The 288,358-nt window shown below is 39.2% G+C and overlaps 2 protein-coding genes across 5 annotated transcripts in view; one reads left to right on the top strand and one right to left on the bottom strand.

The window, feature by feature from the left end:
• Pak3 (p21 (RAC1) activated kinase 3) overlaps positions 1-31,908 on the bottom strand; it is a 275,597-nt gene extending 243,689 nt beyond the window's left edge. For all 4 annotated transcript variants that reach the window (XM_036174016.1, XM_036174019.1, XM_036174017.1 and 1 more), the window contains exon 1: positions 31,795-31,908. The gene's annotated coding sequence lies outside the window, so the exon portion shown is untranslated. The remainder of the gene's footprint in view (positions 1-31,794) is intronic.
• A 134,145-nt stretch (positions 31,909-166,053) lies between these two features.
• Chrdl1 (chordin like 1) lies at positions 166,054-286,153 on the top strand. The gene is given in 14 exon segments (XM_036174968.1): positions 166,054-166,356; positions 166,359-166,470; positions 170,063-170,133; positions 170,136-170,210; positions 195,948-196,060; positions 198,325-198,418; positions 242,488-242,630; positions 244,123-244,216; positions 259,162-259,229; positions 266,230-266,398; positions 269,665-269,859; positions 275,707-275,874; positions 278,266-278,355; positions 281,616-286,153. Coding segments are annotated over 14 exon segments (1,560 nt in total). The 5' UTR covers positions 166,054-166,319; the 3' UTR covers positions 281,747-286,153.
• The last annotated feature ends 2,205 nt before the right edge of the window (positions 286,154-288,358 follow it).

Below are 288,358 nucleotides of genomic sequence, written 5' to 3'. Positions count from 1 at the left end.
AGTAAAACACGACCTAACAAATGAAAACAGAGAGGACCAAGCAGACACCCTAACAGGCTGCTCAGTCTTCTCTCAGAGATCAGGCCTCAATTTCAGTTTCCTGAGACTGGGCAGGTAGTTTCTGAGGAGGAGCCATGAACAAAGGACAACTAATCACTGGTACCCCTGACCACAGGGACAAGGGAGATAGGACACACCAAGCCTGGGCCACTGAGCCAGCCCCCCCAGTCAGTGTGTGCTTAGTCAACCAGCCTCCACAGCAGCTTAAGGACAAAGCCTGGGACTTGTCCAGGCCTGCCCCAAAATGGAAAACTATAACCAGCCTCTAACTAGCCCTGGACAATTAGAAGTTACTAACGTGATTGCCACTTGCATAAGCAAATCATATCTACGATGAGCTAACTTCCTTGGACACTCCCCTTCAGGTGTGCTTAAAAGGAGCTCACATGTCTCTCTCATGGTCTGCACCATTTTCCTTTGTATGAGATGGCAGGCCCGAGAATGCTGGAGTAATAAATATTCTTGCTGATTGCATACATGGATGGTAGTCTTCTGTCAGACTTCTCTAGGACCCTAACAAAAACAACCCAAATAAATGAATAGACAAAATACAAATGTACATTTAATGGCATAGTGCTCATCAACAAAAAAGAAATGAAATACTGATCCAGTCTGCCATGTGGATATATTTTTAAAACATTAGAGATTTCTGCTCAGTGGTTAAAAGCACATATTGTTCTTGCAGGAGACCTGAATTTGGTTCCCAGTACATACATGGTGACTCAATAAGCATCTTCAGGTATCAGGCAGGCACACTGTACTCATAAATACATGCAGGCAAAGCACACCTCAGACAAATCATTTTTTAAAAAGTGAAAAAAGCAAAAACAAACCATAAAACATTTTGTGAAGACAAAGGAGGCTGTAACAGGTAACTATGCACTACACAGTTAGATTGGTATAAAATGACCAAAATAGGTAGTTCTGTGGAGGCAGAATGGAACCTTGTGATTGTCTCAGACTAGAGGAGATTGAAAATTGGATGGTGACACCTAAGGGCTGCTGTTTCTTTTGACCATAATTGAAAAGGTTCAAAAGCTGGTTGTGGTGATGAATACAAAATTCTGTCAATATAGCAAAAGTCAAGGAATTTAAACAGATAAGTTATATGAAACATGGGTTGTTGCTAATAGAAGAAATAAAACCATGTCTATTTATAGAGGTATGATCATTTACATAACATACATCAAGGATGTGAAGCATGATGGTGCACTCCTTTAACCTCAGCACTCATGAGGCAGAGCAAGTGGATGATCTCTGTGAGTTACAGGCCTGCCACAGCTATACAGTAAGGTGGTATCTTTTTAAAAATTAAATAACACATCAAGGATGACTGGTGATGTAGTTCAGTGGTAAAGTACCAGCTTAGCATGCATAGGGCTCTGGGTTTAATCCTCCGCACAAGAAAGGAAGAGAGGAAAGAAGGGAAGGAAGGAGAGAGAGAAGGAGCGAGGGAGGGAGAGAGGAAAGAAAGAAGGATAGAAGGAAAGAAGGGAAGGAGAGAGAGAGAGAAGGAGGGAGGGAGGGAAGGAGGGAGGAAGGAAGGAAGGAAGGAAGGAAGGGAAGGAGGGAGGAAGGAAGGAAGGAAGGAAGGAAGGAAGGGAGGGAGGGAGGAAGGAAGGAAGGAAGGAAGGAAGGAAGGAAGAAAAGGAGGGAGGGAGGAAGGAAGGCATTCTCTTTGATGGAATAAGGTTAAAAGTTTGCATGATTCAATGAAATCATGAAAAACAACTATTTCTACATACTGCTAATTAACAGGTCAAGAAAACAAATTTAAAACTATGACAATGTTTATAATCACTAAAAATCAATAAATTTACTTAGAAAACTAAAAATGTAATTATGGCATGCAGACTAAAAACTAGAAAACAATGATGAAATAAATCAAAGTCATAAATAAAATTCAATAAAGTATAAGTGTCCCTACAACTCTTCCTACATTCCCTCTCAAAATCATTGTTTCCTTTTCCTTAAATTTATTGTTATACAAACATATATAAAATGCATGTATATGTTTGACTTTGAAAGGAAAAAAATCATTTAAAATGGTTCCTTCCATTCTTTTTTTCTATATTTGCACATACACATATATGCCAATAATTATTTACTCTAAAACACCAGTCTCAACCTATTTAAGATTATACTTGAGTAGATTATAATTTTCCCTCTCTTCTCTCTCTCTCCCTCCTCCCTTTCCTTTCCCTTTTCCTCTCCTCTCCTTCCCTCTCCCTGTCTCCCTCTCCTTGCTCTCCATCCCCCTTTTTTTCTCCTTCTTCTTTTGCATACTAAGAGAAGTACATTGACAAGGATAAAGATTTTGAGGGGAAGCAGGGATCTAGAAAAGTGGCTATAAAATGATAAGGAGAAAATCTGGCAACTAAGGATGAAAAGCGCTCTTGGCATCAAAAATAGTCTGCTAAGCCAAGTGACTAAATGAATTGCCCCACCCTCCTTTATGTATATGAATGGAACTTAAGCCTTGGGGCCAACAAAGACCATTATTAAGTCGGTTGTGGAGATTCCAGCTGTGGCAACCCATTTCCTATTTAAAGACATATAGTCACCTATTTGACCAATCATTGAAAGCATGAAGCTAGATCCATTTCATGAATCCTAAACACTCTCACTTCTCAAGGAGTCCCAAGATTACTGGACATAATCTGAGTTTGTAAAGTAATACACAATGGATAAGGAGGAAATAAGCCACTGCAGTAGATGACTTAGAATCATTTTCCTGCTCTGCCACTCATTAGCTGCATGCTTTAGGAACGCTGCTTAACCTCTTAGTTTCTAGACCACAGGGATAATAAGCATGGTATGGTGAATGCCTGTGATCACAGCCATATTGGGAGGATGAGGCAGGAAGACTGTTCAGTTCAGAGACAGCCTGGGTAAAAGGGGCTAATAGGAGTTCCTCTTTTAGAGGATAATTTTGAGGATTTCATGAATTATACTGTGCAATGTGCTTATGAGTACTCCTTGGTGTTTGCTTTCACTACTATAAATGACAAATCCTCCTCACAGCTCCATGAAAGAAGTACTGTCCTCTTTAATCAAGAAAAGGTGACAAAAACTAAGGCTTGGAGAATGCAAACACTATAGTGAAGTGATCCTACTAAGATCCTACTAAGATCTTGATCCAAACAGCTTCTCCGTGAAGCTAAACTTGTTAAGCACAGAGCTACAGGGTTCTGTCTTTTATAACTCCAAGCTGATTTTCTTATTTTCAAAGTTGGGTTCTGAGGTTCAGCAGAGGAAGAAAGGAGCAAGAAGAGTTAGCAGGCCTTCCACTGACTTTGGCCACTGCCACAGATCTCAGGCTAAGAAACATGCCGGGATCCTGAGAAGAGTTTAGGGATATAGCAGTACGTTTTCATCTTCTTGGGGACTCTGCGATTAAAGTCACAAGCTTTCTGACTCATAGGCACTCTGAGCTGTGCCAGAACTGCTTATGTGGGTCTGATTGTCCTCTGCCCTATTTCAAATGCAAACCCATATCTTAGGCCTGCATAGCCTTCAGAGCCATCAGCCTCACTGTGGCCAGAAGAGACAGCTGTCTGGAGGCTGGCCCCTTTGTTCGGGAGAAGCTGGTAAATCAGCAGTAATCCCTGATTCACAGTGATAATCAGCTCCCTGTCTGAACAGTCAGGGCTGTGCAAAATAACAAGTGGGGCCGCACCTGTTCTGAGGGTCTGGCACTCGTAAAGCAAGCTGCTATGAATGGCCCAAGGCCCCACACAAGCAGCAGCTGCGGTCTGGAATGGAGCATTGTTAACATAAGAATGGGGCCCAGCCATGCCAGCCAGTCAGCCTGCTAGCTAGCCAGCCAACCAGCCAGCCAGCCAGGCAGCTAGCTCTCTTCTCCCCTCCTCCCCATCTTGCCTGGAACACCAAATGGGCCACCCTCATTGTAGTCAGACTAGCTTTACTGGTTTCTTTTTACCAGTGTATTAATCAATTTTTATTTGTGGGCAAAAAAGCAGATTTTTTTTTTTTTATTCAGACAGTGTCCAAGTGGAGGAAGAATCACTATTCCCCATGTTTACACTCAAAGGCAAGTACCCATAACATACAATTCCAGGAGAAATGATGCATAGAGACTACAAAGCAAATAGTGACATGTTGTATGCATGCAAAGTAGCCCATGTGGCTCTTCTCTGGGGCAAATGTAGGCTAGGATGTAGAAAGGTCTCTACCTTCTTGCCTATCTTGGACACACTGGACCAGCAGGGACTTAGAACTTGTCAAAGATGCAGCCGCTGAACTCAGACCTGAGGCACTGAATCAGCTAGCTAGTTTCGTAAGGTCTTCCAGTAATTTGTGTGCACATTAACATTTGAGAAGTACTAGGCTAAAAAACAAGGGAAAGGTTTGACCCCTTATCCTCCTTAAAAGTGCTGAGTATTCAAACAATAAAAAACACATTCGAATCTTAGTTCCGCCCACTACTAGAGGAATCACAAAAATCAAGTCACATACTCTCTTTGGATCTGCCTTCTCATTTGTAAAGGAGGAAAAATAATAATTATTATAGGTACAGTAGGAGGCTAAATAATAAAAATGCATATCAATGTGACTAGCACACTCTTTGCTATAGGATCATGTCTCAATAAATGGATCTCTTATTTGTTTTAGTTTTAAAACAAGGTGTAACTAAGTAGCTCATGCTGACCTGAAACTTTCTGTGTAGCCCAGACTGGCCTTGAACTCACAGTCCACCTGTCTTAGCCTTCCAAATATTGATGCTTCAGACATGTGCTTCTAGGCCAGACAAATTATTATTATTATTAGTTATTTACTACTATAATATCATCAGTCTACCTAGCAAATAATACCATCCTGCCAAACTCAGAGGATTCAGACACTGACTTGTCCCATTTGTACACAGGTTAAGAAGTTCTTTTGGGGGCTGGGGATTTAGCTCAGTGGTAAAGCGCCTACCTAGCAAGCACAAGGCCCTGGGTTTGGTCCTCAGTTCCAGGGAGGTGGGGCGGGGGGGGGGGGGGGAAGAAGAAGAAGAAGAAAAAAAAAAGAAGTTCTTTTTGCTTCTTTATCTGCTGTATGAATGAACTTAAGGCAGAAGATTGCTTAATAATAACATTTCAAATTTACATAGCAATTTCAAAACATTTTTAATACAAACTTGGCCAAAACTTCTATTTCCTTCAAGTGTAGAATCACTGGAGTCTCCTCTGCAATCACAGATTCCTACATAGCCTACCTTTTTTATTTTTTTAGCTTGATGGCAGTGCCACGCATATATATAAAATGCACTTTTTGTCACTTTCACAAACACATACCCAGTAACCTCTCTCATCCTTTTCCCCTTCACTCTGATTTCCTTCTGGCATTAGCTTCTGATTCTCAGCATCAGAGGTGAAAGGAAATTGAGAGACCCTTTGGGCCAATATCATCATTGTACTGTTCAGACAAGTTGCATCATGTTGCAAACTTGCAAGACAATCAACATGAAAACCTGATGGAAATCTGAATCCTAGCTCCAAGCTTGGACTCAATAACAGCTTTTATTTAAAACAGAAAGTTTGCTTAAGGAAAGTGGGCATCAGAAGATCAGGTCAAACTTAGCTGTGGCCACAGATTTCATTCACAGGCAAACTTTTCAAAGCTGGACAAATTAGAATCTTGACTGTTAATGAAAGTATGCATATTTCCTGAATGCAATGTGCTGTGGATATCGCTCTGTACAAATAAAGTTCTGATTGGCCAGTGGCCAGGCAGGAAGTATAGGCGGGACAAGAGAGAAGAGGATTCTGGGAAGTAGAAGGCTGGAGAGAGACACTGCCAGCTGCTGCCATGAGAAGCAACATTTAAAGACACCGGTAAGCCACAAGCCACATGGCAAAGTATAGACTAACAGAAATGGGTTAATTTAAGATAAAAAAGGTAGATAACAAACAGCCTGCCATGGCCATACAGTTTGTAAACAATATAAGTTTCTGTGTGTTTTCTTGGTTGGGTCTGAGTGACTGTGGGACTGGCGGGTAAGAGAGATTTGTCCTGACTGTGGGTCAGGCAGAAAAACTCCAACTACAAATGGCGCCCAACGCGTTGGCAAGAGTTTCCACCTAAAACCTGAGAAAAAAGATTCTAAAACAGAGCTAAAAACAGCTTACTAGTTGTCTCTCTCAAGTTAGCGGCAGCCTGCCCGTTTGAGCTACTGTGGCGGGTTCCTGGCATGTGAGTCTGACCTTCAGTATGGCCAGAATGAGGAGTCTACAAGCGACACTTTACTCTGCTACATGGTATATTTAGCCTTTGCTAGTTTAAAAAAAAAAGTTTCTGGGCTATACACTGCTTTGATAGAACTGCTTCTGATAGTTGATGGTACACATGGCTCCAGACCCAGAGCTGGCAGTAAACTGTACCACCGCCATGTTGGGAAACTGAGGTGGGCGGGGCCAGCAGCCACAGGAGCATTTCAGTCTTACAAAGATGGATATTACACAGAGAATCTGGTTTGTGTTGTCTTTGGGATTTTTAACTACAGAAAAAGATTTGATCGTAAAAACTGTTGAGTTAAACAAATATGTAAATTTTAAAGGTAACTTGACTTCAAAATTTGGATATGAGGATATGCTGCTTTGGAAAAGAGTATCTGATTTTGTTTCCACAGAAAGCCAGAGGCTATAGATTTGTTCCAGATTAAGATACATCAGGTTTGATCAGCCAAGACCACCTGAAAGGTCTCTGATGACACCATGGCCCAGATGATCCGACATCCAGAATGGTTTCAAGGCAACTGGCTCAGAGGTTCACCCTAATGGACTACTCCATAATCCTAAAATTTTCTTTGTGTCTCCATAAGATACAGTGCCCCCCTCCAGCAGGAAGTAGTAAGAGAAACTATGCCCACATTCCCAAAATTATTAAGCTGGCTTTGGAGATGGAATTGGCTCACTCCTTCTCTAAACCCAGACATATTGCTAAAAGAAAGGGTTAAGAAATTCTTGTGTCCCAAATAAGAAGAGCCCTCTGGTGTGGGACAGAGAAAAATCAATATTTTTCTTTAAAGCAGGTTGATCATAAATGTGATCTCTTTCTAAAGAATAAAAGGGGATACAATATAGATATAATAGGATGAAAGGGTAGATTAAGGAAGGAACTTACTTCTAAAGAGCAACAACTTGTTTAAAATGTTTTATATTGGTATAGATTTTAGTCTATTGATCCAAACTTAAAGTTAATTTTGTTATACTATGTATATATTTCTACTCGTGTTTAAGGTATTATGTGTGTATAGCTCATTTAAAATTGTAATGGATAATTAAAAATAGATTAATAATTAATCATCTGTGATAATCATACTCATAGCCATGTTAGTTAAGTCTTCTAGGTATACATAGAGATATTTCAGATAGATAGGTAATCTTCAAATACTTCAAGGACCTTCAGAATATGGCATTTAAAATATTTTTAAAATTTAGACTTTCTGGACAGTGAGACATGTCTGCTCCTGGCAACACTGATTTACTTCAGAGACGAGGATGGGCATTGAAGACACTTCATATCTTATCTTCACCTTGGCAAAAATAGCCATTTGGGCAAGAAACTGTTCTTGCCTGGACTGCTTGATTGACTGGACATGGAGGACCCATAGAAAGGTGACCACTGAACTTTGCTTGACTAAATGGTCCTTCAGGTTCCTGCTTCGCAGAGGAAACTGCCAGACATTCTACAGGACACTAAAAAAAGTAACCAAGAGACTCTAGCCCTGTGGGCTGAAGACAAATGCCCCAACTTTACAAAGGAACATTAGGTGACTGTCCAAGCTGTCTCTGTCTACCCTATAAGACTCCCAAAAGTTGCTTGCATCCTTCTCCCAGTCCTCAGGTAATATTATATCCTTCTGAGGTCTTTGATGTGGTTGAAGGCTAGATAGTTATAATTTTGCTTAGTTATGATAAAAGATAAGTTAGATATAAAGCCTTAGACTCACCAATATAAGATAGGATATCTTCTTTAATAACGTAACTATAATTCTTGCTTGATAATTGTTTTGTTATATGTAATTTTACTATGTAAAAGTTAAAACCTTCCTTAAAAAAAAAAAAAGAAAAGGGGAAGTGCTGTGGATATCGCTCTGTACAAATAAAATGCTGTCTGGCCAGTGGCTAGGCAGGAAGTATAGGCGGGACAAGAGAGAAGAGGATTCTGGGAAGTAGAAGGCTGGAGAGAGACACTGCCAGCTGCTGCCATGAGAAGCAACATTTAAAGACACCGGTAAGCCACAAGCCACGTGGCAAAGTATAGACTAACAGAAATGGGTTAATTTAAGATAAAAAAGGTAGATAACAAACAGCCTGCCATGGCCATACAGTTTGTAAGCAATATAAGTTTCTGTGTGTTTTCTTGGTTGGGTCTGAGTGACTGTGGGACTGGCGGGTAAGAGAGATTTGTCCTGACTGTGGGTCAGGCAGAAAAACTCCAACTACAGCAATGAAAAAGACAGCAGTCTGAGCTCCATCACAAACTGGAAGAGTAAATAAAGGCCATGAACTGCCCTTAAAACTAGGAGCACACTGACAGTCAGTTCCAATGGGGCTTGAAGATCCAGGACTGGACAGGAGCTCCTCAGCTTCTCTCAGTTCTGATAAAGGTAACAGAATTTTATTTCACTAATAAAGCATGTAAACAAACTTCTTTGATCACAGGGACTTTTTATAGCTTTAAAAAATAATTCTTTCCAAGACCTGCACAAGAACCAACCAGCTCAAATCCCAGAATGTATGGGATAGATGATCTCCTGGCTCTGCCCCTTACTGAGGAGCTATTTGGCAGTGGATAGTTGCTGGTGGGGATCATTTTTTTCAAAGGATGTATATACTGGCAGGTTTCCCATGATGCAATGCATTGTTTCACAGTCATATGCATATGGGCATCACTAACTAGACTTAGTAAGTTATCAAAAGGAAACTGCATGGAGTTAAGAGGGGAAATATAGGGGGGGCAAGATAGTGAAGAAGTTGGAGGGGAAAATGGAGGTGAGTAATATGATAATATTTCATTATATGAAAGTATGAAACTCAAAAATAAAGAAAACATGTTTAAATATTATAAAAGACTCTTTAATCACATATTAAAATACTAGCAATACGTTAAATAGAAAACTTAAGTTATAGAATGGTGTGCAACTTGACATGTGAAGCTGACTGGAGGAGACATTGCCTACATAAGGACCATGGGTGTTCTCCAGACAGAGATCCTTATTTCATGTCTATGACAGGCATGAGAAACTCTGAATGGCAGAGGAAAGAACTGAGAACACCAACAGAAAGATATACATCAGGCTGAGAGAGACGAATCTACGTGTTGCTATCAAATTAATACATCTGAAGGATAGTGCTTAGACAAAGAATCCACAAACACTTCACACTCTCCATTTCTAATAAACAGTAAACTTGCTAGAGCTTGCCTTGAGGATCAACTCAGTGGCATTCAAACTTGTCTTCTGGCTGTAGAATTCTCACTTTAATAGAAAAGCTTCTCAGATGCTCAGAGAGCAGTAAATCGAGGTTTTGCTAGTGAGATGAGGGATTTTACCTTGTTATATGGTCTACTCAACAACTAAATTTCAGGAAAAAAAAAAGGACTCCATGAAGTATCGATTGAAACCTATTGTCCAAAGTCTCTGGGATCATTAATGGCAATATGAGAAGCTAAGTAATACAGCAAATGTGCTTGGTAGAAATAATATGCAAATTCAGAAGACTGCTGAAAAGAGGCTGCTATAACTACCGGCAATTCAGACACTATAGTAGTACAAATGAGAAATGACAAAAAGCAAAATAAATGCAGTCAATATGCGGAGGAAGAAACAGATAACAGACAGAAATTTTATTGGTAGACTTGGGAAAAGTGAACATAGTAAAAGGTAAGTGACGTAATGGAGGCTGACAAGGTTGTCTCATTTAGTGGAGTTGGAATATATTGTTTAGTTTTAGTCATACTGACTTTGGAATGTCTATAGTATTTCAAGGTAGAGATAGGCCATGGACCATTAGATAAACAGATCAGGGGATCAAGACAGTGGTCACAGACAGGTGGATGATAGTTAAAACCATAAGCACATATAAAATTGCCAAGAACAATATGAAGCAAAAAGAAAGAGATTGCTAGAATCTTCCATATTTCACGTCTTGGGAAAAAGAACTCAAGAAACAGCTAAAAGTGAGTCAAGACCATGCAATCCAGGGAAAGACACACAAGTTGACTCAGATGCACTAAGTAAGGACTGAGAAATTTTATGAAATCTGTCAGTTAGCAAGTCACTGATGCCCATGGCAAAAGACGTTTTTTTGTCTGTTTGTTTGTTTTTCTATCCTTTTTCTCTGGGCTATCGAACGTCCCATTCCTGGTCATCCAGGCATGGGCTCCTAAAATTAGATGTGAGCCTAAAATTAAATGAAAAAACCAGACTTTACTGGAGTGACAAAGTGAATGGAAAGTAAAAGAGTAGGGCTAGATTGAGTAGACTTCTTTTGAGGTAGCTCAGCTGTGGAGAGAAGCCACAGGGAAGTAGTTAGAGATGAAAAATATAGGACCAAAGAGAGGGCTTTTAAAGACAAGGTAGCCATTTTGAAGAGAGCCAACAGTGAATAAGATGTTGAATATACATAAAAACTTTTGGAGAGCCAGAGAAGAGAAGAAACTCAGTCTGCATACATATACTTCTCACTTTGAGGAAGAAACACAAAAAACTGAGATTCTGGAATTAATGTATTTATCTAATTATTATTTATCAATAAAAAATCAGGAGTCAGATATCGGGGTAAGAATCTGAATGATCAGAGAAGAAGTGGAGATGTGAACATTGGCCTTCTGTCTCTTCCATTCCTCCATCCAAAAGGACTGAGATCCTTTCTAAGCCCCACCTTACTACTTCCTATCTTCTGTGTTCAGTCCTCCAAAATTTGTATGGATAATTTTGGTCAGCTAGTGGCTAGCTCTGCCCTCTGATTCAAAGCAAACTTTATTGTCAGAATGTGATCAAAATATCACACAATGTTTTATTTTCTCTATGAAATGATGAAAAGACATCCTCTTAAAGACAGTTACAGTGATGGGTTTAAAGGCTAGACAGTGGTGATACAGGTGGGCTTAATACTGACTAATGAGTTACATTGCTTACTAAGGTCCCTCTTTATGAGATTTATACATGGTTTCCAGGGAACTGTTGAGATTGGTTTTTTGCTCAGGTGTCTGAATTACTCCAGAGATTTTTTAAACTGGTTGCTCATTAGACTCATCTATAGAACTTAAAAAAAATCTGCCTGGGTCCCATCATAATACTTCTGTTCAAGATTTCAGAGGTTGGTCAGTTTGGGGGTACAATCAATACTTTTCTCATTGATGTGACCACAATACCTGAAAGAAACTACTTAAAAGTGGAGAGGTGTACTTTGGCCCTGGCTTCAGAGACATTAATATATCATGGCATGGAAGGTGTGGCAGAGAAGGTAGATCACATCAAGGAGTCCAGGAAGCAGAGACCAGAAATAGGAAGGAGCCCAGGCAAGAGTGTTTCTCCAAAGATATGTCTACAATAGACTACTTTCTCTAACCAGGCAGGAGATTCCACCATTTCCCGATAAGATATTTACAGAGATTTGAATGAGAAATGTCCCTCATAGGCTCAAATATTTCAATACTTGGTCCCCACTTGCTGGCACTTTTTGGAGAGTTTAGAGGACATGTAGCCTTGCTGGAGAAATTATGTCACTGGGAATGAGCTTTGAGAAATTATAACCACGCTCCATTACCAATTCACTCTATCTGCTTCATGTTCACAGTTGAAGACGTAATTATTCAGCTTCCTGCTCTAGCAGCCATGCCTGTCACTTGCTGCCATACCTCCCTGCCATAATGGGCTCTTATCTCCTTAAGCAAAATTATAAACACTTTCTTCCAAAAGTTGCTTTTGCTTATGGTGTTTATCACAGAAACAAACAAACAAAAATACTCAAGTTTGAATCTACCAATGGATTAACCATTTATTAGAGTACTGTTGGGGAATATTATTTTAAGGTGTGTTACTTTTGTTTATGCTGCATTTGTTTAACTATGTGAAGCTGTGTCTGTCTAAAACACCTGATAGTCTAATAAAGATAGATCAATATAAAGGCAGGAGAAAGGATAGGCAGGGCTGACAAGCAGAGAGAATATATAGAGGGAGAAATCTGGAAGTCAGGGAAAAAAAGAAGTAGTAGCCAGAGAAGGAGGAGGACTCCAGGGCCAGCCACCCAGCTACACAGCAAGCCATGGAGTAAGAGAAAGTTTTACAGAAGTAATAGAACAGAAAAAGCCCAGAGGCAAAAGGTAGATGGGATAATTAAAGTTAAGAAAAGCTGGCAAGAAACGAAGCCAAGCTAAGACCAGGCTTCATAATTAAGAATAAGCCTCTGTGTGTGATTTATTTAGGAGCTGGGTGGTGGGCCTCCAGATTGCTCATGATTTAGTAATCTCTGGAAATGTCTTTGCAGACAAACCTAGGATGTGGTTAGTAGCCCACTAGGCATTCCTTCATCCACTCAAGTTGACAAAACAGAAGCAGTGATGAAATCCAGGAACTGGGGCAAGTGATCAAGATAGAGTAGAAATGAAAGTAAGTAGAGAACAAAGAGGTCGATGAATCTTCAAATATAAGTCAGACCTTGTCTCATTCTCTACCCACAAACTTCCCAATGGCTCACCATGTCACTCACTCAGAGAAGTCACAAAACATAACTTCCCACAGAGACCAGTAAGACTTGTCCCTATCTTACCTCCTAGACTTTATCTTCTAACTCTGTTTCAGCTCGACTTGCCTCCCGGAGGCCTCTCTCTGGACATCTATACATGCTGTTCTCTCTGTAACGTTCTCCCACAAGATATTTGCATGGGTAACTCAATGAAGGCTACTCCTTTTAGAATTCCTTCACTCATAATGAAAGTTGACCTCTTTTCTCAGAATTCTCTACCTTATCTACTGCTGCTCCTTGGGCGAGTGTTTTCTTGGCTAGGCTGGAAGCCAGCCAGTCACTGAGAGATGTTCCTTTTCTAGCTCTTTTGGAGCTGTGGTTACAAGTGTTTTACATGGACATCTGATTTATGGCATGGGTGCTTGGATTTAAACTCCTGCATTTACATTTGTGCAGCTCTTAACTGCTGAGCCACTTCCCTACCCCTCAGAAGCTTTGTGCAGGCAGGACTTTTTGTCCCTCTCTCCTACAGCAGTACCAAGTACAAAGTCATTTATAAAAGGTAATAAAGGATTCCCAAGTCCAGGCTGTCAGACAGATTATTCAGAGGCACCAAGGTCATCCAGGATCAGCATAGACGTAATGTTGGAGAAGAAGCCGATAAGCCAAGCCTGAGAAAAGGTTATTGAAGGAGAAATAGAGTTGACAAGCATAGAGAGGGCAATACAGATAGCATGTGCCCCAGGGTATCATTTAGTCATTTAATACTGCCTTCAAAACAATTTAAGACAATAACTCACATGTATTTAATTTTCTTATCTGACAGCCTCTTTTCTTCTTACCTCTTTGAGGACAACACACACCAAAGGCTTGCAAATAGTACTAGATATCAACCCTTAGCTCTACGGCATATGCTACCCATAAAAATGATTCACCTAAATAAATCTTAATAAAGTTTCAGGAAAATGTATACATAGATTAAGAAAAGTAGGCATCAGTGGTATGAAAACTAAATATCACTAACTTCCTGTGGATTATCTACTAAAAAGCACATAGGCTAACTAGTCTGTTGTGGTGGTCCTTCCCTGTAATATCAGTAAACGATGAGGTAGAGGCAAGAGGATCAGAAGTTCAAAGTCATTTATTGGCTAACCTAGTTAATTCAAGGCCAGCCTGGGATATCTGAGACCTTGTCTTAAATAAACAAAAACAAACAAATGGAAAGGGTGAACAGAAGCTCCAGCCGGTAGAATGAGAGTCTCTGGTGACAAGACAGACTTTGACACAAAGCTCCCCAGCTGATGTCAGCAGGTAGCTAACATGTGGCATGCTGACACAGCTTGTAGGCTAGGGGAGTTTGTTGATGTGCAGTATAGATCTCAAAGGACACAGAACACTTGGGAGAGAAGATGGAGGGTGAAAAGAAAGCACAAACATGTACAGGGATGAAACAGAGACATCTTTCTTAAAATTCTGTGTCAACCCTTTAAAAGGAAATCATCAGGGTGAAGTTATGCCAGAGGTAAAACCAACTGGGTAGGTACTAATTCATACAAGGAACACCCATTTACAAATGTGTTGATAGAATAAATTATAGCCAGTATCCAATAGGGTGGAGTTGGAGATTACTAGTACCTACAGATTCTTCTTGGTGGCCTTGGAAAAGAGAAAGTGAGGTGAGCTACTTGACGTCCATGGTTGTTAGCTATGTATGCTGCAAATAAGAAGCTAATCAGTCTTAGTGGAAAACAAGAAAATGGGTAGGCACAACAATGACACAGGTTATGAATAACCCTCTGAAGAATTAGGAGAAGATAAGTCTCTGTGGTATCTAGATCATTTCCAGTGGATGCAGAGCAATGTTTGTTTAGGAAGAGGGTTGATGTTACCAGACTAGGAGCAGGTTCCCTATAACGTGAACATAGAAACAAGGAACTGATAGCAACTTTTCATCCCACTGGGAGACTAAACCCATACCTCCTCTCATCCCATTATATAACTTAACACTCTCTAGCACCTCTGATGGAATGCTGGAGCACAAGGCAAGACCCAACTCAGCCCTTTAAAAAGTAACCTCAAAAGTTTTCCAGTACTAGGCATGACACCCCTATTGATTAACCCCTTATCCAGTACACCTTTGCAGTTGTCCCTAAAAGGAATCTACAGCCTGGGCAGTTATCAGAAATATGTTAAGTGTTGAATGTGGGCTTCTGTCCCTTTTCATTTTCATAAGGACTGTTACTGTTCCTTTCGATGACTCATCTCTCAGTGTCTACAACTGATGTGAAATACCTGGGACTCCTCAAAGTAACTCTGAGTACATCGGGGACAAGCTAGGTTGTAGCTGGCTATGCCTGTCTTTAGTTCATGAGCTGACCTTTAAAGTCAGGATATAACAAAATGTGATCCATGAGACATGTGCATGAGAATTCTCTAGTATGTTCATAAAATACAAATTTCCAGACTCCCACCTCAGATCTGAAGGATCACACAATTCTCTGTATAACCTTAAAGGAACTATATAAAAGAAACTGGAGTACTTTTTAAATATTTCACTTTATCTTGTTTGAGCATGGTAGCTCAGCCATATTTTGTAATTTTATAACTTCAAATTTAAGACTCCACAGCACATTATTTGTAGTACATGTTCCTGGGCATCTCATAGTCAACCCAGGGCCACTTCTTTTCTGCTATGCCCATTCTGGGCTATCCTACACATTCCTATGAGACAATTCTGTGATCACACAGTCTTTACCATTGAAGGATGCTCTGCAAACCATAGTTAAGTATGTTTTGCGCATCAGGGACATGGTAATAATTTTTGAAAACCAATTAACAATTAAATGAAGCTCAAAGGCTGTTTCAAAGCACACATGTCTTTGAGTGTCATATCTGTTTTACTAAAAAGTTAAATCCAATAATATAGCCAAAGATTTAATGAGAAAAACAGTTGAAAGAGAAAATAAATTTTTCCCTATTTAATGATATTTGATATACCATATCTCAGGCACTTTGTGGGATTATATAGGTGAATAAAACATAATCAATGTTCCCCCAAAATTTAAATCCTACCTAAGAAGACAACAAGTACATTCATATTAACTACCTTGATCAAAGTCAGGTAGTATGATGCAGATGGTAAATGAGCACTGTAAACTTAACGCCACACGGGATCCATTCCTATATCCACACTGCTACCAACACTTATCAAGTTGCTCAAGTGAGAAGTTTGCCTGACTTTACTCTACCCTCATCCCCCAAACCCAGTCTATTATAAAGTCATTTTGGTTCTAACTTAAGTGCATCCTGAATCTCCTTATATATCCTCATGTGTAACATGAATCTTAAAGCGTTCTTATTAATAAGAACAAACCCGAGGCAGGTTATTGGGGTGATTGCTGGAAGATCAGAGAAGCAGAACAAGCCACAGCTATCTCACCTTGCTAGTTCCTCAGGTGATCCTGTTTCCTCAGGCTGGAAGCTTCTGAGTCCTCCTCCACATGAATCTCAGCTGAACTGTGTTGCTTCAAAGCCTGAACACTTAACCAACCAAATGCTTAACTAACTACATGCTTTACTCTAATTGCTCTGGTTTCTGGTCTTCATGCCTTATATATCTTTCTCTTTCTGCTGTCACTGCCTGGGATTAAAGGTTGGGTTTCTGGGATTAAAGGAGTGGGTCACCATGCTTAGCTGTTTCTAAAGTGGCCTTGAACTCAGAGATCCGGCTAGCTCTGCCTCCCAAGTGCTGGGATTAAAGGTGTGCGCCACCACCGCCCAACTTCTGTTATGGCTTACTCTTCCCATTTTCTAGCCACCATTTTTGGCTTTGTTCTAGTGGCTGTCTGTTCTCTGCCCCCAGATATGTTTATTTTTGGGAACACAGAATATTTCAGGGAACACAATACCCACCACACTCATGGCCTCTTTAACCCTGGTTTAAGCCACCAGTATGTCTTTCTTCAATATTATCATGGTCTTCTGTCTTAGCCCAGTTTTATATAGCAGCTCAAGTGATATGCTTTAAATGTAAATTGCATTAATTTAAGTCTTCACTTAAATACTTGGTGGCTTTCTACTATGTTCAACATAGAGAATTCTTTACTATGGCCAGGAAGACTCTCTCTGTATGGTGTCTTGACAGAATGAACATCTTTTTCTCCCGGAGTAATGGTTGATTTTGGTCATATGAATACTGCAAAGACCTACTTTAAGAGCTCTGGACACATTGATCCCTCTGTGTGGAACATTCTCTTTTCCTGTGTAATTTCAGGACATAGCTTACACATCCTTTACCCCAGAAAGTCCTTTCTTCATGCTACCCCCAAACTCTATAGGTCTCCCTTATTATTGCCTTTCAGACTGTATTTTTTTTTCTTCACAGCTTATTGTATATATATGAATTCATTTCCCCCAGATATCTCTTCTACTAGACTATGTGAGCTTCATGAGGATAGTCTGGGTCTGTTTTCCTTATAATCATATTCTATGGACCTAAAACAGCACTTAAAATATAACAGATAGCCAGGCGGTGGTGGCATGCCTTTAATCCCAGCACTTGGGAAGCAGAGGCAGGCAGATCTCTGTGACTTCAAGGTCAGCCCAGTCTACGGAGTGAGTTCCAGGAAAAGCACAAAGCTACACAGAGAAACCTTGTCTCAAAAAAACCAAAATACATATATGACAGATGACCAACATGCATCCTGGGGGTAAAAGGTTAAATTTATAAAGGAATAGAACAATATGTTAGCCATCATTACTGTTATATATACCATTAACAAGCATCAGTAATGTAAGGTTAAAGAGTTCATTAAAGAAAAAGTCAGAAATATTGAGTAACCTAAGAAGTAGAATTCTCATGAAACAGTTGCTTTGAGAGCTAGGTACAAAGGTTAACTCATGATTTTAAAAAGTCTACAGTGTGGTACATAGCTGGTGGTGAATAGGGCTGGTTGCTTGATCACCAAGAAGCAGATGATGCCCTGAGAGGTGGCACTCTTTAAGGCAGGTCCTGTCACCAGGGCTCAATTCCCAGCTCTATTGATCAGGTAGGAATTGTCACTATGGCAGCATGTAGTTGCTGAACTCCATGTATTGCTTGGGGAGGAGACAAAGGGCTCTTCAGCCTGTTGTCTTGGAGGAATGCCAGAAGGGAATACATGGCTGGCAGGGCTGACAGAGGAGGCGTGGTAGTAAGGAGGGGGAACTGACAGAATTTCATGCAGTGTGGGACCAGTGTCCTGAGGGAATTGTTAAGCAGCTCTTCTTTGTCCCCATCTTTGTCACCATGTGAACTATTTTCAGGTCCAGAGAATCAGCTGTTCTGTAGACATAGCCTAATGGACATTGTGCAATGCTCTTGTAGGAAGCCCTCTCCATCTCAGAAGCTCCTTCATACAAAAAAGCCATCTCTCCTGCTGACCTCAGACAGTGGAGACCTCATAGGTATTGACAGTCTCATCTAGGGTGGCTTGGCCCAAAGGTGTACCATACACTGGAAAGGCAAGAGCCAAGGAACCTAGAGAAGCCTTAATGATAGCAAGGTAACAAAGACTGCAATACCTGCAATAACACTTTAATGTTCCAGGAAGTGTCCCAAGACCTTTACAGGTATCATCCCACTTATTCCTCAGAAGAACCTTAAGACTAAATACCACCATTGTCCCCATTGTTTGGGTGAAGAAACAAAGATTTAAAGAGGTCAAGGGATTTATCAGAAGGCTTGAAGTCTTAAATCTCTCCATGGACTTCAAGAAACCTTAATAAAAATAAGACTGGCTTCAACAAATGGCCATGCAAGTAAACTCTATGGGTGCATGTAAATTATTTCTGATTCCTTACCACTATTCCATGAAGAGTTAAGTACTTGTGTTATGCTTTCCTTTTCACAGAGTTAAGACAATTAGGTGATTAATATTTCAAGGCCACAAATATAGCTCTAGCCTGGTATGCACAAGACTTTGGAATGGTTCTATGTCTAGCACTGCAAAAACAAAGAAGCAAAAGAAACATCCTAGGATCACACGACTGGTGGGAGTTAGATTTAGAGGTACCATTGCATTGTGTTTTCCCTCAGAGCAAATGCTTTGCCAGAGAAAACCTAAATATATTCCATTCAGATACAAGTGTTTTCCTTAAGGCTTTGTGATAGTTTGAATAGGAATGGCCCCCCTAAGTTCATATATTTGAATGATTGGTCATTAAGGAGTGGTGCTACTTGACAGGGACTAGGAGGTGTGGCCTTTTTGGACATGTAGCCTTGTTAGAGGAAGTGTGCCACTAGGGGTGGGCTTTGGGGTTTCAAATGCTCAAGCCAGGCCCAGTGTCTCTTTCCTTCCTGTTGCCTGCCAATCCAGATGTAGAACTCTCAGCTCCTCCAGCAGCATGTCTGCCTGCCTGCCGCCATGCTTCCCACCATGATGATAATGAACTAAATCTCTGAAACTGAAAGCCTTCCCCAATTAAAAAATTTCCTTTATAAGAATTACTGTGGTCATGGTATCTCTTCACAGCAATAGAATATTGACTAAGACAGGCGTTTTACTTAATGATGGTACCAAAATAATGAACATTCAATAGAAATGAGATGTCGAATCTAGCAACATACAGTCTCACACTCTTGCAATAATGGGCAGCAGCAAGTTCTACTTTCTACGCAGACATGTGAATAGAAGAGATAACTAGTCTCTAAGATATCCTGCATTGCCAGTGATTTTGGATGCAAGCAATCAAGAAATTACATGAGATCTTTAACACTTTATTACTAAACAGTTCTATTAGATGATCTTGTCCAAATATATGCTAATTTCAGTGTTGTTGATATATTTAAGTTTAAGCTATAATACTTGATAGGTTAGGTACATTACTTTTTCAACATGTATTTTGCAGAGCGCTCGCGTGCGTGCGTGCGTGCGTGCGTGCGTGCGTGCGTGTGTGTGTGTGTGTGTGTGTGTGTGTGTGTGTGTGTTATGTGTGTATGTGCCTTTGCCATGTGCCTGTGGGGAGGTCAGAGGACAATTTGCAGGAGTTGGTTCTCTCCTATCATGTGAGTTCTAGGGACTGAACTCAGGTCATCAGACTTGGCTACAAGCATCTTTATATACTAAGCCATCTTGATAGCCCCAGGTTTTTCTTTCTGTTTTTGTTTTTAATAGAAATTTCTAGTATTTTTTTGTTACTTTTTTACTTATTTGGGGGGCTAACATGAGCATGCCACAGTGCACATGTAAAAGTCAGAGGACATCTTTCAAGAATAGCTTCTTGCCTTCCATTTTGTTGAGGCAAGGTCTTTCTTGCTGTTTTCTCTGCTGTAATACATACTCCATAGCGGGTCTGTGAGCTTCCAGGCAATTTTCATGTCTCTGCCTCCCATGTTACCATAGGATTACTGATGTATGCCACCAAATCTAGCTTTCCACATGGGTTCTGGGATCACACTCAAGTCACCAGACTTGCTCAGGTAGCACTTTTATCCACTGAGCCATCTACTTGGCCCAACATAGTGTCTGTATTTTGGAGCACATTCCTTTCCCAGCAGTCTGTATTTAATGACTGCTCCAGTATTCCCAGGAGGAAGGCAGGATCATGACAGATGTAAGAAGAAGCCTAGAGAAGCAGAGTGACTTGTCAGCATTAAACATGGAGCAAACTACTGACCTTGTTACAAGAAAGCCCCTGGTTCCTTGATGTCTATTGACTATCGTGATTGAAAATGGCAATAAAGATGGCAGACAACAGCTGCAAGTACTCTCCTGAGGACTCCAAATCGAAGGGGATTTTTAGAGAAATAATACCTAGCACAAAATATTGCTAGAAAGAGCCAAGAAAAAAAGAAACGAATGGTCTGTGTTTAAGCCTCAAAATTATTTTTCTATATGCATTTTTAGTTTCCTTTTTTTGAGATTATAATATAATTACACTTCCCCCTTCCCTTTCCTCCCTCCAAACCCTCTCATATACTCAAGAATCCAATTCAGCAAGACTATTGTCATCTTGTTTCTGGGCCCTTCTCCTAGCTCTCCCCCTTCAGTTCAATTGCCTGTCAATTAAAAACATTCAGGAATTCACTCTCAGCCTCCCTGAGGTCCTCTAGACTCTGGCCACCAGCTTTCTGATGGGAGTAGAAGGGAGGAAAGTATATATCCATTTCTATGATCTCAGAAACTAACAATAATCATAGGAGCCTCACGAATTGACCTTCCAATGTCAATAGATAAAGGATATTCAATTACCAGATCTCAAGTCTCAAAACCAGTCTTGAAGCCCCATCCCTACAATGCTATATAAAAATAGCCCTGGAGTGGGGGGAGGGAAAAAATAGCCCTGGAAACATTATGCTCCCATTCAAAAGAATTCCTTTCCTTTCTTTCCCTTTCTTTAAAGTTATTTCTGGGTCAAGAGTAGAGTCAATCTATTGCTCCATGCACTTCCTTTTGGTATAACATAACCGTATTACCAGTGGGATGTTTGATAGCAGAATAGTCTTGACTATTGAGGCCCCAGGATCACACAAATAGATTCCCAGAGCTACCCTTCATCCAAGAGAATGTGTGCAAGTTACTCAACTGCTCTGAACCTCATTTTCTGCCTCTATGAAATGGAACTGCTAATAATATTGACTGCAGTGCACTGTAGAGGGAATCACATCAGACATACAGAATAGTGCAGTACTTGGCATATAATAAATGCTCAATAAATGGGAGCTATATATAAAAAGGAAGCCTGTCTGTCTCTGAAAGTTGGCCTACTGAAAGAATTCCCCTAGCTCCATCTTTCCCTGTAGTGAAGACAAAGGCTAAAGGCTGAGACACAAGGTGCTAGCTACATAAGGCAAATGGATACATGCTGATACTGACTCTTTCCTGGTATCTTGAGGGCAGGGTGCTGTTGAAACAGTCCCCACAGCAGAAGGAAACCAAACTAGTGATATGATCAGGGAGGCACTGCTGATGAAGGAAGATGTTTCAAGAACCTGGAGGCTGGAGGAAGCTAAGGAATGGAAATCTAGGCTGGAATCTCATGGAACAAGAGAGATGCACTACAACACAGTGAGTTTAATAATGGCAAGAAAACCAAAGTTGAAGCAGTTAAAAGACATGGAAACTAAGAAAGAGAAGCAAAGGGGAGTTTGGGGCCTAGGTGTGGAGCTCTGGATACATCGTTGTGCTTTCTCAGTAATACTTCTACTGAAGGACTGTTTGCACCTACCTCCACCATGAAATATGAGAGCACAGTTTGTTCATTCAAAGTGGATATGATGACAAAGAACCTTCTGCTCACCATTCACCTCTGAAGAAACCCACCCTGGGGAATTAGCTGAAACACGGACTCCTCCACCTTTGGAAAATGCTTTTATTCCCTCTAGCCAGAAAACCCCAGAGAATCTGCCTCCTGAAAGTTCCCTTAGGGCAGGGTCCCAGTCTCCTCCATAGTCACCTAAGAAGCTAGTTCCCAAGTAGACTCCTTAGTCTATACCTGGAGTTCACATTCAGTTGGTTAAGGTGGACCTTCCTATATATTTTTCAACAGTGCCCCGACAAGTGATTCTACTCCAAGGTTACCTTTCATTTTAGAGATGAAAATATTTCATATAAACTTAAGGAAAGACATTTTATATGTGAGGAATTTGACTCATTTGAGTCAGAGACATTTACACAATTGTTTGAAATCATGAGTAATTACTAACAAAATGAGTACTGAAACCCAGGTCTTCTGCCTCCCAATTCACTGTAAACTCCAGTTTCAGTCTGCCTGAGTTTCTTTCTTCCTTCCTTTCTTTTTATTAAATATGTAAACAAATGTTTATTCCTGATTCTATCCAGAATTTTAAAAACAATGTTACATTCACAGAATAATTCAGTAGGGAAATATAGAAAGCACCAAATATAATGTTAAAAGGAGAGGAAAAGTCAGATATCTTAGTGTGTGCTTGTAATCTCGGGACTCAGGAGGCTTGAGAGAGTAACAAGTTCAAAGCCAGCTAAAGCTAAGCTAGTGAAGCCATGTTTTAAAAAAAAACAACCAAATAAACAAAAACCAAAATAAAAAGCAGAGGGCACAACAGGTAAATCACTTGCCACCCAGCATGAAGACTTGAGTTTAGTTTACCAGAACCCATATGGACATAGAATTAGGTGTCTGTAATCCTCCCACTGCTGTGATGAGGTGAGAGGCAAACAAACGAATCCCTGGAAGCACACAAGTCAGCTAGCCTGCTATGCATGGAATAGCAAGAGATCCTGTCTCAAAAATACTTCAGGTGGAAAGGTGAAGACAGACACCTGAGGTTATCCTGTGACCTCCACACATAAGCCACACACCCACACACACACACACACACACACACACACACACACACACACACACACATACGCCATGCACAAATGCAAAAGGTAAAAAACGTAAAAAGAGAAAGATTTTGTTTGAAAATAAGATGGCCTTTATTCTTGCAATCATCACAAATATATCACAATTTATGTGTAGAAACCATAGCTGTGTTTATTATGCTGAAATTTTAAAGCATTCAGCATTGACAAAGAAGCAACCCAGCTTGAAATCAGGACATTCATTAGCTAAACAAGTGAAGCAATTTTTTAAGGCAACAAAGATTAATAATGACAACATCTGCCCATAAGCTCCCCTCTGAACTTTCTCTGCTCTAGTCCAATCTCTTTGAAGAGAAAAGAAATGTATTAAATAAGATCTAAAACTGTTTGCCAAATACCAAGATTTCAAAGTGAGAAACCACAATTCGTAATTGTCAATAACTCAAGTAACCCCAATCATACCTTTGAGAGTAATAACCCACCAATTTTCCAACAGCTTGGAAAGATTTCAGGAGTGGGCTGTGTTAATGTCACAGTAGAGAAAGTACATGATTGATAACTGCAAAGGGCATCCATACGTCTATCAAATTAGAAGCTTCATTTTAAGGGTACCTATTCTTCTCTAGAGGAGAAAAGTTGGCAAACTGTTAGGTAACAAGTGTTAGTGGGTGTATTGTAGCCTTTCCTGGTAATACCCAACTCACAGTGTTTCTCCTTTTCAGACACATTCACCATCTACAGAACAAGTAAGCAAAAACTGTCACAGCTTTCACGCTCTCCCCCATAGCTCTGTCACACCCAAATGATGTTAATGCTGCCTCCATGCTCTTCAGACAAAAGACATCCTTAATTCGCTCAAATGATCACTCTTATTTCTAGCTTCCTAGAAGTCACAGACCCTACCCATCATCTAAAGCTAACAGCAGAATCTCTTTGACCACATCTGAATGCTGGAAGAGAAGAGACATGAGCAGATGAAGCAAGGCCAGGCCAGTAGAGAGAAAAGGCCACACCTGTGCCTGCTTGCTACTATTCCCTTTGCAGAGAGTGACATCACTGTTTATTTCTCTTTAAATACTTCTCATGGGAAGGCCTCAAATTTGCTTCTTTGCAGCAAGCCCAGATAGACAGCCTATGATTAATACTGAACACTCAACATCTAGAAATTTCTAGAATCAATCTTATTAACCTAAAAGAGAAGTAGAAATGCAACAATAACATTTTCCAAGCTTTATTTTTTTGGCTTTAAATTTTTCTTAATTTATTTTTTGGAATTTCATACAGTATATTTTGATCATATTCTTTACCCTCTCCCAACTCCTCCCAGATCCTTCTCGACCTCTCCAACTACTCCTGAATATGGGGATGCCATGGTATGACTATATCACTTTTCTTGAAGAAAACTGATTTTCCTTTTCCTAGTAGCTATCAATTACAAAGAGCTTTTTGGCCAGAGGTAAGACTTTGTGCCCACTTAACCCTTTTCCAGGTCTGGTTTGAGCTTGTGCTGGTCTTGTGCCTGCTGCCACATATTTCTTAATACTATGTATAGCTATAAAGTCAGTTTGTTGCAGGCTGGTGTTTTGGTCCCTGCCAGCAGAGGTAACCCTAGAAGGTCATCATTTCACAGTGACTTTACAGCAATATGATTTGGAAAATGCTTTCAACACACTTCTGCTGTGGGATGTTCTGTATGCTGTGAATGTGTTGCTCTGATTGGTTGATAAATAAAATGCTGATTGGCCAGTAGCTAGGCAGGAAGTATAGACAGGATAAACAGACAAAGAGAATTCTAGGAGGTTGAAGGCTGAGTCAGTAGAAGCGAGCCTCCCCCGCCCCCGTTCCAGAGAGCAGCATGTAATGGCACATAGATAAAGCCACAGAATATGTGGCAACATACAGATTAGCAGAAATGGGCTGAGTTTAAATGTAAGAGCTAGTCAGTGGTAGGCCTGAACTAATGGCTGAACAGTTTTAATTAATATAAGCTTCTGAGTGATTATTTTATAAGAGGCTGCAGGGTCCGACAGGCTGGGCAGGACTGAAGAAAACTTCAGCTACACAGTTCTAGTTAGAAATATATTTAAAAACATGTTTGCTTAAATAACTAAAGGTGAACATATATTGCATATATTTTGTATATTGTTAATGATTCTTGCTTCTCTTCTTTCATGGAGTCTAGCATGACTCTCTCTCTCTCTGCCTAGCATTTAATTAAAAACCTAAGCCTGGATTTTTGATGTGACCCCTGGTAGTCTGACTACACACCAGATAAGGATCAATCACAAGATGCATATACCATGAAGTATACTGCACCAATATTTAACAGCATAAAATTGAAATAATATAAAATTTCATCATAAAAGTTTGGACAAAAAATTATGTTGTAATTGTATAATGGAATATTACGTAGTTATTAAAAAGAATGAAGTAGCTAGGTGCATACTGACAAGAAAGGACCCAAACACAGTTTAGTGAAAAACATGTGGGTATATACTTATATATTTTTTCATTAAAATGCACACAAGATATACATAGTAAATTATTAACTTGGCAGGGAATCAGTGTGGAAGATGCAACTAACATTCTACTTTGTATTTCTCTTTTTATAATAAGCATTATATATGAAGGATAAGGGTGACCATTTAGGAGGAGGAAGAGGACATAAAGAGGTGAGAAAGAGACACATAAGGGTAAAAGATGAGGACAAGCAAACTACAGTTCTCAATCTACAAAGAGTCAGCCTATGCCACTCTCTCACAGTTTCCCATGCCTTCTCAATCTCTGAACACACCCTTTCAAGACAGTGTTTCAGCTTCCAAATCAACTTTTAGTTTATCTTACTGAAAAAAATTCATGCAATGTGTATTGATTATGGTATCCTCTTCTCCAAATCCTCTCAGATACTCCCTATCTCCCCACCCACTCAACTCCTCTCCTTTTCTCTCTCTCTCACTCTCTCACTCCTCCCTCTCTCTAGAAAACTAATAAGCAAATAAACCATACAATCCTGAAAAAAAGTATAACACAAGAAACACATACGCACACACAACCATAAGAAACACAAAATTGGAAAACATAATACAAGCAAAAGACCAATAAGAATTATATATATATATATATATATATATATATATATATATATATATATATATATATATATATATATATATATATATATAAAGTACTATGACACAAGTCTGCAGAAATCCCATTGAGTTCATCTTGTGTTGTGTTGGCCATCCTCTGCTGGGCTTGGGGCCTTCCCTTAAGTGTGCTTGTGAAGTTTGTACATGAGCACTGCATCTACATCTCTTCCACCCTTCCTTCCTGCTGCAACTCCTCCCATGTTCCCCATTTCCCTCCAAAAGTCATGATTGTTTTCTTTATTATTGTTACATGTACACACACACACACACACACACACACACACACGTATGTACATTTGTTCAGGGTTGACTATTTGGAATAGGATGACCTATGTAGGAGATCATCCTTGGAAGAGAATTATGATATCTCTCTCAGCAGTAACTGACCACCTACAGGCATTCATCTGGGTATGGGTCATTGAAGAATTTCTCTTGTCCATGTTAGCATGTCAAATGATATCACCATTATACTGGGCTTGTTCAGGTAACCCTATTGTTGAAATTTCATGGATATATTTTTCCTGTCTACTCTGGAGAACTCTATCTAGCATAAAGTGTCCTGGGCCTCTGGTTCTTACAGTCCTTCTGTCCTTTCTTCTGTAGGGGTATTCTCCTCTCAGTTCTCAGTGGATGATTCAAATGTCCAAGTTTCTATACCTTGGTAGTTATTAATCTTTTATAAGACAAAGACCCCTATGAAATTAATGAATATCCAATCCTTACACTTTTAGTTGGCTGCTTAGCTTGCTGAGTCAGCAACAATGGAGAAGGACAGAGCAAAGACTGCTTTTGGGGGGATTGGTATATGCCTAACCCTCTATTAATCTTACATTCTGAGAGCCCTACAAGCTCAGGTTCCATTGAACAAACCAACTTAAACTCTCCTGAACTACATAAGAAAGAAGTTCATTGGGTTTGCAGGATGGCTCATTCTCAACGGGTAAAGGTATTTGCCACCAAGCCTGATGATCTGAGTTCAATCTCGAGGACCCATATGGTAGAAGGAGAGAAGAGAACCAGCTCCTGGAAGTTGGTCTTTGACCTCCACATGTGTGCCCATCTGTTCCCCCAAATAAATGAAGAAAACATTTTTTTAAATCTATTAGTATGACTTACATCACTTGGTATCTACATGATCTTGGGCAATTCACTTTAGTTATCTTGTCCTCATTTCATTGTCCAAATATAAAACTCCCACAGATCTTCCATTCCATGACTCTCTCCTCCTGGTCTACTATCTCCACTATGTGTCCAAGAGTACATGATAGGTATACTCACACTTTCCAGCATCACATTGTCTTAAAGTCAAAAAGACTTCTTGTATGTATGGCTAACAGAAATCCTTCCCATTGCAGCTACAGCTTGTTGCTTTCATGTGGAAAAGAACTAACCAATCATTGCACAGAAGAGTCTAAAATCAATACCTCTAACACCTCCAGATCAGGTACAATCTCAATCCCAGTTTGCTATGGTGTTTAGCTATTAATTCTTAAGAGGTCTGTTCTCCACTGAAGAAAAGTTTATAAAGAAAAGGGAAGTTAGGGGAATTTACATCAAGGCAATCAGAAAAGATGAATGCTCATATGAATACTATTTTGTTTCTGTTTAAATTTCCTTAAAGATGGCCTCAACTTTGACAAAATGGACTCCTGAAATAGGTATTCAAGAAGTCTGTCTTGCAAACAAGACCCTAATGTAAACTTGAGTCACTGGAAAGGAGACCTGAAGCCATGAGCTCTCAGAAATGACCCTTTCAAACAGTTTCTGAAAGATAATTAGTGTGAAGAATAAAAACAACTTTCCAACCAAATTTAATTCCCACCTCTAGTGCTCTCTGGTCAGCAGGGTGTGCTCAGATTGATGGAGTTTTCCTGAATCTGTACTGATGGCAACTGCAGATCAGGAAATTAAAGAGCACAGTGAAAATTTTCAGAATGTGAAAGGAAATAAGCTCAGAGAACTGAGTCACCCAAGGTTGAATGAGGATAGGGCCTCATAGTCAAAGCAGAGAACTCAGGGCAGCTGCCCCAAATGCAAAAGATAAACAGGACTTGGGCCTGAATGTTCAGAATGATTACCTTAATTCTTCACTTCCTCTTCATAATAACCTTGAGTTCCTATAGAGCCTTTCTTCTAAGGAGTTCAAAATACTTGCAAAGATATTATCTTAGTTGTCATCACATCCTCACAATCAGTAAGAGTAACAATTGCTATCAGCTTCATTTTACAGATGGAGGAGGGAAGAATGCTGGAGAGTGGCAAAGCCAGTCATCCAGCTTATCTTTCATTCAAGTTTACCTAGAAAGGTACCAACAGCCTCTGAACTCAGCAGAAGATTCCATTTGACCAGCCAGGTCCTCAAATACTATTAAGACTAGTCTAACAAATGGAACACACCGGGTTTTATAAGAAAACATATAAGGAATTCTACATATGCTCTTTTCCTAGAGAGTCACAATATGCATTAGCCTAGCAGAGGCTTTTAGAGGCTCTAGAATTAACAAACCTATGCTCTTTAAATAAGAATTTCCCAAAGTTGACTACAAAATTCCCTCTTCTTTCTCCCTCTCCCTCCTTCTCTATCTGACCTATGAACATTCTGTCTGGTTTGGAACTCACATCTAAAAGTGTTGGATTAGGACTTGGATTGATCTGATGCTTAGCACAGCAGGCAGATCAACTCCATACCAACCTAAGCTAATAGGCTCTGGGGTATGTTCTTTTCCTTTTAGAGACAATGTCTGATACATTCTGGTATCCACAGCTAGTGAGCCAAGAACCTTTTTGTGACTATAGGACCCCAGGTTACCATTTCTACATCAGGACATTGGCCAAATGAGGAAAGGAGTTAATTCTACTCCCACCCACCTCTGCTTATATTTCTTTCAAATAGAACCCATGGCTACTCAGAGGCTTCATTTAAAGGAGGGAGGGGTCCATAATGCCAAGCCATATCATCAGAGTTCATACTCTTCACCAGCATAATCTTGGACCATCAGGCACATTATGTGGAAATCATTAACCTCCAGGCTGTCCTATTCATCAACCTACGCAATCAGCATCAACACAGTAAAACAGAAGATTCAAAATGAGCTTCTGGTATATCTTAATTGCATGAGTATTAGAGTAGTCATTATATATCCATTTCAAAACCAATATAGAGCACAGAAATCTTGTGCTACCATTAATTACCAGTGACACTACTAAAAGTACCTAAAATGTAAAAGTCCCTGAAGATTCTGCCCTGGTTAATTTCATATGAGTCCAATGACAAAAGATCATAGTTAATGGATTTGATACTTATTGCTATAATTTTCATATTTTCTCCTGATGTTTATTAAACATTCACAGCATGGGGGGAAATTCCTGCATCGAAATTGGTAACTTGTTGCATAAGGATGTAATGCAGATTTACCTGTCTTTATCCACTGGTTATGTGAAAAATGCATTTTTGATAAAACAAGATCACTAAAAAGGTCAGAGAGGGACTACTATTTATTTTAAGAGTAACTGGTTATGAACTCTTTTGTAAAACAACAAATTCTGCAACCTAAAGGTTTCCCATTAATTCCATTTGCATTGCAAGTCCATATATATATATATATATCAGATTTGCTTAAAGCAAAACACTTATATTAATAAATGAGGAAGGTCTTTCTTTCTTAAGATGGGGATACATTTTGATCCTCACCAATCTCCAATACTGGCGCCTTCAAATTCATCATTAATCATCATTCTAATCCACAGAGACTCATTCTGGGATTGCAGAGAATGTGACGGTAATACTTGAGATTCCCTGCAGTTTTACTTAACTATAACCTTGCCTCTGCACATGCTGCTCACTGAGCTTAGGATGCCATTCTCCACTTTGCCACCTGGTGAATTAATTCCACTAGACTTGCTTGACTCAAATGTCACTTTCCCAGTGAAGCCTGCCTTGATCATAACCCACCCCACCCCCCACAGTCGGGCATCCCTCCTCAGAGCTTCCACAATCCCCTGCCCATCGCTTGTCATACTGTTTCCAAGCTCTAGCTTGCATAACAGCCTACACTCTCTGAGAACTGATCTGATGTTTTATTCATTTCCATATTTCCAGTACCTAACATTACTACTGACACATGGCAGGTGTGCAATAAATGTTGGTCACTTGACTGATTGCAATCCTTAACTGCTTATTTGGGGGACTTGAAAAGCAATGAATTATCAGAAGCACAAATAAAAGTGTTCAAGTAAAGTTAAGGAGTTTTGTTCATTTTTACTGATCTTTCTTTGATTAAAAACAAGATGGCTACACAATCTTGTGTTACAAGAACACAAAATGAGCCCACAGAGCCTGTAAATTCACAATTAATTAATAAGCGCACTGGATTTTGTTCCTTTTTCTCTAAACATGCAATTATATCCTAACACATCACAAACTTCCTTGCAGTAAAGACTTGAGGCCCCACTAATTACAGGAGGGGAGCACTTCAGGGTTCACTGTAAGAGCCTCGGAATCTCATTGGCTGAAAGAAGAAAACCAGCTAAGAAAGTTGGGAATCTTCTGTGAGTGGGGTAGGGGACCATAATCAAGATGTCCACCAGGGTTTGATCAACCTAGGTGGAAATTTCACATGCAGAGAGTACTAAGCAACTACTCCAACTTGGAGGAGGGTGGGATTTCCATCACTTTGAAGTCATCATCACCCTTCCAATGTGGGCAAAACAGGTTGGACCTGATCAGCCTGCCTGTATGTTGCTGCATTCTGGCTTGGCATGGGATGAGACCCAAGGACATGTAATGCCAAGAGTAGCCCAGCCCCATGGCGCAGAACACACACAGACACACAGTGAAAGTGTGTGTGTGTGTGTGTGTGTGTGTGTGTGTGTGTGTGTGAGAGAGAGAGAGACAGAGACAGAGACAGAGACAGAGACAGAGACAGACAGAGACAGAGAGGGAGGGAGAGAGAGTGTCAAATGCACTAGCCCAACTCACGCGAAATTCCACACAAAATCTACAGCACGTCCCTGACACACAGTACTGCATTCCTGTATGCCCAGTCACACACAGGGAGTGCCCCCTCACATTCTCTTTCCCTAGTATGCAGGGGCCCACACCCCACGCCACTAAGACAGCAGCCTAGCTAGGATCTGAAAACTACTAAGGACTGGTTTTGTCCTGCGTAACAAAGCCCCAGGCCCCCAGGTGCCCGGGTGGATTCACTCTATCCATCTCTCCCCGCCCCCATCCCTCAGCTCCCAGAACAAGAGAAAGCTCAGCTTTGGGAAGTGGATGCTAGAAGGGGGGGGGGGGGGGGGGGGGGCCGCAAAGAAAGAGCTTTAGGGATGGGCGGGAGCAGGAGTCCGAGTAGCTTCAGTGCTCTCTCGCCATGAACCAAGAGGGAAGAAATGGCAAAGGGACAGAGGTGTCTTTCTATCCTTCCTCCCCACAATCGATTCATACAGCAACACAGAAAACTGGGAAATAATCTCCCCTTCCCTCTGCCGGGAGCTCCTCCCAGTGGCTCTGGGAGCCACCGGTGTTCTAGCAACCCGCAACAAAGCGCCCCCAGCACATACCTGTTCCAACCTCTTCGTGGCAGGAGAAGGGAAGCTGCTGCCCAGGGTTCTGCCTTTAGCTGCTGGACAGGAGGAGCCGGGGATGCGGGGAGGAGGAGCAGGAATTGGAGGAGGAAAAAGGATGAGAGGGGATAGGCGATCACAGCAGCAGCAGTGGCAGTGGTAGGAGGAGGAGGAAGAGAAGGAGGAGGCTTCTTCAGTGGCAGCTGCTGCGGATGCTCTGGCTAGAGGCAGGGCTGGGTGTGCGGTGTGTGGGCTCACGTGCACCCCATGGCCCAAGGATGCGCGCGCGTCTGGGTGTGTGAGAGCATCTGGGTGTATTTTGACTGTGATTATTCCAATTCCGACCTAGTCTGGAACTTGTGGTTCCTGCAGTCAGGCGGAAGTGAAACCCTTTAAGTCTTCCAAGCCTGACTGTTTGGGCCTGGGGGGTGGGGAGAAGAGGGAGTGCGGGGATTCCCTTCTTTCAGCCTTTTTTTATTTAAGCACTGGTGGCTTGAATCTGCACCTATCTCTGGTAATCTTATACCAAAGAGAAAAGAGCCTAAGGAAAGTCACAATCTCACGGCTGAGTATATCACGCGACTGGCTGTTTGGACTACTCAGAACATAATTTTTGTCTTCACTAGGGTTAACTCATGAATTAGATCGCCTAGAACTTTATCGACATTCTACATTTTCTCCTTTCATTCCATTGCTACATCTCTGTGCTTGTAACCAAGGTGACATATGATCAATCCCTCTTTTTAGTCCACTTTCCTCATCAGCATTATCCAGGCCTCTGGATTCTTTGATATCTGAATGCCACAGAATCTTCATAGTGGTTTTTCTTTCCTGATAATAAGAGGAATGTTGATTATTATGAACTCAGCTTTAGACCAGGGTGGTTCTGTGTGCATCTTTAAAGCATCTCTAATGAGAACAATTGTGAAAGGCACAATTTTCTTTTGTGATTCAATATTTGATGAAGTCCTTGTTTGGAGCCTTAGTTGAATATCACTTCACTGTTTTTGAGTATTTTGCTTAATGGTTTATGCTCAGAGAGTACTCTGAGATTTACAAAGCACACCCTAGTCACAAGTTTTCCCTGCAATAACATCTCTGTGACCTAGCCAGAGAGAATACCATCATTCTCATCTTACAAACAAAAACTAAGTTCACTGAGATTAAGTAGATTTGTATGACATTACATCTAGGTAGGTGATCTAGAATAAGGACCTCGGGTTTATATAATGTCAAGCCAAACTTTTCTTTTAAAATTATATTTCAAAAAGGAATTTTAAGAGACTAAAGAGGTCACTCAACAATTAAGAACAAAAAAATGTTCTTTTTAATGTCTTCATTGACTCTTTAAAAAAAAAAAACCTCTATTTTTTATGTGCTTTGGTGTGGAGGTCAGATCCTAGAACTGGCGTTGCAGACAGTTGTGAGCTGCCATGTGGGTGTTCAGAATTGAACCATGTCCTCTGGAAGAGCAGCCAGTGCTCTTAACTGCTGAGCCATCTCTCCAGCCCCCAAAAATTGTTCTTACAGAGAACCCACATCTTGTTCTCCGAACTCATGTTAGGAGGCTCACAACTATCTGTAACTCCAGCTCCAGGGAATTCAACACCCTCTTTTGGCCTCCACAGATACCTGTACTCAGGTGTACATCCCCCAACATAGATACACATGAATACACATAGTAACAAATAAATCTTTCTCTTAAAGAAAATTTAAAATTCATTGGTATGGTAAAAGAAGTTGACAATATTAAGTAAGATTTTTGAAAAAGCATTTTCAGTTAAGTTGATGCTTTACTGCACATGGTAATAGATTAAATAGAGTTAAAGTATTTTGGGCCTCAACCTCCAATTCACAATCAGAATCATCCCTTTGACTTTGCTAATAGTATTATAAGCATAATTTGAAATGAAGTTGCAGAAAGTACAATAGGAAAATGGTCCACTTGGGTTTTCAAGGACAATAAGCTTGTAAGTGGTTGCCCTCCAAGCTAGATCTGTCTCCTCCCTAGGCCATGAAAATGAGTGATTATTTGCCACCAAAAGAAGAAATATGTATCCTATGCAGAAGTCCGAGCAGTTCCAAAAGATCATTTCTAAAGCCAGGCAACTTGAGCTAGAATACAATGCAGAGTGACCCAAAGCAATGATGCACTTCTCATCCAGGTATGGAAGTATAACAGTAAAACGGAGTGAAACAAAATTAAATAACTGATAGTTGTCATTATTACAGAAAAGAGAAGCAGTGATTTCTTTAATGAGACTCCATTAAAAACAATTTTATCACTGTTGTTTTAAGACAAGTTCTCATCAGCTGGAGATATGGCTCAGCAGTTAAGAGCACTGGCTACTCTTCTAGAGGTCCTGAGTTCAATTTTCAGCAACCACATGGTGGCTCACAACCATCTGTAATGAGATCTGGTGCCCTCTTCTGGCTTGCAGGCATACATGCAAGCGGAACACAGTATATATAATAAATAAATAAATGTTTTTAAAAAGAAAAGTTCTCACTGTGTATCTCCCTGGCTGGCTGGGAACTTACTTATGTGGAGTCAAAAAAAAAAAACAAAAAGCCTCAAACTCAGAGAAATTTGCTTGCCAAACACCACCACCATGCCTTAGCCCCAGCACGTATCTTTCCTTTTTTGTTTTTTGTTTTTGTTTTTTTTCACTAGGTCAGATCAGGCTTTCTCTCAACCACTACCAGCACACTGCAGAGGATGCATAACTGTGGAACTCAGGGGACCTCTCCAGCACTCTGCCCACTCCTGTTCTCATGTGGTCCTCATCCATCATGGTCTACCATTCCTTGTTCTCCCTTTCTGTTCCTGATCCAGCTGGGATCTCCTGCTCCCCAAGCCTCCCTTCCCTCATACCTTGCTCTTCATTTCTCCCACTGTCGTCCAGGTTGTTCATGTAGATCTCATCCATTTCTCTGTCACTGGGTGATCCCTGGGTCTTTCCTAGGGTCCCGTTTTCTAGGTAGCCTCCCTGGAGTTGTGTAGCAATCTAGTCATCTTTGTTTTACATCTAGTATCCTCTTATGAGTGAGTACATACCATGTTTGTCCTTCTGAGTCTGGGTTACCTCACTCAGGATGATTTTTTCTAGATCTATCCATTTGCCTGCAAACCTCATGATGTCATTGGTTTTCTCCGCTGAGTAATACTCCATTGTGTATATGTACCATATTTTCTTTATCCATTCTTCAGTTGAAGGGCATCTAGGTTGTTTCCAGGTTCTGGCTATTACAAACAATGCTGATATGAACATAGCTGAGCAAATGCCCTTGTGGTATGATTGAGCATTCCTTGGGTATATGCCCAAGAGTGCTACAGCTGGGTCTTGGGGGAGATGGATTCCCAATTTTCTAAGGAAGTGCCATATTGATTTCCAAAGTGGCTGTACAAGCTTGCATTCCCACCAGCAGTGGAGGAAATTTCCCCTTGCTCCACATCCTCTCCAGCATAAGCTGTCTTCTGTGTTTTTGATCTTAGCCACTCTGACAGGTGTAAGGTGGTATCTCAGTCGTTTTGATTTGCATTTCCTGGATAATTAGGGATGTTGAGCAATTCCTTAAATGTCTTTCAGCCATTTGAACTTCCTCTGTGGAGAATTCTCTGTTTAGTTCTATAGCCCATTTCTTAATTGGACTGTTGGGCATTTTGATGTCTAATTTCTTGAGTTCTTTATATATTCTGGATATCAGCCCTCTGTCAGATGTGGGGTTGGTGAAGACCTTTTCCCATTCTGTAGGCTGTCGCTTTGTGTCCTTTGCTCTACAAAAGCTTCTCAGTTTCAATAGGTCCCATTGATTGATTGTTTCTCTCAGTGTCTGTGCTACTGGCAGATATCTGACTCAGTATTGAAGGAACACAGAATACTTTGCTTTTCTTTTTCTTTTTCTTTTCTCTCTTCTTTCTTTCTTTTTTTTTTTTTTTTTTTTTTTTTTTGAGCTGAGGATCGAACACAGGGCCTTGCACTTGCTAGGCAAGCACTCTACCACAGAGCTATATCCCCAACCCAACTTTGCTTTTCTTTAGGATAGTATCAAGTGTTGATGACATGAGATAAACATGGAAAACAACTACAGATGATGGAGTCTTTGCAGTTTTGAAGACCAACATGTGTAACACAAATCTTAAAAGCTCTTATTAATAAAAATCTCAGCTGAACTGCTGCTAAAAGCTTAACACCTTCTAGTTCCTGGTCCTCACGCCTTATATAACTTTCTGCTTCCTGCCATCACTTCCTGGGATTAAAGGCATGTGTCACCATGCCTGGCTGTTTCCAGTGTGGCTTTGAACTCACAGAGATCCAGATGGATGTCTGCCTCTGGAATGCTAGAATTAAAGGCGTGAGTGCCACCATTTTCTGGTCTCTATGTCTATCTAGCGGCTGTTCTGTTTTCTGACCCCAGATAAGTTTATTAATGTGCACAATATATTGGGAAACAATATCACCACATTTCCCCTTTTTTGTCTAAAATTTTTAAAAGCGTATAACTAATACAAGAAAACTATATCCAATAAGTATATATGATATATAGCCAAGAATTACATTAACAATATCTAGTCCATTAACATTTGACAGATTCAGACAAAAAAACCTCCATTATATACATTAACAATGTCCAGTCCATTATCATTTGACAAATTCAGATAACAATTTTTATTAATTATCCTATTTAAAACAAATAGTTCCTTTTTAAAAGTAGATTCAATAATCTCCCTTTTTATCTTATCATATCCATATTCTATTTTTTTTCTTTTCTGAGTAAATCCAAAAATCTACCTTTTATCTTATCATTTCTATATCTTCCCTTTTTTAGAGGAGATTGAATAGTCTACCCTTTTCTATAAACAGCCAGGCATGGTGACACACGCCTTTAATCCCAGAAAGTGGTGGCAGGAAGCAGAAAGGTATATAAGGCGTGGACCAAGAACTGGAAGCTATTAATCTTTGAGGCTTTTAGCAGCAATTCAGCTGAGATTCATTCTGGATGAGGACTCAGAGGCTTCCAGTTTGAGGAAATGAGATCAACTGAGAAGATGGTGAGGTGAGGTTAGCTGTGGCTTATTCTGTTTCTCTGATCTTTCAGCATTCACCCCAATATCTGCCTCTGGGTTCTGTTTTTATCAATAAGACCTTTTAACAATTCATGCTACAAACATGGAACTGAGATCAGGACCAGATGAGGATGACAAAATTCAAACACTTAGGATTCAGAAGTGGATTGTGATATGGATTCTTTCTACTCATGGTCACTATGACTCTTTGGGAGGACATACATGATAAAGACTTTAAAACAATGTTCATAGTTTATTCAACAAAGTCCCTTGGTGCTTCTAAACAAATTCCTATTTATCAAAAACCGAATAAAGAACTCCATACAGAATCTATCAGAAATACCTGAATTTGATACTCCTCCAGGGACTCCCTGTTCCAGTCTGGTACCAAATAGACTATTCTTATTTGAGCCTTGCCAAGCACAGAGAGATTAAGTCATAACAATGCTAAGAGCCAAGCTGTAAAATAATTGGGAAGAAAGTGAAATCTGTCTTTGCCATCTTTCTACTCTTTCTGTGTTTACTCTTTGTACTCATTGTCAACTTTGGACATCAAAGTCTATCCAAACTGGGTAAAAGGCAGCATGGGTATTTCATTCACATGGATATAATTTTTTTTAATCAAAAAGAAGACCAGGAATAAGAGAAAATGAAATGGATCACAATAGAAATTCTGACATTGTATGTGCAAAGAGGCTAGATATATCTTGAGTGCCTTCAAATTATATTCAGTGTGATACTCTTTATGAATAAAAGAAAACCTTTGGTTTCTAATTCATGACTTAATAGAAATGCAGACTAGTCAGAGTGTGGATTACTATGTCCAGTCTGACCCCCTTCCTTCATAAATGATCAAGCAAGGGCTCATAAAGGTTCAGACTCTTTCCCAAGAGCAGAGCTCCCAAGAACAAGAGTCATGACTTGAATAACAAGTGCACAGCTCTTTTTGCTACAAGGCACTACTTCATCTTTAACTGTTTAGAAACTGATAATGGACCCTTTCTCCAATGTACAGGTATGACCAAAAGAATGAGAATAGAAGCAAGACAAAAAGGCATACCAAGAATTTTTCCCTAGAAGTTTCTTCTAGAGGACATTTCATGCATGATCAGTATGAAAAATCATCTATGTGATGCCAGAAACCTAAAACTGGACATGATATTAAGAGTATGACAGTAAAAATAGATGTATTACTCCTTGAATCTTGCATTTAAAAAAATCACTGTAATGATCACATTATAATGAACCTATACTCTAAATAAATTAGAAAACAAAATCTCAATGCCACCACGAGTTTCTAGTGTTTATGGTTCTGTTAATGAAGGTGTCATTTTACCTTAAAACACAGACAATTTAAAATAATCTGATTGTTAAAAATAGAATATAATACATATAAGTAGCATTATACAGACTGAGCAGGTTGTATTTACATATTTAAAAATGAAACGTGTGTGTGTGTGTGTGTGTGTGTGTGTGTGTGTGTGTGTGTGTGTGTAGAAATGATTAATAAAAAAAGAGGCCATGAAATTGCATGAGAGAAAGAAGGGGCATATGGGTGGATTCAGAGGGAGAAAGGGAAAGGGGGAAATGATGTAATTATAGTATAATCTCAAAAAGTGATTTTAAAAATAGAATATAAAACCCAACTGGATTTAAACTTGCTTTAATTTGTCTTAACTTTATGATTTCTTTTTTCCTTTTCTTTCTTTTCGAGAGAAAAGACCCTAGCCATCCTGGAACTTTCTCTGTAAACCAGGCTGGCCTCAAACTCAGGGTTCTCCTACTTCTGCCTCCTGAGTGCTGGGATTAAAGGCATGTGCCACCACTGCTTGACTTAAATTTATGATTTCTATTTAAGGTGTAGTTAGTTGTGTAATATCTAGAAGTTCACATAAGATTTATCAACTTGTCTCCCTACTTCTGGGTATGTTTGAAAAAAATTTCAAATATAGAGGAGAATAAAGATGTGGTCTCTGTTTTATAAGAACTACAAGGAGCAGGGCATGCCTGTAATTCCAGATATTTGTGAGGTGGAGACCCAAGGATCACCATTTCAAAACTAGCCTACACAGTGACTTCTAGCCCAGTCTGAACTACAAAGAGAGACCCATTCTTGAGAGGTCAGGATTCAGCTTAATGGTAGAGCAACTCTCTATGTGTCCAGTGCCCTGGAGTTCCATCTATAGCACCACAATGAAAGATTCTCTCTTTTCTTTACCCTCTTTCTCTTTGAAATAAAGAACTGGAAGGAACAAGTATAAAATTACTAGTAGGTTTCAAGTAATACCTGTATACATTAATTTATATAGCACCTATGAATGGGCTGTAATGTGTCAATTCTTTAAAAAATATAGGTGTGGACCTCAGTTAGAAGGGCTATGATAACCAAGACAAAAAGCAACAAATTCTGGCAAGAAAGCAGAGATAGAGAAGCTCTAATACACTGTTGGTGGGAGTGTAATTATACAGCAACATGGAAAACAGTATGGATTCGTCTCAAAAACCTAAAGATAGAACTACCATATGATCCAGCATTCCCACTACTGGGTTTACATCCAAAGAAAAGAAGTCATTTTGCCAAAGAGACATCTGCACTCCCATGTTTATTGCAGCACTATTCACAATAGCCAAGATATGAAATCAACCTAGTGCCCACTAACATATGAATGGATAAAATGGAGTATTACTCAGACATAAAAAACTAATTCCTGTCATTTACATAAATGTGGAGGAAACTGTGTTAAATGAAGTTATCCAAGAGACAGAAAGACAGATATCACTCACATGTAGAAATTAAACAGGTTGATTTTGCAGAAGCAGAGTAGAGAAAAAATGATTGTCAGAAGACGACTAGAATATAGAGATAGGGAATATATAGAATATTGGTCACTATATAGAAAAATATCATTAGATAGGATGGAAAAGTTCCAGTATCCTTTATCAAGATATTAACAGTACTAAACTGTTGATTTCAAAATAGATTGAAGAAATTTCCATGTTCCCAACACAAAGAAGTTAAAAACATTTGAGATGATATGTAAGTTAACATGATTTTTATTATAACATATTTTTATTATATTGTATATAAAATGGACATTGTACACCATAATCTGTATAGTAACTATATGCCAATAAAAATACTTCACATCTAATTGTTAATGTTGATAATTTTCCCTAGACAATTGCTTAAATTTGATGATTGGGATGGGACAACACAGAAATGACATTATTATTTTCCCTTCATAATTAAATTAGTTACTTTTACAGATAAGACTTTTTCTTTTTTTTGCAGAACACAACTTTTTGTTAAAGAAAATGAAGTTATTATAATTTTCAAATCTATGTCACTTTGTGAAATTTGGAATAATTAGCAGATTGCAAGAAGAATGCCGCTTCACCATGTTTTTGGAACTCATACATGGTAAGTCTGCACTGTGAGTCTTCTCTTTGAAAGTTCAATTATTAAGGAAATAGGAAAGTATTTATTTTAGACTTTTTATAGTAAATATGATAAAAACAATACAAATAATCAACAAAACCATAGATACACACTATATACATTCCAAATAGGTAGAGTAAAATAGAATTTAAAAAAATGTAAGCAAGGAAAAAGAAAAACCTCAAGAAACAGAGGCTGAGATACCACCTTACATCAGTCAGAATGGCTAAGATCAAAAACACAGAAGACAGCTTATGCTGGAGAGGATGTGAAGCAAGGGGAACTCTCCTCCACTGCTGGTGGGAATGCAAGCTTGTACAGCCACTTTGGAAATCAATATGGCGCTTCCTTAGAAAACTGGGAATCCATCTCCCCCAAGACCCAGCTGTAGCACTCTTGAGCATATACCCAAGGAATGCTCAATCATACCACAAGGGCATTTGCTCAGCTATGTTCATATCAGCATTGTTTGTAATAGCCAGAACCTGGAAACAACCTAGATGCCCTTCAACTGAAGAATGGATAAAGAAAATATGGTACATATACACAATGGAGTACTACTCAGCAGAGAAAAACAATGACATCATGAGGTTTGCAGGCAAATGGATGGATCTAGAAAAAATCATCCTGAGTGAGGTAACCCAGAAGAACAAACATGGTATGTACTCACTCATAGGAGGATACTAGATGTAAAACAAAGATGACTAGACTGCTGCACAACTCCAGGGAGGCTACCTAGAAAACGGGACCCTAGGAAAGACCCAGGGATCACCCAATGACAGAGAAATGGATGAGATCTACATGAACAACATGGACAACAGTGGGAGTAATGAAGGGCAAGATTTGAGGGAAAGAAAGCTTAGTGGAGCAGGAGATCCCAGCTGGATTAAGAACAGAAAGAGAGAATGAGGAATAACAGACCATGATAAATGAAGACCACATGAGAACAGGAATAGGCAGAGAGCTCGAGAGGTCCCCAGAAATCCACAATGCTATATCCTCTGTAGACTGCTGGCAATGGTCAAGAGAAAGCCTGATCTGACCTAGTCTGCTGATCAGATGGCTAAACACCCTAACTGTCATGCTGGAACTCTTGTGCAATAACTGATGGAAGTGGATGCAGAGATCCTCAGCCAGGCCCCAGGTGGAGCTCCAGGTGTCCAACTGTCAAGAAAGAGGAGGAACTGTAAGAGCGTGAATTGTTGAATCCAAGATTGCAAAAAGCACAGGGACAAATAGCCAATCAAATGGAAGCACATGAATTATGAACCAACAGCTGTGGATCCCCCAGCTGGAGCAGGCCCTCTGGATAAGTGAGTCAATTGAATAGCTTGATCTGTTTGGGAAGCACCCAGGATGTGGGACCAGGACCTGTCCTTAGTGCATGATCTGGCTGTTTGCAACCTTGGTCTTACACAGGGACACACGCTCAGCCTGGAAGGAGGGGACAGGACCTGCCTGTACTGAATCCACCAGGTTTAAATGAATCCCCAGGGGTGTCTTGGTCCTGGAGGACATGGGAATGGAGGAGGGGGCTGGGGGGAAGGTAGGGGTGTGGGCGGGAGGGGGGAGGACAGGGGAACCCATGGCTGATATATAAAATTAAAACACATAAAAAAAAAGAAAGAAACAGAGGGACAAGAGGCAGAAAGGGGGACAGATTAAAAAGCCCAGAAAAAGAACAAATATAACTGTGATTTCTATAAAGGTAAGTGTACCAAATTCTTCAATTGAAATATTAAGCAGAGTCAGTATAAATAAAACAACAATATCCAGTTGTAAACGATTTATAAAATATAAATACTTACCTTTATTTACATCTCTGTGTAAAAACACAGCACATGGATGCTAGAGAGATGACTCTTTGCTGAAGGAACTGGCTGCTCTTCCAGAGGACAAGGGTTCCATTCCCAGCACTAACATGGTGATTCATAACTCTTTGTACCTCCTGTCCTTCAGGATCTCCTATTGTTTTATGGCTACCATGGGCATTGCACACACATTGTTTGCAGGCATTGAAATGTAATTTAGAAAAATAAATTGAATTGAATTTAACAGGGACAACAACAATAGAAAGTGAACAGGGCAAAGATCATGAGTCTTCGCCATGAGGATGCCCAGGGTCAGATCAGCCACCCAAGTCCAGGTTGGTGTCTGATGACCAGGATGCATCCAGATCTGAGTGGCCTGCGCTGCTACTCAATGTCATGGTGATATCTGGGCTAGAGATGCAGCTGAGAGATGTGTCAGGGTCCGTGGCCCTCCTGCAGCCGGGGTCTGTGCTGATGTCCAATGTTCCTGTTACCATCTATGGCCTTGCAGACACACAAGATTGAGAGCTGTGTTAGTGTCTCAGGGCCATATTCACGCTGGGGCAGTGGTGACATCCAGACCCAGATATTGTGGAGGACCATGTCCAGGTCCTGCATTGTCACCAAAGGTCAAAGGTCATATGAAGTCCCAGGGTTGGAGCCGGAAACTGAGGCCTTGGTGGTGTCCAGCAGCCATACAGCTTCCAGAACTATCCCAATCTGAGAATCCAGTGCTTCCACCAAGAGCCAGGATGTCGTCTGGACCAAGCTGCTGCAGATGGACATGTCTGGGTCTGTGGTCCAGCTTCAGCTGCAGTTTGTGTTGATGTCTCTGGTGCATGTCTTCAGGATGCCTTAGGAACCATGCCAGATGAAATCAGAGGGCCATTCTGAGCCCTCCTGGTCCTTCACTGGCCCTGGGAAAGCTGGCCTTGTCTCTAGCTGGACAGTACAGCAAGAGAGCTGGCCCTTGCACTCAGGAGACATGGCCCCCACCTCTCACCACAGGTGAGTTTTGAACCAGCCCTGAGGGCATACATGTAGGGGAGCTGACACAGCCCACCTTATCTGAGGCGGGTGACCCCCTCCCCAGTGGCCCAGACTGAGTAGTGTGGCTACCACCCAGGCCCATAGACTGGCCTTGGGTTGACCCACCCTAGCATCTACCCCATCTAGAACCTGCTGGAGCTTGTGAAAGGACTGGTCCTATAGAACGATACCCACAAGATGTCCAAGACACAGGATCAATACCTGCAGGATCTCCAAGACTCAGGGTGGCCACAGGATATCCCAGAGGAGTTCTGATGAGGATCCAGTGATGATGGTGTACCAGAAACTGGAGGCCTTGAACCAGACCAGTGACTCATTGCAATAACAGCAGTAAAGCTGATGGGACAAAGGGGTATGCATTTTGGCACACCAAAGCCTCCAATGCCACCAGGATGAATGAAGAGGTATTGGATAGACAGAAAAGAAGGAAAAGCAAAGAGATTTTTCTGTTGTTTTTGTTTTGTTTTCTTTGGGAGGGTTGTTTTTGCATTTGTCTGCTTGCTTACTTTGTTTTGTTTTGGGGGTATGTGGCAGGGATGAGGAGAGGATAAGGAGGACGGAGAGGTGAGCAGAATTGGGGAGCATGATGTGAAACTCCCAAAAAGTCAATAAAGAAGTTAATTTTTTTTAAAAAAAAGATCATGAGGCGTCAACCCTACACAAAGAGCTACAGGAAATTAAAGAATGCCAAGAGTGGGAGATAGAGCCAAATTCATGCAATTAACATTATATTCACTAAGCAGGTTATATCTAGGAATATATATATATATATATATATATATATATATATATATATATATATATATATATATATATATATATATACATACATACATATATGCATGTAAAAACAATAAAAAGGAGCTCATGAATTTGAAAGAGAGAAAGGAGGGGTATATGCGAAGATTTGGAGTGAGGAAATGGAAGGGAGAAATTGTATAATTGTATGGTAATCTCAAAAACAAGACAAATAATCAACAAATTATAATGGGACTGGAGAGATGGTTCAGTGGGTAAGGGCACATGGTGCCAAGTCTGCTGGCCTGAGTTCCATCCCTAGAACCCACATGGTGGAAGGGGAGAACTGACTGCCACAAGTTTTCCTTTGATACCCCAAAACACAAATACATAAATACAAGGTAAGAATCAGATTATTTTTATAAGGTAAAATAAACTGTAACTAATTCATAAATCAACCTAAAATATGACTGTAAGAAATCCAAATACATGGAAACTTGAAATAACATTTAGAAGACTTCTAAGCAAATATTATAAAGAAAATTCTGCACGTTCACAATTAAAAGACAGCACAGTTATTGTATGTCAAACTTATGGGTTGAACTAAAGTGAAATTTAGAGGAAAATAAAACGTGTCTCTAAAAGGAAATTTCAGAATCCATTAACTAATTTAAACAAATTAAAGAAAGACTGTTAGAACAATCAATCCCCAAGAAAACAGAAATAATGAAATAATAAATATATGAAAAGGGTGATTGAAATATAGAACAAACGTAGAACATCAGCTAAGCCAAAAGGAGTTTTTTTGAAATGACTAACTACATACTTCTAGCAAGATTAATCATGGGGAGGAGAGGGAAGCCAGGGAATACAAATGTGCGCTTTCAAAGTTTACCATTATGAAGTTATTACAGATGCTACACAGATTGAAAAGATAAAGTGAGGTGGCCTGAAGAGTTCAATATACTTGGAAACTTGGATCCCAGACTGGATACATTGTTTTAAAATGTAATTTGTAAACATGACTTAAAAAGTACAAATTTCAAGAAGTCCCCTCACCATTCTGTAACCAGGCAGAGAATCAGAACTTAACATTGCTCCTCCAGGGGATACCATGTTCATAGTACTATCAGACCGGTTGTACAAGTCCTTCAAGGAAATTTTCAGTCCTTTATTATCCAAATTCCTCCATAGAAAAAGAAATTAGTAGTACTCCACAAGTGATTTTGATAACCAAACATGACCAGAACCATATCATCAAGGAATATACCATATCATCAAGGAATACGGTGGTAGATGTAAAATTTATAAACCAAACATTAGTAAACTAATTTTAGCAAGGTATAAAATTCAGCAAAGCTATAATGAATATTTATCAAGTTGGGTTTATTTGAGGAATACAAGATTACTTTGAATATTTATTTAATGCAATTTTTATTTTAACAGATTAAAGAAGAAAACAAAAACATTAATTATACAGAAATTATATCCAATATTATCTAACATTCATTCACTTAATAAGGGAAGAGTCTCAGCTAGCTAGGACTAATGGCTCTCTTCCTATACCTGATAAAGGGCATCATACCAGTAACTACAGCAATGATTCTTACAGCAAAATAATTAGAAATTCTTCCATTTAAGATTAGAGACCAGGTCTGGAAAGATGGCTCAGCAGTTACGAGCAGTCGTTGTTCTTCCAGAGAATGTAGCTGGATTTGGTTCCCTGCACTTACCTGGCACCGAATAACTGTCTGTAACTCCAGTTCTAGAGGATCCGATGCCCTCTTCTGGCTTCTTTGGGCACTGCAGGCACATGGTACACAGTGGAACATGGAAGGAAAACACCCATAGACATAACATAAAAAATAAGATTAAATAAAATGAGAATCCAAAGATGTCCCCAAGAATGACTACTGTTCAACATAGTAGTGAATATTTTAGCCAGTGCCATGAGACAAGAAAAGATAAAGAAGTAGAAAACAAAGAATCAAAAATCACAGCCTGATTGATATGCTTGATTCCTATACATTGACTCTACATCTGGCAACATTGTTTTAATTCTAGTACCTTTTTGTAGATATGATCACATTTAGTACAAAAAAAAATCTGTGCATAAACCCTGTTTTATTTCCTTGTTTAATTATACTTTCCAAAAATTCTACACTGGTAGAGTGTTGACTAAAAGTGAAAGCAGACATTCTTGCCTTTTACCTGACCAAATAGAAAACAATTGAATCTTTCGTCATTGCATACGATGTCTGCTTTAGGCTTTCTAAGTGCTCTTTATGAGAAGTTTGCATGTTTTTTAATATGTGATGCATGTTAATTTTTGTGAAATGCTTTTCTCCGTCTCCTGAAATCACAGCATTTTCCCTCTAGTTCATTAAGATGATGAATTGCATTTATTTTTAAATGTTCAACCAACTCCTCATTCCTGGAATAAATCCCACTTGGCAATGGTATTTATACTTTTAGTATATTGTTGGATTTGATTCGCAAGAATTTTGTTTAGACATTTTCCCATCAATATTCATGAAGAATAGTAAGATTTCTTTGTTGTTGTTTCATCCTTTTCTGATTTGGGTATCAGGGCAATGCTAGTCTCATAAAATGAATTAGGGAATAATTCTTCATTCTGTTTTCTTAAAGAAAATTTGTAGTAGATTTGATATTCTTTCTTCTTTAATTGTTTAGTAGGATTTACCAATGAAGATGACTAGACATAAAACATACACTTGCAGGAAGATTTTTACTGCACGCACAATTTCTTTAGTAGGTATATAGTTGTTCTTCTTGAAGGAGCTTTGATAGTTTCTCTGTCAAGGTGTTTTCAAATATGTTGGCACAAAGTTATTTATGATAATTAATTCACTTTGAATAACAGTAGAACATGTAGTTCTGTGTCCTTCTTGCTATTGGGAATTTTTGTTCTTTTCTCATTTCCTGATCACTCTGGCTAGAGTTTATCAATTTCATCCTCTCAAGGACGGGTTTCCCTGCTTACTGTTCCCTGAGATATTTGTGTGTACATTTGCTTCCATCTTTTCTTTGGCTTGTCTTTTCCAGTTTTTTTCTTTTCCAGGTTTTTTGATAGCTTTCTAATCAACTTCCAGCTTCATACTACAAATTCTAATGTGTGGTTTCAGTTGAAATATTTCCTCATTTCCATTGTGATTTTTTAAAATTTTCTATTCAAAGATTACTTGGAATTCTATTCTTTAGTATTCAAGTATTTAGGAAATACTCTGTTATCTCTATTTTTATCTCATTCAATCTCTCACTTCCATGAAATAAAATTTTTGAGATTATAATTTAATTATGACAGTTCTCCCTTTCCTTTTCTCCCCCAAAACCTTCCCATACACCCCCCAAGCTCTCCTTCAAATTCATTGGTTTTTTTTTACTAATTATTATTGAATGCATATGTGCATATATACACACATATATATTCCTAAATATAACCTGTTTGGTTTGTAAATCTTACCTGTGCTGACCATTTGGCATTGGACAATTACTTGGTGTTCTTTTCTCTAGGGACAGCCATCTCTCCCATTCCCAGTTTTTCTCAGTTGCCTGTAGTTCTTTGTATAGGGTTGAGGCCTCCTGGACTTTTCTCCATCCAGTTTGGCATGTTCATTGGTGTCATCTCTGTCCATCTCATATTTGTACAGTCATACTGACAAGACTTTATTGACATAGCTTCTGATATTACAAGACACAATCTCATGGCAAACTCGCTGTCCAAGAGACTCCCAAAACATTTGGCCTATTGCTGATGTCCTTGATTCCCTCCCAGAGGTGGAAGGTCACTCCCTATAGCTAAAGACACCATGTAATTCAGAAACGGGACCCAGAGACTCTTGTTCTAGAACTGACCTGAAAGCCCCCTCACTGAGCATGAGTTTGCATGGTACCTTTTGGCACCAGCATGTTACAATAACTCTAAGGGTACAATAGAGGTACCCATACAATGGCTGTAGCCAGCTTCTCTCAAATTGGACTTTAGACCTGCTCAATTAAAGGGGTACCATGCCTGGTACTGGAAACCTAGCAACTACTCCATGCTAGTAAAGTCATGGTTATTGGAAGAGAAGCTATAACCAGTAATTTACTAAACCAGCACAATCCCAGAGGACAATCTGTCCTTATACCCACAAATAAGTATAGTTATCACCCCTCATCCAGGAAACGTCTTTTTACAATAGACAGAGACCACTACATAAAACCACAACCAATCAATGTGCAGAGTTGTGGAGCAGTCACAGCAGATCTATCTACAAAATATGTCCACACCTAAGGCTCAAGGAACATTGCAGAAGAGGAGTGGATGCTAAGTTATTTCGCTTGATACTTTCAATGTTAAGTCTGTTGGGGGAAATAGATATGCTGTATATTATACGATGTTTTGTGCCTAAGCACATATTCTACCTTGGAAAATATTTCATATATGCTTGAAAATAATCTATCATCTGCTGTTGATCTGGAATCAGAGAAAGCTATGCTAGCACTCAGCTCCAATCTTCCCCTTTTCTGTTTTATTCCCTCTAGTATCCCAGCTCATGGTACGATGCCATGTACATTTAGGGTAGAACTTCCCCATCCCTCAATCATCTATTGAAATGTCCTTATAGACACATGTAAAGGTGTGATTCACTAATGTTTCTTCATCAAATCGAGATGATAATCAAAATTAACCACCACAGTACTATGCCATCCCCTTACTTTTAGCCTATAATTTTTCTCTATATGTTTAAAGTATCATGAGTGTGTGTTAATTATATGCCTGTTAATTAGAGAGATACATTTTTTTCTCACTACCCTCAGAATCAATCCTAGAGCAACAACTCTATCACTGAGCTATTCCAGTAGGATTGGATCATTTTTTTCTTGGTGTGCTTTTGAAATTATTTTAGTTTTAGACAAGTCTTATTATGTATACCAGGCTTCTCTTGAACTAATGTTCCCCTACTTCAACCATCCCAGTGCTTAAATTGTAGGCATATGCCTCTATACCCAGAGTTGTTTACTTTTTAAAGTGATTATTGATGTGGTTAATATATCATGCTGCTATTTGTCTTTCTTTGTTTTTCCTTTCCTATTTCCTACTTTAAGTTGCATATGTTTATGATCACATTTTCTCTTCTTTGTTGACTACTAACTGTAACTTTTGTTTTACTATTCTAAAAGTGATTTCAAGGTTATTTAAACTATTTTAAGTGATTAAATGCTATGTTCAAGTTAATTTATATCATCTCATACATAATGTACAAACCTAGCAACAGTATAATTCCATACCTTCTCCTGCATCCTTCATGCTAGAGCTGCCATAAATTTTACTTTTACATATTTATAAACCTCACAATTCACTGCTATGTTTATTTAAAGCATCAGTTGTCTTTTATAAGATTTAAGTAATATGAAAGATATATTTACAAGGGTATTATCGCATTTGGTCCTCCTCAGTCCCTTATGTGTACCTATATTTCCATGTGGTATCATTTTAATTCTACTGAAAAGACAAACTTTAACATTGCTTGTAGTGTAAGATTGCTTCTAGTAAGTTTCTAAAGTATTTATGTATCCTTTTAAAAGATATTTCCTCTGACATAAAAGACGTTTTCTTTGTGTATATCTTCTCCCTCATACTACTTCCGATGTCATATCTACTATTCCTAGCCTGGTTGTTATCTTTACTGTTTTTCCTTCATCATTGGTTTTGATGAATTTTATTAAGATGCAGTTTGATATTGTTTTCTTTTGTTGTTGTGTTTGTTTGATTCAAGACAGGGTTTCTCTGTGTATCAGCACTGGCTGCCCTGGAATGCACTCTGTAGACCAAGCTGGCTTCGAACTCAAAGAGATCTGCCTGGTTCTGCCTCCCATGTGCTGGCATTAAAGGCATGCGCCACCACCACCTAGCTGGTATTATTTTCTTGTGTTTGGATTTTCTAAGCTTCTTGAATTTGTACGTTTATAATTTCCATCAGATTTGGATGTTTCACAGTAGTTGAGCCCCATCTATTTTGGCCCTACATGTCCTTTTTAAAAATTAATTTATTTTTATCTCATGGACATTTGTGTTTTGCTTGCATGTATGTCTGTGTGAAGGGGTCAGATGCCCTGGAACTGGAGTTACAGGAAGTTATGAGCTGCCATGTGAGTTCTTGGAATTGAACACAGGTCCTCTGGAAGAGCATCCAGTGCTCTTAACCACCAAGCCATCTCTCTAGTCCCACTATGTGTCCTTTTTAAAGGACTCCAGTTACTAATATTTGTCTCTATAAAAATGTTCTCACAGAACATGAAAGCACTTTTCACCATGATGATTTTCTTCCTTCTGATTTGTTTCAGTTTTTATTGTTACATGTTTCTGTTTACATTTTTACAATATATAACCACCTGTAAATGCTAGTTAGGATATTTTAAATCTCAAGTATTATCAATTTATATGTAAATATGTTATTTGAAAAATATTTTTCTTGAGTTCATTAAATTTCTGAAGGTATCAAATAAAATTAAAGGAAATGTTTTCCTATCTTTTAACATGCTAATAACTATGTTAGTTATGGGTTGATTATTAATTGGTTTATTTTTGTTTTCCTTGGGTCCTAGTAATATACATTATATAAATGTACCATCATTTGGTTAACCAGTAAAATATTAGTAGAAATAATGCATTCTAGGATTTCTGGTATTTCACTAAATTAATTAATGCTTCAATAATACTGCTTTTTCTTCCTGAAAAGTTTAAAATTTCATCCTGATAGTCAAGTATTAAAAGAGTAGCAACAATATTACTACCATGTTTGGACATGGGTCTTTGTCCGTAATTAGGATTAAATAAAGTCATTGGAAAGGCATCCCCATGTTAGAATGCTGGTAGCTTTAGAAGATAAAAAGAGACCATGAGACACAACACTTTGCCTCTTTCCTCAAGACTGTGAGCCAGAGGAGAGTTACTTGTAGTGGCCTTTTGCTCTTAGGCCAGAAATGTGAGCCAATAACTTTGTGACATTTAAATATTTATTTTTATTTAACTATAAGATGTGAGTATGCATCAATTTCATTTTTATAACATTTTCTGGGACACTTTTAAACTTTATTTAATTAAAAATGTGTATGTATGTGTGTGCATGCCTACTATGATACACGTGTGGAAATCAGAGGACAACTGTATAAATGAGTCTCTTCTTCCTCCTTCATATGAGTTTTGAGGATTAAACTTCAGTCAAGAGGCTTGACAGCAAGCACCTTTACCCACTGAGCCATCTTGCCTGCTTGACATTGATTATGGTTACTAATAGAAAATAGGCTAATACATACACAAAGTATTTATACCTCTGTGCAAGACATATCAAAAGGATAAATTTCTGAAGTCAAGGCACTGTGTTAGAGAGTACGTACAGTTCATGAAACTTTTATCCCAGTCTAGATATCAGCAACAACCTGCACACCCAGCCAGTCCAGAGCTTTGTGAGGAAAACACTAGCACTCTCAGGCTGAAACAGAGCTTGTCTGTAGGTCCTGTCTATAGGGGGTTTTAACATTTCTCTGTCAGTCAGACACACCTTCAAGGCACAAAAGCTTCTCTAGTAGAAGTCAGGGCCACATCCCAAACCTTAAACCTAAAAAGCACAACCTTATCTGGATTCACCACTAAACTAGTAATCTTCATCCTGTCTGTCTAGAAATACTGATGTGCCAATAGGGAAGGGCCCAGGTATCTCACATCACTATGTTACTATGGTCCATGTTACTATGAACCTGAACAAAAAGAAAACCAACAGTTATAGCAAGCACAATTATTGTAAGCACTTAATATAGCACTTAGTAAGTCCTGATGCAGTTTTAAAGCTCGCTCTCTCTCTCTCTCTCTCTCTCTCTCTCTCTCTCTCTCTCTCTCTCTCTCTGTCATCTGTGTCTGTGTCTGTATGTGACTTCATTGCCTCTCTGTCTCAAGATCCCACCTAGTGCAAAAAAAAAAAATATGACTGCTCATTCTGATATGTTCTTCATTGACATACTGAATGTGTATTTAAAACCAGAAATATTTTATATGTCAATTCTGAATTTGCTGTTTTGCTTATTTATATGACTTTGAACAACTCACTTAAGGTCTCCAAGCCTCAATTTCAACATGATTAAAATAAAAATAGCAATAGTTCTTCATAGAGTTGTTATACAGTCTTTCATACATCTAAAGCATGCAGCACAGATCATGGTATAGCATAAACTCTTACCATGTTAATTATTGCTATAATAATGTATAAGATACCATAGTAGATTCATAGTCTACTTATCTACTTACTGTATTTCCTATTTGGTTGTGAGTAGAGGCATGAAGTTAAATGCTTAATAATTGGCTTTCCTCAGAAAGGCAAAAGGGCCCTCATTTGTAGTGTTTATTGACCTAAGTGGAACAAATGCTGTGATTGGCCAGGCGGTGGTGACGCACACCTTTAGTCCCAGCACTTGGGAGGCAGAGCCAGGCAGATCTCTGTGAGTTCAACGACAGCCTGGTCTGCAGAGCGAGATCCAAGACAAGCACCAACGCTACACAGAGAAACCCTGTCTCAAAACAAAAATGCTGTGACCAGGGCAGAATTCTACTTGTCAACACAATGTTACTGAAGCAGAATTGAAAAGGAATATTATTGTAAGTACTTGAAGGCACAGCCCTGTTTTTAATCACCAACTTTCAGCACTGAAGTGACACATTTCAAGTGAGGTGGGATGATTGGCCACTCAAGGCTAATTCTATTTATTCAAATAGTAAATCTATTCCTTAGTACAGTGATTTGAAATAAATATGGATGAAGCCAGGTGCGGTGGTGCATCCTTATAATCCCAGCACTTACTTAACGGAGTAAGAAGGAATTCAAAGTCATCTTCAGCTGCATAGGAAGTTCAAGGCAAGCATGAGCTATAGGAGACCCTGCCTCAAAACAAACCAAAACAAATTGAATTGTCACTAGACATTTTTTTTTTAGGTACTGGGGGAAACTTACTCACTGTTGTATCTCATGTCTAGTGGTCCAGGATATGGATTGGAGCTTCAGAAACCAGGCATGCCACTCAATAGTTAGTTATGTAAATTATTGGGCTGCTCTAATTCTCAATGTCCAATGTACATAATCTCCTGTAAGAATATTCATCTCAAGGTTCTAAACAGCCAGCTCATGCTGTTTGGAACCTTGGACTTACACAGGGACACTTTGCTCAGCCTGGAAGGAGGGGACTGGGCCTGCCTGTACTGAATCCAACAGGTTTAAATGAATCCCCAGGGGTGCCTTGATCCTGGAGGACATGGAATGGAGGGGAGGGGCTGGAAGGTGGGGGTGGGGGCAGGAGGGGGGAGGACAGGGGAACCCATGGCTGATGTATAAAATTTAAAACACATAATAATAAAGAAAAAAATCAATAACAAAAATCCAGCATTGGGCACTGGAGAGGGATAGCAAGCTGGAAGACCCATGTCTTGGGGTTTTTATTGTTGTGAAAAGACACCATGAACATGGTAACTCTTAGAAAAGGAAAACATATAATTGGGGTTGGCTTACAGTCCATTATTATTATGGAGGAAGCATGGCCTCATTCTGGCAGAATGGTGCTGGAGAAGGAGCTGAGAGTTCTACAACTGGATCCATAGGCAGCAGAAAGAGACATTTACACACTGGCAAGGCCTGAGCATCTGAGACCTCAAAGCCCCCCCCCCCAGGCCCAGTGACACACTTCCTCTAACAAAGCCACACCTACTCCAGCAAGGCCACACCTCCTAATAGTGCCACTCTTTGTGAGCCTATAGGGGCCATTTTCTTTCAAACCACCACAACCCATGATGGGATTTGTTCTGGGTGTCTAAATCTCATGAGGGTTTTACAGATTGTGCAACACCCAGGGTCATGTGACCACCCAGATCCAGGGATACCTGTGGGCACAAATGGCTCTTATTACATAATTCTCCCAGCAGCTGCCAAGTTTTTTTTGAGAAAATAGGTCTTAAATGGGTCAACAACTTAAATTTTATAAGCTAGCATCTTACATTAAAAGTTCAAAAGTGAACATAGATTGAATAGTTGTATGAATATACAAATAAACCCAGGAATACAGAAGAAAAGAGAAAAATGGAGATGGAAAATGAAAAGGAACCAAAACTGGTCTTCTTCCCTAACAACTCTGTTTTGCTGAGTACTGTCATGTTGACATAAACACAGATTTTTCTTTTTTCTTCCTTTCTTTCTTTTTCTCTTCTTTTATAAGAATTTTTTTCCAAAGAGGAAAAGAAAAAACTCAACTTTCCAGAGTTAGCAGACTGTGCTTTTTGAATTAAGAGAACATCTGGGAGTCAGCTTGCCACCCTTTCTTTGCCAGAGCAACTGTCTGTCAAGCAGGGAGATCCTGCCCTGGAAGAACAGGAATACCTCAGCCAAAGCAAATGGTGTTTGTATCTCTGATTAAGTGAAGAGGGAGAAAGGCCTGTTTGAGAAAGCGATGTAGAGTTCCTGTTAACCTCTCCTGTCTGTTTCTGGCATGAAAATATGCTATCCGCTGTAAAAATGGCGTATTATGGAATGTTGGCAAACCTTGAAAATCATTAACAGCAGCTAACATCTCTCTAGTGCCTGGTGCATGCTGGGCATTGCATATATTGTCTTACTTTATCCTTACAAACAACCTGGGAGATCTTATCTCTACAGAGAAAGAAAATGAAGCTTTGTGGAGGTTAATGGATTCTATCCCAAATCACATAGCTGACAACGCTGATCAGACACTAGATTCTAGACATATCACTACTCTGTTTCGGCTCCTTACCACACAAACACCGGCAGCTCTTTTCTATATGTGTTCCAGGAGCCTGGTCCTTCCCTTCCCTTCATATTTTGTATTCTCCTGAAAACAGAAAAAAAAAAAAACCCTTAACATTCTTCAGCTTCTTTCCAGATTATCTTAAATAGCTAAAAATAAAACTGGGAAAGTCCCAGCATCCACACTTTTGGCAATGGGCTAGTGAGGGCCACCACAGATAGATATGCATTTGTTGAATTCCACAAATGTACCCGGCCAAGTTGGAACAAGGGGCAAGTTTAATTTCAAACAAAAACAAACAAAAACATTGCTTCACTTGCCAGGCTGGTGAAAGAGGCCCATTTTCTGAGTTCCCTAACTAGGCAAGTGGATTATGGGTTAACTGGGAAAAGAAATGCCTGTTCTCAAGTTAGGATTCATTGTCAAACAGAGGGGCAGGGTGTAGAATACTTGCAACCCCACCCTCGTCTGAATAGCAGGTTTATGATCTTCTTAGCTCTATACCTCAATGTCTCAGCCATGAGCAACATGATCATTTTTCTCCTGATCGGAGTCTATGCTAGAATATATGGCATAGTTAGGTGAATTTGGCAGTCCTAAACATTCATATGTATACCAACATTTTGAAAGCAATAATACATATACTCTCAATTCACTGTGTCACTATCAGAGTCAAGATATGAAATCAATAAAAGTATCAATAGATGAACAGATAGATAAAATGAGATATGATTATATAGTAGAATATTATTCAGTCTTTAAAAAGAACAATGTGACTTGACTTTGTGAATAAAACCGGAAGATTTTATGCTAAGTAAGCAAGACAAAGAAAGTTACTGCATTATCTTAGTACAATCTTAACATTTGAACTCATAGCAGTAGAAGTTACAGTACTGATTATCAGAGGCTAGAGGGGACATGAGTGATGGTATTGGGACATACTAGCAAAAAGGGCCAATATTTCATTTAGACAAAAGAAGCAATGACGTTTAAAATCTCTTTCACACACAGTGACTAGAGCCAATAATAACGGACTATTTATTTCAATATAACTAAGAAAATTTCAAATGCCTAACCAAAAAAGGGGAGGGTGGATTGGATGAGCCCATGTACTCTAATACTCAAGCCAACAAGCAAGGTGATGAATATGTTAATTACCTTGATTCAAATTTCAATTATCCTAATCTATATACATAGTAAAACACCACATTCTACCTTGTAAATGTATATGACTCTCAGTTTAAACTAACATTAAGTGTGGCAGGAAGAGGCAGCCCTGCTAGGAGGACAAAGTGGAAGGATGCCCTGCTCCAGCACTGATGCAGCTTTGATTCGAAACAGAAGGGATTTCAGCTCCCATTTTTTTGTCTCCCCCTTGCTAATGAGGTGCATCTGTGGAGGAAAGAACCACTTTATGCTCCACATGAAGTCCAAGCCCATCTCCCCCAGTCAACACAAGTGTCTTCCCTTGTTGTGATCTAAGAACACCTAATGTATTTGAGATTTTGAATCATAATTATGCACACAATCTACCCTGAATTGTTTCCAATTAATAATAAAGCTACTGAGAACAAGGCTGGTCATGTTGTCTATTTTGGTCTTTACAGCACCTGTTCCTGACATGATTGTCTAGGATCTAATCAATAGTAACCTATATGAACTGGATTAACATGAGGGGATTGGCAAAATGGGAGCTATTTGTGCCCAGGAATGATACTGCATTCATATTCAGAAACATCTTGCTTATACCTAATCCCTCCCCAACTCTCCTCAGCTCCTTCATATAACTTAGTTGCCTCCACATCATAAACAAAATAATTTTAATTTATGGGTATATTGTCTCTGTGAATCACAGAGACTGCTATTTGACCCTCCTCTACCAAACTGCCTTTTGTTGTTCACTTTGGAGCCCAGGGATGAGTGATTAGCATTCTGCTAATATTCAAAGACGCCTCAGCCTGCTAGGGACCATGTAACTACTTCTGCATATGCTCACTGAAGCAAGAACACAGGCTGCTGTCTATAAAGTAGAAGAATACCACAGGGAAACGATTACTCCTGAGAATGGAGAAGTTCATATCTTGAAACACCACTCTCAGGCACCAAGGAAATCTATATTAATCAGTTGAAATGGAAGGCCATTTTATTTCCAAGCTAGCCTGTAGTCAATAGCTGGAAGAATTTCTAACAATAAATTCTGATAAGCACTGAATTAGGTACTGAAGTGTTAGAGGATGATGGGATATGTAGTCCTATGGGCTGAAAAATAACAACATAGTACCCTGGGTGGTTTAACAAATCACTGAGAAGAGGAAAAGAAAGCTCTAAATCAATCCACCTATAATTTAGGTTGAAACTCTTCCTCCTATGGGATTAAAACACTGCAGCATATTGTACACAACACAAATATATTATGTTACCCATTTTTTCAAGACAAGGTTTCTCTGTAAGGACTGTCCTGGAACTCCCCTTGTAGACCATGTTGACCTTGAATACAGATCTGCCTGCCTCTACCTCCCAAGTGCTGAGATTAAAGGTGTGCCACCACCGCCACTCAGTTTTATTATACTCATTTTGAGTGTTTAGGTAAGTACCGTTAAGCCCATAAGTACATTGCATAACCGATCTCTAGAAAACTCTTAACACATTAAAAGAGCTACTCATTCTCCTCATATCCTAGCCCCTGTACACTTTATACTGTCTTTCTCTATAAATTTTGTACTATGATAACATATCACATAAAAAATAATTTATATATTTCTTGGGGATCTTTATATATGTGATAAACACTTCTTAGTTTTTAGATGTAATGTCCAAATTTGAATCAGAGAAAGCTTCTAATTAACCTACTAATTGCCCCTAACAGATGCTGCCTTTAAAAAAAATCATTTCTTTCTCTGTATTGTTAATAATTCTAAGGCATCATCCAGTATCTCTATTCTCTTTTTCTACATTCATATGCTAAGACTATGGAATCCATATGCTCTAAACTAGATCATTTTTCTATTAAGTGTACCAAGTTAACTTCTAACTTGGCATCCACAGTTGGAGGTCTTCAGGGTACTTCAGACTCATCATGCCTAGAGCAGACCTCATAATCCCTGTAACCTACTTCTGCTTCATTGCCCCTTCAGGTTAGTGAATGTCCTACCATCCACACTACTGCTCAGATACAAAAACATAGGACCATGCTTAACCATTACATCTAGACTATCCATTGCATTTATTCAGCTATCAAGGACTATTAATTCTATCTTCTAAGCATCTTGTTTATATACCAGCTCAAAGAATGATGACACAAGGGGAAGTATAATCAATCCATCCTGCCTTTGAGTTGGTAGAGAAGACTCACAGTGAAGATGTCTTAGCTAACCAGTGAAAAATGAGTAGGAATATGCCAGAAAACTCAGTGGAGGGATCATTTCAGACAGGAGGCAGAACAGCCCTTGTAAGTGGACATAGAGAAAAATAGAAACAGGGCAAGGAAAGTTCATTTGAATTGAAACATAGCGGAAACATGAGAAATGTAAGTAGAAAGGTGAGCATCGTCATATTTTCTCTTTGTGGTTAGGTGATTTTTTTCTTGAATCTTTACACTTTGGTTATGATTTTTAGTATGTTTGTTTTGGAGTGAATTGAGAATAATTCAATTGTCTTGTTTTTTGAATTTACATTTCTTACCTGAGATAAGACAAAGAAGAGGCAAGGTAATGAGAAAGTTCAGAAGCCAAGTATAAGAAAGGCTATCCTTAGGGTATGGGTAGTTCAAATGCAGGGTTACTTGAGGACCTTGATCACTGTTATATTCAAATGATGAGCCTGCAAGCCTTAGAAGTACAGCCTCGCTTTTCCTTTGATTAGAACAAGCATTTTGAAAGTTTTGCAATGTAACAGTGATCATAAAGACAGGGAAAGAGCCAGGTGATAGTGGAGGCCTTTAATTCCAGCAGTTGGAAGGCAGATCTCTGTGAGTTAGAGGCTAGTCTGGTCTACAGAGCTAGTTCTAGGACAACCAGGGCTACAAAAAGAAACCCTGTCTTGAAAATTTTTTTTTAAAAAGCCCCCCCTGGGGGGGTTGGGGATTTAGCTCAGTGGTAGAGCGCTTGCCTAGGAAGCGCAAGGCCCTGGGTTTGATCCTCAGCTCGGGGGGGGGGGGGAGGCCCCCAAAGAAAGAAAAATACAAATAAAACTCTACATCTGAACTCCATTCCTCTTCAATGGGCAGTTTTTATGTCTCATTTCACGTATTTTTACATTGCCGACTGTCTTAGTCAGGGTTACTATTGTTCTGGTGAAACACCATGACCAAATGCAACTTGGGGAAGAAAGGGTTTATTTGGTTTACATTTCCACATCACAGTTCATTACTGAAGGAAGTCAGGACAATAACTCAAAGAGGACAGGAACCTGGAGGCAAGAGCTCATGCAGAAGCCATGGAGCTGCTTACTACTGGCTTACTCCTCATGGCTTGCCTATTTTTTAAAAAAGAAAAAAAAAAGCTAGGATCACCAGCCCAGGGGTGGCACAACTCACAATTTCTTAATCACTAATTAAGAAAATGCTCCACAGGCTTGCCTACAGCATGATCTTATAAAGGCATTTTCTCAATCAAGGTTCCCTCTTCTCAGATACCTTGTGTCAAGTTTACATAAAGCTATCCTGCACAACTGACCCCTTGTCAACTTGACACACAAACACATCATTGTTAAGCCACAACCTTTCCTTTCTTGTTCATCCTGAAAATCAAAATTAACATTAATATCAATATCACAATATAAAACATCCTACAAATTTAAAAACTCCCACAGCTTTACAAATTCAAACACTTTAAAAGTTATTTCTTTAAAAATTCAAAATCTCTGTAAAACTCCCAACTCTTTTTTAAAAAGTTTATACTCTCTCAACTGTGGCCTCCTGTAAAATCATAATTAAATTAAATACTTTCTCATTTCAAGAGGGAAGAACCAGGGCACAGTCACAATCTGAATAAATGAAAATAACCCATTGCCCAATGTCTGAGAACCATTCACAAACTTGGATCACTTCTCCGTCTCTGTCTTCTGTAGCACACACAGCTGGTCTTCTAAGCAGACTCCTCTCAACCACTGCTATTGTTCTTAACAGTTATCCCATGGTCCTGGCATCTCCAAAATGCTGGGGCTTCCTGCTACAACTGGGCTGCACTTTCATTAATAGCCTCTCCTGGGCTCTCTTTGGGAATTACAGCCCTGCCACACAGGGTCAAGCCTTAGCTTCTCTCCATGATCCCTTCCTGCCTTAAAACCAGAACCACCTAGATAACTCTTGCGCTTCCAAGTTCAACTACCAGCACAAGGTACAACCTTGGCTGCCTCTGGAATGCAGCTTGTGTGTGCTGACTCTTGGGAAACACTTCCCAGAAGATTTCAACTCAGTGATACTGGTCTCTTCTTAATCACTGCTAATTTCTCAGCCTCAGCTAAGCAGCATAATTTGTCCCAGTAAAGCAAAGTTTTCACTTTAATGGTGCTAGTCTCTTGTTAATCATGCTGACTATTCAGCTCCAGCTGGTCAGAGTCACCAAATCTTAATTCAAAATACAAACATGCAATGGCCCCAGTAGTCTTTAAGTAACTTTCAAACTTGCTTCTGGAACTTCAGAAGCCAGGCTTCCATCATCTGCATTTCTCTCAACACTCTTTTCTTCCAAACTTCTAAAGAACAGCTCACAAAACTCAATGGCTTTTCTTGCCTGATGTTCCAAAGTCCTTCTACAATCTTGCCAAAAACAAGATGGTCAGATCTGTCACAGCAATACTCTACTCCTGGTACCAATTTCTGTCTTAGTTGGGGTCATTATTACTGTGATGAAACACCATGACCAAAAATTTGGGGAGGAAATGGTTTATTAGGCTTACACTTCAACATCACAGTTCATCACTGAAGGAAGTCAGGACAGGAACTTAAGCAGGGCAGGAACCTGGAGGCAGGAGCTGATGCTTGCATTTTGTGACTTGCCCAGCCTGCTTTCTTATAGAACCCAGGACCACCACCCCAGGGCTGGTCCCAACCACAATGTACTGGGCCCTCCTCTAATTAGTCACTAATTAAGAAAATGTTCCACAAGCTTGCCTACAGCATGATCTTATAAAAAGCATTTTCTCAGACAAGGTTCCCTCCTCTCAGCTGACTATACATTATGTCAAGTTGACATAAAACTAGCTAGCAAACCTATGTCTTAAAATATTAAATCCAGTTGCTTTTGATCACTTCATACTCAATATATGTTATATACCATGTTCACAATAGTATGACTCCTGTATTTGTCTAGTTACTCTTACCAACATACTTTACAGCGCCAGTTGTTTCCTGTCTTGTTTGTAAGTGGTATTTTTCTTTGAGGTTGAAAACGCCCTTTAGCATTCCTTTCAGTGCAGATCTAGTGGTTATAAGTTCCCTCAGCTCTTTTTATGTCTAGGAATGGACTTATTGCTTCTTCATTTTAAAATCATAGCTTTGAAGAAATGTGGGTGTCAACCCTGTCCCTCCTGGTCTCTATGGTTTCTGCTGAGAAGTCTGTGGTTGGGAAAATTGGAATAGAGTTATATGTTGTGTCCTTTCTCTCGCTGCTTTTACCACCCTGCTTTTTTGACTTCTGAGAACTTGATTATAATATTTCTTGCCATAGTCTTGGCTGACTTGAATCTAACTGGAGACTTTAAGCCTTTCCACACATGTGTGTTTGTGTGCCGTTTTGGTTTTGGGGAAATTTCCATTACTATCTCTTTGAACAAGGTTTCCACTCCTATGTCATTCTCAAATTTCTCCTGAACTCCAGCAGTTAGAATATTTGCTCTGTTGATGGTGTCCCAAATTTACATAATCTTTCTTCAATCCTCTTTGTTCTTTTATATTTTTTTCCTCTGCCATCTGTGTGTTCTCAAATAGTCTGTCATCAAGTTCAGTGATTCTTGTTTAATCTATTCAGTTATGCCTTCATGGCTTTTCATTTCATTTAGTGTACTTTTTGAACTCACAGGTTTCTGTTGATTTTTTTAATTAACTTCTATGTCTCAGTTCAGTTTCTTTAATAAAAAATGCCTACATTTTTGTCTTAAAACTTACTGAATTTCCCCAAGACAACCATTTTAAACTCTCTATCAGATATTTTGCATACATCATTTGTACTGTGGTTGATTTCTGCCCTCTTATTTTGTCTAGTAGATGATACCATGGTTCCTTGAAAAGTCCTGATGCTTTTACATCTGGCTCTATGCTTTTTTTACCTGTTCTTCCAAAACCACTTAGCAGTAATCATTTCCACTGTTTCAGCATTACATTATACCATAAACTCAGGTTTTATAAACCTTCATTTGCTGTCTTGTCAGTTTTTTCAATACAAGAAAGTAATCTAAGCCCATCTGTTAAAAAAAATGCACTTCTGTACTGCTCAGGCAGACTGAAGGGGTGCTTTAAAAGGCTATTGAATACCTACAAGGGGCTACTTGAGGCTAGGGTGAGAGCACAGGTTTCACTTCCATAGTCCCTAGCCTGTGGCTAAGTACTATAGTATTCAGCTCAGAGAGGCAGAGAGGCAGGCAAAATGGCTCAGTGGGTAAAGGTGATTGTGGCTAAGTCTGATTGCCTGTGTTCAGTCCCTGGAATCCAAGTGGTAGATGGAGAGAACCAACTCTCACCAGCTGTCCCCTGAATGCCACACATGCACCAAGGCACATGTGCACACATACTTGCATGCGCACACACATACTGACAGATTTACCTATTCAAGTACTTACAGCTATAATACCTGACAGACTGGAAGAGAGAAAGAGAGTTAATTGTGTGTGTGTGTTTGTGTGTGTGTGTGTGTGTGTGTGTGTGTGTGTGTGTGTGTGTTTTAAATTCTTCAAAGCAACACTGATGATAGAAGGTGGCTTTCATTCACCAAGAGACTTGGATAAAGACATTTACAGGAGTGCCGGGCAGCAGTGGTACATTGCCTTTAATCCCAGCACACGGGAGGCAAAGCCAGGTGGATCTCTGTGAGTTTGAGGCCAGCCTGGTCTACAGAGCGAGATCCAGGATGGGTACCAAAACTACACAGAGAAACCCTGTCTCGATAAACAAACAAACCAAAACAAACAAACAAATTCACAGCATCTCCCCGATATGGCCAAGACTACAGATAACTAATAGAAGTGCAGATACATAAATTGGACTATATACACTCAATGAAATATCACACAATAATTTTCTAGGAGTGGTAGTGTCTACCTGCAACAACAGTATTAGAGGCAGAGTCAGGGAATCATGGGATCTAACCCAGATTGGGCTACAGACTAAGTTCCAAGCCAGTGTACACTAAACAGTGAGACTGTCACAAAAGGAAGTCGACAAGCCAGGTGCTGTGGCACGTTTTTAAATTCCGGCACTCAGGAGGCAGAGGCAGGCAGATCTCGGTGAGTTTGTAGCTAGCCTGGTCTACATAGTGAGTTCCAGGTCAGTGGGGGCTATGTAGATCCCTTGGGGGCAGGGAGACAGAACGATAATTTACTTCCTAGGTGGTGGCATACAGCTAACACCAGTACTTGTGAGGTGGAGTCAGAAGCATCAGTTCAAACCAGCTTTGGCTACATAATGAGTCTGAAGGCAGCCTGGGCTACACAAGAAACCAGAGGGAGGGGGAGGGAGGAAAGGAGGGAGGAAAGGAGAGGAGGAAGGAAGGAAGGTTGGGGGTGGGTAGGAAACTATACAGCAGTTTAAAAAGTAAGCAAGTAAGCTGACAGGTGATGGTGCACGCCTGTAATTCTAGCACTGTAGAGGTGGAAGCGAGAGCATCAGATCAGGTCAGCTGTGGTTACACAGCCTGTGCTATATGAGATCCATGTTAAAAAACAAAAAAAGCAAAACCTAGAAAATAATGACTACCTTACAACATAGATGACTCTCACTGGCATAATGGACCCTCTAAAGACAGTAACCCCATTATCTGTCCCAGAGTCTTCTAGAATGTTTCCATAGCCAAGTCTGGAGATAAAGTCTATGTGCCCTCCTCTTGATTCCAGAGAGACTCTAACTATCTCAACACAGGTAGATATGAGGAAGTATTACCTAAGGCTAGACCATAAAGTCTTGCTCTTTCACCTTGCTCTCAGGATGGTCCTCTCTTAGAAGGAGCCACCATGCTGTAGGGAAACCCAAGCAGCTCAGGAAAGACCCACGTGCATGAGCAGTAAGCCTGAGTAAGCTGCACTGCTGTAGCTGAGCTGCTCACCAAGAGCAGCACACACACTTGTCCACCACATCCCTTCCTGATCTGTCCATTCCAAAATGGGTAATTCACTTTCTTCCCATCTGCATGTTCTCCTCATCTCCAAATACGTAAGCAACTTACGATTTTTAAAGAGCAGGCATGGTGGACACATCTGCAATCCTAGCCTTTGGGAAGTGGAAGAAGGGGATCAAGAAGTCCAAGGCCAGTCTAGGCTACCCAGTGAGCTACAGGACAATCTGGGCTACAAACTGAGACCCTGCTTCACAATACAACAAAGGTTGGGAGCTGGAGAGATGGCTCAGTAGTTAAGCAAATATATTGCTTTTGGAGAGGACCCAAGTTTGATTCCCAGATATATTATAAATTACGAAAGGTTAACGTCTCTGAAATATAAACTCTTACAAATGACTGAAAAAAAAAGAAAAAAGAAAAAGAAAGGAAGGAAGGAAGGAAGGAAGGAAGGAAGGAAGGAAGGAAGGAAGAAAGAAAGAAAGAAAGAAAGGAAGGAAGGAAGGAAGAAAGAAAGAAAGAAAGAAAGAAAGAAAGAAAGAAAGAAAGAAAAAGAAAGAAAGAACATGTAAAAGCTCAAATCAACGAAGGTGAGAGGATAGGGATGTCACAACGTTACTTTAAAAATTCAAAGTTAAGGAAAACCAATGAGTGTCAGGTGTGGTGGCCCATGCCTTTAATCCCAGCACTCAGGAGGCAGAGGCAGGGAGATCTCTGCGTTCAAGGCCAGACTGGTCTACACAGCTGTTCCAGAACAGCCAGGGCTGTTACACAGAGAAACCCTATCTTGAAAAACGAAAAAGGAGGGTTGGAGATTTAGCCAGTGGTAGAGCACTTGCCTAGCAAGAGCAAGGCCTTGGGTTCAATCCTCAGGTCGGCAGAGAGGCGGCAGAGAGGCAGTTTTCCCTTTGTTTTGCCTAGAGTCTAGCAGGAGATTGAGGTGACCAATTATGTGGCCACCAACATGGTAACACTGTCTCATCCCAGAGCCCATCATATACTGAGGCCAGTGAGGTACAGTGGAAAGACTAAGATCCATGATATTATCCTGCCTGCTACACTAGAGCATAAGTGGCCCAAGACCACTGCAGCTAGCTGCAGTTTATGCTGGTTAAATAGAAATCTGCCTGGGCCCATGAATCTCCATCTGAAAACAGCTCCAGAAACCCTGTCCCTGGATACTGGCCCCAGGCAATCAACTGCTAGGATCCCTCTGATATTCAATTTTTTCCAACCCAGCAATTTATTCCAAGGCAAATTCTTGTGCTTACATATCTACCCATCTTATTCCCTAGTAGACTGAGTCATTGTCTGTACGGTGTTCCCCAAGATCAAAAAAAGGGATGACAGAGGCAGTATGTTGGCCCCCTTGGTTAATGAGGTTTCAGAGGCTAAGACTACAGGACACAATAGCACAGGATAAAATTAATTCCATCAAATTCCATGAGTGGAGGTCAGTGTCAATTAAGACTACATAATTTTGTGGCAATGAAAGATGTTTGTGTCCACACAAGGAAACCACTTGGATCTTCCTTTCTCATCTTCGTCTATATTCAATAATTCTGACCAAGGGGATCTCACCTAATCACCTAATGCCAGAACCCAGGATACAGTTAGGCATGTATAGGCATCTCTCTCTCTCTCTCTCTCTCTCTCTCTCTCTCTCTCTCTCTCTCTCTCTCTCTCTCTCTCTCTCTCTCTCTGTGTGTGTGTGTGTGTGTGTGTTTTATGTATGTATGTATCATCATCACAAGGGTACAGGCCGTGAAGCATCAGTATGTGATGATGCTCATGCTGTAGCCTAGGAAACAGTTATGTAGACTTCAGAAAACACTGTTGGCAAGAGCTTCAGGGATGGCTGGTTGAGAATGTATTTAGTTTCTGCGGCAACGCCATGGGCTACAGTAGGTCTTGAATGGTGTAGGCTGCTTCAGTCCTCCTGCTTTCTTTTCCTCCACTGAGAATGATCATGACTAAGGAAATCTTTCTTGGATCTCAGCTGTACTGAGATCCCATCTATGGGATGGGATGAAATAGAGAAAATGCTTCCTGTTGTTGTTTCTTTTCTTAATTTATTTAATTTTTATTTTATGTGCGTTGGTCTTTTGCCTGCATGTATATCTGTGTGAGGGTGTCAGATCCCCTGTAATTGGAGCTACAGACAGCTGTGAGCTGTCATGTATGTGCTGGGAATTGAACCTGGGCCCTCTGGAAGGGTAGCCAGTGCTCTTAACCACTGAGCTATCTCTCCAGTCTCCCTTCCTGTAGTTTTTAATGCAGTCCATGTTGTTTGCATCCCAATGGGTGGCTTCCGTTTTTCATTGTAGTCTAGAATTATCTCAGGGCTCTCTTTGTAAGTGGGTAGTTGCTTTGTGGAGAATGTGCTCTTGACCTCATAGTCAATTGTCTTGCTGACATCACACTTAAGGGATAATTCTAGTGGCAAAGAGCTTTATTTCAGCAGCCTTTGAAATAGTACCTCAGAGATACCAAATACTGCTACCTAGGCCACCAAAGAAACTTTCCAGACCCATAGAACTGCTATCACTTGATCTGTCACTAGAAGTTTACACTTATACCTCTGCCTTAGAAGGTTTTGTACAAAGCTCTACATGCTTGCATTCACCTATGACCATCTACAAATCAATCATAAGGCAACCCTCTGTGCTGTACTTCTCAAGTAAATTTGATGCATTTGTTTATTGACCTATTTATAGTGACATGTATAAATGCAGGATAACCAAAAAAAAAAAAGCCTGTAGGTTTCCTATCTGGTATGTCTGATAAGCAAACACACACACACACACACACACACACACACACACACACACGCACGCACGCACGCACGCACGCACACACACACACACACACACACACACACGAAGGATATTGCCCATTTTCAACCCCCAAAGTGCTGCTTCTTCTGCCTGTGCCTCATTATAGATAAAAGTATCTCACTTTGATGACAAAAATATTCTATTTCCTTATTTTCATATTAAACATTCTCTATTTCTTTTCAGTCATCACTCAGCAGTCACATAGGGCCAGCACAAACAGAATGTGTTACAGTAAATACAATTGCTCACTCTACTGTTATTTCTTTTCAAGTGCTTTATATACCTATCTTAGCATATTAATTCTTTTGAGGCTCAAGATTTAGTCTAGGTTTTTCATGTCCTCCACCAGCTAATTCTTCTTCTCCTTTAATGCTTTCTGGGTATTTTTATAGTCAGGAAGCTGTTGCTCACAATAGTTAAATTCATGCACCTCTTCTCCACTCTGCACACAGCAACGCCATATTGGTTGTTTGAAGTCATCTGTGATAGAAATATTTACACCATTAAAATTGCTAGACACTGCACATCTTGGCTCCCTCCTCCCACCTTATACAGCCAGTTGTTACACAGTGAAGAGCAAACCCATGCTTGTACCTTACCATCCTATCTTCAATGAATTTTTATTTGGCTTTCTAGATAGGCACAGGCATTTTTCTTTTCTAAACTTACATTTATTAAAGAAGTTGCTTCAGGAAACTCGTTTGATCTCAAATATCATATCAAGGAGCAAAGGTATCCTAGCTCTCTGACATTCATAGGCATAAAGATCCACCTCTGATCAAAACCACAGCAACATTTCTGATGTAACTTGTCAGGAACAGAGTATCAAGCAAGCTTTAATATCCACTTGGTCCCTGGAGACTTCTGTTTGCATTTCACAAGGGAGTGCTGTGATAGTGGTGTATATGTAGATAATCTGTCAAGTGACAGCCTAGCATTGGAACTGTAGAGTGTTAGTATGCAACCCACTGATGCTGCTAAAACTCTCAGCCTTGTAGAATATCAGCATAAGTCACACTGGTAGTCCCAGTTCCCAGAAAAGAACATTGTTCCAGGATTTCAGGGAAAGTTGGGAACATGGTAATGCTGTACTTATATATCATGCACTATTTTAATTGCTTTGCATATATTAAACAATTTAATCATCACATTGACTTTGAAATGGATACTATCCTATACCCATTTTAATATTGTAGTAAGACATAAAATGTTAAGCAACCTGCTTAAATGCACACAGCCATTAAGCAGCAGAATGAAGATGTTGAGTCATACAATTTACCTAGAGCTCTTAAGTACTATATTATCTTGCTTAACAACACAAAAATATGGGCAAGTCAGCTGTGGCATAATATAGAGCCAGTGGGTATTCAGCACCTCCGTTTGGGAGCATCTTTTCTAATCCCTAACTTTCTGTTCTGGTAGTGATTTTCCATAGTATCACAACTCTGAGATGATCTCAAAGGCACAAATGCCAAGTGCCTCAAAAATGCAAAACTGGGAGGCGCTAGAATAGAAGCTATTAAGAGTCCACCTGTATTTTCCACTGCAGTTGTCAACAGTTCCCCTCCAACTCACACTAAAATCAGTTGTTGCATACATGTGTCCAAAGCTTGAGAAAACAGCTGTGACTATTTTCTAGGAGTACTGGACTGGTCATGTACTAGAGTTGGCTTCTACTAGCTCATAAAAGTCAATGGCTACCATTTAAAAAATGTCACATATCGGTTGTGAAACATGGCCATCATTAAACATTAAGTTCTAGAAACTTTCTGTTAAGTTACATAAGAACAAAAGAAAATGTTTAACATTTATGATATCCTCAATATTTCACTATGTTTGTTACCATCTATGTTGTTGACATTGTTTATGGCCACTGTGTATGTGTAATGAAACAATATAAACTAGTATAGACTCCAAAGCTCTTCTAACTCTGTGATCATTGACACCATGTTGACAGCTTGAAGCCTGATGTTTTAAACTTTGATAAGAAGAGTTATACCATGAAAGTCAGAAAATACTACAAAGCAGAGCCTTTTCTTTGGACTAGTTGATGAGTAAACATTTACGATAACATTTATCATCCATTGCACTCTGGCCTACTGTGTCAATTTCCTCCCCACCAGGAATACATTCCACCTAACACAAAGCACAAAGGGACATATATTGTCAAGTGTGGACTCAATCTATAAATAGGTTCTTGCCGGGCGGTGGTGGCGCAAACCTTAAATCCCAGCACTCGAGAGGCAGAGGCAGGTGGATCACTGTGAGTTCGAGGCCAGCCTGGTCTACAAAGCTAGTTCCAGGAAAGGCACAAAGCTACACAGAGAAACCCTGTCTCAAAAAAACAAAACTAGTTCTTACCTGTAGATCAAGGCTTCAAAGTTGTCACTGATCTGACACAACATAGTAATGCTTTCAATTCACAAGTGTCTACCTGCTTCCTCCCATATCACAGTCACTTTTTTTTTAATTTATTCTATGGAGTATCATTCATCTTCTCATATGTGTATGCAATGTATGAATATGTGTGGGTATGCAAGTGTGAACACTTGTGTGCATGCAGAAGCCAGAGGAGGCCATCAGCTGTTTTGCTCTATCATTCTTTACTTTATTCCCTTGAGACAGGGTTTCTCACTGAATCCAGATAGGCGTGCCACCAGGGAGCTGCAGCTATCCTCCCATCTCTGCCCTCCACAGTACTGGGATTACAGGTGCTGAGAATGTGCTGCCATGCCTGGTTTTTATGTGGCTGTGGACATCTAATCTTGGGTACTAATGCTTGCACAGCAAACTTGTAGTCACTGAACTATCTTCCTAGTCCCCAGGCACTGTTTTAGATGCTAGTGATATACTTCTCATCAAAAAAAATTAACACTCTCACCTTGAAGGAGTTTTCTATCCTGTTGGAGTGGAACAAGAAAATAAACAAGCACAAAAATGTGATTTTTATGTGGTCATATGACAGCATTAAATGAGGGACGGCTACTTTAGATTAGATGATGAAGGAAGGCCTTTATGGGGCTGTTGAGATGGCTCAGCAGGTGAAGGCTCTTGCTGCCAAATCTAATGACATGAACCTGGTTGTGGGAACTCACATGGTGGAAAAAGAGAACTAATTCCAGAAAGATGTACTCTGCCCTCCACATACACATTCTGACATACATGTACCACTACCACCCCACACACATAAGCAAAACCAAACAATTGGAAGTTTAAAAGAAAGGCATGAGGTTATGTCAATGTGAATGATAAACAACAACAACAAAAGGCAGGATATTTTCAAGCAGGAAGAAAGGCAGACATGAGAGGGCTTTGAGGAAGAAATGAAGCATGCTTGCTTCTATCCTAGAAACTAAGAGAGTAGGTTATAGATTCAGCCTATTTGGGTTTTTTACTGGCCCACCATCTGCTCTGTGACCCCAGATAAGTCATTTCAATTCTTTGTGCTGTAGTTTTGTTTTTTAATCTTTAAGATGCTCAAAAGAGGCATCACAAGCAATCATGGATCTTAATGCATGCAAAGTGCGGGGAACACAGTACACAACAAAAATTCCACTTATCAATCATAGCAATAATAGTAGTAGTACTGACCCTGATGATGACCAATACTTGTGAATGGAGTCAGTAACATGCCATTAAGCTGCAAATGGCAGAAAATGTTGAGAAGCTAATACTTTGTAATGCTATAGTATCCATTATTTAGTATCTCCTTCTCCTCCAGGCCTTCAGCCTTTCCTGGATAGAAGTTCTTCAAGCAGTTGTCTTCTAGAGAATCCACTTTTTGATAAAATGACAAAGCTACACTGTGCTTCATGTGTCTTCTTAATACTAGACCACATAGAACACTCATGGTCTATCATAAGAAGCTTTCTGACTGCATGCAAGAAAGACACCTTTACAATGAGGTCTGACTGGTGCATCACCCTAGACTCTAGGGTGTAGTATGTTTATTCGACCTCAGAGGCCAAGAGAAAGACATCATCAGCTACAGTGGTTCATTGAATGACTTCAGTACAATTCCTGTTTTTTTCCTAACTTAGAAAAATGAAGACTTCTATCTTTCCTTGGATGCTAATGATCTCAGCATGATCACTGTACCTGCTCATGCTGATTTCCCATCTCTGCTGCAATCTCTGTGAGGCATCATTATGAAATTGAATCTCTGGGAGCCTACAATTGTATTTGGTTTCTGGAAAGTGACAAATACAAATTGCGCCTTGGCCAAGGAGAATGTATTATAATTCCATTTTGTCTGAGCCATATCTTGAATATCTTCTAGCATTTAGTGGAATGGAAGAAAGTACAGTATTGGACAGCTGCCCCAGCAAAGATGCACAGAGCATGGGCTTTATCATCAGACTCCTTTTGTTCAGATTCTAGCTCTTGCAGTTACTACCTATATGATCTTTATGTAAATTAATGTCCTTTCTCTGTGGTAGTAGTCTCACCTATAAAATAGGAATTATAAAAGCACCAGGGATTTAGTGAGAGTGCTCAATTAATGTTACAAATTAGTAATTTAATGATCAACATCTTATGTGACATCCTGCATGGATCATCTATTCTTTAAAACTAGCTAATATATTATTTTATCTGCTTGTGTGCTTTCCAAAATAAAATCAAGGAAATTTATGGTCTAGCATGTCCAGAATTATCTGTACTGGCATCACCCTTGGATTTATACTGAAATGTGTGCACCTCAATGATCAGAGATGGCATTATTGAATTAATTAAAAATAATACAAAAATATAGCTACTTGTGGGCTTCTAAGAAAAACATTTAACTTGTGATCATAGTGTGATTTCTTCTTATGTAAAGATTTTAATTTGTTTTTAGAAAATATGTAACCTATGGTTGTGAGGTAATTCTTGCATAGAAATCTTTGTATTAGGAGAAAATAAGAGATGGGAGAAGGAAAGATTTAGAGGGAAAATATAAGGAAATAAGCAGAAGGGAAATGACTGGGAAGAAGAAGAAAAGGGAAAAATGGGTAAAAGAACAAGACAGAGAAAAAGCATAGTAGAAATAACATTCAGCAGAGAGAAAAAGAAATTGAAGAATTAAGCTTTGGCCCTCAGATAAAGTTCCTGTGTGTATGTGAATCTGTTCTAGTAGCTTTTCTAGTCCACATCTCCTCTCCAGTTTCTCTGACCTGCTGAGAACCTGATGGGGGGGCTGTGCCCCTTGGTAGCATGCCTTAAATGTGGCCAGCATGGTCATACTCAAGGTCATAGATAGATACTTGTATACAAGCTATAACTGAGGTCCTGAATGAAAAAAATCTTGTTTAGGGTTGCCTTCCTCCCACCTTTGCAAACTTCCTGTTTTGACAACTTTTTGTTGTTAACCCTGTATTTGAGTTCTGTAGATGAATCAGTCTTATTAAATAAGAAACACAGAGCCAAATGCAGAGTTAAAAGCTCAAGAGGTCAGAGCAGTAGCTAAGAGCAGATACTAAAAACTCTTTCTTACCCTTTGCTGCCACTGCCAACCTTCCCCTGAGAAAGAGACCTACTTCCTCTGTGTCTGACTTTTTATTGACTTTCTGTTCTGCCTTCTCATTGGTTGTAAACCCAACCACATGACTTCCTCGTCACTGCCTGTCTATACAGACCTCCAGGTCTTCTATGGTTGGTATTGAGATTAAAGGTGTGTGTCTCCATGCTGGTGGTGTCCCTGAATACACAGAGATCTGCCTGTCATGTGATGGGGATTAAGGGTGTGTGTTACCACTGCCAGACTTCTGCTATGGCTTGCTATTAGCTCTGACCCCCAGGTAACTTTATTTATTAATATACAAATAAAATCACATTTCAGACTGTAGTTGCAGCAGCTATACACAACTGCAGATAAAGTTCCTTGCGTCCTTCTCCCATTTCTCAGGTAATATTATATCCTGTTGAGGTCTTTGATGTAGTTGAAGACTAGATAGTTATAATTTTCCTTAGTTATGATGAAAGATAAGTTAAATATGAAATCTTAGACTCACAAATATATGATAGATAGGATATCTTCTTTAATTTTGCCAAATACAAATAGACTAGATATTATAAATATACTAGATATCATAACTGTAATTCTTGCTTGATAATTGTAATTATACTATGTAATTTTACTATGTGAAAGTTAAAAACCTTCCTTTTTGAAAAAAAAAAAAGAAAAGGGGAAGTTCTGTGGATATCACTCTGTATAAATAAAATGCTGATTGGCCAGTAGCCAGGCAGGAAGTATAGGTGGGACAAGCAGAGAAGAGAATTCTGGGAAGTGGAAGGCTGAGGCAGAGAGACACTGCCAGCTGCTGCTATGACAAGTGAGATGTAAGGTACCAGTAAGCCACGAGCCACATGGCAAAGTATAGACTAATAGAAATGGGTTAATTTAAGATAGAAGAACTAGATAGCAAGAAGCCTGCCACAGCCATACAGTTTGTAGGCAATATAAGTCTCTGTGTGTTTACTTGGTTGGGTCTGAGCAACTGTGGGACTGGCGGGTGAGAGACCATGGGCCAGGCAGGACTGGAGAAAAATCCAGCTACAGGATTCAATTTTATTAACATTCACTTCAGTTAGTGAACTAGTTGAACCAGAAATGACTTATAGTTACTGGCTATAGGCTAAACCTAAAAGTGGTGGTGATTAAATTAGTGGCCTAGCATCTAATCTAATCATGTGAAACAATTCTTACACTCTTTCACACATACTCAATGGTACTACAACCAGCCTTTCAGAAATTACTAGAACCAGAGAACATGTGTAGCTTCCTACTGATATGAACTGATACTTTGAGCCAGTGCATGTAGGGAAGATGGCCCTCTGTATCTTCTGCACATATGTAGAGCATAGCTGCCTCCTCTGCCAACTGTAAGGATCCAGCTGCTGTGTGAGAGCGAAGAAATGATCAGTGTTCTCTGATGAACAAACCCAGGTGCAATGGCTGTTTTTCTATTAGGCAATCTATAGAAGATGTGGTTAAACTCTTGCTGCAATGCAAAATTAGATCATGCCATGACTCTGCTTAAATCTTTCAAGAGCTCACCACTGCCTAGATGGGAGTGTTCAAATGAGTTAGCACAGCTTCCCAGATCTGTCATGACAGTGGCTTTCAAATGTTTTCCACTAAGATCAACAACAAAGCAAAGCCAAACAAACCATTTTACCAACTGTCCACTGTTTCTTTTGCTTATCTATTTTTTTTTTTGTTGTTTATTTGCTGTTGGTACTGGAAGTCCACAACTTTTACTTTGTGGAAAATATATTCCTTTTTAGTACATGTAAACAAAATCATGCAAACCACCCAAGATCTTGACAATTATCTAGCTGCTTTCTTTAATATGTACAAGTTAACTAAAATCAGACTGACCTCGGTTTTGAACTCTAGTTCTTCAACTTGTTACCTAAGATTTTTTTTTCTACACAGTATTTAAACACTGAGTCATTTTCTCTACCCACAAAATCAAGGTAATAATAGAGTTGTTTGGAATTATGTAATGTATATAAAAGTGCTTAACACAGTTTTTGCCACATAATACATTTTCAATAAAGGGTAGCTATTAGTATAATTGCAATAACTACTATTATTACTGTTATGATGATTATGGTAGTGATGGTGAGTCGAGGGAGTCATCAGATCTTCCACCTTCACTGAAAAAAAATCCAATGTTACTTATTCTATTTTTTTTGAATAGTCCTTGATTTTTATTTCTTAGGAAAGCTTCATATTTACTTTCTTTCTGACTCTTTGCTTGTGCTTTAGACACTTTAACAGTGATTTTTCTATTCTTCTATAGGAAAAGCACACTTGATTCTGTCATGGACACATTTAACACACACAGCATCACCATAGGCCTTGTTGGCCTACTTTTTGTTTTGTTTTGTTTTAGACAATTTCATAAGGGCTTTAGTTCTCATAACATGAACCCCTCAAGGTCACACTGTGCACACCATATGCAAATTTGGATGCTTTCCTTTGTATACATACACCACAATTTGCTTGTCCATTTATCTGTTGAGGGGCCCTGAGTAATTTCTACTTTTTGGAATTGTGAGTAGTGCTGCTATGACTATTTGTGAACAGACATGTGTCAGATTTCCAGTTTTTAATTCTTTTTGATATACAACCTAGCAGTAGAATTCATGTGTCACATGATAAATATGTGTTCATCTTATTGAAGAATCACCAAGTTGTTTTTCATCATGGCTACACATGCAGGCAATACATGAGCATTCCAAGTTTTCCACAAGTGAGTAGCAAGGTTTTTGTTCTTCTACTACTGTTCCAGCTAATTTCTTTATTGCCATCTAGTGACTATGAAGTCATATCACTTCATGATTTTGATTTGCATCACAATAATGACTAATGACATTAAATATCCTTTTACATGCTTGACCCTCTGTATGTTGTTGGAGAAATCAAATTCTCTGAGTCTCTAGTCTAATTGAGGCGTTGGCCTTTTTGCTGTTGAGATTCGATAATTGTTTCAACATGTTCAAGTTACAAGCCCTTTGTCACATATGTTGTTTTCAATACTTTCTCCTATTTTATAGCATTTCTATCCACCTGTTGATAGTGTTTCTAATGTACAAGTTTAAACTTTATATAGTCTAATTTGTCTATTTCTCCTCATTTCTTGTGCTATGACTATTTTACCTAAGAAACTATTTCTAAATACAATAGCAAGAATTTGTGTCCAACAAATTGTATAGCTTTAGATCTTACATATAAATCTTTGAACTCTTTTGAGTTATATGAAGTTCCACTGATTAATTGTTGGCCCTAAATATTGGGCAAATGAGATCCCGTTCAGGAAGTCCTTTCTTACACCTGTATCTTGAAGGATACTGCCTATGTTTTCTTCTGGCAGTTTCAGGTTTCACATTTAGGTCTTTGGTTTATTTGAAGTGGTATTTTGTGCAAGGTGATGGGCATGTGTCTAATTTCATTCTTCTGCATGTGGACATCCAGTTTCCCCAGTACTACCTGTTGAAGATGCCTTCTTTCCTACAGGTCATTTTTGGCATCTTTGTCAAATGTTAAGTGGCTGAAGTTATAGGTTCTCACGTTTGGGTCTTCAATTTTTTTCCAGTGTTCTATATGTCTGTTTTTGTGCCAATACTATATGGTTTGTGTTACTGTGGTTATGTTGAGTCAATATTCATATTTGCTAAATGGGAAGGACCCACCCTTATTATTTTGGATGCAGACTTCCAGTTGTCCTACCACTGTGTGTGGGAAGATTGATTGTCCTCTAAGTTGTAGGATATGCTTATAAAACAAAATCAATGCATCATAAATATATTTGTCTCTCAGTTCTTACATTGGTCTGTATGTCTGTCCTTAGTACATTACTACTTTGTTTATAATAATATTAATTATTCTTTGAAATTTTCATACATTTACACAACATATTTTGACCACAGACACCCACCACTACCTCCCTCTAACTCCTTCTAGTTCCCTCAACTCCATATCCCTCCCAAGTTCAAGTACTCTTTTTTTGTTATTAACAAACCCTTGATTCCAGTCGGTGCTATCCATATGGGCATGACCAGGTGGCCCTCTAATGAGCATGGACAATGATCACATTCCCAAAGAAAGGTGACTCTCCCTCCCTCAATAGCTACCCACTATGAACTACTATCTTCATTATTGTATCTTTGTAATTAGTTTTGAAATTGAGAGCTATACATTTCTTATATTCGATATTCTTCTTTTTCAAGATTCTTGTCTAGTTGAGACCTATTGTAATTCCAAGTGAATTTGAGGGTAAAATGTTACATTTCTGACAAAAAGATAATTGGGGCTTTCATAGGCATTACATGAATTGCTATAAAACTTTCATCATAGTTGCCAATATTAAGTCCCCCCCCTTGCATGGACATGATATATCTCCTCATTTGGTTAGACCTTCTTCAATTTCTTTCCTCAGTATTTTACATTTGCCAGCATCAAGACCTTCTATTCTTCAATTAAATGTTATATCCACTCCCCCTCCATTTCCTCTTCAGAAAAGAGCAGGCCTCCAAGGAGTCTGGACAGGGCTGCAATTGCTATTCTTCATTGTCAAGTTGAACGGGTTTGAAAACGCCTGTGACACACTCCCCCAGGTATGTTTTTGAGGCAGTTTCCAGAGTGGTTTGACTAAGGATGGGAAACCTACCCTGAGTATAGGTAGCACCATCTCATTGGATGGAGCTCTGTAATGAATAAAAAGTGAAAAGGGGCAAGGCCAGATAAACACCACCATTTAGTCACTCTGCTTCCTGGTTACAGAGGCAGTGTAACTAGAAATCGTATGCTCCTACCACCACACCTTCTCTACCAAGGGAAACTGTATTTCCCCCAACCATGGTCCTAAGAAACCTTTCCTTTCTTCAGCCTTTTTGAATTTTGTTAGGTATTTTGTCATAACAACAAGAAAAATAACTAATATGTTTTATTGCTCCAATGCTTTTGTAAATAAAGTTGTTTCATTTATAAATTCTTCATAGAAATTCAATACTCTTTAAAAAGAATCTCAAAGCTTTGCCTGTTCTAGGACTACATTAATTTTAATATTGCTACTTTTGAGCTCATGAATGTTAAGAAAATTAACAAATGAAAGACAGCCTAAAAGAACCTTTCAGCTAATTTAAATATATTAGAAGACCCGTTAGACTTTGTAATATGCACTCATCATGCTCATAAACAAACAAGAAATGTCTTAGTTCATTCACCATTCTATAACAAAATGCTTCAGGTTGAATGGCTTATAAATACCAGAGATTTGTTTTCCATTGTTCTAGTGGCTGAGAAGACCAAGACCAAAGCGTCTAGTGAAGGTTCATCAACTGATCAACTCCTGACTATTGCCTCACACAGGAGAGCTCTGATACATATATCTCTCACTTTTCTTTTATAAGTGAACTAATACTGATCATAAAAACACTGTTACCTCTCAAATAACACACTGCCTAATGCCAATATATTAATTAATCATTAGGTTCAATATGTGTATGGGGGTGCGAACAAGCAGATAATCACAATGAGTATACCACTACATGGAATGAATATTGTCTAAACACAAGACATAATCAGCTATCACTCTTAAGGACTATGGGAATCATATAAGTAAAACAACCCAACATCTAATTCCTAAGCCAGAATTTACTCAACGTGTTCTCATGATGTCAGGGGCCAAGTGATCCATATCAGCCTTGCTAAACTTGCACTTGCCAAAGCCTACATCTAGCCATTCTTTAGAATTTATTGGATATTAGAAAAGATTCAAAACTTACTTCTCCACAATGATTATCTAGCTATCTAGACTTCACACAGGAAAGGGGTTTTCTGTATCCTAGTATTTTTTATTCACTCCATTATAATGACGCTTTTTTTTCATCTGATCCTGAACAAACCAGGTACCTTTTGTACCTCAGAAAGATACATTCTATCTCAGAAGGATTTTGTCACTTCTATCCTTATAAGGACTTCCCTGAGAACTTTCTTCCATACTTGGGACAATGTTTTTTTCTTTTCTTTTTTTGTTTATTTTGAACTGAGAACCGAACCCAGGGCCTTGCGCTTGCTAGGCAAGTGCTCTACCACTGAGCTACATCCCCAACCCTGTTTTGTTTTTTGAGACAGTTTTCTCTGTGTAGTTTTTAGTGCCTGTCCTGGATCCAATGCTCTATAGACTAGGCTGGCCTTGAACTCACAGAGATCCACCTGCCTTTGCCTCCCAATACCACCACCTGGCTTCTCTCCCTTCTTGGAAGCTCCCCCCAACCCCCGACAGCCTGGGGCACCAGCCACTCTGGGGAAGACCTGCCCAACTGGGCCCCAGGTTCTGGACATAGGGCAGGACCCCTCATCACCACTGGGAAGGTTCCCCCTCTTCAAGACCCTCTGGTGAACCCTACAACCTCCACACGCTGCCCCCTACTTCCTGAGACTTAGAAACCAGCCCCCAGCTTCCATCCTGCCCGGAACTCCCATCTGGACCAGAGGTGAGTGCCTGGGGTTGTAGTCAGAGAGGCAACCACCTCAGGGTCCCACCCCTGGGCACCAGCCATCCCAGGAAGACCTGCCCAACTTGGCCCCAGTTTCCGGCCACTTGTCAGGCCCTGCAGGAAGGCTCCCCTTTTCCAAGACTACAGGCAGACCCTGCAGTCTCCATACCCTGCCCCCACACCCATTTGTCTGAGACCTCAGCCACTTGCTGAGACTCAGAGAAAAGCCCCCAGCTCCCACTCGCCCCAGAACTCCCATCTGGACCAGAGAGCCCCCAGCTAACATCCGCCCCGGAACTCCCATCTGGACCAGAGCTTCCATCCTGTCCTGGAACTCCCATCTGGACAAGATAAGAAGACTCCAGGGACTTCCTGAGACTCAGAGTGCAGTCCCCCAGCTCCTATCTGGCCAGCACTCTCATCTGGACCAGAGCTCCCATCTGGACCAGAGCTTCCATCTGGACCAGAGAGAGGCTCGCGAAATCTGTCAGCTCTGTCTGGACAAAGTACACTGATAAGACCAAGAATGAACTCACAAGGAGATGGGCGGACGTCAAGTACATACAACAAAATAAAGAGCAACACAGCAACACCAGAACCTAGTCCTTCTCCAGCAGCTAGACCTGAACATCACAGAATGGAAGAAGAAGAATAAAACAACCTTATAAGTAACATCATGAAGAGGCTAGAGCCTTATATAGAAGAAATCAAAAATAAAGTAGAGGAACAGACAGACAAAAAATGGGAAGAACACTATAAAAAACTAGAGGAATGGACAATTAAAGCAGAAGAGAACAATAAGTCCCTGAAAGAAAATCATGAAAAAGCAAGGGAAACAGTTCAAGACCTGAAGAGGGAAATAGAAAAAATGAAGAAGACACTAGCAGAAGGAATGCTGGAAATAGAAAATCTGAGTAAACAAACAGGGACTTCAGAGGCAAGTATAACCATCAGAATGCAAGAGATGAAAGAGGGTCTCTGGTATGGAAGATACCAGATTAACAGAAATAGATTCATCAGTCAAAGAAAACACTAAAACCAACAAAGTCATGACCCAAAATGTCCACAAAATTTGGGACACCATGAAAAGACCAAACCTACAAATAATAGGTATAGAGGAAGGAGAAGAATACCAACTCAAAGGCACAGAAGATATATTTAACAAGATCATAAAAGAAAACTTTCCCAACTTAAAGAACGAAATGCCTATGAAGATACAAGAAGCCTATAGAACACCAAACAGACTAGACCCCCCAAAAAAGTCCCCTCGCCACATAATAATTAAACAAGTAAATGTACAGAATAAAGAAAGAATATTAAGGGCAGCAAAGGAAAAAGACCAAGTGACTTATAAAGGCAAACCCATCAGAATAACACCCGATTTCTCAATGGAAACTTTGAAAGCCAGAAGGACCTGGACAGATAGAATGCAGACACTAAGAGACCATGGATGACAGCCTAGACTAATATACCCAGCAAAACTTTCAATCATCATAGATGGAGTGAACAAGACCTTCCAAGACAAAACCAGATTTAAACAATACTTATCCACAAACGAGCCCTACAGAAAGCAATAGAAGGAAAATTCCAATCTAAGGAAGGCAGACACACCCATGAAAACACAAGCAATAGATAACACCACAGCAGTAAACCCTAAAGAAGAGAAGTACACACACATTACCACCAAAATATAAAAATAATAACAGGAACAAAGGGCTTGGGGATTTAGCTCAGTGGTAGAGCTCTTGCCTAGCAAGCACAAGGCCTCAGCTTCCATGCTCAGCTTTGGAAGAAAAAAAAAAAAAAGAATGAACAATCACTGGTCATTAATATCCCTTAATATCAATGGACTTAATTCACCTATAAAAAGACACAGACTAACAGAATGGATAAAAAAACAGGACCCATCTTTCTGCTGCAATCAAGAAACACACCTCAAATTCAAAGACAGACACCTCCTAAGAATAAAAGGCTGGGAAAAGACTTTCCATTCAAATGGTCTTAAGAAGCAAGCTGGTGTAGCCATCCTAATATCCAGCAAAACAGACTTCAAACTAAAATCAATCAAAAGAGATGATGAAGGTCATTACATACTCATCGCAGGAAAGATCCACCAAGATGAAGTATCAATTCTGAACATTTATGCTCCAAACACAAGGGCACCCGCATATGTAAAAGAAACATTACTAAAGCTTAAATCACATATAAAACCCCACACATTAATAGTGGGAGACATCAACACCCCACTTTCACCTCTGGAGAGATTGGACAAATTGAAACTTAACAGAGACCTAATGGACTTAACTGATGTTATGGCTCAAATGGACTTCATCGGTATCTACAGAACATTACACCTGAACAAAAAAGAATATACCTTCTTCTCAGCACCCCATGGAACCTTCTCTAAAATCCACCACATACTTGGCCACAAAGCAAATCTCAACAGATACAAAACAATTGGAATAACCTCCTGAGTTCTAGCAGACCACCAAGGTATAAAGTTAGATTTCAACAACAACAACAAAAAAAACCACTACAGAAATCCTACAATCTCATGGAAACTGAATAATGCTCAACTGAATCACCAATGGGTTAAGGAAGAAATAAAGAAATTAAAGAATTCCTAGAGATCAATGAAAATGAATCCACCACACACCCAAATTTATGGGATACTATGAAAGCAGTGCTAAGAGGGAAATTCATAGTACTAAATGCCCACATAAAGAAGCTGGAGAAATCTCATGCTAGTGACTAGACAGCACACCTGAAATCCCTTGAACAGGAAGAAGCAAAGTCTCGCAGGAGGAATAGACACCAGGAAATTATCAAATTGAGAGCTGAAATCAATAAAATAGAAATAAAGAGAACAATACAAAGGACTAATGAAACAAAGAGTTGGTTCTTTGAAAAGATCAACAAGATAGACAAGCCCTTATCCAAACTAACCAAAAGACAGAGAGAGAGCATCCAAATTAACAAAATCAGAAATGAAAAGGGGGGCATAACAACAGACAATGAGGAAATCTAGAGAATCATTAGGTCATACTTCAAAAACCTCTATTCCACAAAACTGGAAAATCTAAAAGAAATGGATAATTTTCTGGATAGGTACCACATACCTAAGTTAAATCAAGACCAGATAAATCATTTAAATAGCCCAATGACCCTAAGGAAATAGAATCAGTCATTAAAAGTCTCCCAACCAAAAAAAGCCCAGGACCAGATGGTTTCACTGCAGAATTCTACCAGATCTTCAAAGAAGACTTAATACCAATACTCTTTAAATTGTACCACACAAGAGAAGCAAAAGGTATATTACCAAACTTCTTCTATGAGGCTATAATTACCCTATTTCCTAAACCAAACAAAGATGCAACAAAGAAAGAGAACTACAGACCGATCATCCTCATGAACATTGATGCAAAAATACTCAATAAAATACTAGCAAACAGACTCCAAGAACACATCAAAACAATTATCCACCATGATCAAGTAGGCTTCATCCCAGGGATGCAAGGGTGATTCAACATATGAAAGTCCGTCAATGTAATACACCATATAAACAAACTCAAAGAAAAAACCACATGATCATCTCACTAGATGCAGAAAAGGCATTTGACAAAATCCAACACCCCTTCATGATAACGGTCTTGGAGCGATCAGGAATACAGGGATCATACCTGAACATAATAAAGGCAATCTACAGCAAGCCAACAGACAACATCAAATTAAATGGAGAGAAACTCAGAGCAATACCACTAAAATCAGGAACAAGGCAAGGCTGTCTCCTCTCTCCATACTTATTCAATATAGTACTTGAAATTCTAGCCAGAGATATAAGACAACATAAGGAGATTAAGGGGATACAAATTGCAAAGGAAAAGTCAACCTCTCCCTATTTGCAGATGACATGATAGTATACATGAGTGACCCCCAAAATTCAACCAAGGAACTGATACAGCTAATAAAAACCTTCAGCAACATAGCAGGATACAAGATCAACTCAAAAAAAAATCAGTAGGCCTCCTATACACAATAGACAAACAGGCTGAGAAGGAAATCAGAGATACATCACCCTTTACAATAGCCACAAATGATATAAAATACCTTGGGGTTACTCTAATTAAGCATGTGAAGGACATATATGACAAGAACTTTAAGTCCCTAAAAAAGAATTTGAAGAAGATGTCAGAAAATGGAAAGACCTCCCACGCTCATGGATAGGCAAGATTACCATAGTAAAAATGGCAAACTTACCAAAAGCAATCTACAGATTCAACGCAATCCCCATCAAATTACCAACACAATTCTTCATAGATCTGGAAAGAATAATACTCAACTTCATATGAAAAAAAAAAACAGGATAGCCAAAAGAATCCTGTACAATAAAACAACCTCTGGAAGCATCACAATCCCCGACCTCAAGCTCTGCTATAGAGTTACCATAATAAAAACAGCTTGGTACTGGCATAAAAACAGACATGTGGACCAATGTAATCGAATTGAAGACCCTGACATTAACCCACACACCTATGAACATATAATTTTTGACAAAGAAGCCAAAAATGTACAATGGAAAAAAGAAAGCATCTTCAACAAATGGTTCTGGCATAACTGGATGTCAATGTGTAGAAGGCTGCAAATAGTTCCATATCTGTCACCGTGCACAAAACTTAAATCCAAGTGGATCAAAGACCTCAACATAAATCCAGCTACTCTGAACCTGATAGAAGAGAAAGTAGGAAGTACTCTTGAACGCATTGTCACTGGAGATCACTTTCTAAATATAACACCAGTAGCACAGACACTGAGAGAAACAATCAATCAATGGGACCTATTGAAACTGAGAAGCTTTTGTAGAGCAAAGGACATGGTCAACAAGACAAAGAGACAGCCTACAGAATGGGAAAAGTTCTTCACCAACCCCACATCTGACAGAGGGCTGATATCCAGAATATATAAAGAACTCAAGAAATTAGACATCAAAATGCCCAACAGTCCAATTAAGAAATGGGCTATAGAACTAAACAGAGGAAGTTCAAATGGCTGAAAGACATTTAAGAATTGCTCAACATCCCTAATTATCCAGGAAATGCAAATCAAAACGACTCTGAGATACCACCTTACACGTGTCAGAATGGCTAAGATCAAAAGCACAGAAGACAGCCTATGCTGGAGAGGATGTGGAGCAAGGGGAACTCTCCTCCACTGCTGGTGGGAATGCAAGCTTGTACAGCCACTTTGGAAATCAATATGGCACTTCCTTAGAAAATTGGGAATCCATCTCCCCCAAGACCCAGCTGTAGCACTCTTGAGCATATACCCAAGGAATGCTCAATCATACCACAAGGGCATTTGCTCAGCTATGTTCATATCAGCATTGTTTGTAATAGCCAGAACCTGGAAACAACCTAGATGCCCTTCAACTGAAGAATGGATAAAGAAAATATGGTACATATACACAATGGAGTACTACTCAGCAGAGAAAAACAATGACATCATGAAGTTTGCAGACAAATGGATGGATCTAGAAAAAATCATCCTGAGTGAGGTAACCCAGACTCAGAAGGACAAACATGGTATGTACTCACTCATAGGAGGATACTAGATGTAAACAAAGATGACTAGACTGCTACAGAACTCAAGGGAGGCTACCTAGAAAACAGGACCATAGGAAAGACCCAGGGATCATCCAATGACAGAGAAATAGATGAGATCTACATGAACAACATGGACGACAGTGGGAGTAATGAAGGGCAAGCTTTGAGGGAAAGAAAGCTTAGTGGGGCAGGAGATCCCAGCTGGATCAAGAACAGAAAGGGAGAACAAGGAATAACAGACCATGATAAATGAAGACCACATGAGAACAGGAATAGGCAAAGTGCTGGAGAGGTCCCCAGAAATCCACAATGATACATACTCTGTAGAGTGCTGGTAATGGTCGAGAGAAAGCCTGATCTGACCAAGGCTGGTAAAGAGATGGCCAAACACCCTAACAGTCATGCTGGAACTCTCATCCAATAACTGATGGAAGTGGATGCAGAGATCTTCAGCCAGGCCCCAGTTGGAGCTCCAGGTGTCCAATTGTCAAGAAAGAGGAGGTAGTGTAAGAGCGTGAATTGTTGAGCCCAAGATTGGAAAAAGCACAGGGACAAACAGCCAAAGGAATGGAAGCACATGAATTATGAACCAAAGGCTGTGGATTCCCCAGCTGGATCAGGCCCTCTGGATAAGTGAGACAATTGAATAGCTTGATCTGTTTGGGAGGCATCCAGGCTGTGGGACCGGGACCTGTCCTTAGTGCATGAGCTGGCTGTTTGGAACCTTGGGCTTACACAGGGACACATGCTCAGCCTGGAAGGAGGGGACTGGACCTGCCTGTACTGAATCCACCAGGTTTAAATGAATCTCCAGGGGAGTCTTGGCCTTGGAGGAGATGGGAATGGAGAGCAGGGGATAGGGGGAAGTTGGGTTTGGGGGTGGGATAGGGGAGGACAGGTGAACCCATGGCTGATGTGTAAAATTAAACAAATATAATAATAATAATAATGAAAAATATTCATTATGTTAAGTAAGACATGAATTATGTATGAAATATTTATAGCTTTTATTGACATTTACATCATTAGGATATATATATATATATATATATATATATATATATATATATATATAATGTAGCACTGAATAATAAACATAAATATTTTCAAATAGGAACATTTTGAAACTAAAGAGTGCTTTTTATAAATAATTTCATGAGTCAATTTGAAATTACAATGCACTTTGCAAAACAAAACTAATTGTATAAGCATGCCAAAAATAAGTTAAATTAAATGAAGAAATAAAAATTCCCATTAAAAAAAAAAGAATGCTTCCTCCCATGGGGAGTCAACATGTGGGGTAGCTAGGGAGGGAGGTCTGGAGGGTGGGAAGAGGGAGGAGGGGGGAATCTGTGGGTGGTATGTAGAGTGAGTCGAAAATTTCTTAAAGAAAAATGAAAAAAAAGAATGCTTCCTCAAAGAGTTTGTTCCCAACCCAATAGTTTAAAACACTTCTCCATCTCAGTACCCTTGCTCTCCATTATGATCCCTCATAGTGCCTTGTACCCCTTCTCTTTCGTGTTTGTGATATTCAAAGGGGGCGTGTTGTTTTGTTTGCTTTCTCTTTCACTATACTGAACTTGTTGAAGATAAAGACAGTGTTAATTTTGTCCATCGTTAAATTACATCCTCAGTGTCCAGGACAGTGCCTGACATGTGATATGCACCCCAAAAGTATCTGTCAAATAATGTGTTCAAATTGAAGTGTTTGCCTTGTGAGACAGATTAAATTAACTTGAAGATTTAATTTGGAAAAAGCCAGTTGTCAATCAGTACTTAATTTGATTCCAACACCTTTTCCATGGCTAATTTGATATAGGATGGTTAAACTTTTAGATGAAGCACAAATTGGATCATGTCGTTACCTTGTTTAAAACCCTTCAATAGATTGCTGTGGACTATAGGAAAATGTTCAAAAGTGCTGGCAGGATTGTAAAGGCCCTCTGTGACAGTATATTTAAACTTTGTTTTGACAATGACCTTTAGTACAAAATATACTTTATATTGAAATTCATACTTACCTGTCTAAATGTGGCTATTAATAGCTGAAGTTAGTTAAAGTTTCACAAATGAATTCTTACTTTTACTACATGCAGTACATAATAATTTTTTGTTTTGTTTTTTAATCAGTTGAGATTTCATACATATATATGATGTGCTTTAATCAAATCCAACCCTTATGGTTTACCCTCCAACTACCCCATTATCTCTCATTAACATTTTTCTCTCCCAAGTTCACATGCTCTTATTTTTAAACCCATTGAGTCTATTTTGTGCTACTTGTGTGTGCCTAAGTGTAGGGCCATATACTAGATAACAACCCTGATGAAAACTCTCTCTCTCTCTCTCTCTCTCTCTCTCTCTCTCTCTCTCTCTCTCTCTCTCTCCCCGCTGCCTTTAGTTGACAATAGTTCTTTGCCTAAGATGAGTCTTTATGAACCCTTCCACCATTCATGTTGGAATTTTGGCTGCCTTGTGCATGAGGTCCAAGCTGTGGTGAGTTCATTTGTATAAAGGCCGCATCATGTCTAGCAAATTCTGTTTTGATGCAGATGTTCACTATCTCTGGCTCTTATACTCTTTCTGCTCACTCTTCTACAATGCCCTGAGGTGAGAGAGCATGATATAAATGTCCCATATATATTTAGACACTGACTCTAGTTTCTTATTCTCTGTATATTGTCCAGTAGTTGGTCTCTGTACTAATTGTCATTTATTGCAAAGTAGAACTTCTCTGATGAGGGTTTCAGAGGTCCACTAATATGTAGGTATAAAGATATGAATACAATGAGAAGTTTATTGCCATTTAGCAGAATAATAGTATTAGATTCTTCCCTTGGGTCCATGACCCATTCAATCATGGGTTTCATTTCCCCAATTAAAAGTACTAGGCATGCTGGGTGGTGATGGCACATGTCTTTAATCCCAGCACTCAGGAAGCAGAGGCAGGCAGATCTCTGTGAGTTCGAGGCCAGCCTGGGCTACAGAGTGAGTACCAGGAAAGGTGCCAAAGCTACACAGACAAACCCTGTCTTGAAAAACAAACAAACAAACAAAAAGTACTAGGCATGAGTTTAGTCTTGTGGAATGGGCATTAAATCCCAACAAAAAAGTGGTCAATTATTCCACTAACAATTATACAACTATTTCATCAGTGGGTTTGTCTTGCCAGGCCAGAAGTTATTATAGCTTACAGGCTCCACAGCTGAGTAATACTGTTGATTACTCCCTACTACCTCAATAGCATGCATAGAACCTTCCAGCACTATGAATGCTACATAGTATGGATGAAGCTTCCAGGTCAATACCAGCTGGATTTCTCCATGTCCTATGACTCAAGTATTATATAGTACTGTCTTCAGCAACAGAGTTTTGCCATCAAGTTCTGGAGGGTAACCAAGGGCAATGACACAACTTGTAATGTTTATGGGGATGTATAGGACCCCACTGACCAACAACTCATAAAGAGGTAAACTATAAGTGGCACTCTGATTTTTATTTGAGAGTCTATATTGTCTGGGGAAGTCATTGTCCCTCAGTTACAGGGTAATTCTATATAAACTCCTTTTATATATTTATATGTGTGTATCTGAGTAGTAGGTTTCCATATGGCACTTTCAAAGGTCTATTAGTTATCCACTGTATTCCTTCTTCTAACCTGCCCTTTCTGGTCTTTTATTCCCCTTTTCTCCTTTATTTATCATATTATATTTCATAACATTTAATAAAATGTTTATCATGGCTTTCCAAATTGATTTTCCAACATGGTAATAGGTTCTGAAATACAGTTTGGGAAAACAACAACAACAACAACAATAACAATAACACTGCTTTATCCTCCTGCTCTAATTCCTCTTTCCTCTAACAAAAGTGACTTTCTTGGAGTTCCCATTATAGTGAATGACTTCTCACCAACAATATTGCTCCTACCACCTCACCTCTAGAGCACCTACTTGAATTTCAAGACTCACTTCAGCACTCATTGTTGCTGCCTGGCCTCTCCAAAGGCGGTGAGCAACTCCATCTTCTAAGCCTGCCCCATCCTAGCAGCCAGCACCTTGTGACAATGTGTTTTATAAGAGTCCTTACTATAATATACAGTGAGTGTTTGCTCACCTAGTTCTCCTGCAGTACCAAGTGAAGGTACAGATACTTGGAATGTCAGAAGGCTCTTGATCCCTTGTTGCTAGCAGAGGCGGTCAGTGGTTCTTGGGATCATTGTTCATTCTCAGTTCTGGTTTTTAACCACTCAAGAAAGGAGAAGACTGGGTTTGAATTCCAGTGGAAGGCTTTAATGTACACTATTGGGGTGGAAATAAGTAACATTATACGTTTACCACTGGTTTCTTCCTCCAGATGAGTAGTGGCTGAAGGGAGGATAAGACAAATTCAGGCAGTGGTACCCTAGGAGCTTGGGTTAGATGTTACAGCTGGCTGAAGTTTTCCAAGTCAGTACCACTCTGACATTCTACATGTTTTCTTGGTTTTGGTTCAACTATTACCCTTTGCGATTAAATACCTGGATTCTAGGGCTTGACTTTACTTGATTCATAATTTGAAATCCCTACTTTGGTTCTTTATGTTCTTGTGTTATATCAGATTTATACTTGCAAACGATCATCACAGTGAGGCTTGTGGACTGCCTCCATTCCCTCATCGAAAGAAGTGCAGGGAGGGTTATAGGATTCTCACCGAGGATGCAGCCACTCCTCCCAACAAGTTGCAGGAAATTTGGTCATAATTTCTCATGACCTCAAGGAAGGCTAGAAATGAATATTCAGAGAAGAACTAAAGAGGGAGCCCTATGTCTGCAGCTGTGGGAAAGCCATCCTCCATTCTGAGTACAGACCTTCCCGTGCATCTACATTAGGCTCACTCATCTCTTTTTTGGAACCACTTACCCACGCACAGTAAGTAACCCTAATACGTTCATTTCTTCTCTAGGGAGAACTTTGGTGGACTTGAACTTTGATTTGTTATTTGGTCTTTATGAAGAGGGGCTAGACATTGCCTAGTCCCTCTTTGGAGGAGGGATACTTTCATGACATAGCTTGGCATTTGTTGGGTGGAGGAAAAAAGAGAGTGTGAAGGGAGACTACAACATTGCTAAGACATTATATTCCCCATTTCTAAAGTATTAGAAGCACTTCTAAAGTGTCAAAAACACTGGAAAACGCTGACCAATATTCTCTGAATGCTTGAAGATACTCTTTGAACGAGACACTCTATCTCAGTCCCTCTTTTTTAGTACTTTTGATAAATAGCAATAAATGAAGTTGAGGGTTTAGAATATCTAAGTAATAATAACAGATGATCACATCCCTTTCTTCTCAAGCAAAGAGTGTCAGGTCGCCTCAAGAGTCTGAAGATTTCTTAATCCTGAATGAACAAAATTTCAGTTTCCTGTAGTAAGCTCTTTAATGATTCTCATTGCAATATGCAATTCCTCAAAAGTACAATGAAATGTTATAAATACTATCATACACAAGGTAAAGCTTATTAGTTGTTTGAAAGACATAGTAACAATCCTAAGATATGATCCCCCTTGGAAATCTGTATATTAATAACTTTCCTAATTGATGTTACCAAATACTTGACAATAAGCATCTCAAAGGAGGAAGGGTTTACTTTGGCTTACAGTTTATGGGGATGCAGTCCATTATGGTGGAGAAGATATGGTGGCAGGATAATGAAGCAGTTGTTCACATGGTATCCATAGTTAGAAAACTGTGAGAGATGAATGCCAGTGTTTGGTTAGATTTCCTCTTCATTTCATCAGGCCCACTGATGGTGCCACTGCTCATATTCAGGGTGGATATTTCCTCATAAGCAAAATCTTTCTGGGGACAAATACTGTAATAGATGCACATGGATGTATGGTTCCATGATGATTCCAGATCCAGTCAAGTAGACTATGAAGATTAATCATCACAGTCTGGCTTGGTTCTGGAATGATTACAGGACAACCACATACATGTGAGACAATAAGGTACAACCACACTCATTTCATAAAGAAATACTGTAGCACAAATCTTAAAAGGTCTTATTAGTAAAATCAAACCCTAAGCCAGGTATTGGGTTAAAGCTGGAAGATCAGAGAAACAGAACAAGCCACTGCCACCTCACCTTGCCAATCCCTCAGCTGATCCTGTTTCCTCAGACTGGAAGCCTTTGAGTTCTCATCTGAATGGATCTCAGCTGAACTGCTGCTAAAAGCCTAAAAGCTTAACTAGCTCTAGTTCCTTGTCCTCATGCCTTCACTTCTTGGGATTAAAGGCATGAGTCACCATGCCTGGCTGTTTCCAGTGTGGCTTTGAACTCATGGAGATCCAGAATGCTAAGATTAAAGGTGTTGTGTGTCACCATTTTCTGGCCTCTGTATCTAGTGGCTGTTCTGTTCTCTGATCCCAGATAGGTTTATTAGGGTACACAATATTTTGGGGAACACAATATCACCACAATACTTTGTCTATGTTGTTGATTCTCATATTTTTATATCCAGTCTAGAGCTTTCCGGTGCTCATCAGACTCCTATATCTGAGCATCTTCTTATTGATTTGGATGTCTAATAAGCATTTTATATTTAATCTGTCCAAAAGTGAACTCCAATTTTATCCCCCAAAGTATGAGCTTGCCATAACCTTTGTAATATCAATTAGTAGTAATTCTAGCTAGGCTATGCAACTAACAATAGTTGAATTCATATTATTTCCTCCCTTTTTTCCCAAAAATATACAAAATCTATCATTCCACCCTTACTCATTCTGCTCCTGTCCAATTTCCTTTTAAGTCTTATTGACATACCATGTAATTCACTTCTTTTGGGTATACATATGCACATTTGGGGTTTTAGCAGATTTATAGTTTTTAGGCTTTCACTAAAATTAAGGTAATATTATTAAAGGAATGGAGACAAGCATGTAACTGTAAAGCAACAATCACAAAAGCCTTTCCCCTATCTTCTACTTCATCAGGATTCTGCCACAGCAGTTTTTGTACTAGCTGGTCACCCTGAAATGAACGCTTTTCTTTCCATTGTCTTTGTAACTTTTGTCACGATTTCTCTTTTTGGGGGGCAGGAAGAGGAAGGAAAGGGTTTGTTAGGTTTACACTTCCACAATACTGTTCATCATAGAAGGAAGTCAGGACAGGAACTCAAGCAGGGCAGGGTCCTAGAGGCAGGAGCTGATGCAGAGGCCATGGAGGAGGGCTGCTTACTGCCTTGCTTCTCATGGCTCGCTCAGTCTGCTCTCTTAGAGAACCCAGAACCACCAGCCCAGGGTTGGCACACTCAGCATGTGCTGGGCCCTCCCCCATTGATCACTATTTGAGAAAATGCCTTACAGCTGGATCCCATGGAGGCATTTCCTCAAGTGAAGCTCCTTTCTCTCTGATGACTCTAGCTCGTGTCAAGTTGACACACAAAACTAGCCAGTACATGCACCCCTCCCCCATCACATACACATGATTGAAAATGAAACGTATCTTTAATGAAAGCTTTACTTGTCTGGATTAATCTTAATGTTAAAAACATATCTGGTAATAAGGAAACACACATTCCATTGTATAGCAAAATGAGTCCCCCCCCTTTTTTAAGAACTAAAAAAGGTGTGTGAGATGTTAATTTAATTAATCTTTTGTGACTCTTGTTTTCATGAAACACATATTTCAAATATGGAGGCTTTTGCATAATAGCAACTTTAAGCTTCAAAGCATAGTTAATAAGAGCCAACCCTGTTTAGTGCAGGTGTGCTTGAGCCAGCCCAAAAATTGTGAGCATGGGAGAGTTGTCCCCATTACCCATCTGTCTTGTGGTAGCATGGGCAGAGGAGAGTTTCCCTCCGCCCCCACACCCATCAACTTCTGGGGCTGACCATGTGAGCATAGGAATAGGGAGCTAACCCTGACTCCCACCAAATGCAACCAACACTCAGGAGACCAGGCCCTGCACCTCTCTAGAGCAGCACTTAGTGCAGGTGTGGGTGAGCCAGCCCCAAAGTTGTAAGCATGAGAGAGTTGTTCCCATTTCACATCTGGCAGACCAACCCTACTACTGCCAGGCCTAGACCAAAGGATATGACTCGGTCCACCCCATCATCCACCCCATCTATGATCTGCTAGAGCACGTGAAGAGACCTGACCTGCAGACCCAAAGCTGCAGGATCTCCACAACACAGGTCAAAAACAGGATATCTAGCAGGAGTCCTAGTGAAGGCCCAGCATCCAAAGAGTAATAGAAACCAGAGCCCTCCAACCAGACCCATGACTCTTTGCAATGAACACCTGTAAGTAAAGATAAATAGACGAAGGGTTTCATGCCATGTAATTCACTGTGTCACACTGCAGTTTCCATGATGAGATTTTTTTAAGTTTTTCCTTTTTTATTTTTTTATTTTCCCTTTTTTTTCCTCTTAAACTTTGTTTTATTTGTGTGTGTGTGTGTGTGTGTGTGTGTGTGTGTGTGTGTGTGTGTGGTGTGTGCGCGCACGTGTGTAGGAGCAGAGGGCAGATGCAAAGGGATTGGTAAATGAATGGGATCAAGATACATGATGTAAAAGACACATGGAATAAATACTATAAATAAAAAATATAAAATAAAAAAGTAAAATGTTAAATTTTTCACCGTTTCTTTCTGGCTATTGCTCAAATGTCATTTCCAAAGTGAGACCTTTACTGCTTATCTTATTTTTCCTTCCTCCCCTCAAAATGTATCATTTTGCCTTATCTCTACTTTAATATTCCCCTATAGTACCTACAATTAGTGTGTATACATTACATACTCGACAAATTGATTTAGTCATTGTCTGACTCTTCTATAAGAACAAAGATTTTTGTGTATTTTGCTCATGTTCAATACTGCATACCTAATACTTAGACTGTATCTGTCTCATAAAATTGATTCAATAAATACTTGAATGGATTAAATAATGAATGGATGATGAGAGGGGTGAATGAACCATTCATAGTGCAAGCTTTACAGTCAAATAAACTTAGTCTCTAATCTCAGCATTGCCACTTACCAACAGTGTGACCTTGAGAAAGCTCCCCTGAGCCTCAATTTGTTGTATGACTCACAGGGCTGATGTAAGAATTTTAATGAGACAATTTGTGTAAAGTGTTCAGCACAACTCTTGGCATATAGAAAGTGTAAGTGACACATAAAATAATAATTATAAAAGTAAAAGTGTGTATTTGAAAAATCTAACAGATGGGTTCCTCAGCTGTGTCCTGACTGAGGGGGCTGGACGTGGCATGCTCAGAAGTAATGTTCCAAGATTTCTGACTCCACTATGGGACAACAGAGTTTAAGAGTAATGAGATATTACTTGGGGAGTGTGTCTATTTCCCCAGCTTACCTGAATGATCTTTCCGCTTTAAGAAGAGATGAGGCAGCCGGGCGTTGATGGCGCATGCCTTTAATCCCAGAACTCGGGAGGCAGAGGCAGGCGGATCTTTGTGAGTTTGAGGCCACCCTGGTCTACAGAGAGAGATCCAGGAAAGGCGCAAAGCTACACAGAGAAACCTTGTCTCGAAAAACCAAAAAGAAGAAGAAGAGGAGGAGGAGGAGAAGGAGGAGGAGGAGGAGGAGGAGGAGGAGGGGGAGGAGATGAGGCTTTCTTTGATTCCAAGTATGTCTGGGGTCTGCTTACCTCCACTCAGTCTTTAGATACTTTCATCTGGCTTGTTGGTGATTACTGGAGACAGACATGTTTACTGTTGCCTAAGTGGCAATTCTACAACAGGAGGATACCTGAAAGAGAAAGGATGCCAGATCAGGCCATCCTGTGGGTGTAAACATGCTGCAGTCTCCAAAGAAGTCAGCAGTAACTGGCTTCCACTTCCAACTGCAGCTAATGGGAACTCAGAATCATAATGGGACTCTAATGGATGGGAGTTGAGAGTATTAAGGCCCTAACACAGTGGACCACAAACTTGAGCCTTCATCTGCATCAAATGGAAATCTTGTAAAACCACAAGCTGTAGCCCCAGAATTTCTGATTCAGTAGGTCTGGGATGGAGCCCAAGAATGCACGTTTCTAAAATGTTCCAAGTTAATGTTGATGCTGTGGAGGATTTGGGAGGGAACATTTTAAGAACCACTGCTCTAATACTACCACAAAATTATCTGTAAGTCCAAGAATCTGATTTTGTAAGCTCGGGGCCTAGCCAAGGAATCTGTATTTTGCATTATCACATATCACATCATGTCATATAATTTCATACTGTATTATATTTTGTAAGCTGTGTGACTGAACTCTGGCTTTCACATATGCCAAGTAAGCACACTATCCCTAGCCATCCATATATATGTGTATGTATGTATGAATGTATATAGTCTCACTGAATTACACAAACTACCTTGAACTTTTAATCCTCCTGCCTCAACTTCCTGAGTAGCATTGATTGACATTTTAATTGAACATCCCATTTTAATGAATTGTATACTAGTCACCTTTACATTAGAGAACAAAGTACCTGATACTTGTGAAGTAAAGAGACTAAGTTGTACAAGATTGAGCAGCTTCATAAGTATGTCAGATACAAAAAAAAGTGCTTCATTATCCCAAGGAGTCTCATAATCAAGGGTAGCTGGTTATAAGTACAGGTCTCTGGACCCAACCCCCAGACATTCTGAAGGCCTGGCTGCAGTCCAGGAATCTCCCTTTCCAAGCAATCCCTCTTGGAGATTCTGAGGTAGCTGGCTCACTGTTCACAATTTGCAACATTTTATCTTGGACATTTGAACAAATCATTGTTGTTTGTAAGCCACAAAACAGTCATTGTCGGCATCCTTATTAATTTCCTTGTAGCCTGCACCCAGATGTCTTCAGCCCAGGTCATTACTTTCCTAAAAAGGGTGCTACACTTCAGTTTGTTAAGAGTCAAATTTCCTCAGCACAGGAGCCAATCCTTGCCCCTTTTCCATTTGCTAGAAGATAAGAAGTGATCATGGTGACCCACAATTACTGAAGAAATCTAAGGATTTCTTGAATCTTGTAATTCATGCATTATAAAAAACAAAATTCAAGTTCAAAAAGGCACAGCATTAATGTGGAGACTTCTTTTTCACTTCCTACCCTCTAAAGGAGACTATCTTGAGTAATATCATGTATGTTTCTCCAGATATTTCCTTTCCAACTACTGATCTTGAAGGATGTGCTCGAAATCTATTTGTTTTCTATTCACGAAAAATAATTAGAATTAGTACTAAATACTTCCTATATACATACCATAAATCAATCTACAATACCATCTCATTTAATACACATAGCAGCCCAGTGAATTCAGGTTATTATTTTTATAGGTGAGTAGACTAAAGTTCAGAGAGTTTTAATTAATCAGCCCAAAGTCACCTCGACAATGTATGACACAGGAACTAAATGCCTCTGATTATTCATCTTTGTCATCTAGCTTCATGGAAGCACACAATGACAATTTATATGAAATTTGAACTATGTGGCTGGCACTGCCCTCAGGATTTTAATTCTACTGCTTTCTTTTACTTCTTACAAACTATAGAGCTGGGTATTATTTTTATTTTCGTTTTACAGGTAAGGAAGCACAGAGAGGTTAAGCAACTTGCCCAAGGCCATACAGCAGCTAAGGAGCAGAGCTCGGACATGATGTTAGGTAGTGTGGTTTCAGTGCCTGCCTGCTTACTCTCAGTGGCATATAGCTCCCTCAGACAGAATGAAGGCACAAACAGGAGCTGAAAAGCCTCCAAGCTTCCAATAGCTGAATTCACACCGGAACACTGTTCAAGTTCCATGTTTTAGACATACCCTGCCACAGAGACTTTGACGTCCCCTCAATGCTTTCCTCCAGACTCCACCCTGAACTGTTGAAGCAAGGCTTCCATGTACATGTCAGAGACATGCACCAGCTGGTCCACATTAGCAAGGTGCAGTGATCGCTCACTCATCATGATAATTAGCCTGTAGACTGTCATATCCCAAGTTCTGCTGTGTTGTAGCCTCTGGCTTTTCAAGCCTTTGATTGATCTGAAGACTGTCTAGACATTGAACTTGAGTCTGAGACAAAGTCTTACATCCCTGTCACCTTTCTCCATTGGAAATGGACTTGGCTGGCCTACTTTTGTGATCTAGGGTTTTTGGTTTTGTTTTTGTTTTTTTTCAATAAGAATAGTCCACTTCTCTTTTAGACCTCCTGACCAAAGCTCAGTCTCTCCTGCTTTCCTTCTTCCTATGTGGTCTCACCTCATCTTTCAAACAGGTTGTTTCAAGCTCATTCTTTCCAGGGTGGTCAGATATCCTTGGCTGGTGCTCATTCTAGGGAGAAACTACCACAGAGAAGTCAGGGGTGCTCCTCTGTGAGTGAAAATGCTTCTGTACAGTTTTCAAACAATTTCCTGTTTGCCTCTGGGCCACCCTCTGGAGGAAAGAGGAAGTGATCTCACAAAGACAAATTTGAAAGCTCTAGCAGTCTTTGGCCCCTTACCTCAACACAAATTCCTGAATGTGGTGGGGTAGGGAACTGCTCTTGTAGCTGATTTGTTCTCTTCAAAGGTGTTCTGTAGATTTCCCAATCAGTTTCTTCAAGAGTCTGCCCTGAAGGAAGCCAAAGCTGCAATCTCCAGCTGCAACCTCCTGCTAAGAAGGGCCCTCCAGACAGGGACAGAATCAGTTATCCACAGAGGGACCCTGAGAAACTGAATGCAGAAATCTCATCTATGTCTTCACTCACTTGTAACTTAACTTGCATTCAACTCAGTGTAGGGTTTTCTACAACAGTGAACTGAGCAAAAATCTATGATGAGATTAACAGTACCTGTGACCTTGTCATCAGTGGAAGTCACAGATTGTTGCATTTAATTACAACTGCTTTATAAAGTCCTCAAATACCATTTATACTCACCACTCAGTCTAAGTTAGAGAGACCTGTCATTAAATCTTTTTTCTTGAAGTTTTACTTATTTCTATTTATTTAGTTATTTTTACATCCCAATGGCAGTTTCTCCTCCCTCCTCTCCTCTAGGTACCTCACCCCACCTCTTCTCTCCCCTACCCCCATCCATTCCTCCTCTGTTTCTCTTCAGTAAAGGGACAGGGAAGCACATAGGCTAACTGCAGACCTTCATTTCTCCTCCTTCTCCCCCAAATCCATTTCCCCAATCTCATCCACAGCTCTATAGCAGAACACCTGCTGCAGTCTTCCCTAAGCAGCCTACCTCCATCTCCAGTGGATAACACAGATCTTCCCTTCAAAACATCTTTCCCCCACTCACAACATTATCCCATTCTCCAACTCCAACACGCCCTGGAAACCAGCTAGCCAAGCCTGCCAGGGAAGCAGGTAGCCTAACAGTAGACCTTCACTCCTTCCTCCTCTCGTCTGTTTCCAATCGCCAAGTCTCACCCCCAACTCTGTAGAGGACCACCTGCTGTAGACTCCTATTTCTCTCTGTCTCCCATCTCCAAGGAAAACACGGATCTTCTCCTCCAACCTCCCTCCTCACTCCCTGTTATCTCAAACCTCAACTCTAGCAGGCATTCTCTGAGATCTGTCCAGACAAGTCTGCCAGAGAAGAGAGTAAACAAGCTTCAGACCTTCACTGTCATTCCTCGCTTCCAAATTCAATTACTGAGTCTTGACTCCAGCCCTATAGTAGATCTTCTGCTGTGGTCTCTTCACACTCTCTCTCCATTCCCAGGGGACTATGCAGATCCTGGTGTAACACTTCACTTTCTTCCCACCTCAGCCCTCCTTTCTAGCCCATCACCATTCCTAAGTGTCAACCCACAGTACTTAGAAACACATTTTACCAGGAACCCTGAGTGGGTACACCTAGTAAGACCCAGAAGGATTCCCTAGCAGGAACCACATAGCCAGTAGACTCTCGTACAAATCAGAGATGGAAATGGAAACCAAGGAATAAACCACCCATCCAACAAAGACAAGACCAGATATCAGCACCCTCATTACCGTCTTTCCAAACCAAGGTGCCTAGATGTCATCATAAAAGCACAATCAATAACAGCCAGACAATGTGTCTCCACTGGAGCCCAGCAACCCTATGATAGCAGGCCCTGAGAATTGCAACATAGCTGAAACACAAGACAAAGACTTTGAAATAGTCTTTATGGGTATGGTTGGGGTCCTTAAAAAGGAAGTGACTAAATCCCCTAACAGTAGAAAGAAATGAATAAAACAATTTAAAACCTGAAAGAATCAACAAATAAAATAGAAATAGAATCAACAAAGAAAACCCAAAATGAAAAATTTAGTAAGTTGAACAAGAACCTCTGAGGCAAGTCTCATCAACTGAATACAAGAGAAGGAAGAAAGAACCTCGGGCATTGAAACACAATAGAAGAAATGGATATATGGGCCAAAGAAAATATTAAATCTAAAAATGAAAATCCTAGGAGAAAATATCCAGGAAATATGGGGCAATATGAAAAGACAGAAATCTAAGAATAATAGGTACAGAGGAAAAAGAAACTCAGGTCAAAGACGGAAAATATTTTCAACAAAATCATAGAAGAAAATTTCCTTAACTGAAAGGAGATGCCTATCAAAGTACAAGAAGCATACACAACACCAAATAGATTGGAACAGAAAAGAAATTCCCCTCAGCACACAATAATTGTACTGGAGGGTTTTGTGTGTCCACTTGACACAGGCTAAAGTCATCAAAGAGAAAGGAGCCTCACTTGAGGTAATGCCTGTATGAGATCCAGCTGAAAGGCATTTTCTCAATTAGTAATCAATGGGAGAGGGCCCAGCCCTTGGTAGATGGTGCCATCTCTGGGGTGGTAGTTCTGGGCTCTATAAGAAAGCAGGCTGAGCAAGCCATGAGAAGCTAGCCAGTAAGCAGCACCCATCAATGGCCTCTGCATCAGCTCCTACCTCCAGAATCCTGCCTTTTTTGGGTTCCTGTCCTGACTTCCTTCAGTGACGAACATCAATGTGAAAGTGTGAGTCAAATAAACCGTTTGCTCCCCAACTTGCTTTTTGGTCACATTGTTTTATCACAGCAATAGAAACCCTAACTAAGACAATGATCAAAACACTAAACATACATAACAAAGAAAGTATATTAAAACTGCAAGGGAAAAAAAAGTAACATATAAAAGTAGACCTACTAGAATAACACCCTTGCCTGGACTGCTTGACAAAATGTGTCGACTGAACATGCAGGACCCATGGGAAGGTAACCACTTAACTTTCCAAGGTGAGATGGTCCTTCAGGTTCTTGCTTCACAGAGGAAACTGCCAGGCATTCTACAGGACACAGAGAGAAGAGACTGAGAGAATCTAGGCCTGTAGGCTGAAAAATGGATGCCCAAACATTGCTGAAGAACTTTGGGTGACTGTTGAGGCAGCCAGCTGTCTCTGTCAGTCTAGATTTTTGGAAGTTGCTTACAATGTTCTTCCTATTTTCTTAGATAATATTACCTTCTGAGGTCTTTGATGTGGTTGAAGACTATATAATTGTAATTATAATTTTCCTTGGTTATGATAAAAGATAGTTAGATGTAAAACTTTGGACTCACAAATACAGGACAGATAGAATAATTTTTTTTAATTTTGCCAAACACAAATAGGCTAGTTATAACTATAATTCTTGCTTGATAATTGTTTTGTTATATGTAATTTTACTATGTTAAAGTTAAACCCTTCCTTTTTGAAAAAAAGAAAAAGAAAAGGGGAAGTACTGTGGATATCAATCTGTATGCTGTGAATCTGTTAATCTGTTGCTCTGATTGGCTGATAAATAAAATGCTGATTGGCCAGTAGCCAGGCAGGATGTATAGGTGGGATAAGCAGAGAAGGAGAATTGTGGGAAGGCTGGAAGGCTGAGTGAGGAGATGCCAGCAAGGAGCAACATGTAATGGGATGCAGGTAAAGCCACGGAACATGTGGCAATATATAGATTAATAGTTATGGGCTAATTTAAGATATAAAAGCTATCTAGCAAAAGGCTTGAACCATGGCCATACAGTTAAAATTAATATAAGCCTTTGTATTTTTACTTGGGAGACACAAGTGGGAGAGATTTGTCCCAACCACGTGCCGCAGGACACAGAAAAACTTCAGCTACAACACCTGACTTCTCAATGGAGAATCTGAAAGTTAGAGGGGCCTGGATAGATGTTCTACAGATCCTAAAAGATCACAGATGCCAGACCAGAGTACTATACCTAGAAAAACTTTTATAATAGAGGGAGAAAATAAGACAGTCTATGATAGAATCAAATTTAAGAAATATCTATCTACACAAATCCAGGTCTACAGAAGGCACTATATGGACTACTTTAACTTCCCCCACCAAGACCAAAAAAGGGCAACACATACACACACACACACACCACCACCACCACCACTACCACCACCACCACCATCACCACCACCACCACAACAACAAAATAACAGGAATCAACAATCATTGGTTATTGATATCTCTCAACATCAATGATCTCAATTCCTCAATAAAAACACATGAACTAAGAGAATAGATTAAAAACAGGATCCATCCTTCTGCTACATCCAAGAAACATACCTTAACATCAAGGATAAACATCACCTGGGGTAAAAGGATTAACAAAGGTATTTAAAGCAAATAGACCTAAGAGGAAGCTAGAGTAGCCATTCTAATGTCTGACAAAATAGATTTCAAACCAAAACTAATCAGAAAAAATAGGAAAGGAAACTACATATTCATCAGAGGAAAATCCACTGAGGGGATACTGCAATTTTTAACATCTCTGTACCAAACACAGGGGTAAACAAGTTCAAAAAAGAACAGCTTAAATCACATAATGACCCTGATAGTGGAAGACATCAATACCCCATTCTCAGTAATAGACAAGTCATCCAGACAAAAACAAAATGGAGAACTGCTGGAGCTAATGATATTTTAAACCAAATAGACCTAACAGATATTTACAGAACATTTCATTGAAAAACTAAAGAATATACCTTCTTCTCAGTACCTCATGGAACTTTCTGAAAAACTGACCACACTCCAGGACACAAAATAAGTCTCAACAGATACAAGAAAATTAAAATAATACACTGTATCCTATCTGACCACCATGGATTAAAACTGGATATAAGAAATAACAGAAAGTTTACAAATTCATTGAAACCAAACAATTTATTACTCAATGAAAAATGGGTTAATAAAACTAAAACAGGGCAGTGGTGGTGCACACCTTTAATCCCAGCACTTGGGAAGAGGAGACAGGTTGATCTTTGTGAGTTTGAATTACACAGAGAAACCCTGTCTTAACAAAACATAAGAAGAAGAGGAAGTGGAAGTAGTAGTAATAGTAGTAGTAGTAGTAGTAGTAGTAGTAGTAGTAGTAGTAGTAGAGGGAGAAGGAGGAGCAGGAGGAGGAGGAGCAGGAGGAAAAGGAGAAGGAGGAAAAGGGGAAGAGGAAAAGAAAGAAGAAGAAAAAGAGAAAAAGAAGAAGAAAAACTGAAAGACTTTTGAGAAATGAATGAAAATAAATACATAACTCACCTAAACTTATGGGGCACAATGAAAGCAGTTCTAAGAAGCAAGATCAGCTGTGTTGTGACCCCTTCTGAGGCTCATGGTGTGGAGTTGTATTGACAGCTGAGATTAATAAGGAGGGAAATCCACTCTATGGGCTCCCTCCTCTGACAGAGTACACCAAAAGTATATGAAGGAGTGTGTAATAATGTAAGATATATAAGGAAAAATCCATGTTAATATAGATTAAATTCACATGACTGATGTCTTTGTTTATTGGTTGTAAGTTCTTTTTGTCTTCTGGGTGTTTTGTATAGGAGAAACTAGGTCATTATCACCTATTAAGATGGAAAACAGAGGAGGAAAATCTTTCATTGTAAATTTGAAGAAAGGTAAAAGCAATTAATACCTCCTGACTTTTTTTGAAAGTCATTCAGTGACTGTGGTTGAACCATGTTTATTTGTACTTTTTATGACTGAATGGTACTTTCCTCTATAATATGAACTAATAGAGGGAAAGCAGTCTTTAAAAAAAAGAAGCAAGTTCATAGCACTAAGTACTTGCAAAAAAAATTGGAGAGATCCCATACCTGCAAGTTAACAGCACACTTGAAAACTCTAGAACAAAAAGAATAAATTACACCCCAAAGGAGTAGACAGCAAGAAATAGTCAAACTCAGGGCTGAAATCAATAAAACAGAAACAAACTAACAAAAGTAAAAGATAATACAAAAAGATCAATGAAACAAAGAGTTGATTCTTTTAGAAAATCAATATGATTGATAAGACCTTATTTAAATTTACTAAAAGGTGAGCAGAGAATATCCAAATTAACAAAAATGGAGATGAAAGGGGGACATAACAGATACCATGACAATCCAGAGAATCATAAGGACATACTTTAAAAACCTAAACTCCACCATGTAGATAAATGGTCTTATTAAATAAGAAACACAGAGCCAATTGCAGAGTTAAAAGCCAAGAGGTCAGAGCAATAGTTAAGAGCTGATACTAAAAACCTCTTTACCCTTCCTGCCACTGCTGTCTTTCCTCTCTGCAAGAGAGCTACTTCCTGTGTGTCTGTACTTTTTATAGACTTTCTGTTCTGCCTTCTTATTGGTTGTAAACCCAACCACATGACCTCCTCATCTCTGCCTGTCTGTACAGACCTCCAGGTCTTCTATGGTTGGTATTGAGATTAAAGGCATGTGTCTCCATGCTGGCTGTATCCTTGAACGCACAGAGATCTGCCTGTCATGTGATCTGGATTAAAGGTGTATGCCACCACTGCCTGGCTTCTGCTATGGCTTGCTATTAGCTCTGAACCCCAGGCAACTTTATTTATTAACATACAAATAAAATCACATTTCAGTACAAATAAAATATCACCATACCACCAATTTGAAAAATCCAAACAAAATGGATAGTTCTCTCAATACATACCACCTGCCAAAGTTAAGTCAAGATCAGATGTGTAATTTAAGCAGACTTATAACCCTTAGTGAAATAAGAGCAGTGATTAAGAGTAAATGTGCTGGGATAACAGTGGTGCAGAACTTGCGGGAGTGGCCAACCAATGACTGGTCCAACTTGAGGCCCCTGCTACAAGGGGGAGCTCATGCCTGACACTGCCTGGATGGCAGTAACCAGAGGTTGGATAGACCACAGATCTAGGATAGAACAAAACATGACTAGCGAAAAACAAATAAGTCAATGAAATTGTTCCTAATGATATTCTGCTATTCTCATAGAAGACCAGAGCGTAGCCCAATCTAATCACCATCAGAGAAGCTTCATTCTGCAACTGACAGGAGCAGATATAAAAACCTACAGCCAAACATTAGGTTGAGCTCAGGAAATCCTTCAGAAGATGGGAAAGAATGATTGTAGGAGCTAGAGAGGTCAAGGACAACAGGAAAACATAGCCCATAGAATCAATTAACCAGGGCTCATGTGGCCTCACAGAGACTGAAGTGACAATCAGGAAGCTTTTAGGGGTCTGAACTAGGTCCTCTGCATATATGTTATGGTTGTGTAGCTTGGTGTTCTAGTGGAACTCCCAGGGTGGGGATGGGGGCTGCTGTTTTTTACTCTTTTGCCTGCTCTTGGGACCCTTTTCTTCCTACTGGGTTGCCCTGACTAGCCATGATATGAAAGTATGTGCCTAGTTTTATTGTAACTTGCTATGCTATGTTCAGTTGATATCCTTGGGAGAGCTACTCATTTCTGAAGGGAAATTGAGGAGGATGAGTAGATCTAGGGGAGAGTCCCTTTGTTCAGGAGAGGGACTGGGAATATTGGAGGGAGAGGAAACTACAGTCAGGATTGGAAGGAGGAGAAATTGTAATATATGAGAGAGGACTAAATAACAACAACAACAAAACAAAAACAAATAAAAGTCTACCAACCAAAAGAAGTCTAGGGCCAGATGGGTTTAGTGCAGAATTCTACTAGACTTTCAAAGAATAGTTAGTGTCAATAGTACTCAAATTATTCCATAAAAATGAATATATATATATATATATATATATATATATATATATATATATATATATATATACTTATTACCCAAACCAAATAAACACCCAACAAAGAAAGAGAATTACAGAGCAATTTCCCTTGTAAACATAGATGCAAAAATTCTCAATGAAATACTTGAAAATCAAATCCAAGAACACAGCAAAAAGATCACCCACCATGATCAAGAAAACCCCTGGAGGGAGGCGGGAGGAGAGAGGAGAGGGTGATCTGTGGTTGGTATGTAAAATAAATAGAAAATTTCTTAATAATAATTTTTTTAAAAAAAGAAAACTCCATCCCAGAGATGAAGGGATGACTCAACATTCATAAATCAATAAAAGTAATTGACCATATAAACAAACAAAGACAAAACCTACATGATCATCTCAATGGAACTGAGTTGAAGACCCAGACATCAATTCAGATTTCTTATAACAGTGCTAGAAACTCACATTGGAGAAAGACAGCATCTTCAACAATGGTTCTGCTCAAACTGCAAGTCTACATGTAGAAGGATACAAGTAGAATCATACTTACCAACCTGCACAAAACTCAAGTCCAAATAGATCAAAGACCTCAACATAAAACCAGATTCATTGACTCTGATAGAAGAGAAAGTGAGAAAAAAACATTGAACTCATTGGCACAAGAAAAGACATTCTGAACAGAAGAATTTGTACAGGCACTAAAATAAACAACTAATAATTTTGGGACCTCATGAAACTGAAATCTTCTTCATGGAAAAGAACACCATCATTTGGATTAAAGGGAGCCTACAGAATGGGGAAAATTATCACCTACACATCTGATAGAGGACTCATATCTAAAATATATGAGGAACACAAAAAAACTAGATATACCAGTTTAAAAATGGGGTACAGATCTAAACAAGGAATTCTCAGAAGAGGTCAAATGACTGAGAAACACTTAAATAAATGGTCGATATCTTTGTCACCAAGGAAATACAAATCAAAACTACTTAGATACTTCATCTTACACCCATCAGAATGTCAAAGACAATAAAATAAATGACACCTCATGTTGGAGAGGATGTGGAGTAAGAGAACACTCATCTATTGCTTATGGGACTGCAAACTTATACAACCACTAATGGTGATTCCTCAGGAAGATGAGAATCAATCTACCTCAAGATACAGGTATACCTACTACTCTTGGAAATATACTCTCAGGGAAGGGATGGCCAGACTGCAACCCACAACTCCAGAGAGGCTAGCTAACAGGGAGAGACCTTGGGAGGGACACATGGGTGATCCTGTGAAGGAGAAGTGGATGAGATCTACATGAGTGGACTGGGTGGCGGAGAGGGGTAGCAGAGGGTGAGGAGTGGGGCATGAGAACATAGGGAAATGGGAGGGCCAAGCTGGAACAGGGACAGAGTGGGAGGGCAAGGAGGAAGATACCATGATAGATAAGGACATCATGGGAATAGAAAGAGGCAAGGTGCTGGGGAGGCTCTCAGGAATCCACAAGGTTGACCCCACCTTGGTCTGCTGGCAGTGGTACAGAGAGTGCCTGAACCAGTCTACTCTGGTTACCAGCCTAGCAAATAACCTAGCTGTCATAATAGAGCCTTTGTTCAGTGACTGATGGAGGCAGATACAGAGATCCATGGCCAGGCACCAGGCTGAGCTCTGGGAATCCAATTGATGAGTGAGAGGAGAGATACTGCAGGCAAGGGATGTCGAGATCATGATGGGAGGACGTGAAGAGATGATGGGCCCCACTAGTGGAAGCCCATGAACTGTGGACTGGTGGCTGTGGAACCACCATGGGACTGGTCTATGCCCTCTGGATATGGAAGACAGTTGTTTGGCTCGAACTGTTTGTGGGCACCCAGCCAGGGGGATCAGGATCTGTCCCTGGTCTATGGGCAGGCTTCTGGAACCCGGTGCCTGTTGGGTGACACCTTACACAGCCTTGGTGCAATGGGAAGGGGCTTGGACCTGCCTAGGCTCAGTGTGCTGGCCTCTGCTGACTCCCCATGGGAAACCTCGATTTGCAGGATGTGGGGATGCAGGGTGGCTTGGGAAAGAGGGCTGGAGGGTGGAAGGAGGGAGGAGGGGGACCTGTGGATAGTATGTGGAGTGAGTAGAAAATTTCTTAATAAAAAAAAAGGAAATATACTCTCAGGATGCTTCATCCTACTATAGAAATAATTGCTCAACCATGTTCATAGGCTGTTCTATTCATAACATCCAGAAACTGAAAACAACCTAGAAGTCCCTCAATAGATGAATAAATAAAGAAAATGTGGTACATTAGCACAATGAAGTATTACTCAGTTGTTAAAAAAAAATGAACCCGTGAAACTTGCAGGTGAATAAATGGAATTAGAAAAAAAGTCATCCTGAGTGAGACACACCAGACCCTGTGTGATAGTTTGAATACAACTGGCCCCCATAATCTCATAGGGAGTGGTACTGTTAGGAGATGTGGCTTTGTTGGAGTGGGTATGGTCTTGTTGGAGGAAGTGTGTCAATGTGAGGGCAGGCTTTGGGGTTTCCTATGCTCAAGCTTCCCTCAGTGTGACTGCAGTTGGCTTTCTGTTGCCTGCAAGATGTAGGACTCTCTGCTACTCTAGAACCATGTCTTCCTGCATGCTGCCATGCTCCCCGCCATGATGATAATGGACCAAACATCTGAACTGTAAGCCTCCACCTCAACTAAATGTTTTACTTTATAAAAATTGCTGTGGTAATGGTGTCTTTTCACAGCAATAGAAAACCCTAACTAAGACATTCAGAAAGACAAATATGTTATGTATTAGCTTATATGTGATATTAGCTGTTAAGTCAGGCTACAACCTGTAGAACCACAGAGGTTAGGTATAGAGTTAGAGACTGGGGGCTGGCAGATTGATTCCCTAAGAGTGGAAAATCACATATCTGTAGATAGACGGGAGAACTGGAAAGGGAAGATAAGTGAGGAGGGGCAGGAAAGAGGGGATGAGAGAGGGAATACTGGGAGAGAAAGACAGCTAAAATTAAGGTCCATTTGAGGGGTAGTATGAAAATCTAATACAGAAGATGCTTTCTAAATGCATATATGAAAGGGATCTAAATAAAACTGCCAAATAATGGGGAGACAGAGCCCCAACTGAACATCTCTTTTCACCAAATGAAGCCTCTAATCTTAGGACTGGGTTGCAACCAATTGAGTTGATGGCCAAATGGGTCCCATGGGATCATTACCCCCACCCCCCCAAAAAACCCAGGCTGTTGCCAAGACTACAGGTTGCTCTCTACAAACTCACAGCAAGGCTTCAGTATTGAAGACAACACCTACACAACTTGTTGAACATAGAGTAGTTGAGCTGATGCCTACATAGAGCCTTCAACCCTACATGTTAGTGCCTTTGCTACAGGGAGGTACTCTGTACTCTACCAAAGGAGAAACATAAACACCAACTCAGCCACAAATCCTTTGGTCAGCAATGATATCCTATCTGCAAGATATGCTAGTGTAAGGGTGGCACAAAGCTTGTAGGAGTAACCAACCAATATCTGATTTTACTTCAGTCCCATTCTATGAGATGGAACACATGCATCACACCACTTGGGTGATCAAGAATCTAAGGAACCTAGGGTAAAACCAAATACTACTGTTTTGCTAAAGCAGTGGTTTTCAACCTTCCTAATGCTGTGACCCTTTAATACAGTTCATCATGCCATAAAGTGATTTTTGTTGCTAATTCATAACTGTAATTTTGCTACTGTTATGAATCACAATGTAAATATCTGACATTCAGATGGTCTTAGGTGACCCCTGTGAAAGGGTCGTTTGACCCCAAAGGGGTCGTGCCCCACAGGTTGAGAACTACTGTGCTAAAGGAACATAGCAATAAAATGATTCCTAATGACATTCTACTATACTCAGAGATCAGTACCTTGCTCAGCCATCATCAGAGAAGCTTCCCCCTACAGCATATTGGAACAAATGCAAAGACCCACAGCCAGACATTAGAATACTCAGCCCTAAATGTCTCCATCAAATCACTTCCCTCAGTGCTCAGAGAATCCTGTGGAAGAGGAGGTGGATAGAGTGCAAGAGCCAGGGGGGACTGAGGACACACACACACACACACACACACACACACACACACACACACACACACACACAAGTCTTCTAAATCAAGAGGGTCATATATGAACTCACAGAGACTGAGGCAGCAAGCACAGGGCCTGCACAGGTTTGTACCAAATGCATCTTAGAGCTTTCCAAGAGAAGTGGACACATGCCCACATTCCAAACTCAGAAGCTATCTCCAGTTAATAACTACTTGCAAATGAAAATTTAGTTTCCTCCAAGGAGTCTCACTGGGGAAATAAGCTATTCTTCTTTTTTTTTTGGGGGGGGGGGGGGCGGGTGGGTTCAAGACAGGGTTTCTTTCTGTGTAGCCCTGACCTGTCCTGGAACTCACTCTGTAGACCAGACTGGCCTTGAACTCACAGAGATCCACCTGCCTCTGCCTCCCGAGTGCTGGAATCAAAGGTATGTGCCACCACCACTTGACAGAAACAAACTATTCTTAAGGGTATGCCCAGTACTATATAGTCAACAACGGCATCATAATGTCATGTCATGTATTTTTTAGCTTATTTTTTATTTTTATCTTATTTTACTGTATATAATTTATTACACATAATTTATTACATATAATTATATATACATATGTACACACATTTATAATTTTACATATATTCATACACACATAATTGATAACTAAAATTTAGCTATTGTTATTCATCATAATGTAAATATATTATATTCAGATGGTCTATATATGCATATCTTTTTACCCTACCTTTATATGTTTGTGTATATGTTACAGCTTCTAGTTTAGTGTTTTTAAGGGGTACCCAAGTGTGTGAACGAGTGGGTCTCTGAGTCTCTATCTGTTTCTTCTGCCTATTTTGAGGCTCTTTCCCTTTGTTGTCTGTTTTGTCCTATTCAGATTGTTAGTTTTTGTTTTATCCTATATTATATTATATATTATATAATTCTCCCTTAGAATTCTGTTTGTTTTCTAATGAGAGACAGAAAGGGGTGGATTTGGACAGGAGGGTTGGTTGGGAGTAACCAGGAGGAGTAGTGGAAGGGTAAACCATAATCAGGACAGATTATGTGAGTGGAGAGGGAGCTATTTTCAATAAAAGGAAAAGAATCTTCTTATTAAATGTGTGATAAAGAAGCACATATATTACTGGACCATAAATTCAGCTTTCCCATTTAGACACCAGGTATTGGGAATGTTGCTTGGTTGCACAGTAGTTTCTTAGCATATGCAAGGCCCTGTGTCCCATCACCCATACCACAAAAAATAAAAATAGAATATTTGGAGAAATCCCTGGTTGCTAACGCTACAAGCAGAGCAGCAAAGATGCTTGGATGTGAAGCATTTCGTTAGACTGCAAAGGTAAGATGTATCTTCCTCAAAACACAGTTACATAGCTGCATTTTCCCTGCCTGTGCTCATGTAATAGCCTCATCTCTATGAGTAACGGGGCTCTTCTCCCCTTTATTATATAAGTGCAATTCTTGATGTAACACTCCTCCCCACCACACACACACACACACACTGCCCCCTAAATGAAAGGAATCACAGCAGGTTAAAAACGCAATCTTCCTAGCACAGCATATACCACTAGGTGGCACAAGTGTATGGGCTGGTGGCCGGGAGGGAGACTCTGCTGAAACTCAGAACATAGCACATTCAGAATTTGCAGCCCAGTTGTTCAAGGGCCAACTAGAACTTTCAAAGACCATCATGCACTGAAAAGATTATCATGTCCTTTTCTGATATAATTCAAAGTTCAAGTAAAAATAAATAATTTTGCCCAAATGCCAATAGCTTCCTTAACCCCTTTCTGATTACAAAATTCTGGCTATGGTCTTTGAAATTGAACTTTCCCCATGATGCTAATTTCCTCAGACTGTAAATGTGTACTAATTCTGCCTGCATAACAAGAAGTTCAGTGCCTCTTGTTGTTAATGGTAGGACCAGGCTAGATGCTGCTCTAGACCTTGAGTGTCCCAGAACTTACTCCTACTGAGTCACAATACATTGGACTCTGTCAGAACCTGAAATAACAGATGGCTATATCCAGGCTCACTTCAGTCAAGTCACATGGCTCCAACCACATTCCATGACTGAGAAACCTAGAAACTATTGGTACATAACTAAAACTTAATACATGCCATTATATAAACAAACTTGCCAGGAACTCTATTTCCCAGGAACCCTACCTTCCAGCTTCAGCATGCTTTTTGGTTGCTCCATGGTCCCTGGCTTTTTATGCATCACAAAACAATACTACTTGAGGGACATTATACCCTTGAGGGACATTAGCAGCCTACACATCCCAGTTTTGCCAGGACTTGCCTCTATAACTATTTTTTTGTTTTGTTTTGTTTTTGAGACAGGGTTTCTCTGTGTAGCTTTGCGCCTTTCCTGGATCTCACTTGGTAGCCCAGGCTGGCCTCAAACTCACAGAGATCCGCCTGGCTCTGCCTCCAGAGTCCTGGGATTAAAAGCATGCGCCACCACTGCCCGGCTTCTTATATGATTTTATGTCATACTTTCTCTTCTGCAGCTGAAATCCAGTACTCACTATCAAATCAAGAACTCTATTTCTGTCCGAGAAAGCTTTATGAGCAGATAGAGCCCTCCCTATTCTGATAAATGTTAGTCTGTTAATTGAATCATGAGGGAACCCAGGTGATGTAAAGTTAGACTTCTAGATCCCCTCCATATAATTACATCCAAAAGAGTAACCAAATACTCTGGTATCTGGCCTGCACTTCACAATTCCTGCATCAAATAATGGCTTACACCTTGCACAATATTTCTGCCATTCAAAGAACCATGAACCAATCACAGGGCCTTCTGTACCAGTTTCCTTGTTACTGCATCTGTACTCCACAGAGTCCTTTGCTCAGATGTCAGACCATAGCAATACTCCCTGGTACGTAAGCATTTAAAACTGACAGTTCCTTGGCCTCTTTTTACTAAGCCAAGGTACTTGTAAAAAATCATGCAAAATAAAAATGTCCTTCCCTGGGGAATGTACTCATAAGAATCCTTAAGTATATACAGCAATTCCTGCATTCACTGGGCACTTAATTTTCTCTGCTTTGCATTCTTCCAAAGTCTAGGATGCCAAGGGGCCTGAAGGCAGTTGGGGTAAAGGATGCACCAAAGAGAGTCATATGCACTTGCCAGGCAAACCTGAGAAAAAGCACAGTTAGGAGGGCAGAGTCAGAAGAGAGTAGCAGGGCTTGGTACAGGGTTCACTCAAGCAAGATGGATGCTCCTACTCTAATCCCTGGAAACTACCCACACCATCAAGAGTGGCCATGCTGGACCCACACTTTGCAAGACTTAGGTATAATCTAGTGCCTGACATCTCATGCTTAACCCCTTTGTAAATCCTTAAACATACTTAAGTACTTTTTAGAGGTTACTACATACCAAACATTGTTCTAAGGCTTTCCCATATAATTGATTTAATCCTTAAAAGAGTATTCTGACATAAGCACAATTATTTAATTTCATCTAAAGAAGATAAATGGGAAGCACAGAGAGATAACGTAACTGACCCAAGATAAAAAAAATTGGGAAAAGTGGCACAGTTCAAAATTCAGACCCAAGAAAATCTGACTCCATGGTTTGTAAGCTTTCTTCTGTACTGTAGGCTGCCTTGTCTCTGTAAAACTACAGGAAATCCTAGCCTACAATTCTGCCTTGGATTTCATTTGCTCCCTCTTATTTTAAAGAAGCAGCCTGGCCATCAGCAAACTAGCCAATGAGATTTGAAGAGAATGAGCCCTTGCCCCCAAGCTGCAATTGTGCTCTGAAGCAGATACACGTTCAGGACAAAGATGGCAAAGTCCTTAGATAGACACATGGTTGGTGGGAACAGAATAGAGAAAGTCAATGCAAGAAAAACTTCAAAGCTGCCATCAGAGGATTGTGAGGCATGAGGAAGAAGAGGGCAGCTTTAGGACTAGGCAGGTGGGGATGCCACCTAGTGTGCTGCAGGCACAACGGGAAGAGCAGTGTGGTGGAGAAGGCAATAGAAGCACTCCCACATATAAGCTTTGGGTGAACATAACATTTTACACATAGTGCCATTGCCATAGTTACCATGTGAAGCAGCAGGTCGCACTGTCATCTCACAGATAGGAGGAATGTGAGATGTACAGTAACTGTCTCAAGATCCCAAAGTGAGCATCAGAATCAGCATTTTCACCCAAGTCTTCTTAAGTGCAAGCCAGCTAGATGGAAAATGCAACATCACATTATTGGTGAAATTATTAAGGCCACTCCACGTAGTTAAAAGGGAGGTTTATTTTGTGGGGTACTTACAAATGAGGGGGTAGGTTACAGGGTCTGGCAAGGGTATAGCACAATCCGGCGTTGTTCTCTGGAGAACTCTGCTCGGTCTACCTCCAGCGTCCAGAGTCCGGGAACCAAGAGAGTGAGTACTTCCCGATCCTTCGTCTTCCGCTTCCTCCTCTGCCCCGCCTTGTGGGCGTGACCATTACCAAAGCCTCAGTGGGGGTTGGAACTTCCAGGCCAATGCTGGGATGGCTACCCACTACATCACATACCACCTTATTTGCCTCCTTTGTTGCCCAGACTTCTATTTTTATTATGGTTGTATTTTGTCTCTCAGTCTTAATGTGCTGCCTTTCCAGGGGTTGGCTTAGGCCCTGACACCAGCTCACACTGGTTGTAACTCTTAACCCTTCTCTATTGTTCAATACTTAAACATCATGTAGCCCACCACTGACCTAAGTCTCTCCCCATGCTGGTACCCCTACATGCATTACCAGACTAAAATACAATAAGATACACAGGTTTTGAGGTCCACTGCCATGTCCCCTGATTGCTTATAAATTTGATGGTTCTGCATTCATGAGGGTATCTACAAGGCAGGAATGGGTTTCATAACTTAGGGGAGCACTTAGATGTGATAGCTCCTCCATATACTGTTCAGTTCAGCATAGTGAAGAATGCCTTGCATTCTAACCATCTTTGATGCTACCTCCATCAGTTAGTTGTGCATTCAGTTAAACGAATCTGTTAATAATACTTTGTGCAGAACATAACGCTGCTTTATATGTAAACATTAAGCATTTTGTACTGTTCTAGTATACACTGAAATTTCCAGGAATATAACTGCCATGTAAAGTGAAGGAGATTCGTGCTTTCTTATGCTCAGAACTCTCTGAAGAGTTGTTTTAACATTTGTGAAAATCATGTTGCCAACAGCAACACTGTGCATGGCAAGTGAGTCAGTAATGTGACTCCTTTGCCTGTGTCTGCTTTACAGTGCATGTGTTTGTGGTGTTTCTAGTATGAAGGGACTAGAAGCTTCTTAAAATCCTAATCTGTTACAAGAATTCCCTATTGTTTGTGCCTTACATTGCAATTAACCACCATTTTCTCACATGTATGTGACTGCATACACACATATGGAAATATATATATTTTGTGTGCGTGTGTGTGTGTGTGTGTGTGTGTGTGTGTGTGTGTGTGATAAACATAGAATAAAGGCTTTGAGAAGGGAGGAGGAACAGGTCTATAGAGAACTGAGAAGGTATCAAGAGAAGGTAAGAGAAGATATAGAATGTAATATGCATCGTGGTGTGTGTGTGTGTGTGTGTGTGTGTGTGTGTGTGTGTGTGTGTCTGAAAAAAGTAGAGGAAAGACTGGAGAGAAGAAGGGGACCAAGAGACTATGATATGTAAGTATAAAAATGTAACAATGAAACCATTCTTCATTATTTTGAGAACTGACTAAAAATAATTCCAAAATTAAAGAAATGAATTATAAAACTAAATTGACACACACTGTACACTGAATGTTCCGTATGTGGTATATGCAATGTATTGACATTGAGTTTTCTGGTTTTGTGTCAGGGAAGTAATGAGCATTTATTTATGTACATGTGCTTTGCTGTTTGGGAGGGATTTCTGTGTCTATCTCAATCCTCATAAACCCAGAATGGAAAAAGTATTATTTCCAGGAGTATCTCTACAGATGATGAAGCAAAGAAAGGGTAACTAACTTACCCAAAGTTACGTAGTTAGTGACTGATAGAGCAAAAAGCAGAACTCCTATCCATTTGGCTCCAAACCCAGTTCATGGTTGGCTGGTGGTAAAGTGGTAGGTTATCCGTAGTAATCCTTATGATATTAGAAGAAGCTCAGCATATCCCTAAGGAAATCTCTTGGGATTCCAACAAAACATACCGATAATTCCAGAATGTCTAAAAATTGTCAGGCATACAATTAAATATGTTTGTTTAACACCACACAGCCAGTCAACGACTTGTGTCAGATTTAATGATGCCTTATTCTTTAATGGATTCTTGTATCCAATTATATTGTATAATGGCTGAAAGGAGATATGTGTCGACCATACTTTTCATTGGAAAAAAACAAGGCACATTGCCTGACAATGAATGTGACAATGAAATCAAATAGGTTCCATCTGGACTATTCTTGAAAAACTGCCCCTTGCCAACCAGCAACTAGCTACAGCAATAGGGCATGGTGACTAACAAATGAGACACCCAACCCTTTATTGTTCTCAGGATCTATCAAGTGGAAATGCAAATCACACACCTGCCTTCTTTAGAGAAATTGGCCATTCATCCTTCTGTAAGTGGAGCTTCATTCTCCAGCACCTCTGAATTCCACCACTAGATGGCAGTGTTCTCCAAGCTTCTAATAGCTTGAAAGGCTGCTTTTGTTTAATGTCATTTCAGTTTTCAGGAGTCATAGGTCAAATTAACCATTTTTCCTACCAGCAAAAGAATGTCCAGATGTTTTCCATGCTGTTCCAGGGTGTCTTTGTCAACATCTTGGCATTTTAACAATAACCTCGAACTTGTTCAAGGACATCTGGGTCTCCCCCCCCTTCTTAGTTCAAATACTGTACATATGTAGCACATTGCAAACTGTGAGCAAGGTCCAACAAGTATAGCTAGTGATAAAGCTTCACAGATGTGAGTCTTGGGGAAAACACAATCTTTTTAAAGATACTGACCCATAAACAAAAAGTTATGACCATATCAGAAGCACTGTGATTAGGTGAGCACTGGCTAAGGTACCCATCTCAATACAGGGATCTGGGACACCTTTTTGGAGACCATGCACTAAAATCTAAATCTTAAAGAATGGGCATATTTTAACTGGGGTACAAAAGATGTTTCTAAGGCAAATGAAAAAATTAATTGAACAGGAAAGGGTAGTGTAGTGTAGAGTAGTGTGTGTTGGGGACCTAGGTAGCAGGTGTGATGCACAATAATAAACAGTAGTATGTATTGTAGGAGTAGGTAGAGTTCAATATTGGTGAAATTATCAAGGCCACTCCACATAGTTAAAAGGGAGGTTTATTTTGTGGGGTAGCTTACAAATGAAGGGATAGGCTGCAGGGTCTGGGAAAGGGATGGTGCAGTCCTGTGGTGTTCTCTGGAGAACTCTGCTTGGTCTACCTCCAGCGTCCAGGGTCTTGGAACCAAGAGAAGCCTCTCCTTTTGATCCTGGGTCTTGAGCTTCCTCCCTCAGCCCCTCCTTGTGGGCGTGACCATTACAGAAGCCTCAATGGGGGTTGGAACTTCCAGGCCAAGGCTAGGATAGCTACCCACTACAATTCAAGTCAAGGATGCAATATCAATACTGAAACCAGGAGTGAATATTTGAAGCCGTTTATTACTCCCAAGTATTTCTTGAGATAAGAATGTTCTTTAACTTGCCTTAAGGAGTGAGCCCTACATTTCTCACCACCATAGAGTACACTTCATCTTAACCTTGGAAATCATTTATTGAACCTCTCTTAAACACGCAGCATGTCACTAAAATACTTTTAATACCAGCAAGGACTCTGTGCAGTCAGTATTATGACGGTGTTATCTTCAATTTGAAGATGAGGAAACCAAGTTTCCAAAAGTTAAAATTATTTCGTTAAATGACAGTTGCTAACACGTGATGAAGCTGGGATTTGGACAGAAGCAGAGAAATGAGGAAGGGGTTAATTGACTGAGCCAATAGGCGTGAAACTGACAATGATGGCCAAGACTTTCTGGAGGAAGTAAGACCTAAACAGGGTTTAGTAATAAGATTGATAGTAGTAGTGAAAATAAACTTCTTTGGAACATACGATGTGTGCTAGACTGTCGGTACTGTTTGAGTAACATGGTCTGTACAACAATCCTGTGCATAGGTCCTATTTTGCAGAATAGTACACTGAGTAGTTTCAGTTTTGTCCAAGAACACAGGGCTTGTAAGTGCTGATGATGGATTCAGAAGCAAGAATGAGGGCATTTGGCACAGAAGAGCTGAATAGCAAGGAGGCGGGGCATGAACCAGCATGGAAGATCCAGAATCACAGCAAGTGGAGATTGCTGGGGGGTGAGGTGAGGATGGCTGGGATATTAGGATTGTGAGGCTGGAGAAATGCACAAGAGCTACATTGTGAAGGGCTTAAGGTACCCTATGGTCAGTTGGAGCACAGAGGGATTTTAAACAGGGTAGACCTAATCCTCTCAGCATGATGATTGCCTGCCTTTCTATTTTAAAGATTGTATTTTTATTTTCTTGTGTGTGTGTGTGTGTGTGTGTGTGTGTGTGTGTGTGTGTGTGCTTGCTTATGTCTGCAAACTTTCCCAGAAACCAGAAGAAATGTTAATGTAGAAAGCTTACCCTTTATTTGGATACCAGTGGCACAAGAGACAGAGAAGATAGGAGGGAATGAATACGATGAAATACATTATGTATGTGTATGGAAATGTTAGAATATAACCTAGTCTCCTGCAACCGATACACACTAATTGAATAATGAACTGCTACAAACCAAACAAGCCCAACTAGGATCAGCAATCTGGAAAGAGAAGACAACCTTTGCTCTCCACCCTTTATGGGCCAGCAAACTATGCCGAAAGCAGGTGCGGCCTGCGCGCAGGAAACACAGCATCTTGTGGCGAGGCTTTGTTCTATTTTATTTGCTTGCCACACAGGGGCACTCAACTCATTTCCTGTGTCATTATTTCTAAAGACATAAAGCCTGACATTTTCATTAAGACTTACCATATCTCTGTCATAAAATTAAATTCCAAGAAAGAGACACAACCTGATGGTAATAAAGACGCAACCCAAGACTGGAACATAATGGGAACCTCACAAATGCGTGTCACAGGCTTGCGTGAGTAAAAATAGCAACCTCTTTTTTTTTCTAAGTTTCTGGGCAGCATAACCAAGTCAAATAGTCATAGAAGATCTAGTTATATCCCCTAAGGGCCCAAATCACTTAATTTTCCCTTCAGACTTCAAGAGTTTCCAAGAAACTCATTCAACCATTATTGCACTGAGTGATAAAAACATGCTCATGTCTTTATAATACAGGGTGGATAGATCAAGACTCGGTGATTTTTGAGGTTTAAATGCATGCTCAACAGTGTTAATTATAGGGAGGAGGCCACTTTATTTTATTAAAGACAGTCTAAACATGTCTGCTTAGAATCTCTGTATGACAAGATTGTTTCCTGCCAAGAGAGTTCTCCAAGGGGAAAAATGTGAGACAAGTAAAATAAATAAGCATGAAGCAATGAATGCAAGAAAAAGTAATTTCAGTGGAGGCAGAAAGGAGAACACAGAGTCTAGTGAAGCGTGCCATGATCCCTCAGGCCCAACTTTATTAAGTCCAACTATTAAACCAAATTAGCAATCGGAATCGTCCCATGCAATGGCTGAGCACATACATTCTGGAATTAGGCTACCTGAGTTTAAATACTGACTATCATCTGTCCTCATGCCCTCCTTAAGACTTTAGTCAGCTGCCCTCATTGCGCTTCCCACATTCTTTATGGTTATTAACTGACTCCTACTAGATTATTGGTTCTATGAATAAGGCAAAAGGTCACATAGTAGGTTCTACAGAAACGTTTTTGAGTTGAATAGTTGGTAGCTGCCTGATCACGAGCAATTTGCCCCTATGCCTCATGTTTTCCCATGTGTTGATTAAGGTGATTGTTAAGACTTAACATGATTTTGGGGAGGCATCTTTCAAAAAGTATAGTGCCCAATACCTAGAAAACCTTCAAAATAGTGGCTATTACTATGAAGGAAAATACCTAGGTAGGCAGTATACTGAAATAGGTAACTCAATAGGCTGGAACCCTTTCTGGAAAAGTAACATTGTATTTACTTTAAAACATGATCTGAAGAAATCTAGCAAGAATATTAGAGTATAAATTATTGATAATGAACACTTTCATAAGTGTTGTGTTTTCTCTGTATTTATGCATGTCAGTGTTTATAAAATGTTCCATTTTTTAACTTCTTTATTGAATATTTGGGGGTTTCATATCATGCACCCCAATTCTGTTCACCACCCCATTCCCCCATACCACCCTCACCCCTGTTATACACCCCCACAAAAGAAAGCAAAATAAAGTAAGCGAACAAGCAAACAAAAACAACAACAAAACCAATAAACCATAACAGAACACAAACCACACCTGAAACAGAAAGATCTCTGCTTCTCTTTCTCTCCTGATCCTCCATCACCTCTTCATCTATCCTGATGGCACTGGAGGCCTCTGTGTGTCATATAGTATACTCCCTTGTCCCATCAGTTCATAGCAATGAGTCATTGGTCTGATTCCAAGCCTCTTGTTTTTGGTACACCATCCTCACTGGATTCTCACCAGAACTCTTCTGGGGTATCCTGTGCTTTGGAGATCTTGTGGGCATTTCCTCAGGACCAGTCCCTTCACAAGCTTGAGCAGGACCTGTAGATGCTAGGGTAGGTCAACTCAAGGCCCAATTGTGGGCCAGGCAGGTCATATAGAGCCACTGGTGCCACCCCCCTTAGGTACAATGGTGGAATCAGCTCCCCGACATGCATGCCCTCAGGGTAGGTTCATTCACCTGTGTAGAGGGGTGGGGGCCCTCTCTCCTGAGTGCAGGGACCATCTCTCTAGCTATAGGGCAGTGATAGGCAGGACTGGCTCAGTATAGCCCTCTGATTTCATCTCCAATGATTCCTAAGGCCTCCTAAGGTGACACTGGCCACAGACACCAACTTAGACCCCAGCTGTGGCTCGATCATTGACCCAGACATGGCTCTTGGCAGCGGCTTAGGCCCATACAACATCCTGGCTCTGGGTGGAAGAAATGTCCACCCAGGTGGGAATGGTTCCAGCAGCTGTGTGGTCACTGGCCATCACCAAGTCCTCAGGTTGCTGCCCCAACTCTGGGCCTCTGCATGACCATTAGTGGCAATGTAGGACTCGAACCTCAGGCCAAACCCTAAGCCATGGTAGGACCATGGAACATGTTCCATTTTTTAAAAATATTTTCCTGTGGATGACTAGGTGAGTCTCTGTACCTCCCCTCTTCCCCTCACTCACAATAAATCTAGAAAAGCAAGCTTGTAAATTTTGGGAGGTTGGGAGGTGAGTTCTGTGACTGGATCACAAACAAACAAAAACCAATCAAACAACAACACACCTCTTTCTTTTTGCTCTTTGCTTGCTGAGATACTTCTGCTTGGAACCCTGGACATCATCTAAGCCATTTGACTGCTCCAAAGCTACTGTGCAGTTCACTAAGTTGGTTCTCTAAAAAGGTTACATGTAGGCACTTGGTTTGGCACTTTGAGATTTTTGATTCTCTCAGCCAAAACACTGAACATGTGAGTGAATAAGGCTTCAGATGATCCCAGCCCTCCCCAACCCAACCATTGGTCACTATCAGCCTTCAAGTATTCCTAGCCAAAGCTCAACACTGCGGAGCAGAAGTCTCTCTTCTGAACTCCTGACCTGAGGAACCCATGAACAAATTGAAATCAGTGCTTTGTTTGAAAATTTTCATAATTTAAAGAAAGACCCTTCTAAGGGACATCTCCCTGCCCTCACTCTACAACCCTCAATTCGGGATTAGGTCATTTGAAGAAGAGCCAGAGTGTGCCTGAAGAGTAAGTAGCTACATCATGATGTCATTTAATGGACACGGAACCTCCAAAACACATCACTCCCTTCTTAAGCCAAGATGTGTTTGAACCCACTAAACTTTAATAATTCCCCCCAAAAGCATAGAGATATGAAAGGAATGGGGACAAGGACACAGTTTGTGTGGCCTGAGTATCTCACCAAATGAATTTCTAGTATAAAATAAAACAAAAGCAAGGAGATATTCATCTTATTACTTTAAATTTTTTGTCTCACCACTAATCCAACTACCTTTCCTGAACTGTGAATTATTTGTTGATAAACTTGGCAAACATCTTGTGACTACCACAATTATATTGTAGGACATTGCCATCTGTATGTGGAACATTTAAGTTAGAAATAGGCTCTAGATTAGTGATTCACGGTCATCAGCTAACTCCTTACTTAGTAAAACAATCTCTATTACATAAAAAACCCCATGGAATTATTATTATTCAGCTGCCATGACTCTGAACATTTGTGACAGTTGGAAAATACTTCAACCATTAACTCTTTGTGGGCAGATAGAAATAAATTAATTCCTTGTCTTTTTAAATGGTAAAAGTATAATTTTGTTCCAAGTAAGCATTGAAAATATAGCACAAATTGAATAACCTGTTTGGTTTTAAGATATATGTATATGAAAGTCTCAATACCCCCCAAGTGACTCTTATGTGTTTTGATCTCTGAGAAGTCCTGGATCTCATCAAAAACCTGCATTTTAGCTGGGCATAGTGATACATGCCTTTAATCTCACACTTGGGAGGCAGAGGCAGATGGATCTCTCCGTGTTGGAGGCCAGCCTGGTCTACAAAGTGAGTTCCAGGATATCCAGGGCTACATATTGAGACTATGTCTCAAAAAACCACTAGCATTTAGAAGGCTAATGGGAATGAAGTGATTGATGAAGGATGGAGTTGAATGCAAGAGTTGTCTTTAAAGTTCTTACCTTGAGGTCCAGGGAATGCTTAATTTAAAAAAAAAGACTCCTTGGGGAGTCCAGAAACAACAACAAAAACAAACCCTGGAGACTATGAAATCTCTTACACAGACTATTCATCTCTCTAATTTTTGCAGAAAAGGGAGGGTGCAAGATGCTGAAGTGGGTTGAAATAGCCTTTCCAGGGTGTGAATATCTTAGTGCAAAACTGAACTCCGTTCTTTCACTCCAAACAGAATACCAGCATGCAAAGCTATTACTCTACTGCACAAACACCCATCTCAGGACAGAAAAGGGTATGTGTCAGACTGTAGCTCACCACCTTGTCTGGAGTATGAAATCTCCCAAATACCCTGACCAGCAGAGGGCTCTACATGACCTGCAGTAGAGACTACTCAGAAGGGCCTCACCACAAGATGACCACTAGTTGTTGCTTTTGCTGCTGCTACTGCCGCTATGACCACTTTATGTTGAGGAAGAGAATGAGGAGGAGGAGGAGGAAGAGGAGGAGGAGGAGGAGGAGGAAGAGGAGGAGGAGGAGGAGGAGGAGGAGGAGGAGGAGGAGGAGGAGGAGGAGGAGGAGGAGGTAGAGCACCTTCTAGTGGAAGACAGCTCTCCAAGACCTTAGGTCGGTCAGTGATTCTCAACCTTCTTAAATGCTGCAACCCTTTAATACAGTTCCTAATGTTGTGGTGACCCCCAACCATACAATTATTTCACTGCTACTTTGTAAATGTAAATTTTCTACTGTTATGAATCATAATGCAAATATCTGATATGTGACTCCCCCAAAGGGGTCATGACTCACACAGGTTGAGAACTGCTGCGGTGGCTTGGTGTTGTCCTGCCCTGCCTCAACCTCTCCTAGAGCCCTACAAATATTGATCAGTAGGGGTTAACCTTTTCTACATGACAGTCTTTCATTCTCATCTGTATTGTTCCTGATACTTTCTTCTCTTCCATTCATCATTGTATCTGTATCCATCTTTCTTGTTTCTTCAAATCTTTTGTCTCTTCTCATCCTAGATTTCTGCTTACCTGTCACCTCTTGGAATTCTCATTGTCTCCTCTTTTTTTTAAAAAAATATATTCATTTTATAATTAACTTAATTTCACATATCAACCACAGATTCTCCCGTTCTCCCTCCTCCCACCCCACCCCCACCCCCGCCTTCCCCCAATCCACCCCCCATTCCCACCTCCTCCAAGGCAAGGTCTCCCCTGGGGAGTCAGCCTAGCCTGGTAGACTCAGCTGAGACAGGTTCAGTCCCCTCCTCCCTACACGAAAGGCTGAGCAAAGTGCCCCAGCATAGGCAACCAGGCTCCAAACGGTCAGCTCATGCACTAAGGACAGGTCCTGGCTCCGCTGCCTGAGGGCCTCCCAAACAGTTCAAGTTAATGAACTGTCCCACTTATCCAGAGAGCCTGGTCCAGTTCCACGGGGGCTCCTCAGCCAGTGGTTCACAGTTCATGTGTTTCCACTGGTTTGGCTATTTGTCCCTGTGCTTTTTCCAATCATGGTCTCACTATCTCTGAATTGCTCAACATACTTAGTCATCAGGGAAATGAAAATCAAAATGACTCTGAGATACCATCTTACACCCGTCAGAATGGCTAAGATCAGAAACACTGAAGACAGCTTATGTTGGAGAGGATGTGGGGCAAGGGGAACACTCCTCCTCCTCACTTCTATCCTTTATTGTCCATTATTTGATCTCTTGTTCTTTTATTACGTAAAAAAAAAAATCATTTTCCTGTTTCATCTTCTTCGTTGTCTCTGATCACGTAGTTCTGTTTTCTTCCATTTTGTTGTACTAGTTCAGCATGCACACCACTCTTTATCCAGGGCTTCCACACTGGAGACTTGTGAGGCAAACTTGGCTCACAGCTTTCTTTGGCAGATAGTGTTTTTTCTTAATAAACTGTTTGTTAATTTTAAACAATCAGGAAATTTCCTTTTAAAAATTCTGAATGTCAAGTTTTATTTGAAAACAGAGTGTCAGGTAACTCCAGCAATCAGGCAGAACTCAGCCAGCTGCTGCATTGATAAGGTAGACAATCTTTAGTGAGCCACAAACTCACCAAGGCCCACTCCCTGACAACATTATGTTACCTGTTTGCCCCCTCTCCGGTCTCTGCTTTGCCTTTTCCTGGCTTTTGCTGGAGTGAGCCAGCCACTCCTGAATCTCTCAGTTTCTGAAGTCATTTTCGAGCTATAATCTCTCTCTGGCAAATTTATCAGATTGTATAAACCTCAGCTGATTTTCCTCATCTAAAATATTAACCATGTAATATCTATTTCATGAATTTGAGACATCAAAGGATAAAATGCTTGTGGTATGATTAGCACAGTGTCTAGTAAACAGTGGACCCTTGGTAAATGGAACTTCTTGTCTTGCTGCTCTTACTACGTCTTCCAAAATTATATTCAATTTCTTGTCTTTTATCATCCTTCAGTTTTTTTTTTTGCCTCTTTATTCACTTCAGGTATATGTATATATAGAGAGAGACTTTTTAGTTAACATTTTCTACTCTTATTTTCTTTATAGTTAAGCTTTCTTCTCAACTTCATCAGATTTAGAATCACCCAGGATACTGGTAAGAAAAACCTGTGAGTGTGTCCATGAGACCATTTTCAGAGGGAATTTAACTAAGTGGAGAAGACCCATCCTGAATGTAGGTGGCTTCATCTTACCAGCTGGAGAACCAGAAAGAATCCAACGGGGGGCGGGGAATGGAGAAAGTCATTAGAGTATGGATAGTCCCCTTTTTATGCTTCCTGGCTGTGGTAATTTGAATGAAAATGGCCATATAGGCTCTTAGGGAGAGGCACTATTTGGGAGGTGTGGCCTTGTTGGAGTAGGTGTGGCTTTGTTTGAGGAAGTGTCTCACTGGAGGCAGTCTTTCAGGTCTCAGATGCTCAAGCCAGGCTAGTGTTTCAGTCATTCCCTGCTGCCTGTGGGTTCAGTAGAACTCTACCTGTCCAGCACCGTGTCTACCTGCATACTGCCATGCTTCCGGCCATGGCAATAATGGACTGAACCTCTGAATTGTAAGTCACCCCTAATTAAATATTTTCCTTCATAAGAGTTGCCATGGTCATGGTGTCTCTTCACAACAATAAAACTATAACTAAGACATTGGCCAATCATGATATGAAGTGAGATTCTGTGCTGTGTCCTCACAACCATGATAGACTTAAACCTTTGAAACTCCACACCAAAACAAATACCACTCTCCCTCAAATTGTGGCCTTGTGTATTCTGGTGACAGAAATGATAAAAAGTAACTAATAGAATTTCCTTTCTTTTTCTTCTTTTTCACTGCATCTTCAGTATTCAAATATTCAGAGTTTATTCAAATATTTCCCATTTCTCAAAGCCCCCTTTCTTTCCCTACATTTCCCCTAGTTGTCTGGCCCCCTATTTCCTCCTATGTGCTTGCTGCAATTCTTATTTTGGTCATTAAGTTTTTTAATCTAGAGTTCTAAAGTTAGGAAACAGGATTATGTACATAAGATTAAACAAACTATTTTTTCATTTTATGTCTTAACCTAGGTTTACAGTGGGTAAGAGGAAGTTGAAGCTGTGAATCTGAATTCTGTCCTGTATAAGTCAAGAGAAAAATCAGAATGCATCAGTCTTACCTCTAGGTTTCTTAAGCCCTGATATACCATAGGCTGAGTGTCCCCCTCTAAGACAGTGAGATCTGTAGAACTCCTCTAACTATAAAGAGCTGTTAAAATGGAAAGCATATAAAAGTCATTTATACCTTCCTGTTCATCAATTGCCCATACTAAAAATAAATTCATTATTTACAGTGTAGTCAAAGTCTTCTGTGTGCCTGTCTCTCAGATCCCATATTTTTCTTCAGAGGCTACCTCTATCCTAAATTAGATTATTATAATTTTATGAAATAACATTTTCTTTCATTATGTATACATGTATCATCAGGACACCCTTGAAAGTATTTGCCAGCCTCTTAACAGCAGATCCCTACTGTTTTTACAGAAGCAAGAGAAAGAAGATGTTTTGATGATTTTGTGGTACATATAACATCCAGTTTCATGTACACATCATGCACACAGTATCATTGCTGACTGGGGACAGTTATTAGGTCCCCAAGAACATGATTTCTACAATCATGCTGACACTGTATGATCTACTTACATAACCTCATAAGGTTTTCATATGAATTCTTGGTATATAATAAGTATTGAAGAAATAAAAGCTTTGAAAGTATTATGTTTTGGGGCTATAGAGATAGCTCAGTGGTTAAAAAAACATCTGCTGTTATTCCAGAGGACCGGAGTTCTGTTCCTAGCACCCAAGTCAGGTAGCTCATATCCATCTGTAACCCCAGCTTCAGGGGAGTCTGCACCTCTGGCTTCTGCAGACACTTGCATTCACATTCACATACCCACATGCAGACACACACACACACACACACACACACACACACACACACACACACACCAAGACAGATGAAGACGCTCTGTAAGAAGCCTGTGTGTTAGGAAGACAATCGTTCCACTTATCAACTAATGAATAAAGCAAATAAAAGACACAGGTTTGGGGGATTTAGATTTTTATTGAAAACTAATCCTCTTAGGCTGAAGAATCTACCCTTTTTGTTTGTTTCCTTGAGATAAAAATCTCATGTACTCCAAGCTGGCCTTGAACTCACCATGGAGCCATGGAGAAGCCTGAAGTCCTGATCTTCCTGCTACCCCATCCCAAATGCTGAGATTATAGGTATGAATCACAACACTGTCTAGAAACCTGCATTTTAATAGCATTTAAAGCAACTCTGTCACAGATGGTTTTTGCAAAATCTCTGATCCATCCTGTGAGGAAGATGATAATCTCACAGGACAATTCAAATGGTCATAAAGCCATACGTCCTGCTGAAAAGCAATCGTCCCCAATCAGGATTTTAGATAACGAGTGAATACAGTTGGTTTTTGCATTGCAACTAACCTCACCACTCTGACTATGAAGTAAATCACATATTTCCTTACCCTGTTTTATTATCTTAAAATTAGCTGTTGTCATTTAACTTAGGGCTATCTGGAAGACTCAGTACTGGGTCAAAGAGTTGAAATGGGAGAGGACATCTGAGATGAAGATGGAGTTGGGTGTTCTGAGTACAGCATCAAGGTTTCATAGTACAACTTGAGTTGAGCTTGTTATTTTGTGGGGCATCAATTTAGGCCATGGAGAAATAGACTAATGTTACAGATAACAATTCAGAGTTCTTTACACAAGATGATATATTAAGTCTCCACTGCATGAAATGAAATGATCTGGCAACTACTTTATGTGTGTACACAAGCAATTGGTATCATCCAGGCTGTCCACGAACAAGTACGTGGACTACATATCCGCTAACTCCCCACCCCACCACATACTATTGCTAGTATAGTTCTAGTTATCACATGAGAATCTCGTCTGGGAAATGACCAAGCAAGAAATGAAGGAATCCAGAAGACACAGTCTTGTGGTGGTGTTGTGTTCCCCAAAATATTGTGCACCCTAATAAACCTATCTGGGGTCAGAGAACAGAACAGCCACTAGATACAGAGGCTAGAAAATGGTGGCACTCACACCTTTACTCCTAGCATTCTGGAGGCATGGATCTCTGTGAGTTCAAGGCCACACTGGAAATAGCCAGGCATAGTGACTCACGCCTTTAATCCAACTGAAATGAGCCTTTAATCCCAGGAAGTGATGGCAGAAAGCAGAAAGGTATATAAGGCCTGAAAACCAGCAACTAGCTGGTTAAGCTTTCAGGCTTTCAAGCAGCAGTTCAGCTGAGATTCATTCTGGATGAAGACTCAGAGGATTTTAGTCTGAGGAAACAAGATCAGCTGGGGAATTGGCGAGGTGAGGTGGCTGTGGCTTGTTTTGCTTCTCTGATCTTCCAGCATTCACCCTAATACCTGGCTTTATTAATAAGACCTTCTAACAATTCATGCTACACAGTCTGTGTTTGAGGAGCCATAGAACTGAGGATTTCTATGAGATTGTAAAATCAAAGAAACGCTGAGCCAAGAGAAGCATTAAATGGGGAGGAAAGCTTAAAGCTGTTTACATTTCCAGAGAGACCAATAAAAGCCAACTGACTCCTCTTCTCTACAATCTACAAACAAGGGTTTACTCAATGAAACCAATGTTAAATAAAAATGACACAAGAAAAATTAACTACATTTGTCTGTAGTTCCCTTTTGTGGAAATCACTACTATAAGAAACTATAAGATGTAATGACAGGGTCATGCTTTAAATATGGATGGGGTACATTCAACTTTAATAACACTTGCATCTTTGGCCAGAGTAAAGGAGAATTATCTTCATGCTTCAAGTTCCAAGCCCATAACTTGGTAGGGTAGAGGAAGATGGAGCTTCAGAAAATGAATCTTGGCTCCTAAGAAGGGCCATACACATGAGAATGCACCAAATGCTTTCTTTCTCTGATTTCAGTCTGTGTGATCTGGGGCTTAGCCAAACTAATGGTTCACAGTACCATACAACTCAGATTTGAAATGGCATGTCAAAGGACCTAGTTCAATTCAGTCATTTTGATGATGGAAATAAGATCCAGGGAGTGACCTGTTTAAGGTTTCAAATCAAGTTTTGTGAATTGATAAAAGTAGAAATGGTGAACTATGGAATTATGTTCTGATAGACACACCAGAAGTTACATAGTTACATATATACATATGTTAAAAAGACATTGAATCCATGTAAGCTTTTGAATACATATCTTCAGTTGTTTTCCTCTTGTAATTATGTGATTGATTGGGAATTGTGGCTCAATGTATTAGTGCCTCACAAGAGAGCATTGCTCTGCATATTAGTAGCCTAGAGTGGGGACATGTGGCATCAAAATTCACAATTTGAGATGTAGTTTCTACTCAGGGCATATTGCTTCCATAAAGCTAAAAATGTGTCATTATTCAAGCTATCATAAGTCAGAGACCATCTGAAACCAAAATAAATATTTAGTGTGGTACAGAGAAAATGGTCATGTGCTGGTTTGAATTGACGAGATCAATGGTTCTTAGCTACAAGAGTGATACAAGTACTGGGCACTGAATAATTATAATGAAATCTGCCTGAATACTTAAGCTATGTCCTGAATGATTCCTGATAGTCTAGAGATTAACACATTACTTAATAGATTTGGGAGAAATATAAGGGTCCTGAGTTTGAAGAGACAAGGTGTTCAGGCACTCAGCTCTTAAAACTTAGCAATTTCATTAAACTTTCTCAAGACTTTCACATCTAATATGGGCAATCCATTGGATCCTGACTAAACTATCTACCTTGCTTGGCCTATACACTAAACTCTTTAGGATATCTTTTAAAATATTAATGTCTAGGTAATTATAATAGGCATCAAGAAATGAAAACCCCTGAAAGTAGAAGTTTTGAGATTAGGAGAACTATTTCCTTTTAAACTGAGCTCATAATTATCATTCAGGAACACAATTAGATTAAGGACCACTGATCAACTCTGTTGAAGTTACACTAAGATTTTTAGTCATGATTTTGGTTTCCAAATAAGCCTTTCTTACAGTTATGCAGTAATAACTCACTGTTATTTTTAATTTGCAGTTATTTAAAGTCTGATGATGTTTACTACATATCCACATGATCACTGGCCATTCATATGTCTGTGTGTATGTGCTGCACTCATGCACACATGCATGTATGTGTATGTTGGGGGAGGGGTTCAGGACCAGTCCCAGTGTGTCATCTATATTAGCCAAGTACTCTTCTGCTGAGCTACAATGTTATCACACATTCATAGATCTTCTGTGATGGGTCTCTTCAACATATGCTCATTTTTAGACTATTTATTATCTGTTTTTATATATTACATACATGATCCTACCAAATTTATTATTATGTGTCACTCTAGTTTAAATAGCTTTATGTTTTTGTTTTTGTTTTTTTGGAGCTGAGGACCGAACCCAGAGCCTTGTGCTTGCTAGGTAAGCACTCTACCACTGAGCTAAATCCCCAAACCCAAATAGCTTTATGTTAAAAAAAAAAAATCCTAACTTCCAAAGTGATGGTATTGGAAGGTTACTTGGTTGTGGTGATGCAATCTTTATAAATGGGATTGTGTGCATATAAAAGAGGCCCAAGAAGGCTTCTTCATCTTTTCCATCATGTGAGGACACAAGGGAAACACAGCTGTGTCTGAACCAGGAAGAAAGCCAACAGACTTCATCAGACAGTTGGTACAGATTTGGTGTAGTTTATGTTTAGAGCTTTCCAAATAGAATTCACTTTTTAATAGTATATCCAATTGTTTGCTAGTATAATAAATCTAATTGATTTATGTTAGCATTGTACATGTCACTTTGTTAAATCTTTTTATTAGTTCAATAAGTTATTTTCAAATTTTTATTGTCTATGTGTGAGTATATGTTCATATATGTGCTCAAGTGTTGTGTGTACATATAGTATATGCATATATGTATGTGCAGATAATATAATTGCAAAGGTCAAAGAAGGAGCATGGTATCAGGCATAAATTTGATCCTACTTAACATTTTATATTTGTGCTGAGGTACAAAGGCAGGTCCTCATACTTGCTACTGAGCCATCTCTCCAGAAACTCCTTAGAATTTTATACTTAAATAATTATACCATCTGCAGACAAAGGTGATTTAATTTTAATTCTCCCCTTATGAATGTATTTTATCATCTTTGTATGCTTTATTGTGTTATGTCAGACATTCCAAAAATCCTGACTTAAACATATGGGATTAGATGTGAATTTTTTCTAGCTATTCCTTGTCAGATTGATGAAGTTCCCATTGATTATTAGTTTGCTTTGTTATTTAATCATAAATGAATGCTAATTATGCCAAATATTTCTTTTTGCATGTTTGCATATGATTATAATATTTTCCTTCATAATCCTAGGAAAAACTCTGTTTGGTACTGGATTGTTTCTCTATTAATGTATTGCTAAAGTTCTACTTACTAATACTGTCTTAAGCATATTTATGCCTGTGCTCATGAGAGATACTGATCTCTCATTTCTGTTCCATTATTGTCGTGCCATATTTTGATGTTGGAGTTACACTAAGTTCATAAAATGCTATGAAATTTGTTTAGCCTTTTCTCTTTTACTTGAATTTATAATGTTCGTATTGGCTGTTCCTTAAATGTTTGATAAATAATATCAATGAAACATTCTTGGCCCAGATTTTTCAGGAGAAATTTTTAGTAATATTTTTATTTTCTGAGTAGGTTTGAATTGGTTTTTAAGTTATTTGAACGTGTGTGTGTGTGTGTGTGTGTGTGTGTGTGTATGTGTGTGTGTGTGTACAGTGACCAAGGAAGTAAAAAACAGTCTTGGATCCCTTGAAACTGGAATTACAGATGGTTGTGAGCTACTCGATGTTGGTATTGGGAACTAAACTGTAGCAGTGCACACTCTTAATCTCCTCAGTCAACTCTCTATTCCCTTATATAACTTTTGATGTTGGATTTCACAGTTGTTTTTCCAGGTAACCAAATATATTGAATTTCTTAGCTGAAAATTCAGTTGCTTATTGATATACTTTTATATTTGCAGATTAATAACTAATACAGGTAAATTACATTTTTCATTTCCTCAATAATTCTTTCTAGGAAGTTATCCTTTCATTGATTTTTAATGAAACATTTCTGAATTTATCAGTTTTCTAATTTCCAATATAATTCATTGTTTTACTCATCTAATGTTTGAAATACTCTATTTCATTTCCCAACATTTTTCCTTCAGACATATTCTTTTTGATAATTTTTAAGTTAATTTCAGCAGGAACAGACTTAAGATATCTGCATTACATGTAACTACTTCAGTTGTCATATTAAAATGACACAAACTTGTGACAATAGAATTACTTACAAGTCTGAAGTCTAGAAACTCAACCACAGTATGTTCCTCTAACTGTGCTTCCTCTCACAACTGTCTGGTATACTCTTTTTCTTGTTTCTTCCCGGCTTCTGGTGGCTTCTTGGCAATGCTTGGTATTTCTTTGCTTGCATCTGTACCATTGGGAGCTCTACTTCCATCATCACATAACATTGCCCCATCACATGTCTATGCTTCTCTTCCTACCACATTGATTGAAGGCCAACTTTCCTCCAATAGAACTTTGATGATCTGGATATAAATAAAATCGTATTTGGAGATACTGCTGGTTAGTATTCCAACACATTTCTTTGGGACTTAAAATTCTTCCAACAATATCAATCTATTAAAATTGTATTGAAACTGAAAATAAGTTTCCCTTACATAATGCATCTTTCTGAATATACCATGGGCACTTGAAAAAAAATTGTATTCTAAATCTAGGAGATATAGCGTACTAGAAATATCATTTGGTACAATGTGAATAATAATGTTGTTCAGGTGATATTTGACTCAACTAATTTTTTTGTCTATTATTCAGTTACTGAGAAAGGGATGTTTATTCACCTATGTTTACCATTTCATGGATAACATCAAAGGCATTGAAGAAGAGGGGACAAAAAAATTGTAGGAACTAGAGGACCAGGACATGGTGTATATGTCTCCTATTCTGGGAACTTCTCCTTTTCCAGTATCTATAGTCTGAAGAATAAAAAAAATATATTCTTTTGTTACTTGGTTCAGAAAACTCACCAATTTTCTATCAGATCAGTAGCTGGTTCTATGACATAGACTAAGTTGTGCACTCCCCCCCCAAGTGTGAAGCTGTAAAAAAAAGGAAATTTACTGTTTGCACTCATTGCTTTCTATATCATGACAATGAATGCAATATGACTAACTTTAAGCTCCTGTGCCTTGACTTCACCACCATGAAGGACTGTACCTTGAAGTGTGAACAAAAATAACCCTTTCTCCGTTAAATTGCTTTTGCAAGGTATTTCCTCACATAATCAAGAAAAGTAACTTAGTAATTAGAACAACAATTATTCTCAATTACATATTTCTGTATTGATTTAGAATTGGCTTTAAGCTATAATTTAAGTCTAATCTTACCTTCTTGTTCCTGGTATTCTTTGGACTACAAGCTGCCAAGGATATATATTTTTCATGTCTATGGTAAAAGCACCACAAAGCAAGGTGAACTATATGAGCACACTTTGAAGTATTTGTTTTCACCACTTCCAACCGTGTTTTTATTAGCTGAAGCAAGCTTTAGGGTCAAGACCAATATATATTAAATAATATAAAAGAATATACTTTATCAGCATAGACAAAGAGAACAGAGGATACGAATTCATAGGCAAAAAAGAACTATGATATTACTGATCCTGTTTCTACTTTTGTTCATTAGAATGTCATTTGACAGAACCATGCTTTGTCTGCTGGTAAAATCCAAGTATATAAAGAGTACCAGACACAAATGTGTACTGCATAATTCTTCCCCCCCTGCCACAGGTATTTTCTTATATATATATTTTGTTTTTTTTAATTATATTTGTGTTTTAATTTTTACATATCAGCCATTGGTTCCCCTGTCCTCCCCCCTCCTTTGTCCCTTCTTCTTTCTATATTAGCACCTATTTCAGATTTCATCAATGACAGTACAGGAGGACTTGACTGTGTTTTCCTGAGGAGACATTAGAGGCCTTTGGACCTAGTAGTGCATGTGCATTGTCAATGTGAAAGGTGAAAGGGAAGAGCCCTCAAGCCTCAGTGGCTCACTTTGAATCATGAGAAGTGACTGTAGCTTAAGAGAGGCTGGCCTGTTACTCTATTAGGTATGCAACAGCAAGTACAAAGCAAAGACCACTTCAGGCAGCCTGCTGAGCATGTCTGACTCAAATAAATACAGAAATAAATACATTAATACATAAATACCTGTGATCATGGTGTAGAATCAAAGAAATAAGAAGTGTAGAATTTTTTTTCTATCCTAGAGCAGAAATTCTCTGTCATAGCTCATCCCTGTCATAACCTGTGCTAAGACAGCTGTCAAACAGGCAAGGGGTTAAAACAATTTTCTTTAAGATATTGATAATTGATAATGGCATATTATTTTACATGTTTTGCCACTAAATGGGGTAGCCCTATAACCTTAAGGAACTAATAGATGAGAAAGAAGATACATGGGGTCAAATGACTTCTTTATAATAACATTTTTTACACACACACACACACACACACACACACACACACACACACACACATCAATGTCTAGGGCCCAACCACAAAGATGCTGATTTAACTGTTCTAGGCATTAAGATTTTTTTAAAAAGAGAAAATCCTCAACCAATTCTAACATGTAGCACATTATGAGACCCACCACTTAGTGTACAGTTGTTACCACAAACTAATAAACCCACGATGGATGAGAGCACCGCAAAATTTCTCTATGCTGGATCTTCCTTAATCACATAATAACATAATGTTATCTCTCCCATCTTTAAACCGAAGTCTTCTACTTCTCCCTCCAGGGAAGGTTTTCTTTTTTATAGAATAACTCCTGGAAAGGGTTGCCTGTTTCTAGCCACTGATTTCTTTCCTCCCACGCTGTTCTGAATACATTCTAATAAGGTTTTAGATTCCACCACTCCTTCAAATCTGCCCGTCTTAAAATCTTCAGAAATATCTACTCTGTAAAATACAAATATTTTTTTTTCACAGCTTTCAGTTGACCCATTGGCATACTTTCCCACAGCTGGTTATTCCCTTCTCCTGCCTCCTTAACTTCTATGATGGTATGTCCATTTCTGTCTTCTTCCCTCTGGAGCCATTTTTTTGAGTTTCCTTTGCTGGCTTTTCCTTGCCTTTCTGACTTAAGTGTTGAAGTAACCAGAGCTCAGTCCTACTACCTTGTAACACTTGTCTCTTAGAGGTGTCTTGATACTATACACTATCAATACATGATGATTCCAACATCCATTTGACACACTTTGACATTGGGGTGGCATTTCAAACATTGCTTGTCTACACTCTCCATATTCATACATATATGGGCAGCACTAATTGGACTCAGTGACTCATGAAAAAATAAACACATGAAGTTGGGAGCAAGGAGTGAAGGTGGTCTGGGAAGAGCTAGAGAGGTGAGTAGGGGGCAGATATAATTGAAAAATATTGTGTGCATCCATGAAATTGTCAATGAAAAAATATTATATTAATAAATAAATGGAAATAAAAAAATTGACACACCTAATAATCAGTTCCCAGTCTCTCCAAACCACTATAGACTTTCTCATCTCTGTATAAGACAACTTTATTTTACTTTTGCTAAGGTACAAAAGTTTGATGTTATCACTTATAACCAACATATTAGAAAATGATGTTATCAAATTTGTACTAAAATACACTGATAATCTGAACCCATCTCCATCCATCCACTGTGCCACCTTGGCCCTAACCACCAGCTTGACTTACATGGATTCCAAATGATATGCCAGATTCTGTCTTGGTCCACCTTCAGTCTGTTCTCAATATAGAAAACAGAGTCATATCACAACACAGACACTGAAGGATTTATCCTGGTCTCTACAATGCCACTCTCTACCACAATCTTTCTCACTTTATCTTTCCTAGCTTATTGGGTCTCCTTATGGTTGCCAGACAGTGTCCCACCTAATAATCTTTTGACTTGGTCCTTTTGCTTGGAACTACAAACTCTTGTTTGATATTTACATAGGTTGATCCTTTGGCCCCTTCAAATGTTTCCTTCTCAGTGAAGTAAGTCATCCTATGTAAGAATTTCAAACTCTGTCCACAGTTTGATCACCTAAACTATCTATTTCCCTTTTCTGCTTAACCTAATATAATTGTAACAAAGTTTACACTTTGCTTTTATGTTGTCTCTTATCTATCATTTCCACTATTACCAAAAAGCATACTCTCAGGAGAAATATTTTTTCTGTTCTTTCTCTATTTTGTTAACCAATGTTTCTTGGAGCCCATAACAATGTTTGTGACCTAGCTTCTGCCAAAATGGGTATTTGTTGAAGCAATGAATAAATGGATCCTCAACTGGCTCACTGAAGACTTAGTATACCATGCCTACCCACCCCACCACAAGTCCTCTCCATATAAGAACCTCAGACTCCTACTGTTAGCCATCGACTCTATCCCTGAAGAACCACAAGTCCCATCCTCTTGCTGGCCTCTCATATCCAGATGGACCTGGTTTTCCTCTCTTATAGTATTTAATATTCTTTCTTTGTTCTATACATGTAATGTTTTAACTGCTCTATAATGTAGAGAGCTTCTTTTCTGCTCCTGTCTAGTTGGTGTTCTGTATACTACTTGCACTTTGATAGCGAGCTCTTTCTTTAGATTAGGGAAATTTTCTTCTATGATTTTGTTGGAAATATTTTCTGTCCCCTTGACGTAGATTTTGTCTCCTTCTTCCACACTTATTATTCACGGCTTTAGTTTTTTTTTTATGGTATTTCAGAGTTCCTGCATATTCTGACTATAATTTGTTTGGTTTTAGATCTTCTTTGAATGAATAATCCAATTCCTCTACCTTCTCTTCAAGATCAGATACTCTATCTCTTCTACTTGATCCAAGTCACATGTAAAGGCAAGCCCATCAAAATAACAGCTAAGTTTTCAACTGAAATTTGAAAACTGAAGGGCTTCTTCCAATGTCCTACAAGTTACAAAAGACCACATATCTCAGTCCAGACTACTATGCCCAGCAAAGATGTCAGTTGTAATCAAAGGAAAAAGGAAAACTTCCCAGGATAAAATCAACTTTAAGGAGTTTATGGTGAGTAAGCCAGATCTATAGAAGATACTAGAAGAAATACTTAAGTCTAAATAGAAAATTAAACCTATCCAAGAAGACACAACGAATAAAGAATTCCAGAACAAGTAATCAAAAGAGATCTAAGAAAATACCACAAAACAATGGAATGATATGAATTAATACACAATGTTTAGTAACATCCTTTAATATTAACAGTATCAGATACCTAATAAAAAGACACATGCTAACAAATTGAATTTGTAATAGAATCCATCTTTTTGTTGCTTCTAAGATATACACATCATCATCAGTAGACTCCAACTTAATGTAAAAGGATAGAAAGGACTATTCCAAGCTAATGAAACTAAGAAACAAGCAGGCATAGCTATTGTAATTTCTAAGTAAATAATTTGTAAAACAAAACTAACAGAAAATATGAGACACATTTTATACTCATTAAAGGAAAAACACACCAAGAAGACATGGCAATCTTAAACATACACTTAAACACCATGCACTCAATTTCATAAAAGTAATACAATTGTATCTAAAATCACAGATTAACCACAGCACTAAAATGATGGGTGTCTTCAATATCTCATTCTCATCAATTGTCAGATCATCTGCTGGGAGCTAAACAGAGAAACTCTGAAATTAAATGACATCATTAACCAAATGGAATGAACAGGTTATCTATAGAGCATTCTACCTAAACACTTAAGAGCACACTTTCTTCTCATCAGCCCATGGAAATTTATCAAAAATGGACAGCATACTATGAAAAAATCAAGTTGGGACAAATAGAGGAAAATAGAAAAATAATCCTACATTCTATCTTACCATAATGGAATTATGTTTACCAATAGCAATTATAGCCATTACATAAAATCATGGAAACTAGAACATACACTACAGTGTGATAACTCAGAGAAGAAAGAAATAAAGATGGAAATTTTTAAATTCCTAAAATTGAATGAAAATGAAACTATGACATGTCAAACTCTATGGAACACCATAAAAGCAGACCTGAGAGGAAGGTTTATAACAACAACTCAAATTAATAACTTAATGGTGCATCTGAAAGCTTTGAAAAAATAGGAACAAACAACATTCAAAACAGCAAATAGGAAGAGACACTCAAAATCAGGGCTAAAATTAAGAAAACAAACAGAAAAAAATACAAAGGATCAATGAAACAAAGAATTGACTCTTTGAAAAGATAAACAAGGTTGACAAACTTTAGGCAAATTAAGTCAAAGAATGAGAGAGGGAATTCAAATTAACAAAATTACAATGAAAATTACAGACATTGAGGATGGTTAGGGCAAATTTTAAAAATCTGTATTCACCAAGCATAGTGGCACACGTTTTTTATCCCCTCACTCAGGAGGCAGAGGCAGGCAGATCTCTCTGAGTTTGAGACCAGCCTGGTCTATAAAGTGAGTTCCAGGACAGCCAGGACTACATAGAGACACTCTGTCTCAATTCCCCTCTATCCCAATCTATATTCCACAAAACTGGAACATCTAAAATAAATGGATGGATACACACACACACACACACACACACACACACACACACACACACCTATATATGATCTCCCAATTAAGATGAAGTAAATAATTTAAATAAACCCATAGTATCCAATGAGGTAGAAGCAGCAATTAAAAACCACAACTAAACATTCCAAGGCAAGTTGAATTCTGTGCAGAATTATACCAGCCCTTCTAAGAAGAACTTACATCAACACTTCTAAATTTATTAATAGAAAAGAAACACTTTCACTATCTCTTATGAGCATAGATGCAGTTTTTCCAATAAAATACTTACAAAATTAATTGAAGAGCACAGCAAAAAGATTATTCATCATAATCAAGTTGGTTTCATCCCAGAGTTGCTGAGATGATTTAACAAAGTTAAATCAACAAACATAATTTACCACATAAATAGACTAGGACAGAAACCATGTAATTGTCTCATTAGATACAGAAAATGGTCTTTGACAAAATGAAATACACATTCATGATAAAAGCCCTTTAGTGCCCAGTGAAGGACATATCTTAACATGATGAAGACAACATACAGAAAAATCCCAGACAACATCATGCTAAATAAAGAATTGTAAAAAACATTTTCACTAAAATCAGAAACAAGGCAAGGATGTTTATGCTCTCCTCTCCTGTTCAATATAGTGACCAATGTCTTAGCTAGAAGAATAAAGGACATAGAAACAGGAAAGGAAGAAGTCCAATTGTCCTTGTTTGTAGGGGATATGTTTCTATACTTAAATAGCCTAAAGTCCGCTCATTAGAAAACTAATAAAGCTGATAAATGCTTTCAGCAAAGTTTCAAGATACAAAATTAACACACAAATATCAATAGCTTCCCTATATACAAGTGACAAGTGGACTGAAAAAGAAATCATGGATATAACCCCACTAATATTATTCTCAAAATACCATGCAGTCTAACCAAGGAAGTGAAAGATGTGTACAATGAAGTCTCTAATATAACTCTGAGAAAAAAATTGAAAAAGATATCAGAAGATGGGAAGATCTCTCATGTTCATGAATTGGTAGAATTAATATTGGGAAAATGGCCACCCAGTCAAAAGCAATATTCAATGCAATCCCCATCAAATTTCCAAAAGCAATGTTTCATAGGCATTGAAAGAATAATCGTGAATTTCATTTTTAAAAGACCCAGGATACTCAAAACAACTCTGAGCAAAAACAAATAAACAAAAAAATCTAAACAATCTTCTAGAGGTATCACCACCTCAGATTTCAAGTTAGACCAAACTATAGTGTATGAACTAGAGACTGTGGCAGCATGCACAGGACATACACAGGTCTAATCTAGATATGGTACAAGTTCCCATCCCTAACCCAGAAGCTATATCCAATAAAAATTGTTCACAAATGAAAAATTAGTTTGATCTAGTGGAGTCTGACTGGATATACAGACCTCATTTAAGGACAAGCCCCATGCCCAGCAGCATATGGCCAACTCAGAACAAATTTAATGAATGGTATTTTTGGAGTGTTTTGTTTCTGTTTTAACGTGACATGTCTTTTGCTTGTGTATTATCATTTCTATCATTTTGATTTTGATTTTATTACTTTTCTGTGTGTGAGAATGGTGTGTGTGTGTGTGTGTGTGTGTGTGTGTGTGTGTATGAGAGAGAGAGAGAGAGAGAGAGAGAGAGAGAGAGAGAGAGAGAGAGAGAGTCTGTATGTGTTTCTTATGCTTCTTCAACTTTTTCTGTCTGTTTGTTTTGCCCTATTCTGGTTTTTTATTTTATAATTGTTGTCATTGTTTTAGATGTCTATTTGTGTTCTAATGATAGAGAGAAAAAGAGAGTGTGGATTTGGGTTGGTGAGAAAGTGGAGGGGATCTGAGAAGAGTCTGGGGGAGGGAAACCCAGAGTACATTGTATGAAAAGATATATTTTCAGTAAAAAAATAACTAACAATTAACAACAATCAATTGTTCACAATAAATGTTCCCCCCCCCCGCCCCACTTCAAAAATGAACAGCATGGTGCTGGCTGGCAGAAAAAGACACATTGATTAAAGGAATAGAACCGAAGACCCATATACATAAGTCCATGATCCTACAGCCATCTGCATTTTGACAAAGAAGCCAACATCACACATTAGAAAAAAAGACACCATGTTCCAAAAGTGGTGCTGGTCAAACATGATAACTACATATAGAGGGATAAAACTGGGTCTCCATCTCTCCCTCTGTATGAAACACAACTCCAAATGGATCAAGAATCTTGGCATAAGGTCTGGCATCCTGAATCTGATAGATCAGAAAGTAGGGAGTACACTTGATTCATAGTCATAGGAAAGAATTTTCTGAATAAGATCCCAGTAGTGAAAGCATTAAGACAAACAATTAATAAATGGTGCCTCAGGAAGATACTTATAGCAAAAGACATAATCATTCTGGAGAAGAGACAGCCTAGACAATGAGAAAAAAATCTTTTGCATCTATACATCTGCCAAAGGATTAGTATTCTTATACAAAGGACAAATCAAATCAAGAAAACAAACAACTCAATTAAAACACAGGATGTAAAGGAATTGGTTTCCAGTGGAGCTGTGACTTTTATTGACTTTTTTGGGCACATGTGTGCTACACTTACATATGTGTGGGCAAAATACTGATACACACAAAGTCAAGTAATCTAAAAATATATAAGTGTGTGTGTGTGTGTGTGTGTGTGTGTGTGTGTGTGTGTGTAAGAATAATAAAGAAAAAGAAGTTATCAACTTGAAAGTGGGTTAGGTGTAAGGCCCTGGAGAAAAGAAAGGGAGGGAAGAAAGTGATGCAATTCTATTTCAATTCAAAACATATTTAAGTAAAATTACAAAAATCAAATGGGACATGGAACTAAACAGAGTTCTCAAATGATAAAACACAAATGGCAGAGAAACATTTTTTTTAAATGTTCAATATCCATAGCCATCAGGGAATTTCAAATCAAAATTACTTTGAGATTTCATCTAATCCCAGCCAAGATGACTACGATCCAAAAAACAAATGACCAGAAAAATGTTGGCATGGATGTGGAGAAAGGAGAACACTTATTCACTGCTGATGAGAGTGCACACTGGTTCAGTCACTGTGGAAATTACTGTAGAGCAGTTGTTCTCAACTTGTGGGTAGTGACCCCTTTGTGTTACATATCAGATACCCTGCATATTATGTATTTACATTATGATTCATAACAGTAGCAAAATTCCAGTTATGAAGTAGGAACAAAATAATTTTCTGGTTGATGGTCACCACAACATGAACTGTATAAAAGGGTCACGGCCACTGTTCTAGAGTCTCCTCAAAGAGTAAGAAATGGTTCTACAACATGGTTCTGCTATAGGCATATACCCAAAGGACTCTCCATCTTACTTCAGAGATACTTGCTCATACATGTTTATTATGCTCTAGTCACAAAAACCTGGAAATAGAACAAGCCTAGATGTCTATCAACTGATGAAAGGATAATAAAAGTGGTATGTTGACACAATAGTATATTATTCAGCTAGTAAAAATAAAATCATGAAATTCACAGGTAAATGGATGGAGCTACAAACAATCATTATAAATGAGGTAATCCAGACCCCAAAGGAAATGTATATTTTCTCTCATTTGATGATGCTAATTTTGAATTTTCAGATATGTATGTTTCATTTAGCCTACCCTTAGAAGTCTGGAAACTGGTAGGGGGACACGGGAGAAGTCATTCAAAAGAAGGCAGACAGAATGCAGAGGTTTGAAGGAGAAAGGGAAGTAATGAAACAGGAAGGGTATAATGAGAAGGAAGGTGGGTGGGCAAGGGAGAGAAGGGAATATGGGGAGGGATAACTTAACTAACACTAAAGATCTTTTGAAAAAGTCATTAACAGTGTTAACCAGCAGTGAACTATGTGGGGTTCAATAATAGCTGGCATTGGAAATTTTCCAACTGATGCAATAGTGGTGTGAATGTTATGGTGGTAACCTGATGCGGGGAATGTCTTTCTGTATGCCACAAATAAGTGTTTCTCTGAATGGTATATAAACAAAGCTGTTTGGCCTATGGCAAGGCAGCTTAGAGGCAGGCAGGACATTCAAAGACAGAGACAAGAAGAAGGTGTGGGAGATGCCAGCGAGCCACCCAAGGAGCAACATGTAATGGGATGCACGTAAAGCCATGGAACATGTGACGATACATAGATTAATAGTTATGGGCTAAATTAATATATAAGAGCTAGCTAGCAAAAAGCTTGAGCCATGGCCATGCAGTTATAATTAATATAAGCCTCTGTGTATTTACTTGGGGGATGCAAGTGGGAGAGGTTTGTCCAGACCACCAGCAGACCAGGACACAGAAAAACTTCCAACTGCAATAACCATTCACTTTTGTCTGGTACAGTAAACTGGAACAAGAACCCATAGTTTAGTAAGTCATAGGCCTCAGGAGAGGACTTAATTCTATTTCTTTGCTAAATAGATACCATATCAAACTATCTTCTAAATATTTGCCTTTATATACATCAATTAGCAGAGCTCCAACTACTGTAGAAGCTTCTTAAAACATATTCATATAAAAAAGAGGTTAAATGGAGTAATCTTGTAATGGGGAGATGATGCCTTTACCAGAAACTACAGGATGATAAATAAAAAAAGCCCTTGTCAATAATCAGTAACTTCTTTTTGGAGATCTTCAGTGAAATCCCATGGACCTCAAAATATAGGCTACTCTCATGGTTATTAATTGACCCCCAGGTTAGGTGGAAAGACCCTGTTACCAAAGACAACACATGCTGATGTTATAAATCATGGAATACCAAAGCTGGTGTAGACGAATTTCTAAACAGTCTTATTAAATAAGAAGCACAGAGCCAAATACAGGGGTAATAGCTGAAGAGATCAAAGAAATGGCAAAGAGCCACTGAATAGCCTTATCTTACCATCACACCGTAGCTTCCCCAGAGAGAGCTTCTTCCTGTCTAACCTGCACTTTTACTGCCTTCTTGTTCTGCCTTCTCATTGGCTCTAAGCCCTGCCACCTCACTTCCTCGTCACTGCCTGTCTATTCAGACCTCCAGGTCTCTATGGTTGGTACTGGGATTAAAGGTATGTGTCACCTCGCTTGGCTGTGTCCTTGAACACACAGAGACTCTGCCTGCCATGTGATCAGATTAAGGGCATGTGCTACCACAGCCTGACTTCTGTTTATGACTTGCTATGTGACTTCTGATCGCCAGGCAAACTTTATTTATTAACATACATATAAAATGTCACATTTCAGCACAAATAAAATATCACCACAAGCTGGTACTAACCTGGAAGCTTCTTGCTATCTAGCTTTCATACTGTGAAAGATGCTATGCAGGCTACCAGAGTAGAAGAGTGATCATTTGTCTTACCCAGCTGTGACCCCTGCATGCTACAGTAATGAATGGCCTGGCAATCTGAGAAGAACATGTAATTATTTATTCTTAACATCATTCCTAACTGAATGAAGGAGCTCAAAACTAGTGTCTCCTTCTCTTTCAGATCAACACACTTACCATGGTTGTTTAAAGCACTCATATGGAAGAGATATCAGACTGCAGTTCCAAACCTCTGTGACTTTTAGGCAATCTACTAGGACTTCCTGGGCCATTTCCTAATGGAACAAGTGAACTTCAAGTGAGACAGATGAGTGAGGCTGCCTGAGAAACGCACCAAAGCTCTTTTTCAAACATGAATAAGCAAAATAGCCAAAGTAGTAGCTCAAAACTCACTAGGAAGTTGAATCCTAACTCAGAAGCTCAGGTTAAATACATTTCTACATTATCTAGAATTAGCTATGTCAACTGATTAACAAAATGTCAGGTTCTTTGAGTTAGTATTTGAAACTTGAAAGGGTCCATTTTCATCAGAAATTCCTCATAATTCAGTCTCCTTGATATTTTAATATCTAACTGTTAAACAAATATGAAAATTAATATGAAGCTGCTTCTGAAACTTCTTGTGACATTCAAATTACAATAATATCTAATCAGTACAATAAAGGTCACTGAAAATCCTTTGTTCAGCTACATAGTCATAACATCTAGTTAATTTACTTTTTCGCTTCTTCGCCAGTCTTGTTTCTTTCTCTGATGCCTTGCTTTAGGAGATGGCAATACCTTCGCCTCAATAGGTCACACCTAATTCATCACTGAAAAACAAAGAACTTTAAAAAGGTAGATACATTGTGATTGAGATAAACAATGTCAAACTTAGGCTTTACAAATGCCACTCAACCTAGCTTTATTAGAGTATAATTAAAACATTGAACTTGTATTTAGTTAAGATGCAGTTAAAGAAATCTTTTGATATAAGAATGAATTATGAAATGATTAGCAAACTCAAACTAATTAGTGAATACAGAATAGAACTTCATATAGTTTTTATGAGAGTGTATGATATTACTCTGATGAGAGATAATTCAGTTTTCAAATTTCACACATAAAATACATTATTATTCACTATGATAAGTGCAATGTACCTTTTTACATCACCAGACTGATAATTAAAAGCTTGTGCCACTGGGCTAAATTTTCGCACTTGTCAATTATAGCAACTTGGATAATGAGAGAAAACAGTTCTTGATGGAAAAATCAACCTACTGTGTTTTAAACTAAACACATTATTATTTTTATTAATGTGTATCTTGCAAATGAATGTCCTTAACATCTTTTGATGAAAGCAAACTTCAGGTATGCTGTGTCATTCACTTAGATGAATCAGTAGGTAAAACTCTGTTCCCATTTTATAGAAATCTGTCAGAGAGCTAGTTATTTAACTGAATTTTTGGAAGATCACATAGCTGCATAATGATTGTTAAGACTAGAAGACAAGTTTGCTAACTTCTAATCCAGAAGTTTGTTTATAAGTCATGTTATTTCTTTATGCTGTGACTGCTTTATATGTTTTCCTGAACTTGCTCATTATAGTGATACTCATTTTAAAAAGCTCTCCCAATGAAACTATGCATAAATATTTAACATTTGAAGTATTTTACTTTTTGAGAATTTCATATATTTATACAATGTATTTTGATCATATTGACCCCACTGATCATATTGACCCCCACTTCTACCTCAACTCCTTTCAGATTTCCCCCACAACCCTCACTCACCTTCAAGTCACTTAGTGCTGCCAACACATACATGGGCGTGAGGTCATTTACTGAAGTATGGACAATCTCCCAGGTACCACATCTTTGAAGTAAACTGAGTATCACTTCCTCAGATACCATAAATTGAGATTAGCGCCTTAGCTGGAGATTGGATACATGAGTCCATCTCCAATCCATGCTGGAATTTTAACTAGCAACCACAGTCATTCTAAGTTAATATGTGAAATAGCCTTTTCATTATTGGAAAACACTGTTTCATAACAGTCCACCCAATCCTTCTGTCCCACTTCCATATGACACTTGCTTTGGGGAAATAGAGTATACTAGACATAAGCACTCCATAGCCACTTGTTCTCTATATTTTGATCAACTGTAAGTCTCTATATTAACCATTATCCATTGCAAAAAAAAAATCCTCTGATGAGTGATGGGTGATGTCATTCTGTATGCTGTGAAAATGTATTGCTCTGATTGGTTGATAAATAAAGCTCTTTGGCCAATGGTGAGGAAGAATAAGGTTAGGCAGGACATTCTAACTAGAGATAGACAGGAAGAGAAAGGAGAGGCAGAGGAGATGCTGCCAGCCACCACCATGAGAAACAAGATGTAAAGATAAGCTACGAACCATATGGCAAAGTATAGATTTATAGAAATAGGTTAAGTTAAGATGTAAAAACTAGCTAGTGAGAAGCCGGTGCAATTAGGTTCATAATTAATATAAGACTCTGCATGTTTATTTGGGTCTGAGCAGCTGCGGGACCTGAGGGTAAGAGAGATTTTTCCTGACCACAGGGCCACTCAGGGCCAGGTGGGACCAGAGAAAATTTACGACTACAGATTAGTGTTGAGAGCTCTACTAATTGATGAGTAGAAAGGTAAATATTTAGAACATAGTTTGATACTGTGTCTATTTAGCAAAGAAATGGAATAGAATTAGGTCCTCTCCTGAGGCCTATGACTTACCCAACTATGGATTCTTAGTCCAGTTTACTATACCAGAATTCTGCCCTGTCTAGTAGGCCTTAGATCCAATTATAAAGTGAATGGTTACCACCATAACATTCACGCCACTATTACAACAATGGGAAAATTTCCAATGCCACTCATTATTGAACTTCACAAAGTTTACTGCTGGTAAACAGTGTTAATGACTTTTCTATCCCAGAAGCCTGAATAGCATCTTTCTCTAAAATTAAAACTACTTTGGGTTTTCTTCTTTCTCCAGTACAAGTGGCTAAGATCAAGAAAAAAAAACAAAAACATGCTAGTGAGATTGTGTGGAAAGGAGAGCACTTATACACAGGAATACAAACTATGTAGCCACTATGGAAATCAGTGTGGTGTTTCCTCAAGAAGTTAGTATAAGAGATACCATATAACTCAGTTGTACCATTCCTAGGTATATCCAAAGGATTCTGTATCCTATACAGAGACACTAGCTCATCTCCATCCATTGATTCTCTATTGATAATAGCTAGGACATAGAAACAGCTTAGGTGTCCATCAAGTGATGAATAGATAAAGAAATGTATGTAACCACATAGGAATCTTATTTACCTATAAAGAAAAATTAAATCATGAATCTTACAGGTAAGTGAGTGTAACTAGAAGTACCCACTCTGATAGAGATAATGCATTCACAAAGACAAACAGCACATGTTCTCTCTCATATTAGGAGCTTAGCTTCAAATCTTTGGATTTGTGTGTATAAACCAGAGTTCCTATAGAAGCTAGGAAACTATAAAAAGGCTATAGGGTCTAGATAACCAGAAAGGGGCCACTGGGAGTGGTAAGAATTCAATGGAGGGTTGGTAGTAGAACACAGGTGGGATTAAGGGCTGTAGTTTACGTTAGGACGGGAATAGTTCAGGACAGGGGGAGATATCTAACACTAAAGATGTTTGGGAAAAAAGCTATATGAAAACTCACTGTTTTAGAAACTTCCTAATATATATCACACATATGTATATATTATTTATGGGTTTAAATGGGGATACCATATAAAGGGTATAATCTTCTTCCCAGACACCATAAATTACCACATAAAAAACCCACTGGCAGTTGTCAGATACTTCCTTTTGGGTTATTTGTCAAGGGGTTTCTAGAGACTTCCCCAAAACAATACAGGCTATTGCCATCATTATTGGTTACCCTCCAGAATTTGATGGTAAGACCCTCTTGCTGAATACACTACACACTTGGATCACACAGGGCATGAAAAAACAAGCTGTTACTGAACTGGGAGCTTCAAAGGATATCTTAATTAACAACTTATTTTTATGTATATCATTCCATTGTTGTCCCTTTCTGTTACCATTTCATCATATATTCATAAAGAAATTTCCAAGTTCAATAGTAATGCTGTGCTTAGGACATAGAATCGTCTCTCATTTATAATTTGTTGGCTCTCCTCCATTTAACATGTAATTTTCTAAATGTGCTGTTGTAACATAAATAGAATCCCATAATATACAAAGACTACTAGTTGGAAAAGTTGAAAAAAAAGCTGGAATTTAATCATTTACCAATATTGATCTCCTAATTTTGACATTATGTGCCTATATACCATATAATATATGATCAATGAAGATAGGTTGAGGTGCATATGATAACTTACTGCTTTTATATTTTTCCTGTAAATATAAATTTACATTTATAGCCTTTTTAATAAATGTGATATTAATCCAAACCAAAAATTTATTTAAATATAATAAAGTCTAAGCACTTTATTTACTTATTTCAATTTTTTCATTTTACATACCAACCACAATTTCCCATCCCATCCCTCCTTCAACACCCTTCCCCCCTCTCCAGCTTCTTTCCCCTCTGAGGTCTACCACTCACCCCCTCCTCCAAAAGAGTAAGGCCTCCTGTGGGGAGTCAATAAAGCCTGGTACATTCAGTTGAGGCAGGACCAAGCCTCTACCCCCTGCATCAAGGCTGAGCAAGTCATCCCACCATAGGTAATGGGCTCCAAAAAGCCTGCTCATGCACCAGTGATAGATCCTGATCACACTGCCATGGGCCCCTCAGATAGACCAAGCTACACAATTGTCTCCCACGTGAAGAGGGCCTAGTTCAGTCCCACATAGGCTCTACAGCTGTCAGTCTACAATTTGTGAGTTCCTACAAGCTTGGTTCAGTTGTCTCTGTAGATATCCCCATCATGATCTTGACCCCCACCCCCACCCCTTTCTCATTATAATCCCTTCTCCCTCTCTTCAATTGGACTCTCAAAGGTCAGCCTGGAGCTTGGCTGTGGATCTCTGCATCTGCTTCCATCAGTTACGAGATGAAGGCTCTATGATGACAGTTAGGGTATTCACCAATCTGATTACTGGGGTGGGCCAGTTCAGGCACCCTCTCCACTATTGCTATTAGTCTACTCTGTGCTTGTCCTTGTGGATTCCTGGGAATTTCCCTAGCACCAGGTTTCTCCCTAACCCCATAATGTCTCCTTATACCAAGATATCTCTTTCATTGCTCTCCCACTCTGTCCCTCCTTCAGCTCAACCATCCTGTTCCCCCATGTTCTCATCCCCCATCCCCTCCCCTCTATGACACCCTTCCTCTAGTTTACACAGGAAATATTGTCTATTTTCCTTTCCTAGAGAGATCCATGCATTCCTCTTAGGGTCTTCATTGTTAGCTAGCTTCTCTGGAGCTGTGGGTTGTAGTCTGCCAACCAGTTTTGATCTCTCATCTTCCATAAGGACTGTATTGGAGGAGGCCTGGGAGTGAATCAAGAAAAAATACTTTCCTCAAATGATTTTCAATTTGTTTTTTTCTTTGAAACAAACAGTCCTCCACATGAAAACATATAGTATCATTTGGAAGATTTTTTTAAATTAACATTGGGGAAACTAGCAGTTAAATTAAATAACTAGGTAGCTAACTGCCCACTTGCTGAAGAAAAATTAAAATAGTATTATGTACACCACCCTCACCCCACCAAACTCCTCAATATTTCCCCCCAAATCAGCATTTATAAGTTGTAGACTGGGGAACTGAAAAGAAAAAAGATCCTCAAATCAAACTGAATCTTTAAATGATTTTGTATGCCATCTAAACCTTCTTTCCTTTTATAAACACATTTCACAGACTGAAACTCCAGGAAAATTATTTGTTTTTAGTATTTTATCTCTAAGTGACACTTGTCAGTATCGTGGTATGCTTCATAGTGACAGAGGAAAGGAAATGTGTAAGGAAATCTAGATTCCAATTGCATTAGCACTAATGAGAGTGGAACTTGAGCACAGTCAATGTTCTTTGATGCTTGGAGAGGAGATCTAAAACACAACTGAAGAATTCGAACTGTGTGGGTAGATGTGCCAGGGTCGTTGTTTCTTAACTTTCCCTAGCTCATCTATGCTTCTTCACAAAGGTTAGGAAAATACATAGTAGATTCAGTGATCTACCCATTTATGGAGTCTGAGGAAACAGGATCAGCTGAGGAACTGTCGAGGTGAGAAAACTGTGGCTTGTTCTGCTTCTCTGATCTTCCAGTGTTCACCCCAATACCTGGCTCAGGTTTGATCTTATTAATAAGACCATCTGAGATTCCTGCTACAATATATAATCTCACATAGGGTATTTTTAGTACAAAGACAATGCTTCTGCAAAGCCAGTACTTTGAGATGTTCTCTAAGTACATAGGCTTAATGGCAGGGAGATATCTCCACACTCCTCTCCCCTAACACTGATCTTTTGGATCAATGTTAGTGTATCATTAAGTTAAACCCCTTGAGTTTGAATCTGGATTTTTTTCATATTATACTCTTTTAAATTATATGGCTATGTGTGGGTTTATAAACATGCGTGAAGTACTCAAGGAGGCCAGGGACATCAGATATCCTGAAGCTGAAGTTACAAGCAGTTATGAGCTGCTTGAAATGGTTGCTGGAAACCAAACTCAGGTCCTTTGAAAGAATAGAAAATGCTCTTATCTGCTGAGCCATGTCTCTACTCAAATTTGGATAATTTTTGAAATATTAACCAGTTTGTTTGCACTTTCATTCCAGGAATTTCCTGTTACTCTGTTACACATTCAGATAGATTCATCAAGAGCATTCATCACCTTAGAGTAGAGCCATCATCACACAAACAATGTGAGAAAGAAATTTGTCAATTGCTGAATTTTCAAGCTCAAACATAATCAATCTGAATGTCCATTATTGTGAGCCTGGATAAGTAAGCTATAATATACCTATGCTATATAATGATGAACTGTCAAATGGCTGTAAAAATGAGTGAATTAGTCATAAACAATGGTGTTGATGGAGTTAGTGGTATGATGCTAGATAAAACAAATAAATTCCTAAAAGGTAAGACATGACACCCTTTTAATAGTATAAAGTCATGAGTTTAAAAAAAAATACTATTTTATGACACAAAAATGCAATAAAATACTATAAAAACAAAAGAAAATGTGACAAATATTTTGTTCCAGATAACAGTTGCCTAAGATAGGGGATAGTAGAGAAAGAAACAAATAAAGGAGTTGAAAAATAACTGGCCCTGGATAAACCCTGAAGGCAAAACTTAATACACAACAGTAGCATGCTTCACCAGATGAGATGTGGCACATTCAAGTAGATGTCAACATCTCTCCCTTACACCAGCCAATCTCCATTTTAGGGAAGCTCTGGAAAATATCTGGAAAGCTTGGTTATGGCTCTGAAGCAATGCATGGTGTGTGTGTGTGTGTGTGTGTGTGTGTGTGTGTGTGTGTTTATAGGCATGTATGAAATGTTCAAAAGTGATTAAGAATGAAAGTCCATGACTCATCTCAGTAAGACATAATACAGTAATTAATGTGACCTATGGAAGACTTAAGAATGTTCCACTTCTTACACAACTGAGACATGAACGCCCTGCATGACTAAACTGTCTAATCAAAGCCAATGCATGATTAGGAATATGAGCGGGGAAGCAATGCAAGCAGATGAGCATTGCATGTGTTCCATGTACCTTTTAGCAAGCTTTTGCCTGCAGCTCAAGTCTCATTTCTCTTAAATAAATAATGGCAGTAGCTGGAGTCTAGGAAGGTCTGGCCGTGCTAGGAACATGCCATGTGATATGGGAAAACTTCTTTCCTTCTTGGATTACTCATGTGTATGTGAATCTACACTTTGATTTTAGCTCCAAATGGTCTATAACTCTAACTTTCACATAGGCGGTTGCTGAAGACACTACACATTTTGACCAAAGGACATGGAAAAATCAAATTGGTACTGACCAGGACGCTTCATCCATGCTGTTTAACTTTTCTCGTACTGGGAAGTGCTATGCAGACTACTAAGGGAGAAAATCATTAACAACCTTGCTTACCCACAAATTTTGTGAGCTGCTCAGTGACTGACATGGCAAGATATGCCCATTGGTGCAATTGAGGCACAAATAATATGGGGCTAATTGACTGTTTCCTAATTGCATTTAAGGTATGCTCCATAGGCAGATACACATGCCTGGTAGTGTAATCTGGCTAAGATCCCATGGTTGGAGAGCTCATGGGCCCTAGGGATGAAACTACTGCTATTATTTTGCTGAATGGACATAGCATCAAACTTTCTTCTAAATTTGTGTCTCTATACTCATAGATTAGTATAGCTCTCAGATTTCATCAGAGAGGTTTCTCTGTGCAGTGAATGGCAGTTAATGTAAAAACTTGCACCTGGTCAAAATACACAGAATAAGTGTCCATGAAATACTCATGCACAAATTGAACATCTCTGTCATACCACTGCCAGTAAGGCTCAGGGAAGTTTGTAGAAATGAGAGGGTGAATATTTCAAGAGCCAGAGGGCAGGGAGGACCAGAGCCAAACACTATCTTATGGATATCACCGCATTCATGAACTTACAGCAGCTGTGGTTGCCTGCATAAGACTTACACAAGATCAAGCCAGCTAACATTCCAGCACGAATATTACCTCAAGAGCACACACCACAAGCTGAGGAGCTGTTGACAGTTGATTGCTTCTGGGGAATGTAGAGTCAGTTTGCTTTAAGGGTGTGCCCCAAATAGGTTGACCAGACTCCAGTAGATGCCCCACCACCACCACCACATGATTAAATGGTAGCACAAATTGGACTCGGCATATTATGAAAGAATAAAGGACATGAAGAAGGAAGGGGATAAGAAGGTGAATCTGGGAGAAGTCAGGGGAGGATTGGAGGTGAATGTAATAAAAACATATTGTGTTCATGTATGAAATTATTAAAAAATAGGTTTTAAAAAGAAAAATATTTTCAACCAAACTAGTTTTGTAGTGGACCATTTAAGCAAATCTACAGCCTGTCACTCAAATAGCCAGAAACAGCTGAGACATTAATATTTAACTATGAACAACCAGCAGGATTCCTCTGCAAAGCTAAATACAGTCAAATTTTGTTATTTTTCTAAATATTATTGGCTTGGCTGTCTCTGCTTGAGAACAGTTTCCAAAGGTCATGAATATAACCAGGCAGTCCCCTTCTAATCCAACCTCAAAAGAGGGTAACGGGTCTATTTACTCTTTTTAGGAGTTGATGTGTAGTTTTCCCCCCTGCCTATTCTATTAATTCACGTGTAAAACATGATGATAGAGAGATGAGGGAAAATGACTATGGTAGGTTCAGTTCTGGTGAGCTAGGTCTGGTAATGGGGATCCAGGGGCTCTCTGCTAGACAGAATGTAGAGAGGGGAAAAAGAGACTGGTAATGTATGTTAAGGCATTTATAGACACATGGCTTGCAATCTTTAACATGCGGGGTGGTAAGATGCGGGGAAGAGAGACGGATAAAAAGCACAGGCTTAACATTTCGACACATAACCTGTGTGTCTGAGTGATTTCCTTTATACCAGATATAATGGCAGTACTAGTACCTGCACAGTAGGGTCCGAATAAAGGAGTGCATACATTAAAGTACATTGCTTTATGCCTGACACACAGTGAATACCTGTCCTGTTGCCATGATAAAACACTTACCAAAAACAACTTTGAGAAGCGAAAGGTTTATTTCATCTTAGAATACCTAGGCCACAAAGCCTGACTGAGGAACATCAAGGTAGGATGTCAATGCAGGAATTCATAGGCAGGGATTGAAGTACAGATCATGGAAGACATCTTAGGATCAACTGCCCACAATGGATGAGGCCTTCCTAAACAAATCATTAGTCAAGAAAATGTCCCCACAGACAAGCTCATAGATCAATTTGAATGAGACGATTTCTCAGTTGAGGTCCCCTCGCCCCAGATGATTCTAGCTCATGTCAAGTTGACAAAAACTGACTAGCACAGTGCTTAATCCATTAAAGTCCTGAAGTTAGAAAGATTCCCCCCAAATCATGTAACTCAGTTGTCTTTTGGTTGTAAAGATGAAGAAGGCTAGAGTCTGACTTACAAAAGATACAGCGGGAAAATGGCAGTATCAACACTAGAGTCCAGGTCTCCTGAATTCCATCTAACCTCCACCCAGCCCATGTCACATACATACATACATACATACATACATACATACATACATACATTTTGGTATTTAAGTGCTTCTATCACTAATTTCCACATTCTGGGGACTACTCCAAAGCTCGGAGTAATTCTTATCAGGGTAGATTTCCATTCTGAGGAGCCAGCCTACCCTTCTGGGTGATCATAGCAGAGAGGATATACTTCAAGGGTTAGGGCTGTATCAGAGACTAATGTGATACACTACCTCTGGATGTACTGAGAGTTTTTGGCCTGGTGCTGACAAAGAGAACTCCCAACTGCTGGATCCATCTCTCTAGAAACTCACATGGCAGATAACTGAGAAGGAAGTTGAGTCGTCTACCTGCTGGCCCACTATAATTTGCTTCTATGTACCAGAACTCTTCTTGTTGCCACTGTCTCACTTTCCAGAGCTAAGATTGGGAAAATAATTAAAAACTTTTAAGGATTAATGTATTTAGTGCTTTGGGATGAGGTTGGGGGGGGGTTATGAATCTACCTAGTATCCATCCAAACAAGAACTGAAGGGAAAAAGTCTGGTCTCTGGGGGACACCACACTGTTTTTGGAACACACACACACACACACACACACACACACACACACACACACACACCCCTTTTAAAATTTTAATTTTTTCCAAAGAATATATCTCGTTCTTCTTGTCCCATGTGATAAGATATCCCGAGAAACCACAGAAGTATTGGATCTCCACAACGACTCTCTAAAGGCATACTTAGCCAGTGTTGTTTTGAAGGCAAAAAAGTAGAGCTTGTCAAATGGGCTGCATAAAGATGATAATTAAATTAAATGAAATTAATCCCAAGGACTACTATTATGGGATTGGCTGATTACATAGGTAGCTAAGACCCACTAACTACCATTTTCCCTGCTGCACTCAGAAAGGCCATTTTTGTTCTGGATGAATGTGGTAAGAGCAGCTGAGTCCTGTCCAGAGAAGGACTCTTCTTCACATACTCTGAAAACCAGGAGTCAGAGTGGAGTCTCTGGGGTGTGCCCTCTGGCCTGATGGCTGCACTCCTGAATGCTCCTTGCTGTGCTGTGCCACAATTAATCAAGCTTTCTAGGTTTTAGTTAATTTCAGGACCCCAATAAATTGGTTTGTACTGGCATTACTCCAATCCTGATAATTTCACAGCCGTGTGCTTGGAAACTGCTGTAAGTTTGCACAGGACTTAGCAAGCAGGGAGCTGGGGGAGAAAGCATAAAAGGGACTCTTGTTTGGCTTAAGTTCCATTAATATTGGAGAAAGCTGAACTCTAAGTGACAGAAAAACATGGTTTAGCACATGGACTTTGTAGCTGGGGGGGGGGGGTTCTCTGTGTTCTTTTCACTTCCCCTCCCCCTTCGACTCATGGTGGATTTGAAAACAATAAAATTAAATAAAGCCAAACCTTTACTTTGACATTTCTCTTTGTCTCATTGTTCTTGAATTTTCTGTCTCTGATTTCACAAGAGTCCCTTGAGGAGCAAGCCTGGAGCCCATAATCTAGTAAAAGGTTCATTTGGGTTTAGGCTATTTCTTGTTAAAGATGTGATGTCCTGAGTTTCTTTTTCATTTCGTAGTTTAAGGAGGCTTTTATGACTTAAGAGGTTATCAAGAAAATTCAAAGACAGTAAAAATAAGTCTCTGGTGAGAATTGAAATTTGGGCTGGCTATCTAAATGAGTGGCTGTAGCAACAATCTCAAAAACAAAGACACTTGAACGTTTTCAGACATACAAATGTGTCTCTGGCTTTTGGGTACCAAAATGTTGCACAGACAGAGAAAGGTTGGGAGGGCACAATAAGCTGAGTGAATGGACACCTCTGTGTGATTTTTACCGTTGACCCAGAGATTGAAGGGCTCTAAGAATTCAATTCTTGTACTTTGCAGATGGGAAAAATGAGGCCTATAGGAAGCGGGCATATTGCCTGTCAAGGCAGACACAAGGACTAAAGCTAAGACTCCTAAATTGCAGCCGAGGGATCCTTCGTGGTTCTAAGGGTACTATTTTTGTGATGCAAACATTATATTGTCTCTAATATGTAAAAAATAAGACAAAGACCTGGATACTTGCTTACAGGGCCGGTGTGAGAATAACTGTGTAGATTTTCTTGGCAAACCCCCCTGGATGTGCAGACACTCGGCTAAGTTTTTGAATCATCCAAACAGAAAAAAATGGGAGACTAGTGTTTGAATGTGTCGACATATTGTGTCAACTGTGTCGACAGTTGATTCAGATAAAAAATATTATTCGTGTTGCTAGTTTGGCAACACAAGTAGTTGGTGGACTGACTGTCTTTGTAACTCCTTGGGAGGAAAGAGTAAGGAAGCCTAGGCTGATAGTCAGAAACCTGGCTTAGAGGCCTAATTGTTCCACTGTCCCATGCACAGCTGAGCCTTAAGTTTCTCCTTCTGTAAATTAACTACTCCATACACACTCATTTTCCTATGAGCTAGAAGAAGCCGACTCTCCCACTTGAGGGTGTTGCCATCAGCATATGAGGTCAACAGTCTCACACTTCTAGTGTGAGAAGAGGTTCCTGAATATGTTCATTTGATTCTGACACTAGCTTCTAAATAGGGAGCTCTCGCTTGATTCCAGCACCATCCTTTAATTTTTTTCTTCTTATGGTGAAAGGAGGTCTAGTGGGTCAGTGAGAAGAACTCAGTAGTACTGTCAGTTGTCCTGTATTTTGCATCCTGACCTCATGAAGTTAGTGCCAGCCATTCCTCAGCCCACACCTTCCTTGAAGATTATCCATGCCCAATGGCTGCATAATTGGCCTGTGGGCTTCTAAAAAAAGAGGTAGGGAACAAGGCAACAGTGTGAATGTAATGATGGGTTCCATGTTAGGGATTGGATCAGATTCTTTTTGGATACTTTCTGAATCTTAGCCTAAGAATAACGTCTTCTGGCTTACGCTCTTGACCATGTCAATAGCTTGCTGAAGCTTTCTGTGCTCATTCCAGCCAGTGGAGCTCTTACAAGCTCTCATCAGCTTGTAAAGGGGCTGTACACAAGTTTTACCAATTTCATACCAACTGACAGCATGTTGACATGTTGTTAGTTGGAAACCGGCTATTTTGGGACTATTTACACACAGAAATTGAAAATTGCTATAAATTAATGCTTTTATTTCTCCCTAGTATCTCCCTAGAGATACTGCACACCATGTTTCAGACTCAGATGCCTCTAGGAGCTAGAAAGGTAACAGCACCGAGTAAAAGAAGCCAGAGCATAACCAATGAGACATAACTTGGTGTGGTGGAGACTACCACAGTTACTGAGTATCAATGCTCTCGGAATGCAGTGACCTCTGCTCTGTTGTAGCCTGTGTCACCAAGCAGGGTTGCCAGGCCCATGTCACGAGCAATTCTAAGTTCTCAAGAGAAACTAGAAGAAATGCTTTTGTGTGGAATCTCCCAATAATGAAAACAAAATATTGTTCAGATCCCATTCAAATTTGTGAGAAAAAAATCTGAAACACATTTTTCTACCTTGACAACAGGAAGAACTGGCTATTAGGATCTGAGAACATCCAGGTGATTTCTCCTAATTCTATTCTGACTTATGACTTGTTTTCTAGTCCACTTGCCATCAAAATGGAGAAGACCATATAGGGCTCCAAATCTGCATCTAGCATTTTAGACACCAGGACAACATCCGATGTTTATGCAGTTGTGTGCAAGGAAAACATGATTTTCATTAACTGTTCCACTGAAGGCGTGTTGCCATTTTCCTCTTCAACCCATTCTAAGCCTTGAAGAACACAGTTGAAAATTGAGCTGATTATTGGTTTTTCTCTTCCTGCTCTTTGTCCTCGATCTCTCTTAATGGCAAAGGAAACTAGACTGAGTAGCTAATGAATGACTTGACTCACTGTTAAGTAGCTCTCACATTTAGATTAACTAGATGGAGGCAGGAAGGAGAGAGAGGGAGTAGAAACAACTACTATGCACTTATGATATGTTAACCACCACCTGCATTATCAACCATTTTTACATAAAAGGAAACAGACTCAGAGAGCTTTTATAACTTTTCAAAAATCCAAGTCAACTTACATTTGATTCTAAATTCTTGGTTCTTTGGATTGTATTGTGTTACTCCCCCAAAGAAGCTAGAAGCTGTGGTTAAGGCAAGATTATCAGTTTGTTGGTTCTAATGAAAAAAAAAAAAAACTGGATAATGAAGCAATCTTGGGGAATAAAAATGAATACTCTGGGAAGTTTGTGATAGCTCTAGTAGTAACTGTGTGTACCTTAGAATCCTAAGTAAATGAAATCTGATAAAGTGATTAAATATTCTATCGCAGTAGAGGTTCTAGAGAACCACTTCTATACAGCATTTAGCTAAACATAGGATGACATTTGCACATATCCTAGCTCTAGTTTGCTTTTGTAGCATCCTTGGGCAATAAATCTGAAAAAAAAAAAAAACTTGAAACTTTGTGAGACAAGAAAAATGTTGGTTAGAACTGATGATGTTCTGCCCATGTGACCCACTCATTGCAACTATGGGCACACTATTACATTGGAACAAGGGAGCCACTAGCTTATCTTAGATATTTATTATGATATAGTACAGTATGATGTGTTTATTTTGATTGTTTCCCATACGTTCTATAAACAAAACTTTTCTTTTGCAGTGGCCTTTATTATAAATCTGAGGATGTGATATTTTGGAAAAATAATCACTTAAAAAATTCCACAAGGTGCTGGGCCGTGGTCACGCACGCCTTTAATCCCAGCACTCGGCAGGCAGAGCCAGGCAAATTTCTGTGAGTTTGAGGCCTGCCTGGGCTACCAAGTGAGATTCAGGAAAGGCACAAAGCTACACAGAGAAACCCTGTCTCGAAAAACAGAAACAAACAAACAAAAAAATCCCACGAGGAGAAAATCCTTTCTATAAAAATACTATTCACAAATAACACAAAGTACAAATAAAATTGCCTTGAGCTATTTTTCTTGGCTAGAAACAACTGAAAGACATCAACTGAAATCTGACAATAGAACTAAAAGTAGTATATTGAACTCCCCCCCCCCCACGAAAAAAAGTCTGATTCTAGGCTTAGGGATTCATTTTGGTATTAGAGTATGTTTGACGTGCACCAGGCCCTGGATTCAATATTCAGCACAAAAACAACCAAAATAAAAAAAAAATGTTTTGTTATTAGTTCCAGTTCCAAGATACTATACTTTTCTTTGTGTATTTACTTTGCTGGTTTTTGTAAAATTCTACGAAATAGAGTGGTGATAATAGTCACTATTGGGTAGGTTAGGCTGCAAAAATAAGTAACTTCCAAACCTCAGGAATTACACAGAGATCTTTGTCACTCACTCTGAGTAGCTGAAATGCAGCTGCCTGGAGATTTACCTATCTTAGTCATTCAAAAAACAGAATCCTCATTTGGATATTTGCACTAATTAATTATTGCTGTGGCAGGGAGAAGAAAACTAGGTAAATCATGCATTATTAAAGTTACATCCAGAAATAATGATGTATTACTTTTTGTGACCAAAGCAAACCTGATGGGCATACTCAACTCCAAAAAAAGGAAGAGAAATAAAAATCTCATGTTAGCCTTAAAGGAAGAAAGCTCAAAATCTTAGCTGAATTGTACTAATGAAAATCAATCTTTTTCAACACTTATTATAAATGACTGGCAGAAATAAAATACAACACAGGCCAAAATTTCAGTAATAAACAAAAGTACACACAAGTACCAAAAGGAAAGCACTACAGCTTACTTGTACTAAATGGTCTGTGTATAAAGTATCTGATTAATACACAGTTTAGGCTAGTTTGTATTTTTACAGCGGTAAGCCTATATTGTAATATACTCACCAATTTATATTTGTCCAGTCATTTTTAGGAAATAAAAGCATTTAAAAAGCTAGAAATTGGAGCTGGAGAATTGGCTCAGTAGTCAGGCAAACTTGTTCTTGCAAAGGACCCAACACCCACATGGTGTCTCATATCCTTCAGTAGTTAACTCCAGTTCCATGGTATCTGACACCCTCTTCTGATCCATAGGCATCAGGCATGAATACACTATACAGATGTACAAGCAAGTAAAACACACAAACACATAAAATAAATCTAAAATTCTGAAATTAATGTCATCAGAACATTGTTCAGTATTTATTAATAATTCAATAATATACCCAGCTGCACTTTTTGCTCATTTTTGAGGTTGTAATTTAATTATACTTTTTTCTTCCCTCTCCTCCTTCCTAATCCTTCCATATACCTTTCCTTACTCTTTTATCATCAATTGTTATTTCATGCATATATGAATTTGAATATTCACGTGTATTCCTAAATATAACCCATTGAACCCATATAATATTACTTGTATGTAGGTTTTGAGGGCTGACTATTTAGCACTGGACAACTCATCTTTGCTGGAGAGGAACACTACTCTTGTTCAGTTTTCCTCAATTGCCTGTAGTTCTTTGTTTAAAGTTGAGGCCTCACCGGCTCTTCCCTGACCAGTTTGTCATGCTCATCCATATTATCATTGTTCAGCTCACATTTGGGAAGTCTTGCTCATGAGACTTTATTGGTACAGCTTCTGATGCAACTGGGAGGCACAATTTTCATAGCAACCTCCCTGATCATGTGGCTCTTACAGTCTTTCCACTTCTTTTGCAATGTTCCCTGAGCCTAAGGTACAGGAGTATTTTGTATTTTTAAATGAGTCTATATTCTGAAACACATAGTACAGATTAACACATCTTTTTACAATTAATTTATTTTACACCCTGACTACAGTTTTCCCTCCCTCATCTCCTCCTACTCCTTCCCTCCACTTCTCTTTCATTTTCATTCAGAAAGGGGCAGGCCTCCCTTGGGTATCAGGAAAGCACGGCATAGGCATATCAATGCTGCCATAAGATCAAGCACGTCCCCTTGTATTAAGGCTGGGTAAGGCAATCCAACATGAGGAATAGGTTCCCAAGAGCCAGTCAAAGCACCAAGGACAGTCCCTGCTCCCATTGCAGGAAGTCCCACAAACTGACCAAGCTACAAAACTGTCACATATATGCAGAGGACCTAGGTCTGTCCTATGCAAGCTCTCTGGTTGTTGGTTCAGACCCTGTAAGTTTCTGTGAGCCAGGCTAGCCAATTCTGTGGGTTTTCCTGCAATGTCTCTGATCACCTCCCTCCCCTGCTCTGTCTCCTACAATCCCCCCTCCCTCTATTCAGCAGGACTCCCCAAGCAAGGCCTAATGTTTGACCGTGGGTCTCTGAATCTGCCTTCATCAGTCACTGGATGAAGGCTTTCTGATGACAAGCTTGGTAATCACCAATCTGATCACAGGAGATGGCCAGTTAAGGTTATGCATCCACTGCTGCCATGAGTCTTAACTGGGGCCATTCATTCTTATAGGCTCCTGGTTTCCACTGTATCAATCAGGCTTCTGCTTGACCTATAAAGCTCCCCTTTCTAGTCATTTCTTTCAGCACCATCCCCCTCCACCTACTCCCCCAACCACATCCCTCAAGTTCAAATGCCTACCCACCCCCAATCCAACCAAGAAATCTCCTTTATTTCCTCTTCCCAGGGGGATCAATGTGACCCTTCTTGGACCCTTCTTGTTACCTAGCCTCTCTGGATTTCCTCCTTTGATATGCCTCCTTGTTACCTAGCCTCTAATCTGTGGATTGTAGCATGATTATCCTTTACTTTACAGTTAATATCTACTTATGAATGAGTGCATACCATGTTTGTCTTTCTGAATCTGGGTTACCTCATTCAGGATGATTTTTTTTTCTAGTTCCGTTCATTTGCATTCAGATTTCCTGGTGTCATTGTTTTTAACAGCTGAGTAATACTCTGTTATGTAAATGTACCACATTTTCTTTATTCATTCTTTGGTTGAGAGGCATCTATTGTTTCCAGTTTCTGGTTAATATAAATAATGTTGCTATGAACGCAGTTGAGCAAGAGTTCTTGTGGTTTGATTTAGCATCCTTTAGGTATATACCCAAGAATGGTATCACTAGGTCTTGAAGTAGATTGATTCCCAATTTTCTGAGAAACTACCATATTGATTTCCAAAGTGGCTGTAAAAGTTTACACTCCCATTAGCAATGCAGGAGTGTTCCCCTTACACCACATCCTCCCTAGCATAAGCTGTCATTTGTAGATTAGCATTTTTACTAATTGCATTTATAAACACTAGCAGTGAACACATGGAAACTGAACTTAAAGTGCAATGACACTCATAACTCTTCAAGGAAAATTTTATATATGTATGACTCTAGCAAGATATATACATGAGATTTATGCTGAAATGTGCAAGGTACTAAAAATGAAGAAAAAGGAGACCAGCATAATTCCTTACTACATTATAAACCTTACCCTTACACCCACAGTTAAGTGTAGCTATCACACCTCATGAAAGAAGTCTCTCTTTACAGCAAATGAAAACCATTACAAAAACTCACAACTGGACACAATGCAGATATCAACGGTTTGTGAGGAGCCTAGCCCCAACAGATACATTTACATCATAGCTCTTGTATCTATGGCTTAGAACATCTTAGAAGAGGTGATAGAAAGATTGTAAGATGCAGAATACCAGGAAGTCTGCTGTGAGACTCTCTTTCTTAGAAATGGCTACATAAACAAGAACTCAACAGTGACAATATCAGTGGTTTTGCTAACATGGAAAATTTTGTTGGGACCCACCCCTAGAAAAAGAACTACAGACAACTAACAACTTCTGGGAGGAAAATTAGCCTCTCCCAGGGCTGAGCCCCATTATTCTCTATCCAATGCAGAGTGGCAAGCCTTGAATTCACATACACACAAATAACAAAAATTGACTCAGTAAGTTTTATATATAAACATATATATATATATATATATATACATATATATATATATGTATATATATATATGTGTGTGTGTGTGTGTGTGTGTACATGTATATGCAAGTAACAACAATGAAAAAAAGAATTATCAGCTTGAAAATGGGGAGACATGGGAGGGATTTGAGGGAGAGTAGCTAGGGAGAGAAAGGAGGAGGAGATGATCTAATTCTATTTCCATTTAAAACGTATTTAGAAAACATGTAGAGGAATGGAGAATTCATGACTTAGAACACAGAACACAAAATGAATTAAAGTTGCCAATCCTTTCTAAACTGATCTTTAGGTTTCATGAAATTCCTATTCAGGCCCCAGTAAGTACTTTTGTAAACATAGATAACTTTAGTTTGAAGTTTATATTGAAATACACGGGACCTTGGTTAGCTAAAACATTATTGAAGAAGAAGAAAGTGAGAGGAGCTATTTTCATTATATTAATCCCTCTACTCTGTATACAGTAATCAAGGCTGCTAGAAGGATAGACACATAGATCAATGGTGTACACAGAGAAGTCAGAACAGTTGTGTGGGTGAGCTGTGTGTTCAATCAAGAGATCTTCTCTCAATGAACAAGGTAGCAATTGACTAAGATTCCTGATATCAACCTCAGGACCCCATACACATATACTCTCAAATGCATGCACACACATATGAGCGCACATATACATGAAAACACACACACACACATATATACACATGCATACCGCAATACACATCCTTATAAGAAATCCATTATATCTGTAAAAGTTTATGAAAAGAGAATGAAAGATAAGCTACAGACTAGGAAAAATATTCACAGAGATATACAAATGTCAGGTAATCACATGACAGGATGACAGATATCATTAGACATACAGCCAGCTTTCATGATGCATAGCTATGATTTTAGTGCTTTAGAAATTAAAGCAAGAGGATCATAAGATTGAGGTCAAAGTGAGCTACAAAATGGTGTTGAATCTTAAAGAAGAAAAACAAAAAGACAAAAATATCATTAGATATTAGGGAGACAACCAAAATTACAATAAGTACATATCTACTAGAATAAATAAATAAATAAAAATAATAGCAGCAGGAAATGCTGGCAGAAATGCACATAAGTTGTATCTCACACACACTGGCAATGGGAATATTAAACAAAAAAGTATAGTTGCTCTAAAAAGAGTTAGGTAGTGCTTATAAAATTATATGTGCAGCTGCCAAACAAACAAACATTTTACTGTTGGACATTTATCCTAGAGTAACGTAATATTGTTTATGCAAAAATTGTAGACAAATATTTATAGCAACTTTTTTGTAATAGCACAAATTTAGAATCAGCCCTTCAATGAGTGATCACACAGATATAACTGTATCATAGAATATTGTGCAACAATAAAAGAATCAGACTATTGATAGGTAAAATAACATGAATTTGCTTCTAGAAGATCACCTTAGGGGGAAAAATCTACTTTCAAAAGATTGCATACTGTATGATTCCATGTAACAGTCTTGAGTGATAAAATTATTGACATGAAGAACAGGTGTAGGAGGGCAGACAATAGTGTGACTAACAATAATAACAGAATCATCGTGGTGGTGGCAGTGTTCTATATCTTGACTGTGGGGGTGGTCATACGAATCTACAGATGTAAAATTTCATAGAACTGCAAACCAAGTAAATAAATATATTTAAAACTGATGAAAACAGTATAATGTGAAGGAATGTCAAAATATCAATTTTGGACTGTCATGATATACTATAGTTATGCATATTTACTATTCTATACCCTTCTGAATAATTTCTTACAGCTGAAAATGAATCAACAATCATATAGAAAACAAAAGGTCTAAAGTATGAGATTATTTGTGATCCCATTTTCATTTACTAAATAGAGAAAATAAAGAGTGTAGCTAGTCATCATCTTAAGTTGGAAAAGAACTGTTAGGAAGGCTACATTTTCATTCACCTAAAGTACAGTTGCAATTCAAGAAATAAGACCAGAGCTGAAACAAGGACCACAACATTTATAGTAATAAAGAATTACTCAAGGAATTACAGCAGCCACATTTACTGTTGCCAAAAAAATGTATAAACGATCTTGAGTGGATTCAGTAGAACTAATTAAGTAGAACCAATTGACAATGATAACTTGCTTTAAGCCACTAAGTGTGGAGATGATTTATCATGCAGTAATCTAGATACTATATCAACCAGCAGGGGTGAGTGGCTTTAGCCAGCTAGATGAGGTTGGAAAGGATGTTGAGAGTTAGAGCACACACACAAAGGAAACTGAACAACCAGTTCTAGCCCTTGGAGAACTCTATTTAGTGATAAAATATCAGCACATTAAATGACATAGAAACAGTTTAAGGCAACAAATCTCCAAGTTCAAGCTAATTACTACAGCCAAATTGAATGCATGTGGCAACATATGGCTACAGAAGTATGGCTACAGACTGGAGCTAGGCATTTTAAGCCCCCAAGGCCACATCTCAGAAAGGGCATCTCTCTTTTGTTAACAATGAAGTAAGTATCTCCAGCAATGCCAGGTCTGGTTGAATGATATTAGTGCTTAAGTAGGTAGAAAAAGAGGGTTCCTTCCAAGGACAATTATTCTTGTTTCAATTTTCATTTGTTCTTTGCTCCCAATATGTGGGTTTTTGTTTGTTTCTTTGCTTGCTTGCTTTTGGCTAAATACAATTTCATTGAGCGTCAGTTGTATTCCCAGTCTATAGACTGGACATAATGGAGTATAATGAGTTAACAATCAGGATATATAAATTAGAATCTCAAATATGTCATTTACTAGCTGTGTGACCTTGGATACATCCACTGCTAGTATCAGTTTCTACTTCTGTGAATGAAGAATGAAGAGGTTGATCTGATGGCACAGAAGGTCCCCAGTACCTCATAATCGAGACCACTGATAGTTGAGATTATAAGGAAAGTGTAAGGGTTTTAAAAACCACCTGGCCGGTGGTGACGCATGCCTTTAATCCCAGCACTCGGGAGGCAGAGGCAGGCAGATCTTTGTGAGTTCGAGGCCAGCCTGGTCTATTGAGCGAGATCCAGGAAAGGTGCAAAGCTACACAGAGAAACCCTGTCTTGAAAAACAACAAGAACAACAAAAAACTAATGTTGATGTCGTGCATTGAGTGTACACTGTAAGCCATAAAGTGGAGAACAGATGTTTAGAATATCAGTATTATTCAGTTACATCAAAACATCCTTCAGCTCTCCTCCAAATTTGGGCACTTCAAAGTACAGACGGGTACTGTCTGTCAAGAATGTGCTTCCGTGAGTTTTCGAGGATTCTGATGACCCTCTATAAATGTAGTTCGTCACATAAACACACATCAGGAGCAGTGTGTCTGCAAACTCCAGAAACACTACTCAGAGGTGCTGTTGAGATTTTTGAAAGTCAGGCCCTTAGAACAATATGAAATCTGCAGGACTGCTAAAATAGTGGTGGTGATGGGCCACTTCAACTTTTTTTTTCTTTCAAAATATTTAACAGTTATACACCCCCCCCCCAGAAATTAGGAGATCGATCTCTTTGTGGCAGAAGTGAGGTTTCTGAGTTCTCCTCAGCCCCCTCCCTTCCCCCTTATCCTCACCACCCCCGTACAAACATCAAACCTTTTTGTCACTTGACACAGCAAAGATATGAGAAATGGCCAGAAATTATAAGATGTGTCCTAAGGCGTAATTTGTGAGACCAGTTCAACTTGCACACAGATCTCAGGCTCGGGAACTGACCAGGTGCAGAGGGAAGGGTCCATGCCCAGCATGAGAAAAAGTGCGGGGCATCCAGGCAGAGGAGCCATGGACAGAGTCCGGGTCTTCAGGACATTCACCAGATGTGGAGAGCTCTTCAGAGCATCCAATGCAAAGGAGGAGGATGGGCTGCAGAAGACGTGCGGTCCCTTTAAGACCCCATCGTTCTACTAGCCAAAGGAGGGGTGTGTGGTGGGGGCGCTGCGTGATGAGAAAGTGCCCGCTGAGCCTCACACTTTCTCCCCGTTTTGTAACTTTCAGGTCTGGGGTGTAGGAATAAAGCCCAGTGCCTGGACCAAGAAGGAGTGCGTGCTAGCAGGGGCTGAGCTGCTCGTTGGAGGACTTCCCGCCAGCGCCAGGCTGCCCGGCCAAGTGGGGAGCGGACAGGCGGGCGGGCAGGTGGCCCCGGGCCGCCGCGCCCGCGCCTTGGCTCTGCCCCCTGGAGCCAAGCGAGCCTCTGCTCCCTCGTGGTGCGAGGGCGGTGATGTTTTTCCTCCCACCCACTTTTGAGTCCCCCCTCCCCCTCGCGCGCACTCAAGCTCTCGCCACAACCTGCGAGCCCCAGACCTCGGAGGAGCGCCCCGGGGAGCTCAGAGCTTGTGCAAGCGTGGCAGAAGGAGGAGGCCAGTGTCCAGGTCAGTAACCATTGCCCTACCGCCTTTACCCCCGACCCCTGACTCGCTTTCCAACCTTTTTACAGGTGGGGTGCATTCTGTTGGCTGAAACTACCGCTAGACGTTCCCACAGGACACCTTGAACTGTGGGACTTGCCATTCCACCCAGTTCTATGGTTCTGCTGATGGAATAAAAGTAGAACTCTAGATACTTCATGAAACAGCCTGGAGACTGGAGATTTGAACCTGTAACTTGCTGTTCCCTGTTCGGCCTGCTCTGGGACTTCTTAGGCTCCCAAAGGCAGTACAGGCACTCCCTGCCAAGCTACCTACTGGTTTTGGGCTTTACTTTATGACAACATATGTGCAGGAAAGAGCCCTTTTTGCTCACAGTAAGTTAACGAATCAGGGTGGGTGGAGAAGAGGCTCCTGTCTCTTCTGCCCATCTTCTCTCCCCTGCCCCCTTCTTTTTCAGGCCCAGATTTCTGGGATCAGGGTTTGAGACACTAGACTCAGAAAACAAAGCAGGATTGCTAGATTTCAGGGCCTGGAAAAACCTACCTTCTAGCCCTGCTACTAACTCAACTCTGATTTCCTTCTTTCTCTCTCTGAGTTTGAAGGTATAATTGTATGGAACAAAATGCAATGCTACATCAGAAGGTGTTCTATAAGCCAAAAAATAGGGGTTCTTAGTCATAAGCAGTGATGAAGTCTCTGCCTCTGAAAAGAGATACCTTGGACTCTAACTCTCATCCTTCTTTGGTAACCCACCAGGAGTTAACTGAGCTTTTGTTGTTGGGTGGTAGTGTGGCAAGAGGATCTCAGCTAATGGACAAGGACCGGAAGTCTCCAGTGTCTTATTGTTTGTCCGAAAGAATATTGCTACCCAAGGGGAAGTCCCACAGATGATATTGACTGAAATTACAAGGTCAGTCAAGCTTCCCCCTGAGCATTAAAGAGACACTGTCAGGTGTGAGGTTGGTTTTTCTTTAGAGATGTCTCTGGGTCTGTTCTGCTCAGGAGACCTGTTTTGAGAGTGGGCCCACATGGTCTTACAGTTACAGCTGAGCAAGGAGCAATTGGTCTCTTTGCTTGATGCAAAAGAGCAATGTGAACACTGGTTTCCTAGAGGCACCTGAATAGATGCCTTGCCCTGGGTATTTGACACATTTCTGCATCTCATAGGCAACCCACACACTCTCCCACCTCATCCTCCCCGCCAGGGTTATTTGCAGGGTTTTATTTTCTTTGTTCTTTTCTTCTTGGGTCCTGGATCCTCCGCCCCCACTCTCCCATAGCAGTGGTTACATTTCTAAGTAACCTGTCAAAGAGCCAGTGCAAGCCCAATAGCACAGCAGTCTGTGTGAGAAGCAGAGAGTTAATGCAGAAATAACTCCAGTTAACTGGCTCAAAGTATAATTTGAAAAATTAGGGACATTTTGGCTCTTTGTAGGAATAAGAATGGGATGATTCCTGAGTGATGCTTTTGTTTCTTGCTGTAGTCCCAACAAACGTCTCCTACAACCCCCTGCCCCAAAATTGAAAGGTAAAGAAATAAAGAGAAATAGAATAATGAAGAGCCCCGGGAAGAGAACTCTTTCTGTTCATATTTCTGCACAAGATACAAAGGCAAGACTTCAGGATCTTGTAAATCATAAGTGAATATTTATAAAACGATTCATTTTCTGATGTACTCCATCACCTCCTGGGAGGCCACATAGATGACAGGAATGCCAAAAGAGATTTATTGCTCTCTAGTCACCAACTTTCCTGTTTGCTCATAACATTAGTTGGGACCCAAGAAAAGCAAAAATTCTAAGGGCCATTTTCTTGCCAGCTTGAGTTATGAAGCAATGCTACTGTTCACCAAATCGCCCAACCATTGTACAAGAAAAACAACCCCGTTGATTCTTGCATGGGGAGACTCAAAAGCCATGGTTTCAGAAGTACCTCCTGAGAGCCATATATGATTGTGATAAATTAGATTTCAACAGTTAAAAATCTTTGTCTTTTGGAGGCTCGGAGGGAAAAGCTTATTAAAGTAGGTTCAGGAAGAACTCTGTTGAGATGAATGGCTGTGTTAAACTGTTAATGAAAATGCTTTCTTTCAAAGGGATCCAGTAGTTCTCAATGTACAGTGATGTTCTGAATGACTGAAAGTGGATTGGAAACCCACAGAACAGATGAAAGCGTCAGAACCGAGGCTTCAGGCAGGCTAGGAACGTGCCCTAGGAGAACTAGAACCTTTCATAATGTGCTAAGAGAGCAGAGAAAGAAAGTAGATGGGTGCTACAACCCGACCTGATAGCACAAATAATTCTCTAGGATCAATTCGTTCTCAGGTGTGCATGTGTTTATAATCTGCAACATTTTTTTTTTTTTTACAAAGTATCCCTGTGTAGCCCACTGGCCTTGAACTTGGAGTGATTCTCATGCATCTACCTGCTGGGATTACAAGCATGCACCACCATGAGGCTGGGCAGAAACAACGGATTTTTTTAAATGAACGTGGCTGTTTCACAGCATTTAAAGTAAAAGCTGTGACATCCACTTTAGAACTCCAAGAGATTCAGTTCTCCAAAATGCGCATCTTGCACTTTTTTCCTTCAAATAAGTTTATGCTCAATATTTACACTGGATTCTCTGAAAACATCACCAGGTTAGTTCCTATTCAGGATTAACCCCCGATTGAATGCAATGCTTCCAGAATATTCAAATATTTTCCAATCTCCCGTTGGAAGAATTTGTAAACTCTGAAGTCCACAGAAAATAGTTGTGACAGGATGCAAGCAAATTTTCTGTGTTTTAGGGCTTCAAAAGCTTAAAATTTCAATCCTGCTCACCAATGCCTATTTTTAAAGAATTGTGGTTGTTTTAACAGCCTCTTGCGTGGTGGGACAAATTGAATGAATCGCTGTTGAAATTTGCTTATTTTCTTTTAAAATTACCCATTTTACATTTCCTTTCACAATGGACTTCATTGGAAGGAGTATGTTTGAACTATTCTAAGCAATGAAACTTCTCAGATGTTGAATTGCATCCATTATCAGATAACATCTATCTTTTCCAACATAAGCACTCATAGTGAAGATTATTTTAGATATCATAGAAGATACTAGAGAAACATTGATTGAGAAAAGATCCTTAAAGGACTAATGATAACATTAGTCTGAAGCTGAGACTACTAAGCTTGCATTTCAGACATCATTGCAGTTAAATGCTCTCAATTTGTACATCCTGTGCCAAAATAGCCTTTTTATAAACTCCAGTTTCCAGATTCTCTACCCCCATCCACCAACAATAAAATGTCCTGAGAAATCAATCTTAATTTCTTTAGAAAAGATTTTCAGTTTTCTTTTTATTTTCCTACAACTTGCTTGTAATGATTTAGCCTCAGTGTTGGACAGGAATATGTGCTTAACTCATGTGAATTTCCTCCCATAATCTTTACAAGACAGACGAGGCAAGTCCTTTGTCTTCTGCAAACAATGCTTGTACTCCAGTATATTCTTCAGTATTTTTTTTCTAGCAAGTTAGAAGCCTAAGTATCACTCATGTTCATCAGTTCCAAGGGATCTGTTTTTATTACTTCTTTCTGCTTTCTCCTCAACAGGTTTCATCCATCACTTCTCAGAGTCTCTGAATTGCATTTTGCAGTAGCTCAAACGAGAAGAAAGTGGAAATGGGAGGTGTGAAATACATAGTCTCCTTGTTTTTGTTCTTTATTTTCCTAGAAGGAAGCAAAACAGAGCAAGTAAAACGTAAGTGTCTTGCATTTTTTTAAAAAAAAATCTCATATTCATCACATCTTTGAACCTGTGGTTATAATCTGTAGGGATTATGATTATCTCAAATGTGGCCATGGAATTGTTCTATGAGAAGAACGTAACTGTTACTGATTTATGCATGAACTTATAAAAGAATGAGAGCTTTGAATCAGGCCAACTAAACTTGAAGCTGTTTTTCTGATTATCATATAGTTTTCATCTCAAAGAACACATGACACTTTCTCACTTTCCTGTTCTCAAACTGTGAGAATATCATTCCATTTTACGTAATTCTAGAAATATCTGACAGATGAGCTGGACTTTTTCCCATTTTCAGACTCTTCAGTGAAGGTTTTAGTTCATGAAAAAGAGTAAAAAAAAAAAAAAAAAAAAAAAGCAAAGAAAGGCCAGCCTTGCATATTCCTAATACTGAAAATCAATGAAGGAACTGGATTCAGACCCAGTGATGAAATTTAGCTTCCAAGAACTATTAGGAAATTAGATGTTATTTATTGAAAGGAATGTCCACACAAACCCAGGGAATAGTTCTAAAAAAAATCAGCGATTGAAATGAGCTAACATAGAGAAAACAGAGAGTAGCAAGAGGCCTGGGTGTGTGTGTGTGAAGTGTAATTACCCATCCCACCGTCCTTGCTGCCACTGACATATTTGTTCTTATTACAAGCTCTCTGCTGTATTTGAACAGTGTGGGCCTCAACTTCTTTTAGACACTTGCAGCCACTTCTGAGGTGGACCCTTGCTCTAAATTTGAGGGGGAAACTGAGCTTTCATTCCTTTTTAGAGCTACATAAAAAGAAGAAGTACAAAGTGGAATTGGTCCAACAGGGGCATAGTCTGTGCTCCACTGAACTTATTCATGAGAAAGAACTGTAAAATGTTCTTGCTAAGAGCTGTGGCAGCATCTGAATCATATCACTTAAACATTTATTTCTTCTATACATAGAATTAAATATGGGAGGCAGAAGGCATGCTGACATGGAGGGCAGAACCAAGCCTTTGCTGTCATTAAGAGTGTTTCTGTCGCACATTGATTTTCACAGCAAGCGGTCTTCTTCCTGGGAGAAAAAATGCATTTGATAGGGAACTTAAGCATCAGTGATCTATAGTGACATCTAGCATGACTGAGGCATAAATGGAAGATAAGTGGGGGGCAGGCTCTAAAAGAAAACATGAATCAACCTCTCCCCTTGTACTTCTCACATTACCCACTTTTCCTCCCATCACAGAGTAGTCCATGTCAGAACACTCTCCTCTGATTTAAGTGCATGTGATAGAAATGTTGTTTGTTTCTTCTTCAGTCAGTTCACAATCAGTGGGAATTAAAAATTCCCCTTCTCTTAGAAAGACACTTCCCTTATAGCCTGAGTTGCTGATGGCCTCATGGGGAATATTGTAATTCTCAATAGACCATCTCTTCTTGGAGATCTTCCGTACTTACAAAGCATTAAGGAATATTATCCATAAAATTTTGAGCTTTGTTAACAAAGCAAAAAAAAAATGATTTATGAGTCCTAAACTGATACTCTCTGTTTCCTTATGCCTATTATGCCAAGTCATTTACGTATTTGGTTGGTGTCAAAGTAATTATGTAACAGATGTCCAAAGGCACTTGTTTTGATCTAATATTTCAGATTATGGCTAGATGGTGAGACCACCATTGTGGTCATTCTTTATTGACATTTCATTTGGCCACACCCAAATCAAAAGATATGTGAAATATAACCTTTAATAAAGAGGAAATTTCATAGCATATGCTTCATGTATGTTGCCTTAACACATGCAAGTGTTCGTGCACAGATATTTATATTGATGCCCTAGCAATGCCAAATTAGAAGCAGTGGAAATAACAATCCAATGGAGAATGTTCCAGAAATGATCCAAGTGCTGTGTTAAAATTCAACTTTTTTTGAAAAATTAATCGTCCTATAATTTTTTTCCTAAATTGTATCACACAAAGATAAATATATACATGATAACCTTCCAGGTCATGTTAAAACATTTCTTAATAACAATGTCTTGTCTTTCTAGTACCTACATTATTTTCAACTGCATGTATGTTCTGTTGTTTAACTAACCATCTTCTGTTTGTAGGTATATATGTTGTTTCTAGTTTTTGACATTACAAATTAAGGTTATTAGTGAAACCCTTTAGATGCTAATGGACATATTTGTGAAGAATTTTTAGTCAAGGAGTATTTTTAGTTTTTATCTTCATTACTGCTGTCAAATTGTTCTTCATTAAGTTGCTACTACCTATGTGTGAATGTCCATTTATATTTCCTTTACCAAAAGTGTTATTAATCTTTATATTATTGGAGAATCATCTTAATTGTAGAAATTATATTTCATTTTTGCCTTGGTATTTTCCTATTCCTATGTGATCTTTCTAATACATTTTGTTTTAATTAGACTTCTTAATTACATGTTTTTCTTACTAGCTTTTTGTTATTCCAGATATTGCTTGTGCAAATTGTATTTGTATATCAGTTTTAAATGTCTGTGTGGTCAGATCTGTATTCTTTTCCTCTGTGGCTACTGAATTTCCAGGAAGGTCTCTTCCACCATATATTATTGTGGAGTTTATCCATAGTTCTTTGTTTCATGTGAAATTTAGACTCATATATGGGATGCAATAGAGAATTACATTTTAAGCCTCTGGATAGTAGATTTGTAAGAACTGTTTATGATCTTTTTATATCCTCTATCCAAGAATTTCTGCAAGTGGAAATTATTATTTTTTAAAAGGGAAAAAGTTATTCAAAGTGAAGAGACATATTTTACATTTTACTGTCTAGTACAAGAGAAAAGAAGGCATAGGAGTATATGAAAAGGAAGGTTATTTTTAAATTTTATAGAGCTGAGAAAATGTGCAAATATAGACATGTTAAAACTTTTCATCTGTTCATACTGTCTGTCTCCATTTTCATTGATGAAGCCTCAGTTTTTGATTTTTTCAGGTGCTGGTTAGAATTGACTCTTTTAAGTCCAGGAGCAAGTTTGCTCTCCTATCTGGAACAGCCAGGATAGGATGCATGTGAGGTACCTTTATGGTGAAAGTTTTTCTATCAATTGTTGTGGAAACATGAACAATTTTTGGAAAAATGCTTTGTATGCAGGAAACTCTTTTCACAAAGAATGGTGAAGGCCCATGTTGCCATTTGCTTCTAGCTAATTAGCCATAGTTGTAGGAAGACAGGCTAAGGACACCAGGAAATACTGATAGTGCACTGCAATGGATGAATGAGCCATTTGTTGCTTATGTAAAAGTTTGCTACTGTCCAGCACCAGCAAAGTTTGAGGTCTTTAGCCAGGAAAAGATCTTTCTATAACTCCATTATGCTCTGTTGTTAAAGTTGTAGTCAATGAGGCCAGGAAGTTCTTTTGAAGTTCAAAGGAGCGTAACATTCACAGCATAATATTCATGCAAATATGGGACAAATGGACTGACAAGTTTGCCCCCTTTGGCAGCTCTAACTTAGGTAATGAAGTATTGATCAAAGTAAACTTGAAGGACTGAGTTGTGAAGAATATTTTATTGTATATTTCTAATGAACCAGACTATACTAAGTCTGGCAGAGTTTCTGGAGAAAAAAATGTGTCGCATGGATCCATTCCTGCTCTATAAAAGTAAACTGGATCTCTGAGAAACTATATTCTCACTCATTTTTCTCCTCCAAGCTAAAGCTTGCAAACATTTATGTTTGGATTAAATAAAGTGGGACTTTAGAATTCTCAGGAAAGGCAAGCCACCAATGGAGTAAGAAAAGGAAGAAGATTAGCAAGTTGGAGATATGCAGTTTGTGGCCCTGCAGGCATCTACTGTATTTCTGGTGAAAGCCAGAAAGAGAAGCACAAGTTTTCTAGGATCTCCTGAACATTTCACATGATTATTAAACATTAAGTAAAAGAAGCAATAAAGAGAGTATACCTATTAAAGTTTATATGGATGGAATAAGAAGAAAGGAAGGGTACCATAAAGTCAGGTAGTTTGTCAGGCACAGTACATGTGCCTGTAATTTCAGCATGAGGGAGACTGACTTTAAGTGAGTTTAAGGTCTACCTGGGCAAACATAAGGAGCACTTTTTAAATCCTCAGTTAGACAGCTTAATATTTTTCAAAGTAAGTTCTGAATTTTTTTAAACTATGGGAGCATAGTGACTTTGAGATTAGCCTAGGTTCAACATTTTGTTTTACAGCTTTCTCACATACTTGGGGAAGGTTACCCTCTAGGTCTTCAGTTTTCCTATCAGTACAATGGAAGAGATAGTGGTCCCCATTGGATTACTTTGTGTCCATTGTTGTAATAAAATACCTGGCAGAAGCAAGGTTAGAGAAGGAAGCCTTTATTCTGGCTCATGGTTTGAGAGTACGTTCCATCGTGGCAAGTAGAAATGTGAGGTGGCGACTCAGATTGTGGCTGTAGTCAGGAAGCAGAGAGAGTTGAATGCAGCTACTCAGTATCCTTTCTCCTGTTCATTCAGATGGGGACTGGAGCCCATGGAACAGTGCTGCCCTCAGTTAGGATAGTTCTTCTCATATCAGTTAAACCCATCATAGGCATTCCCAGAGATTTGTTTCCATAGTATTTCTAAATCCCATAAAGTTGATCATGATCAACCATCAGGACCACCATAATCATTTGCATATTGGCTGAGACAAGATTAACTTTAATAAATGGTAGCCATTACAGAAACATTTTTAAAAAGCCAAATTACATGGTCTAACAAATTTTGAGATGAAAATTTTAAAGAAAATGGCATCAATTGACTTTGTGCAGACAGATTGCTGTGAATACCAGTCAGAGTTAGAACTGAAGCACAGATCCCCAAATATAATATTCTCTTCGCTATACCAATTTGGCTCTGGAAATTCTTTGAAGAAGCCAGTTCATTTCTTGAATTTAAGCCCAGTCTTTTACATGTGGCAGCAACTTAATACATAAATGATGATCTAAGTGAATGAATAAAGACCTTTGTAACTATATTTCCTTAAGAGATGCAATGTGCCCTTTGGGACCTAAAGAACCAAAGACTAGGCATAGAATTCAGAGGTAAAGTGATTACCCAGCAGGTACAAGGCCCTGGGTTCATCTCCAGTACCATTTACAGCAACAGTAACAACAACAAAAAGACTGAGCTTGGGGCCTTGGTAGTTGCACAGTAAGGAAGACTGCTGAACAAGAATGATGTCTTGAGTTTGAATCGTTAGGAACCCATGTTAAAAAAAAACAAAACAAACAGGTGTTCTCATGTGTGCCTGCAACAACAGCAATGTGGAGACAAAGATAGTATGCTGAGACTTGATAGCCATCAACCTAACTCCAGATTCAACGAAAGACTGTCTCAAAGGAATATGGCAGAGAGTTATAGAACAAGACTCACAATGTCTTCTGGCTTCCATATATAGGCATGACTGTGCACACACACATGCACACTCACCATACACATGTGTATACCACACGTATATACTATATACATTCATATAGACATAAAGATGTAAACACAAATAAAAGTAATTTCAATCCTCAAAAGACAAGCTAAGATGAAAATTATTCAGGAACCTAAACAAGCCAAGTGAAAATTCTGACAAAGGTTAAAAATATGATCATGGGAAGAATTCTTACATTCTGGACAGAGAACTAAACATCAGAGTTGGTTCTGTGGGGATGAGACAAGAGAAACCATGACTTTGGTTTTGTGTATTTTGCACAAACCACCTGGACTTTTAATCATATCACAGTCACTCTGAAGAGAATTTTCTTCATTTAAGATTTATAGCCTGGATACTTTTAAAAACATTGGATATGGGTTAGAGATGAAAGACTGGGTAGAAAAAAAGGCAGTGATATTTTTCAAGATGAAATAAAATATAGGCTATCTTAAGAAGAAAAAGTAGATACAGTTGGAATGTAGTTGGGTAGATTGTAGCATCTTTACTCTAAATTAGGCCTGTACCTTCTGAAGACAAAAAAAAAAAAAAAAGAGAAACTTTGGGTTTGTTGAAAAGTAGCAGTAGCATCTGTAGAATATTCTCATTTCCCATCTACTGCTTAAGCTGTGTTGATCATGAGATGCTTAAATAAAGCATATTCAGTGTGGTACAAGAACAGCTGTAAGCTGGGTTGCATAAGATAAAGAGGAACATTTTGGTATTTCTTCATTAACCATCTGTCTTAGTTTGGGTTTTCATTGCTGTGAAGATACACCATAACCATTACAGCTCTTATAAAGGAAACATTTCATTGGGGTGGCTTGCTTATACTTTCAGAGGTTCAATCCATTATCATCATTGCAGGGAGCTTGGTAGCCAGATGCTGGAACTGAGAATCTACATTTTGCAGGCAACAGGAAGTCAACTGACTGTCACACTGAGGGAAGCTTGAGCAAAAGAGACTTAAAAACCTGTACCCACAGTAACATACTCCCTCCAACAAGGCCATACCTCCTAATAGTGACTTTGGGGGTCATTTTCTTTCAAACCACCACATTATCTGTAATGTGATAGGGCAGAAATTAAGTAATAATGAAATAAAAATCTTTCATAAATGATGAGAAAATGTGGTCCATGTACTTTAACATTTAATGACAGTTAATTGGCTTATGGTATATTGAAATTATTAAGTAATGAATGTTTAATATATCTATTAGACTAATAACAACTGTCAGATATCCAAAGAAACATTTACATTAACATGGTTTTTTCTAATTGAATAATAGATGTTAATTGATAAACATGCAGAAAATATATAAACATGTAAGAAAAACAATAATAATTTCAAGATCTGTGGATAATCATAGATACTTATTACAGCTACTTATAGAGTCCTTTTTTCTAAGCTCAGAAGTACATATGTATCTATTAAATAAAATGCCATCTTGAGATGAATTTGAATCAGTGTTTTTTATGTCAGTTTATAGTTGTTATCTCTAAAATGTACCAAGACTGAGCATACATTCTCACGCTGTCCAAAGTGAAAGTTGGGTCCTTGATGTGTGTACAAGAGACAAATTTGATTCTAGCCCAACTTGTACTCTCGATCAAACAGAAAACATTCCCAGTCAAACAGAAGGTCTCCTTCAGCTAAAACTTGTGAAGCTCAGGTGCTGATAGGAAGGACTTTTTTAGAATGAAAACTTGGATTTTTGCCCACAGTCCTGTGCCATATGACATGGAACAGATTTTTTTAGCCAGAAAAAATTTCAGGTCAGGTTTCACCAGTCAAGTAACCTTTCTGTAAAAGGATCTCCCCATGGCCTCATAGAAAGACTGATGAGAATACCATTCACTCTCAGTTATCCATGCTAATAAGAGATAGAGGGACATGATGAATTGAAATTTCATGGCATATCTCCAGTTCTCATCTTAGCCAATGGTGTCAACCATCTTTGAACTCAGACTCTTTTATCCCATTGTGTCCACTAGTAGAAAACTGAAGTAGTCACAAAGCAAATAAAGAGAGGTCCATGATGGGTGTAAAATGGCAAGGGGTTTTATTTTTGTTTGATTGGTTTTTGTTTCTCTCTGTGTGTCTCCTTGTCTCTGTCTCTGTCTCTGTCTCTCTATCTCTCTCTGTCTCTCTGTCTGTCTGTCTCTCTCTCTATCTGTGTGTGTGTGTGTGTGTGTGTGTGTGTGTGTGTGTGTGTGTGTGTGTTTGTGTGAAATTGAATTACTTGAGGACAAATGACCCAGCAAATATGATTGAGATATGTAGAAGGAATAAGCCATAACAACAGAATGAAGAATTTGACTTCTTAGATGTCTTTTTTCACTGTTTTTCACAACTGGAAACAAGCTCCTTTTAAGTCCTGAGAGAATGGGGCAGAATCTTCAACTCTAAAACCTCAGGCTAAGGAAACAAGAAACAAGTTATATAACAAGTGTATGTTTTCCTTCCTACAAGTTTGATAAATGGACAGAGGCAAAGTACTTATGTGTTCTTTTCCCCTCTTGCTATTTTATGATCTTTTAAAAGAAATTAATAATTAAAAAGGAATTTGTTTACTTGGTATGTCAACTTCACATAACTCATAGCAAAGATTCATTTCTCCCTTTCTACTGACCATATGTGTTAAGTAGAATAAATATTATTGTAATACTGACATAGTGATGTGTCTACAGTAAAAGCTGTTATCAAAAACAGTTCCTGGGAACGTCTTCTTGGTATTGGACTAGTGATAGAGTTCTTGACCCTTTGGCCTAATCTTGGGAGAGGAGCAGAGCACTGATGGCACAGATGTACATCTCTATGGCTGTCTACATTTTGCATTGCTCCTGGGCTACCAAAGTAGCAGGAATTTTTACTTTTAATTAAGGCCAGCTGAGCTATTTGAAAAATAGCTGTAATGATTCAGGTTGAAGGTCCATTTCACATCTTAGCTGAATGCCTCTGGGACTCTCAGATACCAATAGTTAGTAGTAAGTCATACACTCTCCATCTGATCTCTCTCAGATATTGGCATTTGATTTCTAACTTTTCTTCTTTGTCTCTCCTAGAGATTAGTGTAACATCCTTGTTTCAACAAAATCGTCTCATTTGTGCTTCTTCCAACATGATATACTGAGATTTTCGGTGTGGTTGATTATACATTGTAGCTTGTTAAATTCTTTCCCCAGTGGTGTCAAACTTATAAGCATATGTTGAAGTTGAATTTATCCTAGTTCTTGAAAAGTGATAATTGTTCAGTGTGCTGTAGTCAAAGTTTTCTCTGGTCCTACCCAGCCCCATAGTCCTGCATGCAGCCCATTATAAAATAATCACTCAGAGGTTTATATTAATTATAACTGCTCAGCCATTATCTCAGGCTTATTACTGACTGGCTCTCACACTTAACTCATTTCTATTATCTATAAGTTGCCATGTGGCTTCATGGCTTACTGATACTTTCACATCACTTTTCCTGGTGGTGGCTTGCAGCGTCTTTTCTGCCTCCCTTCTCCTCCTCCCTCTCTGGCTGGTGTGATCTTGGGAAAACATTTATGATTGTGAAAACCACTCCATTTTGAGCAATGTTAAAATATTTCTTAATGACTGATATTTCATTTTATTATGTGCTTGAAAAAATATCAATGTCAATCATTGCTAGTACATAGTTTAATAGCACCATTACTATTGAGCTCCTTGCCTGCCCCTAGCACCTGTCTTTTTCTGTAGTTGGAGAGCTTCTCTCCAGGTTCCACCAAGCCCCTGTGGTCCCACAACCCATGTATAAAATAATCATATAGGTACTTATATTATTTAAACTGCTTGGCCATTAGCTCAGGCCTACCATTGTCTAGCTCTTACTCTTAAATTTAGCCCATTTCTGTTAGTCTATACTTTGCCACATGGCTTGTGGGTTACTGGTGTCTTTACATGTTGCTTCTCGTGGCAGCGGCTGGCAGTGTCTCCTCCCAGCCTTCCTGTTCCCAGCCTTCTCCTCTTCCTTGTCCCGCCTACCCTATCCTTCCTGCCTGGCTACTAGCCAATCAGCACTTTATTTATACAGAGTGATATCCACAGCATTTTTCTTCATTTAGGATCTCTTGGGCATAGTTAGCTAAATATCATATCTTTGACATAAGACCAAGGTATGTGATGTAAGACCATTATATTTGCATTAGAACTGGTTTTCTATCAGCAGTGGTGTTTTGAGTAAGGTTTTTGTATTCCCTGATAGTGTAGTTTGGATAGTAATGTGGCTTCAATAAGATGTTAGCATATAAGGTAAAGATTTGTAGGCTTAAGAAGGAAAGGGAACTTTACTTTTGGGTAACTTTTGTCTTCCCAACAAGATTGCTTTAGCTCATGAGAGCTGTTCTAAGCTTTATGTTTTCTCACTGATATGCATACAGAAGTTCAAATTAAAGCATTGGCCATCTATACAACTTTGAGTGTTACTTCTTTCCATTTATTTCTTTTATTCATGTGGTGGCTTAGTGCAAATGGAAGTCAGAGTCAAACTTGCATGAGCCTCTTCACTTCTTCCACTGTGGGTCACTGGCCTGATCTTTGGTCATCAGGCTTGGCAGCATGTGCCTTTCCTTACCGAGTCATCTCACTGACCAGTTTTGAATAGAAGTCCTTAAAATGTGTAAATGCATCTGAAACTCACATTTGGGTAGTTTGTTTGATTTTAGTGACTGTTCAATCTTTCAGAAGTCTTAATTTTTTTTGTTTGGTATTTCAAGACAGGGTTTCTCTGTGTAGCTTTGGAGCCTGTTCTGGATCTCACTTTGTAGATCAGGCTGGACTCAAACTTACAGAGATTCACCTGGCTCTGTCTCCCGAGTGCTGGGACTAAAGGCGTGTGCCACCACTGCCCAGCTCAGTCTTAATTTTCCATTATCCCATTTGTTCAATAAATAAGACACAGAGATAAACCATCAAACATGCAGTTCACAGCTGATAGCAAAAATTAATCCAATTTGATACTTCAAATGGGTAGATCAGATTGCATCCATACAGTGTACTAATTCATGCAAGAGAAGAATAAAATACATAGCATACAGGATCTATTTTTATGTACACCTTGGATTTACACTTAAAAATAGGTTCTAAGTTCCTGTAATTCAAGTATAGTAGCCCCAGATACATATGACCATGGCAAACTAATAATTCTACTTAAAGGAGTAATGTTCATGAATTTTTTTCAAGTATACTAGTTAATTCTGAAATACTGAAATAAGATTTATGTGTAGAAGGCAAATTACTTGACTATTTATCAGAGTTAACATAAATTTATTTTAAAAATCACTTTCTTGTCACTAACAATAGAGTAGAGGAAGATGTCTCATATAGACATTGGTGTTGGGAAATTCACAATCATTTCCCAATAGCTAAACATTATGGGGTTACTGAGATATTTCTAAGTTGTGTTTGTATAAGGAAGCTGTGTTTCTAGACTTGCCTGAAAACCACACATGTTCTGCTTAAAAGAATGTTTTTAGTTTCCTGTGTCCTTTCAGTGCAAACATGGTTCTGAATACCTATTCTAATTCAGAAAATATAGCTTAATGTAAATTTTTAAGGTAAATGTTAATACCATAACATTCAAAACAAAAATGATTACTGAAAATGAATACATATTAAGATTTACTGATAATTTTAAAAATACTGGTTCCATTATTCCGTATAGAATTTCCAATGTTTTAAGCATCTGGAATTTTCATTGCTGGTCATACTTTACACACTGATAATGGGAACATAGGTTAGTGTAGTTTTTCTGGATGAAAAGTTAGCAATAAAGATTAAGAATTTAAGCTGGGCGGTGGTGGCGCACGCCTTTTATCCCAGCACTTGGGAGGCAGAGCCAGGCGGATCTCTGTGAGTTCAAGGCCAGCCTGGTCTACCAAGCGAGTTCCAGGAAAGGCACAAAGCTACACAGAGAAACTCTGTCTTGAAAAACAAACAAAAAAATTTAAAAATATGAAAAACTTTTGACCCAAGAAATCTGCTTCTTAAAAGTTGTATTAAGAAAAAAGCCAGTGTAGGAATGTTTGACATGAGACTTTTAAAAATAGAAATATAATTGGCCAAATACAGAATTGTTTAATGTTAAGGTTAAACTATGTATTCATATAGAACAGTGTCCCTAAGCACAAGAGTATTGGAGACTACTTAAGGCAATAGCAATATTCTCATCATGATATATGAGTTTTGTAATAGAATTTCTATATACATAGTGTCTGGATAATAAAATTAGGAGTTTCTAGTTTAAATTCTCTTATATAAAAAAGTGCTTGAATAAATTAAAAATTAATGATTCCTCTTAGATTAAGTAAGGTGGGAATGAAAAGTATAAACATTGGGATGAAGGGAATAAAATCACATGAATGTCCAAGTAGAAAATTCCAAAGTACCAAGATTAATGTATAAAAATAAATTGCTTTCCTACATACTAGCAATGAACAAGAGGAATTTGAACTAAACACATTTATTACTACTTACATTTACATTCTTAAAAATGAAATGTATATGTATATATAAAATCAATAGTGAATCTAATCAAACTATAAGACTTGGATGAGATAAAAACCAAATAAATAATTGGAGGGATAATCCATGTTTGTGGGTAGGAATATTAAAGATTGTTAGTGTTGGTTTTTCATAATTTAATCTGTAGGTCATTAGCAGTCAAAATTATAACAATTTTTTGTGGGGATTGACAGAGTAACTGTCAGAGTAAGTGTGAAAGATACAAAATAGCAAAAAAAATACTGAGAAATAACATTAACAATGTCATTGATAATACTTGACTTCAAAATTTGTTGTATAAGCTGGAACAATGAAGAGTGTGATGCTGGCCCAAGGAAAAATAAATAGATCAATAGAACACAAAAGGAAGCCCAGAAATAGACATGTATAAACATTGTCAGGAAACTTTCAACAAAGAAGGAAATTTGTAAATAAAATGAGGGGCAGTAGATAGTCTTTTCAATAAATGGTGCTTGAACAACTAAACACCTATATCCCCAAGTAAATAAATTAATGAATTGAGCCATAGTTCTTACATACTTCACAAAAGCCTCAGCGTGTATCACTGAACAAGGAGGTTGTGTGACTTTGGCAGTGACATTTTAAATAAAACATCAAAGGCACATTTGTGAAAGAACTGGTACACTAGACTTTGTTAGAATTAAAGACTTTTGTTTCTATTAAAGACATAGAATCAACAAATAGTACATTCTAAAATGGAAAGCACCATCTCCAGGAGAGTGCACTGAGTAACTGCTCTAAACATTTACAGATGAAATTACATGAGTTCTCTATGCTGTGTTCCAGAAGATAAAGCAGAGGGAGTACTGACTAACACACTCCATGATTGCCATATTTCTGTACCACCAAAAAATAGACAAAGACATTGCAAGAAAATGGTAGACCAACAGCTCCTGTGGATATAAGTGTAAGAATCCTTCAAACTTTTAGTTAATTGAGGAACTGGAGAGATGAAACAGTGATTAAAAGCTTTCTCTGCTTTTGCAGAGAACTGGAATTTTGTTTCCAGCACCCACATGGAGTACCATAGAACTATCTGTAATTCCAGGTCCACGGGACTTAGCTTTCTCTTTTGGCCTCTGTGGGTACCCACATATATGTATGCATACACACACACAAACACACACACACACACACACACACACACACACACACACACACACTTAAATAAAATAATCTTTAAAATAATTAGTAAATTGAATCCAACAAAGTATGAAACTAATGATTTGCCACAATCAAGTGAGATTTATTGCAGTTATGTGAGTTCCAACATTTAAAAATCAGTTAAGGTGTTCTATCATATCAACAGGCTAAAGAAAATGAACATGATTTTATCAAAAGATGGAAAGATTATTTTGGCTATTTGTCCCTGTGCTTTTCCAATCTTGGTCTCAACAATTCATACTCTTACAGTCCCTCCTCTTTCTTGACAATTGGACAATAGCCAAACTAATGGAAACACATGAATTACGAACCAAAAGCTGTGGAGCCCCCAGCTGGAGCAGGCCCTCTGCATAAATGAGACTGTTGAATAGCTTGAACTGTTTGGGAGGCACCCAGGCTGTGGGACCAGGACCTGTCCTTAGCGCATGAGCTAGCTGTTTGGAACCTTGGGCTTACACAGGGACACTTTGCTCAGCCTGGAAGGAGGTGACTGGACCTGCCTGTACTGAATCCACCAGGTTTAAATATATCCCCAGGGGAGTCTTGGCCCTGGAGGAGATGGGAATGGAGGGGAGGGGCTGGGGGGAAGGTTGGGGCCGGGAGGGAGGGGGAACCCATGGCTGATGTGTAAAATTAAAACACAAATATTAAAAAAAAGGATAAAAAGCTAAAAGAAAAAGGATGGAAGAAAGCATTTAATATAATCCAATACTATCTAGCATACTAGGGGTAGAGGCAAACTTCCTCATCTTGGCAAAGGAACGTCAGCATCATACTTAATGATGAGACACTGAGTGATTTCCCACTAAGGTCAGAAATAAGGAAATACTACGCACTCTCACTTTTTAAATTTGCCTTTTACTAGAAGTCCTAGATAATGGATAAATCATGTATGCAGACTGAAAGAAATACAATTACCTTTGTTCACAAATGACATAATTATAAAAATCCAACAAAGGGCTGGAGAGATAATTTAATGATTAAGAACATTTACTGATCTTGCAGAAGACCAAACTTTGTTCCCAGCATCCACACCAGGTGGCTTAACAAGTGCCTATGAACTCCAACTTCGGGCGATCCAGTACCCTTTTCTGGCCTCCACACACACACACACACACACACACACACACACACACAAGAAAGAAAAAAAAGAAAGAAAGAATAAAATAAGTATTTTTTAATCCCAAAGCAATAACAATAGTGCAAAAGCATTTGTAACAATTAACAAGTTAAAAGATAAAAATTTAATATACAAAATTCCTTTTCTAAACATTATCATCAATGAACACATAAAATTAAACTTTAAAAACCTCAGTGCCATTTGTATTAGATGAACAAAATGCATAGGTATCAATATAACAAAGTGTGTTACAAGATCTTAATGAGAAAAACTACACACACTAATAAAATAAATGAACTAAACAGAAATATATTTTATGTTTATGGGTAGAAAAATACATAGTTGTCAGATATCAGTCCTTACCTCATTCTAAAGTTTATACGAAAGACAAAATACTCTGAATAGCTAACAGTATTGAGGGAAGAGAAAAAACACAACTTCAAGGCTGATGTAGAACTACAGTAATGAATGTAGTGTGACTGGGTGACAGAATAGAGAAATGGATTAATATAACATAATACAGAGCCAATAAATAGATCAGTACATATGTAGCGGACTGAATTTTTTCACTAAAGAAATAGAGAGAATTCATCAGAAGAAAGGCTATCCTTTCACAAAATAAAATGCATCTACCATAAAACTTCTAGAAGATAACATAGCAGAAAATCTTGGAGAAATTATATTTGGCATTGGGTCTTTTGATACTGCTCCTAAAGCATGTTCTAAAATGAAGAAATTGATAAGTTGGGCTGCTTTTAAGATAAAATATTATGCTCTGAAGAAAACATTAAACCAGAATGGAATGATGGGTTAATATCTATGTTTTCCAGTGCACTAATATTCATAATATTCAGCAGAGTCTAAAAGTCAACAAGGAAATTACGAATAATCCAATTAATAAATAGGTAAAATATCCAAAAGATAGTTCACTAAGGTGGCAAATGAAGAGAGGTTCAAATTATATGCCATTAAGAAACAACAAAATAAAGGACCATGACTGGGCATGGTGTCACATGTCTTTTTAATATCAGAACTTGGGAAGCATAGGCAGGCCTTTGTGAATTTAAGGCTAACAAAATGGTCTATATAGAATCCCAGGCTGTCTAGGGAAACATACTTAAACCCTATATGTTGTACTGATTTTTTTAAGATACCGCTATATACTTATTAGAATTTTCAAACACTGAGAATACCAAGTGCTGGTTCTAATATGGAACAACAGAAACTCTTTCATTGCTGGGCATATTAGCCTCATTTTTGTTGCTATGATAAGACCAAAAGCGACTTGAGGAGGAAAGGAATTTTGTCTTTCAAGAAAGGAAGCCAGGAAAAGAAAGCAGGGCAGTAATCTGGAGTCAGAAACTAGAGGAGAGCCCACAGTTACTGGCTTGCTTCCCCTAATTTGATCTTATAAGACTCAGGACTAACTGCTAAGGGGGAGCACTGTCCACAGTGGGCTGGGCACTTCCACATCAATCAACAATCAACAAAATGCCTCATCAACTTGCCTAAAGCCCAATCTGATAGGGGAAATATTCTCAATTGAGGCTTCCTTTTCTCAGATAAATCTAGCTTGTGTCAATTATATAGAACCTAACCAACACTATTGACTTCTAGTCAACTTGATGTGATAAACACATCACTATTAAACTATAAGCTTTCCTTTCTTGTTTATCCCCAAGATGCCATCTTAATAAGACAACACAAAACATAATAATTTTAAGAGCCCCATGCTCCTTAAAAATATCTCAATACTTAAAGATTGAAAGTCTATTTAAAATATTCAAAGTCCCTCTAAATGTTCTCTCAAATGTGGACTCCTTTAAAATCACAAATAAATTAACATACTTTTTTTTTTACAACAAGATGGAAGAGGTAGAGAACAGTCACAATCAAATCAAAGGAAAACCAAACTTCAACCATCTAAAAAATTCATTTCTTGATTTGTAAGTCCCACTTATAATCTGTTGAGCTTCAACTGGTCTGAGAAGCTCCACTTCTCCAGCTCTACCTATCTATCTGTGGCACACACAATTCATTTCACAGGCTCAGGCCGGCTCTACTTCACAGTTGGTGCTCTCCTTACCAGTTGTCCGACTGTGCTGACACCTACATTGTCCTGGAGTTCTCACTGCAACTGAAGCACTTTCTCCATTTGTGTCTCCACACCTCTATTCAGGGACTCTATTCCTGCCAGTGCCAAGCCTGGGCTGCTTTCCATGACCCATTTGTGCCTTCAAAACCAGTACCTCCTGTGTGACTCTTAGACATTATCAAGTCTAGCTGCCAGCATGAGATGCAGACTTGATAAGCCTGTACCACAGCTTCAGTGTGCTGACCTAGAGAAAAAATCCTGTCAGAAGATTTATCCTCAATGAAGCTGTTTTTTTCCCTAATCACAATTGATTTCTCAGACCCAGATAACCAATATCAATTCTTCCATTTAACAAAGGTTTTTCTTCAGTGTTGGGGTCTCTTATTCATAACAACTGGTTCCTCAGCTCCAGCTGATCAGAACTGTAGATTATTAATTCAAAATTGTACAAAAATGGTCCTAGTAGAGTCTTTGCTGTCCTCTGGAACTTCACAAACCAGATCTCTATCTTTTGCATTTCACTCAGCATTTTTATCCAAGTTCCCACAGAACAGCCCATCAAGCTTTGAACACTCAAGGGCTTATCCAGCCCCAAATTCCAAAACCTTTCACAATTTTTTGCAAACCAACAGAGTCATGTCTGTCACAGCAGTACCTCACAATCCTGACGTCAATTTCTGTGTTAGTTAGATAACTATTGCTGTAATAAAGACCATGGCCAAAAGCAACCTGAGGAAGAAATTATTTATTTCATCTTGTTTCCAGGTAATAGTCCATCACTGAGGGAAGTCAAGGTATGAACATAAGCAGGGCAGGATCCCAGAGGTAGGAACTCAAATAAAGGCTATGGAGGAATGCTGCTTTCTAGCTTGCTCCTCCCAACTTGTTCAGTTTACATTCTTAGAACTCCAGGAGTAGCACCACCCAAAGTTGGCTGAGAATTGCCACATAGATCAAGAAAATGCCTCATAGGCTTGCCTATAGGCCAATCTAGTGGGAACATTTTTTCAATTGAGAGTCCCTCTTCTAAGATTACAAGCTTATGTCAAGTTGATAGAATGCTAACCAACAGTCTATGGGCATGCAAAAAAATGGTAAAGTCAATTTGGAAGGAAATTCATCAATTTTTTTCAAAGCTAAATATAATCTTACCACCTGCCCCACAAACTGTATTGTTACTAATATTTAAATGAAGTGAAAACTTATACCCACACCAAAACCTATAGCACGGATTGTTAGAAGGTTTTATTAATAAAAACAAACCCAGAGTCAGGTACTGGGGTGAACACTGAAAGATCAGAGAAACAGAACCAACCACATCTAACCTCACCTTGCCAGTTTCTCAGCTGATCCTGTTTCCTCAAACTGAAAGCCTCTGAGTTCTCACCCAAATGGATCTCAGATGAACTGCTGTTAAAAGCCTAAAAGCTTAACCAGACTCTAGTTCCTGGTCCTCACACTGTATATACCTTTCTGTTTCCTGCCATCACTTCCTGGGATTAAAGCATGTGTCAACATGCCTGGCTGTTTCCAGTGTGGCTTTGAACTCACAGAGATCCAGACTGATCTCTGCATTCGCAATGCTAGGATTAAAGGTGTGTGTGCCACCATTTTCTGGCCACTATGTCTGTATAACAGCTATTCTGTTCTCTGCCCACAGATATGTTTATTAAGGTGCACAATATATTGGGGAATACAATATCACCACAAAAACCTATGTAAAAGGTGCTTATGTAATCTTTATTTACAGTTTCTGGAAAAAAAAGTAACCAAGTTTTTCCCTCAAGAAAGGAATAGTTGAATAAGGTTTAAGTGTTGCCATATAATGGAATGTTATTTGATAATAAAATAAGTGAACTATTAATAATAAGTTATTAAAATATATGCAAGAATCCTAAATGCATATAGCCAAGTGAATGCAGATAATTCTAAAAAGTCATATGTCTGATGTTACCCACTGATGTAACATTCAAGAAAAGGTAAAACCATAGAGACAGCAAAAACTCTAGTGATTTTTTTGGAAGTGGGGCACAGGAAAGAGTGAACCCTAATACAGATCATGTATGTATCCTTCAGTTAGCTCAACATTAGTTCATCCAAGAAAATGAACCACATTGTTGCAAGATAATAATATGGGCAAATGAAAGTGTTAAATGGAAAGTATTTGTGCCTTCTGCTACTTGTTTTTAAACCTAAAACTGTTCTAAAAAATAAAAAATACATTTAAAAGTATTTGAGGGACAATATTAGAATATGGAAACTGTTTCTAGTTGAAAGATTTCATGTGATTTTTCCTCTATGTGTTATTTGTATCATATTTTTACTAATATACAGTTTTCATATGGGAGAAGTCTCCCCTTTTAGAGCAGTTTTCATAAATGTATACTGTTCCATAGAAAACATCATAAGCAAGATATAAACTGACTCCACCATCCCAAACCCTTAATGTTTGCCTTTTTTGCTGTTGTTCTTTATGTTAATTTCTTGGGTTTTTTTCCTTTTATTTAAAACGGATTATTTTCTTGTCATTCTGGTTACAGTTTCCACTCCCTCTATTCCTCCCAACTCTTTCCCATCTCCCCGCACATTGAGGTCCACTTCTTTTCTGACTTCATTAGACAAAAACAGGCTTCTAAGATACAACAACAAAACACAACAAAATAAAATATAATAATCTAAAACAAAAACTATCACATTCAAGTTGGACAAAGCAAACCAACAGGAGAACCCAAGTGAAGGCGCAAAAATTGTCTGTTGTTATGTCCCCCTTTTCATTTCTGATTTTGTTAACTTGGATGCTCTCTCTCTGTCTTTTGGTTAGTGTGGATAAGGGCTTGTCTATCTTACTGATCTTCTCAAAGAACCAACTCTTTGTTTCATTAGTCCTTTGTATTGTTCTTTTTATTTCTATTTTATTGATTTCAGCTTTCAATTTGATAATTTACTGGCGTCTGTTCCTCCTGGGATACTTTGCTTCTTCCTGTTCAAGGGCTTTCAGGTGTGCTGTCAAGTCACTAGCATGAGATTTCTCCAGCTTCTTTATGTGGGCGATCAGTGCTATGAATTTCCCTCTTAGCACTGCTTTCATAGTGTCCCATAAGTTTGGGTATGTGGTGGATTCATTTTCATTGATCTCTAGGAAGTCTTTAATTTCTTTCTTCATTTCTTCCTTAACCCATTGGTGATTCAGTTGAGCATTATTCAGTTTCCATGAGATTGTAGGATTTCTGTAGTTTTTTCTGTTGTTGAAATCTAACTTTAAACCATGGTGGTCCAACAGAACACAGGAGGTTATTCCAATTGTTTTGTATCTGTTGAGATTTGCTTTGTGGCCAAGTATGTGGTCGATGTTAGAGAAGGTTCCATGGGGTGCTGAGAAGAAGGTATATTCTTTTTTGTTTGGGTGGAATGTTCTGTTGATATCGATTAAGTCCGTTTGAGCCATAACATCAGATAAGACCATTATGTCTCTGTTAAGTTTCAATTTGGCAGATCTGTCCAGAGGTGAAAGTGGGGTGTTGAAGTGTCCCACTATTAATGTGTGGGGTTTTTTTAGCTGTAGTAATATTTCTTTTACATATGTGGGTGCCCTTGTGTTGGGGTGTAAATGTTCAGAATTGAGACTTCATCTTGATGGATCTTTCCTGTGATGAGTATGTAATGTCCTTCATCATCTCTTTTGATTGATTTTAGTTTGAAGTCTATTTTTCTGGATATTAAGATGGCCATACCAGATTGTTTCTTAAGACCATTTGATTGGAAAGTCTTCCCAGCAATTTATTCTTAGGAGGTGTCTGTCTTTGAATTTGAGGTGTGTTTCTTGTATGCAGCAGAAAGATGGATCCTGTTTTCATATCCATTCTGTTAGTCTGTGTCTTTTTATAGGTGAATTAAGTCCATTGATATTAAGGGATATTAATGACCAGTGATTGTTTGTTCCTTTTATTATTTTTATTATTTGGTGATAGTGTATGTGTACTTCTCTTCTTTGGGGTTTACTGCTGTGGTGTTACCTATTGCCTGTGTTTTCATGGGTGTATCTGCCTTCCTTAGGTTGGAATTTTCCTTCTAGTGCTTTCTGTAGGGCTGGATTTGTGGATAAGTATTGTTTAAATCTGGTTTTGTCTTGGAAGGTCTTGTTCACTCCATCTATGATGATTGAGAGTTTTGCTGGGTCTATTAGTCTAGGCTGGCATCCATGGTCTCTTAGTTTCTGCATTTTATCTGTCCAGGTCCTTCTGGCTTTCAAAGTTTCCGTTGAGAAATCAGGTGATATTCTGATGGGTTTGCCTTTTTCCTTTGCTGCCCTTAATATTCTTTCTTTATTCTGTACATTTAGTTGTTTAATTATGTGGCGAGGGGACTTTTTTGGGGGGTCTAGTCTGTTTGGTGTTCTATAGGCTTCTTGTATCTTCATAGGCATTTCGTTCTTTAAAGTGGGAAAGTTTTCTTCTATGATCTTGTTAAATACATTTTCTGTGCCTTCGAGTTGGTATTCTTCTCCTTCCTCTATCCCTATTATTTGTAGGTTTGATCTTTTCATGGTGTCCCAAATTTCTTGGACATTTTGGATCATGACTTTGTTGGTTTTAGTGTTTTCTTTGACTGATGAATCTATTTCTTCTCCCGTATCTTCAACCCCAGAGATCCTCTCTTCCATCTCTTGCATTCTGTTGGTTATACTTGCATCTGTAATTCCTGTTTGTTTACTCAGATTTTCTATTTCCAGCATTCCTTCTGCTAGTGTCTTCTTCATTTTTTCTATTTCCCTCTTCAGGTCTTGGACTGTTTCCCTTGTTTTTACTTGATTTTCTTTCAGGGACTTATTGTTCTCTTCTGCTTTAATTGTCCTTTCCTCTAGTTTTTTATAACGTTCTTACCATTTTTTGTTTGTCTGTTCCTCCACTTCATTTTTTATTTCTTCTATATAAGGCTCTAGCCTCTTCATGATGTTACTTATAAGGTTGTTTTCTTCTTCTTCTTCCATTCTGTGATGTTCAGGTCTAGCTCTGGTCCAGATGGGAGTTCACCCTTTCATTTTTATTAGCTTTTTATTAATTATACCAACTAATTTGTTTCATAATGACATTTCACACATACGCAAAATATACTTTGATCATTTTCAATTCCTTGTTATCATATCTACACCCCCTCACTCTTCCCATTTCTCTACCTCCAAGCCCTCTACTTTCACATAATATGTCTTTTATTTTTTGATTATTATTGTTTCATGTGTATATACATACACACATATAAGTACAGCCAGCTGAGTCCATATATGCTGCACATATGTATACACTTTTAGGCTGACCACTCAATACTGTATAACCACTTAGGGCAGCAGTTCTCAAACTGTGGGTTGCAATGTGTTCGGGGGTCAAATGATCTTTTCACAGGGGTAGCCTAAAATCCTCAGAAAACACAGATCATTACATTATGATTCATAACAGTAGCAAAATTACAGTTATAAAGTAACAATGAAAATAATTTTATGCCTGGAGGTTACCATAACATGAGAAATTTATTAAAGGGTCACAGCATTAGGGAGATTGAGAACCAGTGACTTAGGGGCTTCATCCATAAGAAAGACTGCTATTCCCTCCTTAACAGTAATTTATTACCTACAGTCCTTCATCTAGGGGTGGAGTCCTGTGGAATGTTCACCATCAATGCTTTGGGTCAACCTGTGTTGTCATTGTGCAAGTCTTGTTTAGGCAACCATTTTGTTAAGATTTCATATGTGTAGCCTCTCTGTCATGTCTGAAAGATACTATTTTTGCAGCAGGTACCTGGTCGGTCCTCCATCCAGTTCTTATAATCTTTCTGGTACCTTTTTATAATATTCTCTGAGCTTAGGGTATGGTCACCCCATGGTCAATTGGTTCTCTTCATTTTATCCAGTTGTGGCTTGCTGTGATGTTCTCCATTTTCTGAGAAAAAAAAAAGAAGCTTCTTTTATGAGGGGTAAGAGCTACAATCCTCAGTGGGTATAAGGGTAAATACTTAGAATGTACTTAGTGTATGCTGGTTTAGGAAAGTGGCCATAGTATGTTCCATGGCCTCGCTAGTCATGATTAATTGGCTAGGTTTAGAGTACCAGACATTAATTCCTTCCCATTAAGCAGGCTTAAGTCCAATTAGACAGCTGTTGGTTACTGCCAATATGTATAAGCATCATAACTGGATGGAAATATATTGACTGCTTTTCTCCCTTGGTAGCTTGTAACACTGTGAGCGCTAATCCTTAGGGAGGGGGCTTCTAGGTCAGTTCCAGCTCAGTTTCTCCTGGCTCCTACCTTTTTCTAAAATAAAATATCCTGCTGATACTTTTTTTGAGACAGGGTCTTATTATGTAGCCCTGGCTGACATAGAACTAATTGTGTGAACCAGGCTGGCCTTGAACTGACAGAAATTCACCTGCCTTTGCATGGAATCTATTATTTACTTTGGGGAGAATGAAGGCCTTAGAAAATCTTTATCTTCCAATCTACAAATACTATAAATTTATCTAACCTTTAGGCCTTCATTACTTTTCTTCCAGCACTATTTTAAAGTTCTCTTAGTGCAAACCTTGCATATGTTTTGTTAGCTGTGTGCTTCTGAAGGTTGGTATTTGGAAGGAGCTATTGTAAATATTATATGTACTAATTGTAGTTTCTTTGCCTTCATCTCCTTTTGAGACAGAGTGTCACTTTGTAGGACAGGCTGGAAGTGAACTCACGTCAGTCCTTCTGCCTTGTCTCTCGTATGTGAGGCTTACAGGTTGCCAGACCCAGTCAAACTTCAACTTCTATTTATTATAGAACATGTAAATATGGTTGGTCTTAAATCCTACAGACTTGCTAAATTTTCTTACCATTTATAATATCATTTTAATAGATTGGTGGGCTTTTTATACAAAATAATGTCATCTGTAAATACTTTAAGTTTTGTTTTGAGGTATATAAAACATTTTGGACCTGATTTCCCTGGCTAACATTGGAAAAACAAGCATCATCATATAATCTCAGTCCTAGGGAAAATAATTCAGTCTTTTGCCATGAAGAAATTATAATGTTAGCCACAGTTTTTTGTTTTGTTTTGTTTTTTAATGTCATGTATGAGGTTGAGGAAGTTTTCTTTCCAGTTTGCTAAGAGTTTCAGCTATGGCTGAATGTAGCATTTTGTCAGATTGAGGTTCTATATCTTTTGCAACAATGATCTGCCCCCTCCTTGGTATGTAAACACAACGAATTACATCAATGAACTATGAATGAGGAACTAGCCTTCAATTTCCAACATAAGCCCCCACTTGCTCATAAATTGTTATCCTTTTAACATCTTATTGATTTAATTCATATCAGTGTACCTTGCAAATAGATTGGTATTGTAAGCCATCAGATTCATAACTGGGTAATATTGATGATTCTTTTGTCCTCTGGTAGCATGCATAACACCTTCCAGCACCATGAACACTAGTCATAGGGATGATGCTTAGAGTTGGGCATCAGCTTGATTTTTCTATGTTGGATTACATAAGTGTGTGGTGTCTTCAGCAATAAGGCCTTACTATCAGGTTGTGGTGAGCAACCAGTAGCCTTGGCAACACCCTGTAATGTTTGCAGGGGTCTATAGATTTACTTTGGCTAACAAATCAACAAGGTATAATCTATTCCTGGTGTTTGAGGATTTACTTGTTAGTATAAGATGTCTAGTTGGAGCCTTGTCTCCCAGTATTAGTTGTCCCTTCCCATATTCCATCTTTCAATGTGACCTCCCTTCATCCTCTCCATTTAGACCTCCTAATGTATTCAATTCCCCCATTTATTCCCTTTATAACACTAGTTTATTTTCCCTTCTTTGGAAGATCCCCTTCGTCAACAAGATCCCTTGCTAGCCAGCTCATAACTTCAGTTATTCTAAATAAAATACATACATATATCTAAAGCTTAAATGCTAACTTCCACATACAAGAGAAAATATGCAATGTTGTTTGGGTCTGGGTTGCCTCATTCAGGATGATTGGTTCTAGCTCCATCAATTTAACTGTAAATTTCATAGTTTCATTTTTCTTAAGAGCTAAATAATTGTGCAAATGTACCATATTTTCATTTTGTATTAATCAGGTAATGGACATCTAGGGTGTATCCAATTCATGACTAGTATGAATAGAGACATAATGGTCATGGATGAGCAAATATCTTTGTAGTGAGATGTAGAATCTTTTGGGTATATGCCCAAGAGTGGTATAACTGGATCTTTTGGTGCTTGCTTTTATTTCTTGACCAATGTTTATGGAGTCATGTGATGGATAAATGTTGTTTACTTTTTAACAACTAAGACATGTAAAACATGTCAAGTATTACTGTATGTGCTCAAACATCTTTCAGTGTAATGCAAATTTCAACTATAAAAGTTTTAGGGTCTAAAAAGACAACTTGGTGGTTAGGAACACTTGTTGTTTTTGCAGAGGACCCAGGTTCAGTTCATAGACCCTCCATGGCAGTTCACAAATATCTCTACCCCCAGTCCCAGGAGATTAAATGCTCTCTTCTGGCTTCCATAGGCACTGTCATGTATGTAGTGAACAGACATGCATGTAGGTAAAACACTCATACACATAAAATAAAAACAAACAAATGTGTCTATTTAATACTTATTTTAAAAATTTTAAATGTATTTATTACTTTATGTATATTGGTATTTTCCTGCATGTACGTCTACACAGCACATCTGTGCCTGTTGTCTGCAGAGGCCATCAGGTTGCTTGGATCTGGAGTTATGGGTGGTTGTGAGTTGCTATGTTGGTACTGTGAATTGCATCCAGGTTCTCTGGAAGAATAGGCAGTGTTCTTAACTGATAAGGTGTTTCCAACCCTATACAAATTTGATTCCAACAAAGGAAATTTGAGCAAACTGAAGGTTGTTCATTCTCAAGAAAATCAGTATGTTGAATGGAAACAAAGTGTTCATTATTTTGCCTCTGGAAAAGAAGCCTGACCTTTTATGAAATCAAAATGCCAGTGATATATTTTCTTATCTTGCTATTATAACAGATCATTAAGTGAGATTTTTGAATTCCACTGTCAGATCAACCTGGGTTTGAGTGTCATTTCAGCTACTAACTAGTTATATGTTTCTTGATTTCCTTTTTCATAAGGTAAGACTAATAGTAATATCTAATTTATGAGTTATTGTAAAGATCCAGTAAACAAAATATAGAAAGCACTGAGCCAGAAGTACACAATCTGTGTAAATGCAATGACTTTTCCCTTGATATACATAGTAAAATGGATGAAACTCGTGTTTGTCTTTAGATTTTTGTGACTTGGCCTTTATTTTCTAACAGCTTTGTTCTCCCCCTTCCTCCCTTTTAGATTCGGAGACATATTGTGTGTTTCAAGACAAGAAGTATAGAGTGGGTGAAAAATGGCATCCCTACCTGGAACCCTATGGGCTGGTTTACTGTGTGAACTGTGTCTGCACAGAGGTACAGTGCTTTATGACATAAGATTTCCCACTCCATTCCCTACCACACGGTAACTTTATCAGTACTCATTTTGCCAGGAAGCTTAGGTGATTAAAAGCATAAAAGGTATTAGGAAACACCCCAGGTATGATGGTGCGTGTCTATTATCTCAGCACAGACAAGGTACAGGCAGGAGAATGTAGAATGAACATTCTTGGCTACATAGCAAATTTGACATCTGCTTTAGAGAGAGCCGGGGAAAGGGATGGGGACAAGATTGCAAGGAATATCTCTCCTGCTTTTTTCCTATTAAAGTTTGGTTTGTTTTTCTTAAAATCTCTGAATATTTACTGTAAATAAATTTCTTTAGACTTTTAAACTAATTATATAGAACATAATAGGAGAAACCAGAAGAATCAGATAGTAGAAAAATTAAGCTACCCTCTAGATGACAGTACAAGCAACCCCAATTGTGGCAACAAATAATGTCTCCAGACATGTTTTGTTGCCTTGATGAAAACCACAGCATTAAGCCATTTGGGAAGGAAAGCCTCATCATGATCTTTGAAAACAGAAATCTGAATGCATGTAACTCCTGTCATGTGCCCAGATAGAGCAGGCACAGTCACTCACAGGCATGTTCTTTTTGACATTTGAACAGAACTTCCAGGGTTTCAAAATTATACCATGTATAAGCACTCTTCAGGTGTTACAATAGCAGGTGGTATTCGCGGTTTGTGGGGTCTTACCTTTGAGGTAGACTAACTTTCAGACTAAAGTAAGCCACCTGTGGTACATGGTATGTTGGATAATTTACCTATAACCCCTCTAAGATTCCTTCAGCTTCTCCTTTAAAACAGGACAACAATGCCTGCCTATGGAGCATGCCTGTGGATCCTATCACAGTCTGAGTCAGGAGGATCATGAGTTTGAGTCTACCTGTCTCAAAAAAAAATAAGACATAATGATATTACCTATTTCATATGTTGTAGTAAGGATTAAATTAACTAATTCATCTAAAACTATGAGTAAGAAATGCTAACTGCTACTGTCATCATTATCATTATGGTTATCAGGGCTCTTATTAATCTCTGGAATTTAGAACAGAATTCAGTATACACCATTAAAGATTGAGTTTTCTTCTCAACTAGGAACTATGCTTCCTGATGTGCTTTTGAGCTCACCTCCATAGGCTATTACCTGATTTTGAGGCTTGTGGTGGTGCAGTAAGAGCCTGTCTGCTGTTTCCAAAGGCAATATTACAAAACTTTATTCTAGAAAGTACATGAGGAAAAGAAAGTTGTAGCACAGTGACCCCAGTCTGGATAAAAGAAGCCTGCCTCTTTAAATAGCTAGGGCTTGTATTAAACAGAGCATCTGGGGGCTGATTAACTGCCTGGTATGGCATTATTTTGTCAGATTCTTGACTCAGTACATTAGAGATGGACAGCTAGCCCTTGGGAGCCGAGGCTTTGAAGTCCAAAAGGCAGTGAAAATGTTAACGTGATCCCGATGCCAACAGCTCACACACTTTCTCTGTGCACTTCACCACCCTTTACCCTGTAACAACCTGACAGATGCAAGTCATCCTTCCTTCAGATGAATTATGGATGGGAAATGTAAATGTAAAATGTATTTCCAAAGCTTGCTTTGTTCTGGCAATAACTGAGAGCTGTCAGAGTTGGGATTCTGTATCTCTAAGTCATACAGGGACCGGGTTGCCTCATCCAAACATACTAGCTGATCAGCTCAATTTCTAGTTTTAGCTTATTCTCAGCAACAAATGCTGGCTGAAAAGGGAAATGAGGAGAGGAGTCATGTCAGTTCTGTAGAGTGCAAGGATTTGCAGGCTAGGGATGTCTCTGCACACAGGGCTTGGGAGCAGCCCTCAAGGGACTGATTTCTCACCACCCTTTCTCTTCCATGGCATCAGGCAGGTGGTTATGAAATCAGAGTAGGATCTTGGAAAAGCCATGCAGCTAGAACTATCACAGAGCCAGGCTAGAGGAAGCCTCCCATTAAATATGGGAGGCTTTGAAAACTGGGACTGTGTTGAACCCAGTCTCAAAAAAAAGTATGCTGATATGCTTCCAATCAACCCAGCAGAGGTGCTAAGAGTGGGAAAAATAATTTGTTTTAAAAGAAGGATGATTGCATTCACATTCTTGTGAATGCATTATTCACTGTCTGGGTGAGTCCCTGCATGACTGTTTCCCAAACTGGCAGAATCCCAGTGACCTTTGAAAGACATTTTTCTCTCTCTTTTTCTGCCTTCTATCTTTCAGAATGGGAATGTGCTTTGCAGCCGAGTCAGATGTCCAAATCTTCATTGCCTCTCACCCGTGCATATTCCTCATCTGTGTTGCCCCCGTTGCCCAGGTAATACAATTTGCCTCTATTTCTCCAGGCTGTGTGTCTCTGTTTTCCCTCTTCACCTAACTCAACTAATCTTCCTAAACTCCCCCAGAAGGGAAACTTCCAGTCAGAAATAACAATAGAACACTTTTAGACAACTTAAGCTGGCCCCTTAAATACACTTTATAGCCCAAACGGGACATATTCTGAGTTCTAATATGTTATTGGGTACCCAGTAACAGATTTTCATTAGGCTTTCAATCATTTGCAAGGGAATAAAAAGGGAAAAAGGAATTATAGCTATAAACAGCCTCTTCCTGCCACTGGCAGTGGGTAACAGGGGGGTTGTATCATTGTGGCACGTGTCCTATACAATTAGTGCTGGAATTGCATCCAAGCATAGCTTCAAAATGATGAGGAGCTGTTCATAAATCAAAGGAACTGAACCAGCAAGGTTTATGGCAGTATAAAGCTGCCTGCCTGCTGAACAGTCACCTCCTCCATACTATACAGTTATTAGGTACACACTGTTAAGAGCAAGTCTGGGGAGAGCCAGCTAGAGACTTTTTCACAAGGTTGATAGGAATCTACTTTCACAGTGTATGGTTAAAGTAGTTTTCTGAGGTATATGCCCCCTCAATTACACTATATCCTGAAACAACTGGGACCTGATTCCTACACCAAAGGCCTGGAACCATGGAGAAATTCAGAGAATGCCTTCCAGCCTAATGACATTCCAAGGGAAAGTTATCTGACAGTTTTGAGATCTGTGAAGTCGAGACCTTTCTATCTTCTAGGTATATTCATTATGTTGTAGAACAGAATAGTTGAGATGAAGGTTCCAGAGTGGACTTTAAGGAGTCAGAGAACTCTTCAAAATTAATTGAAGGTTTTCAATTTACTGTGTACTGCTTTACTGATATTACATTTTAAAGTATACTTTTCTGTCTTAGTAAATACAGTCCAACAAACATAGGCATTTCTTTTCCCAGGTGACAAAATATCACATGCAAATTTATTATTCTTTGAATGTCGGTGATGATAGTACATGCTTCAAGACACAGGGAACTGACCAATCTGAAAGTTACTTTTCAGAGTAAATTCCTACATGAGCTTATTGGTTTTTTGAATGTGTTCATTTGCTTCTGCTTAAACTGGATTACAGGGTACAGTATGCAAGAGGCTCTGGCAAATGAGAGAGCAGTATTTCTCATTAAATGGCTACTCTGGAGATCTTATCTTTAGTCTGCCAAATAGCCTACTAAATCACTGTGAAAATCTCTCCATGAAGTGGCCTAATGTAACAGGAACTTATATAAACCACAGCTTCTTTAATTGTGGATCATTGGTAGAAAAAAATTATTGACCAAAAATGGAATGTAGAGGCTAGCAGTTATTGTAAGAGAAATGTAAAAGTGTTGAGAGAATTGAGATTGTAAATCCCAGAGGGAAAAGGTGAAATAAAATTATTTGAAATGCACAGAAACAAGCTTTGTTTTTCCTTTCCTTGCTCTCGCAGTTTGCTTCTGAGAAAGTTAATTTTTCTTCTTCATTGTGCAAGCTCTTTCTGTGAGTAGTTGTGTCAAAGTTCTCTAATCCTTAAATTAGGAATGTCTGATGTTGTCATTCTTGAATGATAGTTTGACTGGGTATAAAATTTTAGGTACATGCCCATTTTCCTTCAGCACTTGGAAGTTATTTCTAAATGGCTTCCTGTATTCTTTTGTTTATGGATAAAAAATGGACTATTTGATTTGTTTTAGGGCCTTTTATTTCCTTCTTCTAGAAAGATTTTCTCTTTTACTTTGGTGAACATACTAAAATGTTTTTACATATAACTTAGGTTTCGTTAGTCTGTTTGGTATGTTTTTTTTTTTTGGTATTCTGTTTTGTTTTTTGAGACAGGATCTCTCTACATAACCCTGGCTGTCCTGCAACTCACTATGTAGATCAACCTAGCCTCAAACTGGTAGAGATCCACCTGCCTCTCCCTCCTAAGTACTGGGATTAAAGATGTGCACCAGCATGGCCAGTGGTATGATAGTTTTTCAGTCTAAGTACTTAGAAGTCTATTTGTCAATTATCATTATATAAAAATAATAATAATAATTTCCCCTAAAATAATGGTCACCCTTCCTAATGCTGTGACTCTTCAATACAGTTTCTCATTTTGTGGCGATCCACAACCATAAAATTATTTAATTGATATTTCCTAACTGTAATTGTGCTACTGTTATGAATTAAAATGTAAATATCTGACATGCAGGATATCTGATATGTGACCCTTGTGGGGGTCTCGACCCAAATCTTGAGAAACACTGCACCCCTTCTCTCCCTCCCTCTCTCCCTCCCTCCTTCCCTCAATTTATATTTTGAGACAAGATTCCTTGTATATCACACAGGTACACTAGTCCTCCTGCCTCAGCCTTTCCAGTACTATAAAAGTGTCTTTCATGTATATTTTTCACCTCATTTAATTTGTCCTTTCTGTATCCTGATGTCCCCTTTGCATCTTTTATTTCTCATATATCCCACAGTGATACTTCATCAATTCCGTCCTCTAGTTTATAAATTCCTTTCAGATGTACTATTTAGACAATCTGTTAGATTTTGTTTATTTATCTTATCTTCAATAACTATATTTTCTTCCAAGTTTTCAAATTGTATTTTTAAAATATTAGCATGTTGTTTTGTAATCCTGTTATAACTTCTTGGAATTTATTCTCTTTTTGTTTTGTTGTTTTAAGTTTCTGAAATTTTCTTATGCTACAATCTAGGTTGAAATATTTATGTTCTTTTCAGATGTAAATTCTGACTTTTTGCAGTTTCTTGATAGCTTGTCTTAGTTCTGATTTTTTCTTTTTCTAACTATTATTTAAAAGCTTATTCTCTATGAAATTTTTATCTAGAATGAGCCTTTTAATCCTTCACCCATGGTGATTTCAGGCCTTTGACACATTTAGCTCTAACCTAGGAGTTTGGTTCCTCCTGCCTTGATACTTTGTTTCTACTTTTGCTTTAATGTGGGGTACTATTCCTTCATAATGTTCTTGAAGTAGGACCTCAACTATAACTGCCAACTTTTAATAATCACTGTGTTTTGGGGAACAACAGTGTAGGCAGAATTATGTTGGAGCCTTTTTAGGTGTGAAACATGTGACCTTGGTTCCAAGCCATGTTAGTCACATTTATTTTAAGCAGGCAAAGCAAGATGATTTATTTTTCTTTATTCTTTTTTATTATTAAGAAATGTTCTATTCATTTTACATACCAACCACAGATCCCCCTCTCCTCCATCATCCTGCCCTCCAGCCATTCCCCCAACTCAACCCCAATTCCCACCTCCTCCAAGGCAAGCCCTCCCATGGGGAATCAGCAGAGCCTAGTATATTCAGTTGAGGAAGATCCAAGCCCCTCCCCCTGCACCAAGGCAGTGCAAGGTGTCCCACCATAGGCAGTAGGCTCCAAAAATCCAACTCATGCACCAGGGATGGATTCTGATCCTACTGCCAGGGGAGCCTTAAGCAGGTCAAGCTAAACAACTGTCTTGCCTATACAGAGGGCTTTGTCCAGTCCCATGGAGGCTCCACAGCTATTGGTCCACAGTTCATGAGTTCCCACTAGTTTGCTTTGGTTGTCTCTGTAGATTTCTCCATAATGATCTTTATGTTCTTGCTCATATAATCCCTCTTCCATCTTTTCCACTGGACTCCTGGTGTTCAGCCCAGTGTTTGGCTGTGGATCTCTGCATCTGCTTTATCAGTTACTGGAGAAAGGCTCTATGATGACAGTTAGGGTATTCAGTAATCTGATTACCTGGGTAGGCCACTTCATGCACTCTCTCCACTATTGCTAGTAGTCCAAGCTAGGGTCATCCTTGAGGATTCCTGGGAACTTCCCTAGCATCCAATTTCTCTATATCCCCATGATGTCTCCCTCTATCATGCTATCTCTTTCATTGCTCTCCCACTCCATCTCTGTTCCAGCTCAACCATCCCATTCCCTTATGTTGTCATCCTTCATCCCCTACTCTCCATTGCCCACCCCTCATCCCTAATTTACTCATGTAGATCCCATCTATTTCCCCTGCCCAGGGCAGTCCATGTGTCCCTTTTTGAGTCCTCCTTGTTAGTTAGCTTCTCTGGACCTGTGGGTTGTAGTCTGATTATTCTTTTCTTTACATCTGGCATCAATTTATGAGTGAGTACATATCATGTTTGTCCTTCTGAGTCTGGATTACCTCACTCAGGATGATATTTTCTAGTTTCATCCATTTGCCTGCAAATTTCATGATGTCATTGTTTTTCACTGTTGAGTAGTACTCTATTGTGTATATGTACCACATTTTCTTTATCCATTCTTTGATTGAGATGCATCTAGGTTGTTTCCAGGTTCTGGATATTATGAATAATGATGCTATGAAAATAGTGGAGCATTTGTCCTTGTGCTGTGATTGAGTATTCCTTGGGTATATGCTCAAGAGTGCTACAGCTGGGTCTTGAGGAAGATTGATTCCTAGTTTTTTGAGAAACCGCCATACTGATTTCTAAAGTGTCTGTATAAGCTTGCATTCCCACTAACAGTGGAGGAGAGTTCTCCTTGTTCTACATCCTCTCTAACATAAACTGTCCTCAGTGTTTTTGATCTTAGCCATTCTGACAGGTGTAAGATTATGTCTCAGAGTCATTTTGATTTGCATTTCCCTGATGACTAAGGATGTTGAGCAGTTCCTTAATTGTCTTTCAGCCATTTGAGATTCTTCTGTTGAGAACTCTCTGCTTAGCTCTGTAGCCCATTTTTTAATTGGATTGTTCATTATTTTGATGTCTAGTTTCTTGAATTCTTTATATATTTTGGAGATAAGACCTCTGTCAGATGTGGAGTTGGTGAAAGTCTTTTCCCATTCTGTAGGCTGTCATTTTGTCTTATTGACTGTGTCCTTTGACTTACAGAAGCTTCTCAGTTTCAGGAGGCCCCATTTATTAATTATTGCTCTCAGTGTCTCAGTCACATTTTTATTGTTATGACAGTAAATGTGAGAAAACCCAAATTAACTGAAGAGAAAAGGGTTACTTTGACTCACCTTTTCAGAGGTTTCAGTCCAGTGATATTTGACTGTGTTGCTTTTGGAATTGTGAAGAATTGCACGATGGAAAGCATTTAGTGAAAGAAATGGCTTATGCAGCATCAGACAGGCAATCAGGCAGGAAGAAAGAGGAGAAAGAGAGATCAGGGTTTCAATATTTCTTTAAAGGAGATGCTCACTTAACCAAGATCTAACTTATTTCCACTGGGCCCACATTCTAAATGGTCTTCTCCATCCTAGTAGTGCAACGTATTGTTACCTAAGCCTTCAACATTAGGCTTTTCAGGGACAGTAAAGATCCAAACCATAATACCAGCATCACAGAGAAGCCATGTGCAGACTATAATTCCACCTTAGCTGTGTATCCCCACCTATCTGTATAATGTCTCAGGTGCCAGCTGATTTGGCACTCAATCATTATCATCTGATTCCACAAAATATTCACTTTATTTCTGTTTCTTTCCTTTCAATTTTTCATTCATTTTTTTAGCTTCATATCAACATAGTTATTCATTTGGAAAAGAACCAAGAGATTTTTCATGTGTTCTCTTTGTCATACTGAACCAGAGTGCAAGCAGTTACCTTTTTCTTTCTATTAAGATTTAAAAAAAAAAAAAGCAAATGGCTTAAACCATAGTGGACAGGAGGGGCTTTGATAAAAGGAAGAATTTTGCTATGCAGTTTTTTTAATCTCAGTTCTACTAGATGGAGGTTTTTAGTCTCCTTACTGAATATTTCTAGAAATAAACAGTACCCACTCATGTGAGATAGCCTGTTATAATCCTGTTTGGAGACAGGACAGTAAATTTGATAGCACCTCTATACTCTTTCCACTCCAGTGTCTATTAGGCATGAAGAAACTCATACCTTAAGGGCCACAGAACATTTTGGTCAAAGAAAAGGCACTGCAGTTAGAACCATCATATGACCCAGCATTTACATCCTGTAATAGAGGTATATACACATTCATGTTCATTGTTGCTCTCCTCACAATATCTAGAAAATGGAATCAGCATAGACATTCACCTGCAGATGAAAGGATAATGAAAATGTAGTACATACCTATAATGGAATTTTATTCAGCCATAAAGGAAAACAAAATTATAGAGTACACAGGATACACAGAAAACTAGAAATCATCCTATGAACAGGGGAAAGAAGCTTTTAGGGAGAGCAGTGTAGAGGGCAATACAGCATGTGTGATATGAAAAGAGAATGGGAAATACTAGTGAGGACATAGGATGCCAACAGGGAGGGAAAACAAAAAGATAGTGGAGAGAAGTAAGAAGGATGTGGTCCAACCAAAACCATGTGTGGAAATGACACAAGGAAAACTCTTACTTTGTATGCTAATTTTAAAAAGAAAATTCTATAAAAATGCGTATTTATCTAGAGAGAGAAAGACAGGAGAGAGAGAGAATGAGATTGAACAAGTTACCTAGAGTGAAACCTTATAAGCACTATATCTAAAACAGTGATTTTCCATAATGGACAACAAACAGCACTGTGGCAAGGAAAGATTCATGTAGGTAATGACAAGCTTACAGAAGTGTCATGCTTAGAAAAGATAGAGGGAATATGTATTCCCACTTGTTTCTTTGTTTTCATACCTATCTTTGTAAACCCTTTACCCTCAAATTTCCCAAGGGTCTTACCTATGTTTCAAGCTATGTCCTGCAGCTCCTGCAAAGTATAGAAATCTGAGTATGCAGACTTCTTTTCCAGAAATGCTAGCAAAAAATATACACTGGTTGCCATGAAGAGCAAATGAAGGGTGTTATCTGAAGAAGCAGTGCTACATAACAGCTGGAACATTCTTCCAAGGAAAGTCTAAACTGCCAGGAATTATGGATGGTCCCTAAGCAGGAATGTATGTGGTTCTTGAGAAGTGTATAGCAGTGAAATACTAAGGTAAAGAAGTAGTAGAGAAAGAATAGGAAAATAATGAAATTTCTTTCCCCTTGCTTTTATATATAATTTTGCCACCCAGAGAAGAATTTCCTACTGACCAAGACCCTAAACCTTTTATCTAAGATTATTAATGTTTATTCCATGAGAGTTTGCTGCTCAGAATTAATAAATTTGTGTTCTGCTGGAGGAGTTCCAGTATTCCTAGGTTATTAAAGGGCTGTTTTAAAATGGCCAGAAGAGCTGATTTGATCTGGTTACCAGTGGCCTAATCCACAATGTTTTCTTTCTGCTAGGTGTGAAGACATTTGGCTCTTTGACATGAATTTATTAGTGATAGGTACATAGTGGTTTTGCCTCCCTCATCCCAGTCTTTTTCATTCCTGGTGGGATAAGAAAATATCTTTCCCAGTGATGCACTGTATTCTCATAAGGGGAAGACTATAAACACTATATCATTTCTCTTTTACCTGAGTTGGGAGTAAGCTTGCAAATATGGACATTTCTGCTCTTTGGTAATAGGTGAATTTCTGAAAGCACTCACTTTCTGCCAAATTATGCATTGAAAAATGACAGGGCTTTCAAGAAAAATAACAGGATTGGCGAAAACAACTAATGACTTATGAAATCTACAACTGGAATACTAACAAAACAGTACACTAATGAAATTCTAGTGGAGCTTAAGGGGCTTCTTACATTTGCAATAAAGGAATATTAAAAAAATTGGGCCTTCATCTTTTAAAGTAGTTACAATGTCTTACATTGACAATAAGGAAGGTCTGAGGCTGTGTAGTTGGATGAATCTTTCCTACCCACTGGTACTCAAATTACCAGTCAGAGGCTTAATATTAATTACAAACTGGTCTATGGCTCAGGCCTTTTGCTAGATAGCTATTTCATCTTAAATTAACCCATATCTATTAACATATGTATTGCCATGTGACTGTGCTGTTACCGGTCTGCTGGCATCTTATTGCTCCTTGAGCAGTAGGCTGGCATCTCCCTCTCACTCTACCTTCTTCCTCACCATCTTCCATTTGAATGTACTGCCTAACCTTATTCTGCCTTGTCATTGGCCAAATAGCTTTATTATCAACCAATGAAAACAACACATATTCACAGCATACAGAAAGATATACCACAGTACTTCCTCTTTTCTGTCTAATAAAAAGGAGGGTTTTAACTTTAACATAGTAAAATTATATAAGAAAACAGCTTTCAAACAAGAATTACAGTTATAATATCTAGTCTATTTGTATTTGGCAAAATTAAAGAAAATATTCCATCATATTGTTAGTCTAAAGTTTTATATCTAATTTATCTTTTAAGATGACTGAGGAGAACTATAACTATAACTATCCAAATCCATCAAAGACCCCAGAAGGATATAATATTACCTAGGCAAACAGGAAGTTCATTGAAAGCAACTTCCAAAATTCTAGAAATGACAAAGACATCTGGCTGCCTGAACAGTCACCCGAAGTTCCTCTGTAACTTTGGGGCATCTATCTTCAGTATAGATCTAGAGTCTCTGGCATACTTTTCAGTGAAGCAGAAAATTTGAAGGACTGTTCTGCCTGTTGGCAAAGTTCATCAGTCAGTATTTCTGTGACCTGCAGAATGTCCGGCAGTTTCTTTTGTGAAGTAGGAACCTGAAGAACTATCTCATCTCATTTGGGCATAGTTCAGTGCTCACCTTCCTATGGGTCCTGCATGTCCACTTTATCAAGCAGTCTATGCAAGAGCAGTTTCTTGCCCAAATGGCTAGCCTTTTCCACATTGTAAGCAAACTCCATAACGAGTTTCTTCAGTGTCCATCATCCTCTTTGAAGTAATTGATGCTGCCAGGAGCAGATGTGTCTCACTGTTCAGAAAAGTCTAAGTTCTTTTTTTTGTTTTTGTTTTTGTTTTTGTTTTGAGACAGGGTTTCTCTGTGTAGCTTTAGAGCCTGTCCTAGAAATTGCTCTGTAAACCAGGCTGGCCTCAAACACACAGAGATCCTCCTGGCTCTGCCTCCTGAGTGTTGGGATTAAAGGTGTGCACCACCACTACCCGGCAAGTCTAAGTGCTTAAAACATTTTAAATGCCATATTCTGTATGTCTTTGAAGGGTCCTTGGCTCCATTCTAGAATCTCTTCTTAAGCTCTCTCAGGGTTTAGATGGAAACTCTTGCCAACACATCTGGGCACGAATTGTAGTGGGACGAATCTTTCCCGCTCACCAGTACCCAAATAACCAGTCAGAGCCTTAATATTAATTAAAAACTGTTTGATCTATGGCTCAAGCTTCTTGCTAAATAGCTCTTTGATCTTAAATTAACCCATTTCTATTCATCTGTGTATTGCCACAGCCATATGGGTCTGTTGGCATGTTGCTCCTTGGGTGCCAAGGTGGTGTCTCCCTCTCATTCCATGCTTCTTCAGCTCTATTATCAGTTTGAATGTACCACCTAACCTTATGGCCTTACCATTGACTGAACAAGTTTATTTATCAACAAATGGGAGCAACACATATTCACAGGTACAGAAAGATATCCTACAGCAAGTGATGAGTCATAGACAAGATAAAAACCCACATATTTATAAGTACTTAAAAAAAAGAATGTGTCCCCAAATCTGACCCAAGAAGAACGTAGGGTGATTGGGAATAAGATGGGGTATTACAGCTCTTCATTGCTTGGTGAGTGCAACTGAGTCAGTGTACTTGGCATTTGATTATTGTCACTTGGTAATGCAAAATCATATGTACAAATAAAGGCAATTTCTCCTTTGTACTAGCCTTTCACTCCTATGCAACATATAAACACACAGATTTGCATTTTATAAATCCATTTTCTAGCAGAAATAAACTACATGATATGAGTAGATATATCCTCTTTGGCCTTTGACAGTATAGAGGAAGTGGTAACAACCACCTGACTACTATGAATCTGTCTTTTTGTGCTTCAATATTAACTACACACATTTTTTTCCTTTTTGCTCCCATCTCATATGTTTAATCAAATGGCTGTGTCTTTGATTTCCAGTGTTAATAGTAATGAAATATTTTTTTCCACTCCTTTTAGGTTTTTTCTTTTCTTTCTTTTTTACAATAATTCAAGGGAGAGATTTATTATTTTTGTTCTAGTAAAATTTACATAACATAAAATTTATCATTTAAAAATACACAAGTCAGTAATATTAATTAAGAACATTTACAATATTGGACAAGAATCACAACTAGTTGAGTTACTGAAATTTTTACCACCCTTAAAAGAAACCCTAAACATATTGTATAGGTAGTTCTCATTCCCCTTACCCTCAGCTCCTATGGAGAACTAATCTACATTATGAATCTGTGGATTTGACTATTCTGGAGTTCTCAGTAATGAATTAATTCAGTAGGTGGAGTTTGGCTTGTGGCTTCTTTCACTTAGCCTTGAAAAAATGTTTTCAAAGTTTTCATCCATGTTATAGCATGTACCAATGTTTCATTCCTTTTTATGGATGAGTAATAGCCATAGTATGGTCATGACACTTGTTTAGTCACTGATCTTTTGCTATGAAGAGACAGCATAACCAAGGCAACTCTAAAAGAAAGCATTTAATTAGGAACTTGCTTACAGTTTCAGAAGATTTAGTCTATTATCATCACGGCAGCAAGCATGGTGGCACACATAGGAGCAGTAACTGAAAGCTACATCCTGATCTACAAACAGAGGGATATGGCAGGAAGAAAGAGAGACAAAGAGACTCTGGCCTGGTTTGGCCTTTTGAAACCTCAAAGTCCACCCCAGCAACATACCTCCTCCAACAAGGACACACATACTAATCTTTCCAAACACTTCACCAACTAGGGACTAAGCATTCAAATCTATGAGCCTATGAAGGCCATTATGATTCAAACCATCACAACACTTGTGTTAGTCAGTTCATCAGTTTGTGTTCATTTTGACTGATTCCACTATTTGTTGTGAACTATGCTGCTGCTAATATTTGGCTACAAGATTTTGTGTGGCAGGTATTTTTAGTTATTCTGGGTAGATAACTAGGAGTGGAATTTCTAGATCATTTCTAAATCCTTCCAGAATCTCTTTCAAATTTTCATGCTGTTTTGTATTTTTTATTTTGTTTATTTTAATAATGTTGTGCATGGTATGTGTTCTTGTATGTATGAGTGTTTGCATGTGTGAGGGAGTATGTGTACACATAAAGGCCCAAGGTTGAAGTTGAATGACTTCATTGATCACTCTCATTTGTCTGTCTGTCTCTGTCTCTGTCTGTCTGTCTCTGTCTGTCTCTGTCTCTCTCTCTCTCTCTCTCTCTCTCTCTCTCTCTCTCTCTCTCTCTCCTGCTTCATTATTCTTGTCATTTCCTGCTTCATTAATCTTGTCATTACCTACTTCTGTTCATCATTCCTTTCTAACTTCCTGTGCTATTTTTTTGGGGGGATTCTGTATTCACCTACCTTTTGTATTTTATTTAAAAATTTGATGACCTTTAAACAGCCAGTTAATTTTTATCCTTTTTCTCTAGTAGGTAACTACTGTAGTTATGGTATGAAACATGATCAATCCAGGGAAATTTTTTTCCTTCTTTCTTTTTCAGATTGTATTGTATTTTAATTACATAATTTCTTCCTTCCATTTCTGCATTCCAAACCCTCCCATATACTGCTCCCCACTCTCCTTCAAATTTATAGCCTCTCTTTTCTTCAGTTGGCATGCATATATATTTGTATTTACATATGTATTCCCAAATATAACCTGTTAAGTCCATACAATGTCACTTGCATTTTTACAAGGCTGACCATTTGATACTGGAAAATTAACTGGTATGCTCCTTCCTTGGGGTGGAGTCATCTCTCTCTCTCTCCCAGCTTTATTCAGTTGCCTATAGTTCTTTGTGTAACTTGAGGATTTGTAGACTTTTCCCCTGTGTAGTTTGGCATGTTCATTGGTGTCCTCCTTATTAAAATGAAGTGAGGCAGTCATGTTGGTGAGACTCTATGGTTGTAGCTTCTGCAGGCTAGCATGTAGTAAGAAGGGGGGTTGATAAAGCAGAAGGGAGATAGGAAAGGGTACAGTAGTATAACCAGAATGCATTTGGTATACATCTGCTAAATTGTCAAGTAATAAATTTATTTTTTAAAAAGTTTCACATATTTAAAACAAAATAAAATTATTGTTAGACTTAATAGTTCATTTTTATAATATCAGCACTTGAGAGACTGAGATAGGAAGATTAGGAGCTCAAGGCCAGCTTGGGGCAAATAATGAGTCCCTATGCCAACAAACAAAACAACTTTGCCTGTGTAAGATCTAAGATTAATTTTTTGGCATCTCCAAACAGCCACTGATATTTTGGTGGGCACAGTGGCACACACCTTCACCTCAGAACTTGGGAGGGCTGTCTTAGTTAGTGTTTCTATTGCTGTAAAGACACACCATGACCAGAGCAAGTCTTATAAAGGAAAACCTTTAATTGAGGCTGGCTTATAGTTCAAAGGGTTAGTCCATTACCATCATGGTGGGAAATATGATGGTATGAAGGCAGATATTGTTTTGTTGTTGTTGTTGTTTTATTTTATTTTATTTTATTTTTTTGATTTTTCGAGACAGGGTTTCTCTGTGTAGCTTTGCGCCTTTCCTGGAACTCACTTGGTAGCCCAGGCTGGCCTCGAACTCACAGAGATCCGCCTGACTCTGCCTCCTGAGTGCTGGGATTAAAGGCGTAGGCGTGCGCCACCACCACTCGGCGTCAGATATGGTTTTAAAGAAAGAGCTGAGCATTCTGTATCAAGATTGGTAGGCAGCAGAAAGAGAGACTGAGGCACTCTGGGCCTGGCTTGAGCAACTGAGAACTCAGAGTCTACCCCCAGTGATATAATTTCTCCAACAAGGCCACATCTACTCCAGCAAGGCCACACCTCCCAATCATGGCACTCCCTGTGAGCCTATGGGGGGCATTTTCATTCAAACCTCCACAGAGGCAGAGGTGGGGGGATCTCTGAGCTGAAGGACATCTTGGTGAGTTCCAGGCCAGCAGGGGCTACATAGTGGGGCCCTGTCTCATAAAAAGAAAAAGAAACAAACAAAACCCCAAATACTTTGTTTGAGATCCAAAGCTACCCAGAAGGATAAAGATTCTGTACTGTTGGCCTCTGGTTAATAGTTTATTTTACTTTATCACCATTATTCTATCATTAGTATCAATTTCATTGCTCCTATACAGATTGGTAAAGATTGTCAAAGGACATGTCTACTGCTGGTCACTGGACTATCTACACTGACAGCTCTATGATCTCTATTTATATCACTTTTCTCATACTCCTGGTCTTTAGACACTTTCTAAAATATGCAGTGTTAAAAATTTTTTTCAAGAAAGTTTCACTTGTCATTTTGCTTTAGGTTAGTCATATGAATTGCTTTTCAGCAATAGTTTGATTTCCTGTACAAGAACAAGGCTTTTAGGAATATTATGACCTTCTGGAATGATTGAACACAGAGCTCTTCGGCAGATGTTAGCTGGCTCACTAAAAAGGTGGAAAAGGCAGCAGCTACTTCAGAATAATTCTTCCACTTGTTTTCCATATTCAAAAAACCCTTAGGGCTCAAGAGATGGCTTAGTAGTTGAGAGCACTTGCTGCTTGTCCCAAGGAGCTGAGTTCAGTTCCGAGTACTCATGTCAGGCAGGTCACAAATATCTGTAACTAACCCCAGGAGATCTAATTCCTCTGGCCTCCTGTACTAACATGCCCATACCCAAATGTAAAAACAGCACTGTGACACCCACACACATATATAATGATGTTTCTGAATCTAGGTGATGTTTCACAAAGTTTTCTCTAAGGAACATGACTTTATGGGGTGATAATTAGGGAAAATATTTGTATGGTCAAGTATATTTGGGAGTTCCAGGATTAGACTTCAAAAGGCTACTTCCAGTACAGTACTTCTCATAACCATTATTATATTAACATGCATTATACATCAGAGACATGTATAGGGTACAATGTTTCCCAAACTTGGTCAGCCATAGGGATCATTATTCTGTAAAACACTTTGTAGGATGTTTGTAACACTTTGTAAATGTTAAATTATGTCACTCAATTACTGGAAGCTATGTATGTTATAGCAATGATCCGTTTGGGGGCTGAGGATGCAGTTCAATTTTTAGACTCTTTGCCTAACCTGCATAGAGCACTGAGTTTGATCTAGCATCACATAACACTGGGTTGTAGTTGGAGACCTTCTCTCCAGCCCCTGCCAAGCCCTGTTAGTCCAACAACCCACTTGTAAAATAAACACACAGACATTTATATTATTTAAACTGCTTGGCCATTAGCTCAGGCCTGCCATTGTCTAGCTCTTACTCATATTTTTAGCCCATTTCTATAAATCTATACTTTGCCACATGGCTCGTGGCTTACCACTACCTTACATCTTTCTTGTCATGGCAGTGTCTGGCAGTGTCTCTCTGTCCCAGCCTTCTACCTCCCAGAATTTCTCTTCTCTCTTGTCCCGCCTATACTTCCTGCCTGGCCACTGGCCAAACAGCATTTTATTTATACAGGGTGATATACACAGCACTGGGTGAGGTATCACATGCTTATATCTCAGCAGGAGGCAGGAGGATAGAAGCTCAAGGTTATCCTCAGCCACAAAGAAAATTTGAGACATGTTTGAAAGAATAGTAACTGTTTGTTTGTTTGTTTGTTTGTTTAGGATAATGCTTCATTCCTATACCCTATTTCTGTACCCTGGAATTCATTGTGTAGCCAATTGGCTTCAAACTCATGGTAGTTCTCTACCTCAGCCAGCTGTGGACTGCTATGAAATAGATGAGCCCAATTTTATAGAGAATATCTTGGTGTGGAAGTCTTCCTTAGCATAACAGGCTATTTTTCAACAAGTCTTTAAATAAGTACTCTTCAGAGTTTAACATGCTTAAGGGCAACCTTGAGGGACATGATAAAATGTTGATTGCCAGGCCCCACATTAAAAAATTCTGATTCTCTTTCATACATTTAACCCAAAGACTCTATTAATTTTATTGCTTGGATATGGAAAAGGCAGTAAAGTAATTGCCTCCAGAGAAAGGAGCTCAGAGAACTCAGAGAGCAGCAGTCCTTGGTAAAGATTGCACTGGAGAGAGAAGCCTGTGAATCTTCAAAAGGCTGTGGGCACCATGACACCATTTTGCCCATGTAGCATTTCCCTGTGACTTAGCCTGCAGTGGTATGCATACAGTGTGCCATCTGGCCTGCCTCCCCCTGCTTTTTCAGCACTCTCACCCGAAGACTTCTCTTCTGCCATTGTGCACTTCAGAGGCCCTGGCAGTCATGTCCAGAAAGCAGGACCCTCCATGGGGAGCTCCCCTTTCTACCCCACCCATTGTTCATGACTTGTTGTTGGCCAGAAATGAATGGCATTTCTCGGAATTAGCCCAGGAATTTCTGCTGATAAACAAATGAAACTCTCAAAGGGAAAAGCAATCAACATAGTTTGAAATAAAATCAGTGTTTTTTTTCAACTTAGTCTGTTTTCAACTTGGTTTGAAATAAGAGTCACATCTAGGGTATTTTAAGGAATGGATTAGTGAAATGTCCTTGAGTGGGTTTTCATCCTAGCTGCAGGTCTAACCCTTCAACTAGAGCCAGAGGTGGTTAGCACATTGATTTTCTGTGATCTGTGCTTCCAAGTGTTAAGCCAGCACATCACCCTCACTCATCCTCATTTCCCTGCCAAGTTCTGACACCTAAGGTTGTCACCGTTTCAGTGTCATGCTTTCCATGGAAACCTAAATTTCAGATCTATTAATTCATCTGTCATGTGTGTGATATATGTATGTGTTCATATGAGTATGTGCACATGGGTGGGTATGAATGTGTTTACATGTATATTTGTGTGTAGGGCAGAGGTTGATGTCAGGTGTCTTCTTCCACCCCTGTCCACCTTCCTTTTTGAGATTGAAGAAGGAGCCTTACTTAATGAGTCAGGCTCTCCCTTTACCCAGAAGCCAGTGCTGCAGAGCACCAGGCCTCTGCTTAATAACAAGGAGTTCTCTATTCATGGCAGAGCACATAGTAGTTTCTAGGATATGTTGCCAGCTCTCAACTTGTACTTTGGGGTTAATTTAAAACCAATATGTGCTCAAAGTAACCAAATATCCTTGCTATCTGTTGCCTAGAGCCAAAGAGTTTTAGTTCAGGGTTTTGGATACAAAATAACTATAACCTAAAAGGGTTGCCAGATTATTTGCAGCCACTAAGATAAATAACAGTCCTTATTAGAATGCTTTTTTCTGATTTTTGTATTTAGACTTTTATACTGTCAGCTGTTCCCTAAAAGTGATTTTTTAAACTGGCAGACATAGGGTGTCAGCAATTGAAATCTGTTCCAAAATACACCTCCTCTCTGTATTTGGCCATCCAAGTATTCTATTTTGTAAACGTCTTGATGTGTTTACTGTCCCTTTTCTTTGGGCACACTAAGGCCCAGAGGCTGGGAAGGGATTCAGCCATGCCTGTGTGTCTGCTTACAAAGTGTTTTGAGGAGTTGTCTTCTCTCAGAATTGAACAGAGAATATAAAGTATCTATACATGTCTTCTAAGGAAAACTTCTCAATCCAAGTTGTCTATAGGAAGTGCATGTGCTACCTATACATCTGGAATGCTGGGATTACAGGTATATGCCACCATGCCTAACTTTCATTTTCATGTTGATGGGAGAGAAATGACAGTTAAAAAACAAAGATAAGGAAAGTGTTATTCTACTTTCTTCCTGTTTATTCTTTTTATTTTTAACATTCTAATTACTTCATTCCTTTCTATTCTGTTAGTTAAAATATACATGGCATACAATTAATCAGTTAGGCCATTTCAGGTTTACAATTCTGTGTCATTCCAGAACATTGACCTTGCTTTTTATATAAGCATCATCAGGTTTATGTTTATCCAGAATATTTTCCTTTTCCCAAACTGAAACTCTGTATACATTAAACTCAAATTCCCTACTTCATCTTCTCTAAGCTTCTGATGAATGCCAAGCAATGATCTGTCTCTGTGAATTTTAATATCTTAAGTATCTCACATAAGTGCAATCAGACATTCATATGATCTTTTGTCATTGATCTATTTCATGTAACATAGCATTCAAAGTTCACCCATGATGGCTGATCTCCTCTCCTCCTCTCCCTTCCTCTCCCCTCCCCTCCCTTCTCTCTTCTCCTTCCCTCCTGCCTCTCCCCTTCTCTCTTCTCCTCTCCTTTCCTTTCATCTCCTCTTTTCCCCTCCCTTACCCCTCCCCCCTCTTCTCTCCTCTTCTACCTTCTCTTCCTCTCTGCTCCTTTCTTTCTTTCTGGCACTTGGACTTAGAATTCAGAGTCCAGATGTATATACTAAGTAGTCTGAAAAATAAGCTATACCCATTCTTATTTGAGAAAGTGTGTCGTGAAGAAATTTGGCAAGAGTTTGGTAACAAAACCCAGAAAAAGAAATCATGGGATAACCAAGGGCTCTTGGATGAATCTAGCAAATGTTGGCTTTTCAGAACACGTGTCTTGTGGGATGGAGAAGATTCCAAAAACAACAGGGACTCTGACAAGACAACCATGACAAGTAGCAGCTAGCATTAATGACTATGAAATACTGAATTTTAAAAAGCACAAAATCCCATATTTCCACATCTAAGGGACTTCTATTAGAAGCTGATTATCAGAAGCTTGTCAGCTGCTTGGGGGACATCCATGGTCCTAGAAATGTGCCCTTGTTTCCCTTCATCCAGAGGAATATATTTCTGAAAACGCTTTCCCTGCCATTGCTTTCTGAGGGAAATCGTGTCTGGAGCCATTCAGTATGATTTTTATTATAAAAAGATAATTAAAGGATTAGATTATGAAGCCAATGAGGCAATGTTGAAGGAAAACTGTAATTACTGAGCTTGCTGAAAGAAATACCAAGGGGACTTCAACAGCTTCAGAAAGATTAATGACTTTTGCCTTCTGTCTCCAAAAGGGGAACATGGACAGAAATGAGCTTCAGCCAGAGAAACTACCAAGGAACTACTTCCAGGCTTGAGTAGGGAAGCAGACATCATCTGAAAGTCAGTATATTGCAGCGCAATTTTTATATTGAGTATAAGGAAGATATGCATGTGTGTCACAATAGTTAGTATGCTAACAACCCCCAGTGTATAGGGAAATTCCTGACAGTGGCTGCCACGGCGATTGCTGCACAAATCAATGTACGGCTGCATGGTGACTGTCTGGAGAATTGGTGTAAAATCATCCATGCGACTGTAGAGTTGTGCTTTCAGTATACATGTCATACTTCTCAGGATTATGTATTTTAATTACATGGAGTTTTCATTTATTTGGAATGGTGCATTGGAGGCAATGGTGATCAAAAGATGCTGACATTCGGGACCCCAGCATAGTGCATGTGCATATGCTTTTCTGTGTCACAGTTTGTATGACATTCGGGACCCCAGCATAGTGCATGTGCATATGCTTTTCTGTGTCACAGTTTGTATGACTTCGTTCTTCCTGGTGTTTAATTTGTTCAGTATTTCTCCTCTTCCTTCTCCTCCCTCTCTGTTCTCCTTTCTCTCCTCTCTTCTTCTACTCTACCCCCTCCTCCTCTTACTCCTCATTCCTTCCCTCCCCAACAGTTAAATCAGAACAGTCCTATAGTCTACAGATCCACAGAAGGACATGTGTTTTAAGGAGGCTTTTGAATACATAGGAAGGTATTTGGCTGCAACTGGAACCATGAATTCAAAGCTGTACGGGGGCACATTTGATATGTGGGTGAAGGCTTCTAGTCCCAAGCCTAAGTCAGTAATTCAGAGGGAGCTTTTTGGCTTCCAGAAAGTCAAGTTGAGCAAGACCCATTTTAGGAGAGAGAGAAGCTGAGTTCTAATAAGGTCCAGGCTCTCCCTCCATGTAAAGCTGGATTATGTTGTTATAAGGGAAAGAATAATAATCAGATTACTCTGAGAATTTGACACAGTGAGTTAGGCTCTTTATACCCATTTGATCAAACTGTAAAATATGTGACAATTCTTACTACAACTGAGGCTTGTATTGACAGGGGGGGAAAAGGAAGATGATATAGGGTATTGTTTTGAAAAATGCTAATAGCACTAGTGTATTTGTTACTTTTCTGTCACTGAAATAAAATACCCGACAAGCAACTTTGGGGAAGAAATATCCGTCTTGGCTCTCAGTTTCAGAGAAATGTCATAGACCACTGAAGACAAATGTTTAGACATCCAGCATGGTGGAAAGGCATGAGACACTGTGAAGGTAGGAACATAGAGTAGCTGCTGATTCCATGGCATAGACAAGGGGTAGGGAGCCAGATCATAGCCTGAAGTAGATAATACCTTTAAAATTTTGTCCCTCTAGGCCCTGTGTCCCAAAAGTTCTGCAACCTCCCCAAATAGTACTAACTGGACACTAAATATTCAAAAGTATGGGTCTAGGGAAAACCTTCAGACTCCAAGTATAAAAAATACATATAATCAAGATAATATTACATCACTGAGGGGGAAAAGATTTTAAACCCAGGGACCCAATACTACATATGAACATGGCAAAATGAGAACCTTGACATTTGGTACTTGATATCCTAGATCCTGATGATAGCAGCACCAGACACAGACACTGACCATGTGTCTCCAACTCCAAGAGAATGATGTGTGAGGTTGCCAAGAGATGTGTGACAGTTTCATGACAGTCAAGAAGAAGGCACAGAATCAGTGGCATCCCTGTATCTGGCCTTTCTTCTGCTGAGCTTCTGATAGGTACCTGCGGTGAGTATACCTCGCCATAATGCTGGCTTTGCATACCTAGACAGCCCTTTCACAGACATCTGGAGTGATATTGAGAACACACAGACAAGGTGAACATCTCAAGAGTGCATTAACTTGGATAGGCTAGACTCCTCCTCTAACTGGCTCATTAAAATGAAAACATTCTTTGTTCTGAGCTCTTGTGTGCTGATTAGGCTACCTGTGATTTCTGTCTTTTGTCGGGGACTGCTGTGCTCCTCCTTTTTCACTAACTTAGATTCTTGCTGGGGCCTGTAGGCTAACATCTCTTCCAGTAACATACATAGCCTGACTCTTCAGGGAGTGTCTTGGAGCTTGGTAAAAAGAGCCTTTGCTACATTGCTACTTCCAAGCGAAGGAGGATCAATTTCTGCTTCCCTTGGGGGCTTTGCAAGTCCCTTGGTTGTCACAGTGATGTCCTGTAGAATGTCATACACATTTAGCAGGGTGCAGCTAACAGGGTGTGTTAAGAGTTCTTCAGTGAAGAAGATCACAACACAGGGAAGAAGTGTCCTGTACAAAATTCTACTGCTGACCCTGTTGAGAAGCACCAGATTGGACAGCATCCTTAACCACAGAAATCCACAGAAAGTAGTCTCTTCCTAACAAGAATTCAGTCATCTGAGTCCTTCCTTCTTTCATTCATCCACTCTCACTGATTAATTTCACAAACATTTAGAGAGTTCAAGACTTGCACAAAGTCTCAGATATGTTTTAGAGCTCCTATTTGAAGGAGCTTATAGTCTAGTGGGGTCCAAAGATATTATTAAAAGAGAATATAATCAGTGTTATGGTAGAGATGCAAACAAGGTCTTCATAGGCAGAAAAAAGATGAAAAGGGACAATCTTTCAGAGGCAGCAGGCAGGCAAAGCCTCTGAGAGGAGTTGACATGCAAACTGGATTCTGGCAAGACTTTGCTAGGTTGAGATAAGGTGTTGAGAAGAGCATGTGCAAAGGCATGTGTGTGGCATGTGACCAGTTAAACATAGTTCATACATAAAAAGAGGAGTCTAGAATGGTCAAGTGGACAGAGGCCAATCTTGGGGGACTTTACTGGTTCTATGGTTAGGCATTATTTTGTAGAGCTAGCCAAATGCAAAGTAGGGAGTTAATAGAGTTTGCTTTTAGTCATTCCACATATCTTCTTATAATCCCCCTCTTGTCTTGAAGCTCCTCCCATCCCTCTCTCCAGATAGTCATTAACTCTTGATGAGAATGAGCCTAGGTTACTCTTTCTGAAAGTTTTTGCCATTTATTGAAAGAACAGTCAGTGCTGAAATTCAGTAAGAATTCAGTAACAATAGAATATTCCATATGACTTTGGAGGGGATTGTAGCTGGAGTTATCTACAGTCCTGCCTGGGCTGGCAGCCACTCAGACCCAAATAAACACACAGACGCTTATATTATTTAAACTGTTTGGCCTAATGGCTCAGGCTTCTTACTATATAGTTCTTATATCTTAAATTAACCCATTTCTATTAATCTATAACTTGCCACATGCCTTGTGGCTTACCGGTACTTTACATGCTGATCCTCATGGCAGTGGCTGGCAGTGTCTCCCTGCCTCAGCCTTCCACCTCCCTAAATTCTCCTCCTCCTTGTCCTGCCTACACTATCCTTCCTGCCTGGCTACTGGCCAATCAATGTTTTATTTATCAATCAACCACAGCAACATATATTTACAGCATACAGGATATCCCACAGCAGAGGACACTGAGCACTGAGGATAAGGAGCACATCATATACCACCTTCATTTTGTAAATGCTTGATGTGAGTGAGTGAGAGAGAGAGAGAGAGAGAGAGAGAGAGAGAGAGAGAGAGAGATAGATAGATAGATGGTGGTGCCATAATCATTCGTACCTCAGAAGACTGTTGTGAGAATTGGCTTAGCACAGAAGTTATCTGGCCAATAGTATGCCTTCAATAAATTTAAGTATTATTGTGTTGTTGGTGTTGGTGTTTCAGGCCATGGGGCTAGAGTTCAGTATGGAGAAGTGGAAACATATGCTAGCCAAAATGAGGATTTTGTGCTAAGCGTTATTGACTGTGTCTAGTTAGTTTCAAATATGTGCCTAGGCATCTGATCTCTTGGACAATGCAGTTTTCAACATTTTGCTGTCAGAATGTAGATGTTCTAGTGTGGGACCACAGCATTATTTTGCATATATTTGGGTATTTTGTTTGATTCTAGCACATGTGGCAGGTAGAAAGCTTTTGTCTTCTAAATTGTGTCTAGGCACAATAGTTCATCTCAGCAATTCCAACACTCAGGAAACTGAGGAAGGAGGATCAAAAGTATTAGGCCAGTGTGGGCCACATTACAGGTTCAAAGTTAGCCTGAGCTACATAGGAAGACCCTGTCAAAAAATAGTACTGAAGACACAGCCTAGTAATAGAATGCTTATTCAGCATGTGAAGAGCACCAAGTTTTGTCTTCAGTACCACAAGAAATACATGAATACATACACAGGTAAATATTTTTAAAGTGCTGATCTATGTTGAAGTCGAGGTCAGCAAATCTGCTCTTGTTGTATGGGAATACAAAACAGAAGGCCCACGATAGTCATATCAGAGCCAAGGGTGCATTAGAAAGAAACTAAGTTGGGAGGGGCTGGATAAAGAAACAGAAGTCTGAACTCGAAGAAGAGAAGAACAAAATCAGAGGGAAGGGGAAAAAACCTGAGGACAGGATACATAAGATCATCCAGCTGCCCCCAAACTGAACTTACAATGTTTTCTGTGTTCTCTTTGGAAGAGGGGTTGGCTTGTCCAGCATTCAATGGAAATTTGTTGATTGACACTAAGTTGGGCACAAGTTCAATGTAAGTGTGCCTTTAAGCTATTTATTTGATTTTTAAAAATTGCATCCTTTGCAGTAAGACTGTTTAGCTTCTACTGGCGCCCTGGGACAGTAAGTTTAGATTGTTAAAATAGCAGCCATTAACACTCTCTGTGTTATGACACTGTCCTCCCTGCCCCCCTTTCCAGAATCTGGACTGGAGAGTGTTTGACAAAAGTTAGTCCCCTCTCCACACTGAAAGACACAGAGAATCCTCAAAGGCGGAGCCACTTTTGCCTAGACCTAACCCCAAATGCCTTCAACTCTGCCCACCCCACCCCACTCCCACACACATGATCTTGTGTACACTGACAAACATGCACACCCCTCACACTCACTCCCCACCCCACACACACACACATCCCCCAAGCTCTAGGGACTTGATTTGCTTTCCTTTGTTTGGCTTGTTTTGATTTGAAATCAGTTTTTAGGATGACACTGGTTATTTTTTTCTTATCTATTAGTTATGCTGCAGAGAGAGCATGTAAGGACTTCGTTCTTAGTGCTGGTCATGCTTACTTCTCTAAACTATTAAGTATAGTGCTGATTCTATTATCAGTCAAACTGGTCTTTGTGGACTTTGCATACAATGCCTCTTGTGCAAATAGCCTAGGCAGCTTCTAAAAGATTTATGAATTCCTGGATTATCTAGATTATTCATAGGTCTACTTAAAAGGGAATTTTTCATGAGAGGACTGGATGGCCCTGGCTTTTGTAAAGGCCCTTGGGGAAAGATCAAAAGACCAGAGACAAAGAGGACAGTGTGGAACTGCTCAGCTCCCTGAACAAGGCAATCATCGAGATCAGACACACTAAGCCAACCACCGTCTCAGACAGTCATCACTGGTCACAGCTGAGCCACCACCTAGGCCCAGGAAGCACAGAAGGGAAGTTTTGTGTTCTCTGGATGACTTTGGCATGCTGTTTCTACTGGCACTTTCTAGTGGAACTCTGTGCAATAGTGGGCACATCCCATTACAGTAGCCACAGACAAACGTGATCATTGAACACTTGATATGCTACAGGGCTACTGTGAGACTAAGAAACTGCATTTAAATTGTGTTTAATGGTAATCAGTTTAACTGTAAACTGATACAGATGACTAGTGACTGCTGCCCTGTATGACACTACTCTACCTCATTCATTGGGTGCTTTTATCCTGCATTGAATTTAGCTTTATACCTTCTATACATTTGTTTAGTTCCTTACAACTATCTTAAGAGCAGGCACTATATATTCTGTGAACACAGAAAATCATGCCTTGGAGTGATGTTTTCTTCAACCCTCTCTCTCCACACTTGACAAATCCAATAATTTATTTAAGAAAGACTGTAACCTACCTGAAGCCACAGTGCTCTGTAGGCACATTCAAGTAGCCTGGAACTCAAGTCTACTGGCTTCCTAGACTGTGCTTCAAGCATATCTTCCTTTCAGACAAGGTTTTAAAAGTGAATACTCTCTTGACCTCCATTGTCTTCACAGCTCATGACTGACCTCCATCCCTTATCATTTGGAAATACATTGGAGACCAAGTTTGTCTTTACCTCCTCATGTGCTAAGGCACAGATTAGACTCTAGACAAAGGTTTGTAGAGTGAGTTAACTCTCTAAGACCATCGTGTGACCTGTCATTTTTTACATTATATTTTGCAGGAAACTGCTTGTGTTTCAATGCTTTGAGTCAGCCAGAGCTCACACTGTCTCAGCCCAGGGAGACATGGAAACCTTGCATGTGGCCATGGCCCCTGTAGGTATTCAGGTATAGATGAGAGAGTGTTGGGAAGTTGGCTGGCAGGCTGGCAGAGAGGCCAGAGCATTTCAGGCTTCCAGACCCTCTATATTCTGGATTATCTTGATTTGCTGAACTAATTGTCACTTTCTGGTCATAAGAGACATGACGCAACTCCTTCTCTACCTTTCTAAAATAACTTAGAATTAAATACATCAAGGTAGAATTTGGAGTAATTTATCTTTCTGGTCACTTTAGAAAATGATACAAAGTACTGAGTCAAAACTAAGCCCAGAATCCAATGTTAAAAATGAGGAGAATTCAGTGTATAGGTGGAAAGAAAATATCTTCTTCTAATCCCTGTCCTCTCAGCTTCCCACCCTTTGCCCTTAACCCCTAGCCAACCAGTGGTAACTCAGCACTGGATGAATTGAAGCAAAACCTGTTACCAGCCACCAAAGGTCAAGTGACAGCCAGGCAGTCCTGCCAAGAGCCAGGCCCAAACAAGGAGGCAAATAGTTTGTACCCTATCTGTAGTGCATGGTTTGCTCATTTATTGGTACCACCTAATGAAGAAGTGATCTGGTCCTGAGATAGAAGGCTTCCAGAGACCCACCCAGTCCTAAAATTCTGAAGCCTAAGTATAGGCATTGGATGCCAAGGACACTGGAGAAAGTCTCCGGAGCATGTAGAACACGAAGCCAATTGGAGTGCCTGCTAAGCCAGCCCAGGATTCCTAGCATTCCAGCCACACCATATCCACCCCCACCCCCGGAGGGCAGCCAGTGGCCACAGCAGAGCCCACATCCAGCAGGCCAGGACCCACAACAGACCCTCTAACAGCCTGCTTTGTCACTAATGGCCTGCCTGTTTGCCTTGTACTGAGTTCAGAGAGGTGGACAAATTGTAACACCCAGTTTAGCCTAAGAGTATGACTTACCATGGACTCTCTGGACAGTGAATCATTTTGAATAAGCACTTAAGCATCTTTCCACTGAGTCATCCTGAGGACTGTCAGGTTCACTAATCCTGACATATACTGTGTATATCCTTTGTTCAGATTCTGTCCCCATGCTGATACTAGAGGTTGGATATAAACAGAACTTTAACAATGTGCTTGTTGGAAATCATTTGTATTAGGACTTCCACTGCCTGCCTCTCTCCAAAAATGCCTGAAGCACAAAGAAAAATCTTACTAGTACCAACTCTTGGTCTGTGTGCGTTTCTGGCAACATAACTACCAAGAATATGTCCTCTTTACTTCGAGTGGCGCTGTGTATTCAATTTGTTTTCCAGATCCTCCATGGATCTGTTTTCATTTGGCTTCTTCTAGGCCAGGGCTGGCATTTTCTTTTTCCTGTAAATATTTTAGCATTTGCAGGCACCTCTTGCTACAACACTTCCTTTTCAGTGTGAAAGCTGCCATAGACAGTATGCAAATGATGGTTGTGGCTGCCTACCAATAAAACTTTATCTACAAAGACAAGTCCTGGGTCCATTTAGCTAACACCTCTGTTCTAGACATAAAATAGCCTGAATCAGTAGGTGAAACCTAGTTTCCCATGCTAGAATGTCTGTGAGGACAATTTTGAAGATTGAACCATTTCCATTCTCCTTTTGGGAAGGAGACAATGTAGGAATAATTATCAAAGTCCATTTCTCAAAGGTGGTAGACACATTGTAATGACTAGGATTGGCTAAATGAGGATGCATTAACAACATGCAACTTTCAGAACATAAAAAAAATAAATAAAGGTGTCCATCTCAGGTTAATATGTCATTCTTACCATGGACCATGGCTGTCAGAGCCTTGCCATCTAGGATTTAGTTTCAGTGGTATGAGAGGGAAACATAGTAAAGTAGTAACTGGTGCCCTGGTTCTTAAGAATTTTTGCCTTGGAATAACAAATGACTTTTGTTCATGTGTTACTATTCTCAGGACCTGATTCTCAGGGACAGGGAAATGCAAGACTATCATGTTCCTGGACAAGAAAGTGCTGTTCAATGGCCCTAACAAGCATCTACTCCAAAAACTACTTCCTAGCATTCTTCTTGATATCTTTTCTTACCTACATTTTTGATTGGCCTAAGCATCTCTTTTGCCTAAACCCTACCTGGCTTTCCTCATTCATAATAGCCACTGAAATCAACACTTAAGAACAACACAGCTGAGGGGCTCAAATATTGGTACACTAAGCAATACTTAAAATCTTGTGTAGTCCAGCCATGAATATGAAGTCAGGCTGCTGATCCAGGTCCTACATGCCATTGGATCCAAGCATTGATTACCATTGGGCAGCAAGCCGAAGAACAATTAGACCTCCCATGTCTCTGGTTTTGATTTCACTTTTATTTAGTTTTAGTGGAAATTTGAATAAGAGAGGGAATTCTAAGCACAATGACTCTAGGCAGTTCCTGCTTTTACTGCTATGGAGAACAGTTAACAAGATGGAAGAGATACAGAAAGTAAAAGATAGCATAGGTGGTGGTGATGCTGTGTTATGAACTAAAGTGATAGCTTTGGAGGAGGGTAAGCTAATTGTTCTACCAGTCCCAAATGCTCCATGACCATAAATACAAGGGTAGCAGTACAGCTCTGACTCTGCTAAATCTGATTATCTGAGGATCCTGGGACACTTTCTTTAGTACTCAGAGTCTTCTATTGGATCTTTGGCATGTGGCCCTCAGTCTGGGAGAAAACAAGAAAAGGAGAGGTATGCAGGGCATTTGACAGGTCAGTCTTCTAAGTCGCTTTGGTCATTTTCCACCAAGTTTTCTTGACAACATTCTCAAGGCAAGGAAGTCTATAAAATGTAGTGTATATAGCTGGATCTTCAAGTGAATTTTATGAGCATGGAATGTCTGGCATGGTGGAATCTTTATAGGAGGAGTCCCCACTGGCTGAGTCTTAGACGAAGCCTTGAATGACACACTGTCAATATTAAAATGTTTGCCACTCAGAGTAATACTTGGGGACATAGGAAACTACTCCAGCCTTTGGAAGCTTTTGTAGATAAAGAAATGTGACAAATTCAGTTCGTCGTACCTCACAGTTTTCTCTGGACTTCATGTGACCTCTGGACCCATACATACCTAAGGGAACCTACATTTTCATGGACACAGAGGCTTGAGATGTGAATCCAAGGGAGAGAAATGTGAGGATGTCATTCAGTGAAATGATAATCAGTAAGCCCAAGCAACTTATTCTGAATGTTTAACCATTCAAAAGTCACTCATAAAATAAGTGGTTGGGAATAGAGAGATGCCTCAGTGGATAAAAGAGCTGGCTGCTCTTCCAGAAGACCTGAGATTGTTCCCAGTACCCATGTTGAGCAGCTCACAACTGTCTATAATTCCAGCTTCGAGAGATATGATGCTCTCGTCTGACTTCTACACACACATATGCACATACCCACACAGAAATGCATCCATACGTATATACAAAAATAAATAATAAAATAAATCATTTAAGTAAAAGGCAGCCATTAAAATGGGGACAGTACGCCTAATCTTACTCTTTTTGTCCTGGCTACCAGGAAATTGACAGTCCTGTAGCACATACTAAGATTTCAGTTACCCTCTTGGTGGGTATTTTTGGTAGTTACTTCTTGGTTTAGGGTTTTGTTTTCTATTTTTATGTTTAATTACCTTTCATGGTAAATGTTATTTTTTGAGGAAAGGAGAAAAATATAGGTATAATTTCTTGTTTTTTCTAATGTTAGGTTTGAAACTGGCATTTATATCTCTGTGTTTACTGTGACTTCCTGGGTAGTTGGTTTTACATGATGTAGTTTTAGAGAATTGTATTTGAAAATCACACAAAGAAGTGTCTCATGCCATTAAAAGTAGCTAGTACTTTGGTGTCTATCGAGATCTGTTACAGTAAGACCTCCTTCTATACTCTGAATATTTAAATTTGGATACAAGCATAGCAATGACTTATTTTAGTCAAGGTTTCCCCATCCACTATAAGGACAGATAATTCCCTATTTTTTGGGATGATTCTTTTTTACTGTAGACTGTTATTTTCCTTAGCTTCTGCCTACTGAATTTTAACAGCACCTTCCCCACTCATGGCAATCAAAACTATCTTCAGCCATTGCCACATATCCCCTCAGGGAATAAGTTTTTTCCAAGTTGAACCTTCACATGAAACAGTAGGTAATTAAGAACTACTGCTCTAGTGCTAAGGGATTCATGTTTGCTTTCTTGTGAAAAGTATTTTCACTTCTTAGAACATAATTTTTTACTCTTTCATATTTTATACATGTATGCAATGTATCTTGACCATATCAAACCAAATCCTCCCTCTCACTCTATCTGGGACATCCAAAAACTTCACTCTCCCACTTTATATCCCCCCCTTTTTTAATAGCTCACTGAATCCAGTTAGTACTCCCTGCATGTACATAGAGGTGTGCAGCCATCCACCTGAGTGGAAGAAACCCACCAGTGGCCACATCCCTGAAGAAAAAATGATTTCCCCTCCCTCAGCAGCTATAATTCCCAATAATTCTGTAGCTAGGGATGAAGCTGAGAGATAGCCCTCCCTCAAGACCCTACTCTGGAATTCAGTGCATTTTCTAGGTCTCCTAGAAATGGGAGTTAGAGCCAAAGGTTCTGGATGGTAGGAGCTTAGTGATGTGTGTGTGTGTGTGTGTGTGTGTGTGTGTGTGTGTGTGTGTGTGTGAGAGAGAGAGAGAGAGAGAGAGAGAGAGAGAGAGAGAGAGAGAGAAGGGGGGAGAGAAGGAGAAGGAGGGAATATCATGTTATCATGTGGGCGGGCCTCAAGCTCACTAGTTAGATGAGAATGACCTTGAACTTCTGATCCTTCTTCCTTTACTTTCCAAATGCTAAGATTACAGGTATGTATCATCATGTCCAGCGTATGTAGTGCTGGAGATCAAACCCAGGGCCTTGTTCATGCTAGGCAAGCATTCTACTAGTTGTGTTCCATCTCCAGGCCTGACTCCTATGATTTTCAGACCTATTATGTGTCTGCCTGTAGGAGACAGAAGTTTCCTTCCTAGAGGAGACAGTGAGAAGAACTTTTGAAAATCATTAGAGTAGCTGTTATTGTATCGTGGTTTTACTTTCAGATAATACAATCTCTATCTTTAAAGCTCACAGATCTTAGATTTAGCGACCTTGCTTTCATTTCTGAGTTGACTGCTTCCTAATGTTATCTCAGCAAGAGATAACAACAGTACCTACCTGAGTGGGGGGATATATGTAGGGACAACACACCTAATGAATATCAATTTGAAGTCCCAAACACAGAGCCTGTCCATCACCATCATTAATTTGTAAATATTGGTTGTAAACACTGATGTGATTATTATAATGACTGGAATCTCAAACTTCAGACTCTTTTCTGGGCCTTTACTGTTTGCATCATTGTACTCCCAACAGTGACTCACTGAAGTAGTTTTCAATCAAGCATAATGTGATTGTGGAGCTTGAACTCATTCTGACCAGATAACACTTCTTGTTGCTCTCCTCTGAGGAATTACTGATGTAAAACAAAGACCAAACTTTATTGCTTTTCCAGCTGGGCAAATCCAATGGTAGTCACACAGCCTGTTTGCTTAATTAAGGTCTGACCCCTATAGTAACCCTACCTTCCAGTAACTTCATATTGACATGAGGATAAGGGACAGTATAGAATCATCTGACTCCCAAATATAAATCCCACTTTCAAAGTGGAAATTTTTATCAGTCTTTTTATTTGTTTGATTTTATCCTTCATAACTCTATTTCCCAAAGAGAAGGCAATTCCATGGCAGTAAGTAGTGGGGTTCTTCTGCATCTAGGATTTCCTAATACCACTCTTTCTCCTTCTCTGTATAGTCTACTGTTACTTAAATTACTCTCTCTACAGTTCTGACTTTGGCTTCCCTCCTTAAGGAATTTCAAAGGAGTAAAACCATGACACTTTTTCTTTCATGCTCTTTTTCTAGTGTATGGGAGATGAGCCCCAGTTTTGGTGTCTAGAAGGAGAGGCACTGCATTTTCCTAACAGTGTTCTTGCTCCAGCAACTTGGACCCTGCCTTTGCCCGCCACCTTTTTCTCTGCCAACTCTGCCAATGGCCTCTAGGGACTGCTTTCTGAAGGATGTTGCTTGCAGTTTCCAAAACACAACAAAATGCATGTTTAGGGATAAGCTTTCTCGATTAATTCTCGAGTGCTGTGCTGACTGTATTTCTTCCTCTTTTAGTTGGTAATAGGCTAGCAATAAGCTCTTTCAACCGTCTTCAGACAGGTCCTGCTTCCAATGTTATTTTCTGTCTTTCTCAATGCTACAAAATCCCACCAGTTCACTTCCCTGCTTAAATCACTTCACTAGCTTCTCATTGTATACACACAAACTATAGACTGCTGGGCTTGACATCTTAGTATCTCCAGGTGCTGGATGCCTGATGCCATTGCACTATCATTGCAAGTACCAAACTGTGGTTTCCACCATTAACACTCTACAGTATTTCATAGGTTGGGGCAGGGCTTTTTGTTTTGGATGGTTTCCTGGTAGAAATAAAAAGGTCAGGGAATGGAAAAGACACAGAAGCTACTAGAAACCCATGCTCAGTTTTAGCTGAAACAGGTAACTAAGGATGAGAAGTGGAATCTTAATTTCACTAGTTAATAGTATACAGGAGATGACAAATATCAAGATTCTCATAATGTGTAGGTGTTAGATGTGATACACAGTGGTACTTCCCAAAGGGTGTTCCTTGGATGCTTTGAGACCAGAAGTTCAGAGAAAAATGTTCAGTTGTGATCATACATGTCCCTTGACTGTGAGACTTCTGAGATCCTTTAACATGATGAGAGAGACATAGGGTGCCTACATTATAAATCTTTCCCCAACTTTATTTGATAGTCAGAAACTTGTTTTCACAGAACATCTTGTGGACTGGTAGTGCTCTGCAGAGCAGACTCGGGAAATGCTGCTGTAGGCAATACAAAGGAATGCCTGACCAAACTCCCCACTGCCTCATCCAGATGCCTCACATTGTTTCTGTAAGTGCTGCTTAAGTGTAGTGACTAATTTGTCCATTTCAAAGGGGCATTGGCCTTCAAAAAATCCCAGTTCCCAACGGATTAGAACTAACGGAGTAATAGTAGAACTCATTTAGGGAATTTATTTGGGGGAAAGAGAAAGGCAGAGAGTGACACATGCTACCACAAACCTGTCATTAACAATTATAAATCATGCATAACAGTTTTAACATTTTCGTTGCTACTGCTAATCCGGTTAAGATACCTCTTGAGAATTAGAAAATATAAAAACCCATAGCTTAGCAGCAAAGGAGTCACTCTCAGATCCACAGTGGAAGGGTTTTGTGTTTTAGCCTACATATTATAAGTGCAGATGAACATTTCAGATTGAAGAACTGGCCTCTGAAAACAAATTTGTGTCATTTCTGCTTCAGTTGTTGGACTGGACTTCTGAGGACTTCTCCAGCCCTCATGTTTTGTCCTAGCTTTCAATCCTTGTTTTGGCACTAAAGATCAGTGTCCCCTTTGCATCTTGGGGCCTTACTTCCATGTGTCAAAGCAAAGGGATTTCCGGTTCCCTCTTGAAGGAAACTCTAGGAGATTTGTGTAATGAGATTAGAATAGTTCATGAGGTGAATAATGCAGCTGATGAGAAGGCTGTCAGATGAAAGTGGAAGAAATCTGGCCAGGGAAGAATGTAGAGGTTCCCTCTGAAGATTGGAGTATGAGGAGGCTCCATGAATAAATGCCCGCAGCCCGCAGAAAGCTCCTCTTAGATGTACATCACTGTGGATGCAGAGAATGTACACCAAGTTTTATGCAGAGATGTGGTACTACTAAAACACCCAAGCTATCTTTTTCAGCAGTGAGGGCACCTCTTTTGCATCATGGAATAATCCGAATCTTGCAAAACTCGTTGACCATTTTACTAAAAGGATACGTGCTCTCATACACTCAAAATTTTGTAAGTCACTTCATAATCACTTTTCCAAGTCATGATTCACCCCATCAACCTGAGCTTTAAATAAAGAGCCATTTGGCACCTGAATATGTATGTTTATATCTTAATAAAATTAATAATGGGCTCTGAACATTTACACACAGCACATAACATGTTTGTTCCTTCACGTTCTTCCCTGCTCCAGTTCTGGAGCCATCAGGAGATGGAGACACAGGCCTTGTTTTTTCTTTGTACTTATTGCTTACTTAGAAAATAATACAGCTGAGGCCCATGAGATCACATGCAAAGACACATGCTGAAAAGCTTAAAGACCCGAATTCCATGCCCAGAGTCTGTAAATTGTCCTCTGACTTGCACATACACAATATAGTATGTGTGCATGACCCTACCCTCAATATATCTGATACTGAGTGCTGTGCATTAGGAAGAGACAAATCATTAGAGTTGCTGCAAGACATCAGAATGCATTTAATAGACCCTAAGGGGTAAGGAGGATATGAATAAGCAAAGAGTTTGTGAGGGTGATTGGTTCTAGCATGAGTCAGGACAGAATTGGCAAGGAACTCAAGGGAGCCAGGGGCCTATCAACGGAGCATTCTTCAGTTCTATGGCATAGCCTCAGGGGAAGGATAGTTGAAATATGTGTCATAACCCTGACTGGGTCATGCTGTGATGCTCCTCCATCCGCACAGCTTTGGTTTGGGTGCTTGTCCACAGGCCAATTTCTGAGTAGCACAGCAAGGCTAGCATTGCTACCTGAAAGGCAGCAAATCACCAGCAGAGGGGTCCTTGCTGAGCTGACAGAACTCAAATGAAATATAGTAAACTCTTGACGGTATCTAGCCTGCTTGAACAGATTCAGTCCCAAATCTTTTCACCTTCAGATGGAGTGCCATAGATGAAGTGGAGGGGGTCATAGTCAAGTGGCTGTTTCATATGGTTTATTGCACCCCAGGACTTTTCTAAAATAATAAATAAACACATAAATAAATGTCTTTGTGCATAGTATAAATCCTGCAATCTAGAAGCGAGTAAAAACAACTTCTTACAACAAATGCACATACACAGTTACAAAAAGTGTTTAGAAACAGAACCGAGAGAGGCAAAGCTGCAGCAGCCTCATCACTCAGCAAGCCAGTCTCCAAACCAAACTAAGAACACACAAGATGCTGCCAAAGCCCAAATCTGTGCCCTGTCTGAAAACACCTCTTGCTACCAGCCTTCTGCTTGATGAGGGCACACCAGGCAGGGTCGGCTACTGCCTGACAGCCACTGAAACCCAAACAGGAATGGGATGAAAAACAACATGCAGATGGGGTCCGGATGAGGAGGGGAGAGCTGGGATTTAACCAGGGTGTGAGCTTTCAGCGCCCTCTTGCACTCTCTTCTCTCCAGCTGCAGCCACAGAGGACTGTTTCCTCTCACTCGGCACCTTCTTGCTTGGGACAGAGTGTTGTGTCTGTCTGTTCAGCTGAAGAGTGATCTGCTGAATCTGCTACAAGAATTTCCTGGCCTGGGACCCCCACTGGGGGATGGGCCTGGGGTGGGAGCTGAGAGGCTACTTGTCTTGCTGAAGGTGTGCACACAGTCTTCTTAAACTTTCCATGCAGGAATATCTTCCCTGCATCAGTCTCTTTGTTGAAATCAGCAGTGTATCAGTTGGACTCCATTTCCCAAGGTGAATACTAGGGACATTGGGTAAAACTATAGCACAGGATTGACCATGCTCTACCCTTGGCTAGTTCTTCATTTATTTGACTATGTCTCCCTAGCTCACCTTCCTCCCTGTCTTTTAGGGTACATGTACCTTTCATATGTCTATGACATTTTGTCACCCATATGCCTTCATTGTAAGCCACACTGCACTTCAGATTTTTTCTGTACCATTTTTATTAGACATTTTTACACACCATAAAATTCACTCTTTCCAAGTATACAATCTAATGAGTTTTAACATATGCATAATTTAAATGAACACAATTATCTCACTCCAGAATATTTTCGTCATGCTTAAAGGACATGTCATACTTACTAGTAGTCACTCTATTCTGACTCTCGTCCCCAGGTCCTGGCATCCACTAGTCTAATTTCTGCCTCTTCAGATGGATTTTTTTCCATTCATTTCATAGAAGTGGAATCATACATGTACTATTTTGTGACTAAGTTCATCCCTTTGGTATATGTGTTGCTGTTATTATTGTCTGGGTTTGGAACAGGTTTAACACTGCAAATCCAGCTGTTGTTGAACTCATTATGTCGCCCAGGGTGGCCAAAAGCTTTTAACAATCCTCTGTCCTCAGACCCTTGAATGCTAGAATTAACAACCAGCTCACTTATCATACTTTTTGAAGAATATTTTTATTTATTCTTTGACAAATTCATCTTTCTATATGATATCTGTTGATCATATCCATGCCCCAACTTCCTACTCCAGCTCCCTGGAGATACCTTCAATACAGCTGCATCCCATCTTCTTTTTTAAACCTACTTAATCCAATTAGTGTTGCCCACATGCTTGTGGATATGATGCCACTCATCAGTAGTCACATTCCTAAGGAAAAATGATATCCCTCCCCTAATAACCATCTATGAACAAGATATCCTAAGCCAGTGCTTCTCAACCCTCCTAATGCTGTGACCCTTTAATACAGTTCCTTATGTTGTGAGGACCCCCAGCCATAAAATTATTTTCATTGCTATTGCACAACTGTAATTTTGCTACTGTTATGAATTATAATGTAAATATTTTTGGAGATAGAGGTTTGCTATAGGAGCCATGAACCACAGGTTTAAATCTCTGTTCTCTTAGTCCTAAGCCACTTCATAATCCATGCTGGAGATTTGACGAGTTTAATTTGGTGCAAAGCTCCTGCAGGTTACTATAGCTACTTTGAGTTTATGAATTCAACTGTATCATGTGTAGAAAATAGCTGTTCATAACACTGTTGCTCATTGTCTGGCTCCTCCATTCCATCTTCCATGGTTTTTCTGGGCCTTTGAGAGGTAATTGATCCCACTTAGAGCTGAGCACTCACCAGTCACTTACCAGTTACACCACTACAAAACCAAAAGTAAAACAAAACGAAAGCCTTCTTTGACCAAAGCTGAAAACAACACTAATCTATGGGTATGAACATATACATTTAGAAGGCAGTCTGCTGATGCGTCCATTTCGCAAAACAGCAGTAGTAGGTTCCAACCTAATAGGGCTTATGACCTCCTTAGCCAAGGGCTTTGACCAGGTTGACAGTAGTAAACATGCACTTCTTCCTCTGTAGCAGGTCTTAAAGCCAACCAGAAAGCCATTGGTTAACATGAAACATCAGTGGCAATCTGTTCTGCTGGCTTCTAATTCTACTCACCTCAGTGAATATCAAATGAAGAAGTAATTAGGTGAGATTTCTTTGAAGGGTTAGGAATAGAGCCTGACCGTGTATGGTGGAAAGAAAGATGATAGGTGAATGGGTAAATAGAGAAGAATCCTAAACGGAATTTTTTATGCAAGCCTTCCTGGGAAGCAGCTCAGATACTGGTTTAAAACCAGATGAAGCTCAGCGCAGTCAACACTCATCCTTGATTAGCACTTCCACAGGATATAGAGCTGAAATGCATTGAAAGGGTGAGAGAATAGGCTCAATGTCACATTTGTGACTACTCTGATCCTTAAATCCTCCTGTCTCAGCACTCCAGTGATCCAAAGAAGAGTCTACTGCGTTGCTGTGGTAAGTGGTTCTGACCGGAAAACAAATGCAGAGTTGGGAAGATGACTCTTCCAGTAAGACCACTTACTACACAAACATGAGGGTCTGAGTCGAAGTCCAAACATTCTACTTAAAAAGCCATTTATGGTCACAAACACATAATACTAGGGCTATGAGGGCTAGAGATAGGATAATAGCAGAGGACTAATGCCTTCCAGCCTAGTTCCAGGATCAATGAAAGACCCCATCCTAAGGAAGTAAGGTGGAGAATGATATAGCATATGTCCCTCCAGCCTCCACCCCACCACACAGTTGTGTATACCCACATACACATACATACACATACATAAAACTCATGCTATGCAGAGAGATGAGTACTGACAAAAACATGCCTATCACTGACGTGGAGAAAATGGGGTAGTTTGTGTCTACTGAGAACCTGGACATAATATGATGGTCCACCACATGTTGTGACTATAAGGGCTTAGGAGTGAGTGACTGTCTAGTCACCATGCAGGATCTAGTAACTTGAGAAATTCTATAAGGGATAAAGTACATTTTACTTCTTGAAGGTAAAAATAACCACTGTCACTGTGTTGAAAGCCTGGATGATTTCTAACACAGCACATACTATTGGCTGAAGTTATTGCTTCTCCTTTGGAAGTTAGTGAACACCTTACACAGAGGCAGGATTTGCCAGTATAAGATCATGCTCACTGGAAGAAATATGCATCACCCCCATCTCTTCCCTTTTATTATTATTATTTTTTATTATATTTGTGTTTTAATTTTACATATCAGCCATTGGTTCCCCTGTCCTCCCCCTCCCACCCACGTCCCCACCTTCCCCCCATTCCCATGTCCTCCAGGGCCAAGACTCCCCTGGGGATTCATTTAAACCTGGTGGATTCAGTACAGGCAGGTCCAGTCCCCTCCTTCCAGGCTGAGTAAAGTGTCCCTGTGTAAGCCCAAGGTTCCAAACAGCCAGCTCATGCACTAAGGACAGGTCTGGGTCCCACTGCCCGGGTGCCTCCCAAACAGTTCAAGCTATTCAATTGTCTCACTTATCCAGAGGGTCTGATCCAGCTGGGGGCTCCACAGCCTTTGGTTCATAATTCATGTGCTTCCATTCATTTGGCTGTTTGTTCCTGTGCTTTTCCAATCTTGGTCTCAACAATTCACACTCTTGCAGTCCCTCCTCTTTCATCTCTTCCCTTTTAAAAACACTTTGTGCCTTCAAGAAACCTCATAATTTCAAGAAAGTAATCATTTAACAATAATTTTACATATTTAACAACAATATGTAACCAGTTTTATATTGAAAACATTAGATGTATTATTTACTTCTTACAAAATGAGGCTAGCATTGTTAGCCTCCTCATCTACAGATGAGAGAACTGGGGTGAAGAGATGTTAAGCAGTCCACTCAGCTGATAAACAAGAACTAATTATAATGGACCTGTATGTTAAGCTCAGATGGGATATTCTGAAGTTGGGCATTTCTTCCACTTATGACAGATTCTGGTGGCTGCATTTTCAGTAGTCTCCCTCACATGAGTCCTTTGTTGGGGAAGTTCTGCTTCCTTTGCCCTGTATTCTACAGCCTCATCACAGATAAAGCATCAAAGGTTCATGTCACAGTATAATTAACTAAAAAAAAAAAAAAAAAAACTGTTTTGAAAACATTGTGTTAAGTCGGTGCTGTGATGCACTCCTTTAATAGTGGGAGGCAGAGGCCGGTGGGTCTTTGTGAGCTTGAGGCCAGCCTGGTCTATAAATCGAATTCCAGGACTGCCGGGCTCCTACATAGAGAAGCCCTGTCTCGAAAAAGCAAGCAAAGAACAAAACAAAACAACAAAAAAAACCCATTGTGTTCCATTGGCACCTAGTATGAATTCAGTTAATGAGATTAGTACTAGGGACCACTGGTAGGACCTTACTATAATGAGCTACTACCTTCACCCACACTTTTCTGAAGGATGCTGAATTAATGTGGATAAGAGAAAAGCCCAGTCATTGAAATAAGACTGAGGAAGTCATACTTAGGATCTGTCCCTCTAGTAGGAATATAGTTAGGCTACAAATGACCAGCGTTGCAGGGTGGAATTTTGAACACTGAGACCCAAATGGTCGTCTTATCTAATCCACAGCCTTCAAATAGAATCTTTAGAAACATGATCTTCATATAATGTTTGAATGAAAAATAGATTTACATCATTCAAGAATTTGAATTCATATGAAAAGGTCATGCATATAAGATTATATATCAATGTAAACATGTGCATTAAAATGTCTAAATCAAACTATGACACACAAAACTATCTCTCCCCCAACATGTAATTCCTTCATGACTATTATGACTTTCTTGTATAGCTTTCCATGTTTTCTTAAGGAAAATACAAGTGAATATGAATATATACTCTTCAAAGTATATTCACTTGTACATAAAATATAGTATGAAGTTTGTAATCATTTATACCTTGTTTTTTATAACCTCTTCTGTCGAGTCTTTATTGTATTTCCATAGTTCCCCTCCATCTTGACCTCCTGCCCTCTAAAGTGGCCTGAAGATTTTCTGATACTGTATCAGTGAAATGTCACAAAAGCAGAAAGAAGTTAAATTCAATCTCACCTGCAAAAACTAATGTAGAAATGAGAGTAATGGTAACAGAAAGGGTGCCCTTGTTCTTGAGATTAGCATCTGACCCTCAGAAGCGCTGTGAAGCTTTGTACTCTTTTCATGATGCACTTCCATGCTGCTTTTTCTAACTAGCCAAGAATTTTTCCACTAAGAGACTAGCAGACTGATGGTGAAGAGACTAGTGAAGAGAGAAAACACCATGAAAGCTTTGGCTTCCAGAGAATTTCGAGAAGGATAGCATCATGCAGGGAAAGAATGATGTACCAAAGGAAGTGAGGGTAGGAACACAAGAGGATTTGGTAAATTTTCCCTGGTATTCTGAAAAGGAAAAAAAGAGAGAAAAGAATAAACAGGCTATGACACAGTAATTATCACTAAGATATTAGTGGGAGCACTGTTGTGTGCCGTACTGACTTTTCCTAGGGAGATGCAAGGCACACACATCTATTCACCTCAGAAAGTGAACCTACAACAGACCACAGTTACAGCTGCATCAAAGTTTAACTTGGTCAGCCAATGAATTTTCACTGGGGTTCCTAAGAGAAGTATGGGTGAAGAATTACTTACAGAAAAAAAGGTGATTCAAAGGCATTGGTAAAGCGATAGATAGATAGATAGATAGATAGATAGATAGATAGATAGATAGATAGGTGATAGATGATAGACAGACAGACAGACAGATAGATAGGTGATAGATAATTGAATCCCTCCCAGCATGGGTGACAACTCACTAAAGCCACATTCTTGGAGCTCTCTGCACAAATTTGCAGGCAACTCAGCAGGTCCAAGAATCCCTTCTCTGCCACTATCTAGCCAGAGCCTCTTCAGGCAGCAGTTATAGTAAATAACTTTTATAAAGTAGGTCAGGAGCTGAGCGGTGGTGGCGCACGCCTTTAATCCCAGCACTCGGGAGGCAGAGCCAGGTGGATCTCTGTGAGTTTGAGGCCAGCCTGGGCTACCAAGTGAGATCCAGGCAAGGCGCAAAGCTACACAGACAAACCCTGTCTCGAAAAACCAAAAGAAAAATTTAAATAAATAAATAAAATAAAATAAAGCAGGGCAGGGGCTTCTAGAATTTTGTAAGTGTCAGCCTTTCCAGACATGTGACAACCTCCCAGGTCTTACCTCCTTCTGTAGGGGGTATTTTAATTCCCAAGAAAGTCTGTTGTGTTGCAAAATCTGACTGCAAAGTGAATCACTTAGGCAACAGGATGAATCTCTAACAGCAGTATTTTAGACTTCAGTAAGAGCAAAAGAAGTAATAAATATTTAGGGTAAGGAAGTGTTCTCTAAGCATGTCAGAAATCATAGTTTTGTTTACTTATAAGGCCATCCCTCATGTAAGAAGAGGGAAATGGCTTCTTTTCCAGTCCATCTGTAACAATGTCTCAATGCTGGTCTGATTTCTTCCTGGTTTCTCTCTCCCACTATTTTTCATAGTATTTTGTGGGAATTTAAGTGGAAACACTGGACATGGGGAGGCTAGAAGCTATGCAGCCGGGATACTTTTGTTATAGTATTCTCCTGAGGGGTCCTGGAGCCAGCTTGGGTTTACACTGATTTCCTGCCAGTTTTCAGCTAGGAGCACTGAATATGTTCCAAGGATAGTTGGTTCAAAGCCCAGCCACCTCAGAAAATCTGGGAAGGGAGAGGATAGAGACTGGTGTGGCTTTTCTTGCTTATGTGGTTGGGAAGCATGCTGTGCTGGCCCTATAAAGATTCAGGGAGATTTGAGACATATGCCCCATTCTTAGATAGAAAAATTAAACACAAGCAAGGAAAAGTAGCTTGTGCAAAGTTATAGGGAGTTGATACTGGGGCTTCCATAACGATTCATAGATAATACTCCAAAATTTTAGCACCCATTTATGAAAATCACACACACTGGAAGGCAGAAAAACTGTTTCTGAGTCTACTCTCCTACTGAGCAGCTTTGTAACATGGCTCAAACCTTTTTAGGTTATCTGTGGCTTCATTTTCTTATTTCTTTCCCCTAAACCATTAAGAATGTTCAAAAAATGAATGAAGATACCAAGACAGTTGCAGAAGAATTGATGGAAGCTTGACAATAACTTTTCTCATTTTCTTTAATTCACATTTACCTCTGTCTTCTGTTCTCTCCCCATATTCTCGTTGAGTAGGTGAGTAGACGCCAGTGCCACTCTCTAAAGACTACAGTAAGGAAGACTCTGAAGGTCACACTTCTGTAGCAGGATTCCTGCTACACACACATCCAGTGAAAAACCTCTCCCTGCCATTGCCCTGCCATTTTTTTGAGACTAAATATTTCCAAAGTTTTTTGTGTGTTCCAAAGATCTGCCAGCTTCTGTGAGAGCCACAGCAAATATGGTTTTGTAGGTCTTTGTACATTTCCTTTACCACAAAATGCTGAGATTTGGAATAATTGGAGCCCAGGGGGCAAATGGCCCTGTTCCTGTCCTTTCCCTGAAGAGTTCTACTCATTTGTGCCAGCTGCCATTGTCTGCTTGCATGCACACATGGGCAGGGCCAGAGACTTATGGCCCAGACAGAAAGCAAATTATTATGAAATAAAATCTGTCTTAAAGGGTTCTTCTTTTTAAGGCAAAATTCAGGAACTATTCTTACAGTCTGTAAGGGTCATGGATAAGTAGTTAACATCTAAGGAAAGAACTTGAGATTAGATCAACTTATACAGAAAAGTAGAAAACAAAATTTTTAGCCAAAGCATTGAAGTTGGTGAAAAGTACAGTTTTCTGGATATTTTTGCACACAGAACTGTAGTAAGACAACATAGCTCTCGTGGTCTGTTGTCTTGGGCTTTGGTTTTAATTAAATGATCCTTTGCTTGCTACAGGTTTGAAATGATTGGCACTTTTCTTGATAGTGGATAGGAAGGAATTTCAGAATCAGATGTCAGTCAATATCCTAGTGATTCTGATTGCAAATTATGTGACCTTGGACAGATAAATTAATTTAGTGGTAATGCACATCAAACTTGGAGGTAAACACTCTACCACTGACCTATGCTCCAAACTCAGGTCACTACATTTCTTAATTCTTGATTTCTTAATTTATTAAGTTGGCATGATCATATATACATCAGAATGTTACTGGTGAAAGCCAATGAAATAATGTACTTAAAAACACCATGTGCTGAACTATGAACCAAAAGCTGTGGAGCTCCCAACTGGATCAGGCCCTCTGGATAAGTGAGACAATTGAATAGCTTGGACTGTTAGGGAGGCATCCAGGCTGTGGGACCTGGACCTGTCCTTAGTGCATGAGCTGGCTGTTTGGAACCTTGGGCTTACACAGGGACACTTTGCTCAGCCTGGAAGGAGGGGACTGGACCTGCCTGTACTGAATCCACCAGGTTGAGCTGAATCCCCAGGGGAGTCTTTGCCCTGGAGCAGATGGGAATAGGGGGTGGGCTGAAGGGAAGGCAGGGGCTGGGGCAGGAGGGAGGAGGACAGGGGAACCCATGGCTGATGTGTAAAATTAAATTAAAGTATAAAATGAAAAAAAACACCATGTGTGCCGGGCAGTGGTGGTGTATGCCTTTAATCCCAGCACTCATGAGGCAGAGGCCTGTGGGCCTCTGTGAGTTCAAGGCCAGCCTGGACTACAGAGTGAGTTCCAGGAAAGGCGCAAAGCTACACAAAGAAACCCTGTCTCAAAAAGCAACAACAAAAACAACATGTGCATAGTGTACACTTAGGACTCAATAAATGTTAACTGTTCTTATATTATGATGATGACAGACAGATATTGTTATTATTAGTTTCTATCATGTTTACTGCATCTCATGAACAATGTCAGTTTCTTTTTTTAACAGTCATTGTGAAGTATAATTTATTCACATAAAATGAACTCTTTTTTTTTTGGGGGGGGAGCTTAGGATCGAACCCAGGGCCTCGCGATTGCTAGGCAAGCACTCTACCACTGAGCTAAATCCCCAACCGATAAAATGAACTCTTATTCCTTATTTTTTTACTAATAAAATCACCCTGCTCCCTAAGCCTCTCTCTAAAGAAACCCATGGCTCCTCTGATTTCACTTCTTCAACTCTCCTGTGGCAATCACTTTCCACACATCAATGATTAGGTCAATATTGGAACATAATCATTACTGGTTTTGTGTACACTATTACTTGTGTGTGTGTGTGTGTGTGTGTGTGTGTGTGTGTGTGTGTGTATGCACATGCATGTCTGTGTGTGTGTGTGTGTGTGTGTGTGTATGAGAGAGACAAAGACAGAGACAGAGGAGACAGAGAGACAGAGACAAACAGAAATCAAGAGCATGCATACTCATTACAGACTATACTAAAGGAACTCAGTGAATAAAATTCCAGAGATCATTCTCTTAAAGTAAACTCATTGGGTGAATTAACTTTTATTCTATATGGCAACTGTATGCTAGACTCTGTGAAGTAGAAATAAATGAAAGATACTCAATTTAAAAAAATGATTCATGCCCAGGTGTAAATAGGGTAATACAAGATGAAATTTAATTTCAGGGTGCCGGGTTTTGGTTCTCCCTTTCACCATTAACTAATTTTGTTACTTCAGGGAAGTTAGTCTCGTGATTTGTTTCTTTCCATTAAAAAATGAAGGGAAGAATCTTACCCACTTGACTCATAGATGGTTATGAGTATCACTCTTAATAAGACATATGCAGCCTCTTTGTAAATAGTTTGCTAGATGACCATCGTCTACAGACATACATTCCAGTAATATTCAGGTTCCAGATAGTGTGCTTTAGACATCAGGTACATTGGGAGGTCCAGAGCACTGACTAGAATTATTGCACAATACTTTGTGGAGAAAATGAGATTAGAGTTGAACCTTCACTGTCAGGGACTTCAACAGGTAAAAAGGAGTGAAGGGAGAAGGCTGTCTTGGTGGAGAAATTAACAATAAGTAACAACCACAGAGACCAGAGGAAACATATGATAAGCTATATAAAAATATATACAAATGTATGACAAGCTATACAAAACATGATGAGGAATAATGTTTCCAGGGCAGTTACAACAGACAATAGATGGTTTTTCTGAAGGTCTAAGAGAAGACTAAATAGTGGTAGTGTGGACTCCTTTTTAGGTAAGTCATCATCTTATTCATGCTTGACCAAGTATAAGCTCAATCAAGGCAAGGCCTTGTCCTTCGTTCTCTAATGCTTATGATACTGTTAGGCACATAGGAAGTGCTCAATAAATTTTTAAGAAAAGATGACCAGATGGTAAGCTGTAATTCTTCTGTGGCTGTTTTAATACTATTACCTACAATTATTAACCTCGGGAGCAAGGATTGTGTTTTAACTCCCTCTATGTAGTACAGCCCCATCTGCTGTTGGGAATTATGAAATTCTTTGCAATTATGCCAATACTTGATGTGTTTTGGTTTTTCTCCTCCACTCTGTTCCAGAAGATTCCTTACCACCAGTGAACAATAAGGTGACCAGCAAATCATGTGAGTACAATGGAACCACTTACCAACATGGAGAACTGTTCATGGCTGAAGGGCTCTTTCAGAACCGGCAACCCAATCAGTGCACCCAGTGCAGCTGCTCGGTAAGACCCTGCATCTTACTGCCCCTGCTGGTCACTACTCAGATCGGAAAGTAGCCACCTCTGTCCTTGTCTTTTCAGTGAAGCAGACACTATAATGCGTTTGAATGAAGATAAAGTGTATTTAAATCTCAAGCCTCCATACCTGTTCAAACTACCTGATCTTCATTAAGTTTGAACAGTTGTCAAAGAGCTAAGTCACAATGATTCCCATAACACTATTAGTCACTGTGTACACTTTATTTTTTAAAAATAGTCTAGCAACTATTTACTTATGTAATTGTGTAGTCCAGAGAATATTAGACAGAGCACTAAAATAGGGTAAAATAGATATTTAGAATGAAGCATGACAGGAGCTATCAATGGCTTCTCAGAGGGAGAAAGTCAAGTAGCAGCTTCTTGGGTGAGGGAAGCATCAGTTTTCTTTAAGGGTGTGGCTGCTGGTAGGTGGCTCATTCCCCAGTGGATGACCCCTCATGCCCAAGAGTATATGAGTGGTAAAAATAGGCTTAGTGGTTTATCAAAAACAAAAAGGACAAGACATTGGGAGGACTTGGGGATGGGGGTGAATCTGGGAGGGGTTAAGGGAAGAGTGAGGGAAGAATGTGATCACAGTCCATGGTATGCACGCATGAAATCCTCAATTAGTAAAATATGTCTTAAGAAAATGAAGCATGAGAGAGTTGTCACAAGTTTGAGGATAAGCTGAGCTACACAGCAAGACCTTGCATCAAAAATTACAACAAAAACAAAACGATAAACAAAAATGAAACTAGCAGAGCTTAGAAACATCTTTACTGACTGGGGCAATAAACACTGGATTATCACGGCTAACTATAGAATCTCTTCCAGTTGGGATTTTTAGTGAAAATTCAGTATCTCAGTATGACATTATTTTTCTAATGGTCTTTCAAGCCTCAGTAGCATGTGTATCCAAGAACAAAGCACAAGGTTTAAGAGATAACATTTAAAGGGGGAAATCTAGAAAACTGAAATTATTTGAATAACATATGCACTTCCCAAGTAAAGTGGCTCCTCTCCCTTGCCTCACATGAATTGAACTGTCCCCTCCCCTGTCTTTTGGTTTTGAAAGAAGACTCTACTGAGTGTCATAAATAGTGGCTATTGCACAAATTCTCATTTCCATCCACTCCCAGCAGCTAGCTATGTTATTATAAGGACCAAAGGATACAGTAAAAATAAGAGAGAGGAGTAAGGTTTGGAGGCTGGTGGCAGCCCTCCCAAAATATCCCTCTTTCCTTGGGCCGGGATACCTGACAAAGACTGCTAATTCTTTGGGGAATTCATCTTTCTTATGAAGAAATAGGAAATGGGAAATTAAATAGTGCATAATGAATTGGAAGAAGAACCCAAGACTAGCTGTAAGTAAGCAGTGCCATGTTTTGATTCCCGGCTGTATCCCAGGTACTGAGGTAATCCCTGACAAATAGTTATCTCAGTTCAGCCTGGAAATGACTCTTGCTTTCCTTGGCAGGAAGGGAATGTGTACTGTGGTCTCAAGACTTGCCCTAAACTGACCTGCGCATTCCCAGTCTCTGTTCCAGATTCTTGCTGCCGGGTATGCAGAGGTAAGTGTCCTACAACCCAAGAATCTGAGGATCACCGTCCACAGTAGCAGAATTTAGGAAAGAGCAAAATACCTGTCCCATCTCTGAAGGAAAAGGAATTGTTTGTGGTAGTCTCTGTTTATTGAAATGGTCTCATTTCTATAAACACAATGGACTCGTCCCCTCAGACCTGTCTTTTCTTCTTTAGCTTCTGTTTTGGTTTTACAATGGTACCAGATTTTCTTTCTAGGCTTGTACTTAATCACCTTTAATGTGGCCTTGTTTGCCTCTTCTCAGTTTACCAGATCTATTGGCAGTCTTTTGTAGTCCTTCCCATTTGACAATATTAATATTTTCTTCCTTAGCTACACATAATCAATGAATGTATCAAGCATGTCCTGGATATAAAACTAAAACTAAACCGTGTCCAAAGCTGTGTATATAATATATGCTTACAGGACATTGCTAGACTGTTTATCATGTTTATGTGAATTACAAAAAGGAACCCCATACTTGGGATATTCTATTGTCATTTTCCAGAAAGTTCCTATATATTTATACCTCCAACTATGCCAACTATGGCCCCCTTGAGCAGGACACCACCTACACAGCCATAGCAAAGATATATTCTTTGCCCTTCTAGAACTCATATTTCACCAGTGAAGACAAAAAATAAATAAGCATGCAAATATATAAATATTGACAATATAAACATTATTAAATCAATAAATAAAATGTGATTTTTTTAATCAGAAGTTTAAGCTTGAATTCTGAGGAAGGCCCTGGATTGAGCACCTTGAAATTCAAATCTAAAAGATGAAGAGGAGCCATCTATTCAAAGAGCCTGGGGAAGAGAATTCTAAAAGAGATGAAAAATAGTTCTAAGGCCCAGGAAAGGAAGTGCTTGAAGCATTACAAGAGTCTGAGGAACAGTGTGGCTGGAATAAGGTGACTGTGGTTGAGAATGGCAAGAGATGAGATGAAGGGATGAGCAGAAGTTGGAACATGCAAGGCTGTGGAGGCTGTGAAAAAGGAATTTGGATTTCAGTTTTTTCATGCCCTGGGAAACCAGTGGAAATTTGTGAACAAAAGTACTGTGTGATTCCATTGAAAAGGGCTCACTGGCTCTTTGATCCAGCTTATATTAAAGGGAGGCAATAATACAGGAGGAGAGGCCTGAGAGGTTGGTAAAGTGACCTCTCCAGTATGGGAGGATGGGCCTTGCTGTTGGGATCACGTTGCAGAGAAGTTGTCCTACATGCAGCCTGTGGGGTCATAATGCTTCAGTTTAAGCCCAAGCCTGGCTAACTTCTAGCTGAATTACCACCATAAACATGTCTAACAGTCTCTACATGAAGGAAAATGGTTGCAAGATTTAAGTGGGATAACCCAAGAAAGGGTCTAAGACAGTCTAGGATAGCCTGAGGAATCAATAATGAACAGTAGACAAATGTGATATGTAGCTCCACATTGTTTTTCAACTATAGATGTACATGGGAATTGTCACAGTGCACTTACTTCAAGAGAAGAAAGTGATTCTAATGTGTAGCTAAAGTTAAGAAGCATTGAGTTAGAAGACAATTTTATGGTATTTCCTTGTGGAAGTCAGGTTGACGAGCCCTATTATTGTTTCCATCTTACTCTTTCAAAACGATGGCTTTAACTATGCTATACCTCTATTCAAAAGTCTTTATCCTCACATGTATCATACTTAACAATATTCCAGAGGTGATTCTAAGCATCATTTACCCTCACTCTCAGTGCTTTTGTCTCATACGGACCATGTTGATTCATATCTGGACCACACCTACAGTGACCTTGGAGCAGGGCCCAGTAGTCAGTATTTCAACTGAACTATCATTCTTTCTGCAGTAAAATGGTGGTGCATGGACAAGCATTTTGACAAAACCCTCCAAAGATCACTGAGGATAACCATCACTGATGGTTTGCTAATCTGCATTGAGCAATGAAGCTGAACTTGCTGAAAGTCTGAAACCAGGATGAATGGATGGAAATGGAATCAAATTTTATCTCTGATTTGTTGGCCTTCTAATTGTTCTGCTACCAGTCTATACTAATTCCTTTTAATATCCTACTCGTCCATCCCTTATAATTCAATATGGATTCAATTACAGCCTAATTAGATTTTTGTTTTAATGAGGCCATGCATCTTTCCCTACCTGTTTCTCACTCTGCATATGTGAGTGTGTGCGTGTGTGGTACCACAATGCCGTTATTACATTTGTCAAAATAATAGAAATTGAGATAGCATGTCTCTCTCCTCTCTTTTGACATTTGTTCCAGCTTGATTTTAATATGGCCCAAAGTCCATTCTGCACAGAGATGTGTATGGGGTTGCTAATATAACCAGCTGGTCATTCTAATTCTGTCACGATGGCAAGATTATTTTGTTTAGAAAGGAGGATAAAAAATATAAACCGGAGAACAATTAATAAAAGAAAGGACATTGCTAGATGGAGTGTTACTACATTGAAGAAGCTGTAAGCTGCAGAAAACAGGCTCTCAAGACAGAAGGACATGGATTTGCCATGGCAGGACCACCGTCCGTTAGACAAGCCACTTAACCACCCGGAGCCTGGGATTTATCAGCTGTAATAATGAAGGCTGTGATGGTATCCACCACCCATGGTGGTTGTAAAGATTAACTGCCATGGCATAGAGTGCCAGGGTAAGGCCTCATACAGAGTGACTGCAGAGTGGCAATTATCCTGAAGTTAAGTAGAACGGAGCCTTCCCGTGTCTGATAGATTTGCCTTTTATTTATTTAATCTCCACAGACAGAGCTTTATTTCTAGTCCTTCTTGTGGGAACAGATCCTGGTACTGACTGTCTTCATTTCTCTTGTCACAATTTAAATTTTCCCTTTTAGTGAGTCCTCAGAAGCAGCAGATGAAAGCTCATTATTACTGATCATGCATTGTCCCTTCATAGGCTTGACAATTCGTTAAATTCTTCCTTTGGCATCTCTAGCCTAAATGCACCACTTTCTTTCATCTTTCTTTATAAAGACTAAATCCCCCACTTTTATAAAAATTGTTTTTTCTGTGCCTCCAATTTCTTTACATCTTTCAGTTGTATATAATGTGCTTGAAATGCCTTTGATGTTCCCATTTCTGAAGCACCTAGAGATTTTTTTCTGTTGAAATGATGTTTGTACAAAGGTGTATCTTGTAGAAGCATATTACTCACACAGCAGGAACCCAGACACTTCTTCCCTATGCTGACCACCCTAACTGCAGGCCAAATACTGAAGAAAAAAAAAAAACAACCTTTTGAGTGCTGAACTTGCAAACCTCCATATAAAAGGCCCATTGAAACAGCCTGTCTGCACTGTCACCAAGCACTAATTCTCGCCTTTCTGCCTGGGTCAGACAGCAATCTTAGACTCAGATTGAATCTCAGCCCCGGCCTCAGTTGTTTAGACATGTCTGTGAGGCAGGGACAGTCAGGAGAGTGTTGGCAGGATGCATGTCATTGCTGGCACTTCAGCAAACCTCATCTGGACTGAAAGTCCAGTGCAAACGGCTGCTAGAACCGTCAGGGAAAGCTTATCAGAAGAACCCATCTCTGCAGAGATGTACTACTGCCATATATGGGGCAGACAGACCTCAGATTAAACCCACACCCAGCTTTCCCCTCACCATTTATCATTTCGGCTTTCCGTCTCCCGCCTGTGTTGCCAAGTCGAAGAGGAAAGCTATGTACTTGGCCTATGGACAAGGCAGAAGAATTTAGGGTAAGCTGCCGGATGTATTCAAAGCCTTATTTTATAGATTGTGTGGCTATGTCACACTTCTGTATGCACCAGGCAGTGCATAAATGCTTACATGTAGAGTACCTCACTTGATTCTCACAACAGCAGTGGGAACTATTTTCGTTCCTGTTCCACAGCTAGGAAGTGAAGACAGAGGTTCTGAAGTGATCTGCCCTAAAGTAAGAGAAGAGGCAGAATCAAATGTTGAGCCTACTCACTCGGATTCCAAAGTTCCAAACCAGTAATTACCACATTAACTATTGGAATACTTTTTTTTTACTTGTATCATTATATGCTAAATCTTTCTCTTTCCAAGAAAAATAAGGTGTCCTAAGAACAAATTCCAAAAGCCTTTTTGTCCACCATTTCATCTCTAGCCCTGAAACAGGACCAGGTACTTACTTAGTGGTTACTTAACAAGTGTTTCATGACTGAATGGAAGTAGATATTTACACCCAATATTCTTTGATTATGAAGAGAGAGAAAGGTGGAATGAGAAGGTCCCCCTCCAGTTGTGAGTGAGTAGGTTGGGGCATTACAGAGAAGGACGGGCTGTACAAGTCACTCTTAAGACCTATACCATGTGCCGTAAAAGTTCCTTTTTTCTTTACTGTCTTGCATCAGAAGACATTTTTGCCACTGTACAGTAAATGTGCCTCAACAGTTAGTAAAGCAGTTTGAGGCTCTGGAGTCAGAATTATGGAGACTTATTTATTTGTTTGTTTGTTTGTTTATGTCTCTTCCATGAATTCTCTCACAAACAGCCATGCCATATGCCACCAAAGACAGGTGTCATAAAAGTCTGTAACTGAAAGGAAAGTGGATCCTAATCTGGAGAGTAGGACAGAAATCCCTGGAGTATCTCCCCTCCATCAACTGCCATGGTTCCCAGGTCACTTTGTCCTCTTCAGGGTGAGGAGAAAGGGGATCCGAAGTAAAGGGGGAAAACTGGTGACTGGTGACACACTCTGAATCCCTGATGCTGCCGTCAGACTAGCACTCCTGTGTCTGCTGTGTGTACTGGGTGTTCCACATTGTCCGTGCTCCCTAATACTTGAATCTTTCGTTGCTCGCTTGTGTAAGTGAGCGAAGAGGTTTTTATTTTGACTTGAAACAGGAAGTCCCTACATATCCCAAGCTTGCCTCGTTTGTGATCCTCCAATGATGGGGTTACAGGTTTGTGCCCCCATACCAGCTCTTTGAAGAGCTTGGCTTTAAAACAATCTGGTCCTTCGTTTATCTGTAACTCATTATCATTTCTTTAACGTGAACATATATTCAGACCCTGTAGCTCAGAATATACCATTTCCCTTGTGTTATATATCTCCCTTCAACTTTTTCCACCACAAGCTTTAAATGACACCTTCCTTTCACCGATTAGAATGCAATCCACTTTTTTAGGAGCACAGCTGAGACTGAAGTTTTTAAAAATAGTTTTTAATTAATTACTTGACAGTTTCATACATGTATATAATAAATTTTGTTTGTATTCACCCATTATTCCCCTCTTATCCCATCCCACTACTCCTGAGACCTTTCTTCCCTCCAATTCTCCCCCTTATCCTTTACTGAGGAATTATTGACAGTTAATGAAACCACTTCTAGTAGTTCTGACTTAGTGACTTCCTGCTTCAAGTAACTATATGTCTAAGTCTGCCTCATACATGTCTTGGTCTGTCTTGTGTTAACACAGCACAATACCTGAGACTAGGTAATTTGTAAAGTAAAGGGGTTTATCTCTGAGTGCTAGAGACTGGGCTACCCTGTCTGTTAGGTAAGGCCCACATGCTGCTCCATCCATGACAAAAAGTGGTATGGAAAACAGGTAGTTTGAGAAGCAAGGAAAAGTACAAAGAAGCTGAAATCCTTTTTCCCACTCTCACAAAGATCCAGTCTCCAAAGAAAGATGCTAAACACTCTAACACCACACCTTCCACACATCACAACCAATTTTGTATATAACCTTTGACAGGGGCAAACCACATTTAAACTACAGCAATAGAGTTTAGAATTTAAATTTTCTACTATTTTCTTGTGTAGTTCTTTGTTTTGTGTGTCTTGTCTTCTGAGTTTGGGCACTTCTGTAAGTAAAGAAATATCTTTTTTCTTACCCTGCTACCTCTAGCATAGAATTAGTCATATATCTTGCTGATGGGTTTCATACACAATTACACAATTACAAAATGCTCTTTACATGGTTTCAAATCCAGGTCTGGATAGGAGACAGGTCAGGTAGATAAACTCACAGCCTGTTCAGTCCACACTAACTGATCCAATTTGCATGTCCACCCAGCATTCATTCATCTCAAATGAGTCCATGAACAAAGCTAAAGTTTCTTTTCATTAAACTGGGATACCAAAACTGGACAGACCTGTTTAAAAGTAACTTTCCTGTGTTCAAAAATACTGCCATTTTATTTAAATTTCTTTTTAAAATAATTATGTTATGTATATAAATATTTTGTCTCCATGTATGTTTGGGCACTAACCATATGTGTGTTTGGTAAACACAGAGGCCAGGAGAGGCCATCAGATTCCCTGAAACTGGAGATACAGATGGTTTTGAGCTACCTTGTGGGTGCTGGAAATCAACTTGGATCCTCTGGAACAGCAGCCAGTGATCTTAACTATTAAGCCACTCCTGCAGCCCTTTATTTAAGATTCTTGATTTGATTTCCAAAAGCAGCAAAATTGCACCTCAAAAGCCATCTAGGCATCATCAGGGAAATTGTGTGTGTGTGTGTGTGTGTGTGTGTGTGTGTGTGTGTGTGTGTGTGTGTGTTATTTCATTTTTTCTAAGCACTATAAAAATATAAAAAGTTTTTCAGTTTTGGAAAGGAAGAAAAAGCCAGGTGTGGTGGCACCCGCCTTTAATCTCAGCACTTGAGAGACAGAAACAGGCAGCTCTCTGTGAGTTCAAGTCCAGCCTGGTCTATGTAATGAGTTCCAGGACAGCCAGTGCTACATAGTGAGACCCTGTCTTGAAAAAACAAAACAAAATAAATGAAGGAAAATGATGAGATGATAACAATATATCCAAATATTGAGCCTTACAAATCAGTTTTGGGTTGTTTCCAATTTGCCACATTTTCAGCAGAAACACTTCTATCTCCTCCTTGTCAGAATGACAGGAAGGGAACATCACTTGAAAAGCAAAATCATGGCTGTAAATGGAGTTCAGTGGTAGATAGAGCACTTGCCTGGTTGAGTAGGCATCTCGGAGGTCTGTCTCCAGCACTGTAATTTTTTTAAGCTAACATCTGTGTTGTGTACCTGAAACTTCATGCCTGTTCTTCACTTAGCAGCTTTCCATTTCTCCTTCACAAATCAGTTATAGATGCCCATTAAATATTGTATCTAGAGTTAGCAACAGTGGCTTGTACAGATTTAAAAGGAATATACCATCTTAAATATTCATACTAAAGCAAAATAATAATTTATCATATTCTTATTTACACTTGGAAACATTGAAATACTATATTTTCAAAGCTACACAAAAGTCTGACCACTGTTAGTAATATCTTATTTTATATCACTTATGGTTAAGAATATGGAACCATCTTAGAGATTTGCTATTGACATCTGCTTTTTCCCCTGAACTAGAACCTTTTTCCTTCCATGGAAACTTCCTAGGTTCTTTTGTTTTTTTTTTCTCCATTGTTTATTCTAAGAATTTATCTCTATGTGATGGTGAATTGTCTTAGGACCCCCACCCTTTGGACGTCATGTTCCTTTTTGGAATGTATCTTATTTCTAGTCTATTGCTTCCTTTAGACATTGGATAGGACACCACTGACTTCCATACAGAATTTAAATTAGTAGACAAGTGTCCTAATTGGCCATCCAGGATATCCTGTTAGGATCAATAACATCCTATCCTTTTGTGGAGTTATAGTCTTTTTTTTCTGTGATTGTGTGAGTCTGATTATAAAAATAAAAATTCCCAGTGCAGCATTTCACGACAATTATTTCTTTATGGGTGATTAAAGCCACTTTTTCCTTACCCTTATTTTTTTAAGTACTTCTAGGCAACTTCTGGCTGGCCAGAAACTCACCATTGGATGTGCCCATTGTTCACATTAGAATAGTCTCCATGAGTTTAGACTCCATTCTTTATAGGACTCAATCTTAATTCTTGATTTCCAGCATAAGCAGATGGTAAAGAACCATAAGAAAGAACAGCAAAGCCAAGCAGAGGCATCTTATCTGAATATTACCCACATTCTAACCGTAAGACTTTACTAAGTGCTGTCTCCACAGCACAGGTTACATGGACAGTGTGTAATCCCCTAGTTGTTTCACACCCACAGCTAGAAGGACTACATTCACTTTCTGTTTTCTTTTGGCTATTAAAAGCAGATGCATGCCCCCTGTTTCCACCAAGGATCCCACTCTTCTTTGGATAAACCAAGGCCAAAGGACTGCTCATAGAAAGAAAGAAAAACTTCTATTCATTTCCATGTAGTTGCCCTTTTCCATCTTGCTTGCTTTTTTTAACTTTCTGATAAGGTAGCACGGAACTCTGTGTGGATACTTGGAATTTTAACATGATACTTTATAGCTTTGATTGAACTGCTTCCTAATAAAGCAGATAGCTACCCTCTTAAGTTTTGTTTTAGCTAAATGAAAAAAGGGGTTTTAAGTCATGTACAAAAACTTATTTCCTAAAAGCATGAAAATAAAGAGAGATCTGGCATATATACGAAAGAACCTGAGCAATATGAACTCATAGAAAATATGAGCTCCCCCTCTCATATATATGCCTATTCTTGTGTGTCTGTGTGTATATATTCATATCCAGAACATTGACATCTCATGATTCATAAACAAAATGCTTCTCTTTCTAACGAGTTTAGATTAAATAAGCACATAGAACCTAGTAAGGGCATAAATTTTCTTAAATACTGTAGTAGGTAGCCATTCCAGCCTTGGCCTGGAAGTTCCAACCCCCATTGAGGCTTTGGTAATGGTCAAGCCCACAAGGCAGTGCTGAGGGAGGAAGCTGAAGACCCAGGATCAAAAGGAGAGGCTTCTCTTGGTTCCAGGACCCTGGATGCTGGAGGTAGACGGAGCAGAGTTCTCCAGAGAACACTGCCGGACTGCGCCATCCCTTTCCCAGAACCTGCAACCTATCCCTTCTTTTGTAAGCTACCCCACATAATAAACCTCCCTTTTAACTATGTGGAGTGGCCTTAATAATTTCACCAATAAAATACCTACACATTTGTAAGAGTTCTTGAGGCTTGGTTTTCCCCACTATGTGTCAGCTGCTTTTGAGGTGAAGGAGGAAAAACCAATGGAGAGAAAGGAATGGAGTAAGGGTGATAGACAATGCTTACATGATAATTTTCATGTGCTAGGTAAGCACCGTTTCAAGCATTTTCAATATACACTAACCCATTTATTCTTCAAAGGCCTATAAGGTTGTATCTGTTTTAATGATAAGGAAAATGAAACACAATGAGGTTGATGGATTTGTCCACAGTCGCACATGCAGAAAGAGGAAAAGCTAGGATTTGCAGCCAGACTCTGCAGTTCTACTCTGCTCTCTTGGCCATTTAATCTATGCTGCCTTCCAGCTTGGGGAAATGAAGCAACTTTGAGAACTCTGTTATCTCTGAGGCTACTGGAAAATACTGTCTCTGTGATGACTCTGTTTCTAGGGAATAATATGGGACTCTGGGAAGCCATGGCCCCATTTTTAACCATGGGTTTGGATCTATTTAGCCATATTATCATTGAAAGACTACAGTGTTGGTATGCACACCATGCACTTACTGGTTACTTTACCCCGTGCCTCCTGAAACTCAGGCTCAAATGCGTTCATGCTCACAGTGCAGTTTTATACAAGTATTGTTCATTTTTCTGAGTAATTGCCTTGCATGTGGCAGGTGGAGATACCGTGATGGCTTTCATCTTCCATCTTTTACTGTTTGCCATGGTTCTGCTGGTTTCAACTCATCCCTGTGAAAATATGGGATGCCAACCCCCACCCTGATGATTCATGTCTTTTTAAAATGAAGATTGGAGTGACTATAGAATTTGCCCCCTTAAACCAGACATTTCAGAAATCAAGAGATGAAGTCGTAATAATTGTGCCTGGCAGATACAAAGAGAGAGGCAATAAAACTAGGTTAGTCTAGATAAATTAGGCCTTATGGCTGCCTTATTTTTGATGTCCTGTGTTGTTCAGAAGTAATTACACACTGGCCTACTTTTCTGTTGGGGAATCTATCTTCATGGGTATATCAGAATTTCATTGTTCACATAGTCTTTTTGAGAGAGCAGAATTTGCTTCTTTGACCTACTCAAGCAAACCAGAGATTAATGGAAGTTGTGGAAGTTATAAACAGTCTGAATTTCATCCTAGCTTTTGACCATTTTTCAAATACTTGGTCTCCATTTCTCCCATTACCAGAAAGCCAAGCCATTCCCGCCCCATAGGGTACCACTCAGAGTATAATTGAGATTTGAATGAACAACACATGTGGCTTTTAAGGTTAAATGAATATTGTTTGACATACAGTACACTAGAGTTGTTTTTCATTTTGGTCTAAAAAATTGGTTAAAATTACATCTTTGTTGCTTCTCAGAATTAACTAGAATCCATCTGTCTCCATTAGAATCATTGGGTTTTTTTTTTTTTTCAAAACCATGGTTGAAAGAAAAAGTTCCATATCTTTCCAGACAAATTGTCCAGTGAGTAGAGAAAATGAAACGTTTTTTTTAAGGGTATTGGTGCCGATTTTCCCCACGATATAATAGCTAAGATTATAAATGGATATCTATTTTTAGCTATTCAGACAGACACTGCCTGGTCTAGAGAGCTACTTTTAGACATACAGTATGTCAATGATGACTTCGATTAAAGAGGTTAAGTGTTAATACCTTTAGCAGCTATTTATTAAAGTGTTCAAACTTGGGTAATGTCATTTTAGTGACTTTCAAATCTCAAAGGTGACAGAAATACTAGCAGTTCATAGTGTTTGTAGTATATATTATTTATACATTATGTGTTATTGTATCTTATATGTATTAATAATATATAGAATGCATACAGTAAATAGAGTCTCTCTATATCTCTCCATATCTCTCCGTATACTCAGAAATTATAGCTCCAGTAATTTTTTTAAGTTGGTAAGATACTTCATTTTACGCATATGTATCTGTATGCAAGCCCTCAGATTTGCAAATACAGGGCTGAGGCACATTTGACCTTGTGTTACAGGATATTAATCTTCTGCTGCTCTACTTGACTCTGTCTTACCTCATTTGCGTTGCCATCTTAAGTTTCTGCCTGTTGGTGATTGCATGTGTCTCTGATGCTTCTGCTGTTTGAATGGACTCTGAGTACTTAAAGGCTCTTTAATGAGAAACCCTTTCAAATCTCCAGTACCTACATATAATACACGGAACGTTGGTGACGGTGACGTCTAGCTAAGACGCCCCTTGTTTGCTAATATCAGTCAGGAAGTCTTTAGAAATGGATGTAATGAAGAGAGCTGCTCTGTAATTCTTGTGTACTTTTGTTTCTCTCTTCAACTACTCAGAACTGGCTTTGAGCCATATCATGTAGCTTTATTACATTTCATTTTACCATTTTCTGGTAAATCCCTTTCTAGTTTCTAATCGTCTTTCTGGTCTACTTTCATTTGGCTCAGACCCACTACTGCCAACTAAAACAGGACACGCAAATCTCAGTTTATCCCTACTCAGTCACTGTCAAGGACACTGAACACCTCTCTTGATTCTCAAGCTGACAATCACTTTATAGTGTTTTCTTCTCTGCTTTCTTCCTCTGTGATCACATATACCATCAGTCTTAATACTTTCTTTTGCTCTGCAGTCATGTGCCTCAGCTTTCCTCTCCGAACAGTTTGCAGTGATGCATGGCCTATCACCTGTCACCATAGCTGCCTCCTGGTTAGACTCTGAGGTTTTAGTGCTCCCCAGCTAGGCTGCACTGTGCTGCCAGAAGACACTTCGTCGGGTATCATTTGTACTATAGGACCTTCTATCTAAAAAATAATAACAGGATGAAGTGTGAATTTTTCAACCAGCTTTTGATGCCCTCAAATTATTTACAACCCCTCTTTAACCTCAACAACACCCTAATTTCACCCTCCTTCTCCTCCCCCATCCATTCTCTCCAATCAGTTACCAGCCCCATATTTTCCCAATCTAAAATTTCTATCCAGACAATACCTGATTGCTTCTGAGGTACTCTGCCCACACAAGCAGTGTCCCTGTAACACTTCTGCATCTACCTCTAAAAAAAATGGGTCATAGTTCATTTAAAATGCTTTTCCCATGATTCCATCTGACTTGTTGATCTTTCCAACTCAATATGGCCTAAGCATGCCTATATATATCTGACCTTCATGTGTTTTTAAACTGCATCTTAAACTGATGTCCAGTCACTTCCAAATTCAACAAGAACATCTTGAGGGCAAGGGCCCAGAGTGATTAGTCTCACTTGTAAGTATCAATCTTTCCACTTATGCATCATTCAAGGCTTGTTATTTGACTCTTCTGCATTATTTCCTGTCATAGCCAGTCAGAGTTTCCACATAGGTCTTCAGATAGTCTTTGCCTATCATCTGCACCCACATCTGTTCTTCCAGCCACACACTCAATTTGATATTTTCACTACAGTTTAGTTCAGTTATGTATTAAGCCACTGATATGTACCCAGCAATATACCAGCTGTTCCAGCCCAGCTATTTTTAAAGAGATCATCAAAACCCAAATTATTGGCTCTTATCCCATAGTTTCTGATTCAGTAGGTCTGGGGTGGGATCCAGACTTTTAAGTGTCTAACAAATTCCCAGATGATGACAAGGACCACACTTTGGAAAATAGTGACCAAGAAGATACAAAGAGAGTGTAAAGCATATCTCATTTTAAGAAATTTACAGTTTGTCCACAAAGGGAAAAGAAACATTTTGCAGTGGAAAGTATTTATAATGCTTTGTTTTTCATTTATGCTGTAAATGCTGAATGAATACTATGTGCAAATTGCTATTGTCAGTGGTACTATTACATCAATGACCAGGATAGACAAAAATCTTCATTTCCATGGTAGAATTATAATGGTAGAAAACAGAAAATGAACAAAATATTAAAAATGTAAGGCACTTCTAAGTACTCAGAAGAAAATGAGAAGAAAAGAAATACTAGAGTTGTCAGAGATTTCCCAGTTCCATCATTTGATGGCAATGTAGTCACAAATACCAAAAGTAAGCTATGCTTTTATAGGATGAACTTGATTATTCAGGAGTCTAGGGGCCAGCGATTTGGGTGTTAATCTCAATAAACATTGTTTAACTATGAATAGCTACATCTACTTTTCTGAGCTTTGGTTTTCTACATCTGTTTCATGTAAACCTTGGACAAAATTATGTCTCAAGTTCTATACATTTCAAATACTGTAGGATACTAAGTCCTTCAGGCAATAAGAACTAAGTAAATGAGCTAGGCACTATAGCTAGAATGTGCAAGGCTAAAGCAGAAGGTTATCAAACTAATTTTCAAGCTTTTTCAAGTCCTAAAAACTTACATGAATTTCCTCAATAGTGCTATCATGTCCCTGAATCAGTTAAAATGTTACTACTTATTTCCAAGGATTTAAAAGCTTGAGAATGAATTATAACATTAAATTCTTTCTGTTTTTCCATATTCTGTGTTAGCCCATTCAAGAGCTAGTTAATGTTTAGCATAATACACATATAATATATATTATAAACACACACATACTTACATATATATGTATGGTCAAAGGTTACCAAAGCTTCTTGAAAATTACCCAATTTGTTTTATGTTTAATCAACTGATGAATATCCATATCTTTTGTATGCTTGTGTCTCCCAAAACCTTAACATAAAACCTTTTGCTTTGAAGCAGTTTGGTGTGGTGATGCACACCTGTAATGCCAACTTAAAACAAAAGGAAGGACCATGAGCTCCAGAACAACCTGGGCTATATAGTGAGTTCCAGTTTAGCCACAACTACATAGCAAGACCCCATCTTAAAACAGAACAGCAGCTATTTTGGAAAACTTCAGTAATAGGGGTTTACTGTCCAAAGAATGGATCATATAGACCTAGAGCAGTGGATCTTGACATTCCTAATGCTGCGACTCTTTAAAACAGTTCCTCATGTTGTAGTGACCTCAGCCATAAAGTGATTTTGTTGCTACTTCATAACTATAGTTTTGCTAGTGTTATAAATCATAATGTAAATATCTGTGTTATCCAATGGTCTTAAGCAACACCTATGGAAGGGTCATTCAACCCCCCAAAGAGGTCATGAACCACAGGTTGAGAACTCCTGACGTAGAGAAAGGTGTGTCAGATCAAAATTAAAGACAGTAGTGTGATGTTTTATTACTATAGCTCTGTAATATAGCTTGAAATGTGGCACAGTAACCCCCTTAAGCTCTGTTCTTTTTATTTGGAATTGCTTTGGTTTCCATATGAATTTTAGAATTTTTCCCTACCTATATACCTATGTATATATGTGTTTGTGTTTGTGTTTGTGTTTGTGAGTGTGTGTTTAACAATAATAACTAAAGAGTTCATGAATTTAAGAGTGAATGAGGAGGGACACAGAGTGAAACTACCATTGTAAATAGAGCACTCACATGTGAATTTCTAAAACAATAAAGGAAAAATAAAAAGACAACATCTTGGATATTTCTTGCATAAATACTCTAATCATAGCAAGTTTAACTTTTACTTTTAAGTCAGCTCATAGCTTCTCAGAAACATAATGGTGAACGTAAGTCTTGACCAATGAAAACTTCAAACTTCATTGTTTAAGGGTAGTGTAAACACACATTGAATACGATCTGTAAAATACTTAACTGTCACCAGACTAAAATAAGCAAAAGTGATGATGACGGCTATGGTAAGGTGAAAAGCGATTATTTTCCCTTTTATATTCCAAATCCTGGATAATGGTAACAGTTAGTCTGTGTAGAAAATGATAACTACTTTCTTCTGAGTTGTTTTGAATCATGAGACCCACCCAGAGAAATCGTTCAGTGCTGTTTCTTGAAGGGTAGCCACAAGATCTAAAATGCCTTGAGAACTTTAGAAACATTGCTCCAAAAATGTGGCTGGGTCAAAAGGGTGACAGTTTTCCCTTCTATGTATGTTTGATTCTTTCCTTATTTCTTTTTAATAAACAGGGGATGGAGAATTGTCGTGGGAACATTCTGATGGTGATATCTTCCGGCAACCTGCCAACAGAGAAGCAGTAAGTGTGAAGAGCTCCAATATTTCCACACTCTACAGCAGTAAGCCAAGCTTTTCACCCCCATGGAAAAAAATATCCATCAAATCCAAAAGAGGACCCATTTCTAACATCACTTTCTTCTCCTCCCTCAGAAGAATTAAATGATGTCATCAACAACCTCTAAACATTTTATCATCTGTAATTAGGGCAAGAACATGAACAGATTTTAGCCATAGCCTTTTGTCTAGATCAGAAGTTGGTACTCTCTTCGGATGACCTGACAGATCTCTGTGTTCTCTCTAAGGAAGACAGTCACCACGCCTATTCTCAACAGTGAATGCTTTCTATGGGATTTTAACATACTCCACTTCATCCTTTTGGTCAAATTCCTTATAAACCTGAAAGCTCTTGATCATGCAGTTGAAAGAAAAAAAAGCCTGAGGGCCAGATTTTCCTTGCTTTATCCTTATTTCTGTTGTTAGCACAAATCTTAGAATAAGTCTAACAAGTCAGACTCTATATAGATATAGATAGTAATAGTGTCCATTTAGTCAGTTAGCAAAATAGTACATCTATAAGAATCAGTGTCTAAGAAGAGTTATTGTTCAAACTTCTTAAAATTTGAAAAAGAAATGTTTGAACATTTCTTTTTCACATAAAGGAACTTATAAAAGTGTTTCCAAATACAAGGGTGTTTGTCATTGTACACAAACAGGTGTTCCATGCACCTGATGAATAAGAACAATTTTTAAAATGTCACTGCAGCATTGGTTTCATAAGTTTAACAGATTAACATAAATATTTATTAATATAGGCTTGGCTATATACATCCAATCATTGGGATACTGTGGTGTTATTAATAAGAACATAATGAGGGTTGACAAGATGCATCAGCAGGCACTTGGATGCCAAGCTTGAGTTCTTTCTCCAGGACCCACATGGTGAAAGGGGAGAACCAAATGAAGTATTCCTCTGACCTCCACACACAGCCATGCATTGTACATGTATGATCACACACACACACACACACACACACACACACACACACACAAATAAATAAATAAATAAATAGATTCTAAAAGTAAAATTGTATCTAAGTGTAGCAAAACAGAAAAACTCAAAAAGATAATAAATGTAAAATGTGTGTGATTTTATAAATGTATAAATGAGAACTATCTGAAGGGTCCTATATCAACATAAGAATAGTAATAGACAGAAATAGACATGAGGAAAAGCAGACTTTGACTTCTTAACTTAATCTACTTCATGTTTTTCCATGGTATAAATTAGTTTAATAATAAACAAAATTACGTGATTTTTGTCAAACCTTAGAAACTGGAAATAAGTCAGGAGACTAGGTAATTATAGAACAGGCTATTTTCATAAATAGAGTGGGCATTATGACAGAGTTAACAGACTTTTCTATTGAATGACAGATGCAAACATCACTATGTCACTTAGGCTAGGATTCACTGTCATCACAGTGGCTAGTTCTGACTTGCACATCCCATCTTGTCAACACCATACCAAAAGCTTCAGCAGTGGTAGTGCATAGTTTCAGTTTGCTTTACTACTTTGCAGTATTGATTTATGAACACTGCTACTTCGGAATTAATGTAGAATTATGGACAAGGTGGAAATCAATGCTTCAGACATCTCACAAAAGCAACATTTATTCCGCAAGAGAGGTTGAATTCTCACAGTCAGGAAAAGATTTTCTCCTTTCTACTCTGTCTGATTTAGAGTGAGATTCTATACAGATCCTAACAAGATAGGGTAGCAGTCTCAATTTTCCATGTTGTGAATTTCCTCTTTCCCTCAACCCAGTTTTTCATTTTGGTAAGAAGTTGAGAGGAACTGTATTAGTTGATTGAAGGGGTATATAAGTTATAATGAAATAAAAATGAGAATGGACTCTGAGTTTTGTCCCCCACACCTTTAAATGACATTAAATTTGACAGTAGGATAGTGAAAAAGATTGGTATATGCCTTAATTAGGGTCACTATTGCTGTGATGAAACACCATGACCAAAGTAACTTGGGAAGGAAAGGCTTTATTTGACTCGCACTTCAGTATCATTGCTCATCATTAAAGGAAGACAGGACAGGAACTCAAACAGAGCAGGAACCTGGCAGGAGGAGCAATGGAGGAATGCTGCTCACTGACTTGTTCCCTATGGCTTGCTCAGCCAGCTTTCTTAGAGAACCCAGGACCACCAGCCAAGGAATGGCACCACACACAATGGTCTGGGCCCTCCCATATCAATCACTAATTAAGAAAATGCCCCACAGGCTTGCCTACAGCCCAATCTTACTGAGGCATTTTCTTAGTTGAGGCTCCCTCCTCTCAGATGATGCTAGTATGTGTAAAGTTGACATAAAACTAGCCAGAACGTATAGAAATATCATGAAACAGATAAAAATCTACTTGTCAGTCACGTTGTTGGAAAACAATGTCAGAATGCCTATTCTTGCTGTATAAAGGTTTACTGAAAGGTATAGACTTTAGAGCTCTTTAATTTCAGTGTAAAGTGTTTTTATTTTGTAATTTTTAAAATAATAAATCCAGTCAGAAATGTTTGGTAAGGCCTAAAAGTTCTTCTAGCTAGGGACTGTAATCTAGTAATGACTGAGATATAATGATTTTGTAGTTGTGTGGGTTATAACACATTCTGAAGACATCTTTCAAACCAAAATTTCTTTTTAGCTTCAGATAACTATAGTTTACTTACAATTATAAGAGCTAATACAGAGATAGCTATATGAGCTATCTATGTCCTTTGCCCAGTTCCCTCCAATGATAATATCCCACAAATCCACAGTAAAACATTAGAATCAAAAATGCCCTTTAAAGATCCTTTTGAGACCCTAATGTTTTTCATACTACCAATAAATAATTATCCCTTTTTAAAAATCATATATATATATATATATATACACATATATATGAAGGGTTGTACATATGAGTGCGATACCCATAGAGGCCAGAAGAGGGTATCACATCTGGATCTGGGATTACAAATGTTTTGTGAGCCACCAGACATGGGTACTGAGAACCAAAATCAGATCCTCTGCAAGAGCACAATATATGTTGTTAGTCACTCAGCACCCCCACCCCATTATCCTTTCTTAAAAAAAATCACTAATATGTAAAATGTTACAGTGCTGTGTAATATTTCAGTAACGTATATATACACTGTGTAGTGTTAAAATCATGTTAAACGTATGTATCTCCTCATTTATAATTTGTGTGTGGTGAAAGCGTTCAGTATTCTTTTTTTCTAGATGTGTGTAATATGCACTTCATTATTGTTCTATATAATCAATAGGATGCCATATCTTCTTGATGCTGTCTATAACTGGAGCTTTCTCCAGTCCCACTTGGGCCCGCAGCCACTCAGACCCAAGGCTTCTTGCTATCTTGTTCTTATATCTCAAATTAACCCATTTATATTAATCCATCAGTTGCCAAGTGGCTTGTGGCTTACCAGTACTTTACATCTTGCTTCTCATGGCCTTGGCTGGCAGCGTCTCTTTTTCCTCTCCTTTCTCTTCCTGCCTCTCTGTTTGGATTCTACCTGTCTCTAAGCTGCCTTGCCATAGGCCAAATGGCTTTATTTACCAACCAATCAGAGCAATATGTTTTCACAGCATACAGAAAGACATTCCCCCCTCAGCCGTCTAAGTAAGACTTAGTGCTCCCCATCCCCTCCTCCTCACTACTTTTGCCCAGTAACAATTCTACATTTGATCAACTCTTTAGATTCTTATATGAGTGAGACCATGCAAAACCCTCATCTTTTAAACATGAGAGCAAGGGAGGAAGGAGTTTCTGCAGAGCTTCTGCAATGGAGGAGCCTTTTCCCAATGGAAAAAGAATTATTTTAAGCCCACCTCAAAAGTTGAGCAAAGTTTTCAGACCTTCAAGTTAGTAAGTCATAAATATGAAAATACTGAGCAAAAAAAATCACATTTGAAGCAAACTTTTTTTTTTGCCTTTCGTCTCCACTCAGGCAGCCTTTTCACAACTAATTTTTAAGATGAGCTCCAAGTTTATTTACAGTTCTAAGGTCTTAAAGGCTTTTCTTTTATGCTCAAGTTTATGAGGTAGACTGGCCTCTGAAGTTTTTTTTATTTGATCTGAGGATGGACTCCAAAACAGCCATTATACAGACTAAGTAGGTAATATACAGAGGTCTATATATATACACACATAGACTATTGCATACATTAACAATTAATGAAAACAGGCCATAAATTAGAAAAAGAGCATGGAGGAGCATATGGGAGGGATTAGGTGGAGGAAAGGGGATAAAAGTTAAAATTACAATATAATCTCAAAAGACACAAAAAGTAAAAAAAAAATTTACATATCATCACCTCCCAACCTCTTGCCCCACAGGAAACCCTTTATGTCTGTGATTCCCTACCTCTGCCTGTAAAAATCCTGAAGCCCAGGCCTCACGTCAGACCAGTTACATCAGAATCTCTTGGAGTGACAACCTAATCCTAGCATTTTGAACAGATCCTTATGTAACCCTTAAATGCAGTCATGGTAGAATTCTGTTTGTATATGTTGGTAAACACCAGAGCTAAAAGACCTTCTGCTTGGAATAGCTTTTAGCTAAAAGGTTGTTAACCATTCTTCCTCCTCCTTTTTCTACTTCTTTTCTTTTCTTCTTCCTCCTCCTATTTCTGTTCCAAATACTACCACTACCACTCCATCCTCAAAGCTTCAACCTTGTTGCTCTGGATAAATTCCCTTTCTGTTCTCAGCTTCTCTACCTACAAAAGACTTGCATGATGTGTTAGTCACTTCTCTTTATGCTGTGACAAATAGCAGACAGAAGCTACTTAGGAAGAAAGATTACTTGACACACAGTTTCAGAAGATAGCAGCCCAGCATGGCAGAAGAGGCGTGGTGGCAGGAGTGGACCAATTTATAGTATCAGGAGCAATCATTGGAGCTCCTCACATAGTGTGGCTTGACCAAGATGTAGAGAACCAGACTGGAACAGGAGGGAAGTGTAAGTTCAAAGGTCCACATCCAGTGACTCACCTCTGCCAGATAGATTTCACATCTCAAAGGTCCCATAAGCCATAGCACCAGCCAAGGGCCAAATGTGGAGAAATTTAAGACTTTAAGATGAATATGTGGGGCCAAGCAGTCTACAAAAGTTCCTCTGCTCAAAATCTCTGATTCTTTGGTTTTCTTCTTTGTTTGAAACCATAGCCCATACCACTCCTCAGTGGTAAAGAAGAGTTTTACATTTTGTGCTCACAATTGTGAATCAGAGAACATAACGCATTTGCAATTTTCCCAAGGTTACTGACCCTCTTTAATTGTATTGCTATTGAACACCTTTCTTTCGGCAGCAGTGGGACACACACCAGGCAAACTTTCTTCTCATTGTTACTTTGGCAAAATGTTGTCAAGCAACAGAAAGGAAAGAATAGCTTTTGTGGAATGCTACTGATTATGGCAAAAAGAGACATATAAGCCATGGTGGGAATGAGAACTATTTGCCCTGATAATCCCATCCATGGACATGATAACAATTTGGTAAAAATTCTTGTTTGTATGAATTGTTAAGGCAATGTGCCAGAGTGGGCTCTTAGATACAGAGAATGACATTTTTTGTCAAGAGTCAAAAAGAGTCCTTTTATTCCAATTTCTGCTCACTTTTCTCTTCTTCCAAAGCAATTTGTTTCAAAAGGTGAGCTTATGATATATAGCAATATAAGTTTGTCTTATGGTAAATTGGGTCAAGGATACCCTGGCTGTCTCATTTTGTCTGTTATCTAAATAAGTGAATTTAAGGATCTTCCTTTTTAACTGCTTGTGAAATCTTTTCATGGGCTTTCCCTTCTTTACCCATAACAAGTGCCCTTAAAACAGTGCATATTAATGCTCTAATCCTTAAGGTTTTATTCTTATTCCAACCATCTCTTTCTACCAGCCCTCTACCTCAGCTCCAGGGAACAAGGAGAATAGTTGAGTTTATTATTGCCTTAAACTCTTGATGAAAGAATAGTGATTGCTTTACTGGACTCACAAGAGTGGGAAAGTGTTTTTATTCACTTAACAGCTGGGGACGAGCACAGTCTAGATATTACTCATTGTTCTAGGCACTATGGCAGTGAACAAACAAAGTCCTTGACTCCATAGGACTTGCATGCTATTGCTGCTGTGCATCAGTGAAGTGCGCTGCTATGTTATCTGTCATTGCCTGGGTTTACACTCTCACTATACAGTTTTGTGACCCTATCTGTCCTCCACCCTTTTCTCTTCTCCGGTTCACTGACACATAACAGGATTTAGTGCTTTGAAAAACCTCTTAAGTCACTTCTCTACTTAAAAAAAAATCCCTCAAAAACTTCCATACTCCCACCTCTATCATTTACCAAATAAAGTACTTACCCCTTAGCTTGTCATTTAAAGTCCTCCTGATCTGGCTCCAACCCCCTTTTGGAATGTTATCCTTCAACTGTTCCCTTTTAAGGACTCTATGTTCTCTGCTACACCTTCTCAATTTGGAAACTTCTGCCTGGAATATTCCCCACAAACTGCCTATTAAAAAAAAAGTCTACCCACTGTTCGTGACCCAGGTCACAAACCCTCCCCCGACAAGCATCTCTCCTCATAATTTAAACACCACTTTGGACTTTTCCTGTGACCTGCTACCTTCTGCCTTGTGTTGCAGACTAACTCTTAAACTGGGAAATATGAGTCTCTTAGCAGGAAGGCACGTTAGCCTTTGGGGCTGTTTTCTTCTTCATGAGTTTCTCTGTGAATCTTGTCCAATCTACAAGGAGAGAGGAAAATCTCAGCAAATTGCCAGTGCTGCTCTCTCACAGTCACATCCTTACCTTTGCTGATGTAGGAAGACATACAGTTAAGATCAGAGTTCATCACTAAAAATCAATTCATTGAATTGCTGCTGATGCATATAACTCAATTCCTGTCATCTCGTTGTTGATACTTGTTTTGGACTGGTTTTTTTTTTCTTGTCATTTATAGAGACATTCTTACCTCCGTTCTCCATATGACCCTCCACCAAGCAGACAAGCTGGAGGTCCTCCTCGTTTTCCTGGAGGGAGAAGTCACCGGGGAGCTCTTATGGATTCCCAGCAAGCATCGGGAACCATCGTGCAGATTGTCATCAATAACAAGCACAAACATGGACAAGGTAAAGGGCATCCTCCACAGCATGCCTGATCTTTAAAGACCAAACCTGGGACAGGTCCCTTTATCCCATAAATAGTATATACTCACATGTGGACCACTAAATGTGAAGTCTTCAAAGTGAGTATCAGCAAGTGACTCGAAAAGGCCTGTCTACCAATGCACCCATAACTATATACACAAGTGCCCTTTTTGCTTACAAAGCAACTTCTAGCACTTTCTCTGTTGCCTCTGGGAGTTAGAGATCATTTGGAAAAATCCCCTGATCTTTAATAAGCAGGGCACCCAACATTCAAAGCTACTTGCTGCCAAACACTTCCGAAAGCTCTTCTTAATAGTTAACTGTTATTGCCTTTCTCCTGTGACTCTTGTTAAATATTCCTGGCTTCAAGCTTAGAGATTTTGATTCTGTGTGTAGCAAATGAGGAGATCATCCTTCCATTTGTGTGAGCCAGTGAGAAATCCAGAACCACCTGGCTGAGAAGCAGGACCACCGCACAGGTTAACACTGTAGTCCACTCAGCCTTGAGTTTGCATAAGCATCCATTTATGTTCATTGGTCCAGTTTTCTCTCTTCTGGCCTTTACTGCCCCAACTGCAGTAGCAGAGGTGGGAGGAAGAGAAAAGCACAATATTGACTAGTGCTAAGTTTGTTGAGTAGCCTGTCAATCAGTTCTTTGGAACAAAGCTCAACTGGTCCCTTTTTACATAACCACAAGCATGTTTTGTTTCCTTTAGAGAGAAAAAGAAATCAAAAGGCAATTCTTTGAACAGGATAAAAGTAAATTATTAAACTAAACAAATGAATAACATTGGTGAAAAACAATCCATTACAAAGAACTCCTAGGATAAATCTCAACAGAGCTGGTCAAGCCAAAGCTAGTTCATCACATCTGTTACTAGTTACATGTAAATTTCAGATTATACATAAAAACATCAATTTTAAAAATCTACAGGCTTAAGAAAAACTCTAAATGCAATTTAATAAAACTGTGGTTATTAAAATGGTTAGAAATATGCATTATTGATCTGTGTTTGATTTGAAATTAATGACTTTTAAGTTCCAAAGCTTTCTGATACAACTTTATGAAATGAAGAAGAGTTAGGTAAAGATACAGTTGGATTTTTCAATCCTAAATTACTCCCAATAGATTTTATTTGCTTTGGAAGCATTGCAAATCCTTAAAAAAGGTGGGGGGGTGAGGACAAAAATAGACTTTCAAAGTCCTAAATACCATAATTTCCCTAAGAACTCTTCATTTTTCACAGTAGAGGCTCTTCCCTTCATTGCCTCAGTGTCCTACAAAAGCTCTAGCTGCTTCATATTTCTTCATCTGCCACATTTATCTGGATACATCCCTCCTCTTTTGACCTTTCTGTTAGAGTTCACTGAAGAATTTCTTGTCTTCACCTTAACGCCCAAACCCCAGCTGGATGATTCAAAACCGTCTTTTGGAATTTTGTTGGTGGGAGGAGGCTGTCTTGTGTGGGGTTCTGCTTAGGTTGGACTGTTCTTATAGTTCAAATGTTTAGAAGGAAGATGAAGCTTATCTTAGGTAGTCCTGCCTGCTTTGTTTTCCCGGAGTATGGCTCACCCTTCTCCTGAGCTCTCTCCATAGTGAAGGGTCCCCTGTGGTATATACACTCTGCTCTTTGTTAAAAATCACAGAAGAAAAACAATAAGATCCTTCCATTTTAAACTTGAATACTGCCAAACTGTTCTTGAGGCCAACTCTGTACCCACTTGTTCAAAACAGACTAGAAAACAGTATTACTGTGTTGGGAAGAGAGAGAAAAATGTAGGCAAGAGAGAGACACATCTTGCCTGATTTCTATGGTTCTGTTCATAGCTCTGAGCCTCACTATTTAGGTATCTATTGAGACTCTCTGAGCACTGGGATCTTCTCCAGGTTAGTTTCTTGGAAATCTTTACACAGACTGACCTGTTAGAGGGCCCAGTACTCAAGCAGTTCTTGCAAAAGACAATAAAAAACAGCCAACATGTTTCATATTCTTTAATGTTACCCAGTGGACTTGATGAGAAAGAAATAGCCTAATGATTCATTCCGAGTCTGTGTTGCAGCCAAATCAGTCAATTCCTAGAAACGCCCCAAGTGGGAATATGTCTCCCCCCATCCCTGCCCAAAGAGATACACCCTACCCTAGAGATAACATTGATTAAGATGCCGACTGATCTCCTTGGATATGATGAGGTGATGGAAATAATGAAAGCCACACTAAGACCCATTTACCGCTTGAAATATCCACAGTCTTGGCCATTCAGCAATGGAGAACATTCATTCTCAGACCTGTCTATTCGCAGTACTACCTGTCCATTTATTTCCCTGGAACCTAGCTCCATGCTATATAGTAGTAGCCTAATAAGTTTAAGGTTGACATATCTGGAAGGATGTTCTGTGTCCCCTTTCCTTCATAGGTTCCCTCTGTCTGTAGTCCTGATATATATCTTTTAAGATATCTCAGAAAACACAGAGACAATGACTATACTTCTCCATCAACAACTGAGGGACAAAAGATATCTATCTGTAAGACAAGCATTGACTTAGTTAGCTGTAACCACATCACTATAGCAGCTAACAGTGGAAAACTGAAAAAAAAAATGCCTGAAGATTAGAGGCATAAAAGGTCACCACCTGACAAATAACTCTTGTCTTAGCATCCCTCTTCCTAATACCAAAATATAGTCTGTCAACCTTAAATCTTAAGCTCATCTATCTATATGAGAAGGTCAGACTCTCACAGCATTTGATATTCTGAATGGATTTGATTCAGGCTATAGATGAAACTGGCCATTTGGAAAGAGAATTAGTTTTTCATCTAACCTTCCTGGATAGCAAATCTCTTTTGGACATTATTATATCCAGAAGCATATCTACTTAGACCACACATATTTTCTGTGCTACTCGAGATATTAAAAATACTACACTGTACTAGAGATTCTTTATCAGATGTTCAGGACAAATAGAACTCCATTTTCATGAATTTATTTATTACCCCATGGAAAACTATTTGCAGAATGTCCACTATTTCTCAGACTATTTGTGAAAATCTAGAGGCTGCTGCAGAGGCATATGGATAACTGTTGATGGTAGCTTGTCACCCAAACATTGTTATGGTTAAAGACTACCTCTGTAAATGCATGTTCTTGTCATGATGGAACAAAGAATGTTTGATGTTTTAAAAATCTGGTGGATGGCATTCTAAGACTAGTAATCCATCTTCTCTCTCTACTCCTGTGTTCTCTTTCAGTGTGTGTTTCCAACGGAAAGACCTATTCTCACGGAGAGTCCTGGCACCCAAATCTACGGGCGTTTGGCATTGTGGAATGTGTGCTATGCACTTGTAATGTCACCAAGCAAGAATGTAAGAAAATCCACTGCCCCAGTCGATACCCCTGCAAGTACCCTCAAAAAATAGATGGGAAGTGCTGCAAGGTCTGTCCAGGTAAAAAGGCAAAAGGTGCGTTGGCTGGAGGCCCTGCCTTTGGTTGAATGGGATCCATAGAGTCCTGTTCGATTTTCTTTGTGCATCAGAAAGATAAATGACCTGTCATATAATTCTAATGATAGTAGTTCTAGCAAGAATGAACTCCATTCTTTTCTCTTCTGAGAGACTGATGGTTGCTTTAAAGGAATGACTACTTGAAAATAGTCTGGAGACTTTCTTGTTGTCTGCAACTTCACACATGTGCCAAATTGCTTAACTTGTTCTTGCTTTTCTAAATTAGAGAGTTTATGTTATCACTGTTTTAGGAAAACAGCCACATCTTTCACTTTTTAAATCACTAAGTCACTTCTAGCCATAATCCAGTGCTCTTTTCAGATGGGAAATGCATGAATTACAGTGGAGGGAAATTAGGTTCTGGTCCAAATCTAAGGTCATTATATGACCTTAAAAATATACCAGATCCATATATATCTGGGCCCCATCAGCCCCATGTGAAAAATTAAAGCAGTTTGTCACTGTGCTCCATTTTTATATTTGTGTCTGATTTTGCATTTTAATTTTTGAGACATAGTATCTGTATGTATTTATGGGGTACAGTATGATAATTCAAGTCCTATATTACAAGGCATGATTACTAAATCAGGGTAATGGTCACTCCATCTCCTCTGATATTTATCCCCAGACTCTTCTAGTCATTTTGTAATTTCTCATAAATTGGTTTTGCTATGGTAACCCTACTTTGCTATAGAAAAAAAATAGAAGTAATTCATTCTAATGGTGTTTAATATCAGTTATCCAACTCTTATCTCCCCTTCACTACCTTCCAACACAAAAACCCTATAATTATATTATTTCTCTTTTAAAAACAAGAACAGTGGCGTGTATAAACTGACTTCCCCAATGTCATGAAACTGATGGATAAGACAGTCAAGGCCTTAAACTCAGGTCACTTCCATCCCACTGTCTTTTCTACTTGAAAATGTAGGTGATCGTTTTTAAAAAGACAAATTATTCAAATGGTAGTTTTAAGACATGAGCTAGATTTTTTTTTTAAATGTGTCATCTATAATGATGTCATTGTAACTTTGGTCTGCTACAGCTTTCCTGTATGATCTAGAACAAGCCCCATCAACTTTCTGAGTCTCCATTTTTTTATTCAAAATTATAGCATTAAAGCAAATGACTTCCTATAACCGCCATGACTACCCAACCCCAAACCCAGAATTCCACCATCAGTGAATTAGCCATTCCCTGGTACACTAATTCATCATTTCTTAGGCCTTCTGTAAAGAATTTATATAAGCACAAGTGAAAAACAAACACTTTTTAAAATGGAGATGGATACATCATGTATCCCTTCCATTAAACAGTCTTTCCTGCCTTACAGGCAAACATGTATTCATTGTAAGTACATGAGAATCCTTACCTGAGTCTATGATTCCTGAAATTGTCTGCACATTGGAATCCCCAGGGAGCTTCTAAAAGTTCCTATGCCCTATCTCCAAATATTATGATTTAACTGATTTGAATTGTCACCTGGGCTAGGGACTCTTTTAAGTTCCTCACATATGTTCCATTGATATACAGAAAAGTTTGAGAACAATTGGTGCATGCTCACATTGGTTCATGGTTTTGTCCTTAAAAATGTGATTGGTGGACCAGCAGCACCTACGAGGTAATTGTAAATGCTGACTCTCAGGCCTCCTCCTGCCCTGCATCCAAATCTGCAGTTAAGATTCTCAAGTGATTCTACTTGAAGTATACTAAAGCTTGGGAAGTAATATTTAAGGTAACTACAATGCCCTTCACCTTCCATGGTGAAAGGGACAGGGACAGAATGTGGATATGAAGGACAAGAGCTATCCAAATAGTAGAAATCAAAATACTGAAATTCAGGAGGAAGTGTGCCTATTAGAGATAGGCAGGGAGCATATTCAAGGAATGATGTGGATATCAGAGCCACCCAAACACGGTGATTTATAGTCCCTTCCAAGGTTAGGGTCTCATTTGATCCACAAATCTTAATGTCAGTTGCAGTCCCCCAACATGTTTTTCTCTTTGGCCAAAGGTCTAACATTTACACTTAAAGGATAATACAGGCTAATATTGGGCAAAAATTAATAGTTACCTAAACACTAAACATCAGGTTTTCTGATTTGATTCTTTGATTTTCAGACAGAATCTCATTTCACACTTTGCTTAGGATTCTATTCATGTGGGTTATTTCAAATAAAAAGAGAACCACAGAGCATGCATTGCTTTAAAAAACAATTTCCTTCTCAGGTCGGTGGAGTTTTGAAAGCATCCAGATAAGCAACCCACCTCTGGGCTTACCCTGAGAAAGTAAATAGAGATACATAAAGGTGCATAATGAAACACTGACAACAATCAGAAAACTCTCTCATAAGGGAATGGCTAAATCATGGTATGACTTCGCTGTGAAATATTATGTAGCCACTAAAACCATCGTAGACCAAGACTGCGGGCATGGAAATATTAAGTTAAAAGAGCAAGCTACAAAAATATGTGTATTATACTTAATTTTTGTGTTAAGAAAAAGTTTGTGTGCTTAGATTTTTTTAAAGCCTGGAAGGGATTATGACAGAATGTTTATAGACATCATCTTTGGATAACTTACTTAAACAAGTATTCCTATTTTCTTTCACTTGTATTTTCTAAATTTTCAACAGTAAGCATGTATTACTTTCATCATTTGAAAACATAATAAAAGTTGTTGTTTTAAAAACCACCCACCAGAATCCCAATTGTCAATATATTGAAGAATCTGACTGACTGAACCAGTTTCCCCAGATGAGCTATTTTTACTGTTTTCTATCATAATCAGATATGTTGAGCTAGTATATCCATTGGGCATCATGGAAAGAGACAGTTCCATTCTCATTCTATATACTTTTCTCTCTCTGAGCCAGACCTGGGTGTATGCACTTTAAATCACTCTTAGAGGTCATATTGCCCAAGAGTCACTGTCAACATGGCTCAGGGGCCCTGTATATATTCAATACCTGCAAAACATTAAGTATGCCCTGCATTCAAACTAAAAAATGCATGTTATGAACCTACTGCATGCAAACACAGACACTGAAGAGCAAGAGATGAACAAGACGGGCAAAAGCTACTGCCTGGTTCTTGCATTGTTGTGAAGAAGAAGTACAATGCTATCTAATCAAGGATGTAATTTTAGCATGTGATGAGGACTGTGAAGGGGAAAAGAACAAGATCAGGAGATGGTGAATAGTGCATGAAACACTGTCAAAAAGTAGTCAGTAGCCAGGTGGTGGTGGCGCACGCCTTTAATCCCAGCACTCTGGAGGCAGAGCCAGGCAGATCTCTTTGAGTTTGAGGCCAGCCTGGACTACCAAGTGAGTTCCAGGAAAGGCGCAAAGCTACACAGAGAAACCCTATCTCGAGAAAAAAAAAGTAGTCAGTGAAATGTGATGTTTGAATAGACTCCTGGATGACATGAAAGGGTCTTCAAACAGGAATGTCAGACCATCAGAGGCCTCTTAAAATAATTGCACATGACCTAAAGGAAAAGGGACAAAGCAGTGGAAGAAAAAGGAGCAATAATATGAATTATTTTGGTAGGGAAGAAATAAATAAAGATCACTGGTGACCAAGCCATACATTTCATGACAACAAATGAGAGCAGACTCCATCAGTAACAAGCCCAGGCCAAGGTAAAGATATAAATTCTACTACTCTCTTCTTATTGCTCTGTTAGAGGCCAGCCTTACCCTACATGTCAGTGTCCACTAATGAATTGGTCAAGACACACAACTCCTACAGATTCCCCAACTCACCTCTCATGCCCCTGATACTGCCCCTAATACCTGGAATTCCTTACACACTTTTGGATTTGGTCATTAAATGCCCCTTTTATGATTTTAAAGAGCTTCCTGAAATGAGATGACACATCTTTATCTGTCATCACCACCTCCCAAAGTAATGGTGTTTAAGTTTCTTAGTTCTAGAAGTCACAGGATAATTTTCTCATGGGAAATGGACATGGCCCAAAATGACTTCAATTATGGCATGGTTCACTGAAAGGAACAGAGAGTAGACAGCATGGAGGCGAAGTGCCTTGAGATGAAAAGTGCAAGATGTTAGTGACTACATCCTCTTAAGAACAAAATTTGTTTTAGTGTCTTCCAGTTTTACCTAGGGCTGAATCACTACTGGGGTTTTGTTGTTTGTGGATTTCTTCAGTTGTCTAAATTCAGATCTTAGGAGGGTTTGGTGCTTCTGAGAGACTCTTGAGAACACTGGGAGAACTTTGAGCAACTGACAGGTACTTTTAGTGCCCTCCTGGATTGGGTTCATATGTCAGGTCCATAGCCAACATTAAGCTAGTAAGCAAAGTTTAAGAAACTCAGCTCTCCTTGTAAACATCACAGTTGAATTGACATTCCGTGACCTCCTTCTTCCCAGTTGAAAACTGTGAGCACACAGCCCTTAATTGCCTAACCTCACCAAAAAAGACTGCTCTGCCAGGTAATCAAATGTCTAAAATGAAAGGCAAAGAGAGAAAGGAAGCTTGAGTCGAAGATAATCCACAAACTGAGTGATCCAACTTGGAACTGTCAAGAGATGATGGTGGTTTTCTCCTCACAGTGCCAAATGGTGGGAGACAGAGGTAGAGAGGAAACTTAATCAGGTCCAAAAGAGACATACAATAGCAATTTGATTACAGTGTCCAGTCTAATATGTCTGATTGGACGACAGTGAGTCTCGTCAGTATGAGCCACAGACTCCCCAAACATTCTACCCTCAGTGGATTTATCCCTGATAGTTCAGATATTCTTATAGATAACTTCTGCTGTCTCAAAATTTTCAGGGTGTGTAAAGGATTCTCTTCAGTATTCCTTATTTGAGTTACATACTTTGAACATGCACCTAAAAGAGGTGCTAATTATAAAGCTATCAAAGGAACAACTCACCAATAATCTGGGAACTTATCACCAATAATAAGGGTAACTTATTTTTGGTATGAGACCTGGGCAAAGGGAATCTAGTATGAAATGCCAGTATTTGGATATGGTATAAGTATTATGGGGCTAGTACCTTCTTTATTCCTGAGAGCTGAAGTTCAATGATCTGCTATTCATAGTAAACGATCCACAGACAGTGGATCTAACCAATTTTTTTGTGTGTATGTATCTCCCAACCATTCATTTGGCATAGCATATACATGACTAATTTGACATCTAGATTTTGGCACTGGTGCTGATCTGGTATTATCGTTTCTCTTACAAACAAATCAAAGAGCATTGAGAAATGTCAAGCCAACTTGGATGGATCTGTTGGGCAAGTATATGCACATAAATGAGTGTCATTGAGTATTTTCTAAGTATACCAAAATGATGTCAGAAAAGCTAACCAAAGCCCTCTGTCAGCCTATATCCTGAGCTTCTCTTAGCAATCTTGGGCTGGACAGAACACGATTCTACCCTAGTATAGAAATTTCAGTGTGCCCTTAAGTACCTAAGAGATTTATACCTGGATATACTCTTCTTCATCAAAGTCCATTTCTCAGTGACTATTGTGGGGAGATCCAGTTCAGTTTGTGGGTGTGCCCTACAGAGCCACTGAATCTGTCATCATGTAAACTCATGAGAGCTTAGATGTGTCTTGGTGATTTTGTGGCTGCTAGAAGTGCAGCCTGAGCTGAGTTAGTAAGGTAAATCTGGGAACATTGTCTCTATAAAAAATTGTTCCTGTTGACTGTCTACTTCTGCTTAAGTGTCAGCTGTTCTAAACAGTGAGATGGCTAAATTCAGAAGTTCACAAAACCATGCCAAAACTCTACTTGCTTCCTGGTTCCAGAAGAACCTCCAAGCCAAAACTTTGACAGCAAAGGTTACTTTTGTGGAGAAGAAACCATGCCTGTTTATGAGTCGGTGTTCGTGGAAGATGGAGAGACTACCAGAAAAATAGCCCTGGAGACTGAGAGACCACCTCAAGTAGAGGTCCACGTTTGGACCATTCGAAAGGGTGAGCAAAACAGCATTCAATTTGTGCTTCTAAGTGGGGCAGAGAAAGGACAACTCACCTTAATTTTACTTCAGCATATTCCCGTGTTTGGGTCAGAAGTTATCCCTTTACTTTAAAACTGCAGGTGTCTAGCACAGATCTTGTATTTGCAAATTTAACACTGTCCATGCTAAAGATCAAGGATTAACTATTGTGATCCCTAGGGTTGTCCTTTGCTTTGTTTTGGTTTAATTTTTATATCAAATACCTAAGTCCTATCACCAGAGTCTAATTTGTTGATCTGAGCCAGGCACGTGAATCAATCAGTATGTCTCCTGAAATCCTCAACGTGGTTCTAATCTATGGCCTATGTTGTAAACTAATAAACTGCAGTCTCCCTTTCCAATATGAAGCTCATGATATAGGAAAACTCATTCTTTCAGTGTGAAGCTAAGTCTCTGGAATTATACCATGTACTCTGGATCAAGATAAATTTAAAACATCCTTCCTACATTTACAAAGATCATGGTCTTGGGCCAAGGAGATGGCTCACTAGGTAAAGGAGTTTGGCAATAAGCCTGATGACTTCAGTTCAGTTCCTGGAACCTACATGGTGGGAGGAGAGAACTGAATCCCACAATCCCAAGTAAATTGTTCTCTGACCCTCAAATGTGTGCTGTGATGCATGCGAGCGCGCGTGCGCGTGCGCGCACACACACACACACACACACACACACACACACACATACACACACACACACACACACACACCTCTCTTCTGTGAAGAAGACACACATACGATGTAAAGATTATAATCTCACTCAAAACAATCCCTGTCATGATATCTAGTTGCTTTTCTGATTTCCCACAGCAGCTTCCACAACAAGCAATGTTCTTTTTAATACTCAATGTGCTCCTCCTACATCTATTCACACCACACTGTATAGACAAGACTAATGATCTAGTCTGGTCAAGTTTTCCAGGAATCAAAGTGTAGGGATAAGACTTCATTTGGATAATAAGATGTATCCTTTTGAACCTACTTCCTGTTCAAGATTCAAGGGTATTTGAAAAGCCAGGTATGGTGGCATATATATCATCTCAGCACTTGGGAGACAGTGGCAGATGGATCTCTGTGAGTTCAAGGTCAGCCTGATCTACACAGTGAGTTCTAAGCTAGACAGGGCTACACAGTGAGCCCCTGTCTCAAAATAGCAGCAACAATAACCAGTGTTCAAACATGTATGTGCTTCACTATTATGCACAGAACTGTACTAATGTGATGCTAGCTAATCCTGTCCAAGATATGAGAATTCAGTAGGCCTTAGATACATTATAAACATTTCACGATTAAGGCAGAACCTTGTAATGCTAGTGCAAGTGGTACTTGGATCACACTTTCAGAAATTCTGCTGTAGTTGTTCACTGCATCTTTTCTCTCTTCATTTCCCAACAACCTTGCTTTTTCTAAAGAATGCCTTTCCTCCCACCCATTAGAGAATATGCTAGGATACACATATGCATTACAGCCATGTTTATTCTGGGACTAAGAACTGGACTGTTGATTTCTCAAGCAGTGAACCCAGCCACATATCCTTCACCCTACTAAAGTATATGAATGGATTTCAATTTGCTAGTAGAACATATCGGTAGCCTTCTATTCACAATAAAGCTTTTTATCAAGATTTATGCTTCCTGGACACAGCAAAACCCAAGCTTTATCTCCTTTTTCCCAGTTGACCTCTGGGCTTAAGTAAGCTGGTAACAAGTTGCTCCTTAACTACTTGGAAGTTTCCAGTTATTTACCTGCCTCTGATAAGAACTATTTAGGCAAGGTAGAAATGTGGACTAATGTGTAAAACCCATTTTGGGGTTTGTTTCATTTTTAAGAGAAGCCTCCAAGAGTTGTGACTATTTCCCGAAGGAAAATTTGCACTTCTGTGTGAATTCAGTAATAGGGGTAGCTTCTCTATTTACACAAATAATATGCTTGCCGTCCTACTACTGGTTTTCATTGTTTAGCCAGGAGGGCAGCCTAGTGGTTTGGCAGCAACTAGTCTATCCAAATTATGGCCAAAGGCAGAGTTTCTAATACTGCCTCTGGCTACAGAAGCTCCAAGAAGTACTCGTGCTTTTCTAAGGAGGGGATCCCATGGTCAGAAGTATTACCTCCCTTATCTCCAGTCCCTGGAGAAGCTAAAGGGAGGCCAGTGAGCCAAGGAAACAAATGGAGTCAATTAAAATATTTGAGCTATCCAAGTTCCTGGTTAAGTACATTACACAGCCCAGCTCAATACTCCTAAGCCCTAATAATGAGATTATATGCTCAACTTGGGCAGAAAAGGGGGTCCATGCTTCCAGAAAGAGATAGAAAATGTTCCATCACCTGTCCCACTTTGCACTTGGCCCTAGGCATTCTCCAGCACTTCCACATTGAAAAGATCTCCAAGAGGATGTTTGGGGAGCTCCATCATTTCAAGCTGGTGACTCGGACCACCTTGAGTAAGTGGGATATCCTTTTACTCTTCACTGGAAATCACCTCTAGCTTTTAAACGTAGCATTGCCACACTCGAAGTCCCTCTGTGTTCTCAATCTACATAAAGAATGCTCAGTTTCAACATTAGGGGATGTTCTAGTTCTCTTTTGGAGAACTAAACAGCAAAGAGAGTGTCAGAGTGCAAACTGGAAAAGCTTGGGAATGAATACAAACTGTGATAGAGTCCACATACAAGCTCAGGTCAAGGTATCATGAGACAGTTGAAGGAAGCGTCACAAGACTTCAGGTGTGGTTCTTTGCATGTGGGGATGAAGGAGAGGACAAAAATATGGAGCGCATATCAAATCTGTGTTGTAGAAGAGCTCTCTGGCTCTTATAAAACTACCACTAGGCGCTAATGTTTCTTTAAAAGCATCCAGGCATCCATGCAGACTTGAGCTCTCCCATTTTCTACACTAGATGGAGCTTAGGGACTAGATACTGCAGGGCACCAGGGTGGGGATGGGTGGGGAGTACTTCTAATGGAGTAAAAGGCACCAGAATTCTATCCACAGGGAATTTCTAATGGGCGAGACAGAACACGAATAGGCCTTCAGTGTGAATTAGAATAGCTGTGAGGAGTTAAATACCTAAGTGCTCAGGGAAATCTGCAAAGAACAATAAGTTGAGAGCCAGGTGGGCTTAGTCGGGGAAGGCTTCGGGGAGGAGGTGCTTTCTAAAAGAAAAGGGTGTGACTGGGCAACAGGTCAAGAAATCAGTCCAGGGCAAGGGTGCAGCCTAAGAGAAGATGCAGGCAGGAGCAAACAAGAAATGTGGGTGGGGGTGAGGAATGATCACCAAAGGCCACATAGTATGCAATGAAGATGAAAAGAGTTGGTATGAAAGAGTCAAAAGGCTTAGAAGAAGCCAGTGAAAAGTGCATATTCAAAACAGGTACCATTGGGAATTGCTACACAATACAAGCAGCGCAGTGATATCAATGTGGTGCTCTGGATTCTTTTTTAGATTTAATAAGCACTCACCTTGGTGAATTCAGACTATGTTTTGCCATGCTAGGAAATTAGATTTGACCTCTAGTCTAAAGCACAGCAGTTAGTTAGTAAGCAGGTAAATGATGTATTCACATGTGGCTTTTAGAAAGAGGGTCTTACTGTGAGGAATAGAGTGTACCATTAGCAGCAGAGCTGATGAGAAACTGAATTAGGAAGTTCTCACACTCTTCTGTCTCTGAGACAAGAGAGGATAGGTCACCATGAGAGATATTTCTAAGGTTAAGTCAACAAATATATGTATGGCGAGGGATTAGTATAGAGTGACTCCAGTATTAATAACTTTGTAGATTGGATGGATAGTAATGCCATTCACCAATGAAAAGCTAACAAATAAGCAGGTGTTAGTGAAAAAGGACATCTGCTTGGAATGTGCTTTGATCAGGATGCCTGAGAGAAAACTAGAAATGGAGTTGGTAAAGTATTTTGTATGTCTTTTGAAAGATTAATAGAAAGTAAAATGAGCAGTATGAGCATCTGAATGCAGCAGTTGAGGAATCTCTACAAGAGAGTCAGGAGTAACGGAAACAGAGACCAGGGTGACTTTCAAAATTACTAGTTCACCATAGAATACATTTTAGTTCATATCATGAGCAAGACAGTACAGACTTTAGAGGACTTCAAAGCTGATTTAAACATCCTCTGTGCCCATAGTAGTTAGGATTGGGGATGGGTAATGAAATTAGGTATTGTGTGCCCCAAACATTGTACAGCTAAAGTAAGTGGGTAATGAAATGTGTTTAAGTGGAAGCCCTAGCTTTCTCTCTCCCTCAGACCCCCCCCCAAGAAAGCCCACCAAGAGTCAGCACCTCCCCAAGGCTGCTCAAGACCACACCTACAAGGCTACTGCCTTGTTCTCTCCTTATTCCTCTTCTGCCTTCCCAGGAGTCACCTAAGAGTTGCTTTGCTCTGCTCAGATTAAACCTGGATTTATTATATTGGCTTGATTGACTTATTACATCAGTAGCAGAGGATACCCAATAACCGGGGATCCAAAACTTATCAAAATGATCATTGGAGTAACCTGGGACAATGACATAAGCCCAACTCTTTCACATAGTGTGACTCAATATCCTGACACATCATAAGGCTCTGGTAAACATTATCCACCCCCCTTTTTTCTACTTCCATGCTGAGGCATAAAGAATAGAGGAAAATGAGGAATTTAAGACAAAAAGAAGCAGGGAGATCAGGTTTCAAGGGGAGGGCACTATGTTCTCATGTGAGTAGGGAATCCGAAGAGGTTCAAAACAGGTTTAGGGTGAAAAGGAGTTTCCCAACCTCGGGCTCAGAGCTCCCCAGATTTCAACACCATGAACATAGGAATAAAAAGAAATGTGAGGGGCTATTGAGAGTAAATAGGCAATGGAAGTGATGCAGCCAAGTTAAGAGAGTGGGAAGGGCTGGGACCCAGTATGGGAATGGAGCACTCCGAGCAGCCATAGGATAGTTTTTCAGGGTGCCAACAATGCATAAGGACAGCATGTGGACATAGGAGAAATATAAATATGAGCAGTTGTTGACAGAGGAAGTGAGGAATGGAGAAAACAATGATAAATAATCAAGTAACCCAAACCATTACATCTGACCCCAAGAGAGCAAGCTGTAGTTTAGTGATGCAGTAGGTATTGTTGTTCACAGGTATTTTTTTAATTGGTGCCAAGTGAAAAACCTGTAGAGCAAGCAAGTAGACTGTTGAAAATTTTGCAAATCCTGCATACACTATAAAAATTCTAAACACAGGCGGTGGAGGTGGTTGAGATTCAAGTTCAGTTCCCAGTGCCTATGTCAGGGTAGTTCATAACTTTTTGCAACTTCAGCTCCAGGAGAATCTGATATTACTGACCTCTGTGGGCACCTGCACTCATATGTATATATCCCCCTAAACACATTATTTAAAATTAAATAAATCCTTTCATAAAAGTTTTCTAAACATAGCGCTTAGGATTTACTCATGGGAGAACAATTGAGTCTCATTTGGGGGATCTTTCAAATGCTATGGATTGAAGTAAAAACTCCATGTCTTGTTTTCTGTCTGCCCTCAGAAAAGTGTGTGTTTGAGGGGTTGCTTTTTTGTTGAAACCACCTGCCATTCATATTTCAAATACCCTGAGGGGTCTACAAGGATGTAGGAAAGAATAAAGCATATTGGTTTTATTCCTAATTAGTTCAGCTCTAATCTTACACACTCCTGGCCATTTTGTTTCCCTTTTAGACCAGTGGAAGATCTTCACTGAAGGAGAAGCTCGGCTCAGCCAGATGTGTTCAAGTCGGGTGTGCAGAACAGAACTGGAAGATTTGGTCCAGGTTTTGTACCTGGAGAGACCTGAAAAGGGCCACTGTTAGACAGAACAGCCAGGATTGGATAGTATCAATCAAGGAAACCCAAGCTGCAGCTGGACTGCCGGCTTACTTTGCTTAAGTCAACAGCTCTCTAAAACCCCAAAGTCAGACGCAGTCAAATTATCCACGCCAGCCACAACATACCTTTTTCTTCAATGTGCAGCAATGTGCCAGCCCTCAAACATCTCCTCTAAAGAGAATAGAGGAGTCTTTAATGATTTCTGGAGGGAGAAGGGATAGAACATCCTGGTGTAGCCTTAGTTTCTCTGAGAATCACTTTTATTTGAAAGTTAAAAGAAAAACACTTTTAGGGATTCTGTGCATAAAATTAGTCACATGAAATAAAGAGAAGGAAACTGCTCAGTTTAAGTTGGGTCACATAGGGCAATCATTTGTATGAAATGCCTTTTGAATGCTCCAGTGTCTTCCATTCTAAAAACAAAAACAAAAACTATTCAGTGGGTGGAGATACAGGACAGTCAGTTGTAGAGCACATACCTAGCATATATGGAACTTTGGGTTCCACTCTCTGTACTGAAAACATATTTCCATTCTCACTTCTCATATACACATGTACGAACATGTACACACACTGAACATGAAACCGCCATTGTTTATGACTCCTAAATACTGTTGAGGTTGTTGGCACCCAGAAAAACAAATTTAAAATGTATGCAGAAGACTCTGCTCTCAAGCCCTTAAGACAGTTTTTGAAGTCATCAACCATAGTGGTAGGGTGAAGAATGCCAGTTGAGGGTCTTGTTCACTTTGAAGTGCTAAATTCACTTGGTCTAAGAATATCACTTCTCTTTCCTTACCTGAACCTGTGGAACCTCCTTTAGGAAGGTATAATTTGGTGAAATTATTAAAAACTAAATTCATACAAAATAATCCATAACAGTAGAAGACTTATAACTGTAGAAAATAGACATGATAAAAATAAAATAGTCCATTTTTTTGTTTTCACAGCTATAAAACTCACTAGTTTATAAACCAATGCTCACTAATTTTCTTGAGGCAATAGTCACCTAGAGACACTTTAGTTTGAAATATTCTAAAACCCTATTTAAGGGCAATCTTACTTCTCTGATTACAGGAGTTTAAATTTGACTTTATAAAGAGACTTGGTCCTTGTGAGCTTCTGAACATTGGTTCTTGTGTCAAGAGAGTTACTATTCATTCAGGGAGCTGAGAATTCTGACACAGACCTTTCTCCTAAACCTTCCTACCAGCCTTGCCTTGTCCACAAGCATAGGTTTTATCTGGGATTTTAGACAAGGCTGCTCCTGAAATGTTTATTTGCAGCCTAATGCCACAGCATAAATTATCCTTCTGAGGCTTGGCTTTAGAAATCATCTTTGTGGAAAAACTATAAATACTTCCTAGCAAGGAGCATAGGCCTGCTTTCTGGATCTGTCCTCTCTGAGGAGCATGCATGAGCTCAAGTAAGTACTAAGAAATACAAGGACCTAGAAACCCCATATTTCACACACGAGGCAAGAGAATACGATAGGAAAAAAATGTGCGAAAGGTCTGGTCTTTATGGGAACCTGGCAGAGATGGGTCAGTTTCCACAAAAGAGATACAAGGTTTGGGCCAGAGCTTCATGAGACAAATTTCTTGCCAGCCAATCACACACATTCTCCTCAGAAGAGGCACATAAGATATCCTGCAGTGCAAAGCCACAGAACATTATTGAACATGTGATGGGGGCAGTATTGATCTGCTGCTGCCTTCCTTTCAGGGAATACAGTATTTTCAGAGTATAGAGATCAGTAACCAGATCCTGAAGGAAAGCGGTGATTTCCCCTGCTAGATGATTCACCCCAAAGCCTTCCCACCCAGGTGTTCTCGGAAAGCTTAGCCTCAAGGGAACACCTAAAGAGCTCCCCTAGATCATCTCTTGCCTCCAGGTGCAGGGACACACCTTTCCAAAGTGCTATGGGAGCAGGAACTTGGGAGCTGTCAATGTAGAAATCCTCCAGTGTTTTGGTATTGGGTAGAATGTAGGGTATAGGGGAAAGAGGTCAAACTGCCTGTAGTTAGTAGAGAAGAATGGATATGGTTCTTTTCCTGTATTTATTTGTATCATAAACACTTGGGACAGCAAAGACTATAAGCACCATTTTTGCAGTTTTATCCATTTTCTAGTTAGCTCATGTAAACAAGTATGAGTAACATAACAGTATTACCCTTTCACTTTTCTCACAGGACATGTACCCAAATATGGTACTTATTTATGTAGTCACTGTGTTTCTGGACTTTTAAATTAATAAAATTTTAATTTAAAAAGATTATGTACAGGAAAGTCATATGATTGACACTCCAGTCTAGACTATCATTCAAATGGGTAAAAGATGATGGCGGGCCCAGTGGTTTCCACAATCAGCTTGACATTCAAGTAGTTAGCAGTGTCACCTTAGCAGTAAGGCTGCCTAAATTCTTAAAGCCAGCTCTGTAATTACTATATTGGTCGGTCTTCCAATTAGAAAATGGGATAATGATGATACTGTTGTTCTTTGCCCGAAGTCTTGCAGTAAGTTTTAATGTAGTCAGTACTTGTAAAATAATTAGTATAGGGTCTGGTATCCATTGAGTATTCATTGATGACTATGGAAATTCAGGGTGAGCAGGACACTTAGTATGACCATTGATGTTTTACTTCCTCTTGGACAACTTAGGTTTCAAGGGGACCTCAATTTTGACATGCTGTTCACAGCACTTGTATGCAAAGTTTGTTTAGGGATCAGTGTAAGGATTTTGTTACATGTGTTGATCTAGACTAAATTCCCTCAAATCTTCAACAACAGCTAAATATAGGCTATTCAGAATACAGGCTAAGTCAGAATATGAAAGGATTTTAAGAGAGAAGTCCAAAGTGTCAATCATTGCTGAGATGTCTAGTGATATGGCAGGAACTATGTACTGATGTTGATAACATGGGAAAAGAGAAGAGGTGAAGTTGCTGGAACAAAGGCCTAGTTGGGGTGGATGGTCAGAGGTAAGTGGGGGTGTTGTGAGGAAGTAGAGCTAGAAGTTCAAGAGAACTCACTGGAGAAACTCTCTAGTAGAGTGAGAAAAGACATGATCATCTGCAGAAAGAAATGGGGTCAAAGCCATTTTGTCTTACATAGGAGAGCTATTTGTCCAGATCATAACACAGAGGGGAGAGGGACTATAGACAGGACAAAACTAAAGACCATGGGTAATAAGGGAATTAGTCTGTTTAATGCAGGGCAATGAAAGTTACATCCCACGCTGCTCTCAATACTCACAACTCTTGACCCACAACCTGGGTGAACATTTATTTAGCTTCGGATGTTGACCATTTTTATCAAGGTCGACCTAGTTCCATCATATCACTATTATTTCATTCCCCTTGTATGCAGCTTCCTTTATTCTGGAATGACACACTATGAATCAAAATATCACCCTACCTCCATTAAGGAAAGTCAGTAAGTCAAACTTGACCTCTATTGCTCCATCTTGCATTATCCATTTTCTATGATCACCCACATTTTTCCTGCCCTTCAAATTTGTGCTCCTATATGTAGATAATATTTGTAGGCTTTTTCTGTCAACTCCTTTTGAAGGACATTTACCTCTCCTACTACTTCCACCACGACTCTTAGGAAGCAGCAAAGACCACCTTGTATGGGCTTACAGAGAAAACCTGCCTGCTCCCAAACACTGCCCACCATTTTATACCTTTCTTGCTTTTACTTTTTTTTAAAGGACTTTTTTATATTTATTTTATTGCATTGGTATTTTTCCTGCATGTATGTCCGCATACCATGTACATGCCTCGTGCCTATGTAGGTCGGAAGAAGGTGTCAGATCTCCTGGGACTGGAGTTGCAGATGACTATGAGCCTCCATGTAGATGTTGGGAATAAAACGCAGGTCCACTTGGAGAGCTGAGCTATCTTTCCTACCCTTTGCTTTGACTCTTGAAGGGGCTCAAAATATGCCTCTCAAAACTGTGCCATTTTAGCATAAGGATCACTTTGAGCTAAAGAAAATTAAGAATCAATAGCTGCATAAATGTTTTCTATTCTACTTACGACTGCCTGAGTGCAGGACATAAATTTTCCTTTGAGGAAGGTAACCTCTCCTCAATTCTAAGGACAGAAGAGTGACTCACCCCTTAGGGTAGGAAATCAACATCAAGATGAATTTGCATGAACAGACAATTAATACTAAAATAGTTTTCAGCATCCATTCATTTCTCCCTCCCTTATTCATCTCCTAGTCTCTCTCCTAGAATTTATCATCTATTCAAGTTCAAGCTCTCCTTCCTGTGTTAAGACAGTATATAAGCCCCCTGAATCTAACCACCATTTAGGGTTTCATTGGTTTCTGTGAACATTTGTGTATACACATATTAATAAAATTTGTGTGCCTTTTCTTCTGTTACTGTATTTTTATTGATTTAATTCATACATGCACATTCATGAGAGCTAAGAAGGCAAAGAAATAGTGTTTCTTCGCCAATAGCATTGCTAGAAACAATGTCCCTTCTCTCTCTGTCACAAATATCTTCCTAGCCACCACTGTTGCCAGTTCTGTATTGCTAGAGGGACTTGTGCTTGCACAAAGTTACCACCACAGTGACAGTACTCAGAATTCACTCTTCTTCAGCTGCACGGTTACCTGTGAATAGAGAACTCTCCCTTCCTTTACATCTGGAATGTAAAGAGTCTACCCTACCAACCTACCAAATGTAAGCAGACACATTTGAAGCCTCTAAATGGGAGAGGAGCTCCTAGAATTCAGGACGTGAGTCACAACATATAGTTCCCCAACATTCCATATGCAGTTTTCATTTTTATGTTTGTATATGCTCTTCTCATCACTAGAATATCCTTCCATCTCCTTTGCATGACATGAAATTGTAATTGTTCTTAAAGGCTCAGTATGTTCATCTCTACTCTGTGGATCCATGATTGCTTCTCTCATAGTTTCCCAGTATTTCCCCCATTCTCCCTAATTACTGTATCCTCCAACCATAACTATAAGTTAGCATATTTTTAGTGCTTCTATTCTTTCACCTATAATGCCAATCCCTGGTGTCTATACTTAATGAATTCATCTTTCAAAACTCCCAGTGCTCATCCTGAGACCTTGTCACAAGCACAGTTAGTAACTCCCTCCTATGTAAACAGGAAATAACAATCAAAATATATACCCTGGAAGAGCAACTATAGTAATCAGTTGACATGCATGCGTGTTCATTTAATGCTCCCCATAGCTCTGGTAGGTACCTTATTGGCCCAATTTTAGAAGTGAGGAGGACATTGAGAACGTTTCCTTTTTATAAGCCATTAAAACCATATGCTGCATCATAGTACTTTTGTCACTGATGTACTGACTACATAGACAATGATGGACTCATAATGTAGCTGAAAATTTCCTGTTATCTAGTGATGTCATATTACAACATGGTAATGGAATAGATTGCTCACAAATTTGTGGTAATGTTGGTGTAAACAGACATAGTACACTGACAATAGTAAAAAAGATATGCATATATACATAATCTTGCCAACAATGATTGATGACTGTGTTCCTAACTTATGTATCTACTACACTATAGTTTTACCATTATTTCAGGGTATGTTCCATCTACTTATAAAACAATAGTTGAGAGCTGAAGGTGGAGCTCAGTGGCAGAGTGTACATTTAGCATCCACAAGGCCATTGGTTCAATGATGAGCAAATGAAAGAAAGAAGGAAGAGGAGTAGGGAGGAAGAGAGGGGGAAAGGAAAGGAGAATCAGAAGGAAGGAAAGAAAGACAGTAAGTTCACTGCAAAATAGCCTTACACAGGTCCTTCCCGAGGGATTCAGAAGGAGGCAAAGCTATACCAGGAGAAGACAGCTGTATGCATGCTGTTGTCCTTAAAGACCTTCCAGTGTTCAAGAAAAGGTTAAAGGCAGCAATAGTGAGGATCTTGACTCTATGTAGGCCTAGGATACTGAAGATATGTATCTATCTCATACTTTAATGGAGTCTAAGAAGTGAAATCATAGATGTTAAAAACAGAAAATGTCTCGCCTGGCAGTGGTGGCACACGCCTTTAATCCCAGCACTTGGGAGGCAGAGGCAGGCGGACCTTTGTGAGTTAGAGACCAGCCTGGTCTACAGAGCAAGATCCAGGAAAGGCGCAAAGCTACACAGAGAAACCCTGTCTCAAAAAAGCAAAGAAGGAGGAGGAGGAGGAGGAGGAGGAGGAGGAGGAGGAGGAGGAGGAGGAGGAGGAGGAGGAGAAGAAGAAGAAGAAGAAGAAGAAGAAGAAGAAGAAGAAGAAGAAGAAGAAGAAACAGAAAATGCCTCTAGAGTACAGACAACATGCTTGTGTTCTAAGTGTTATTACAAAAGAGTCAGAAGCTAGGAAAGATGTAAAGTTAAATAAAGATCTTTCACTGTCTCAATCCGGGAGATTTCCACATCTCCACACTCCACTCATGCTAAGTGACATGACAAGAGAACCGTTTTTTAGAATATTTTGTTCTCTTATTTACTCCTCAACAGTTTCATATAATGTATCTTGATCATATCCACCCCAACCCCTCCCTCCCGTTCCAGTCTGACACACCTAGACATGTTCCTTCACA

The sequence above is a fragment of the Onychomys torridus genome, chromosome X (assembly GCF_903995425.1).
Source record: "Onychomys torridus chromosome X, mOncTor1.1, whole genome shotgun sequence".
In the NCBI taxonomy this organism is placed as follows: Eukaryota; Metazoa; Chordata; class Mammalia; order Rodentia; family Cricetidae; genus Onychomys; species Onychomys torridus.
Note: the sequence above shows the minus strand (reverse complement) of the source record. Positions and strands in the feature narration are given on the sequence as shown.